The following is a 288,358-nucleotide window of genomic DNA, read 5'->3' as shown; positions in this document are numbered from 1 at the left end:
GCTTTTTGAGAAACTGCTTAGTGTTCTGTTACTTCATCTCACAGAGTTACATCTGTATTTCGTGGATCTCTTTGCTAGCCTTATTTCTGTGGAATCTGAGAACAGATATTTCGGATCAATTAGAAGTCTATAGGGCCAAAGGAAATATCCTCCGATAACAAAGAGAAAGAAGCTTTCTGAGAAACTTCTTTGTGTTCTGTGAAATCATCTCACAGAGTTACAGCTTTCCCCTCAAGCAGCCTTTCGCTAAGACAGTTCTTGTGGAATTGGCAAGGTGATATTTGGAAGCGCATAGAGGGCTATGGTGAAAAAGTAAATATCCTGAGATGAAATCTGGAAAGAAGCTTTCTGAGAAACTGCTTAGTGTTCTGTTAATTCATCTCACAGAGTTACATCTGTGTTTCGTGGATCTCTTTGCTAGCCTTATTTCTGTGGAATCTGAGAAAAGATATATCGGATCCCTAAGAAGACTATAGGGCCAAAGGAAATATCCTCGGATAACAAAGAGAAAGAAGCTTTCTGAGAAACTTCTTTGTGTTCTGTGAAATCATGTTACAGAGTTACGGCTTTCCCCTCAAGAAGCCTTTCGCTAAGACAGTTCTTGTGGAATTGGCAAAGTGATATTTTGAAGCCCTTAGAGGGCTATGGTGAAAAAGGAAATATCCTCAGATGAAATCCAGAAAGAAGCTTTCTGAGAAACTGCTTAGTGTTCTGTTAATTCATCTCACAGAGTTACATCTGTATTTCGTGGATCTCTTTGCTAGCCTTATTTCTGTGGAATCTGAGAACACATATTCTGATCCCTTTGAAGACTATAGGGCCAAAGGAAATATCCTCCGATAACAAAGAGAAAGAAGCTTTCTGAGAAACTTCTTTGTGTTCTGTGAAATCATCTCACAGAGTTACAGCTTTCCCCTCAAGAAGCCTTTCGCTAGGACAGTTCTTGTGGAATAGGCAAAGTGATATTTGGAATCCCATAGAGGGCTATGGTGAAAAAGGAAATATCCTGAGATGAAATCTGGAAAGAAGCTTTCTGAGAAACTGCTTAGTGTTCTGTTAATTCATCTCACAGATTTACATCTGTATGTCGTGGATCTCTTTGCTAGCCTTATTTCTGTGGAATCTGAGAACAGATATTTCGGATCCCTTTGAAGACTCTAGGGCCAAGGGAAAATCCTCCGATAACAACGAGAAATAAGCTTTCTGAGAAACTTCTTTGTGTTCTGTGAAATCATCTCACAGACTTACAGCTTTCCCCTCAAGAAGCCTTTCGCTAAGACAGTTGTTGTGGAATTGGCAAAGTGATATTTGGAAGCGCATAGAGGGCTATGGTGAAAAAGGAAATATCCTCAGATGAAATCTGGAAAGAAACATTCTGAGAAACTGCTAAGTGTTCTGTTAATTCATCTCACAGAGTTACATCTGTAATTCGTGGATCTCTTTGCTAGCCTTATTTCTGTGGAATCTGAGAACAGATATTTCGGATCCCTTTGAAGACCCTAGCGCCAAAGAAAATATACTCCGATAAAAACGAGAAAGAAGCTTTCTGAGAAACTTCTTTGTGTTCTGTGAAATCATCTCACAGAGTTACAGCTTTCCTCTCAAGAAGCCTTTCGCTAGGACAGTTCTTGTGGAATTGGCTAAGTGATATTTGGAAGCCCATAGAGGGCTATGGTGAAAAAGGAAATATCCTCAGATGAAATCTGTAAAGAAGCTTTCTGAGAAACTGCTTAGTGTTCTGTTAATTCATCTCACAGAGTTACATTTGTATTTCGTGGATCTCTTTGCTAGCCTTACTTCTGTGGAATCTGAGAACAGATATTTCGGATCCCTTTGAATACTCTATGGCCAAAGGAAATATCCTCCGATAACAACGAGAAAGAAGCTTTCTGAGAAACTTCTTTGTGTTCTGTGAAATCATCTCACAGAGTTACAGCTTTCCCCTCAAGAAACCTTTCGCTAAGACAGTTCTTGTGGAATTGGCAAAGTGATATTTGGAAGCCCATAGAGTGCTACGGTGAAAAAGGAAATATCCTCAGATGAAATCTGGAAAGAAGCTTTCTGAGAAACTGCTTAGTGTTCTGTTAATTCATCTCACAGAGTTACATCTGTGTTTCGTGGATCTCTTTGCTAGCCTTATTTCTGTGGAATCTGAGAAGAGATATTTCGGCTCCCTTAGAAGACAATAGAACCAAAGGAAAAATCCTCCGATAACAAAGAGAAAGAAGCTTTCTGAGAAACTTCTTTGGGTTCTGTGAAATCATCTCACAGAGTTACAGCTTTCCCCTCAAGAAGCCTTTCGCTAGGACAGTTCTTGTGGAATAGGCAAAGTGATATTTGGAAGCCCATAGAGGGCTATGGTGAAACAGGAAATATCCTCAGATGAAATCTGGAAAGAAGCTTTCTGAGAAACTGCTTAGTGTTCTGTTAATTCATCTCACAGAGTTACATCTGTATTTCGTGGATCTCTTTGCTAGCCTTATTTCTGTGGAATCTGAGAAGAGATATTTCGGATCCCTTTGAGGACTATAGGGCCAAAGGAAATATCCTCCGATAACAAAGAGAAAGAAGCTTTCTGAGAAACTTCTTTGTGTTCTGTGAAATCACCTCACAGAGTTTCAGCTTTCCACTCAAGAAGCCTTTCGCTAAGACAGTTCTTGTGGAATTTCCAAAACGATATTTGGAAGCTCATAGAGGGCTATGCTGAATAAGGAAATATCCTCAGATGAAATCTGGAAAGAAGCTTTCTGAGAAACTGCTTAGTGTTCTGTTAATTCATCTCACAGAGTTACAGCTGTATTTCGTGGATCTCTTTGCTAGCCTTATTTCTGTGGAATCCGAGAACAGATATTTCGGATCCCTTAGAAGACTATTAGGCCAAAGGAAATATCCTCCGATAACAAAGAGAAAGAAGCTTTCTGAGAAACTTCTTTGTGTTCTGTGAAATCATCTCACAGAATTACAGCTTTCCCCTCAAGAAGCCTTTCGCTAAGACAGTTCTTGTGGAATTGTCAAAGTGATATTTGGGAGCGAATAGAGGGCTTTGGTGAAAAAGGTAATATCCGCAGATGAAATCTGGAAAGAAGCTTTATGAGAAACTGCTTAGTGTTCTGTTAATTAATCTCATAGTGTTACATCTGTATTTCGTGGATCTCTTTGCTAGCCTTATTTCTGTGGAATCTGAGAGCAGATATTTCGGATCCCTTTGAAGACTCTAGGGCCAAAGGAAATATCCTCTGATAACAAAGAGAAAGAAGGTTTCTGAGAAACTTCTTTGTGTTCTGTGAAATCATCTTACAGAGTTACAGTTTCCCGTCAAGAAGCCTTTCGCTAAGACATTTCTTGTGGAATGGGCAAAGTGATATTTGGAAGCGCATAGAGTGCTATGGTGAAAAAGGAAATATCCTCAGATGAAATCTGGAAAGAAACATTCTGAGAAACTGCTAAGTGTTCTCTTAATTCATCTCACAGAGTTAGATCTGTATTTCGTGGATCTCTTTGCTAGCCTTATTTCTGTGGAATCTGAGAAAACATATTTCGGTTCCCTTTGAAGACTATAGGGATAAAGGAAATATCCTCCGATAACAAAGAGAAAGAAGCTTTCTGAGAAACTTCTTTGGGTTCTGTTAATTCATCTCACAGAGTTACATCTGTATTTCGTGGATCTCTTTGCTAGCCTTATTTCTGTGTAATCTGAGAACAGATACTTCAGATCCCTTGGATGACTATAGGGCCAAAGGAAATATCCTCTGATAACAAAGAGAAAGAAGCTTTCTGAGAAACTTCTTTGTGTTCTGTGAAATCATCTCAAACAGTTACAGCTTTCCCCTCAAGAAGCCTTTCGCTAAGACAGCTCTGGTGGAATTGGCAAAGTGATATTTGGAAGCGCATAGAGGGCTATGGTGAAAAAGGAAATATCCTCAGATGAAATCTGGAAAGAAACATTCTGAGAAACTGCTAAGTGTTCTGTTAATTCATCTCACAGAGTTACATCTGTAATTCGTGGATCTCTCTGCTAGCCTTATTTCTGTGGAATCTGAGAACAGATATTTTGGATCCCTTTGAAGACCCTAGTGCCAAAGGAAGTATACTCCGATAAAAACGAGAAAGCAGCTTTCTGAGAAACTTCTTTGTGTTCTGAGAAATCATCTCACAGAGTTGCAGCTTTCCTCTCCATTAGCCTTTCGCTAGGACAGTTCTTGTGGAATTGGCTAAGTGATATTTGGAAGCCCATAGAGGTCTATGGTGAAAAAGGAAATATCCTCAGATGAAATCTGGAAAGAAGTTTTCTGAGAAACTGCTTAGTGTTCTGTTATTTCATCTCACAGAGTTACATCTGCATTTCGTGTATCTCTTTGCTAGCCTTATTTCTGTGGAATCTGTTAACAGATATTTCGAATCCCTTTGAAGACTATAGGGCCAAAGGAAATATCCTCCGATAACAAAGAGAAAGTAGCTTTCTGAGAAACTTCTTTGTGTTCTGTGAAATCATCTCACAGAGTTACAGCTTTCCCCTCAAGAGGCCTTTCGCTAAGACGGTTCTTGTGGAATTGGCAAAGCGATATTTGGAAGCGCATAGAGGGCTATGGTGAAAAAGGAAATGTCCTCAGATGAAATCTGGAAAGAAGCTTTTTGAGAAACTGCTTAGTGTTCTGTTAATTCATCTCACAGAGTTACATCTGTATTTCGTGGATCTCTTTGCTAGCCTTATTTCTGTGGAATCTGAGAACAGATATTTCGGATCCCTTTGAAGACTCTATGGCCAAAGGAAATATCCTCCGATAACAAAGAGAAAGAAGCTTTCTGAGAAACTTCTTTGTGTTCTGTGAAATCATCTCACAGAGTTACAGCTTTCCCCTCAAGAAGCTTTTCGCTAAGACAGCTCTGGTGGAATTGGCAAAGTGATATTTGGAAGCGCACAGAGGGCTGTGGTGAAAAAGGAAATATCCTCAGATGAAATCTGGAAAGAAACATTCTGAGAAACTGCTAAGTGTTCTGTTAATTCATCTCACAGAGTTACATCTGTAATTCGTGGATCTCTTTGCTAGCCTTATTTCTGTGGAATCTGAGAACAGATATTTTGGATCCCTTTGAAGACCCTAGCGCCAAAGGAAATATCCTACGATAACAAAGAGAAAGAAGCTTTCTGAGAAACTTCTTTGTGTTCTGTGAAATCATCTCACAGAGTTACAGCTTTCCCCTCAAGCAGCCTTTCGCTAAGACAGTTATTGTGGAATTGGCAAGGTGATATTTGGAAGCGCATAGAGGGCTATGGTGAAAAAGTAAATATCCTGAGATGAAATCTGGAAAGAAGCTTTCTGAGAAACTGCTTAGTGTTCTGTTAATTCATCTCACAGAGTTACATCTGTGTTTCGTGGATCAATTTGCTAGCCTTATTTCTGTGGAATCTGAGAAAAGATATTTCGGATCCCTAAGAAGACTATAGGGCCAAAGGAAATATCCTCCCATAACAAAGAGAAAGAAGCTTTCTGAGAAACTTCTTTGTGTTCTGTGAAATCATGTCACAGAGTTACGGCTTTCCCCTCAAGAAGCCTTTCGCTAAGACAGTTCTTGTGGAATTGGCAAAGTGATATTTTGAAGCCCTTAGAGGGCTATGGTGAAAAAGGAAATATCCTCAGATGAAATCCAGAAAGAAGCTTTCTGAGAAACTGCTTAGTGTTCTGTTAATTCATCTCACAGAGTTACATCTGTATTTCGTGGATCTCTTTGCTAGCCTTATTTCTGTGGAATCTGAGAACACATATTCTGATCCCTTTGAAGACTATAGGGCCAAAGGAAATATCCTCCGATAACAAAGAGAAAGAAGCTTTCTGAGAAACTTCTTTGTGTTCTGTGAAATCATCTCACAGAGTTACAGCTTTCCCCTCAAGAAGCCTTTCGCTAGGACAGTTCTTGTGGAATAGGCAAAGTGATATTTGGAAGCCCATAGAGGGCTATGGTCAAAAAGGAAATATCCTGAGATGAAATCTGGAAAGAAGGTTTCTGAGAAACTGCTTAGTGTTCTGTTAATTCATCTCACAGATTTACATCTGTATGTCGTGGATCTCTTTGCTAGCCTTATTTCTGTGGAATCTGAGAACAGATATTTCGGATCCCTTTGAAGACTATAGGGCCAAAGGAAATATCCTCCGATAACAAAGAGAAAGAAGCTTTCTGAGTAACTTCTTTGTGTTCTGTGAAATCATCTCACAGAGTTACAGCTTTCCCCTCAAGAAGCCTTTCGCTAAGACAGTTCTTGTGGAATTGGCAAAGTGATATTTGGAAGCGCATAGAGGGCTATGGTGAAGAAGCAAATATCCTCAGATGAAATCTGGAAAGAAGCTTTCTGAGAAACTGCTTAGTGTTCTGTTAATTCATCTCACAGAGTTACATCTGTGTTTCGTGGATCTCTTTGCTAGCCTTATTTCTGTGGAATCTGAGAAAAGATATTTCGGATCCCTAATAAGACTATAGGGCCAAAGGAAATATCCTCCGATAACAAAGAGAAAGAAGCTTTCTGAGAAACTTCTTTGTGTTCTGTGAAATCATGTCACAGAGTTACGGCTTTCCCCTCAAGAAGCCTTTCGCTAAGACAGTTCTTGTGGAATTGGCAAAGTGATATTTTGAAGCCCTTAGAGAGCTATGGTGAAAAAGGAAATATCCTCAGATGAAATCCAGAAAGAAGCTTTCTGAGAAACTGCTTAGTGTTCTGTTAATTCATCTCACAGAGTTACATCTGTATTTCGTGGATCTCTTTGCTAGCCTTATTTCTGTGGAATCTGAGAACACATATTCTGATCCCTTTGAAGACTATAGGGCCAAAGGAAATATCCTCCGATAACAAAGAGAAAGAAGCTTTCTGAGAAACGTCTTTGTGTTCTGTGAAATCATCTCACAGAGTTACAGCTTTCCCCTCAAGAAGCCTTTCGCTAGGACAGTTCTTGTGGAATAGGCAAAGTGATATTTGGAAGCCCATAGAGGGCTATGGTGAAAAAGGAAATATCCTGAGATGAAATCTGGAAAGAAGCTTTCTGAGAAACTGCTTAGTGTTCTGTTAATTCATCTCACAGATTTACATCTGTATGTCGTGGATCTCTTTGCTAGCCTTATTTCTGTGGAATCTGAGAACAGATATTTCGGATCCATTTGAAGACTATAGGACCAAAGGAAATATCCTCCGATAACAAAGAGAAAGAAGCTTTCTGAGAAACTTCTTTGTGTTCTGTGAAATCATCTCACAGAGTTACAGCTTTCCCCTCAAGAAGCCTTTCGCTAAGACAGTTCTTGTGGAATTGGCAAAGTGATATTTGGAAGCGCATAGAGGGCTATGGTGAAGAAGCAAATATCCTCAGATGAAATCTGGAAAGAAGCTTTCTGAGAAACTGCTTAGTGTTCTGTTAATTCATCTCACAGAGTTACATCTGTATTTCGTGGATCTCTTTGCTAGCCTTATTTCTGTGGAATCTGAGAACAGATACTTCAGATCCCTTGGAAGACTATAGGGCCTAAGGAAATATCCTCCGATAACAAAGAGAAAGAAGCTGTCTGAGAAACTTCTTTGTGTTCTGTGAAATCATCTCACAGAGTTACAGCTTTCCCCTGAAGAAGCCTTTCGCTAAGACAGTTCTTGTGGAATTGGCAAAGTGATATTTGGAAGCGCATAGAGTGCTATGGTGAAGAAGCAAATATCCTCAGATGAAATCTGGAAAGAAGTTTTCTGAGAAACTGCTTAGTGTTCTGTTAGTTCATCTCACAGAGTTACATCTGTATATCGTGGATCTCTTTGCTAGCGTTATTTCTTTAGAATCTGAGAACAGATATTTCGGATCCCTTTGAAGACTCTAGGGCCAAAGGAAATATCCTCCGATAACAAAGAGAAAGAAGCTTTCTGAGAAACTTCTTTGTGTTCTGTGAAATCATCTCACAGAGTTACAGCTTTCCCCTCAGGAAGCCTTTCGGTAAGACGGTTCTTGTGGAATTGGCTAAGTGATATTTGGAAGCGCAAAGAGGGCTATGGTGAAAAAGGAAATATCCTCAGATGAAATCTGCAAAGAAACTTTCTGAGAAACTGCTTAGTGTTCCGTTAATTCATCTCACAGAGTTACATCTGTATTTCGTGGATCTCTTTGCTAGCCTTATTTCTGTGGAATCTGAGAAGAGATATTTGGGCTCCCTTAGAAGACAATAGAACCAAAGGAAATATCCTCCGATAACAAAGAGAAAGAAGCTTTCTGAGAAACTTCTTTGGGTTTTGTGAAATCATCTCACAGAGTTACAGTTTCCCGTCAAGAAGCCTTTCGCTAAAATAGTTCTTGTGGAATTGGCAAAGTGATATTTGGAAGCGCATAGAGGGCTATGGTGAAGAAGCAAATATCCTCAGATGAAATCTGGAAAGAAGCTTTCTGAGAAACTGCTTAGTGTTCTGTTAGTTCATCTCACAGAGTTACATCTGTATTTCGTGGATCTCTTTGCTAGCCTTATTTCTGTGGAATCTGAGAACAGATATTTCGGATCCCTTTGAAGACTATAGGGCCAAAGGAAATATCCTCCGATAACAAAGAGAGAGAAGCTTTCTGAGAAACTTCTTTGTGTTCTGTGAAATCATCTCACAGAGTTACAGCTTTCCCCTCAAAAAGCCTTTCGGTAAGACGGTTCTTGTGGAATTGGCAAAGTGATATTTGGAAGCGCAAAGAGGGCTATGGTGAAAAAGGAAATATCCTCAGATGAAATCTGGAAAGAAGCTTTCTGAGAAACTGCTTAGTGTTCTGTTAATTCATCTCACAGATTTACATCTGTATGTCGTGGATCTCTTTGCTAGCCTTATTTCTGTGGAATCTGAGAACAGATATTTCGGATCCCTTTGAAGACTATAGGGCCAAAGGAAATATCCTCCGATAACAAAGAGAAAGAAGCTTTCTGAGTAACTTCTTTGTGTTCTGTGAAATCATCTCACAGAGTTACAGCTTTCCCCTCAAGAAGCCTTTCGCTAAGACAGTTCTTGTGGAATTGGCAAAGTGATATTTGGAAGCGCATAGAGGGCTATGGTGAAGAAGCAAATATCCTCAGATGAAATCTGGAAAGAAGCTTTCTGAGAAACTGCTTAGTGTTCTGTTAATTCATCTCACAGAGTTACATCTGTGTTTCGTGGATCAATTTGCTAGCCTTATTTCTGTGGAATCTGAGAAAAGATATTTCGGATCCCTAAGAAGACTATAGGGCCAAAGGAAATATCCTCCGATAACAAAGAGAAAGAAGCTTTCTGAGAAACTTCTTTGTGTTCTGTGAAATCATGTCACAGAGTTACGGCTTTCCCCTCAAGAAGCCTTTCGCTAAGACAGTTCTTGTGGAATTGGCAAAGTGATATTTTGAAGCCCTTAGAGGGCTATGGTGAAAAAGGAAATATCCTCAGATGAAATCCAGAAAGAAGCTTTCTGAGAAACTGCTTAGTGTTCTGTTAATTCATCTCACAGAGTTACATCTGTATTTCGTGGATCTCTTTGCTAGCCTTATTTCTGTGGAATCTGAGAACACATATTCTGATCCCTTTGAAGACTATAGGGCCAAAGGAAATATCCTCCGATAACAAAGAGAAAGAAGCTTTCTGAGAAACGTCTTTGTGTTCTGTGAAATCATCTCACAGAGTTACAGCTTTCCCCTCAAGAAGCCTTTCGCTAGGACAGTTCTTGTGGAATAGGCAAAGTGATATTTGGAAGCCCATAGAGGGCTATGGTGAAAAAGGAAATATCCTGAGATGAAATCTGGAAAGAAGCTTTCTGAGAAACTGCTTAGTGTTCTGTTAATTCATCTCACAGATTTACATCTGTATGTCGTGGATCTCTTTGCTAGCCTTATTTCTGTGGAATCTGAGAACAGATATTTCGGATCCCTTTGAAGACTATAGGACCAAAGGAAATATCCTCCGATAACAAAGAGAAAGAAGCTTTCTGAGAAACTTCTTTGTGTTCTGTGAAATCATCTCACAGAGTTACAGCTTTCCCCTCAAGAAGCCTTTCGCTAAGACAGTTCTTGTGGAATTGGCAAAGTGATATTTGGAAGCGCATAGAGGGCTATGGTGAAGAAGCAAATATCCTCAGATGAAATCTGGAAAGAAGCTTTCTGAGAAACTGCTTAGTGTTCTGTTAATTCATCTCACAGAGTTACATCTGTATTTCGTGGATCTCTTTGCTAGCCTTATTTCTGTGGAATCTGAGAACAGATACTTCAGATCCCTTGGAAGACTATAGGGCCTAAGGAAATATCCTCCGATAACAAAGAGAAAGAAGCTTTCTGAGAAACTTCTTTGTGTTCTGTGAAATCATCTCACAGAGTTACAGCTTTCCCCTGAAGAAGCCTTTCGCTAAGACAGTTCTTGTGGAATTGGCAAAGTGATATTTGGAAGCGCATAGAGTGCTATGGTGAAGAAGCAAATATCCTCAGATGAAATCTGGAAAGAAGTTTTCTGAGAAACTGCTTAGTGTTCTGTTAGTTCATCTCACAGAGTTACATCTGTATATCGTGGATCTCTTTGCTAGCGTTATTTCTTTAGAATCTGAGAACAGATATTTCGGATCCCTTTGAAGACTCTAGGGCCAAAGGAAATATCCTCCGATAACAAAGAGAAAGAAGCTTTCTGAGAAACTTCTTTGTGTTCTGTGAAATCATCTCACAGAGTTACAGCTTTCCCCTCAGGAAGCCTTTCGGTAAGACGGTTCTTGTGGAATTGGCTAAGTGATATTTGGAAGCGCAAAGAGGGCTATGGTGAAAAAGGAAATATCCTCAGATGAAATCTGCAAAGAAACTTTCTGAGAAACTGCTTAGTGTTCCGTTAATTCATCTCACAGAGTTACATCTGTGTTTCGTGGATCTCTTTGCTAGCCTTATTTCTGTGGAATCTGAGAAGAGATATTTCGGCTCCCTTAGAAGACAATAGAACCAAAGGAAATATCCTCCGATAACAAAGAGAAAGAAGCTTTCTGAGAAACTTCTTTGGGTTTTGTGAAATCATCTCACAGAGTTACAGTTTCCCGTCAAGAAGCCTTTCGCTAAAATAGTTCTTGTGGAATTGGCAAAGTGATATTTGGAAGCGCATAGAGGGCTATGGTGAAGAAGCAAATATCCTCAGATGAAATCTGGAAAGAAGCTTTCTGAGAAACTGCTTAGTGTTCTGTTAGTTCATCTCACAGAGTTACATCTGTATTTCGTGGATCTCTTTGCTAGCCTTATTTCTGTGGAATCTGAGAACAGATATTTCGGATCCCTTTGAAGACTATAGGGCCAAAGGAAATATCCTCCGATAACAAAGAGAGAGAAGCTTTCTGAGAAACTTCTTTGTGTTCTGTGAAATCATCTCACAGAGTTACAGCTTTCCCCTCAAAAAGCCTTTCGGTATGACGGTTCTTGTGGAATTGGCAAAGTGATATTTGGAAGCGCAAAGAGGGCTATGGTGAAAAAGGAAATATCCTCAGATGAAATCTGGAAAGAAGCTTTCTGAGAAACTGCTTATTGTTCTGTTAATTCATCTCACAGATTTACATCTGTATGTCGTGGATCTCTTTGCTAGCCTTATTTCTGTGGAATCTGAGAACAGATATTTCGGATCCCTTTGAAGACTATAGGGCCAAAGGAAATATCCTCCGATAACAAAGAGAAAGAAGCTTTCTGAGTAACTTCTTTGTGTTCTGTGAAATCATCTCACAGAGTTACAGCTTTCCCCTCAAGAAGCCTTTCGCTAAGACAGTTCTTGTGGAATTGGCAAAGTGATATTTGGAAGCGCATAGAGGGCTATGGTGAAGAAGCAAATATCCTCAGATGAAATCTGGAAAGAAGCTTTCTGAGAAACTGCTTAGTGTTCTGTTAATTCATCTCACAGAGTTACATCTGTGTTTCGTGGATCTCTTTGCTAGCCTTATTTCTGTGGAATCTGAGAAAAGATATTTCGGATCCCTAAGAAGACTATAGGGCCAAAGGAAATATCCTCCGATAACAAAGAGAAAGAAGCTTTCTGAGAAACTTCTTTGTGTTCTGTGAAATCATGTCACAGAATTACGGCTTTCCCCTCAAGAAGCCTTTCGCTAAGACAGTTCTTGTGGAATTGGCAAAGTGATATTTTGAAGCCCTTAGAGGGCTATGGTGAAAAAGGAAATATCCTCAGATGAAATCCAGAAAGAAGCTTTCTGAGAAACTGCTTAGTGTTCTGTTAATTCATCTCACAGAGTTACATCTGTATTTCGTGGATCTCTTTGCTAGCCTTATTTCTGTGGAATCTGAGAACACATATTCTGATCCCTTTGAAGACTATAGGGCCAAAGGAAATATCCTCCGATAACAAAGAGAAAGAAGCTTTCTGAGAAACGTCTTTGTGTTCTGTGAAATCATCTCACAGAGTTACAGCTTTCCCCTCAAGAAGCCTTTCGCTAGGACAGTTCTTGTGGAATAGGCAAAGTGATATTTGGAAGCCCATAGAGGGCTATGGTGAAAAAGGAAATATCCTGAGATGAAATCTGGAAAGAAGCTTTCTGAGAAACTGCTTAGTGTTCTGTTAATTCATCTCACAGATTTACATCTGTATGTCGTGGATCTCTTTGCTAGCCTTATTTCTGTGGAATCTGAGAACAGATATTTCGGATCCCTTTGAAGACTATAGGACCAAAGGAAATATCCTCCGATAACAAAGAGAAAGAAGCTTTCTGAGAAACTTCTTTGTGTTCTGTGAAATCATCTCACAGAGTTACAGCTTTCCCCTCAAGAAGCCTTTCGCTAAGACAGTTCTTGTGGAATTGGCAAAGTGATATTTGGAAGCGCATAGAGGGCTATGGTGAAGAAGCAAATATCCTCAGATGAAATCTGGAAAGAAGCTTTCTGAGAAACTGCTTAGTGTTCTGTTAATTCATCTCACAGAGTTACATCTGTATTTCGTGGATCTCTTTGCTAGCCTTATTTCTGTGGAATCTGAGAACAGATACTTCAGATCCCTTGGAAGACTATAGGGCCTAAGGAAATATCCTCCGATAACAAAGAGAAAGAAGCTGTCTGAGAAACTTCTTTGTGTTCTGTGAAATCATCTCACAGAGTTACAGCTTTCCCCTGAAGAAGCCTTTCGCTAAGACAGTTCTTGTGGAATTGGCAAAGTGATATTTGGAAGCGCATAGAGTGCTATGGTGAAGAAGCAAATATCCTCAGATGAAATCTGGAAAGAAGTTTTCTGAGAAACTGCTTAGTGTTCTGTTAGTTCATCTCACAGAGTTACATCTGTATATCGTGGATCTCTTTGCTAGCGTTATTTCTTTAGAATCTGAGAACAGATATTTCGGATCCCTTTGAAGACTCTAGGGCCAAAGGAAATATCCTCCGATAACAAAGAGAAAGAAGCTTTCTGAGAAACTTCTTTGTGTTCTGTGAAATCATCTCACAGAGTTACAGCTTTCCCCTCAGGAAGCCTTTCGGTAAGACGGTTCTTGTGGAATTGGCTAAGTGATATTTGGAAGCGCAAAGAGGGCTATGGTGAAAAAGGAAATATCCTCAGATGAAATCTGCAAAGAAACTTTCTGAGAAACTGCTTAGTGTTCCGTTAATTCATCTCACAGAGTTACATCTGTATTTCGTGGATCTCTTTGCTAGCCTTATTTCTGTGGAATCTGAGAAGAGATATTTCGGCTCCCTTAGAAGACAATAGAACCAAAGGAAATATCCTCCGATAACAAAGAGAAAGAAGCTTTCTGAGAAACTTCTTTGGGTTTTGTGAAATCATCTCACAGAGTTACAGTTTCCCGTCAAGAAGCCTTTGGCTAAAATAGTTCTTGTGGAATTGGCAAAGTGATATTTGGAAGCGCATAGAGGGCTATGGTGAAGAAGCAAATATCCTCAGATGAAATCTGGAAAGAAGCTTTCTGAGAAACTGCTTAGTGTTCTGTTAGTTCATCTCACAGAGTTACATCTGTATTTCGTGGATCTCTTTGCTAGCCTTATTTCTGTGGAATCTGAGAACAGATATTTCGGATCCCTTTGAAGACTATAGGGCCAAAGGAAATATCCTCCGATAACAAAGAGAGAGAAGCTTTCTGAGAAACTTCTTTGTGTTCTGTGAAATCATCTCACAGAGTTACAGCTTTCCCCTCAAAAAGCCTTTCGGTAAGACGGTTCTTGTGGAATTGGCAAAGTGATATTTGGAAGCGCAAAGAGGGCTATGGTGAAAAAGGAAATATCCTCAGATGAAATCTGGAAAGAAGCTTTCTGAGAAACTGCTTAGTGTTCTGTTAATTCATCTCACAGAGTTATATCTGTATTTCATGGATCTCTTTGCTAGCCTTATTTCTGTGGAATCTGAGAACAGATACTTCAGATCCCTTGGAAGACTATAGGGCCAAAGGAAATATCCTACGATAACAAAGAGAAAGAAGATTTCTGGGAAACTTCTTTGTGTTCTGTGAAATCATCTCACAGAGTTACAGCTTTCCCCTCAAGAAGCCTTTCGCTAAGACAGTTCTTGTGGAATTGGCAAAGTGATATTTGGAAGCGCTAGAGGGCTATGGTGAAAAAGGAAATAACTTCAGATGAAATCTGGAAAGAAACATTCTGAGAAACTGCTAAGTGTTCTGTTAATTCATCTCACAGAGTTACATCTGTAATTCGTGGATCTCTTTGCTAGCCTTATTTCTGTGGAATCTGAGAACAGATATTTCGGATATCTTTGAAGACCCTAGCGCCAAAGGAAATATCCTCCGATAACAACGAGAAAGAAGCTTTCTGAGAAACTTCTTTGTTTTCTGTGAAATCATCTCACAGAGTTACAGCTTTCCTCTCAAGAAGCCTTTCGGTAGGACAGTTCTTGTGGAATTGGCTAAGTGATATTTGGAAGCCCTTAGAGGGCTATGGTGAAAAAGGAAATATCCTCAGATGAAATCTGGAAAGAAGCTTTCTGAGAAACTGCTTAGTGTTCTGTTAATTCATCTCACAGAGTTACATCTGTATTTCGTGGATCTCTTTGCTAGCCTTATTTCTGTGGAATCTGAGAACACATATTCTGATCCCTTTGAAGACTCTAGGGCCAAAGGAAATATCCTCCGATAACAAAGAGAAAGAAGCTTTCTGAGAAACGTCTTTGTGTTCTGTGAAATCATCTCACAGAGTTACAGCTTTCCCCTCAAGAAGCCTTTCGCTAGGACAGTTCTTGTGGAATAGGCAAAGTGATATTTGGAAGCCCATAGAGGGCAATGGTGAAAAAGGAAATATCCTGAGATGAAATCTGGAAAGAAGCTTTCTGAGAAACTGCTTAGTGTTCTGTTAATTCATCTCACAGATTTACATCTGTATGTCGTGGATCTCTTTGCTAGCCTTATTTCTGTGGAATCTGAGAACAGATATTTCGGATCCCTTTGAAGACTATAGGACCAAAGGAAATATCCTCCGATAACAAAGAGAAAGAAGCTTTCTGAGAAACTTCTTTGTGTTCTGTGAAATCATCTCACAGAGTTACAGCTTTCCCCTCAAGAAGCCTTTCGCTAAGACAGTTCTTGTGGAATTGGCAAAGTGATATTTGGAAGCGCATAGAGGGCTATGGTGAAGAAGCAAATATCCTCAGATGAAATCTGGAAAGAAGCTTTCTGAGAAACTGCTTAGTGTTCTGTTAATTCATCTCACAGAGTTACATCTGTATTTCGTGGATCTCTTTGCTAGCCTTATTTCTGTGGAATCTGAGAACAGATACTTCAGATCCCTTGGAAGACTATAGGGCCTAAGGAAATATCCTCCGATAACAAAGAGAAAGAAGCTGTCTGAGAAACTTCTTTGTGTTCTGTGAAATCATCTCACAGAGTTACAGCTTTCCCCTGAAGAAGCCTTTCGCTAAGACAGTTCTTGTGGAATTGGCAAAGTGATATTTGGAAGCGCCTAGAGTGCTATGGTGAAGAAGCAAATATCCTCAGATGAAATCTGGAAAGAAGCTTTCTGAGAAACTGCTTAGTGTTCTGTTAGTTCATCTCACAGAGTTACATCTGTATATCGTGGATCTCTTTGCTAGCGTTATTTCTTTAGAATCTGAGAACAGATATTTCGGATCCCTTTGAAGACTCTAGGGCCAAAGGAAATATCCTCCGATAACAAAGAGAAAGAAGCTTTCTGAGAAACTTCTTTGTGTTCTGTGAAATCATCTCACAGAGTTACAGCTTTCCCCTCAGGAAGCCTTTCGGTAAGACGGTTCTTGTGGAATTGGCTAAGTGATATTTGGAAGCGCAAAGAGGGCTATGGTGAAAAAGGAAATATCCTCAGATGAAATCTGCAAAGAAACTTTCTGAGAAACTGCTTAGTGTTCCGTTAATTCATCTCACAGAGTTACATCTGTATTTCGTGGATCTCTTTGCTAGCCTTATTTCTGTGGAATCTGAGAAGAGATATTTCGGCTCCCTTAGAAGACAATAGAACCAAAGGAAATATCCTCCGATAACAAAGAGAAAGAAGCTTTCTGAGAAACTTCTTTGGGTTTTGTGAAATCATCTCACAGAGTTACAGTTTCCCGTCAAGAAGCCTTTCGCTAAAATAGTTCTTGTGGAATTGGCAAAGTGATATTTGGAAGCGCATAGAGGGCTATGGTGAAGAAGCAAATATCCTCAGATGAAATCTGGAAAGAAGCTTTCTGAGAAACTGCTTAGTGTTCTGTTAGTTCATCTCACAGAGTTACATCTGTATTTCGTGGATCTCTTTGCTAGCCTTATTTCTGTGGAATCTGAGAACAGATATTTCGGATCCCTTTGAAGACTATAGGGCCAAAGGAAATATCCTCCGATAACAAAGAGAGAGAAGCTTTCTGAGAAACTTCTTTGTGTTCTGTGAAATCATCTCACAGAGTTACAGCTTTCCCCTCAAAAAGCCTTTCGGTAAGACGGTTCTTGTGGAATTGGCAAAGTGATATTTGGAAGCGCAAAGAGGGCTATGGTGAAAAAGGAAATATCCTCAGATGAAATCTGGAAAGAAGCTTTCTGAGAAACTGCTTAGTGTTCTGTTAATTCATCTCACAGAGTTATATCTGTATTTCATGGATCTCTTTGCTAGCCTTATTTCTGTGGAATCTGAGAACAGATACTTCAGATCCCTTGGAAGACTATAGTGCCAAAGGAAATATCCTACGATAACAAAGAGAAAGAAGATTTCTGGGAAACTTCTTTGTGTTCTGTGAAATCATCTCACAGAGTTACAGCTTTCCCCTCAAGAAGCCTTTCGCTAAGACAGTTCTTGTGGAATTGGCAAAGTGATATTTGGAAGCGCTAGAGGGCTATGGTGAAAAAGGAAATAACTTCAGATGAAATCTGGAAAGAAACATTCTGAGAAACTGCTAAGTGTTCTGTTAATTCATCTCACAGAGTTACATCTGTAATTCGTGGATCTCTTTGCTAGCCTTATTTCTGTGGAATCTGAGAACAGATATTTCGGATATCTTTGAAGACCCTAGCGCCAAAGGAAATATCCTCCGATAACAACGAGAAAGAAGCTTTCTGAGAAACTTCTTTGTTTTCTGTGAAATCATCTCACAGAGTTACAGCTTTCCTCTCAAGAAGCCTTTCGGTAGGACAGTTCTTGTGGAATTGGCTAAGTGATATTTGGAAGCCCTTAGAGGGCTATGGTGAAAAAGGAAATATCCTCAGATGAAATCTGGAAAGAAGCTTTCTGAGAAACTGCTTAGTGTTCTGTTAATTCATCTCACAGTGTTACATCTGTATTTCGTGGATCTCTTTGCTAGCCTTATTTCTGTGTAATCTGAGAACAGATACTTCAGATCCCTTGGATGACTATAGGGCCAAAGGAAATATCCTCCGATAACAAAGAGAAAGAAGCTTTCTGAGAAACTTCTTTGTGTTCTGTGAAATCATCTCAAAGAGTTACAGCTTTCCCCTCAAGAAGCCTTTCGCTAAGACAGCTCTGGTGGAATTGGCAAAGTGATATTTGGAAGCGCATAGAGGCCTATGGTGAAAAAGGAAATATCCTCAGATGAAATCTGGAAAGAAACATTCTGAGAAACTGCTAAGTGTTCTGTTAATTCATCTCACAGAGTTACATCTGTAATTCGTGGATCTCTTTGCTAGCCTTATTTCTGTGGAATCTGAGAAGAGATATTTTGGATCCCTTTGAAGACCCTAGTGCAAAAGGAAGTATACTCCGATAAAAACGAGAAAGCAGCTTTCTGAGAAACTTCTTTGTGTTCTGTGAAATCATCTCACAGAGTTGCAGCTTTCCTCTCAAGAAGCCTTTCGGTAGGACAGTTCTTGTGGAATTGGCTAAGTGATATTTGGAAGCCCATAGAGGGCTATGGTGAAAAAGGAAATATCCTCAGATGAAATCTGGAAAGAAGTTTTCTGAGAAACTGCTTAGTGTTCTGTTATTTCATCTCACAGAGTTACATCTGCATTTCGTGGATCTCTTTGCTAGCCTTATTTCTGTGGAATCTGTTAACAGATATTTCGAATCCCTTTGAAGACTATAGGGCCAAAGGAAATATCCTCCGATAACAAAGAGAAAGTAGCTTTCTGAGAAACTTCTTTGTGTTCTGTGAAATCATCTCACAGAGTTACAGCTTTCCCCTCAAGAGGCCTCTCGCTAAGACGGTTCTTGTGGAATTGGCAAAGCGATATTTGGAAGCGCATAGAGGGCTATGGTGAAAAAGGAAATGTCCTCAGATGAAATCTGGAAAGAAGCTTTTTGAGAAACTGCTTAGCGTTCTGTTAATTCATCTCACAGAGTTACATCTGTATTTCGTGGATCTCTTTGCTAGCCTTATTTCTGTGGAATCTGAGAACAGATATTTTGGATCCCTTTGAAGACCCTAGTGCCAAAGGAAGTATACTCCGATAAAAACGAGAAAGCAGCTTTCTGAGAAACTTCTTTGTGTTCTGTGAAATCATCTCACAGAGTTGCAGCTTTCCTCTCAAGAAGCCTTTCGCTAGGACAGTTCTTGTGGAATTGGCTAAGTGATATTTGGAAGCCCATAGAGGGCTATGGTGAAAAAGGAAATATCCTCAGATGAAATCTGGAAAGAAGTTTTCTGAGAAACTGCTTAGTGTTCTGTTATTTCATCTCACAGAGTTACATCTGCATTTCGTGGATCTCTTTGCTAGCCTTATTTCTGTGGAATCTGTTAACAGATATTTCGAATCCCTTTGAAGACTATAGGGCCAAAGGAAATATCCTCCGATAACAAAGAGAAAGTAGCTTTCTGAGAAACTTCTTTGTGTTCTGTGAAATCATCTCACAGAGTTACAGCTTTCCCCTCAAGAGGCCTTTCGCTAAGACGGTTCTTGTGGAATTGGCAAAGCGATATTTGGAAGCGCATAGAGGGCTATGGTGAAAAAGGAAATGTCCTCAGATGAAATCTGGAAAGAAGCTTTTTGAGAAACTGCTTAGTGTTCTGTTAATTCATCTCACAGAGTTACATCTGTATTTCGTGGATCTCTTTGCTAGCCTTATTTCTGTGGAATCTGAGAACAGATATTTTGGATCCCTTTGAAGACCCTAGTGCCAAAGGAAGTATACTCCGATAAAAACGAGAAAGCAGCTATCTGAGAAACTTCTTTGTGTTCTGTGAAATCATCTCACAGAGTTGCAGCTTTCCTCTCAAGAAGCCTTTCGCTAGGACAGTTCTTGTGGAATTGGCTAAGTTATATTTGGAAGCCCATAGAGGGCTATGGTGAAAAAGGAAATATCCTCAGATGAAATCTGGAAAGAAGTTTTCTGAGAAACTGCTTAGTGTTCTGTTATTTCATCTCACAGAGTTACATCTGCATTTCGTGGATCTCTTTGCTAGCCTTATTTCTGTGGAATCTGTTAACAGATATTTTGAATCCCTTTGAAGACTATAGGGCCAAAGGAAATATCCTCTGATAACAAAGAGAAAGTAGCTTTCTGAGAAACTTCTTTGTGTTCTGTGAAATCATCTCACAGAGTTACAGCTTTCCCCTCAAGAGGCCTTTCGCTAAGACGGTTCTTGTGGAATTGGCAAAGCGATATTTGGAAGCGCATAGAGGGCTATGGTGAAAAAGGAAATGTCCTCAGATGAAATCTGGAAAGAAGCTTTTTGAGAAACTGCTTAGTGTTCTGTTAATTCATCTCACAGAGTTACATCTGTATTTCGTGGATCTCTTTGCTAGCCTTATTTCTCTGGAATCTGTTAACAGATATTTCGAATCAATTGGAAGACTATAGGGCCAAAGGAAATATCCTCCGATAACAAAGAGAAAGTAGCTTTCTGAGAAACTTCTTTGTGTTCTGTGAAATCATCTCACAGAGTTACAGCTTTCCCCTCAAGAGGCCTTTCGCTAAGACGGTTCTTGTGGAATTGGCAAAGCGATATTTGGAAGCGCATAGAGGGCTATGGTGAAAAAGGAAATGTCCTCAGATGAAATCTGGAAAGAAGCTTTTTGAGAAACTGCTTAGTGTTCTGTTACTTCATCTCACAGAGTTACATCTGTATTTCGTGGATCTCTTTGCTAGCCTTATTTCTGTGGAATCTGAGAACAGATATTTCGGATCAATTAGAAGTCTATAGGGCCAAAGGAAATATCCTCCGATAACAAAGAGAAAGAAGCTTTCTGAGAAACTTCTTTGTGTTCTGTGAAATCATCTCACAGAGTTACAGCTTTCCCCTCAAGCAGCCTTTCGCTAAGACAGTTCTTGTGGAATTGGCAAGGTGATATTTGGAAGCGCATAGAGGCCTATGGTGAAAAAGTAAATATCCTGAGATGAAATCTGGAAAGAAGCTTTCTGAGAAACTGCTTAGTGTTCTGTTAATTCATCTCACAGAGTTACATCTGTGTTTCGTGGATCTCTTTGCTAGCCTTATTTCTGTGGAATCTGAGAAAAGATATATCGGATCCCTAAGAAGACTATAGGGCCAAAGGAAATATCGTCCGATAACAAAGAGAAAGAAGCTTTCTGAGAAACTTCTTTGTGTTCTGTGAAATCATGTCACAGAGTTACGGCTTTCCCCTCAAGAAGCCTTTCGCTAAGACAGTTCTTGTGGAATTGACAAAGTGATATTTTGAAGCCCTTAGAGGGCTATGGTGAAAAAGGAAATATCCTCAGATGAAATCCAGAAAGAAGCTTTCTGAGAAACTGCTTAGTGTTCTGTTAATTCATCTCACAGAGTTACATCTGTATATCGTGGATCTCTTTGCTAGCCTTATTTCTTTGGAATCTGAGAACAGATATTTCGGATCCCTTTGAAGACTCTAGGGCCAAAGGAAATATCCTCCGATAACAAAGAGAAAGAAGCTTTCTGAGAAACTTCTTTGTGTTCTGTGAAATCATCTCACAGAGTTACAGCTTTCCCCTCAGGAAGCCTTTCGGTAAGACGGTTCTTGTGGAATTGGCAAAGTGATATTTGGAAGCCCTTAGAGGGCTATGGTGAAAAAGGAAATATCCTCAGATGAAATCTGGAAAGAACCTTTCTGAGAAACTGCTTAGTGTTCTGTTAATTCATCTCACAGAGTTACATCTCTATTTCGTGGATCTGTTTCCTAGCCTTATTTCTGTGGAATCTGAGAACAGATATTTCGGATCCCTTTGAAGACTACACTGCCAAAGGAAATAAACTCCGATATCAAAGAGAAAGAGGCTTTCTCAGAAACTCCTTTGTGTTCTGTGAAATCATCTCACAGAGTTACAGCTTTCCCCTCAAGAAGCCTTTCTCTAGGAGAGTTCTTTGGAATTGGCAAAGTGATATTTGGAAGCCCATTGAGCGCTAAGGTGAAAAAGGAAATATCCTCAGATGAAATCTGGAAAGAAGCTTTCTGAGAAACTGTTTAGTGTTCTGTTAATTCATCTCACAGAGTTACATCTGTATTTTGTGGATCTCTTTGCTAGCCTTATTTCTGTGGAATCTGATAACAGATATTTCGGATCCCTTAGAAGACAAAAGAACCAAAGGAAATATCCTCCGATAACAAAGAGAAAGAAGCTTTCTGAGAAACTTCTTTGTGTTCTGTGAAATCATCTCACAGAGTTACAGCTTTCCACTCAAGAAGCCTTTCGCTAAGACAGTCTTGTGGAATTGGCAAAGTGATATTTGGAAACCCATGGAGGGCTATGGTGAAAAAGGAAATATCCTCAGATGAAATCTGGAAAGAAGCTTTCTGAGAAACTGCTTAGTGTTCTGTTAATTCATCTCACAGAGTTACATCTGTATTTCGTGGATCACTTAGCTAGCCTTATTTCTGTGGTATCTGAGAACAGATATTTCGGATCCCTTAGAAGAACATAGGGCCAAGGAAATATCCTCCGATAACAAAGATAAAGATGCTTTCTGAGAAACTTCTTTGTGTTCTGTGAAATCATCTCACAGAGTTACAGCTTTCCCCTCAAGAAGCCTTTCACCAAGACAGTTCTTGTGGAATTGGCAAAGTGATATTTGGAAACCCATAGAGGGCTATGGTGAAAAAGGAAGTATCCTCAGATAAATCTGGAAAGAAGCTTTCTGAGAAACTGCTTAGTGTTCTGTTAATTCATCTCACAGAGTTACCTCTGTGTTTCCTGGATCTCTATGCTAGCCTTATTTCTGTGGAATCTGAGAAGAGATATTTCGGATCCCTTTGAAGACTATAGGGCCAAAGGAAATATCCTCCGATAACAAAGAGAAAGAAGCTTTCTGAGAAACTCCTTTGTGTTCTGTGAAATCATCTCACAGAGTTACAGCTTTACCCACAAGAAGCCTTTCGGCAAGACAGTTCTTGTGGTCTTGACAAAGTGATATTTGGAAGCCCATAGAGGACTATGGTGAAAAAGGAAATATCCTCAGATGAAATCTGGAAAGAAGCTTTCTGAGAAACTGCTCAGTGTTCTGTTAATTCATCTCACAGAGTTACATCTGTATTTCGTGGATCTCTTTGCAAGACTTATTTCTGTGGAATCTGAGAACAGATATTTCGTATTCCTTTGAAGACTATAGGGCCAAAGGAAATATTCTCCGATAACAAAGAGAAAGAAGCTTTCTGAGAAACTTCTTTGTGTTCTGTGAAATCATCTCACAGAGTTACAGCTATCCCCTCAAGAAGCCTTTCGCTAAGACATTTCTTGTGGAATTGGCAAAGTGATATTTGGAAGCCCATAGAGGGCTATGGTGAAAAAGGAAATATCCTCAGATGAAATCTGGAAAGAAGCTTTCTGAGAAACTGCTTAGTGTTCTGTTAATTCATCTCACAGAGTTACATCTGTATTTCGTGGATCTCTTTGCTAGCCTTATTTCTGTGGAATCTGAGAACAGATATTTCGGATCCCTTTGAAGACTACACTGCCAAAGGAAATAAACTCCGATATCAAAGAGAAAGAAGCTTTCTGAGAAACACCTTTCTGTTCTGTGAAATCATCTCACAGAGTTACAGCTTTCCCCTCAAGGAGCCTTTCGCTAAGACAGTTCTTGTGGAATTGGCAAAGTGATATTTGGAAGCCCATAGAGGGCTACGGTGAAAAAGGAAATATCCTCAGATGAAATCTGGAAAGAAGGTTTCTGAGGAACGGCTTAGTGTTCTGTTAATTCATCACACAGAGTTACATCTGTATTTCGTGGATCTCTTTGCTAGCCTTATTTCTGTGGAATCTGAGAACAGATATTTCGGATCCCTTTGAAGACTATAGTTCCAAAGGAAATATCCTCCGATAACAAAGAGAAAGAAGCTTTCTGAGAAACTTCTCTGTGTTCTGTGAAATCATCTCACAGAGTTACAGCTTTCCGCTCAAGAAGCCTTTCGCTAAGACAGTTCTTGTGGAATTGGCAAAGTGATAGTTGGAAGCCCATGGAGGGCTTTGGTGAAAAAGGAAATATCCTCAGATGAAATCTGAAAAGAAGCTTTCTGAGAAACTGCTTAGTGTTCTGTTAATTCATCTCACAGAGTTACATCTGTATTTCGTGGATCTCTTTGCTACCCTTATTTCTGTGGAATCTGAGATCTGATATTTGGGATCTCTTTGAAGACTATAGGGCCAAAGGAAATATCCTCCGATAACAAAGAGAAAGAAGCTTTCTGAGAAACTTCTCTGTGTTCTGTGAAATCATCTCACAGAGTTACAGCATTCCCCTCAAGAAGCCTTTCCCTAAGTCAGTTCTTGTGGAATTGGCAAAGTGATATTTGGATGCGCATAGAGGGCTATAGTGAAAAAGGAAATATCCTCAGATGAAATCTGGAAAGAAGCTTTCTGAGAAACTGCTTAGTGTTCTGTTAATTTATCTAGCAGAGTTACATCTGTATTTCGTGGATCTCTTTGCTAGCCTTATTTCTGTGGAATCTGAGAACAGATATTTCGGATCCCTTTGAAGACTATAGGGCCAAAGGAAATATCCTCCGATAACAAAGAGAAAGAAGCTTTCTGAGAAACTCCTTTGTGTTCTGTGAAATCATTTCACCGAGTTACAGCTTTACCCAGAAGAGGCCTGTCGCTAAGACAGTTCTTGTGGAATTGGCAAAGTGATATTTGGAAGCCCATAGAGGGCTATGGTGAAAAAGGAAGTATCCTCAGATGAAATCTGCAAAGAAGCTTTCTGAGAAACTGCTTAGTGTTCTGTTAATTCATCACACAGAGTTACATCTGTATTTCGTGTATCTCTTTGCTAGCCTTATTTCAGAGGAATCTGAGAACAGATATTTCGGATCCCTTTGAATACTATATGGCCAAAGGAAATATCCTCCGATAACAAAGAGAAAGAAGCTTTCTGAGAAACTTCGCTGTGTTCTGTGAAATCATCTCACAGAGTTACAGTTTTCCCCTCAAGAAGCATTTCTCTAGGACAGTTCCTGTGGAATTGGAAAAGTGATATTTGGAAGCCCTAAGAGGGCTAAGGTGAAAAAGGAAATATCCTCAGATGAAATCTGGAAAGAAGCTTTCTGAGAAACTGCTTAGAGTTCTGTTAATTCATCTCACAGAGTTACATCTGTATTTCGTGGATCTCTTTGCTAGTCTTATTATTGTGGAATCTGAATACAGATATTTCGTTTCCCTTTGAAGACTATAGGGCCAAAGGAAATATCCTCCGATAACAAAGAGAAAGAAGCTTTCTGAGAAACTTCTTTGTGTTCTGTGAAATCATCTCACGGAGTTCCAGCTTTCCCCCCAAGAAGCCTTTCGCTAAGACAGTTCTTGTGGAATTGGCAAAGTGATATGTGGAAGCCCATAGAGGGCTATGGTGAAAAAGGAAATATCCTCAGATGAAATGTGGAAAGAAGCTTTCTGAGAAACTGCTTAGTGTTCTGTTAATTCATCTCACAGAGTTACATCTGTATTTCGTGGATCTCTTTGCTAGCCTTATTTCTGTGGAATCTGAGAACGGATATTTCGGATCCCTTTGAAGACTACACTGCCAAAGGAAATAAACTCCGATATCAAAGAGAAAGAAGCTTTCTGAGAAACTCCTTTCTGTTCTGTGAAATCTTCTCACAGAATTACAGCTTTCCCCTCAAGGAGCCTTTCGCTAAGACAGTCCTTGTGGAATTGGCAAAGTGATATTTGGAAGCCCATAGAGGGCCAGGGTGAAAAAGGAAATATCCTCAGATGAAATCTGGAAAGAAGCTTTCTGAGAAACTGCTTAGTGTTCTGTTAATTCATCTCACAGAGTTACATCTGTATTTCGTGGATCTCTTTGCTAGCCTTATTTCCGTGGAATCTGAGAACAGATATTTCGGATCCCTTTGAAGACTACAGGGCCAAAGGAAATATCCTCCGATAACAAAGAGAAAGAAGTTTTCTGAGATACTTTTTTGTGTTCTGTGAAATCAACTCACAGAGTTACAGCTTTCCCCTCAAGAAGCCTTTCGCTAAGACAGTTCTTGTAGAATCGGCAAAGTGATATTTGGAAGCCCCTAGAGTGCTATGAGAAAAAGGAAATATCCTCAGATGAAATCTGGAAAGAATCTTTCTGAGATACTGCCTAGTGTTCTGTTAATTCATCTCACAGAGTTTTATCTGTATTTCGTGGATCTCATTGCTAGTCTTATTATTGTGGAATCTGAGAACAGATATTTCGGATCCCTTAGAAGACTATAGGGCCAAAGGAAATATCCTCCGATAACAAAGAGAAAGAAGCTTTCTGAGAAATTCTTTGTGTTTTGTGAAATCATCTCACAGAGTTACAGCTTTCCCCTCAAGAAGCCTTTCGCTAAGACAGTTCTTGTGGAACTGGCAAAGTGATATTTGGAAGCGTATAGAGCGCTAAGGTGAAAAAGGAAATATCCTCAGATGAAAGCTGGAAAGAAGCTTTCTTAGAAACTGGTTAGTGTTCTGTTAATTTATCACACAGAGTTACATCTGTATTTCGTGGATCTCTTTTCTAGCCTTATTTCTGTGGAATCTGAGCACAGATATTTCGGATCCCTTTGAAGGCTATAGGGCCAAAGGAAATAAACTCCGATATCAAAGAGAAAGAAGCTTTCTGAGAAACTTCATTGTGTTCTGTGAAATCATCTCTCAGAGTTACAACTTTCCCCTCAAGAAGCCTTTCGCTAAGACAGTTCTTGTGGAATTGGCAAAGTGATATTTGGAAGCGCATAGAGGGCTACGGTGAAAAAGTAAATATACTCAGGTGAAATGTGGAAAGAAGCTTTCTGAGAAACTGCTTAGTGTTCTGTTAATTCATCTCACAGAGTTACATCTGTATTTCGTGGATCTCTTTGCTAGCCTTATTTCTGTGGAATCTGAGAACAGATATTTCGGATCCCTTTGAAGACTATAGGGCCAAAGGAAATATCCTCCAATAACAAAGAGAAAGAAGCTTTCTGAGAAACTCCTTTGTGTTTTTTGAAAACATCTCACAGAGTTACAGCTTTCCCGTCAAGAAGCCTTTCGCTAAGACAGTTCTTGTGGAATTGGCAAAGTGATATTTGGAAGCCCATAGAGGGCTATGGTGAAAAAGGAAATATCCTCAGATGAAATCTGGAAAGAAGCTTTCTGAGAAACTGCTTAGTGTTCTGTTAATTCATCTCACAGAGTTACATCTGTATTTCGTGGATCTCTTTGCTACCCTTAATTCTGTGGAATCTGAGAACTGATATTTCGGATCTCTTTGAAGACTATAGGGCCAAAGGAAATATCCTCCGATAACAAAGAGAAAGAAGCATTCTGAGAAACTTCTCTGTGTTCTGTGAAATCATCTCACAGAGTTACAGCATTCCCCTCAAGAAGCCTTTCGCTAAGACACTTCTTGTGGAATTGGCAAAGTGATATTAGGAAGCCCATAGAGGGCTATGGTGAAAAAGGAAATATCCTCAGATGAAATATGGAAAGAATCTTTCTGAGAAACTGATTAGTGTTCTGTTAATTCATCTAGCAGAGTTACATCTGTATTTCGTGGATCTCTTTGCTAGCCTTATTTCTGTGGAATCTGAGAACAGATATTTCGGATCCCTTTGAAGACTATAGGGCCAAAGGAAATATCCTCCGATAACAAAGAGAAAGAAGCTTTCTGAGAAACTACTTTGTGTTCTGTGAAATCATCTCACAGAGTTACAGCTTTCCCCTCTATAAGCCTTTCGCTAAGACAGTTCTTGTGGAATTGGCAAAGTGATATTTGGAAGTGCATAGAGGGCTAAGGTGAAAAAGGAAATATCCTCAGATGAAATCTGGAAAGAAGCTTTTTGAGAAACTTAGTGTTCTGTTAATTCATCTAACAGAGTTACATCTGTATTTCGTGGATCTCTTTGCTAGCGTTATTTCTGTGGAATCTGAGAACAGATATTTCGGATCCCTTTGATGATTTTAGGGCCAAAGGAAATATTCTCCGATAACAAAGAGAAAGATGCTTTCTGAGAAACTTCTTTGTGTTCTGTGAAATCATCTCACAGAGTTACAGCTTTCCCCTCAAGAAGCCTTTCTCTAGGACAGTTCTTGTGGAATTGGGAAAGTGATATTTGGAAGCCCATAGAGGGCTATGGTGAAAAAGGAAATATCCTCAGATGAAATCTAGAAAGAAGCTTTCTGAGAAACTGCCTAGTGTTCTGTTAATTCATCTCACAGAGTTTTATCTGTATTTGGGGATCTCTTTTCTAGTCTTATTATTGTGTAATCTGAGAACAGATATTTCGTTTCCCTTTGAAGACTATTGGGCCAAAGGAAATACCCTACCATAACAAAGAGAAAGAAGCTTTCTGAGAAACTTCTTTGTGTTCTGTGAAATCATCTCACAGAGTTACAGCTTTCCCCTCAAGAAGCCTTTCGCTAAGACAGTTCTTGTGGAATTGGCAAAGTGATAATTGGAAGCCCATAGAGGGATATGGTGAAAAAGGAAATATACCCAGATGAAATCTGGAAAGAAGCTTTCTGAGCAACTTCTTAGTGTTCTGTTAATTCATCTCACAGAGTTATATCTGTATTTCGTGGATCTGTTTGCTAGCCTTATTTCTGTGGAATCTGAGCACAGATATTTCGGATCCCTTTGAAGGCTATAGGGCCAAAGGAAATAAACTCCGATATCAAAGAGAAAGAAGCTTTCTGAGAAACTTCTTTGTGTTCTGTGAAATCATCTCACAGAGTTACAGCTTACCCCTCAAGAAGCCTTTCGCTAAGACAGTTCTTGTGGAACTGGCAAAGTGATATTTGGAAGCCCATAGAGGGCTATGGTGAAAAAGGAAATATCCTCAGATGAAATCTGGAAAGAAGTTTTCTGAGAAACTGCTTAGTGTTCTGTTAATTCATCTCACAGAGTTACATCTGTATTTCGAGGATGTCTTTGCTACCCTTATTTCTGTGGAATCTGAGATCTGATATTTGGGATCTCTTTGAAGACTATAGGGCCAAAGGAAATATCCTCCGATAACAAAGAGAAAGAAGCTTTCTGAGAAACTTCTCTGTGTTCTGTGAAATCATCTCACCGAGTTACAGCATTCCCCTCAAGAAGCCTTTCGCTAAGACAGTTCTTGTGGAATTGGCAAAGTGATATTTGGAAGCGCATAGAGGGCTATGGTGAAAAAGGAAATATCCTCAGATGAAATCTAGAAAGAAGCTTTCTGAGAAACTGCTTAGTGTTCTGTTAATTCATCTCACAGAGTTACATCTGTATTTCGTGGATCTCTTTGCTACCCTTATTTCTGTGGAATCTGAGATCTGATATTTGGGATCTCTTTGAAGACTATAGGGCCAAAGGAAACATCCTCCGATAAAAAGAGAAAGAAGCTTTCTGAGAAACTTCTCTGTGTTCTGTGAAATCATCTCACAGAGTTACAGCATTCCCCTCAAGAAGCCTTTCGCTAAGACAGTTCTTGTGGAATTGGCAAAGTGATGTTTGGAAGCGCATAGAGGGCTATGGTGAAAAAGGAAATATCCTCAGAGGAAATCTGAAAGAAGCTTTCTGAGAAACTGCTTAGTGTTCTGTTAATTCATCTAGCAGAGTTACATCTGTATTTCGTGGATCTCTTTGCTAGCCTTATTTCTGTGGAACCTGAGAACAGATATTTCGGAACCCTTTGAAGACTATAGGGCCAAAGGAAATATCCTCCGATAACAAAGAGAAAGAAGCTTTCTGAGAAACTTCATTGTGTACTGTGAAATCATCTCTCACAGTTACAGCTTTCCCCTCAAGAAGCCTTTCGCTAAGACAGTTCTTGTGGAATCCTCAAAGTGATATTTGGAAGCGCATAGAGGGCTACGGTGAAAAAGGAAATATACTCATGTGAAATGTGGAGAGAAGCTTTCTGAGAAACTGCTTAGTGTTCTGTTAATTCATCTCACAGAGTTACATCTGCATTTTGTGGATCTCTTTGCTAGCCTTATTTCTGTGGAATCTGAGAACAGATATTTCGGATCCCTTAGAAGACTATAGGGCCAAAGGAAATATCCTCCAATAACAAAGAGAAAGAAGCTTTCTGAGAAACTCCTTTGTGTTTTTTGAAATCATCTCACAGAGTTACAGCTTTCCCGTCAAGAAGCCTTTCGCTAAGACAGTTCTTGTGGAATTGGCAAAGTGATATTTAGAAGCCCATAGAGGGCAATGGTGAAAAACGAAATATCCTCAGATGAAATCTGGAAAGAAGCTTTCTGAGAAATTGCTTAGTGTCTGTGAATTCAACTCACAGAGTTACATCTGTATTTCGTGGATCTCTTTGCTAGCCTTATTTCTGTGGAATCTGAGAACATATATTTCGGATCCCTTTGAAGACTATAGGGCCAAAGGAAATATCCTCCGATAACAAAGAGAAAGAAGCTTTCTGAGACACTTCTTTGTGTACTGTGAAATCATCTCACAGAGTTACAGCTTTCCCCTCAAGAAGCCTTTCGCTAAGACAGTTCTTGTGGAATTGGCAAAGTGATATTTGGAAGCCCATAGAGGGCTATGGTGAAAAAGGAAATATCCTCAGATGAAGTTTGGAAAGAAGCTTTCTGAGAAACTGCTTAGTGTTCTGTTAATTCATCTCACAGAGTTACATCTGTATTTCGTGGATCTCTTTGCTACCTTATTTCTGTGGAATCTGAGAACAGATATTTCGGATCCCTTTGAAGACAATAGAACCAAAGGAAATATCCTCCGATAACAAAGAGTAAGAAACTTTCTGAGAAACTTCTCTGTGTTCTGTGAAATCATCTCACAGAGTTACAGCATTCCCCTCAAGAAGCCTTTCGCTAAGACAGTTCTTGTGGAATTGGCAAAGTGATATTTGGAAGCGCATAGAGGGCTATGGTGAAAAAGGAAATATCCTCAGAGGAAATCTGGAAAGAAGCTTTCTGAGAAACTGCTTAGTGTTCTGTTAATTCATCTAGCAGAGTTACATCTGTATTTCGTGGATCTCTTTGCTAGCCTTATTTCTGTGGAATCTGAGAACAGATATTTCGGATCCCTTTGAAGACTATAGGGCCAAAGGAAATATCCTCCAATAACAAAGAGAAAGAAGCTTTCTGAGAAACTTCATTGTGTACTGTGAAATCATCTCTCAGAGTTACAGCTTGACCCTCAAGAAGCCTTTCGCTAAGACAGTTCTTGTGGAATTGGCAAAGTGATATTTGGAAGCGCATAGAGGGCTACGGTGAAAAAGGAAATATCCTCAGATGAAATCTGGAAAGAAGCTTTCTGAGAAACTGCTTAGTGTTCTGTTAATTCATCTCACAGAGTTACATCTGTATTTCGTGGATCTCTTTGCTAGCCTTATTACTGTGGAATCTGAGAAAACATATTTCGGATCCCTTTGAAGACTATAGGGCCAAAGGAAATATCCTCCGATAACAAAGAGAAAGAAGCTTTCTGAGAAACTTCTTTGTGTTCTCTGAAATCATCTCACAGAGTTACAGCTTTAACCACAAGAAGCCTTTCGCTAAGACAGTTCCTGTTGAATTGGCAAAGTGATATTTGGAAGCCCATAGAGGGCTGTGGTGAAAAAGGAAATATCCTAAGATGAAATCTTGAAGAAGTTTTCTGAGAAACTGCTTAGTGTTCTCTTAATTCATCTCACAGAGTTACATCTGTATTTCGTGGATCTCTTTGCTAGCCTTATTACTGTGGAATCTGAGAAAACATATTTCGGATCCCGTTGAAGACTATAGGGCCAAAGGAAATATCCTCCGATAACAAAGAGAAAGAAGCTTTCTGAGAAACTTCTTTGTGTTCTGTGATATCATATCACAGAGTTACAGCTTTCCCCTCAAGAAGCCTTTCGCTAAGACAGTTGTTGTGGAATTGGCAAAGTGATATTTGGAAGCGCATAGAGGGCTATGGTGCAAAAGGAAATATCCTAAGATGAAGTCTTGAAAGAAGCTTTCTGAGAAACTTCTTAGTGCTCGGTTAATTCATGTCAGAGAGTTACATCTGTATTTCCTGGATCTCTTTGCTAGCCTTATTTCTGTGGAATATGAGAACAGATATTTCGGATCCCTTTGAAGACTATAGGGCCAAAGGAAATATCCGCCGATAACAAAGAGAAAGAAGTTTTCTGACAAACTTCTTTGTGTTCTGTGAAATCATCTCACAGAGTTACAGCTTTCCCCTCAAGAAGCCTTTCGCTAAGACATTTCTTGTGGAATTGGAAAAGTGATATTGGAGGCGCATAGAGGGCTATGGTGAAAAAGGAAATATCCTCAGATGAAATCTTGAAAGAAGCTTTCTGAGAATCTGCTTAGTGTTCTGTTAATTCATCTCACAGAGTTACATTTGTATTTCGTGGATCTCTTTGCTAGCCTTACTTCTGTGGAAACTGAGAACAGATATTTCGGATCCCTTTGAAGACTCTATGGCCAACGGAAATATCCTCCGATAACAACGAGAAAGAAGCTTTCTGAGAAACTTCTTTGTGTTCTGTGAAATCATCTCACAGAGTTACAGCTTTCCCCTCAAGAAGCCTTTCGCTAAGACAGTTCTTGTGGAATTGGCAAAGTGATATTTGGAAGCCCATAGAGTGCTACGGTGAAAAAGGAAATATCCTCAGATGAAATCTGGAAAGAAGCTTTCTGAGAAACTGCTTAGTGTTCTGTTAATTCATCTCACAGAGTTACATCTGTGTTTCGTGGATCTCTTTGCTAGCCTTATTTCTGTGGAATCTGAGAAGAGATATTTCGGCTCCCTTAGAAGACAATAGAACCAAAGGAAAAATCCTCCGATAACAAAGAGAAAGAAGCTTTCTGAGAAACTTCTTTGGGTTCTGTGAAATCATCTCACAGAGTTACAGCTTTCCCCTCAAGAAGCCTTTCGCTAGGACAGTTCTTGTGGAATAGGCAAAGTGATATTTGGAAGCCCATAGAGGGCTATGGTGAAACAGGAAATATCCTCAGATGAAATCTAGAAAGAAGCTTTCTGAGAAACTGCTTAGTGTTCTGTTAATTCATCTCACAGAGTTACATCTGTATTTCGTGGATCTCTTTGCTAGCCTTATTTCTGTGGAATCTGAGAAGAGATATTTCGGATCCCTTTGAGGACTATAGGGCCAAAGGAAATATCCTCCGATAACAAAGAGAAAGAAGCTTTCTGAGAAACTTCTTTGTGTTCTGTGAAATCACCTCACAGAGTTTCAGCTTTCCACTCAAGAAGCCTTTCGCTAAGACAGTTCTTGTGGAATTTCCAAAACGATATTTGGAAGCTCATAGAGGGCTATGCTGAATAAGGAAATATCCTCAGATGAAATCTGGAAAGAAGCTTTCTGAGAAACTGCTTAGTGTTCTGTTAATTCATCTCACAGAGTTACAGCTGTATTTCGTGGATCTCTTTGCTAGCCTTATTTCTGTGGAATCCGAGAACAGATATTTCGGATCCCTTAGAAGACTATTGGGCCAAAGGAAATATCCTCCGATAACAAAGAGAAAGAAGCTTTCTGAGAAACTTCTTTGTGTTCTGTGAAATCATCTCACAGAGTTACAGCTTTCCCCTCAAGAAGCCTTTCGCTAAGACAGTTCTTGTGGAATTGTCAAAGTGATATTTGGGAGCGAATAGAGGGCTTTGGTGAAAAAGGTAATATCCTCAGATGAAATCTGGAAAGAAGCTTTCTGAGAAACTGCTTAGTGTTCTGTTAATTCATCTCACAGAGTTACATCTGTATATCGTGGATCTCTTTGCTAGCCTTATTTCTGTGGAATCTGAGAACAGATACTTCAGATCCCTTGGAAGAGTATAGGGCCTAAGGAAATATCCTCCGATAACAAAGAGAAAGAAGCTTTCTGAGAAACTTCTCTGTGTTCTGTGGAATCATGTCACAGAGTTACAGCTTTCCCCTCAAGAAGCCTTTCGCTAAGACAGCTCTGGTGGAATTGGCAAAGTGATATTTGGAAGCGCATAGAGGGCTATGGTGAAAAAGGAAATATCCTCAGATGAAATCTGGAAAGAAACATTCTGAGAAACTGCTAAGTGTTCTGTTAATTCATCTCACAGAGTTACATCTGTAATTCGTGGATGTCTTTGCTAGCCTTATTTCTGTGGAATCTGAGAACAGATATTTTGGATCCCTTTGAAGACACTAGCGCCAAAGGAAATATACTCCGATATAAACGAGAAAGAAGCTTTCTGAGAAACTTCTTTGGGTTCTGTGAAATCATCTCACAGAGTTACAGCTTTCCCCTCAAGAAGCCTTTCGCTAGGACAGTTCTTGTGGAATAGGCAGAGTGATATTTGGAAGCCCATAGAGGGCTATGGTGAAACAGGAAATATCCTGAGATGAAATCTGGAAAGAAGCTTTCTGAGAAACTGCTTAGTGTTCTGTTAATTCATCTCACAGAGTTACATCTGTATTTCGTGGATCTCTTTGCTAGCCTTATTTCTGTGGAATCTGAGAACAGATATTTCGGATCCCTTTGAGGACTATAGGGCCAAAGGAAATATCCTCCGATAACAAAGAGAAAGAAGCTTTCTGAGAAACTTCTTTGTGTTCTGGGAAATCACCTCACAGAGTTACAGCTTTCCACTCAAGAAGCCTTTTGCTAAGACAGTTCTTGTGGAATTTCCAAAGCGATATTTGGAAGCTCATAGAGGGCTATGCTGAACAAGGAAATATCCTCAGATGAAATCTGGAAAGAAGCTTTCTGAGAAACTGCTTAGTGTTCTGTTAATTCATCTCACAGAGTTACATCTGTATTTCGTGGATCTCTTTGCTAGCCTTATTTCTGTGGAATACGAGAACAGATATTTCGGATCCCTTAGAAGACTATTGGGCCAAAGGAAATATCCTCCGATAACAAAGAGAAAGAAGCTTTCTGAGAAACTTCTTTGTGTTCTGTGAAATCATCTCACAGAGTTACAGCTTTCCCCTCAAGAAACCTTTCGCTAAGACAGTTCTTGTGGAATTGTCAAAGTGATATTTGGGAGCGAATAGAGGGCTTTGTTGAAAAAGGTAATATCCTCAGATGAAATCTGGAAAGAAGCTTTATGAGAAACTGCTTAGTGTTCTGTTAATTCATCTCACAGAGTTACATCTGTATTTCGTGGATCTCTTTGCTAGCCTTATTTCTGTGGAATCTGAGAGCAGATATTTCGGATCCCTTTGAAGACTATAGGGCCAAAGGAAATATCCTGCGATAACAAAGAGAAAGAAGGTTTCTGAGAAACTTCTTTGTGTTCTGTGAAATCATCTTACAGAGTTACAGTTTCCCGTCAAGAAGCCTTTCGCTAAGACAGTTCTTGTGGAATGGGCAAAGTGATATTTGGAAGCGCATAGAGTGCTATGGTGAAAAAGGAAATATCCTCATATGAAATCTGGAATGAAGCTTTCTGAGAAACTGCTTAGTGTTCTGTTAATTCATCTCACAGAGTTACATCTGTATTTCGTGGATCTCTTTGCTAGCCTTATTTCTGTGGAATATGAGAAAACATATTTCGGATCCCTTTGAAGACTATAGGTATAAAGGAAATATCCTCCGATAACAAAGAGAAAGAAGCTTTCTGAGAAACTTCTTTGGGTTCTGTGAAATCATCTCACAGAGTTACAGCTTTCCCCTCAAGAAGCCTTTCGCTAAGACAGTTCTTGTGGAATTGGCAAAGTGATATTTGGAAGCGCATAGAGGGCTATGGTGAAGAGGCAAATATCCTCAGATGAAATCTGGAAAGAAGCTTTATGAGAAACTGCTTAGTGTTCTGTTAATTCATCTCACAGAGTTACATCTGTATTTCGTGGATCTCTTTGCTAGCCTTATTTCTGTGGAATCTGAGAACAGATACTTCAGATCCCTTGGAAGAGTATAGGGCCTAAGGAAATATCCTCCGATAACAAAGAGAAAGAAGCCTTCTGAGAAACGTCTTTGTGTTCTGTGAAATCATCTCACAGAGTTACAGCTTTCCCCTCAAAAATCCTTTCGCTAAGACAGTTCTTGTGGAATTGGAAAAGTGATATTTGGAAGCACATAGAGGGCTATGGTGAAAAAGGAAATATCCTCAGATGAAATCTGGAAAGAAGCTTTCTGAGAAACTGCTTAGTGTTCTGTTAATTCATCTCACAGAGTTACATCTGTAATTCGTGGATCTCTTTGCTAGCCTTATTTCTGTGCAATCTGAGAACAGATATTTCGGATCTCTTTGAAGACTATAGGGCCAAAGGAAATACCCTCCGATAACAACGAGAAAGAAGCTTTCTGAGAAACTTCTTTGTGTTCTGTGAAATCATCTCACAGAGTTACAGCTTTCCCCTCAAGAAGCCTTTAGCGAGGACAGTTCTTGTGGAATTGGCAAAGTGATATTTTGAAGCCCTTAGAGGGCTATGGTGAAAAAGGAAATATCCTCAGATGAAATCCAGAAAGAAGCTTTCTGAGAAACTGCTTAGTGTTCTGTTAATTCATCTCACAGAGTTACATCTGTATTTCGTGGATCTCTTTGCTAGCCTTATTTCTGTGGAATCTGAGAACACATATTCTGATCCCTTTGAAGACTATAGGGCCAAAGGAAATATCCTCCGATAACAAAGAGAAAGAAGCTTTCTGAGAAACGTCTTTGTGTTCTGTGAAATCATCTCACAGAGTTACAGCTTTCCCCTCAAGAAGCCTTTCGCTAGGACAGTTCTTGTGGAATAGGCAAAGTGATATTTGGAAGCCCATAGAGGGCTATGGTGAAAAAGGAAATATCCTGAGATGAAATCTGGAAAGAAGCTTTCTGAGAAACTGCTTAGTGTTCTGTTAATTCATCTCACAGATTTACATCTGTATGTCGTGGATCTCTTTGCTAGCCTTATTTCTGTGGAATCTGAGAACAGTTATTTCGGATCCCTTTGAAGACTATAGGGCCAAAGGAAATATCCTCCGATAACAAAGAGAAAGAAGCTTTCTGAGAAACTTTTTTGTGTTCTGTGAAATCATCTCACAGAGTTACAGCTTTCCCCTCAAGAAGCCTTTCGCTAAGACAGTTCTTGTGGAATTGGCAAAGTGATATTTGGAAGCGCATAGAGGGCTATGGTGAAGAAGCAATTATCCTCAGATGAAATCTGGAAAGAAGCTTTCTGAGAAACTGCTTAGTGTTCTGTTAATTCATCTCACAGAGTTACATCTGTATTTCGTGGATCTCTTTGCTAGCCTTATTTCTGTGGAATCTGAGAACAGATACTTCAGATCCCTTTGAAGACTATAGGGCCTAAGGAAATATCCTCCGATAACAAAGAGAAAGAAGCTGTCTGAGAAACTTCTTTGTGTTCTGTGAAATCATCTCACAGAGTTACAGCTTTCCCCTGAAGAAGCCTTTCGCTAAGACAGTTCTTGTGGAATTGGCAAAGTGATATTTGGAAGCGCATAGAGTGCTATGGTGAAGAAGCAAATATCCTCAGATGAAATCTGGAAAGAAGCTTTCTGAGAAACTGCTTAGTGTTCTGTTAGTTCATCTCACAGAGTTACATCTGTATATCGTGGATCTCTTTGCTAGCCTTATTTCTTTGGAATCTGAGAACAGATATTTCGGATCCCTTTGAAGACTCTAGGGCCAAAGGAAATATCCTCCGATAACAAAGAGAAAGAAGCTTTCTGAGAAACTTCTTTGTGTTCTGTGAAATCATCTCACAGAGTTACAGCTTTCCCCTCAGGAAGCCTTTCGGTAAGACGGTTCTTGTGGAATTGGCTAAGTGATATTTGGAAGCGCAAAGAGGGCTATGGTGAAAAAGGAAATATCCTCAGATGAAATCTGCAAAGAAGCTTTCTGAGAAACTGCTTAGTGTTCTGTTAATTCATCTCACAGAGTTACATCTGTATTTCGTGGATCTCTTTGCTAGCCTTATTTCTGTGGAATCTGAGAAGAGATATTTCGGCTCCCTTAGAAGACAATAGAACCAAAGGAAATATCCTCCGATAACAAAGAGAAAGAAGCTTTCTGAGAAACTTCTTTGGGTTTTGTGAAATCATCTCACAGAGTTACAGTTTCCCGTCAAGAAGCCTTTCGCTAAAATAGTTCTTGTGGAATTGGCAAAGTGATATTTGGAAGCGCATAGAGGGCTATGGTGAAGAAGCAAATATCCTCAGATGAAATCTGGAAAGAAGCTTTCTGAGAAACTGCTTAGTGTTCTGTTAGTTCATCTCGCAGAGTTACATCTGTATTTCGTGGATCTCTTTGCTAGCCTTATTTCTGTGGAATCTGAGAACAGATATTTCGGATCCCTTTGAAGACTATAGGGCCAAAGGAAATATCCTCCGATAACAAAGAGAGAGAAGCTTTCTGAGAAACTTCTTTGTGTTCTGTGAAATCATCTCACAGAGTTACAGCTTTCCCCTCAAGAAGCCTTTCGCTAAGACAGTTCTTGTGGAATTTGCAAAGTGATATTTGGAAGCGCTAGAGGGCTATGGTGAAAAAGGAAATAACTTCAGATGAAATCTGGAAAGACACATTCTGAGAAACTGCTAAGTGATCTGTTAATTCATCTCACAGAGTTACATCTGTAATTCGTGGATCTCTTTGCTAGCCTTATTTCTGTGGAATCTGAGAACAGATATTTCGGATATCTTTGAAGACCCTAGCGCCAAAGGAAATATCCTCCGATAACAACGAGAAAGAAGCTTTCTGAGAAACTTCTTAGTTTTCTGTGAAATCATCTCACAGAGTTACAGCTTTCCTCTCAAGAAGCCTTTCGGTAGGACAGTTCTTGTGGAATTGGCTAAGTGATATTTGGAAGCCCATAGAGGGCTATGGTGAAAAAGGAAATATCCTCAGATGAAATCTGGAAAGAAGCTTTCTGAGAAACTGCTTAGTGTTCTGTTAATTCATCTCACAGTGTTACATCTGTATTTAGTGGATCTCTTTGCTAGCCTTATTTCTGTGTAATCTGAGAACAGATACTTCAGATCCCTTGGATGACTATAGGGCCAAAGGAAATATCCTCCGATAACAAAGAGAAAGAAGCTTTCTGAGAAACTTCTTTGTGTTCTGTGAAATCATCTCAAAGAGTTACAGCTTTCCCCTCAAGAAGCCTTTCGCTAAGACAGCTCTGGTGGAATTGGCAAAGTGATATTTGGAAGCGCATAGAGGCCTATGGTGAAAAAGGAAATATCCTCAGATGAAATCTGGAAAGAAACATTCTGAGAAACTGCTAAGTGTTCTGTTAATTCATCTCACAGAGTTACATCTGTAATTCGTGGATCTCTTTGCTAGCCTTATTTCTGTGGAATCTGAGAACAGATATTTTGGATCCCTTTGAAGACCCTAGTGCCAAAGGAAGTATACTCCGATAAAAACGAGAAAGCAGCTTTCTGAGAAACTTCTTTGTGTTCTGTGAAATCATCTCAAAGAGTTGCAGCTTTCCTCTCAAGAAGCCTTTCGGTAGGACAGTTCTTGTGGAATTGGCTAAGTGATATTTGGAAGCCCATAGAGGGCTATGGTGAAAAAGGAAATATCCTCAGATGAAATCTGGAAAGAAGTTTTCTGAGAAACTGCTTAGTGTTCTGTTATTTCATCTCACAGAGTTACATCTGCATTTCGTGGATCTCTTTGCTAGCCTTATTTCTGTGGAATCTGTTAACAGATATTTCGAATCCCTTTGAAGACTATAGGGCCAAAGGAAATATCCTCCGATAACAAAGAGAAAGTAGCTTTCTGAGAAACTTCTTTGTGTTCTGTGAAATCATCTCACAGAGTTACAGCTTTCCCCTCAAGAGGCCTTTCGCTAAGACGGTTCTTGTGGAATTGGCAAAGCGATATTTGGAAGCGCATAGAGGGCTATGGTGAAAAAGGAAATGTCCTCAGATGAAATCTGGAAAGAAGCTTTTTGAGAAACTGCTTAGTGTTCTGTTAATTCATCTCACAGAGTTACATCTGTATTTCGTGGATCTCTTTGCTAGCCTTATTTCTGTGGAATCTGAGAACAGATATTTTGGATCCCTTTGAAGACCCTAGTGCCAAAGGAAGTATACTCCGATAAAAACGAGAAAGCAGATTTCTGAGAAACTTCTTTGTGTTCTGTGAAATCATCTCACAGAGTTGCAGCTTTCCTCTCAAGAAGCCTTTCGCTAGGACAGTTCTTGTGGAATTGGCTAAGTGATATTTGGAAGCCCATAGAGGGCTATGGTGAAAAAGGAAATATCCTCAGATGAAATCTGGAAAGAAGTTTTCTGAGAAACTGCTTAGTGTTCTGTTATTTCATCTCACAGAGTTACATCTGCATTTCGTGGATCTCTTTGCTAGCCTTATTTCTGTGGAATCTGTTAACAGATATTTCGAATCCCTTTGAAGACTATAGGGCCAAAGGAAATATCCTCCGATAACAAAGAGAAAGTAGCTTTCTGAGAAACTTCTTTGTGTTCTGTGAAATCATCTCACAGAGTTACAGCTTTCCCCTCAAGAGGCCTTTCGCTAAGACGGTTCTTGTGGAATTGGCAAAGCGATATTTGGAAGCGCATAGAGGGCTATGGTGAAAAAGGAAATGTCCTCAGATGAAATCTGGAAAGAAGCTTTTTGAGAAACTGCTTAGTGTTCTGTTAATTCATCTCACAGAGTTACATCTGTATTTCGTGGATCTCTTTGCTAGCCTTATTTCTGTGGAATCTGAGAACAGATATTTTGGATCCCTTTGAAGACCCTAGTGCCAAAGGAAGTATACTCCGATAAAAACGAGAAAGCAGATTTCTGAGAAACTTCTTTGTGTTCTGTGAAATCATCTCACAGAGTTGCAGCTTTCCTCTCAAGAAGCCTTTCGCTAGGACAGTTCTTGTGGAATTGGCTAAGTGATATTTGGAAGCCCATAGAGGGCTATGGTGAAAAAGGAAATATCCTCAGATGAAATCTGGAAAGAAGTTTTCTGAGAAACTGCTTAGTGTTCTGTTATTTCATCTCACAGAGTTACATCTGCATTTCGTGGATCTCTTTGCTAGCCTTATTTCTGTGGAATCTGTTAACAGATATTTCGAATCCCTTTGAAGACTATAGGGCCAAAGGAAATATCCTCCGATAACAAAGAGAAAGTAGCTTTCTTTTTTTTTTTTTTTTTTTTTTTTTTTTTTTTTTTTTTTTTTTTGAGACGGAGTCTCGCTCTGCCGCCCAGGCTGGAGTGCATTGGCCGGATCTCAGCTCACTGCAAGCTCCGCCTCCCGGGTTCACGCCATTCTCCTGCCTCAGCCTCCCGAGTAGTTGGGACTACAGGCGCCCGCCACCGCGCCCGGCTAGTTTTTTGTATTTTTTAGTAGAGACGGGGTTTCACCGTGTTAGCCAGGATGGTCTCGATCTCCTGACCTCGTGATCCGCCCATCTCGGCCTCCCAAAGTGCTGGGATTACAGGCTTGAGCCACCGCGCCCGGCCTGAGAAAGTAGCTTTCTGAGAAACTTCTTTGTGTTCTGTGAAATCATCTCACAGAGTTACAGCTTTCCCCTCAAGAGGCCTTTCGCTAAGACGGTTCTTGTGGAATTGGCAAAGCGATATTTGGAAGCGCATAGAGGGCTATGGTGAAAAAGGAAATGTCCTCAGATGAAATATGGAAAGAAGCTTTTTGAGAAACTGCTTAGTGTTCTGTTAATTCATCTCACAGAGTTACATCTGTATTTCGTGGATCTCTTTGCTAGCCTTATTTCTGTGGAATCTGTTAACAGATATTTCGAATCAATTGGAAGACTATAGGGCCAAAGGAAATATCCTCCGATAACAAAGAGAAAGTAGCTTTCTGAGAAACCTCTTTGTGTTCTGTGAAATCATCTCACAGAGTTACAGCTTTCCCCTCAAGAGGCCTTTCGCTAAGACGGTTCTTGTGGAATTGGCAAAGCGATATTTGGAAGCGCATAGAGGGCTATGGTGAAAAAGGAAATGTCCTCAGATGAAATCTGGAAAGAAGCTTTTTGAGAAACTGCTTAGTGTTCTGTTACTTCATCTCACAGAGTTACATCTGTATTTCGTGGATCTCTTTGCTAGCCTTATTTCTGTGGAATCTGAGAACAGATATTTCGGATCAATTAGAAGTCTATAGGGCCAAAGGAAATATCCTCCGATAACAAAGAGAAAGAAGCTTTCTGAGAAACTTCTTTGTGTTCTGTGAAATCATCTCACAGAGTTACAGCTTTCCCCTCAAGCAGCCTTTCGCTAAGACAGTTCTTGTGGAATTGGCAAGGTGATATTTGGAAGCGCATAGAGGGCTATGGTGAAAAAGTAAATATCCTGAGATGAAATCTGGAAAGAAGCTTTCTGAGAAACTGCTTAGTGTTCTGTTAATTCATCTCACAGAGTTACATCTGTGTTTCGTGGATCTCTTTGCTAGCCTTATTTCTGTGGAATCTGAGAAAAGATATATCGGATCCCTAAGAAGACTATAGGGCCAAAGGAAATATCCTCCGATAACAAAGAGAAAGAAGCTTTCTGAGAAACTTCTTTGTGTTCTGTGAAATCATGTTACAGAGTTACGGCTTTCCCCTCAAGAAGCCTTTCGCTAAGACAGTTCTTGTGGAATTGGCAAAGTGATATTTTGAAGCCCTTAGAGGGCTATGGTGAAAAAGGAAATATCCTCAGATGAAATCCAGAAAGAAGCTTTCTGAGAAACTGCTTAGTGTTCTGTTAATTCATCTCACAGAGTTACATCTGTATTTCGTGGATCTCTTTGCTAGCCTTATTTCTGTGGAATCTGAGAACACATATTCTGATCCCTTTGAAGACTATAGGGCCAAAGGAAATATCCTCCGATAACAAAGAGAAAGAAGCTTTCTGAGAAACTTCTTTGTGTTCTGTGAAATCATCTCACAGAGTTACAGCTTTCCCCTCAAGAAGCCTTTCGCTAGGACAGTTCTTGTGGAATAGGCAAAGTGATATTTGGAATCCCATAGAGGGCTATGGTGAAAAAGGAAATATCCTGAGATGAAATCTGGAAAGAAGCTTTCTGAGAAACTGCTTAGTGTTCTGTTAATTCATCTCACAGATTTACATCTGTATGTCGTGGATCTCTTTGCTAGCCTTATTTCTGTGGAATCTGAGAACAGATATTTCGGATCCCTTTGAAGACTCTAGGGCCAAGGGAAAATCCTCCGATAACAACGAGAAATAAGCTTTCTGAGAAACTTCTTTGTGTTCTGTGAAATCATCTCACAGACTTACAGCTTTCCCCTCAAGAAGCCTTTCGCTAAGACAGTTGTTGTGGAATTGGCAAAGTGATATTTGGAAGCGCATAGAGGGCTATGGTGCAAAAGGAAATATCCTGAGATGAAGTCTGGAAAGAAACTTTCTGAGAAACTGCTTAGTGTTCTGTTAATTCATCTCACAGAGTTACATCTGTATTTCGTGGATCTCTTTGCTAGCCTTATTTCTGTGGAATTTGAGAACAGATATTTCGGATCCCATTGAAGACTCTTAGGCCAAAGGAAATATACTCCGATAACAAAGAGAAAGAAGCTTTCTGAAAAACTTCTTTGTGTTCTGTGAAATCATCTCACAGAGTTACAGCTTTCCCCTCAAGAAGACTTTTGGTAAGACGGTTCTTGTGGAATTGGAAAAGTGATATTTGGAAGCGCAAAGAGGGCTATGGTGAAAAAGGAAATATCCTCAGATGAAATCCGGAAAGACGCTTTCTGAGAAACTGCTTAGTGTTCTGTTAATTCATCTCACAGAGTTACATCTGTATTTCCTGGATCTCTTTGCTAGCCTTATTTCTGTGGAATCTGAGAACAGATACTTCAGATCCCTTGGAAGAGTATAGGGCAAAAGGAAATATCCTCCGATAACAAAGAGAAAGAAGCTTTCTGAGAAACTTCTTTGTGTTCTGTGAAATCTACTCACAGAGTTACAGCTTTCCCCTCAAGAAGCCTTTCGCTAAGACAGCTCTGGTGGAATTGGCAAAGTGATATTTGGAAGCGCATAGAGGGCTATGGTGAAAAAGGAAATATCCTCAGATGAAATCTGGAAAGAAACATTCTGAGAAACTGCTAAGTGTTCTGTTAATTCATCTCACAGAGTTACATCTGTAATTCGTGGATCTCTTTGCTAGCCTTATTTCTGTGGAATCTGAGAACAGATATTTCGGATCCCTTTGAAGACCCTAGCGCCAAAGAAAATATACTCCGATAAAAACGAGAAAGAAGCTTTCTGAGAAACTTCTTTGTGTTCTGTGAAATCATCTCACAGAGTTACAGCTTTCCTCTCAAGAAGCCTTTCGCTAGGACAGTTCTTGTGGAATTGGCTAAGTGATATTTGGAAGCCCATAGAGGGCTATGGTGAAAAAGGAAATATCCTCAGATGAAATCTGGAAAGAAGCTTTCTGAGAAACTGCTTAGTGTTCTGTTAATTCATCTCACAGAGTTACATTTGTATTTCGTGGATCTGCTTGCTAGCCTTACTTCTGTGGAATCTGAGAACAGATATTTCGGATCCCTTTGAAGACTCTATGGCCAAAGGAAATATCCTCCGATAACAACGAGAAAGAAGCTTTCTGAGAAACTTCTTTGTGTTCTGTGAAATCATCTCACAGAGTTACAGCTTTCCCCTCAAGAAACCTTTCGCTAAGACAGTTCTTGTGGAATTGGCAAAGTGATATTTGGAAGCCCATAGAGTGCTACGGTGAAAAAGGAAATATCCTCAGATGAAATCTGGAAAGAAGCTTTCTGAGAAACTGCTTAGTGTTCTGTTAATTCATCTCACAGAGTTACATCTGTATTTCGTGGATCTCTTTGCTAGCCTTATTTCTGTGGAATCTGAGAAAAGATATTTCGGATCCCTAAGAAGACTATAGGGCCAAAGGAAATATCCTCCGATAACAAAGAGAAAGAAGCTTTCTGAGAAACTTCTTTGTGTTCTGTGAAATCATGTCACAGAGTTACGGCTTTCCCCTCAAGAAGCCTTTCGCTAAGACAGTTCTTGTGGAATTGGCAAAGTGATATTTTGAAGCCCTTAGAGGGCTATGGTGAAAAAGGAAATATCCTCAGATGAAATCCAGAAAGAAGCTTTCTGAGAAACTGCTTAGTGTTCTGTTAATTCATCTCACAGAGTTACATCTGTATTTCGTGGATCTCTTTGCTAGCCTTATTTCTGTGGAATCTGAGAACACATATTCTGATCCCTTTGAAGACTATAGGGCCAAAGGAAATATCCTCCGATAACAAAGAGAAAGAAGCTTTCTGAGAAACTTCTTTGTGTTCTGTGAAATCACCTCACAGAGTTTCAGCTTTCCACTCAAGAAGCCTTTCGCTAAGACAGTTCTTGTGGAATTTCCAAAACGATATTTGGAAGCTCATAGAGGGCTATGCTGAATAAGGAAATATCCTCAGATGAAATCTGGAAAGAAGCTTTCTGAGAAACTGCTAAGTGTTCTGTTAATTCATCTCACAGAGTTACATCTGTAATTCGTGGATGTCTTTGCTAGCCTTATTTCTGTGGAATCTGAGAACAGATATTTTGGATCCCTTTGAAGACACTAGCGCCAAAGGAAATATACTCCGATAAAAACGAGAAAGAAGCTTTCTGAGAAACTTCTTTGTGTTCTGTGAAATCATCTCACAGAGTTACAGCTTTCCCCTCAAGAAGCCTTTCGCTAGGACAGTTCTTGTGGAATAGGCAGAGTGATATTTGGAAGCCCATAGAGGGCTATGGTGAAACAGGAAATATCCTGAGATGAAATCTGGAAAGAAGCTTTCTGAGAAACTGCTTAGTGTTCTGTTAATTCATCTCACAGAGTTACATCTGTATTTCGTGGATCTCTTTGCTAGCCTTATTTCTGTGGAATCTGAGAACAGATATTTCGGATCCCTTTGAGGACTATAGGGCCAAAGGAAATATCCTCCGATAACAAAGAGAAAGAAGCTTTCTGAGAAACTTCTTTGTGTTCTGGGAAATCACCTCACAGAGTTACAGCTTTCCACTCAAGAAGCCTTTTGCTAAGACAGTTCTTGTGGAATTTCCAAAGCGATATTTGGAAGCTCATAGAGGGCTATGCTGAATAAGGAAATATCCTCAGATGAAATCTGGAAAGAAGCTTTCTGAGAATCTGCTTAGTGTTCTGTTAATTCATCTCACAGAGTTACAGCTGTATTTCGTGGATCTCTTTGCTAGCCTTATTTCTGTGGAATACGAGAACAGATATTTCGGATCCCTTAGAAGACTATTGGGCCAAAGGAAATATCCTCCGATAACAAAGAGAAAGAAGCTTTCTGAGAAACTTCTTTGTGTTCTGTGAAATCATCTCACAGAGTTACAGCTTTCCCCTCAAGAAGCCTTTCGCTAAGACAGTTCTTGTGGAATTGTCAAAGTGATATTTGGGAGCGAATAGAGGGCTTTGTTGAAAAAGGTAATATCCTCAGATGAAATCTGGAAAGAAGCTTTATGAGAAACTGCTTAGTGTTCTGTTAATTCATCTCACAGAGTTACATCTGTATTTCGTGGATCTCTTTGCTAGCCTTATTTCTGTGGAATCTGAGAGCAGATATTTCGGATCCCTTTGAAGACTATAGGGCCAAAGGAAATATCCTCCGATAACAAAGAGAAAGAAGGTTTCTGAGAAACTTCTTTGTGTTCTGTGAAATCATCTTACAGAGTTACAGTTTCCCGTCAAGAAGTCTTTCGCTAAGACAGTTCTTGTGGAATGGGCAAAGTGATATTTGGAAGCGCATAGAGTGCTATGGTGAAAAAGGAAATATCCTCAGATGAAATCTGGAATGAAGCTTTCTGAGAAACTGCTTAGTGTTCTCTTAATTCATCTCACAGAGTTAGATCTGTATTTCGTGGATCTCTTTGCTAGCCTTATTTCTGTGGAATCTGAGAAAACATATTTCGGTTCCCTTTGAAGACTATAGGGATAAAGGAAATATCCTCCGATAACAAAGAGAAAGAAGCTTTCTGAGAAACTTCTTTGGGTTCTGTTAATTCATCTCACAGAGTTACATCTGTATTTCGTGGATCTCTTTGCTAGCCTTATTTCTGTGTAATCTGAGAACAGATACTTCAGATCCCTTGGATGACTATAGGGCCAAAGGAAATATCCTCTGATAACAAAGAGAAAGAAGCTTTCTGAGAAACTTCTTTGTGTTCTGTGAAATCATCTCAAAGAGTTACAGCTTTCCCCTCAAGAAGCCTTTCGCTAAGACAGCTCTGGTGGAATTGGCAAAGTGATATTTGGAAGCGCATAGAGGGCTATGGTGAAAAAGGAAATATCCTCAGATGAATTCTGGAAAGAAGCTTTTTGAGAAACTGCTTAGTGTTCTGTTAATTCATCTCACAGAGTTACATCTGTAATTCGTGGATCTCTCTGCTAGCCTTATTTCTGTGGAATCTGAGAACAGATATTTTGGATCCCTTTGAAGACCCTAGTGCCAAAGGAAGTATACTCCGATAAAAACGAGAAAGCAGCTTTCTGAGAAACTTCTTTGTGTTCTGAGAAATCATCTCACAGAGTTGCAGCTTTCCTCTCCATTAGCCTTTCGCTAGGACAGTTCTTGTGGAATTGGCTAAGTGATATTTGGAAGCCCATAGAGGGCTATGGTGAAAAAGGAAATATCCTCAGATGAAATCTGGAAAGAAGTTTTCTGAGAAACTGCTTAGTGTTCTGTTATTTCATCTCACAGAGTTACATCTGCATTTCGTGTATCTCTTTGCTAGCCTTATTTCTGTGGAATCTGTTAACAGATATTTCGAATCCCTTTGAAGACTATAGGGCCAAAGGAAATATCCTCCGATAACAAAGAGAAAGTAGCTTTCTGAGAAACTTCTTTGTGTTCTGTGAAATCATCTCACAGAGTTACAGCTTTCCCCTCAAGAGGCCTTTCGCTAAGACGGTTCTTGTGGAATTGGCAAAGCGATATTTGGAAGCGCATAGAGGGCTATGGTGAAAAAGGAAATGTCCTCAGATGAAATCTGGAAAGAAGCTTTTTGAGAAACTGCTTAGTGTTCTGTTAATTCATCTCACAGAGTTACATCTGTATTTCGTGGATCTCTTTGCTAGCCTTATTTCTGTGGAATCTGAGAACAGATATTTCGGATCCCTTTGAAGACTCTATGGCCAAAGGAAATATCCTCCGATAACAAAGAGAAAGAAGCTTTCTGAGAAACTTCTTTGTGTTCTGTGAAATCATCTCACAGAGTTACAGCTTTCCCCTCAAGAAGCTTTTCGCTAAGACAGCTCTGGTGGAATTGGCAAAGTGATATTTGGAAGCGCATAGAGGGCTGTGGTGAAAAAGGAAATATCCTCAGATGAAATCTGGAAAGAAACATTCTGAGAAACTGCTAAGTGTTCTGTTAATTCATCTCACAGAGTTACATCTGTATTTCGTGGATCTCTTTGCTAGCCTTATTTCTGTGGAATCTGAGAACAGATATTTCGGATCAATTAGAAGTCTATAGGGCCAAAGGAAATATCCTCCGATAACAAAGAGAAAGAAGCTTTCTGAGAAACTTCTTTGTGTTCTGTGAAATCATCTCACAGAGTTACAGCTTTCCCCTCAAGCAGCCTTTCGCTAAGACAGTTCTTGTGGAATTGGCAAGGTGATATTTGGAAGCGCATAGAGGTCAATGGTGAAAAAGTAAATATCCTGAGATGAAATCTGGAAAGAAGCTTTCTGAGAAACTGCTTAGTGTTCTGTTAATTCATCTCACAGAGTTACATCTGTGTTTCGTGGATCTCTTTGCTAGCCTTATTTCTGTGGAATCTGAGAAAAGATATATCGGATCCCTAAGAAGACTATAGGGCCAAAGGAAATATCGTCCGATAACAAAGAGAAAGAAGCTTTCTGAGAAACTTCTTTGTGTTCTGTGAAATCATGTCACAGAGTTACGGCTTTCCCCTCAAGAAGCCTTTCGCTAAGACAGTTCTTGTGGAATTGGCAAAGTGATATTTGGAAGCGCATAGAGTGCTATGGTGAAAAAGGAAATATCCTCAGATGAAATCCAGAAAGAAGCTTTCTGAGAAACTGCTTAGTGTTCTGTTAATTCATCTCACAGAGTTACATCTGTATATCGTGGATCTCTTTGCTAGCCTTATTTCTTTGGAATCTGAGAACAGATATTTCGGATCCCTTTGAAGACTCTAGGGCCAAAGGAAATATCCTCCGATAACAAAGAGAAAGAAGCTTTCTGAGAAACTTCTTTGTGTTCTGTGAAATCATCTCACAGAGTTACAGCTTTCCCCTCAGGAAGCCTTTCGGTAAGACGGTTCTTGTGGAATTGGCAAAGTGATATTTGGAAGCCCTTAGAGGGCTATGGTGAAAAAGGAAATATCCTCAGATGAAATCTGGAAAGAACCTTTCTGAGAAACTGCTTAGTGTTCTGTTAATTCATCTCACAGAGTTACATCTCTATTTCGTGGATCTCCTTGCTAGCCTTATTTCTGTGGAGTCTGAGAACAGATATTTCGGATCCCTTAGAAGACTATAGGGCCAAAGGAAATATCCTCCGATAACAAAGAGAAAGAAGCTTTCCGAGAAACTTCTTTCTGTTCTGTGAAATCATCTCACAGAGTTACAGCTTTCCCCTCAAGAAGCCTTTCGCTAAGACAGTTCTTGTGGATTTGGCAAAGTGATATTTCGAAGCCCAAAAAGGGCTACGGTGAAATAGGAAATATCATCAGATGAAATCTGGAATGAAGCTTTCTGAGAAACTTCTCAGTGTTCTGTTAATTCATCTCACAGAGTTACATCTGTATTTCGTGGATGTCTTTGCTAGCCTTATTTATGTGGTATCTGAGAACAGATATTTCGGATCCCTTAGAAGTCTATATGGCCAAAGGAAATATCCTCCGATAACGAAGAGAAAGAAGATTTCTGAGAAACTTCTTTGTGTTCTGTGAAATCATCTCACAGAGTTACAGCTTTCCCCTCAAGAAGCCTTTCGCTATGACAGTTGTTGTGGAATTGGCAAAGTGATATTTGGAAGCCCTAAGTGGGCTATGGTGAAAAAGGAAATATCCTCAGATGAAATCTGGAAAGAAGCTTTCTGAGAAACTGCTTAGTGTTCTGTTAATTCATCTCACAGAGTTACATCTGTATTTCGTGGATCTCTTTGCTAGCCTTATTTCTGTGGAATCTGAGAACAGATATTTCGGATCCCTTGGAAGACTACAGGGCCAAAGGAAATATCCTCCGATAACAAAGAGAAAGAAGCTTTCTGAGAAACTTCTTTGTGTTCTGTGAAATCATCTCACAGAGTTACAGCTTTCCCCTGAAGAAGCCTTTCGCTAAGACAGTTCTTGTGGAATTTGCAAAGTGATATTTGGAAGCGCATAGAGGGCTATGGTGAAAAAGGAAATATCCTCAGATGAAATCTGGAAAGAAACATTCTGAGAAACTGCTTAGTGTTCTGTTAATTCATCTCACAGAGTTATATCTGTAATTCGTGGATCTCTTTGCTAGCCTTATTTCTGTGGAATCTGAGAACAGATATTTCGGATCCCTTTGAAAACTCTAGGGCCAAGGGAAAATCCTCCGATAACAACGAGAAATAAGCTTTCTGAGAAACTTCTTTGTGTTCTGTGAAATCATCTCACAGACTTACAGCTTTCCCCTCAAGAAGCCTTTCGCTAAGACAGTTGTTGTGGAATTGGCAAAGTGATATTTGGAAGCGCATAGAGGGCTATGGTGCAAAAGGAAATATCCTAAGATGAAGTCTGGAAAGAAACTTTCTGAGAAACTGCTTAGTGTTCTGTTAATTCATCTCACAGAGTTACATCTGTATTTCGTGGATCTCTTTGCTAGCCTTATTTCTGTGGAATTTGAGAACAGATATTTCGGATCCGATTGAAGACTCTTAGACCAAAGGAAATATCCTCCGATAACAAAGAGAAAGAAGCTTTCTGAGAAACTTCTTTGTGTTCTGTGAAATCATCTCACAGAGTTACAGCTTTCCCCTCAAGAAGCCTTTTGGTAAGACGGTTCTTGTGGAATTGGAAAAGTGATATTTGGAAGCGCAAAGAGGGCTATGGTGAAAAAGGAAATATCCTCAGATGAAATCTGGAAAGAAACATTCTGAGAAACTGCCTAGTGTTCTGTTAATTCATCTCACAGAGTTACATCTGTAATTCGTGGATCTCTTTGCTAGCCTTATTTCTGTGGAATCCGAGAACAGATATTTCGGATCCCTTAGAAGACTATTGGGCCAAAGGAAATATCCTCCGAGAACAAAGAGAAAGAAGCTTTCTGAGAAACTTCTTTGTGTTCTGTGAAATCTACTCACAGAGTTACAGCTTTCCCCTCAAGAAGCCTTTCGCTAAGACAGCTCTGGTGGAATTGGCAAAGTGATATTTGGAAGCCCATAGAGGGCTATGGTGAAAAAGGAAATATCCTCAGATGAAATCTGGAAAGAAACATTCTGAGAAACTGCCTAGTGTTCTGTTAATTCATCTCACAGAGTTACATCTGTAATTCGTGGATCTCTTTGCTAGCCTTATTTCTGTGGAATCCGAGAACAGATATTTCGGATCCCTTAGAAGACTATTGGGCGAAAGGAAATATCCTCCGATAACAAAGAGAAAGAAGCTTTCTGAGAAACTTCTTTGTGTTCTGTGAAATCATCTCACAGAGTTACAGCTTTCCCCTCAAGAAACCTTTCGCTAAGACAGTTCTTGTGGAATTGTCAAAGTGATATTTGGGAGCGAATAGAGGGCTTTGGTGAAAAAGGTAATATCCTCAGATGAAATCTCGAAAGAAGCTTTATGAGAAACTGCTTAGTGTTCTGTTAATTAATCTCACAGATTTACATCTGTATTTCGTGGATCTCTTTGCTAGCCTTATTTCTGTGGAATCTGAGAGCAGATATTTCGGATCCCTTTGAAGACTATAGGGCCAAAGGAAATATCCTCCGATAACAAAGAGAAAGAAGGTTTCTGAGAAACTTCTTTGTGTTCTGTGAAATCTTCTTACAGAGTTACAGTTTCCCGTCAAGAAGCCTTTCGCTAAGACAGTTCTTCTGGAATGGGCAAAGTGATATTCGGAAGCGCATAGAGTGCTATGGTGAAAAAGGAAATATCCTCAGATGAAATCTGGAATGAAGCTTTCTGAGAAACTGCTTAGTGTTCTGTTAATTCATCTCACAGAGTTACATCTGTATTTCGTGGATCTCTTTGCTAGCCTTATTTCTGTGGAATCTGAGAAAACATATTTCGTATCCCTTTGAAGTCTATAGGTATAAAGGAAATATCCTCCGATAACAAAGAGAAAGAAGCTTTCTGAGAAACTTCTTTTGTTTCTGTGAAATCATCTCACAGAGTTACAGCTTTCCCCTCAAGAAGCCTTTCGCTAAGACAGTTCTTGTGGAATTGGCTAAGTGATATTTGGAAGCGCATAGAGGGCTATGGTGAAGAGGCAAATATCCTCAGATGAAATCTGGAAAGAAGCTTTCTGAGAAACTGCTTAGTGTTCTGTTTATTCATCTCACAGAGTTACATCTGTATTTCGTGGATCTCTTTGCTAGCCTTATTTCTGTGGAATCTGAGAACAGATACTTCAGATCCCTTGGAAGAGTATAGGGCCTAAGGAAATCTCCTCCGATAACAAAGAGAAAGAAGCTTTCTGAGAAACTTCTTTGTGTTCTGTGAAATCATCTCACAGAGTTACAGCTTTCCCCTCAAGAAGCCTTTCGCTAAGACAGTTCTTGTGGAATTGTCAAAGTGATATTTGGGAGCGAATAGAGGGCTTTGGTGAAAAAGGTAATATCCTCAGATGAAATCTGGAAAGAAGCTTTATGAGAAACTGCTTAGTGTTCTGTTAATTAATCTCACAGAGTTAAATCTGTATTTCGTGGATCTCTTTGCTAGCCTTATTTCTGTGGAATCTGAGAGCAGATATTTCGGATCCGTTTGAAGACTATAGGGCCAAAGGAAATATCCTCCGATAACAAAGAGAAAGAAGGTTTGTGAGAAACTTCTTTGTGTTCTGTGAAATCATCTTACAGAGTTACAGTTTCCCGTCAAGAAGTCTTTCGCTAAGACAGTTCTTGTGGGATGGGCAAAGTGATATGTGGAAGCGCATTGAGTGCTATGGTGAAAAAGGAAATATCCTCAGATGAAATCTGGAATGAAGCTTTCTGAGAAACTGCTTAGTGTTCTGTTAATTCATCTCACAGAGTTACATCTGTATTTCGTGGATCTCTTTGCTAGCCTTATTTCTGTGGAATCTTAGAAAACATATTTCGTATCCCTTTGAAGACTATAGGGATAAAGGAAATATCCTCCGATAACAAAGAGAAAGAAGCTTTCTGAGAAACTTCTTTGGGTTCTGTGAAATCATCTCACAGAGTTACAGCTTTCCCCTCAAGAAGCCTTTCGCTAAGACAGGTCTTGTGGAATTGGCAAAGTGATATTTGGAAGCGCATAGAGGGCTATGGTGAATAGGCAAATATCCTCAGATGAAATCTAGAAAGAAGCTTTCTGAGAAACTGCTTAGTGTTCTGTTAATTCATCTCACAGAGTTACATCTGTATTTCGTGGATCTCTTTGCTAGCCTTATTTCTGTGGAATCTGAGAACAGATACTTCAGATCCCTTGGAAGACTATAGGGCCCAAGGAAATATCCTCCGATAACAAAGAGAAAGAAGCTTTCTGAGAAACTTCTTTGTGTTCTGTGAAATCATCTCACAGAGTTACAGCTTTCCCCTCAAGAATCCTTTCGCTAAGACAGTTCTTGTGGAATTGGAAAAGTGATATATGGAAGCGCATAGAGGGCTATGGTAAAAAAGGAAATATCCTCAGTTGAAATCTGGAAAGAAACATTCTGAGAAACTGCTTTGAGTTCTGTTAATTCATCTCACAGAGTTACATCTGTAATTCGTGGATCTCTTTGCTAGCCTTATTTCTGTGAAATCTGAGAACAGATATTTCTGATCCCTTTGAAGACTCTAGGGCCAAAGGAAATATCCTCCGATAACAATGAGAAAGAAGCTTTCTGAGAAACTTCTTTGTGTTCTGTTAAATAATCTCACAGAGTTACAGCTTTACCCTCAAGAAGCCTTTAGCGAGGACAGTTCTTGTGGAATTGGCAAGGTGATATTTGGAAGCCCATAGAGGGCTATGTTGAAAAAGGAAATATCCTCAGATGAAATCTGGAAAGAAGCTTTCTGAGAAACTGCTTAGTGGTCTGTTAATTCATCTCACAGAGTTACATCTGTATTTCGTGGATCTCTTTGCTAGCCTTATTTCTGTGGAATCTGAGAACAGATATTTCGGCTCCCTTAGAAGACAATAGAACCTAAGGAAATATCCTCCGATAACAAAGAGAAAGAAGCTTTCTGAGAAACTTCTTTGGGTTCTGTGAAATCATCTCACAGAGTTACAGTTTCCCGACAAGAAGCCTTTCGCTAAGACAGTTCTTGTGGAATTGGCAAAGTGATATTTGGAAGCGCATAGAGTGCTATGGTGTAGAAGCAAATATCCTCAGATGAAATCTGGAAAGAAGCTTTCTGAGAAACTCCTTAGTGTTCTGTTAATTCACCTCACAGAGTTACATCTGTATTTCGTGGATCACTTTGCTAGCCTTATTTTTGTAGTATCTGAGAACAGATACTTCAGATCCCTTGGAAGACTATAGGGCCAAAGGAAATATCCTACGATAACAAAGAGAAAGAAGCATTCTCAGAAACTTCTCTGTGTTCTGTGAAATCATCTCACAGAGTTACAGCTTTCCCCTCAAGAAGCCTTTCGCTAAGACAGCTCTGGTGGAATTGGCAAAGTGATATTTGGAAGCGCATAGAGGGCTATGGTGAAAAAGGAAATATCCTCAGATGAAATCTGGAAAGAAACATTCTGAGAAACTGCTAAGTGTTCTGTTAATTCATCTCACAGAGTTACATCTGTATTTCGAGGATCTCTTTGCTAGCCTTATTTCTGTAAAATCTGAGAACAGATATTTCGGATTCCTTTGAAGACTATAGGGCCAAAGGAAATATCCTCCGATAACAAAGAGAAAGAAGCTTTCTGAGAAACTTCTTTGTGTTCTGTGAAATCATCTCACAGAGTTACAGCTTTCCCCTCAGGAAGCCTTTCGGAAAGACGGTTCTTGTGGAATTGGCTAAGTGATATTTGGAAGCGCAAAGAGGGCTATGGTGAAAAAGGAAATATCCTCAGATGAAATCTGGAAAGAAGCTTTGTGAGAAACTGCTTAGTGTTCTGTTAATTCATCTCACAGAGTTACATCTGTATTTCGTGGATCTCTTTGCTAGCCTTATTTCTGTGGAATCTGAGAAGAGATATTTCGGCTCCCTTAGAAGACAATAGAACCAAAGGAAATATCCTCCGATAACAAAGAGAAAGAATCTTTCTGAGAAACTTCTTTGGGTTCTGTGAAATCATCTCACAGAGTTACAGTTTCCCGTCAAGAAGCCTTTCGCTAAAATAGTTCTTGTGGAATTGGCAAAGTGATATTTGGAAGCGCATAGAGGGCTATGGTGAAGAAGCAAATATCCTCAGATGAAATCTGGAAAGAAGCTTTCTGAGAAACTGCTTAGTGTTCTGTTAGTTCATCTCACAGAGTTACATCTGTATTTCGTGGATCTCTTTGCTAGCCTTATTTCTGTGGAATCTGAGAACAGATATTTCGGATCCCTTTGAAGACTATAGGGCCAAAGGAAATATCCTCCGATAACAAAGAGAAAGAAGCTTTCTGAGAAACTTCTTTGTGTTCTGTGAAATCATCTCAAAGAGTTACAGCTTTCCACTCAAGAAGCCTTTCGCTAAGACAGCTCTGGTGGAATTGGCAAAGTGATATTTGGAAGCGCTAGAGGGCTATGGTGAAAAAGGAAATATCTTCAGATGAAATCTGGAAAGAAACATTCTGAGAAACTGCTAAGTGTTCTGTTAATTCATCTCACAGAGTTACATCTGTAATTCGTGGATCTCTTTGCTAGCCTTATTTCTGTGGAATCTGAGAACAGATATTTCGGATATCTTTGAAGACCCTAGCGCCAAAGGAAATATCCTCCGATAACAACGAGAAAGAAGCTTTCTGAGAAATTTCTTTGTTTTCTGTGAAATCATCTCACAGAGTTACAGCTTTCCTCTCAAGAAGCCTTTCGGTAGGACAGTTATTGTGGAATTGGCTAAGTGATATTTGGAAGCCCATAGAGGGCTATGGTGAAAAAGGAAATATCCACAGATGAAATCTGGAAAGAAGCTTTCTGAGAAACTGCTTAGTGTTCTGTTAATTCATCTCACAGAGTTACATCTGTATTTCGTGGATCTCTTTGCTAGCCTTATTTCTGTGTAATCTGAGAACAGATACTTCAGATCCCTTGGATGACTATAGGGCCAAAGGAAATATCCTCCGATAACAAAGAGAAAGAAGCTTTCTGAGAAACTTCTTTGTGTTCTGTGAAATCATCTCAAAGAGTTACAGCTTTCCCCTCAAGAAGCCTTTCGCTAAGACAGCTCTGGTGGAACTGGCAAAGTGATATTTGGAAGCGCCTAGAGGGCTATGGTGAAAAAGGAAATATCCTCAGATGAAATCTGGAAAGAAACATTCTGAGAAACTGCTAAGTGCTCTGTTAATTCATCTCACAGAGTTACATCTGTAATTCGTGGATCTCTTTGCTAGCCTTATTTCTGTGGAATCTGAGAACAGATATTTCGGATCCCTTTGAAGACCCTAGTGCCAAAGGAACTATACTCCGATAAAAACGAGAAAGAAGCTTTCTGAGAAACTTCTTTGTGTTCTGTGAAATCATCTCACAGAGTTGCAGCTTTCCTCTCAAGAAGCCTTTCGCTAGGACAGTTCTTGTGGAATTGGCTAAGTGATATTTGGAAGCCCATAGAGGGCTATGGTGAAAAAGGAAATATCCTCAGATGAAATCTGGAAAGAAGTTTTCTGAGAAACTGCTTAGTGTTCTGTTATTTCATCTCACAGAGTTACATCTGCATTTCGTGGATCTCTTTGCTAGCCTTATTTCTGTGGAATCTGTTAACAGATATTTCGAATCCCTTTGAGACTATAGGGCCAAAGGAAATATCCTCCGATAACAAAGAGAAAGTAACTTTCTGAGAAACTTCTTTGTGTTCTGTGAAATCATCTCACAGAGTTACAGCTTGCCCCTCAAGAGGCCTTTCGCTGATACGGTTCTTGTGGAATTGGCAAAGCGATATTTGGAAGCGCATAGAGGGCTAAGGTGAAAAAGGAAATGTCCTCAGATGAAATCTGGAAAGAAGCTTTTTGAGAAACTGCTTAGTGTTCTGTTACTTCATCTCACAGAGTTACATCTGTATTTCGTGGTTCTCTTTGCTAGCCTTATTCCTGTGGAATCTGAGAACAGATATTTCGGATCAATTAGAAGTCTATAGGGCCAAAGGAAATATCCTCCGATAACAAAGAGAAAGAAGCTTTCTGAGAAACTTCCTTGTGTTCTGTGAAATCATCTCACAGAGTTACAGCTTTCCCCTCAAGCAGCCTTTCGCAAAGACAGTTCTTGTGGAATTGGCAAGGTGATATTTGGAAGCGCATAGAGGGCTATGGTGAAAAAGTAAATATCCTGAAATGAAATCTGGAAAGAAGCTTTCTGAGAAACTGTTTAGTGTTCTGTTAATTCATCTCACAGAGTTACATCTGTACTTCGTGGATCTCTTTGCTAGCCTTATTTCTGTGGAATCTGAGAAAAGATATTTCGGATCCCTAAGAAGACTATAGGGCCAAAGGAAATATCCTCCGATAACAAACAGAAAGAAGCTTTCTGAGAAACTTCTTTGTGTTCTGTGAAATCATGTCACAGAGTTACGGCTTTCCCCTGAAGAAGCCTTTCGCTAAGACAGTTCTTGTGGAATTGGCAAAGTGATATTTTGAAGCCCTTAGAGGGCTATGGTGAAAAAGGAAATATCCTCAGATGAAATCCTGAAAGAAGCTTTCTGAGAAACTGCTTAGTGTTCTGTTAATTCATCTCACAGAGTTACATCTGTATTTCGTGGATCTCTTTGCTAGCCTTATTTCTGTGGAATCTGTTAACAGATATTTCGAATCCCTTTGAAGACTATAGGGCCAAAGGAAATATCCTCCGATAACAAAGAGAAAGTAGCTTTCTGAGAAGCTTCTTTGTGTTCTGTGAAATCATCTCACAGAGTTACAGCTTTCCCCTCAAGAGGCCTTTCGCTAAGACGGTTCTTGTGGAATTGGCAAAGCGATATTTGGAAGCGCATAGAGGGCTATGGTGAAAAAGGAAATGTCCTCAGATGAAATCTGGAAAGAAGCTTTTTGAGAAACTGCTTAGTGTTCTGTTAATTCATCTCACAGAGTTACATCTGTATTTCGTGGATCTCTTTGCTAGCCTTATTTCTGTGGAATCTGAGAACAGATATTTCGGATCCCTTTGAAGACTCTATGGCCAAAGGAAATATCCTCCGATAACAAAGAGAAAGAAGCTTTCTGAGAAACTTCTTTGTGTTCTGTGAAATCATCTCACAGAGTTACAGCTTTCCCCTCAAGAAGCTTTTCGCTAAGACAGCTCTGGTGGAATTGGCAAAGTGATATTTGGAAGCGTATAGAGGGCTATGGTGAAAAAGGAAATATCCTCAGATGAAATCTGGAAAGAAACATTCTGAGAAACTGCTAAGTGTTCTGTTAATTCATCTCACAGAGTTACATCTGTAATTCGTGGATCTCTTTGCTAGCCTCATTTTTGTGGAATCTGAGAAGAGATATTTTGGATCCCTTTGAAGACCCTAGCGCCAAAGGAAATATCCTACGATAACAAAGAGAAAGAAGCTTTCTGAGAAACTTCTTTGTGTTCTGTGAAATCATCTCACAGAGTTGCAGCTTTCCTCTCAAGAAGCCTTTCGCTAGGACAGTTCTTGTGGAATTGGCTAAGTGATATTTGGAAGCCCATAGAGGGCTATGGTGAAAAAGGAAATATCCTCAGATGAAATCTGGAAGGAAGCTTTCTGAGAAACTGCTTAGTGTTCTGTTAATTCATCTCACAGAGTAACATCTGCATTTCGTGGATCTCTTTGCTAGCCTTATTTCTGTGGAATCTGTTAACAGATATTTCGAATCCCTTTGAAGACTATAGGGCCAAAGGAAATATCCTCCGATAACAAAGAGAAAGTAGCTTTCTGAGAAACTTCTTTGTGTTCTGTGAAATCATCTCACAGAGTTACAGCTTTCCCCTCAAGAGGCCTTTCGCTAAGACGGTTCTTGTGGAATTGGCAAAGCGATATTTGGAAGCGCATAGAGGGCTCTGGTGAAAAAGGAAATGTCCTCAGATGAAATCTGGAAAGAAGCTTTTTGAGAAACTGCTTAGTGTTCTGTTACTTCATCTCACAGAGTTACATCTGTATTTCGTGGATCTCTTTGCTAGCCTTATTCCTGTGGAATCTGAGAACAGATATTTCGGATCAATTAGAAGTCTATAGGGCCAAAGGAAATATCCTCCGATAACAAAGAGAAGGAAGCTTTCTGAGAAACTTCTTTGTGTTCTGTGAAATCATCTCACAGAGTTACAGCTTTCCCCTCAAGAAGCCTTTCGCTAGGACAGTTCTTGTGGAATAGGCAAAGTGATATTTGGAACCCCTAGAGGGCTATGGTGAAAAAGGTAATATCCTGAGATGAAATCTGGAAAGAAGCTTTCTGAGAAACTGCTTAGTGTTCTGTTAATTCATCTCACAGAGTAACATCTGTATGTCGTGGATCTCTTTGCTAGCCTTATTTCTGTGGAATCTGAGAACAGATATTTCGGATCCCTTTGAAGACTATAGGGCTAAAGGAAATATCCTCCGATAACAAAGAGAAAGAAGCTTTCTGAGAAACTTCTTTGTGTTCTGTGAAATCATCTCACAGAGTTACAGCTTTCCACTCAAGAAGCCTTTCGCTAAGACAGTTCTTGTGGAATTTCCAAAGCGATATTTGGAAGCTCATAGAGGGCTATGCTGAATAAGGAAATATCCTCAGATGAAATCTGGAAAGAAGCTTTCTGAGAAACTGCTTAGTGTTCTGTTAATTCATCTCACAGCGTTACATCTGTATTTCGTGGATCTCTTTGCTAGACTTATTTCTGTGGAATCCGAGAACAGATATTTCGGATCCCTTTGAAGACTATAGGGCCAAAGGAAATATCCTCCGATAACAAAGAGAAAGAAGGTTTCTGAGAAACTTCTTTGTGATCTGTGAAATCATCTTACAGAGTTACAGTTTCCCGTCAAGAAGCCTTTCGCTAAGACAGTTCTTGTGGAATGGGCAAAGTGATATTTGGAAGCACATAGAGTGCTATGGTGAAAAAGGAAATATCCTCAGATGAAATCTGGAAAGAAGCTTTATGAGAAACTGCTTAGTGTTCCGTTAGTTCATCTCACCGAGTTACATCTGAATTTCGTGGATCTCTTTGCTAGCCTTATTTCTGTGGAATCTGAGAAAACATATTTCGGATCCTTTTGAAGACTATAGGGATAAAGGAAATATCCTCCGATAACGAAGAGAAGGAAGCTTTCTGAGAAACTTCTTTGTGTTCTGTGAAATCATCTCACAGAGTTACAGCTTTCCCCTCAAGAAGCCTTTCGCTAAGACAGTTCTTGTGGAATTGGCAAAGTGATATTGGGAAGCGCATAGAGGGCTATGGTGAAGAAGCAAATATCCTCAGATGAAATCTGGAAAGAAGCTTTCTGAGAAACTGCTTAGTGTTCTGTTAATTCATCTCACAGAGTTACATCTGTATTTCGTGGATCTCTTTGCTAGCCTTATTTCTGTGGAATCTGAGAACAGATACTTCAGATTCCTTGGAAGACTATAGGGCCTAAGGAAATATCCTCCGATAACAAAGAGAAAGAAGCTTTCTGAGAAACTTCTTTGTGTTCTGTGAAATCATCTCACAGAGTTACAGCTTTCCCCTCAAGAATCCTTTCGCTAAGACAGTTCTTGTGGAATTGGCAAAGTGATATTTGGAAGCGCATAGAGGGCTATGGTGAAAAAGGAAATATCCTCAGATGAAATCTGCAAAGAAACATTCTGAGAAACTGCTTAGTGTTCTGTTAATTCATCTCACAGAGTTACATCTGTAATTCTTGGATCTCTTTGCTAGCCATAATTCTGTTTAATCTGAGAACAGATATTTCGGATCCTTTGAAGACTCTAGGGCCAAAGGAAATATCCTCCGATAACAACTAGAAAGAAGCTTTCTGAGAAACTTCTTTGTGTTCTTTGAAATCATCTCACAGAGTAACAGCTTTCCCCTCAAGAAGCCTTTAGCGAGGACAGTTGTTGTGGAATAGGCAAAGTGATATTTGGAAGCGCATAGAGGGCTATGGTGAAAAAGGAAATATCCTGAGATGAAATCTGGAAAGAAGCTTTCTGAGAAACTGCTTAGTGTTCTGTTAATTCATCTCACAGAGTTACATCTGTATGTCGTGGATCTCTTTGCTAGCCTTATTTCTGTGGAATCTGAGAACAGATATTTCGGATCCCTTTGAAGACTATAGGGCTAAAGGAAATATCCTCCGATAACAAAGAGAAAGAAGCTTTCTGAGAAACTTCTTTGTGTTCTGTGAAATCATCTCACAGAGTTACAGCTTTCCACTCAAGAAGCCTTTGGCTAAGACAGTTCTTGTGGAATTTCCAAAGCGATATTTGGAAGCTCATAGAGGGCTATGGTGAAGAAGAAAATATCCTCAGATGAAATCTGGAAAGAAGCTTTCTGAGAAACTGCTTAGTGTTCCGTTAATTCATCTCACAGAGTTACATCTGTATGTCGTGGATCTCTTTGCTAGCCTTATTTCTGTGGAATCTGAGAACAGATATTTCGGATCCCTTTGAAGACTATAGGGCCAAAGGAAATATCCTCCGATAACAAAGAGAAAGAAGCTTTCTGAGAAACTTCTTTGTGTTCTGTGAAATCATCTCAGAGAGTTACAGCTTTCCACTCAAGAAGCCTTTCGCTAAGACAGTTCTTGTGGAATTTCCAAAGCGATATTTGGAAGCTCATAGAGGGCTATGCTGAATAAGGAAATATCCTCAGATGAAATCTGGAAAGAAGCTTTCTGAGAAACTGCTTAGTGTTCTGTTAATTCATCTCACAGCGTTACATCTGTATTTCGTGGATCTCTTTGCTAGACTTATTTCTGTGGAATCCGAGAACAGATATTTCGGATCCCTTAGAAGACTATTGGGCCAAAGAAAATATCCTCCGATAACAAAGAGTAAGAAGCTTTCTGAGAAACTTCTTTGTGTTCTGTGAAATCATCTCACAGAGTTACAGCTTTCGCCTCAAGAAGACTTTCGCTAAGACAGTTCTTGTGGAATTGTCAAAGTGATATTTGGGAGCGAATAGAGGGCTTTGGTGAAAAAGGTAATATCCTCAGATGAAATCTGGAAAGAAGCTTTATGAGAAACTGCTTAGTGTTCTGTTAATTCATCTCACAGAGTTACATCTGTATTTCGTGGATCTCTTTGCTAGCCTTATTTCTGTGGAATCTGAGAGCAGATATTTCGGATCCCTTTGAAGACTATAGGGCCAAAGGAAATATCCTCCGATAACAAAGAGAAAGAAGGTTTCTGAGAAACTTCTTTGTGATCTGTGAAATCATCTTACAGAGTTACAGTTTCCCGTCAAGAAGCCTTTCGCTAAGACAGTTCTTGTGGAATGGGTAAAGTGATATTTGGAAGCACATAGAGTGCTATGGTGAAAAAGGAAATATCCTCAGATGAAATCTGGAAAGAAGCTTTATGAGAAACTGCTTAGTGTTCTGTTAATTCATCTCACCGAGTTACATCTGTATTTCGTGGATCTCTTTGCTAGCCTTATTTCTGTGGAATCTGAGAAAACATATTTCGGATCCCTTTGAAGACTATAGGGATAAAGGAAATATCCTCCGATAACGAAGAGAAGGAAGCTTTCTGAGAAACTTCTTTGTGTTCTGTGAAATCATCTCACAGAGTTACAGCTTTCCCCTCAAGAAGCCTTTCGCTAAGACAGTTCTTGTGGAATTGGCAAAGTGATATTTGGAAGCGCATAGAGGGCTATGGTGAAGAAGCAAATATCCTCAGATGAAATCTGGAAAGAAGCTTTCTGAGAAACTGCTTAGTGTTCTATTAATTCATCTCACAGAGTTACATCTGTATTTCGTGGATCTCTTTGCTAGCCTTATTTCTGTGGAATCTGAGAATAGATACTTCAGATCCCTTGGAAGACTATAGGGCCTAAGGAAATATCCTCCGATAACAAAGAGAAAGAAGCTTTCTGAGAAACTTCTTTGTGTTCTGTGAAATCATCTCACAGAGTTACAGCTTTCCCCTCAAGAATCCTTTCGCTAAGACAGTTCTTGTGGAATTGGCAAAGTGATATTTGGAAGCGCATAGAGGGCTATGGTGAAAAAGGAAATATCCTCAGATGAAATCTGGAAAGAAACATTCTGAGAAACTGCTTAGTGTTCTGTTAATTCATCTCACAGAATTACATCTGTAATTCGTGGATCTCTTTGCTAGCCATAATTCTGTTTAATCTGAGAACAGATATTTCGGATCCTTTGAAGACTCTAGGGGAAAAGGAAATATCCTCCGATAACAACTAGAAAGAAGCTTTCTGAGAAACTTCTTTGTGTTCTTTGAAACCATCTCACAGAGTAACAGCTTTCCCCTCAAGAAGCCTTTAGCGAGGACAGTTGTTGTGGAATTGGCAAAGTGATATTTGGAAGCGCATAGAGGGCTATGGTGAAAAAGGAAATATCCTCAGATGAAATCTGGAAAGAAGCTTTCTGAGAAACTGCTTAGTGTTCTGTTAATTCATCTCACAGAGTTACATCTGTATTTCGTGGATGTCTTTGCTAGCCTTATTTCTGTGGAATCTGAGAAGAGATATTTCGGCTCCCTTAGAAGACAATAGAACCTAAGGAAATATCCTCCGATAACAAAGAGAAAGAAGCTTTCTGAGAAACTTCTTTGGGTTCTGTGAAATCATCTCACAGAGTTACAGTTTCCCGACAAGAAGCCTTTCGCTAAGACAGTTCTTGTGGAATTGGCAAGGTGATATTTGGAAGCGCATAGAGTGCTATGGTGAAGAAGAAAATATCCTCAGATGAAATCTGGAAAGAAGCTTTCTGAGAAACTGCTTAGTGTTCTGTTAGTTCATCTCACAGAGTTACATCTGTATATCGTGGATCTCTTTGCTAGCCTTATTTCTTTGGAATCTGAGAACAGATATTTCGGATCCCTTTGAAGACTCTAGGGCCAAAGGAAATATCCTCCGATAACAAAGAGAAAGAAGCTTTCTGAGAAACTTCTTTGTGTTCTGTGAAATCATCTCACAGAGTTACAGCTTTCCCCTCAGGAAGCCTTTCGTTAAGACGGTTCTTGTGGAATTGGCAAAGTGATATTTGGAAGCGCAAAGAGGGCTATGGTGAAAAAGGAAATATCCTCAGATGAAATCTGGAAAGAAGCTTTCTGAGAAACTGCTTAGTGTTCTGTTAATTCATCTCACAGAGTTACATCTGTATTTCGTGGATCACTTTGCTAGCCTTATTTCTGTAGTATCTGAGAACAGATACTTCAGATCCCTTGGAAGACTATAGGGCCAAAGGAAATATCCTACGATAACAACGAGAAAGAAGCATTCTGAGAAACTTCTCTGTGTTCTGTGAAAGCATCTCACAGAGTTACATCTTTCCCCTCAAGAAGCCTTTCGGTAAGACAGTTCTTGTGGAATTGGCAAAGTGATATTTGGAAGCGCATAGAGGGCTATGGTGAAAAAGGAAATATCCTCAGATGAAATCTGGAAAGAAACATTCTGAGAAACTGCTAAGTGTTCTGTTAATTCATCTAACAGAGTTACATCTGTAATTCGTGGATCTCTTTGCTAGCCTTATTTCTGTGGAATTTGAGAAGAGATATTTCGGATCCCTTTGAAGACCCTAGCGCCAAAGGAAATATCCTCCGATAACAACGAGAAAGAAGCTTTCTGAGAAACTTCTTTGTGTTCTGTTAAAGCATCTCACAGAGTTACAGCTTTCCTCTCAAGAAGCCTTTCGCTAGGACAGTTCTTGTGGAATTGGCTAAGTGATATTTGCAAGCCCTTAGAGGGCTATGGTGAAAAAGGAAATATCCTCAGATGAAATCTGGAAAGAAGCTTTCTGAGAAACTGCTTAGTGTTCTGTTAATTCATCTAACAGAGTTACATCTGTATTTCGTGGATCTCTTTATTAGCCTTATTTCTGTGGAATCTGTTAACAGATATTTCGAATCCTTTTGAAGACCATAGGGCCAAAGGAAATATCCTCCGATAACAAAGAGAAAGTAGCTTTCTGAGAAACTTCTTTGTGTTCTGTGAAATCATCTCACAGAGTTACAGCTTTCCCCTCAAGAGGCCTTTCGCCAAGACGGTTCTTGTGGAATTGGCAAAGTGATATTTGGAAGCCCATAGAGGGCTATGGTGAAAAAGGAAATATCCTCAGATGAAATCTGGAGAGAAGCTTTTTGAGAAACTGCTTAGTGTTCTGTTAATTCATCTCACCGAGTTACATCTGTATTTCCTGGATCTCTTTGCTAGCCTTATTTCTGTGGAATCTGAGAACATATATTTCCGATCAATTCGAAGACTATAGGGAAAAAGGAAATATCCTCCGATAACAAAGAGAAAGAAGCTTCCTGAGAAACTTCTTTGTGTTCTCTGAAATCATCTCACAGAGTTACAGCTTTGCCCTCAAGAAGCCTTTCGCTAAGACAGTTCTTGTGGAATTGGCAAGGTGATATTTGGAAGGGCATAGAGGGCTATGGTGAAAAAGTAAATATCCTGAGATGAAATCTGGAAAGAAGCTTTCTGAGAAACTGCTTAGTGTTCTGTTAATTCATCTCACAGAGTTACATCTGTGTTTCGTGGATCTCTTTGCTAGCCTTATTTCTGTGGAATCTGAGAAAAGATATTTCGGATCCCTTAGAAGATTATAGGGCCAAAGGAAATATCCTCCGAAAACAAATAGAAAGAAGCTTTCTGAGAAACTTCTTTGTGTTCTGCGAAATCATCTCACAGAGTTACAGCTTTCCCCTCAAGAAGCCTTTCGCTAAGACAGTTGTTGTGGAATTGGCAAAGTGCTATTTGGAAGCGGGCTATGGTGAAAAAGGAAATATTCTCAGATGAAATCTGGAAAGAAGTTTTCTGAGAAACTGCTTAGTGTTCTGTTAATTCATCTCACAGAGTTACATCTGTATTTCGTGGATCTCTTTGCTAGCCTTATTTCTGTGGAATATGAGAACAGATATTACGGATCCCTTTGAAGACTCTAGGGCCAAAGGAAATATCCTCCGATAACAACGAGAAAGAAGCTTTCTGAGAAACTTCCTGTGTTCTGTGAAATCATCTCACAGAGCTACAGCTTTCTCCTCAAGAAGCCTTTCGCTAAGACAGCTCTGGTGGAATTGGCAAAGTGATATTTGGAAGCGCATAGAGGGCTATGGTGAAAAAGGAAATATCCTCAGATGAAATCTGGAAAGAAACATTCTGAGAAACTGCTAAGTGTTCTGTTAATTCATCTCACAGAGTTACATCTGTATTTCGTGGATCTCTTTGCTAGACTTATTTCAGTGGAATCTGAGAAGAGATATTTCGGATCCCTTTGAAGTCTATAGGGCCAAAGGATATAAACTCCGATAACAACGAGAAAGAAGCTTTCTGAGAAACTTCTTTGTGTTCTGTGAAATCATCTCACAGAGTTACAGCTTTCCCCTCAAGAAGCCTTTCGATAAGACGGTTCTTGTGGAATTGGCTAAGTGATATTTGGCAGCGCAAAGAGGGCTATGGTGAAAAAGGAAATATCCTCAGATGAAATCTGGAAAGAAGCTTTCTGAGAAACTGCTTTGTGTTCTGTTAATTCATCTCACAGAGTTATATCTGTATTTCTTGGATCTCTTTGCTAGCCTTATTTCTGTGGAATCTGAGAACAGATACTTCAGATCCCTTGGAAGACTATAGGGCCAAAGGAAATATCCTACGATAACAAAGAGAAATAAGCTTTCTGAGAAACTTCTTTTGTTCTGTGAAATCATCTCACAGAGTTACAGCTTTCCCCTCAAGAAGCCTTTCGCTAAGACAGTTCTTGTGGAATTGGCAAAGTGATATTTGGAAGCGCTAGAGGGCTATGGTGAAAAAGGAAATATCTTCAGATGAAATCTGGAAAGAAACATTCTGAGAAACTGCTAAGTGCTCGGTTAATTCATCTCACAGAGTTACATCTGTAATTCGTGGATCTCTTTGCTAGCCTTATTTTTGTGGAATCTGAGAACAGATATTTCGGATATCTTTGAAGACCCTAGCGCCAAAGGAAATATCCTCCGATAACAACGAGAAAGAAGCTTTCTGAGAAACTTCTTTGTGTTCTGTGAAATCATCTCACAGAGTTACAGCTTTCCCCTCAAGAAGTCTTTCGCTAAGACAGTTGTTGTGGAATTGGCAAAGTGATATTTGGAAGAGGGCTATGGTGAAAAAGGAAATATTCTCAGATGAAAACTGGAAAGAAGTTTTCTGAGAAACTGCTTAGTGTTCTGTTAATTCATCTCACAGAGTTACATCTGTATATCGTGGATCTCTTTGCTAGCCTTATTTCTGTGGAATCTGAGAACAGATATTTCGAATCTCTTCGTAGACTATAGGGCCAAAGTAAATATCCTCCGATAACAAAGAGAAAGAAGCTTTCTGAGAAACTTCTTTGTGTTCTGTGAAATCATCTCCCAGAGTTACATCTTTCCCCTCAAGAGGCCTTACGCTAAGACGGTTCTTGTGGAATTGGCAAAGCAATATTTGGAAGCTCAAAGAGGGCTATGGTGAAAAAGGAAATATCCTCAGATGAAATCTGGAAAGAAACATTCTGAGAAACTGCTAAGTGTTCTGTTAATTCATCTCACAGAGTTACATCTGTATTCCGTGGATCTCTTTGCTAGCCTTATTTCAGTGGAATCTGAGAACAGATATTTCGGATCCCTTTGAAGACTATAGGGCCAAAGGAAATATCCTCCGATAACAAAGAGAAAGAAGCTTTCTGAGAAACTTCTTTGTGTTCTGTGAAATCATCTCAGAGAGTTACAGCTTTCCCCTCAAGAAGCCTTTCGCTAAGACAGTTCTTGTGGAATTGGCAAGGTGATATTTGGAAGCGCATAGAGGGCTATGGTGAAAAAGTAAATATCCTGAGATGAAATCTGGAAAGAAGCTTTCTGAGAAACTGCTTAGTGTTCTGTTAATTCATCTCACAGAGTTACATCTGTGTTTCGTGGATCTCTTTGCTAGCCTTATTTCTGTGGAATCTGAGAAAAGATATTTCGGATCCCTTAGAAGACTATAGGGCCAAAGGAAATATCCTCCGATAACAAATAGAAAGAAGCTTTCTGAGAAACTTCTTTGTGATCTGTGAAATCATCTCACAGAGTTACAGCTTTCCCCTCAAGAAGCCTTTCGCTAAGTCAGTTGTTGTGGAATTGGGAAAGTGATATTTGGAAGAGGGCTATGGTGAAAAAGGAAATATCCTCAGATGAAATCTGGAAAGAAGCTTTCTGAGAAACTGCTTAGTGTTCTGTTAATTCATCTCACAGAGTTACATCTGTATTTCGTGGATCTCTTTGCTAGCCTTATTTCTGTGGAATCTGAGAGCAGATATTTCGGATCCCTTGGAAGACTATAGGGCCGAAAGAAATATCCTCCGATAACAAAGAGAAGGAAGCTTTCTGAGAAACTTCTTTGTGTTCTGTGAAATCATCTCACAGAGTTACAGCTTTCCCCTCAAGAAACCTTTCGCTAAGACAGTTCTTGTGGAATTTGCAAAGTGATATTTGGAAGCGCATAGAGGGCTATGGTGAAAAAGGAAATATCCTCAGATGAAATCTGGAAAGAAGCTTTCTGAGAAACTGCTTAGTGTTCTGTTAATTCATCTCACAGAGTTACATCTGTATTTCGTGGATCTCTTTGTTAGCCTTATTTCTGTGGAATCTGAGAACAGATATTTCGGATCCCTTAGATGAGTATAGGGCCAAAGGAAATATCCTCCGATAACAAAGAGAAAGAAGCTTTCTGAGAAACTTCTTTGTGTTCTGTGAAATCATCTCACGGAGTTACAGCTTTCCCCTCAAGAAGCCTTTCGATAAGGCAGTTCTTGTGGAATTGGCAAAGTGATATTTGGAAGCGCATAGAGGGCTATGGTGAAGAAGCAAATATCCTCAGATGAAATCTGGAAAGAAGTTTTCTGAGAAACTGCTTAGTGTTCTGTTAGTTCATCTCACAGAGTTACATCTGTATTTCGTGGATCTCTTTGCTAGCCTTATTTCTGTGGAATCTGAGAACAGATATTTGGATCCCTTTGAAGACTATAGGGCCAAAGGAAATATCCTCCGATAACAAAGAGAAAGAAGCTTTCTGAGAAACTTCTTTGTGTTCTGTGAAATCATCTCACAGAGTTAGAGCTTTCCCCTCAGGAAACCTTTCGCTAGGACAGTTCTTGTGGAATTGGCAAAGTGATATTTGGAAACCCATAGAGGGCTATGATGAAAAAGGAAATATCCTCAGATGAAATCTGGAAAGAAGCTTTCTGACAAAGTTCTAAGTGTTCTGTTAATTCATCTCACAGAGTTACATCTGTATTTCGTGGATCTCTTTGCTAGCCTTATTTTTGGAATCTGAGAACAGATATTTCGGATCCCTTTGAAGACTCTATGGCCAAAGGAAATATCCTCCGATAACAACGAGAAAGAAGCTTTCTGAGCAACTTCTTTGTGTTCTGCGAAATCATCTCACAGAGTTACAGCTTTCCCCTCAGGAAGCCTTTCGCTAAGACAGTTGTTGTGGAATTGGCAAAGTGATATTTGGAAGCCCAAAGAGTGCTACGGTGAAAAAGGAACTATCCTCGGATGAAATCTGGAAAGAAGCTTTCTGAGAAACTGCTTAGTGCTCTGTTAATTCATCTCACAGAGTTACATCTTTATTTCGTGAATCTCTTTGCTAGCCTTATTTCTTTGTAAACTAAGAACAGATAATTCGGATCCCTTAGAAGACTATAGGGCCAAAGGAAATATCCTCCGATAACAAAGAGAAAGAAGGTATCTGAGAAACTTCTTTGTGTTCTGTGAAATCATCTCACAGAGTTACAGCTTTCCCCTCAAGAAGCTTTTCGCTAAGACTGTTGTTGTGGAATTGGCAAAGTGATATTTGGAAGCGCATAAAGGGCTCTGAGGAAAAAGGAAATATCCTCAGATGAAGTCTGGAAAGAAGCTTTCTGAGAAACTGCTTAGTGATCTGTTAATTCATCTCACAGAGTTACATCTGTATTTCGTGGATCTCTTTACTAGCCTTATTTCTGTGGAATCTGAGAACAGATATTTCGGATCCCATTGAAGACTCTAAGGCCAAAGGAAATATCCTCCGATAACAAAGAGAAAGAAGCTTTCTGAGAAACTTCTTTGTGTTCTGTGAAATCATCTCAAAGAGTTACAGCTTTCCCCTCAAGAAGCCTTTCGCTAAGACAGTTGTTGCGGAATTGGCAAAGTGATATTTGGAAGCGCTTGGAGGGCTACGGTGAAAAAGGAAATATCCTCCGATGAAATCTTGAAAGAAGTTTTCTGAGAAACTGCTTAGTGTTCTGTTAATTTATCTCACAGAGTTACATCTGTAATTCATGGCTCTCTTGGCTAGCCTTGTTTCTGTGGAATCGGAGAACAGATATTTCAGATCCCTTTGAAGACTCTAGGGCCAAAGGAAATATCCTCCAATAACAACGAGAAAGATGCTTTCTGAGAAACTTCTTTGGGTTTTGTGAAATCATCTCACAGAGTTACAGTTTCCCGTCAAGAAGCCTTTCGCTAAGACAGTTCTTGTGGAATTGGCAAAGTGATATTTGGAAGCCCATAGAGGGCTAAGGTGAAAAAGGAAATATCCTCAGATGAAATCTGGAAAGAAACATTCTGAGAAACTGCTTAGTGTTCTGTTAATTCTTCTCAAAGAGTTACATCTGTAATTCGTGGATCTCTTTGCTAGCCTTATTTCTGTGGAATCTGAGAACAGATATTTCGGATCCCTTTGAAGACCCTAGCGCCAAAGAAAATATACTCCGATAAAAACGAGAAAGAAGCTTTCTGAGAAACTTCTTTGTGTTCTGTGAAGTCATCTCACAGAGTTACAGCTTTCCTCTCAAGAAGCCTTTCGATAGGACAGTACTTGTGGAATTGGCCAAGTGATATTTGGAAGCCCATAGAGGGCTATGGTGAAAAAGGAAATATCCTCAGATGAAATCTGGAAAGAAGCTTTCTGAGAAACTGCTTAGTGTTCTGTTAATTCATCTCACAGAGTTACATCTGCATTTCGTGGATCTCTTTGCTAGCCTTATTTCTGTGGAATCTGAGAACAGGTATTTCGGATCCCTTAGAAGACTCTACGGCCAAAGGAAAATCCTCCGATAACAACGAGAAAGAAGCTTTCTGAGAAACTTCTTTGTGTTCTGTGAAATCATCTCACAGAGTTACAGGTTTCCCCTCAAGAGGCCTTTCGCTAAGACGGTTCTTGTGGAATTGGCAAAGCGATATTTGGAAACGCATAGAGGGCTATGTTGAAAAAGGAAATATCCTCAGATGAAATCTGGAAAGAAGCTTTTTGAGAAACTGCTTAGTGTTCTGTTAATTCATCTCACAGAGCTACATCTGAATTTCGTGGATCTCTTTGCTAGCCTTATTTCTGTGGAATCTGAGAACAGATATTTCGGATCAATTAGAAGACTATAGGGCCAAAGGAAATATCCTCCGATAACAAAGAGAAAGAAGCTTTCTGAGAAACTTCTTTGTGTTCTGTGAAATCATCTCACAGAGTTACAGCTTTCCCCTCAAGAAGCCTTTCGCTAAGACAGTTCTTGTGGAATTGGCAAGGTGATATTTGGAAGCGCATAGAGGGCTATGGTGAAAAAGTAAATGTCCTGAGATGAAATCTGGAAAGAAGCTTTCTGAGAAACTGCTTAGTGTTCTGTTAATTCATCTCACAGAGTTACATCTGTATTTCGTGGATCTCTTTGCTTGCCTTATTTCTGTGGAATCTGAGAACAGATATTTCGAATCCCTTGGAAGACTACAGGGCCAAAGGAAATATCCTCCGATAACAAAGAGAAAGAAGCTTTCTGAGAAACTTCTTTGTGTTCTGTGAAATCATCTCACAGAGTTACAGCTTTCCCCTGAAGAAGCCTTTCGCTAAGACACTTCTTGTGGAATTTGCAAAGTGATATTTGGAAGCGCATAGAGGTCTATGGTGCAAAAGGAAATATCCTAAGATGAAGTCTGGAAAGAAGCTTTCTGAGAAACTTCTTAGTGCTCGGTTAATTCATGTCACAGAATTACATCTGTATTTCGTGGATCTCTTTGCTAGCCTTATTTCTGTGGAATATGAGAACAGATATTTCGGATCCCATTGAAGACTCTTAGGCCAAAGGAAATATCCTCCGATAACAAAGAGAAAGAAGCTTTCTGAAAAACTTCTTTGTGTTCTGTGAAATCATCTCACAGAGTTACAGCTTTCCCCTCAAGAAGACTTTTGGTAAGACGGTTCTTGTGGAATTGGAAAAGTGATATTTGGAAGCGCAAAAACGGCTATGGTGAAAAAGGAAATATCCTCAGATGAAATCGGGAAAGAAGCTTTCTGAGAAACTGCTTAGTGTTCTGTTAATTCATCTCACAGTGTTACATCTGCATTTCGTGGATCTCTTTGCTAGCCTTATTTCTGTGGAATCTGAGAACAGATACTTCAGATCCCTTGGAAGACTATAGGGCCAAAGGAAATATCCTCCGATAACAAAGAGAAAGAAGCTTTGTGAGAAACTTCTTTGTGTTCTGTGAAATCTACTCACAGAGATACAGCTTTCCCCTCAAGAAGCCTTTCGCTAAGACAGCTCTGGTGGAATTGGCAAAGTGATATTTGGAAGCGCATAGAGGGCTATGTTGAAAAAGGAAATATCCTCAGATGAAATCTGGAAAGAAACATTCTGAGAAACTGCTAAGTGTTCTGTTAATTCATCTCACAGTGTTACATCTGTAATTCGTGGATCTCTTTGCTAGCCTTATTTCTGTGGAATCTGAGAACAGATATTTCGGATCCCTTTGAAGACCCTAGCGCCAAAGAAAATATTCTCCGATAAAAACGAGAAAGAAGGTTTCTGAGAAACTTCTTTGTGTTCTGTGAAATCATCTCACAGAGGTACAGCTTTCCTCTCAAGAAGCCTTTCGCTAGGACAGTTTTTGTGGAATTGGCTAAGTGATATTTGGAAGCCCATAGAGGGCTACGGTGAAAAAGGAAATATCCTCAGATGAAATCTGGAAAGAAGCTTTCTCAGAAAATTCTTAGTGTTCTGTTAATTCATCTCACACAGTTACATCTGCATTTCGTGGATCTCTTTGCTAGCCTTATTTCTGTGGAATCTGTTAACAGATATTTCGAATCCCTTTGAAGACTATAGGGCCAAAGGAAATATCCTCCGATAACAAAGAGAAAGTAGCTTTCTGAGAAACTACTTTGTGTTCTGTGAAATCATGTCACAGAGTTACAGGTTTCCCCTCAAGAGGCCTTTCGCTAAGACGGTTCTTGTGGAATTGGCAAAAAGATATTTGGAAGCGCATAGAGGGCTATGGTGAAAAAGGAAATATCCTCAGATGAAATCTGGAAAGAAGCTTTTTGAGAAACTGCTTAGTGTTCTGTTAATTCATCTCACATAGTTACATCTGTATTTCGTGGATCTCTTTGCTAGCCTTATTTCTGTGGAATCTGAGAACAGATATTTCGGATCAATTAGAAGACTATAGGGCCAAAGGAAATATCCTCCGATAACAAGGAGAAAGAAGCTTTCTGAGAAACTTCTTTGTGTTCTGAGAAATCATCTCACAGAGTTACAGCTTTCCCCTGAAGAAGCCTTTCGCTAAGACAGTTCTTGTGGAATTTGCAAAGTGATATTTGGAAGCGCATAGAGGGCTAACGTGAAAAAGGAAATATCCTCAGATGAAATCTGGAAAGAAACATTCTGAGAAACTGCTTAGTGTTCTGTTAATTCATCTCACAGAGTTACATCTGTAATTCGTGGATCTCTTTGCTAGCCTTATTTCTGTGGAATCTGAGAACAGATATTTCGGATCCCTTTGAAGACTCTAGGGCCAAAGGAAAATCCTCCGATAACAACGAGAAAGAAGCTTTCTGAGAAACTTCTTTGTGTTCTGTGAAATCATCTCACAGAGTTACAGGTTTCCCCTCAAGAGGCCTTTCGCTAAGACGGTTCTTGTGGAATTGGCAAAGCGATATTTGGAAACGCATAAAGGGCTATGTTGAAAAAGGAAATATCCTCAGATGAAATCTGGAAAGAAGCTTTTTGAGAAACTGCTTAGTGTTCTGTTAATTCATCTCACAGAGTTACATCTGTATTTCGTGGATCTCTTTGCTAGCCTTATTTCTGTGGAATCTGAGAACAGATATTTCGGATCAATTAGAAGACTATAGGGCCAAAGGAAATATCCTCCGATAACAAAGAGAAAGAAGCTTTCTGAGAAACTTCTTTGTGTTCTGTGAAATCATCTCACAGAGTTACAGCTTTCCCCTCAAGAAGCCTTTCGCTAAGACAGTTTTTGTGGAATTGGCAAGGTGATATTTGGAAGCGCATAGAGGGCTATGGTGAAAAAGTAAGGATCCTGAGATTAAATCTGGAAAGAATCTTTCTGAGAAACTGCTTAGTGTTCTGTTAATTCATCTCACCGACTTATATCTGTATTTCGTGGATCTCTTTGCTAGCCTTATTTCTGTGGAATCTGAGAAAAGATATTTCGGATCCCTTAGAAGACTATAGGGCCAAAGGAAATATCCTCCGATAACAAAGAGAAAGAAGCTTTCTGAGAAACTTCTTTGTGTTCTGTGAAATCATGTCACAGAGTTACAGCTTTCCCCTCAAGAAGCCTTTCGCTAAGACAGTTCTTGTGGAATTTGCAAAGTGATATTTGGAAGCGCATAGAGGGCTATGGTGAAAAGGGAAATATCCTCAGATGAAATCTGAAAAGAAGCTTTTTGAGAAACTGCTTAGTGTTCTGTTAAATCATCTCACAGAGTTACATCTGTAATTCGTGGATCTCTTTGCTAGCCTTATTTCTGTGGAATCTGAGAACAGTTATTTCGGATCCCTTTGAAGACTATAGGACCAAAGGAAAATCCTCCGATAACAACGAGAAAGAAGCTTTCTGAGAAACTTCTTTGTGTTCTGTGAAATCATCTCACAGAGTTACAGCTTTCCCCTCAAGAAGCCTTTCGCTAAGACAGTTGTTGTGGAATTGGCAAAGTGATATTTGGAAGCGCATAGAGGGCTATGGTGCAAAAGGAAATATCCTAAGTTGAAGTCTGGAAAGAAGCTTTCTGAGAAACTTCTTAGTGCTCGGTTAATTCATGTCACAGTGTTACATCTATATTTCGTGGATCTCTTTGCTAGCCTTATTTCTGTGGAATATGAGAACAGATATTTCGGATACCATTGAAGACTCTTAGGCCAAAGGAAATATCCTCCGATATCAAAGAGAAAGAAGCTTTCTGAGAAACTTCTTTGTGTTCTGTGAAATCATCTCACAGAGTTACAGCTTTCCCCTCAAGAAGCCTTTCGCTAAGACAGTTCTTGTGGAATTGGAAAGGTGATATTTGGAAGCCCATAGAGGGCTATGGTGAAAAAGTAAATATCCTGAGATGAAATCTGAAAAGAAGCTTTCTGAGAAACTGCTTAGTGTTCTGTTAATTCATCTCACAGAGTTACATCTGTATTTCGTGGATCTCTTTGCTATCCTTATTTCTGTGGAATCTTAGAACAGATACTTCAGATCCCTTGGAAGACTATAGGGCCAAAGGAAATATCCTGCGATAACAAAGAGAAAGAAGCTTTCTGAGAAACTTCTTTGTGTTCTGTGAAATCTACTCACAGAGTTACAGCTTTCCCCTCAAGAAGCCTTTCACTAAGACAGCTCTGGTGGAATTGGCAAAGTGATATTTGGAAGCGCATAGAGTGCTATGGTGAAAAAGGAAATATCCTCAGATGAAATCTGGAAAGAAGCTTTCTGAGAAACTGCTTAGTGTTCTGTTAATTCATCTCACAGAGTTACATCTGTATTTCGTGGATCTCTTTGCTAGGCTTATTTCTGTGGAATATGAGAACAGATATTTCGGATCAATTAGAAGACTATAGGGCCAAAGGAAATATCCTCCGATAAAAAAGAGAAAGAAGCTTTCTGAGAAACTTCTTTGTGTTCTGTGAAATCATCTCACAGAGTTACAGCTTTCCCCTCAAGAAGCCTTTCGCTAAGACAGTTGTTGTGGAATTGACAAAGTGATATTTGAAAGCGCATAGAGGGCTATGGTGCAAAAGGAAATATCCTAAGATGAAGTCTGGAAAGAAGCTTTCTGAGAAACTTCTTAGTGCTCGGTTAATTCATGTCACAGAGTTACATCTGTATTTCGTGGATCTCTTTGCTAGCCTTATTTCTGTGGAATATGAGAACAGATATATCGGATCCCATTGAAGACTCTTTGGCCAAAGGAAATATCCTCCGATAACAAAGAGAAATAAGCTTTCTGAGAAACTTCTTTGTGTTCTGTGAAATCATCTCACAGAGTTACAGCTTTCCTCTCAAGAAGCCTTTTGGTTAACGGTTCTTGTGGAATTGGAAAAGTGATATTTGGAAGCGCCAAGAGGGCTATGGTGAAAAAGGAAATATCCTCAGATGAAATCCGGAAAGAAGCTTTCTGAGAAACTGCTTAGTGTTCTTTTAATTCATCTCACAGAGTTACATCTGTATTTCGTGGATCTCTTTGCTAGCCTTATTTCTGTGGAATCTTAGAACAGATACTTCAGATCCCTTGGAAGACTATAGGGCCAAAGGAAATATCCTCCGATAACAAAGAGAAAGAAGCTTTCTGAGAAACTTCTTTGTGTTCTGTGAAATCTACTCACAGAGTTACAGCTTTCCCCTCAAGAAGCCTTTCACTAAGACAGCTCTGGTGGAATTGGCAAAGTGATATTTGGAAGCGCCTAGAGGGGTATGGTGAAAAAGGAAATATCCTCAGATGAAATCTGGAAAGAAACATTCTGAGAAACTGCTAAGTGTTTTGTTAATTCATCTCACCGAGTTACATCTGTAATTCGTGGATCTCTTTGCTAGCCTTATTTCTGTTGAATCTGAGAACAGATATTTCGGATCCCTTTGAAGACCCTAGCGCCAAAGGAAATATACTCCGATAAAAACGAGAAAGAAGCTTTCTGAGAAACTTCTTTGTGTTCTGTGAAATCATCTCACAGAGTTACAGCTTTCCCCTCAAGAAGCCTTTCGCTAAGACAGTTGTTGTGGAATTGGCAAAGTGATATTTGGAAGCCCTAAGAGGGCTATGGTGAAAAAGGAAATATCCTCAGATGAAATCTGGAAAGAAGCTTTCTGAGAAACTGCTTAGTGTTCTGTTAATTCATCTCACAGAGTTACATCTGTATTTCGTGGATCTCTTTGCTAGCCTTATTTCTGTGGAATCTGAGAACAGATATTTCGGATCCCTTGGAAGACTACAGGGCCAAAGGAAATATCCTCCGATAACAAAGAGAAAGAAGCTTTCTGAGAAACTTCTTTATGTTCTGTGAAATCATCTCACAGAGTTACAGCTTTCCCCTCAAGAAGCCTTTCGCTAAGACAGTTCTTGTGGAATGGGCAAAGTGATATTTGGAAGCCCATAGAGGGCTATGGTGAAAAAGGAAATATCCTCAGATGAAATCTGGAAAGAAGCTTTCTGAGAAACTGCTTAGTGTTCTGTTAATTCATCTCACAGAGTTACATCTGTATTTCGTGGATCTCTTTGCTAGCCTTATTTCTGTGGAATCTGAGAACAGATATTTCGGATCCCTTTGAATACTCTAGGGCCAAAGGAAATATCCTCCGATAACAACCAGAAAGAAGCTTTCTGAAAAACTTCTTTTTGTTCTGTGAAATCATCTCACAGAGTTACAGCTTTCCCCTCAAGAAGCCTTTCGCTAAGACAGTTGTTGTGGAATTGGCAAAGTGGTATTTGGAAGCGCGTAGAGGGCTACGGTGAAAAAGGAAATATCCTAAGATGAAGTCTGGAAAGAAGCTTTCTGAGAAACTTCTTAGTGCTCGGTTAATTCATGTCACAGAGTTACATCTGTGTTTCGTGGGTCTCTTTGCTAGCCTTATTTCTGTGGAATATGAGAACAGATATTTCGGATCCCTTTGAAGACTATAGGGCCAAAGGAAATATCCTCCGATAACAAAGAGAAAGAAGTTTTCTGAGAAACTTCTTTGTGTTCTGTGAAATCATCTCACTGAGTTACAGCTTTCCCCTCAAGAAGCCTTTCGCTAAGACAGTTCTTGTGGAATTGGCAAAGTGATATTTGGAAGCCCTTAGAAGGCTATGGTGAAAAAGGAAATATCCTCAGATGAAATCTTGAAAGAAGCTTTCTGAGAATCTGCTTAGTGTTCTGTTAATTTATCTCACAGAGTTACATCTGTATTTCGTGGATCTCTTTGCTAGCCTTACTTCTGTGGAATCTGAGAACAGATATTTCGGATCCCTATGAAGACTCCATGGCCAAAGGAAATATCCTCCGATAACAACGAGAAAGAAGCTTTCTGAGCAACTTCTTTGTGTTCTGTGAAATCATCTCACAGAGTTACAGCTTTCCCCTCAAGAAGCCTTTCGCTAAGACAGTTCTTGTGGAATTGGCAAAGTGATATTTGGAAGCGCATAAAGGGCTCTGTGGAAAAAGGAAATATCCTCAGATGAAGTCTGGAAAGAAGCTTTCTGAGAAACTGCTTAGTGATCTGTTAATTCATCTCACAGAGTTACATCTGTATTTCGTGGATCTCTTTGCTAGCCTTATTTCTGTGGAATCTGAGAACAGATATTTCGGATCCCATTGAAGACTCTACGGCCAAAGGAAATATCCTCCGTTAACAAAGAGAAAGAAGCTTTCTGAGAAACTTCTTTGTGTTCTGTGAAATCATCTCACAGAGTTACAGTTTTCCCCTCAAGAAGCCTTTCGCTAAGACAGCTGTTGTGGAATTGGCAAAGTGATATTTGGAAGCGCTTAGAGGGCTACGGTGAAAAAGGAAATATCCTCAGATGAAATCTGAAAAAAGTTTTCTGAGAAACTGCTTAGTGTTCTGTTAATTCATCTCACAGAGTTACATCTGTAATTCGTGGATCTCTTTGGTAGCCTTATTTCTGTGGAATCTGAGAACAGATATTTCGGATCCCTTTGAAGACTCTTGGGCTAAAGGAAATATCCTCCGATAACAAAGAGAAAGAAGCTTTCTGAGAAACTTCTTTGTGTTCTGTTAAATCATCTAACAGAGTTACAGCTTTCCCCTCAAGAAGCCTTTCGCTAGGACAGTTCTTGTGGAATTGGCAAAGTGATATTTGGAAGCCCATAGAGGGCTATGGTGAAAAAGGAAATATCCTCAGATGAAATCTGGAAAGAAGCTTTCTGAGAAATTTCTTAGTGTTCTGTTAATTCATCTCACAGAGTTACATCTGTATTTCGTGGATCTCTTTGCTAGCCTTATTTCTGTGGAATCTGAGAACAGATATTTCGGATCCCTTAGAAGACTATAGGGTCAAAGGAAATATCCTCTGATAACAAAGAGAAAGAAGCTTTCTGAGAAACTTCTTTGTGTTCGGTGAAATCATCTCACAGAGTTACAGCTTTCCCCTCAAGAAGCCTTTCGCTAAGACAGTTGTTGTGGAATTGGCAAAGTGATATTTGGAAGCCCTTAGAGGGCTATGGTGAAAAAGGAAATATCCTCAGGTGAAATCTGGAAAGAAGCTTTCTGAGAAACTGCTTAGTGTTCTGTTAATTCATTTCACAGAGTTACATCTGTATTTCGTGGATCTCTTTGCTAGCCTTATTTCTGTGGAATCTGAGAACAGATATTTCGTATCCCTTAGAAGAATATACGGCCAAAGGAAATATCCTCCGATAACAAAGAGAAAGAAGCTTTCTGAGACACTTCTTTGTGTTCTGTGAAATCATCTCACAGAGTTACAGCTTTCCCCTCAAGAAGCCTTTCGCTAAGACAGTTCTTGTGGAATGGGCAAAGTGATATTTGGAAGATCATAGAAGGCTATGGTGAAATAGGAAATATCCTCAGATGAAATCTGGAAAGAAGCTTTCTGAGAAACTGCTTAGTGTTCTCTTAATTCATCTCACAGAGTTACGTCTGTATTTCGTGCATCTCTTTGCTGGCCTTATTTCTGTGGAATCTGAGAACAGATATTTCGGATCACTTTGAAGACTCTAGTGCCAAAGGAAATATCCTCCGATAACAAAGAGAAAGAAGGTTTCTGAGCAACTTCTTTGTGTTCTGTGAAATCATCTCACAGAGTTACAGCTTTCTCCTCAAGAAGCCTTTCGCTAAGACAGTTGTTGTGGAATTGGCAAAGTGGTATTTGGAAGCGCGTAGAGGGCTATGGTGAAAAAGGAAATATCCTAAGATGAAGTCTGGAAAGAAGCTTTCTGAGAAACTTCTTAGTGCTCGGTTAATTCATGTCACAGAGTTACATCTGTGTTTCATGGATCTCTTTGCTAGCCTTATTTCTGTGGAATATGAGAACAGATATTTCGGATCCCTTTGAAGACTATAGGGCCAAAGGAAATATCCTCCGATAACAAAGAGAAAGAAGTTTTCTGAGAAACTTCTTTGTGTTCTGTGAAATCATCTCACAGAGTTACCGCTTTCCCCTCAAGAGGCCTTTCGCTAAGACGGTTCTTGTGGAATTTGCAAAGCGATATTTGGAAGCTCATAGAGGGCTATGGTGAAAACGGAAATATCCACAGATGAAATCCGGAAAGAAGCTTTCTGAGAAACTGCTTAGTGTTCTGTTAATTCATCTCACAGAGTTACATCTGTATTTCGTGGATCTCTTTGCTAGCCTTATTTCTGTGGAATCTGAGAACAGATATTTCGGATCCCTTGGAAGACTACAGGGCCAAAGGAAATATCCTCCGATAACAAAGAGAAAGAAGCTTTCTGAGAAACTTCTTTGTGTTCTGTGAAATCATGTCACAGAGTTACATCATTCCCCTCAAGAAGCCTTTCGCTAAGACAGTTGTTGTGGAATTGGCAAAGTGATATTTGGAAGCCCTAAGAGGGCTATGGTGAAAAAGGAAATATCCTCAGATGAAATCTGGAAAGAAGCTTTCTGAGAAACTGCTTAGTGTTCTGTTAATTCATCTCACAGAGTTACATCTGTATTTCGTGGATCTCTTTGCTAGCCTTATTTCTGTGGAATCTGAGAACAGATATTTCGGATCCCTTGGAAGACTACAGGGCCAAAGGAAATATCCTCCGATAACAAAGAGAAAGAAGCTTTCTGAGAAACTTCTTTGTGTTCTGTGAAATCATCTCACAGAGTTACAGCTTTCCCCTCAAGAAGCCTTTCGCTAAGACAGTTGTTGTGGAATTGGCAAAGTGATATTTGGAAGCCCTAATAGGGCTATGGTGAAAAAGGAAATATCCTCAGATGAAATCTGGAAAGAAGCTTTCTGAGAAACTGCTTAGTGTTCTGTTAATTCATCTCACAGAGTTACATCTGTATTTCGTGGATCTCTTTGCTAGCCTTATTTCTGTGATATCTGAGAACAGATATTTCGGATCCCTTAGAAGACTATAGGGCCAAAGGAAATATCCTCCGATAACAAAGAGAAAGAAGCTTTCTGAGAAACTTCTTTGTGTTCTGTGAAATCATCTCACAGAGTTACAGCTTTCCCCTCAAGAAGCCTTTCGCTAAGACTGTTGTTGTGGAATTGGCAAAGTGATATTTGGAAGCGCATAAAGGGCTCTGTGGAAAAAGGAAATATCCTCAGATGAAATCTGGAAAGAAGCTTTCTGAGAAACTGCTTAGTGATCTGTTAATTCATCTCACAGAGTTACATCTGTATTTCGTGGATCTCTTTGCTAGCCTTATTTCTGTGGAATCTGAGAACAGATATTTCGGATCCCATTGAAGACTCTAAGGCCAAAGGAAATATCCTCCGATAACAACGAGAAAGAAGGTTTCTGAGAAACTTCTTTGTGTTCTGTGAAATCATCTCACAGAGTTACAGCTTTCCCCTCAAGAAGCCTTTCGCTAGGACAGTTCTTGTGGAATTGGCAAAGTGATATTTGGAAGCCCATAGAGGGCTATGGTGAAAAAGGAAGTATCCTTAGATGAAATCTGGAAAGAAGTTTTCTGAGAAACTGCTTAGTGTTCTGTTAATTCATCTCACAGATTTACATCTGTATTTCTTGGGTCTCTTTGGTAGCCTTATTTCTGTGAAATCTGAGAAGAGATATTTCAGCTCCCTTAGAAGACAATAGAACCAAAGGAAATATCCTCCGATAACAAAGAGAAAGAAGCTTTCTGAGAAACTTCTTTGGGTTCTGTGAAATCATCTCACAGAGTTACAGTTTCCCGTCAAGAAGCCTTTCGGTAGGACAGTTCTTGTGGAATTGGCAAAGTGATATTTGGAAGCCCATAGAGGGCTATGGTGAAACAGGAAATATCCTCAGATGAAATCTGGAAAGAAGCTTTCTGAGAAACTGCTTAGTGTTCTGTTAATTCATCTCACAGAGTTACATTTGTATTTCGTGGATCTCTTTGCCAGGCTTACTTCTGTGGAATCTGTGAACAGATATTTCGAATCATTTTGAAGACTATAGGGCCAAAGGAAATATCCTCCGATAACAAAGAGAAAGAAGCTTTCTGAGAAACTTCTTTGTGTTCTGTGAAATCATCTCACCGAGTTACAGCTTTCCCCTCAAGAGGCCTTTCACTAAGACGGTTCTTGTGGAATTTGCAAAGCGATATTTGGAAGCTCATAGAGGGCTGTGGTGAAAAAGGAAATATCCTCAGATGAAATACGGAAAGAAGCTTTCTGAGAAACTGCTTAGTGTTCTGTTAATTCATCTCACAGAGTTACATCTGTATTTCGTGGATCTCTTTGCTAGCCTTATTTCTGTGGAATCTGAGAACAGATACTTCAGATCCCGTGGAAGACTATAGGGCCAAAGGAAATATCCTCCGATAACAAAGAGAAAGAAGCTTTCTGAGAAACTTCTTTCTGTTCTTTGAAATCTACTCACAGAGTTACAGCTTTCCCCTCAAGAAGCCTTTCGCTAAGACAGCTCTGGTGGAATTGGCAAAGTGATATTTGGAAGCGCCTAGAGGGGTATGGTGAAAAAGGAAATATCCTCAGATGAAATCTGGAAAGAAACATTATGAGAAACTGCTAAGTGTTCTGTTAATTCATCTCACAGAGTTACATCTGTAATTCGTGGATCTCTTTGCTAGCCTTATTTCTGTGGAATCTGAGAACAGATATTTCGGATCCCTTTGAAGACCCTAGCGCCAAAGGAAATATACTCCGATAAAAACGAGAAAGAAGCTTTCTGAGAAACTTCTTTGTGTTCTGTGAAATCATCTCACAGAGTTACAGCTTTCCTCTCAAGAAGCCTTTCGCTAGGACAGTTCTTGTGGAATTGGCTAAGTGATATTTGGAAGCCCATAGAGGGCTATGGTGAAAAAGGAAATATCCTCAGATGAAATCTGGAAAGAAGCTTTCTGAGAAACTGCTTAGTGTTCTGTTAATTCATCTCACAGAGTTACATCTGCATTTCGTGGATCTCTTTGCTAGCCTTATTTCTGTGGAATCTGTTAACAGATATTTCGAATCCCTTTGAAGACTATAGGGCCAAAGGAAATATCCTCCGATAACAAAGAGAAAGTAGCTTTCTGAGAAACTTCTTTGTGTTCTGTGAAATCATCTCACAGAGTTACAGCTTTCCCCTCAAGAGGCCTTTCGTTAAGACGGTTCTTGTGGAATTGGCAAAGCGATATTTGGAAGCCCATAGAGGGCTATGGTGAAAAAGGAAATATCCTCAGATGAAATCTGGAAAGAAGCTTTTTGAGAAACTGCTTAGTGTTCTGTTAATTCATCTCACAGAGTTACATCTGTATTTCGTGGATCTCTTTGCTAGCCTTATTTCTGTGGAATCTGAGAACAGATATTTCGGATCCCTTAGAAGACTATAGGGCCAAAGGAAATATCCTCCGATAACAAAGAGAAAGAAGCTTTCTGAGAAACTTCTTTTTGTTCTGTGAAATCATGTCACAGAGTTACAGCTTTCCCCTCAAGAAGCCTTTCGCTTAGACAGTTGTTGTGGAATTGGCAAAGTGATATTTGGAAGCCCTAAGAGGGCTATGGTGAAAAAGGAAATATCCTCAGATGAAATCTGGAAAGAAGCTTTCTGAGAATCTGCTTAGTGTTCTGTTAATTCATCTCACAGAGTTACATCTGTATTTCGTGGATCTCTTTGCTGGCCTTATTTCTGTGGAATCTGAGAACAGATATTTCGAATCCCTTTGAAGACTATAGGGCCAAAGGAAATATCCTCCGATAACAAAGAGAAAGTAGCTTTCTGAGAAACTTCTTTGTGTTCTGTGAAATCATCTCACAGAGTTACAGCTTTCCCCTCAAGAGGCCTTTCGTTAAGACGGTTCTTGTGGAATTGGCAAAGTGATATTTGGAAGCCCTAAGAGGGCTATGGTGAAAAAGGAAATATCCTCAGATGAAATCTGGGAACAAGATTTCTGAGATACTGCTTAGTGTTGTCTTAATTCCCCTCACAGAGTTACATCTGTATTTCGTGGATCTCTTTGCTAGCCTTATTTCTGTGGAATCTGAGAACAGATATTTCGGATCCCTTTGAAGACTATAGGGCCAAAGGAAATATCCTCCGATGACAAAGAGAAAGAAGCTTTCTGAGAAAATTCTTTGTGTTCTCTGAAATCATCTCACAGAGTTACGGCTTTCCTCTCAAGAAGCCTTTCGCTAAGATAGTTCTTGTGGATTTGGCAAACTGATATTTGGAAACCCTTAGAGGGCTATGGTGAAAAAGGAAATATCCTCAGATGAAATTGTAAAGAAGCCTTCTGAGAAACTGCTTAGTGTTCTGTTAATTCATCTCACAGAGTTACATCTGTATTTCGTGGATTTCTTTGCTAGCCTTATTTCTGTGGATTCTAAGAACAGATATTTCGGATCCCTTAGAAGACTATACGGCCACAGGAAATATCCTCCGATAACAAAGGGAAAGAAGCTATCTGAGAAACTTCTTTGTGTTCTGTGAAATCATCTCACAGAGTTACAGCTTTCCTCTCAAGAAGCCTTTCGCTAAGACAGTTTTTGTGGAATTGGCAAAGTGATATTTGGAAGCGCATATAGGGCTATGTGGAAATAGGAAATATCCTCAGATGAAGTCTGGAAAGAAGCTTTCTGAGAAACCTCTTAGTGTTCTGTTAATTCATCTCACAGAGTTACATCTGTATTTCGTGGATCTCTTTGTCAATATCTGCCTTATTTCTGTGGAATCTAAGAACAGATATTTCGGATCCCACTGAAGACTATAGGGCCAAAGGAAATATCCTCTGATAACAAAGAGAAAGAAGCTTTCTGAGAAACTTCTTTGTGTTCTGTGAAATCATCTCACAGAGGTAGAGCTTTCCCCTCAAGAAGCCTTTCGCTAAGACAGTTCTTGTGGAATTGGCAAAGTGATATTTGGAGACCCATAGTGGTCTATGGTGAAAAATGAAATATCATCAGATGAAATCTGGAGAGAAGCTTTCTGAGAAACTGATTAGTGTTCTGTTATTTCATCTCAGAGACTTACATCTTTATTTCGTGGATCTCTTTGCTAGCCTTATTTCTGTGGAATCTGAGAACAGATATTTCGGATCCCTTAGAAGACTATAGGGCCAAAGGAAATATCCTCCGATAACAAAGAGAAAGAAGCTATCTGAGAAACTTTTTTGTGTTCTGTGAAATCATCTCACAGAGTTACAGCTTTCCCCTCAAGAAGCCTTTCGCTAACACAGTTGTTCTGGAATTGGCAAAGTGATATTTGGAAGCCCCTAGATGGCTATGGTGAAAAAGGAATTATCCTTAGATGAAATCTGGAAAGAAGCTTTCTGAGAAAATGCTTAGTGTTCTGTTAATTCATCTCACAGAGTTACATCTGTATTTCGTGGATCTCTTTGCTAGCCTTATTTCTGTGGAATCTGAGAACAGATATTTCGGATCCCTTTGAAGACTATAGGGCCAAAGGAAATATCCTCCGATAACAAGGAGAAAGAAGCTTTGTGAGAAACTTCTTTGTGTTGTGTGAAATCATCTCACAGAGTTTCAGCTTTATCCTCAAGATGCCTTTCGCTAAGAGAGTTCTTGTGGAATTGGCAAAGTGATATTTGGAAGCGCATAGAGGGCTATGGTGAAAAAGGAAATATCCTCAGATGAAATTGTAAAGAAGCCTTCTGAGAAACTGCTTAGTGTTCTGTTAATTCATCTCACAGAGTTACATCTGTATTTCGTGGATTTCTTTGCTAGCCTTATTTCTGTGGATTCTAAGAACAGATATTTCGGATCCCTTAGAAGACTATACGGCCACAGGAAATATCCTCCGATAACAAAGGGAAAGAAGCTATCTGAGAAACTTCTTTGTGTTCTGTGAAATCATCTCACAGAGTTACAGCTTTCCTCTCAAGAAGCCTTTCGCTAAGACAGTTTTTGTGGAATTGGCAAAGTGATATTTGGAAGCGCATATAGGGCTATGTGGAAATAGGAAATATCCTCAGATGAAGTCTGGAAAGAAGCTTTCTGAGAAACCTCTTAGTGTTCTGTTAATTCATCTCACAGAGTTACATCTGTATTTCGTGGATCTCTTTGTCAATATCTGCCTTATTTCTGTGGAATCTAAGAACAGATATTTCGGATCCCACTGAAGACTATAGGGCCAAAGGAAATATCCTCTGATAACAAAGAGAAAGAAGCTTTCTGAGAAACTTCTTTGTGTTCTGTGAAATCATCTCACAGAGGTAGAGCTTTCCCCTCAAGAAGCCTTTCGCTAAGACAGTTCTTGTGGAATTGGCAAAGTGATATTTGGAGACCCATAGTGGTCTATGGTGAAAAGGGAAATATCCTCAGATGAAATCTGGAAAGAAGCTTTCTGAGAAACTGCTTAGTGTTCTGTTATTTCATCTCAGAGACTTACATCTGTATTTCGTGGATCTCTTTGCTAGCCTTATTTCTGTGGATTCTAAGAACAGATATTTCGGATCCCTTAGAAGACTATAGGGCCAAAGGAAATATCCTCCGATAACAAAGAGAAAGAAGCTATCTGAGAAACTTTTTTGTGTTCTGTGAAATCATCTCACAGAGTTACAGCTTTCCCCTCAAGAAGCCTTTCGCTAACACAGTTGTTCTGGAATTGGCAAAGTGATATTTGGAAGCTCATAGAGGGCTCTGTGGAAAAAGGAAATATCCTCAGATGAAGTCTGTAAAGAAGCTTTCTGAGAAACTGTTTAGTGTTCTCTTAATTCATCTCACAGAGATACATCTGTATTTCGTGGATCTCTTTGCTAGCCTTATTTCTTTGGAATCTGAGAACAGATATTTCGGATCCCATTGAAGACTATAGGACCAAAGGAAATATCCTCCGATAACAAAGAGAAAGAAGCTTTCTGAGAAACATCTCTGTGTCCTGTGAAATCATCTCACAGAGTTACAGCTTTCCCCTCAAGAAGCCTTTCGCTAAGACAGTTCTTTTGGAATTGGCATAGTGATATTTGGAAGCGCATAGAGGGCTATGGTGAAAAATGAAATATCATCAGATGAAATCTGGAGAGAAGCTTTCTGAGAAACTGATTAGTGTTCTGTTAACTCATCTCACAGAGTTACATCTTTATTTCGTGGATCTCTTTGCTAGCCTTATTTCTGTGGAATCTGAGAACAGATATTTCGGATCCCTTAGAAGACTATAGGGCCAAAGGAAATATCCTCCGATAACAAAGAAAAAGAAGATTTCTGAGAAACTTCTTTGTGATCTGTGAAATCATCTCACAGAGTTACAGCTTTCCCCTCAAGAAGCCTTTCGCTAAGACAGTTCTTGTGGAATTGGCAAAGTGATATTTGGAAGCCCCTAGATGGCTATGGTGAAAAAGGAATTATCCTTAGATGAAATCTGGAAAGAAGCTTTTTAGAAAATGCTTAGTGTTCTGTTAATTCATCTCACAGAGTTACATCTGTATTTCGTGGATCTCTTTGCTAGCCTTATTTCTGTGGAATCTGAGAACAGATATTTCAGATCCCTTTGAAGACTATAGGGCCAAAGGAAATATCCTCCGATAACAAGGAGAAAGAAGCTTTGTGAGAAACTTCTTTGTGTTGTGTGAAATCATCTCACAGAGTTTCAGCTTTATCCTCAAGATGCCTTTCGCTAAGAGAGTTCTTGTGGAATTGGCAAAGTGATATTTGGAAGCGCATAGAGGGCTATGGTGAAAAAGGAAATATCCTCAGATGAAATCTGGAAAGAAGCTTTCTGAGAAACTGCTTAGTGTTCTGTTAATTCATCTCACAGCGTTACATCAGTATTTCGTGGATCTCTTTGCTAGCCTTATTTCTGTGGAATCTAAGGACAGATATTTCGGATCCCTTAGAAAACTATAGGGCCAAAGGAAATAAACTCTGATAACAAAGAGAAAGAAGCTTTCTGAGAAACTTCTTTGTGTTCTGTGAAACCATCTCACAGAATTTCAGCTTTCCCCTCAAGAAGCCTTTCGCTAGGACAGTTTTTGTGGAATTGGCAAAGTGATATTTGGAAGCCCTTAGAGGGCAATGGGGAAAAGGTAATATCCTCAGGTGAAATCTGGAAAGAAACTTTCTGAGAAACTGCTTACTCTTCTGTTAATTCATCTCACAGAGTTATATCTGTATTTCGTGGATCTCTTTGCTAGACTTATTTCTGTGGAATTTGAGAACAGATATTTCGGATCCCTTTGAAGACTATAGGGCCAAAGGAAATATCCTCCGATAACAAAGAGAAAGAAGCTTTCTGAGAAACTTCTTTGTGTTCTGTGAAATCATGTCACAGAGTTACAGCTTTCCCCTCAAGAAGCCTTTCGCTAAGACAGTTCTTGTGGAATTGGCAAGGTGATATTTGGAAGCCCACAGAGGGCTATGGTGAAAAAGGAAATATCCTTAGATGAAATCTGGAAAGAAGCTTTCTGAGAAACTGCTTAGTGTTCTGTTAATTCATCTCAGAGAGTTACATCTGTATTTCGTGGATCTCTTGCTAGCCTTATTTCTGTGGAATCAGAGAACAGATATTTCTGATCTCTTAGAAGAATATAGGGCCCAAGGAAATGTCCTCCGATAACAAAGAGAAAGAAGCTTTCTGAGAAACTTCTTTGTGTTCTGTGAAATCATCTCACAGAGTTACAACTTTCTCTTCAAGAAACCTTTCGCTAGACAGTTCTTGTGGAATTGGCAAAGTGATACTTGGAAGCGCATAGAGGGCTACGGTGAAAAAGGAAATATCCTCAGATGAAATCTGGGAAGAAGCTTTCTGAGAAACTGCTTAGTGTTCTCTTAATTCATCTCACAGAGTTACATCTGTATTTCTTGGTCTCTTTGCTAGCCTTATTTCTGTGGAGTCTGAGAACAGATATTTCGGATCCCTTTGAAGACTATAGGGCCAAAGGAAATATCCTCCGATAACAAGGATAAAGAAGCTTTCTGAGAAACTTCTTTGTGTTCTGTGAAATCATCTCACAGAGTTACAGCTTTCCCCTCAAGATGCCTTTCGCTAAGACAGTTCTTGTGGAATTGGCAAAGTGATATTTGGAAGCGCATAGAGGGCTATGGTGAAAAAGGAAATATCCTCAGATGAAATCTGGAAAGAAGCTTTCTGAGAAACTCCTTAGTGTTCTGTTAATTCATCTCACAGCGTTACATCAGTATTTCGTGGATCTCTTTGCTAGCCTTATTTCTGTGGAATCTAAGGACAGATATTTCGGATCCCTTAGAAGACTATAGGGCCAAAGGAAATATCCTCCGATAACAAAGAGAAAGAAGCTATATGAGAAACTTCTTTGTGTTCTGTGAAATCATCTCACAGAGTTACAGCTTTCCCCTCAAGAAGCCTTTCGCTAAGACAGTTGTTGTGGATTTGGCAAAGTGATATTTGGAAGCGCAATGAGGGCTATGTGGAAAAAGGAAATATCGTCAGATGAAGTCTTGAAGAAGCTTTCTGAGAAACTGCTTAGTGTTCGGTTAATTCATGTCACAGAGTTACATCTGTATTTCGTGGATCTCTTTGCTAGCCTTATTTCTCTGGAATTTGAGAACAGATATTTCGGATACCCTTGAAGACTATAGGGCCTAAGGAAATATCCTCCGACAACAAAGAGAAAGAAGTTTTCTGAGAAACTACTTTGTGTTCTGTGAAATCATCTCACAGAGTTACACCTTTCCCCTCAGGTAGCCTTTCGCTAATACAGTTCTTGTGGAATTGGCAAAGTGATATTTGGAAGCGCATAGAGGGCTATGGTGAAAAAGGAAATATCCTCAGATGAAATCTGGAAAGAAGCTTTCTGAGAAACTGCTTAGTGTTCTGTTAATTCATCTCACAGAGTTACATCTGTATTTCGTGGATCTCTTTGCTAGCCTTATTTCTGTGGAATCTGAGAACAGATATTTCGGATCCGTTTAAAGACTATAGGGCCAAAGGAAATATCCTCACATAACAAAGAGAAAGAAGCTTTCACAGAAACTTCTTTGTGTTCTTTGAAATCATCTCACAGAGTTACGGCTTTCCTCTCCAGAAGCCTTTCGCTAAGACAGTTCTTGTGGAATTGGCAAAGTGATATTTGGAAGCCCATAGAGGGCTATGGTGAAAAAGGAAATATCCTCAGATGAAAACTGTAAAGAAGCCTTCTGAGAAACTGCTTAGTGTTCTGTTAATTCATCTCACAGAGTTACATCTGTATTTCGTGGATTTCTTTGCTAGCCTTATTTCTGTGGAATCTGAGAACAGATATTTCGGATCCCTTAGAAGAGTATAGGGCCAAAGGAAATATCCTCCTATAACAAAGGGAAAGAAGCTATATGAGAAACTTCTTTGTGTTCTGTGAAATCATCTCACAGAGTTACAGCTTTCCCCTCAAGAAGCCTTTCGCTAATACAGTTTTTGTGGAATTGGCAAAGTGATATTTGGAAGCGCATAGAGGGCTGTGTGGAAAAAGGAATCATCCACAGATGAAGTCTGGAAAGAAGCTTTCTGAGAAACTGCTTAGTGTTCTGTTAATTCATCTCACAGAGTTACATCTGTATTTCGTGGATCTCTTTGTCAATATCTGCCTTATTTCTGTGGAATCTAAGAACAGATATTTCGGATCCCATTGAAGACTATAGGGCCAAAGGAAATATCCTCCGATTACAAAGAGAAAGAAGCATTCTGAGAAACTCCTTTGTGTTCTGTGAAATCATCTCACAGAGTTTCAGCTTTCCCCTCAAGAAGCCTTTCACTAAGACAGTTCTTTTGGAATAGGCAAAGTGATATTTGGAAGCGCCTAGAGGGCTACGGTGAAAAATGAAATATCCTCAGATGAAATCTGGAAAGAAGCTTCCTGAGAAACTGCTTAGTGTTCGGTTAATTCATATCACAGAGTTACATCTGTATTTCGTGGATCTCTTTGCTAGCCTTATTTCTGTGGAATTTGAGAAAAGATATTTCGGATCCCTTTGAAGACTATAGGGCCAAAGGAAATATCCTCCGATAACAAAGAGAAAGAAGCTTTCTGAGAAACTTCTTTGTGTTCTGTGAAATCATCTCACAGAGTTACAGCTATCCCCTCAAGAAGCCTTTCACTAAGACAGTTATTGTGGAATTGGCAATGTGATATTTGGAAGCCCACAGAGGGCTATGGTGAAAAAGGAAATATCCTCAGATGAAATCTGGAAAGAAGCTTTCTGAGAAACTGCTTAGTGTTCTCTTAATTCATCTCACAGAGTTACATCTGTATTTCGTGGATCTCTTGCTAGCCTTATTTCTGTGGAATCTGAGAACAGATATTTCGGATCCCTAAGAAGAATACAGGGCCAAAGGAAATATCCTCCAATAACAAAGAGAAAGAAGCTTTCTGAGAAACTTCTTTTTGTTCTGTGAAGTCATCTCACAGAGTTACAGCTTTCCCCTCAAGAAGCCGTTCGCCAAGACAGTTCTTGTGGAATTGGCAAAGTGATATTTGGAAGCGCATAGAGTGCTATGGTGAAAAAGGAAATATCCTCAGATGAAATATGGAAAGAAGCGTTCTGAGAAACTGCTTAGTGTTCTGTTAATTCATCTCACAGAGTTACATCTGTATTTCGTGGATCTCTTTGCTAGCCTTATTTCTGTGGAATCTGAGAGCAGATATTTCGGTTCCGTTTGAAGACTCTACGGCCAAAGGAAATATCCTCCTATAACAAAGAGAAAGTAGCTTTGTGAGAAACTTCTTTGTGTTCTGTGAAATCATCTCACAGAGTTACAGCTTTCCCCTCAAGAGGCCTTTCGCTAAGACGGTTCTTGTGGAATTGGCAAAGCGATATTTGGAAGCGCATAGACGGCTATGGTGAAAAAGGAAATGTCCTCTGATGAAATCTGGAAAGAAGCTTTTTGAGAAACTTAGTGTTCTGTTAATTCATCTAACAGAGTTACATCTGTATTTCGTGGATCTCTTTGCTAGCGTTATTTCTGTGGAATCTGAGAACAGATATTTCGGATCCCTTTGATGATTTTAGGGCCAAAGGAAATATCCTCCGATAACAAAGAGAAAGATGCTTTCTGAGAAACTTCTTTGTGTTCTGTGAAATCATCTCACAGAGTTACAGCTTTCCCCTCAAGAAGCCTTTCTCTAGGACAGTTCTTGTGGAATTGGGAAAGTGATATTTGGAAGCCCATAGAGGGCTGTGGTGAAAAAGGAAATATCCTCAGATGAAATCTGGAAAGAAGCTTTCTGAGAAACTGCCTAGTGTCCTGTTAATTCATCTCACAGAGTTTTATCTGTATTTGGGGATCTCTTTTCTAGTCTTATTATTGTGTAATCTGAGAACAGATATTTCGTTTCCCTTTGAAGACTATTGGGCCAAAGGAAATACCCTCCCATAACAAAGAGAAAGAAGCTTTCTGAGAAACTTCTTTGTGTTCTGTGAAATCATCTCACAGAGTTACAGCTTTCCCCTCAAGAAGCCTTTCGCTAAGACAGTTCTTGTGGAATTGGCAAAGTGATAATAGGAAGCCCATAGAGGGATATGGTGAAAAAGGAAATATACCCAGATGAAATCTGGAAAGAAGGTTTCTGAGAAACTGCTTAGTGTTCTGTTAATTCATCTCACAGAGTTACATCTGTATTTCGTGGATCTGTTTGCTAGCCTTATTTCTGTGGAATCTGAGAACAGATATTTCGGATCCCTTTGAAGACTTTAGGGCCAAAGGAAATATCCTCCGATAAAAAATAGAAAGAAGCTTTCTGAGAAACTTCTTTGTGTTCTGTGAAATCATCTCACAGAGTTACAGCATTCCCCTCAAGAAGCCTTTCGCTAAGACAGTTCTTGTAGAATCGGCAAAGTGATATTTGGAAGCCCCTAGAGTGCTATGAGAAAAAGGAAATATCCTCAGATGAAATCTGGAAAGAAGCTTTCTGAGATACTGCCTAGTGTTCTGTTAATTCATCTCACAGAGTTTTATCTGTATTTCGTGGATCTCTTTGCTAGTCTTATTATTGTGGAATCTGAGAACAGATATTTCGGATCCCTTAGAAGACTATAGGGCCAAAGGAAATATCCTCCGATAACAAAGAGAAAGAAGGTTTCTGAGAAATTCTTTGTGTTTTGTGAAATCATCTCACAGAGTTACAGCTTTCCCCTCAAGAAGCCTTTCGCTAAGACAGTTCTTGTGGAACAGGCAAAGTGATATTTGGAAGCGCATAGAGGGCTATGGTGAAAAAGGAAATATCCTCAGATGAAATCTGGAAAGAAGCTTTCTTAGAAACTGGTTAGTGTTCTGTTAATTTATCACATAGAGTTACATCTGTATTTCGTGGATCTCTTTTCTAGCCTTATTTGTGTTTAATCTGAGCACAGATATTTCGGATCCCTTTGAAGGCTATAGGGCCAAAGGAAATAAACTCCGATATCAAAGAGAAAGAAGCTTTCTGAGAAACTTCTTTGTGTTCTGTGAAATCATCTCACAGAGTTACAGCTTTCCCCTCAAGAAGCCTTTCGCTAAGACAGTTCTTGTGGAACTGGCAAAGTGATATTTGGAAGCCCATAGAGGGCTATGGTGAAAAAGGAAATATCCTCAGATGAAATATGGAAAGAAGCGTTCTGAGAAACTGCTTAGTGTTCTGTTAATTCATCTCACAGAGTTACATCTCTATTTCGTGGATCTCTTTGCTAGCCTTATTTCTGTGGAATCTGAGAGCAGATATTTCGGTTCCGTTTGAAGACTCTACGGCCAACGGAAATATCCTCCGATAACAAAGAGAAAGTAGCTTTGTGAGAAACTTCTTTGTGTTCTGTGAAATCATCTCACAGAGTTACAGCTTTCCCCTCAAGAGGCCTTTCGCTAAGACGGTTCTTGTGGAATTGGCAAAGCGATATTTGGAAGCGCATAGTGGGCTATGGTGAAAAAGGAAATGTCCTCAGATGAAATCTGGAAAGAAGCTTTTTGAGAAACTTAGTGTTCTGTTAATTCATCTAACAGAGTTACATCTGTATTTCGTGGATCTCTTTGCTAGCGTTATTTCTGTGGAATCTGAGAACAGATATTTCGGATCCCTTTGATGATTTTAGGGCCAAAGGAAATATCCTCCGATAACAAAGAGAAAGATGCTTTCTGAGAAACTTCTCTGTGTTCTGTGAAATCATCTCACAGAGTTACAGCTTTCCCCTCAAGAAGCCTTTCTCTAGGACAGTTCTTGTGGAATTGGGAACATGATATTTGGAAGCCCATAGAGGGCTGTGGTGAAAAAGGAAATATCCTCAGATGAAATCTGGAAAGAAGCTTTCTGAGAAACTGCCTAGTGTCCTGTTAATTCATCTCACAGAGTTTTATCTGTATTTGGGGATCTCTTTTCTAGTCTTATTATTGTGTAATCTGAGAACAGATATTTCGTTTCCCTTTGAAGACTATTGGGCCAAAGGAAATACCCTCCCATAACAAAGAGAAAGAAGCTTTCTGAGAAACTTCTTTGTGTTCTGTGAAATCATCTCACAGAGTTACAGCTTTCCCCTCAAGAAGCCTTTCGCTAAGACAGTTCTTGTGGAATTGGCAAAGTGATAATTGGAAGCCCATAGAGGGATATGGTGAAAAAGGAAATATACCCAGATGAAATCTGGAAAGAAGGTTTCTGAGAAACTGCTTAGTGTTCTGTTAATTCATCTCACAGAGTTACATCTGTATTTCGTGGATCTCTTTGCTAGCCTTATTTCTGTGGAATCTGAGAACAGATATTTCGGATCCCTTTGAAGACTTTAGGGCCAAAGGAAATATCCTCCGATAAAAAATAGAAAGAAGCTTTCTGAGAAACTTCTTTGTGTTCTGTGAAATCATCTCACAGAGTTACAGCATTCCCCTCAAGAAGCCTTTCGCTAAGACAGTTCTTGTAGAATCGGCAAAGTGATATTTGGAAGCCCCTAGAGTGATATGAGAAAAAGGAAATATCCTCAGATGAAATCTGGAAAGAAGCTTTCTGAGATACTGCCTAGTGTTCTGTTAATTCATCTCACAGAGTTTTATCTGTATTTCGTGGATCTCTTTGCTAGTCTTATTATTGTGGAATCTGAGAACAGATATTTCGGATCCCTTAGAAGACTATAGGGCCAAAGGAAATATCCTCCGATAACAAAGAGAAAGAAGCTTTCTGAGAAATTCTTTGTGTTTTGTGAAATCATCTCACTGAGTTACAGCTTTCCCCTCAAGAAGCCTTTCGCTAAGACAGTTCTTGTGGAACAGGCAAAGTGATATTTGGAAGCGCATAGAGGGCTATGGTGAAAAAGGAAATATCCTCAGATGAAATCTGGAAAGAAGCTTTCTTAGAAACTGGTTAGTGTTCTGTTAATTTATCACATAGAGTTACATCTGTATTTCGTGGATCTCTTTTCTAGCCTTATTTGTGTTTAATCTGAGCACAGATATTTCGGATCCCTTTGAAGGCTATAGGGCCAAAGGAAATAAACTCCGATATCAAAGAGAAAGAAGCTTTCTGAGAAACTTCTTTGTGTTCTGTGAAATCATCTCACAGAGTTACAGCTTTCCCCTCAAGAAGCCTTTCGCTAAGACAGTTCTTGTGGAACTGGCAAAGTGATATTTGGAAGCCCATAGAGGGCTATGGTGAAAAAGGAAATATCCTCAGATGAAATCTGGAAAGAAGTTTTCTGAAAAACTGCTTAGTGTTCTGTTAATTCATCTCACAGAGTTACATCTGTATTTCGTGGATCTCTTTGCTACCCTTATTTCTGTGGAATCTGAGATCTGATATTTGGGATCTCTTTGAAGACTGTAGGGCCAAAGGAAATATCCTCCGATAACAAAGAGAAAGAAGCTTTCTGAGAAACTCCTTTGTGTTCTGTGAAATCATCTCACAGAGTTACAGCTCTACCCACAAGAAGCCTTTCGACAAGATAGTTCTTGTGTAATTGGCAAAGTGATATTTGGAAGCCCATAGAGGGCTATGGTGAAAAAGGAAATATCCTCAGATGAAATCTGGAAAGAATCTTTCTGAGAAACTGCTTAGTGTTCTGTTAATTCTTCTAGCAGAGTTACATCTGTATGTCGTGGATCTCTTTGCTAGCCTTATTTCTGTGGAATCTGAGAACAGATATTTCGGTTCCCTTTGAAGACTATAGGGCCAAAGGAAATATCCTCCGATAACAAAGAGAAAGAAGCTTTCTGAGAAACTCCTTTGTCTTCTGTGAAATCATCTCACAGAGTTAAGCTTTCCCCTCTATAAGCCTTTCGCTAAGACAGTTTTTGTGGAATTGGCAAAGTGATATTTGGAAGCCCATAGAGGGCTATGGTGAAAAAGGAAATGTCCTCAGATGAAATCTGGAAAGAAGCTTTCTGAAAAACTGCCTAGTGTTCTGTTAATTCATCTCACAGAGTTACATCTCTATTTCGTGGATCTCTTTGCTAGCCTTATTTCTGTGGAATCTGAGAACAGATATTTCGGATCCCTTAGAAGACTATAGGGCCAAAGGAAATATACTCCGATAACAAAGAGAAAGAAACTTTCTGAGAAACTTCTTTGTGTTCTGTGAAATCATCTCACAGAGTTACAGCTTTCCGCTCAAGAAGCCTTTCGATAAGACAGTTCTTGTGGAATTTGCAAAGTGATATTTGGAAGCCCATGGAGGGCTTTGGTGAAAAGGAAATATCCTCAGATGAAATCTGGAAAGAAGCTTTGTGAGAAACTGCTTAGTGTTCTGTTAATTCATCCCACAGAGTTACATCTGTATTTCGTGGATCTCTTTGCGAGTCTTATTATTGTGGTAACTGAGAACAGATATTTCGTTTCCCTTTGAAGACTATAGGGCCAAAGGAAATATCCTCCGATAACAAAGAGAAAGAAGCTTTCTGAGAAACTTCTTTGTGTTCTCTGAAATCATCTCACAGAGTTACAGCTTTCCCCTCAAGAAGCCTTTCGCTAAGACAGTTCTTGTGGAATTTGCAAAGTGATATTTGGAAGCGCATAGAGGGCTATGGTGAAAAAGGAAATATCCTCAGATGAAATCTGGAAAGAAGTTTTCTGAGAAACTGCTTAGTGTTCTGTTAATTCATCTCACAGAGTTACATCTGTATTTCGTGGATCTCTTTGCTACCCTTATTTCTGTGGAATCTGAGATCTGATATTTGGGATCTCTTTGAAGACTATAGGGCCAAAGGAAATATCCTCCGATAACAAAGAGAAAGAAGCTTTCTGAGAAACTTCTCTGTGTTCTGTGAAATCATCTCACAGAGTTACAGCATTCCCCTCAAGAAGCCTTTCGCTAAGACAGTTCTTGTGGAATTGGCAAAGTGATATTTGGAAGCGCCTAGAGGGCTATGGTGAAAAAGGAAATATCCTCAGATGAAATCTAGGAAGAAGCTTTCTGAGAAACTGCTTAGTGTTCTGTTAATTCATCTCACAGAGTTACATCTGTATTTCTTGGATCTCTTTGCTACCCTTATTTCTGTGGAATCTGAGATCTGATATTTGGGATCTCTTTAAATACTATAGGGCCAAAGGAAACACCCTCCGATAACAAAGAGAAAGAAGCTTTCTGAGAAACTTCTCTGTGTTCTGTGAAATCATCTCACAGAGTTACAGCATTCCCCTCAAGAAGCCTTTCGCTAAGACAGTTCTTGTGGAATTGGCAAAGTGATATTTGGATGCGCATAGAGGGCTATGGTGAAAAAGGAAATATCCTCAGAGGAAATCTGGAAAGAAGCTTTCTGAGAAACTGCTTAGTGTTCTGTTAATTCATCTAGCAGAGTTACATCTGTATTTCGTGGATCTCTTTGCTAGCCTTATTTCTGTGGAATCTGAGAACAGATATTTCGGATCCCTTTGAAGACTATAGGGCCGAAAGAAATATCCTCCGATAACAAAGAGAAAGAAGCTTTCTGAGAAACTTCATTGTGTACCGTGAAATCATCTCTCAGAGTTACAGCTTTCCCCTAAAGAAGCCTTTCGCTAAGACAGTTCTTGTGGAATTGGCAAAGTGATATTTGGAAGCGCATAGAGGGCTATGGTGAAAAAGGAAATATCCTCAGATGAAATCTAGGAAGAAGCTTTCTGAGAAACTGCTTAGTGTTCTGTTAATTCATCTCACAGAGTTACATCTGTATTTCGTGGATCTCTTTGCTACCCTTATTTCTGTGGAATCTGAGATCTGATATTTGGGATCTCTTTAAATACTATAGGGCCAAAGGAAACACCCTCCGATAACAAAGAGAAAGAAGCTTTCTGAGAAACTTCTCTGTGTTCTGTGAAATCATCTCACAGAGTTACAGCATTCCCCTCAAGAAGCCTTTCGCTAAGACAGTTCTTGTGGAATTGGCAAAGTGATATTTGGATGCGCATAGAGGGCTATGGTGAAAAAGGAAATATCCTCAGAGGAAATCTGGAAAGAAGCTTTCTGAGAAACTGCTTAGTGTTCTGTTAATTCATCTAGCAGAGTTACATCTGTATTTCGTGGATCTCTTTGCTAGCCTTATTTCTGTGGAATCTGAGAACAGATATTTCGGATCCTTTGAAGACTATAGGGCCGAAGGAAATATCCTCCGATAACAAAGAGAAAGAAGCTTTCTGAGAAACTTCATTGTGTACAGTGAAATCATCTCTCAGAGTTACAGCTTTCCCCTCAAGAAGCCTTTCGCTAAGACAGTTCTTGTGGAATTGGCAAAGTGATATTTGGAAGCGCATAGAGGGCTATGGTGAAAAAGGAAATATCCTCAGATGAAATCTAGGAAGAAACTTTCTGAGAAACTGCTTAGTGTTCTGTTAATTCATCTCACAGAGTTACATCTGTATTTCGTGGATCTCTTTGCTACCCTTATTTCTGTGGAATCTGAGATCTGATATTTGGGATCTCTTTAAATACTATAGGGCCAAAGGAAACACCCTCCGATAACAAAGAGAAAGAAGCTTTCTGAGAAACTTCTCTGTGTTCTGTGAAATCATCTCACAGAGTTACAGCATTCCCCTCAAGAAGCCTTTCGCTAAGACAGTTCTTGTGGAATTGGCAAAGTGATATTTGGATGCGCATAGAGGGCTATGGTGAAAAAGGAAATATCCTCAGAGGAAATCTGGAAAGAAGCTTTCTGAGAAACTGCTTAGTGTTCTGTTAATTCATCTAGCAGAGTTACATCTGTATTTCGTGGATCTCTTTGCTAGCCTTATTTCTGTGGAATCTGAGAACAGATATTTCGGATCCCTTTGAAGACTATAGGGCCGAAGGAAATATCCTCCGATAACAAAGAGAAAGAAGCTTTCTGAGAAACTTCATTGTGTACAGTGAAATCATCTCTCAGAGTTACAGCTTTCCCCTCAAGAAGCCTTTCGCTAAGACAGTTCTTGTGGAATTCTCAAAGTGATATTTGGAAGCCCATAGAGGGCTATGGTGAAAAAGGAAATATCCTCAGATGAAGTCTGGAAAGAAGCTTTCTGAGAAACTGCTTAGTGTTCTGTTAATTCATCTCACAGAGTTCCATCTGTATTTCGTGGATCTCTTTGCTACCTTATTTCTGTGGAATCTGAGAACAGATATTTCGGATCCCTTTGAAGACAATAGAACCAAAGGAAATATCCTCCGATAACAGAGAGTAAGAAACTTTCTGAGAAACTTCTTTGTGTTCTGTGAAATCATCTCACAGAGTTACAGCTTTCCCTTCAAGAAGCCTTTCGCTAAAACAGTACTTGTGGTATTGGCAAAGTGATATTTGGAAGCCCACAGAGGGCTAGGGTGAAAATGGAAATATCCTCAGATGAAATCTGGAAAGAAGATTTCTGAGAAACTGCTTAGTGTTCTGTTAATTCATCTCACATTGTTACATCTGTATTTCGTGGATCTCTTTGCTAGCCTTTTTTCTGTGGAATCTGAGAACAGATATTTCGGATCCCTTTGAAGACTATAGGGCCAAAGGAAATATCCTCCGATAACAAAGAGAAAGAAGCTTTCTGAGAAACTTCTCTGTGTTCTGTTAAATCATCTCACAGAGTTACAGCTTTCCGCTCAAGTAGCCTTTCGCTAAGACAGTTCCTGTGGAATTGGCAAAGTGATATTTGGAAGCCCATGGAGGGCTTTGGTGAAAAAGGAAATATCCTCAGATGAAATCTGGAAAGAAGCTTTGTGAGAAACTGCTTAGTGTTCTGTTATTTCATCCCACAGAGTTACATCTGTATTTCGTGGATGTCTTTGCTAGTCTTATTATTGTGGTAACTGAGAACAGATATTTCGTTTCCCTTTGAAGACTATTTGGCCAAAGGAAATATCCTCCGATAACAAAGAGAAAGAAGCTTTCTGAGAAACTTCTTTGTGTTCTTTGAAATCATCTCACAGAGTTACAGCTTTCCCCTCAAGAAGCCTTTCGCTAAGACAGTTCATGTGGATTGGCAAAGTGATATTTGGAAGCGCATAGAGCGCTATGGTGAAAAAGGAAATATCCTCAGATGAAATCTGGAAAGAAGCTTTTTTAGAAACTGGTTAGTGTTCTGTTAATTTATCTCACAGAGTTACATCTGTATTTCATGGATCTCTTTTCTAGCCTTATTTCTGTGGAATCTGAGCACAGATATTTCGGATCCCTTTGAAGGCTATAGGGCCAAAGGAAATAAACTCCGATATCAAAGAGAAAGAAGCTTTCTGAGAAACTTCTTTGTGTTCTATGAAATCATCTCACAGAGTTACAGCTTTCCCCTCAAGAAGCCTTTCGCTAAGACAGTTCTTTGGAACTGGCAAAGTGATATTTGGAAGCCCATTGAGGGCTATGGTGAAAAAGGAAATATCCTCAGATGAAATCTGGAAAGAAGTTTACTGAGAAACTGCTTAGTGTTCTGTTAATTCATCTCACAGAGTTACATCTGTATTTCGTGGATCTCTTTGCTACCCTTATTTCTGTGGAATCTAAGATCTGATATTTGGGATCTCTTTGAAGACTATAGGGCCAAAGGAAATATCCTCCGATAACAAAGAGAAAGAAGCTTTCTGAGAAACTTCTCTGTGTTCTGTGAAATCATCTCACAGAGTTACAGCATTCCCCTCAAGAAGCCTTTCGCTAAGACAGTTCTTGTGGAATTGGCAAAGTGATATTTGGAAGCGCATAGAGGGCTATGGTGAAAAAGGAAATATCCTCAGATGAAATCTGGAAAGAAGCTTTCTGAGAAACTGCTTAGTGTTCTGTTAATTCATCTCACAGAGTTACATCTGTATTTCGAGGATCTCTTTGCTAGCCTTATTTCTGTGGAATCTGAGAACAGATATTTCGGATCCCTTTGAAGACTATAGGGCCAAAGGAAATATTCTCCGATAACAAAGAGAAAGAAGCTTTCTGAGAAACTTCTTTGTGTTCTCTGAAATCATCTCACAGAGTTACAGCTTTAACCACAAGAAGCCTTTCGCTAAGACTGTTCTTGTTGAATTGGCAAAGTGATATTTGGAAGCCCATAGAGGGCTGTGGTGAAAAAGGAAATATCCTAAGATGAAATCTTGAAAGAAGCTTTCTGAGAAACTGCTTAGTGTTCTGTTAATTCATCCCACAGAGTTACATCTGTATTTCGTGGATTTCTTTGCTAATCTTATTTCTGTGTTGTCTGAGAACAGATATTTCGGATCCCTTTGAAGACTATAGGGCCAAAGGAAATATCCTCCGATAACAACGAGAAAGAAGGTTTCTGAGAAACTTCTTTGTGTTCTGTGAAATAATCTCACAGAGTTACAGCTTTCCCCTCAAGAAGCCTTTCGCTAAGACAGTTCTTGTGGAATTGGCAAAGTGATATTTGGAAGTGCATAGAGGGCTAAGGTGAAAAAGGAAATATCCTCAGATGAAATCTGGAAAGAAGCTTTTTGAGAAACTTAGTGTTCTGTTAATTCATATCACACAGTTAAATCTTAATTTCGTGGATCTCTTTGCTAGCCTTATTTCTGTGGAATCTGAGAAGAGATATTTCGGATCCCTTAGAAGGCTATAGGGCCAAAGGAAATATCCTCCGATAACAAAGAGAAAGAAGCTTTCTGAGAAACTTCTTTGTGTTCGGTGAAATCATTTCACAGAGGTACAGCTTTCCCCTCAAGGGGCCTTTCGATAAGACGGTTCTTGTGGAATTGGCAAAGCGATATTTGGAAGCGCATAGAGGGCTATGGTGAAAAAGGAAATATCCTCAGATGAAATCAGGAAAGAAGCTTTTTGAGAAACTGCTTAGCGTTCTGTTAATTCATCTCACAGAGTTACATCTGTATTTCGTGGATCTCTTTGCTAGCCTTACTTCTGTGGAATCTGAGAACAGATATTTCGGATCAATTAGAACACTATAGGGCCAAAAGAAATATCCTCCGAAAACAAAGAGAAAGAAGCTTTCTGAGAAACTTCTTAGTGTTCTGTGAAATCATCTCACAGAGTTACAGCTTTCTCCTCAAGAAGCCTTTCGCTAGGACAGTTCTTGTGGAATAGGAAAAGTGATATTTGGAAGCCCATAGAGGGCTATGGTGAAAAAGGAAAGATCCTCAGATGAAATCTGGAAAGAAGCTTTGTGAGAAACTGCTTAGTGTTCTGTTAATTCATCTCACAGAGATACATCTGTATTTCGTGGATCTCTTTGCTAGCCTTATTTCTGTGGAATCCGAGAACAGATATTTCGGATCCCTTAGAAGACTACTGAGCCAAAGGAAATATCCTCCGATAACAAAGAGAAAGAAGCTTTCTGAGAAACTTCTTTGTGTTCTGTGAAATCATCTCACAGAGTTACAGCTTTCCCCTCAAGAAGCCTTTCGCTAGTACAGTTTTTGTGGAATGGGCAAAGTGATATTTGGAAGCCCATAGAGGGCTATGGTGAAAAAGGAAATATCCTGAGATGAAATCTGGAAGGAAGCTTTCTGAGAAACTGCTTAGTGTTCTGTTAATTCATCTCACAGAGTTACATCTGTATTTCATGGATCTCTTTCCTAGCCTTATTTCTGTGGAATCTGAGAACAGATATTTCGGATCCCTTTGAAGACTCTAGGGCCAAAGGAAATATCCTCCGATAACAACGAGAAAGAAGCTTTCTGAGAAACCTCTTTTTGTTCTTTGAAATCATCTCACAGAGTTACAGCTTTCTCCTCAAGAAGCCTTTCGCTACGATAGTTGTTGTGGAATTGGCAAAGTGATATTTGGAAGCGCATAGAGGGCTATGGTGCAAAAGGAAATATCCTAAGATGAAGTCTTGAAAGAAGCTTTCTGAGAAACTTCTTAGTGCTCGGTTAATTCATGTCACAGAGTTACATCTGTATTTCGTGGATCTCTTTGCTAGCCTTATTTCTGTGGAATATGAGAACAGATATTTCGGATCCCTTTGAAGACTATAGGGCCAAAGGAAATATCCGCCGATAACAAAGAGAAAGAAGTTTTCTGACAAACTTCTTTGTGTTCTCTGAAATCATCTCACAGTGTTACAGCTTTCCCCTCAAGAAGCCTTTCGCTAAGACATTTCTTGTGGAATTGGAAAAGTGATATTGGAGGCGCATAGAGGGCTATGGTGAAAAAGGAAATATCCTCAGATGAAATCTTGAAAGAAGCTTTCTGAGAATCTGCTTAGTGTTCTGTTAATTCATCTCACAGAGTTACATTTGTATTTCGTGGATCTCTTTCCTAGCCTTACTTCTGTGGAATCTGAGAACAGATATTTCGGATCCCTTTGAAGACTCTATGGCCAAAGGAAATATCCTCCGATAACAACGAGAAAGAAGCTTTCTGAGAAACTTCTTTGTGTTCTGTGAAATCATCTCACAGAGTTACAGCTTTCCCCTCAAGAAGCCTTTCGCTAAGACAGTTCTTGTGGAATTGGCAAAGTGATATTTGGAAGCCCATAGAGTGCTACGGTGAAAAAGGAAATATCCTTAGATGAAATCTGGAAAGAAGCTTTCTGAGAAACTGCTTAGTGTTCTGTTAATTCATCTCACAGAGTTACATCTGTGTTTCTTCGATCTCTTTGCTAGCCTTATTTCTTTGGAATCTAAGAACAGATATTTCGGATCCCTTAGAAGACTATAGGTCCAAAGGAAATATCCTCCGATAACAAAGAGAAAGAAGCTATCTGAGAAACTTCTTTGTGTTCTGTGAAATCAACTCACAGAGTTACAGCTTTCCCCTCAAGAAGCTTTTCGCTAAGACTGTTGTTGTGGAATTGGCAAAGTGATATTTGGAAGCGCATAGAGGGCTATGTGGAAAAAGGAAATATCCTCAGATGAAGTCTGGAAAGAAGCTTTCTGAGAAACTGCTTAGTGATCTGTTAATTCATCTCACAGAGTTACATCTGTATTTCGTGGATCTCTTTGCTAGCCTTATTTCTGTGGAATCTGAGAACAGATATTTCGGTTCCCATTGAAGACTCTTAGGCGAAAGGAAATATCCTCCGATAACAAAGAGAAAGAAGCTTTCTGAGAAACTTCTTTGTGTTCTGTGAAATCATCTCACAGAGTTACAGCTTTCCCCTCAAGAAGCCTTTCGGTAAGACGGTTCTTGTGGAATTGGCGAAGTGATATTTGGAAGCGCAAAGAGGGCTATGGTGAAAAAGAAAATATCCTCAGATGAAATCTGGAAAGAAGCTTTCTGAGAAACTGCTTAGTGTTCTGTTAATTCATCTCACAGAGTTACATCTGTATTTCTTGGATCACTTTGCTAGCCTTATTTCTGTAGTATCTGAGAACAGATACTTCAGATGCCTTGGAAGACTATAGGGCCAAAGGAAGTATCCTCCGATAACAAAGAGAAAGAAGCTTTCTGAAAAACTTCTTTGTGTTCTGTGAAATCATCTCACAGAGTTACAGCTTCCCACTGAAGAAGCCTTTCGCTAAGAAAGCTCTGTTGGAATTGGCTAAGTGATATTTGGAAGCGCAAAGAGGGCTATGGTGAAAAAGGAAATATCCTCAGATGAAATCTGGAAAGAAGCTTTCTGAGAAACTGCTTAGTGTTCTGTTAATTCATCTCACAGAGTTACATCTGTATTTCGTGGATCTCTTTGCTAGCCTTATTTCTGTGGAATCTGAGAAGAGATATTTCGGCTCCCTTAGAAGACAATAGAACCAAAGGAAAAATCCTCCGATAACAAAGAGAAAGAAGCTTTCTGAGAAACTTCTTTGGGTTCTGTGAAATCATCTCACAGAGTTACAGCTTTCCCCTCAAGAAGCCTTTCGCTAGGACAGTTCTTGTGGAATAGGCAAAGTGATATTTGGAAGCCCATAGAGGGCTATGGTGAAACAGGAAATATCCTCAGATGAAATCTGGAAAGAAGCTTTCTGAGAAACTGCTTAGTGTTCTGTTAATTCATCTCATAGAGTTACATCTGTATTTCGTGGATCTCTTTGCTAGCCTTATTTCTGTGGAATCTGAGAACAGATATTTCGGATCCCTTTGAGGACTATAGGGCCAAAGGAAATATCCTCCGATAACAAAGAGAAAGATGCTTTCTGAGAAACTTCTTTGTGTTCTGTGAAATCACCTCACAGAGTTACAGCTTTCCACTCAAGAAGCCTTTTGCTAAGACAGTTCTTGTGGAATTTCCAAAGCGATATTTGGAAGCTCTTAGAGGGCTATGCTGAATAAGGAAATATCCTCAGATGAAATCTGGAAAGAAGCTTTCTGAGAAACTGCTTAGTGTTCTGTTAATTCATCTAGCAGAGTTACATCTGTATTTCGTGGATCTCTTTGCTAGCCTTATTTCTGTGGAATCCGAGAACAGATATTTCGGATCCCTTAGAGGACTATTGGGCCAAAGGAAATATCCTCCGATAACAAAGAGAAAGAAGCTTTCTGAGAAACTTCTTTGTGTTCTGTGAAATCATCTCACAGAGTTACAGCTTTCCCCTCAAGAAGCCTTTCGCTAAGACAGTTCTTGTGTAATTGGCAAAGTGATATTTGGGAGCGAATATAGGGCTTTGGTGAAAAAGGTAATATCCTCAGATGAAATCTGGAAAGAAGCTTTATGAGAAACTGCTTAGTGTTCTGTTAATTAATCTCACAGAGTTAAATCTGTATTTCGTGGATCTCTTTGCTAGCCTTATTTCTGTGGAATCTGAGAGCAGATATTTCGGATCCCTTTGAAGACTATAGGGCCAAAGGAAATATCCTCCGATAACAAAGAGAAAGAAGGTTTCTGAGAAACTTCTTTGTGTTCTGTGAAATCATCTTACAGAGTTACAGTTTCCCGTCAAGAAGTCTTTCGCTAAGACAGTTCTTGTGGAATGGGCAAAGTGATATTTGGAAGCGCATAGAGTGCTATGGTGAAAAAGGAAATATCCTCAGATGAAATCTGGAATGAAGCTTTCTGAGAAACTGCTTAGTGTTCTGTTAATTCATCTCACAGAGTTAGATCTGTATTTCGTGGATCTCTTTGCTAGCCTTATTTCTGTGGAATCTGAGAAAACATATTTCGGATCCCTTTGAAGACTATAGGGGTAAAGGAAATATCCTCCGATAACAAAGAGAAAGAAGCTTTCTGAGAAACTTCTTTGGGTTCTGTGAAATCATCTACAGAGTTACAGCTTTCCCCTCAAGAAGCCTTTCGCTAAGACAGTTCTTGTGGAATTGGCAAAGTGATATTTGGAAGCGCATAGAGGGCTATGGTGAAGAGGCAAATATCCTCAGATGAAATCTGGAAAGAAGCTTTCTGAGAAACTGCTTAGTGTTCTGTTAATTCATCTCACAGAGTTACATCTGTATTTCGTGGATCTCTTTGCTAGCCTTATTTCTGTGGAATCTGAGAACAGATACTTCAGATCCCTTGGAAGAGTATAGGGCCTAAGGAAATATCCTCCGATAACAAAGAGAAAGAAGCTTTCTGAGAAACTTCTTTGTGTTCTGTGAAATCATCTCACAGAGTTACAGCTTTCCCCTCAAGAAGCCTTTCGGTAAGACGGTTCTTGTGGAATTGGAAAAGTGATATTTGGAAGCGCAAAGAGGGCTATGGTGAAAAAGGAAATATCCTCAGATGAAATCTGGAAAGAAGCTTTCTGAGAAACTGCTTAGTGTTCTGTTAATTCATCTCACAGAGTTACATCTGTAATTCGTGGATCTCTTTGCTAGCCTTATTTCTGTGGAATCTGAGAACAGATATTTCGGATCCCATTGAAGACTCTAAGGCCAAAGGAAATATCCTCCGATAACAAAGAGAAAGAAGCTTTCTGAGAAACTTCTTTGTGTTCTGTGAAATCGTCTCAAAGAGTTACAGCTTTCCCCTCAAGAAGCCTTTCGCTAAGACAGTTGTTGTGGAATGGGCAAAGTTATATTTGGAAGAGGGCTATGGTGAAAAAGGAAATATCCTCAGATGAAATCTGGAAAGAAAGTTTTTGAGAAACTGCTTAGTGTTCTGTTAATTCATCTCACAGAGTTACATCTGTATTTCGTGGATCTCTTTGCTAGCCTTTTTTCTGTGGAATCTGAGAAACGATATTTCGGATCCCTTAGAAGACTATAGGGCCAAAGGAAATATCCTCCGATAACAAAGAGAAAGAAGCTTCCTGAGAAACTTCTTTGTGTTCTGTGAAATCATCTCACAGAGTTACAGCTTTCCCCTCAAGAAGCCTTTCGCTAAGACAGTTCTTGTAAAATTGGCAGAGTGATATTTGGAAGCGCATAGAGGGCTATGGTGAAAAAGTAAATATCCTGAGATGAAATCTGGAAAGAAGCTTTCTGAGAAACTGCTTAGTGTTCTGTTAATTCATCTCACAGAGTTAGATCTGTATTTCGTGGATCTCTTTGCTAGCCTTATTTCTGTGGAATCTGAGAAAACATATTTCGGATCCCTTTGAAGACTATAGGGGTAAAGGAAATATCCTCCGATAACAAAGAGAAAGAAGCTTTCTGAGAAACTTCTTTGGGTTCTGTGAAATCATCTACAGAGTTACAGCTTTCCCCTCAAGAAGCCTTTCGCTAAGACAGTTCTTGTGGAATTGGCAAAGTGATATTTGGAAGCGCATAGAGGGCTATGGTGAAGAGGCAAATATCCTCAGATGAAATCTGGAAAGAAGCTTTCTGAGAAACTGCTTAGTGTTCTGTTAATTCATCTCACAGAGTTACATCTGTATTTCGTGGATCTCTTTGCTAGCCTTATTTCTGTGGAATCTGAGAACAGATACTTCAGATCCCTTGGAAGAGTATAGGGCCTAAGGAAATATCCTCCGATAACAAAGAGAAAGAAGCTTTCTGAGAAACTTCTTTGTGTTCTGTGAAATCATCTCACAGAGTTACAGCTTTCCCCTCAAGAAGCCTTTCGGTAAGACGGTTCTTGTGGAATTGGAAAAGTGATATTTGGAAGCGCAAAGAGGGCTATGGTGAAAAAGGAAATATCCTCAGATGAAATCTGGAAAGAAGCTTTCTGAGAAACTGCTTAGTGTTCTGTTAATTCATCTCACAGAGTTACATCTGTAATTCGTGGATCTCTTTGCTAGCCTTATTTCTGTGGAATCTGAGAACAGATATTTCGGATCCCATTGAAGACTCTAAGGCCAAAGGAAATATCCTCCGATAACAAAGAGAAAGAAGCTTTCTGAGAAACTTCTTTGTGTTCTGTGAAATCGTCTCAAAGAGTTACAGCTTTCCCCTCAAGAAGCCTTTCGCTAAGACAGTTGTTGTGGAATTGGCAAAGTTATATTTGGAAGAGGGCTATGGTGAAAAAGGAAATATCCTCAGATGAAATCTGGAAAGAAAGTTTTTGAGAAACTGCTTAGTGTTCTGTTAATTCATCTCACAGAGTTACATCTGTATTTCGTGGATCTCTTTGCTAGCCTTTTTTCTGTGGAATCTGAGAAACGATATTTCGGATCCCTTAGAAGACTATAGGGCCAAAGGAAATATCCTCCGATAACAAAGAGAAAGAAGCTTCCTGAGAAACTTCTTTGTGTTCTGTGAAATCATCTCACAGAGTTACAGCTTTCCCCTCAAGAAGCCTTTCGCTAAGACAGTTCTTGTAGAATTGGCAGAGTGATATTTGGAAGCGCATAGAGGGCTATGGTGAAAAAGTAAATATCCTGAGATGAAATCTGGAAAGAAGCTTTCTGAGAAACTGCTTAGTGTTCTCTTAATTCATCTCACAGTGTTACATCTGTAATTCGTGGATCTCTTTGCTAGCCTTATTTCTGTGGAATATGAGAACAGATATTTCGGATCCCTTTGAAGACTCTATGGCCAAAGGAAATATCCTCCGATAACAACGAGAAAGAAGCTTTCTGAGAAACTTCCTGTGTTCTGTGAAATCATCTCACAGAGTTACAGCTTTCCCCGCAAGAAGCCTTTCGCTAAGACAGCTCTGGTGGAATTGGCAAAGTGATATTTGGAAGCGCATAGAGGGCTATGGTGAAAAAGGAAATATCCTCAGATGAAATCTGGAAAAAAACATTGAGAAACTGCTAAGTGTTCTGTTAATTCATCTCACAGAGTTACATCTGTATTTCGTGGATCTCTTTGCTAGCCTTATTTCTGTGGAATCTGAGAACAGATATTTCGGATCCCTTTGAAGACTATAGGGCCAAAGGAAATATCCTCTGATAACAAAGAGAAAGAAGCTTTCTGAGAAACTTCTTTGTGTTCTGTGAAATCACCTCACAGAGTTACAGCTTTCCCCTCAAGAAGCCTTTCGGTAAGACGGTTCTTGTGGAATTGGCTAAGTGATATTTGGAAGCGCAAAGAGGGCTAAGGTGAAGAAGGAAATACCCTCAGATGAAATCTGGAAAGAATCTTTCTGAGAAACTGCTTTGTGTTCTCTTAATTCATCTCACAGAGTTATATTTGTATTTCATGGATCTCTTTGCTAGCCTTATTTCTGTGGAATCTGAGAACAGATACTTCAGATCCCTTGGAAGACTATAGGGCCAAAGGAAATATCCTACGATAACAAAGAGAAATAAGCTTTCTGAGAAACTTCTTTTGTTCTGTGAAATCATCTCACAGAGTTACAGCTTTCCCCTCAAGAAGCCTTTCGCTAAGACAGTTCTTGTGGAATTGGCAAAGTGATATTTGGAAGCGCTAGAGGGCTATGGTGAAAAAGGAAATATCTTCAGATGAAATCTGGAAAGAAACATTCTGAGAAACTGCTAAGTGTTCGGTTAATTCATCTCACAGAGTTACATCTGTAATTCGTGGATCTCTTTGCTAGCCTTATTTCTGTGGAATCTGAGAACAGATATTTCGGATATCTTTGAAGACCCTAGGGCCAAAGGAAATATCCTCCGATAACAACGAGAAAGAAGCTTTCTGAGAAACTTCTTTGTGTTCTGTGAAATCATCTCACAGAGTTACAGCTTTCCCCTCAAGAAGTCTTTCGCTAAGACAGTTGTTGTGGAATTGGCAAAGTGATATTTGGAAGAGGGCTATGGTGAAAAAGGAAATATTCTCAGATGAAATCTGGAAAGAAGTTTTCTGAGAAACTGCTTAGTGTTCTGTTAATTCATCTCACAGAGTTACATCTGTATATCGTGGATCTCTTTGCTAGCCTTATTTCTGTGGAATCTGAGAACAGATATTTCAGATCCCTTGGAAGACTATAGGGCCAAAAGAAATATCCTCCGATAACAAAGAGAAAGAAGCTTTCTGAGAAACTTCTTTGTGTTCTGTGAAATCATCTCACAGAGTTACAGCTTTCCCCTCAAGAAGTCTTTCGATAAGACAGTTCTTGTGGAATTTGCAAAGTGATATTTGGAAGCCCATAGAGGGCTATGGTGAAAAAGGAAATATCCTCAGATGAAATCTGGAAAGAAACATTCTGAGAAACTGCTTAGTGTTCTGTTAATTCATCTCACAGAGTTACATCTGTAATTCGTGGATCTCTTTGCTAGCATTATTTCTGTGGAATATGAGAGCAGATATTTCGGATCCCTTTGAAGACTCTAGGGCCAAAGGAAATATCCTCCGATAACAACGAGAAAGAAGCTTTCTGAGAAACTTCTTTGTGTTCTGTTAAATCATCTCACAGAGTTACAGCTTTCCTCTCAAGAGGCCTTTCGCTAGGACAGTTCTTGTGGAATTGGCAAAGTGATATTTGGAAGCCCATAGAGGGCTATGGTGAAAAAGGAAATATCCTCAGTTGAAATCTGGAAAGATGTTTTCTGAGAAACTGCTTAGTGTTCTGTTAATTCATCTCACAGAGTTACATCTGTATTTCGTGGATCTCTTTGCTAGCCTTATTTCTGTGGAATCTGAGAACAGATATTTCGGCTCCCTTAGAAGACAATAGAACCAAAGGAAATATCCTCCGATAACAAAGAGAAAGAAGCTTTCTGAGAAACTTCTTTGGGTTCTGTGAAATCATCTCACAGAGTTTCAGTTTCCCGTCAAGAAGCCTTTCGCTAAGACAGTTCTTGTGGAATTGGCAAAGTGATATTTGGAAGCCCATAGAGGGCTATGGTGAAAAAGGAAATATCCTCAGATGAAATCTGGAAAGAAACATTCTGAGAAACTGCTTTGGGTTCTCTTAATTCATCTCACAGAGTTACATCTGTATTTCGTGGATCTCTTTGCTAAGCTTATTTCTCTGGAATCTGTGAACAGATATTTCGAATCCCTTCGTAGACTATAGGGCCAAAGTAAATATCCTCCGATAACAAAAGAGAAAGAAGCTTTCTGAGAAACTTCTTTGTGTTCTGTGAAATCATCTCCCAGAGTTACATCTTTCCCCTCAAGAGGCCTTACGCTAAGACGGTTCTTGTGGAATTGGCAAAGCAATATTTGGAAGCTCAAAGAGGGCTATGGTGAAAAAGGAAATATCCTCAGATGAAATCTGGAAAGAAACATTCTGAGAAACTGCTAAGTGTTCTGTTAATTCATCTCACAGAGTTACATCTGTATTTCGTGGATGTCTTTGCTAGCCTTATTTCTGTGGAATCTGAGAACAGATATTTCGGATCCCTTTGAAGACTATAGGGCCAAAGGAAATATCCTCCGATAACAAAGAGAAAGAAGCTTTCTGAGAAACTTCTTTGTGTTCTGTGAAATCATCTCACAGAGTTACAGCTTTCCCCCAAGAAGCCTTTCGGGTAAGACGGTTCTTGTGGAATTGGCTAAGTGATATTTGGAAGCGCAAAGAGGGCTATGGTGAAAAAGGAAATATCCTCAGATGAAATCTGGAAAGAAGCTTTCTGAGAAACTGCTTAGTGTTCTGTTAATTCGTCTCACAGAGTTACATCTGTATTTCATGGATCTCTTTGCTAGCCTTATTTCTGTGGAATCTGAGAACAGATACTTCAGATCCCTTGGAAGACTATAGGGCCAAAGGAAATATCCTACGATAACAAAGAGAAATAAGCTTTCTGAGAAACTTCTTTGTGTTCTGTGAAATCATCTCACAGAGTTACAGCTTTCCCCTCAAGAAGCCTTTCGCTAAGACAGTTCTTGTGGAATTGGCAAAGTGATATTTGGAAGCGCAGGAGGGCTATGGTGAAAAAGGAAATATCCTCAGATGAAATCTGGAAAGAAACATTCTGAGAAACTGCTAAGTGTTCTGTTAATTCATCTCACAGAGTTACATGTGTAATTCGTGGATCTTTTTGCTAGCCTTATTTCTGTGGAATCTGAGAACAGATATTTCGGATCCCTTTGAAGACCCTAGCGCCAAAGGAAATATCCTCCGATAACAACGAGAAAGAAGCTTTCTGAGAAACTTCTTTGTGTTCTGTGAAATCATCTCACAGAGTTACAGCTTTCCTATCAAGAAGACTTTCGCTAGGACAGTTCTTGTGGAATTGGCTAAGTGATATTTGGAAGCCCATAGAGGGCTATGGTGAAAAAGGTAATATCCTCAGATGAAATCTGGGAAGAAGCTTTCTGAGAAACTTCTTTGTGTTCTGTGAAATCATCTCACAGAGTTACAGCTTTCCCCTCAAGAAGCCTTTCGCTAAGACAGTTCTTGTGGAATTGGCAAAGTGATATTTGGAAGCGCAGGAGGGCTATGGTGAAAAAGGAAATATCCTCAGATGAAATCTGGAAAGAAACATTCTGAGAAACTGCTAAGTGTTCTGTTAATTCATCTCACAGAGTTACATGTGTAATTCGTGGATCTTTTTGCTAGCCTTATTTCTGTGGAATCTGAGAACAGATATTTCGGATCCCTTTGAAGACCCTAGCGCCAAAGGAAATATCCTCCGATAACAACGAGAAAGAAGCTTTCTGAGAAACTTCTTTGTGTTCTGTGAAATCATCTCACAGAGTTACAGCTTTCCTATCAAGAAGACTTTCGCTAGGACAGTTCTTGTGGAATTGGCTAAGTGATATTTGGAAGCCCATAGAGGGCTATGGTGAAAAAGGTAATATCCTCAGATGAAATCTGGGAAGAAGCTTTCTGAGAAACTTCTTTGTGTTCTGTGAAATCATGTCACAGAGTTACAGCTTTCCCCTCAAGAAGCCTTTCGCTAAGACAGCTCTGGTGGAATTGGCAAAGTGATATTTGGAGCGCATAGAGGGCTATGGTGAAAAAGGAAATATCCTCAGATGAAATCTGGAAAGAAACATTCTGAGAAACTGCTAAGTGTTCTGTTAATTCATCTCACAGAGTTACATCTGTAATTCGTGGATCTCTTTGCTAGCCTTATTTCTGTGGAATCTGAGAACAGATATTTTGGATCCCTTTGAAGACACTAGCGCCAAAGGAAATATACTCCGATAAAAACGAGAAAGAAGCTTTCTGAGAAACTTCTTTGTGTTCTGTGAAATCATCTCACAGAGTTACAGCTTTCCCCTCAAGAAGCCTTTCGCTAGGACAGTTCTTGTGGAATAGGCAAAGTTATATTTGGAAGCCCATAGAGGGCTATGGTGAAACAGGAAATATCCTGAGATGAAATCTGGAAAGAAGCTTTCTGAGAAACGGCTTAGTGTTCTGTTAATTCATCTCACAGAGTTACATCTGTATTTCGTGGATCTCTTTGCTAGCCTTATTTCTGTGGAATCTGAGAACAGATATTTCGGATCCCTTTGAAGACTATAGGGCCAAAGGAAATATCCTCCGATAACAAAGAGAAAGAAGCTTTCTGAGAAACTTCTTTGTGTTCTGTGAAATCACCTCACAGAGTTACAGCTTTCCACTCAAGAAGCCTTTTGCTAAGACAGTTCTTGTGGAATTTCCAAAGCGATATTTGGAAGCTCATAGAGGGCTATGCAGAATAAGGAAATATCCTCAGATGAAATCTGGAAAGAAGCTTTCTGAGAAACTGCTTAGTGTTCTGTTAATTCATCTCACAGAGTTACTTCTGTATTTCTTGGATCTCTTTGCTCGCCTTATTTCTGTGGAATCCGAGAACAGATATTTCGGATCCCTTAGAAGACTATTGGGCCAAAGGAAATATCCTCCGATAACAAAGAGAAAGAAGCTTTCTGAGAAACTTCTTTGTGTTCTGTGAAATCATCTCACAGAGTTACAGCTTTCCCCTCAAGAAGCCTTTCGCTAAGACAGTTCTTGTGGAATTGTCAAAGTGATATTTGGGAGCGAATAGAGGGCTTTGGTGAAAAAGGTAATATCCTCAGATGAAATCTGGAAAGAAGCTTTATGAGAAACTGCTTAGTGTTCTGTTAATTAATCTCACAGAGTTAAATCTGTATTTCGTGGATCTCTTTGCTAGCCTTATTTCTGTGGAATCTGAGAGCAGATATTTCGGATCCCTTTGAAGACTATAGGGCCAAAGGAAATATCCTCCGATAACAAAGAGAAAGAAGGTTTGTGAGAAACTTCTTTGTGTTCTGTGAAATCATCTTACAGAGTTACAGTTTCCCGTCAAGAAGTCTTTCGCTAAGACAGTTCTTGTGGGATGGGCAAAGTGATATTTGGAAGCGCATTGAGTGCTATGGTGAAAAAGGAAATATCCTCAGATGAAATCTGGAATGAAGCTTTCTGAGAAACTGCTTAGTGTTCTGTTAATTCATCTCACAGAGTTACATCTGTATTTCGTGGATCTCTTTGCTAGCCTTATTTCTGTGGAATTTGAGAAAACATATTTCGTATCCCTTTGAAGACTATAGGGATAAAGGAAATATCCTCCGATAACAAAGAGAAAGAAGCTTTCTGAGAAACTTCTTTGGGTTCTGTGAAATCATCTCACAGAGTTACAGCTTTCCCCTCAAGAAGCCTTTCGCTAAGACAGGTCTTGTGGAATTGGCAAAGTGATATTTGGAAACGCATAGAGGGCTATGGTGAAGAGGCAAATATCCTCAGATGAAATCTGGAAAGAAGCTTTCTGAGAAAATGCTTAGTGTTCTATTAATTCATCTCACAGAGTTACATCTGTATTTCGTGGATCTCTTAGCTAGCCTTATTTCTGTGGAATCTGAGAACAGATACTTCAGATCCCTTGGAAGACTATAGGGCCTAAGGAAATATCCTCCGATAACAAAGAGAAAGAAGCTTTCTGAGAAACTTCTTTGTGTTCTGTGAAATCATCTCACAGAGTTACAGCTTTCCCCTCAAGAATCCTTTCGCTAAGACAGTTCTTGTGGAATTGGAAAAGTGATATATGGAAGCGCATAGAGGGCTATGGTAAAAAAGGAAATATCCTCACATGAAATCTGGAAAGAAACATTCTGAGAAACTCCTTAGTGTTCTGTTAATTCATCTCACAGAGTTACATCTGTAATTCGTGGATCTCTTTGCTAGCCTTATTTCTGTGCAATCTGAGAACAGATATTTCGGATCCCTTTGAAGACTCTAGGGCCAAAGGAAATATCCACCGATAACAACGAGAAAGAAGGTTTCTGAGAAACTTCTTTGTGTTCTGTTAAATAATCTCACAGAGTTACAGCTTTACCCTCAAGAAGCCTTTAGCGAGGACAGTTCTTGTGGAATTGGCTAAGTGATATTTGGAAGCCCATAGAGGGCTATGGTGAAAAAGGAAATATCCTCAGATGAAATCTGGAAAGAAGCTTTCTGAGAAACTGCTTAGTGGTCTGTTAATTCATCTCACAGAGTTACATCTGTATTTCGTGGATCTCTTTGCTATCCTTATTTCTGTGGAATCTGAGAACAGATATTTCGGCTCCCTTAGAAGACAATAGAACCTAAGGAAATATCCTCCGATAACAAAGAGAAAGAAGCTTTCTGAGAAAATTCTTTGGGTTCTGTGAAATCATCTCACAGAGTTACAGTTTCCCGACAAGAAGCCTTTCGCTAAGACAGTTCTTGTGGAATTGGCAAAGTGATATTTGGAAGCCCATAGAGTGCTATGGTGAAGAAGCAAATATCCTCAGATGAAATCTGGAAAGAAGCTTTCTGAGAAACTGCTTAGTGTTCTGTTAATTCATCTCACAGAGTTACATCTGTATTTCGTGGATCACTTTGCTAGCCTTATTTTTGTAGTATCTGAGAACAGATACTTCAGATCCCTTGGAAGACTATAGGGCCAAAGGAAATATCCTACGATAACAAAGAGAAAGAAGCTTTCTGAGAAACTTCTCTGTGTTCTGTGAAATCATCTCACAGAGTTACAGCTTTCCCCTCAAGAAGCCTTTCGCTAAGACAGCTCTGGTGGAATTGGCAAAGTGATATTTGGAAGCACATAGAGGGCTATGGTGAAAAAGGAAATATCCTCAGATGAAATCTGGAAAGAAACATTCTGAGAAACTGCTAAGTGTTCTGTTAATTCATCTCACAAAGTTACATCTGTATTTCGAGGATCTCTTTGCTAGCCTTATTTCTGTGGAATCTGAGAACAGATATTTCGGATTCCTTTGAAGAGTATAGGGCCAAAGGAAATATCCTCCGATAACAAAGAGAAAGAAGCTTTCTGAGAAACTTCTTTGTGTTCTGTGAAATCATCTCACAGAGTTACAGCTTTCCCCTCAGGAAGCCTTTCGGTAAGACGGTTCTTGTGGAATTGGCTAAGTGATATTTGGAAGCTCAAAGAGGGCTATGGTGAAAAAGGAAATATCCTCAGATGAAATCTGCAAAGAAGCTTTCTGAGAAACTGCTTAGTGTTCTGTTAATTCATCTCACAGAGTTACATCTGTATTTCGTGGAACTCTTTGCTAGCCTTATTTCTGTGGAATCTGAGAAGAGATATTTCGGCTCCCTTAGAAGACAATAGAACCAAAGGAAATATCCTCCGATAACAAAGAGAAAGTAGCTTTCTGAGAAACTTCTTTGGGTTCTGTGAAATCATCTCACCGAGTTACAGTTTCCCGTCAAGAAGCCTTTCGCTAAAATAGTTCTTGTGGAATTGGCTAAGTGATATTTGGAAGCCCATAGAGGGCTATGGTGAAAAAGGAAATATCCTCAGATGAAATCTGGAAAGAAGCTTTCTGAGAAACTGCTTAGTGTTCTGTTAATTCATCTCACAGAGTTACATCTGTATTTCGTGGATCTCTTTGCTAGCCTTATTTCTGTGGAATCTGAGAACAGATACTTCAGATCCCTTGGATGACTATAGGGACAAAGGAAATATCCTCCGATAACAAAGAGAAAGAAGCTTTCTGAGAAACTACTTTGTGTTCTGTGAAATCATCTCAAAGAGTTACAGCTTTCCCCTCGAGAAGCCTTTCGCTAAGACAGCTCTGGTGGAATTGGCAAAGTGATATTTGGAAGCGCCTAGAGGGCTATGGTGAAAAAGGAAATATCCTCAGATGAAATCTCGAAAGAAACATTCTGAGAAACTGCTAAGTGTTCTGTTAATTCATCTCACAGAGTTACATCTGTAATTCGTGGATCTCTTTGCTAGCCTTATTTCTGTGGAATCTGAGAACAGATATTTCGGATCCCTAAGAAGACTATAGGGCCAAAGGAAATATCCTCCGATAACAAAGAGAAAGAAGCTTTCTGAGAAACTTCTTTGTGTTCTGTGAAATCATGTCACAGAGTTACGGTTTCTCCTGAAGAAGCCTTTCGCTAAGACAGTTCTTGTGGAATTGGCAAAGTGATATTTTGAAGCCCTTAGAGGGCTATGGTGAAAAAGGAAATATCCTCAGATGAAATCCTGAAAGAAGCTTTCTGAGAAACTGCTTAGTGTTCTGTTAATTCATCTCACAGAGTTACATCTGTATTTCGTGGATCTCTTTGCTAGCCTTATTTCTGTGGAATCTGTTAACAGATATTTCGAATCCCTTTGAAGACTATAGGGCCAAAGGAAATATCCTCTGATAACAAAGAGAAAGTAGCTTTCTGAGAAACTTCTTTGTGTTCTGTGAAATCATCTCACAGAGTTACAGCTTTCCCCTCAAGAGGCCTTTCGCTAAGACGGTTCTTGTGGAATTGGCAAAGCGATATTTGGAAGCGCATAGAGGGCTATGGTGAAAAAGGAAATGTCCTCAGATGAAATCTGGAAAGAAGCTTTTTGAGAAACTGCTTAGTGTTCTGTTAATTCATCTCACACAGTTACATCTGTATTTCGTGGATCTCTTTGCTAGCCTTATTTCTGTGGAATCTGAGAACAGATATTTCGGATCCCTTAGAAGACTCTATGGCCAAAGGAAATATCCTCCGATAACAAAGAGAAAGAAGCTTTCTGAGAAACTTCTTTGTGTTCTGTGAAATCATCTCACAGAGTTAAAGCTTTCCCCTCAAGAAGCTTTTCGCTAAGACAGCTCTGGTGGAATTGGCAAAGTGATATTTGGAAGCGTATAGAGGGCTATGGTGAAAAAGGAAATATCCTCAGATGAAATCTGGAAAGAAACATTCTGAGAAACTGCTAAGTGTTCTGTTAATTCATCTCACAGAGTTACATCTGTAATTCGTGGATCTCTTTGCTAGCCTCATTTCTGTGGAATCTGAGAACAGATATTCTGGATCCCTTTGAAGACCCTAGCGCCAAAGGAAATATCCTACGATAACAAAGAGAAAGAAGCTTTCTGAGAAACTTCTTTGTGTTCTGTGAAATCATCTCACAGAGTTGCAGCTTTCCTCTCAAGAAGCCTTTCGCTAGGAGAGTTCTTGTGGAATTGGCTAAGTGATATTTGGAAGCCCATAGAGGGCTATGGTGAAAAAGGAAATATCCTCAGATGAAATCTGGAAGGAAGCTTTCTGAGAAACTGCTTAGTGTTCTGTTAATTTATCTCACAGAGTTACATCTGCATTTCGTGGATCTCTTTGCTAGCCTTATTTCTGTGGAATCTGTTAACAGATATTTCGAATCCCTTTGAAGACTATAGGGCCAAAGGAAATATCCTCCGATAACAAAGAGAAAGTAGCTTTCTGAGAAACTTCTTTGTGTTCTGTGAAATCATCTCACAGAGTTACAGCTTTCCCCTCAAGAGGCCTTTCGCTAAGACGGTTCTTGTGGAATTGTCAAAGCGATATTTGGAAGCGCATAGAGGGCTATGGTGAAAAAGGAAATGTCCTCAGATGAAATCTGGAAAGAAGCTTTTTGAGAAACTGCTTAGTGTTCTGTTACTTCATCTCACAGAGTTACATCTGTATTTCGTGGATCTCTTTGCTAGCCTTATTCCTGTGGAATCTGAGAACAGATATTTCGGATCAATTAGAAGTCTATAGGGCCAAAGGAAATATCCTCCGATAACAAAGAGAAAGAAGATTTCTGAGAAACTTCTTTGTGTTCTGTGAAATCATCTCACAGAGTTACAGCTTTCCCCTCAAGCAGCCTTTCGCTAAGACAGTTCTTGTGGAATTGGCAAGGTGATATTTAGAAGCGCATAGAGGGCTTTGGTGAAAAAGTAAATATCCTGAGATGAAATCTGGAAAGAAGCTTTCTGAGAAACTGCTTAGTGTTCTGTTAATTCATCTCACAGAGTTACATCTGTATTTCGTGGATCTCTTTGCTAGCCTTATTTCTGTGGAATCTGAGAAAAGATATTTCGGATCCCTAAGAAGACTATAGGGCCAAAGGAAATATCCTCCGATAACAAAGAGAAAGAAGCTTTCTGAGAAACTTCTTTGTGTTCTGTGAAATCATGTCACAGAGTTACGGCTTTCCCCTGAAGAAGCCTTTCGCTAAGACAGTTCTTGTGGAATTTGCAAAGTGATATTTTGAAGCCCTTAGAGGGCTATGGTGAAAAAGGAAATATCCTCAGATGAAATCCTGAAAGAAGCTTTCTGAGAAACTGCTTAGTGTTCTGTTAATTCATCTCACAGAGTTACATCTGTATTTCGTGGATCTCTTTGCTAGCCTTATTTCTGTGGAATCTGAGAACACATATTCTGATCCCTTTGAAGACTATAGGGCCAAAGGAAATATCCTCCGATAACAAAGAGAAAGAAGCTTTCTGAGAAACTTCTTTGTGTTCTGTGAAATCATCTCACAGAGTTACAGCTTTCCCCTCAAGAAGCCTTTCGCTAGGACAGTTCTTGTGGAATATGCAAAGTGATATTTGGAACCCCTAGAGGGCTATGGTGAAAAAGGAAATATCCTGAGATGAAATCTGGAAAGAAGCTTTCTGAGAAACTGCTTAGTGTTCTGTTAATTCATCTCACAGAGTTACATCTGTATGTCGTGGATCTCTTTGCTAGCCTTATTTCTGTGGAATCTGAGAACAGATATTTCGGATCCCTTTGAAGACTATAGGGCCAAAGGAAATATCCTCCGATAACAAAGAGAAAGAAGCTTTCTGAGAAACTTCCTGTGTTCTGTGAAATCATCTCACAGAGTTACAGCTTTCCCCTCAAGAAGCCTTTCGCTAAGACAGCTCTGGTGGAATAGGCAAAGTGTTATTTGGAAGCGCATAGAGGGCTATGGTGAAAAAGGAAATATCCTCAGATGAAATCTGGAAAAAAACATTCTGAGAAACTGCTAAGTGTTCTGTTAATTCATCTCACAGAGTTACATCTGTATTTCGTGAATCTCTTTGCTAGCCTTATTTCTGTGGAATCTGAGAACAGATATTTCGGATCCCTTTGAAGACTATAGGGCCAAAGGAAATATCCTCTGATAACAAAGACAAATAAGCTTTCTGAGAAACTTCTTTGTGTTCTGTGAAATCATCTCACAGAGTTACAGCTTTCCCCTCAAGAAGCCTTTCGGTAAGACGGTTCTTGTGGAATTGGCTAAGTGATATTTGGAAGCGCAAAGAGGGCTATGGTGAAAAAGGAAATATCCTCAGATGAAATCTGGAAATAAGCTTTCTGAGAAACTGCTTTGTGTTCTGTTAATTCATCTCACAGAGTTATATCTGTATTTCTTGGATCTCTTTGCTAGCCTTATTTCTGTGGAATCTGAGAACAGATACTTCAGATCCCTTGGAAGACTATAGGGCCAAAGGAAATATCCTACGATAACAAAGAGAAATAAGCTTTCTGAGAAACTTCTTTTGTTCTGTGAAATCATCTCACAGAGTTACAGCTTTCCCCTCAAGAAGCCTTTCGCTAAGACAGTTCTTGTGGAATTGGCAAAGTGATATTTGGAAGCGCTAGAGGGCTATGCTGAAAAAGGAAATATCTTCAGATGAAATCTGGAAAGAAACATTCTGAGAAACTGCTAAGTGTTCGGTTAATTCATCTCACAGAGTTACATCTGTAATTCGTGGATCTCTTTGCTAGCCTTATTTCTGTGGAATCTGAGAACAGATATTTCGGATATCTTTGAAGACCCTAGCGCCAAAGGAAATATCCTCCGATAACAACGAGAAAGAAGCTTTCTGAGAAACTTCTTTGTGTTCTGTGAAATCATCTCACAGAGTTACAGCTTTTCCCTCAAGAAGTCTTTCGCTAAGACAGTTGTTGTGGAATTGGCAAAGTGATATTTCGAAGAGGGCTATGGTGAAAAAGGAAATATTCTCAGATGAAATCTGGAAAGAAGTTTTCTGAGAAACTGCTTAGTGTTCTGTCAATTCATCTCACAGAGTTACATCTGTATATCGTGGATCTCTTTGCTAGCCTTATTTCTGTGGAATGTGAGAACAGATATTTCAGATCCCTTGGAAGACTATAGGGCCAAAAGAAATATCCTCCGATAACAAAGAGAAAGAAGCTTTCTGAGAAACTTCTTTGTGTTCTGTGAAATCATCTCACAGAGTTACAGCTTTCCCCTCAAGAAGTCTTTCGATAAGACAGTTCTTGTGGAATTTGCAAAGTGATATTTGGAAGCGCCTAGAGGGCTATGGTGAAAAAGGAAATATCCTCAGATGAAATCTGGAAAGAAACATTCTGAGAAACTGCTTAGTGTTCTGTTAATACATCTCACAGAGTTACATCTGTAATTCGTGGATCTCTTTGCTAGCCTTATTTCTGTGGAATATGAGAGCAGATATTTCGGATCCCCTTGAAGACTCTAGGGCCAAAGGAAATATCCTCCGATAACAACGAGAAAGAAGCTTTCTGAGAAACTTCTTTGTGTTCTGTTAAATCATCTCACAGAGTTACAGCTTTCCTCTCAAGAAGCCTTTCGCTAGGACAGTTCTTGTGGAATTGGCAAAGTGATATTTGGAAGCCCATAGAGGGCTATGGTGAAAAAGGAAATATCCTCAGTTGAAATCTGGAAAGATGTTTTCTGAGAAACTGCTTAGTGTTCTGTTAATTCATCTCACAGAGTTACATCTGTATTTCGTGGATCTCTTTGCTAGACTTATTTCTGTGGAATCTGAGAACAGATATTTCGGTTCCCTTAGAAGACAATAGAACCAAAGGAAATATCCTCCGATAACAAAGAGAAAGAAGCTTTCTGAGAAACTTCTTTGTGTTCTGTGAAATCATCTCACAGAGTTACAGCTTTCCCCCAAGAAGCCTTTCGGTAAGACGGTTGTGTGGAATTGGCTAAGTGATATTTGGAAGCGCAAAGAGGGCTATGGTGAAAAAGGAAATATCCTCAGATGAAATCTGGAAAGAAGCTTTCTGAGAAACTGCTTAGTGTTCTGTTAATTCGTCTCACAGAGTTACATCTTTATTTCATGGATCTCTTTGCTAGCCTTATTTCTGTGGAATCTGAGAACAGATACTTCAGATCCCTTGGAAGACTATAGGGCCAAAGGAAATATCCTACGATAACAAAGAGAAATAAGCTTTCTGAGAAACTTCTTTGTGTTCTGTGAAATCATCTCACAGAGTTACAGCTTTCCCCTCAAGAAGCCTTTCGCTAAGACAGTTCTTGTGGAATTGGCAACGTGATATTTGTAAGCGCTAGAGGGCTATGGTGAAAAAGGAAATATCCTCAGATGAAATCTGGAAAGAAACATTCTGAGAAACTGCTAAGTGTTCTGTTAATTCATCTCACAGAGTTACATGTGTAATTCGTGGATCTCTTTGCTAGCCTTATTTCTGTGGAATCTGAGAACAGATATTTCAGATCCCTTTGAAGACCCTAGCGCCAAAAGAAATATCCTCCGATAACAACGAGAAAGAAGCTTTCTGAGAAACTTCTTTGTGTTCTGTGAAATCATCTCACAGAGTTACAGCTTTCCCCTCAAGAAGCCTTTCGCTAGGACAGTTCCTGTGGAATTGGCTAAGTGATATTTGGAAGCCCATAGAGGGCTATGTTGAAAAAGGTAATATCCTCAGATGAAATCTGGGAAGAAGCTTTCTGAGAATCTGCTTAGTGTTCTGTTAATTCATCTCACAGAGTTACATCTGTATTTCGTGGATCTCTTTGCTAGCCTTATTTCTGTGGAATCTGTTAACAGATATTTCGAATCCCTTTGAAGACTATAGGGCCAAAGGAAATATCCTCCGCTAACAAAGAGAAAGTAGCTTTCTGAGAAACGTCTTTGTGATCTGTGAAATCATCTCACAGAGTTACAGCTTTCCCCTCAAGAGGCCTTTCGCTAAGACGGTTCTTGTGGAATTGGCGAAGCGATATTTGGAAGCCCATAGAGGGCTATGGTGAAAAAGGAAATATCCTCAGATGAAATCTGGAAAGAAGCTTTTTGAGAAACTGCTTAGTGTTCTGTTAATTCATCTCACAGAGTTACATCTGTATTTCGTGGATCTCTTTGATAGCCTTATTTCTGTGGAATCTGAGAACAGATATTTCGGATCAATTCGAAGACTATAGGGCCAAAGGAAATATCCTCCGATAACAAAGAGAAAGAAGCTTTCTGAGAAACTTCTTTGTGTTCTGTGAAATCATCTCACAGAGTTACAGCTTTCCCCTCAAGAAGCCTTTCGCTAAGACAGTTCTTGTGGAATTGGCAAGGTGATATTTGGAAGCGCATAGAGGGCTATGGTGAAAAAGTAAATATCCTGAGATGAAATCTGGAAAGAAGCTTTCTGAGAAACTGCTTAGTGTTCTGTTAATTCATCTCACAGAGTTACATCTGTGTTTCGTGGATCTCTTTGCTAGCCTTATTTCTGTGGAATCTGAGAAAAGATATTTCGGATCCCTTAGAAGACTATAGGGCCAAAGGAAATATCCTCCGATAACAAAGAGAAAGAAGCTTTCTGAGAAACTTCTTTGTGATCTGTGAAATCATCTCACAGAGTTACAGCTTTCCCCTCAAGAAGCCTTTCGCTAAGACAGTTCTTGTGGAATTGGCAAAGTGATATTTGGAAGCCCATAGAGGGCTATGGTGAAAAAGGAAATATCCTCAGATGAAATCTGGAAAGAAGCTTTCTGACAAAGTTCTAAGTGTTCTGTTAATTCATCTCACAGAGTTACATCTGTATTTCGTGGATCTCTTTGCTAGCCTTATTTCTGTGGAATCTGAGAACAGATATTTCGGATCCCTTAGAAGACTATAGGGTCAAAGGAAATATCCTCCGATAACAACGAGAAAGAAGCTTTCTGAGCAACTTCTTTGTGTTCTGCGAAATCATCTCACAGAGTTACAGCTTTCCCCTGGAGAAGCCTTTCGCTAAGACACTTCTTGTGGAATTTGCAAGGTGATATTTGGAAGCGCATAGAGGGCTGTGTTGAAAAAGGAAATATCCTCAGATGAAATCTGGAAAGAAACATTCTGAGAAACTGCTTAGTGTTCTGTTAATTCATCTCACAGAGTTACATGTGTAATTCGTGGATCTCTTTGCAAGCCTTATTTCTGTGGAATCTGAGAACAGATATTTCGGATCCCTTTGAAGACTCTAGGGCCAAAGGAAAATCCTCCGATAACAACGAGAAAGAAGCTTTCTGAGAAACTTCTTTGTGTTCTGTGAAATCATCTCACAAAGTTACAGCTTTCCCCTCAAGAAGCCTTTCGCTAAGACAGTTGTTGTGGAATTGGCAAAGTGATATTTGGAAGCGCATAGAGGGCTATGGTGCAAAAGGAAATATCCTAAGATGAAGTCTGGAAAGAAGCTTTCTGAGAAACTTCTTAGTGCTCGGTTAATTCATGTCACAGAATTACATCTGTATTTCGTGGATCTCTTTGCTAGCCTTATTTCTGTGGAATATGAGAAAAGATATTTCGGATCCCATTGAAGACTCTTAGGCCAAAGGAAATATCCTCCGATAACAAAGAGAAAGAAGCTTTCTGAAAAACTTCTTTGTGTTCTGTGAAATCATCTCACAGAGTTACAGGTTTCCCCTCAAGAAGACTTTTGGTAAGACGGTTCTTGTGGAATTGGAAAAGTGATATTTGGAAGCGCAAAGAGGGCTATGGTGAAAAAGGAAATATCCTCAGATGAAATCTGGAAAGAAGCTTTCTGAGAAACTGCTTAGTGTTCTGTTAATTCATCTCACAGTGTTACATGTGTATTTCGTGGATCTCTTTGCTAGCCCTATTTCTGTGGAATCTGAGAACAGATACTTCAGATCCCTTGGAAGACTATAGGGCCAAAGGAAATATCCTCCGATAACAAAGAGAAAGAAGCTTTCTGAGAAACTTCTTTGTGTTCTGTGAAATCTACTCACAGAGATACAGCTTTCCCCTCAAGAAGCCTTTCGCTAAGACAGCTCTGGTGGAATTGGCAAAGTGATATTTGGAAGCGCATAGAGGGCTATGGTGAAAAAGGAAATATCCTCAGATGAAATCTGGAAAGAAGCTTTCGGAGAAACTGCTTAGTGTTCTGTTTATTCATCTCACAGAGTTACGTCTGTATTTCTTGGGTCTCTTTGCTAGCCTTATTTCTGTGAAAACTGAGAAGAGATATTTCGGCTCCCTTAGAAGACAATAGAACCAAGGGAAATATCCTCCGATAACAAAGAGAAAGAAGCTTTCTGAGAAACTTCTTTGGGTTCTGTGAAATCATCTCACAGAGTTACAGTTTCCCGTCAAGAAGCCTTTCGGTAGGACAGTTCTTGTGGAATTGGCAAAGTGATATTTGGAAGCCCATAGAGGGCCATGGTGAAGAAGGAAATATCCTCAGATGAAATCTGGAAAGAAGCTTTCTGAGAAACTGCTTAGTGTTCTGTTAATTCATCTCACAGAGTTACATCTGTATTTCGTGGATCTCTTTGCTAGGCTTATTTCTGTGGAATCTGTGAACAGATATTTCGAATCCCTTTGAAGACTATAGGGCCAAAGGAAATATCCTCTGATAACAAAGAGAAAGAAGCTTTCTGAGAAACTTCTTTGTGTTCTGTGAAATCATCTCTCAGAGTTACCGCTTTCCCCTCAAGAGGCCTTTCGCTAAGACGGTTCTTGTGGAATTTGCAAAGCGATATTTGGAAGCTCATAGAGGGCTATGGTGAAAAAGGAAATATCCTCAGATGAAATCCGGAAAGAAGCTTTCTGAGAAACTGCTTAGTGTTCCGTTAATTCATCTCACAGAGTTACATCTGTATTTCGTGGATCTCTTTGCTAGCCTTATTTCTGTGGAATCTGAGAACAGATACTTCAGATCCCTTGGAAGACTATAGGGCCAAAGGAAATATCCTCCGATAACAAAGAGAAAGAAGCTTTCTGAGAAACTTCTTTGTGTTCTGTGAAATCTACTCACAGAGTTACAGCTTTCCCCTCAAGAAGCCTTTCGCTAAGACAGCTCTGGTGGAATTGGAAAAGTGATATTTGGAAGCGCATAGAGGGGTATGGTGAAAAAGGAAATATCCTCAGATGAAATCTGGAAAGAAACATTCTGAGAAACTGCTAAGTGTTCTGTTAATTCATCTAACAGAGTTACATCTGTAATTCGTGGATCTCTTTGCTAGCCTTATTTCTGTGGAATCTGAGGACAGATATTTCGGATCCCTTTGAAGACTCTAGCGCCAAAGGAAATATACTCCGATAAAAACGAGAAAGAAGCTTTCTGAGAAACTTCTTTGTGTTCTGTGAAATCATCTCACAGAGTTACAGCTTTCCTCTCAAGAAGCCTTTCCTAGGACAGTTCTTGTGGAATTGGCTAAGTGATATTTGGAAGCCCATAGAGGGCTATGGTGAAAAAGGAAATATCCTCAGATGAAATCTGGAAAGAAGCTTTCTGAGAAACTGCTTAGTGTTCTGTTAATTCATCTCACAGAGTTACATCTGCATTTCGTGGATCTCTTTGCTAGCCTTATTTCTGTAGAATCTGTTAACAGATATTTCGAATCCCTTTGAAGACTATAGGGCCAAAGGAAATATCCTCCGATAACAAAGAGAAAGTAGCTTTCTGAGAAACTTCTTTGTGTTCTGTGAAATCATCTCACAGAGTTACAGCTTTCCCCTCAAGAGGCCTTTCGCTAAGACGGTTCTTTTGGAATTGGCAAAGCGATATTTGGAAGCCCATAGAGGGCTATGGTGAAAAAGGAAATATCCTCAGATGAAATCTGGAAAGAAGCTTTTTGAGAAACTGCTTAGTGTTCTGTTAATTCATCTGACAGAGTTACATCTGTATTTCGTGGATCTCTTTGCTAGCCTTATTTCTGTGGAATCTGAGAACAGATATTTCGGATCCCTTAGAAGACTATAGGGCCAAAGGAAATATCCTCCGATAACAAAGAGAAAGAAGCTTTCTGAGAAACTTCTTTGGGTTCTGTGAAATCATGTCACAGAGTTACATCATTCCCCTCAAGAAGCCTTTCGCTAAGACAGTTGTTTTAGAATTGGCAAAGTGATATTTGGAAGCCCTAAGAGGGCTACGGTGAAAAAGGAAATATCCTCAGATGAAATCTGGAAAGAAGCTTTCTGAGAAACTGCTTAGTGTTCTGTTAATTCATCTCACAGAGTTACATCTGTATTTCGTGGATCTCTTTGCTAGCCTTATTTCTGTGGAATCTGAGAACAGATATTTCGGATCCCTTGGAAGACTACAGGGCCAAAGGAAATATCCTCCGATAACAAAGAGAAAGAAGCTTTCTGAGAAACTTCTTTGTGTTCTGTGAAATCTACTCACAGAGTTACAGCTTTCTCCTCAAGAAGCCTTTCGCTAAGACAGCTCTGGTGGAATTGGCAAAGTGATATTTGGAAGCGCATAGAGTGGTATGGTGAAAAAGGAAATATCCTCAGATGAAATCTGGAAAGAAACATTCTGAGAAACTGCTAAGTGTTCTGTTAATTCATCTCACAGAGTTACATCTGTAATTCGTGGATCTCTTTGCAGGCCTTATTTCTGTGGAATCTGAGAACAGATATTTCGGATCCCTTTGAAGACTCTAGGGCCAAAGGAAATATCCTCCGATAACAAAGAGAAAGAAGCTTTCTGAGAAACTTCTTTGTGTTCTGTTAAATCATCTCACAGAGTTACAGCTTTCCCCTCAAGAAGCCTTTAGATAGGACAGTTCTTGTGGAATTGACAAAGTGATATTTCGAAGCGCATAGAGGGCTATGGTGAAAAAGGAAATATCCTCAGATGAAATCTGGAAAGAAGCTTTCTGAGATACTGCTTAGTGTTCTGTTAATTCATCTCACAGAGTTACATCTGTATTTCGTGGATCTCTTTGCTAGGCTTATTTCTGTGGAATCTGTGAACAGATATTTCGAATCCCTTTGAAGACTATAGGGCCAAAGGAAATATCCTCCGATAAAAAAGAGAAAGAAGCTTTCTGAGAAACTTCTTTGTGTTCTGTGAAATCATCTCACAGAATTACAGCTTTCCCTCAAGAGGCCTTTCGCTAAGACGGTTCTTGTGGAATTGGCAAAGCGATATTTGGAAGCTCAAAGAGGGCTATGGTGAAAAAGGAAATATCCTCAGATGAAATCTGGAAAGAAGTTTTCTGAGAAACTGCTTAGTGTTCTGTTAGTTCATCTCACAGAGTTACATCTGTATTTCGTGGATCTCTTTGCTAGCCTTATTTCTGTGGCATCTGAAACAGATATTTGGATCCCTTTGAAGACTATAGAGCCAAAGGAAATATCCTCCGATAACAAAGAGAAAGAAGCTTTCTGAGAAACTTCTTTGTGTTCTGTGAAAACATCTCACAGAGTTACAGCTTTCCCCTCAAGAAACCTTTCGCTAGGACAGTTCTTGTGGAATTGGCAAAGTGATATTTGGAAGGCCATAGAGGGCTATGGTGAAAAAGGAAATATCCTCAGATGAAATCTGGAAAGAAGCTTTCTGAGAAATTTCTTAGTGTTCTGTTAATTCATCTCACAGAGTTACATCTGTATTTCGTGTATCTCTTTGCTAGCCTTATTTCTGTGGAATCTGAGAACAGATATTTCGGATCCCTTAGAAGACTATAGGGTCAAAGGAAATATCCTCCGATAACAAAGAGAAAGAAGCTTTCTGAGAAACTTCTTTGTGTTCGGTGAAATCATCTCACAGAGTTACAGCTTTCCCCTCAAGAAGCCTTTCGCTAAGACAGTTGTTATGGAATTGGCAAAGTGATATTTGGAAGCCCTTAGAGGGCTATGGTGAAAAAGGAAATATCCTCAGATGAAATCTGGAAAGAAGCTTTCTGAGAAACTGCTTAGTGTTCTGTTAATTCATTTCACAGAGTTACATCTGTATTTCGTGGATCTCTTTGCTAGCCTTATTTCTGTGGAATCTGAGAACAGATATTTCGTATCCCTTAGAAGAATATACGGCCAAAGGAAATATCCTCCGATAACAAAGAGAAAGAAGCTTTCTGAGAAACTTCTTTGTGTTCTGTGAAATCGTCTCACAGAGTTACAGCTTTCCCCTCAAGAAGCCTTTCGCTAAGACAGTTCTTGTGGAATGGGCAAAGTGATATTTGGAAGATCATAGAAGGCTATGGTGAAAAAGGAAATATCCTCAGATGAAATCTGGAAAGAAGCTTTGTGAGAAACTGCTTAGTGTTCTGTTAATTCATCTCACAGAGTTACATCTGTATTTCGTGGATCTCTTTGCTAGCCTTATTTCTGTGGAATCTGAGAACAGATATTTCGGATCCCTTTGAAGACTCTTGGGCCAAAGGAAATATCCTCCGATAACAAAGAGAAAGAAGCTTTCTGAGCAACTTCTTTGTGTTCTGTGAAATCATCTCACAGAGTTACAGCTTTCCCCTCAAGAAGCCTTTCGCTAAGACAGTTCTTGTGGAATTGGCAAAGTGATATTTGGAAGCCCATAGAGTGCTACGGTGAAAAAGGAAATATCCTCGGATGAAATCTGGAAAGAAGCTTTCTGAGAAACTGCTTAGTGTTCTTTTAATTCATCTCACAGAGTTACATCTTTATTTCGTGGATCTCTTTGCTAGCCTTATTTCTTTGGAATCTAAGAACAGATATTACGGATCCCTTGGAAGACTACAGGGCCAAATGAAATATCCTCCGATAACAAATAGAAAGAAGCTTTCTGAGAAACTTCTTTGTGTTCTGTGAAATCATCTCACAGAGTTACAGCTTTCCCCTCAAGAAACCTTTCGCTAAGACTGTTGTTGTGGAATTGGCAAAGTGATATTTGGAAGCGCATAAAGGGCTCTGTTGAAAAAGGAAATATCCTCAGAAGAAGTCTGGAAAGAAGCTTTCTGAGAAACTGCTTAGTGATCTGTTAATTCATCTCACAGAGTTACATCTGTATTTCGTGGATCTCTTTGCTAGCCTTATTTCTGTGGAATCTGAGAACTGATATTTCGGATCCCATTGAAGACCCTAAGGCCAAAGGAAATATCCTCTGATAACAAAGAGAAAGAAGCTTTTTGAGAAACTTCTTTGTGTTCTGTGAAATCATCTCACAGAGTTACAGCTTTCCCCTCAAGAAGCCTTTCGCTAAGACAGTTCTTGTGGAATGGGCAAAGTGATATTTGGAAGCCCATAGAGTGCTACGGTGAAAAAGGAAATATCCTCGGATGAAATCTGGAAAGAAGCTTTCTGAGAAACTGCTTAATGTTCTGTTAATTCATCTCACAGAGTTACATCTTTATTTCGTGGATCTCTTTGCTAGCCTTATTTCTGTGGAATCTGAGAACAGATATTTCGGATCCCTTAGAAGACTATAGGGCCAAAGGAAATATCCTCCGATAACAAAGAGAAAGAAGCTATCTGAGAAACTTCTTTGTGTTCTGTGAAATCATCTCACAGAGTTACAGCTTTCCCCTCAAGAAGCCTTTCGCTAGGACAGTTCTTGTGGAATTGGCAAAGTGATATTTGGAAGCCCATAGAGGGCTATGGTGAAAAAGGAAGTATCCTTACATGAAATCTGGAAAGAAGTTTTCTGAGAAACTGCTTAGTGTTCTGTTAATTCATCTCACAGAGTTACATCTGTATTTCTTGGGTCTCTTTGCTAGCCTTATTTCTGTGAAATCTGAGAAGAGATATTTCGGCTCCCTTAGAAGACAATAGAACCAAAGGAAATATCCTCCGATAACAAAGAGAAAGAAGCTTTCTGAGAAACTTCTTTGGGTTCTGTGAAATCATCTCACAGAGTTACAGTTTCCCGTCAAGTAGCCTTTCGGTAGGACAGTTCTTGTGGAATTGGCAAAGTGATATTTGGAAGCCCATAGAGTGCTATGGTGAAAAAGGAAATATCCTCAGATGAAATCTGGAAAGAAGCTTTCTGAGAAACTGCTTAGTGTTCTGTTAATTCATCTCACAGAGTTACATTTGTATTTCGTGGATCTCTTTGCCAGGCTTATTTCTGTGGAATCTGTGAACAGATATTTCGAATCCCTTTGAAGACTATAGGGCCAAAGGAAATATCCTCCGATAACAAAGAGAAAGAAGCTTTCTGAGAAACTTCTTTGTGTTCTGTGAAATCATCTCACCGAGTTACAGCTTTCCCCTCAAGAGGCCTTTCACTAAGACGGTTCTTGTGGAATTTGCAAAGCGATATTTGGAAGCTCATAGAGGGCTATGGTGAAAAAGGAAATATCCTCAGATGAAATCCGGAAAGAAGCTTTCTGAGAAACTGCTTAGTGTTCTGTTAATTCATCTCACAGAGTTACATCTGTATTTCGTGGATCTCTTTGCTAGCCTTATTTCTGTGGAATCTGAGAACAGGTACTTCAGATCCCGTGGAAGACTATAGGGCCAAAGGAAATATCCTCCGATAACAAAGAGAAAGAAGCTTTCTGAGAAACTTCTTTGTGTTCTGTGAAATCTACTCACAGAGTTACAGCTTTCCCCTCAAGAAGCCTTTCGCTAAGACAGCTCTGGTGGAATTGGCAAAGTGATATTTGGAAGCGCATAGAGGGGTATGGTGAAAAAGGAAATATCCTCAGATGAAATCTGGAAAGAAACATTCTGAGAAACTGCTAAGTGTTCTGTTAATTCATCTCACAGAGTTACATCTGTAATTCGTGGATCTGTTTGCTAGCCTTATTTCTGTGGAATCTGAGAACAGATATTTCGGATCCCCTTGAAGACCCTAGCGCCAAAGGAAATATACTCCGATAAAAACGAGAAAGAAGCTTTCTTAGAAACTTCTTTGTGTTCTGTGAAATCATCTCACAGAGTTACAGCTTTCCTCCCAAGAAGCCTTTCGCTAGGACAGTTCCTGTGGAATTGGCTAAGTGATATTTGGAAGCCCATAGAGGGCTATGGTGAAAAAGGAAATATCCTGAGATGAAATCTGGAAAGAAGCTTTCTGAGAAACTGCTTAGTGTTCTGTTAATTCATCTCACAGAGTTACATCTGCATTTCGTGGATCTCTTTGCTAGCCTTATTTCTGTGGAATCTGTTAACAGATATTTCGAATCCCTTTGAAGACTATAGGGCCAAAGGAAATATCCTCCGATAACAAAGAGAAAGTAGCTTTCTGAGAAACTTCTTTGTGTTCTGTGAAATCATCTCACAGAGTTACAGCTTTCCCCTCAAGAGGCCTTTCGTTAAGACGGTTCTTGTGGAATTGGCAAAGCGATATGTGGAAGCGCATAGAGGGCTATGGTGAAAAAGGAAATATCCTCAGATGAAATCTGGAAAGAAGCTTTTTGAGAAACTGCTTAGTGTTCTGTTAATTCATCTCACAGAGTTACATCTGTATTTCGTGGATCTCTTTGCTAGCCTCATTTCTGTGGAATCTGAGAACAGATATTTCGGATCCCTTAGAAGACTATAGGGCCAAAGGAAATATCCTCCGATAACAAAGAGAAAGAAGCTTTCTGAGAAACTTCTTTTTGTTCTGTGAAATCATGTCACAGAGTTACAGCTTTCCCCTCAAGAAGCCTTTCGCTAAGACAGTTGTTGTGGAATTGGCAAAGTGATATTTGGAAGCCCTAAGAGAGCTATGGTGAAAAAGGAAATATCCTCAGATGAAATCTGGAAAGAAGCTTTCTGAGAATCTGCTTAGTGTTCTGTTAATTCATCTCACAGAGGTACATCTGTATTTCGTGGATCTCTTTGCTAGCCTTCTTTCTGTGGAATCTGAGAACAGGTATTTCGGATACCTTGGAAGACTACAGGGCCAAAGGAAATATCCTCCGATAACAAAGAGAAAGAAGCTTTCTGAGAAACTTCTTTGTGTTCTATGAAATCTACTCACAGAGTTACAGCTTTCTCCTCAAGAAGCCTTTCGCTAAGACAGCTCTGGTGGAATTGGCAAAGTGATATTTGGAAGCGCATAGAGGGGTATGGTGAAAAAGGAAATATCCTCAGATGAAATCTGGAAAGAAACATTCTGAGAAACTGCTAAGTGTTCTGTTAATTCATCTCACAGAGTTACATCTGTAATTCGTGGATCTCTTTGCTAGCCTTATTTCTGTGGAATCTGAGAACAGATATTTCGGATCCCTTTGAAGACCCTAGCGCCAAAGGAAATATACTCCGATAAAAACGAGAAAGAAGCTTTCTGAGAAACTTCTTTGTGTTCTGGGAAATCATCTCACAGAGTTACAGCTTTCCTCTCAAGAAGCCTTTCGTTAGGACAGTTCTTGTGGAATTGGCTAAGTGATATTTGGAAGCCCATAGAGGGCTATGGTGAAAAAGGAAATATCCTCAGATGAAATCTGGAAAGAAGCTTTCTGAGAAACTGCTTAGTGTTCTGTTAATTCATTTCACAGAGTTACATCTGCATTTCGTGGATCTCTTTGCTAGCCTTATTTCTGTGCAATCTGAGAACAGATATTTCGAATCCCTTTGAAGACTATAGGGCCAAAGGAAATACCCTCCGATAACAAAGAGAAAGTAGCTTTCTGAGAAACTTCTTTGTGTTCCTTGAAATCATCTCACAGAGTTACAGCTTTCCCCTCAAGAAGCCTTTCGCTAAGACAGTTGTTGTGGAATTGGCAGAGTGGTATTTGGAAGCGCGTAGAGAGCTATGGTGAAAAAGGAAATATCCTAAGATGAAGTCTGGAAAGAAGATTTCTGAGAAACTTCTTAGTGCTCGGTTAATTCATGTCACAGATTTACATCTGTGTTTCGTGGGTCTCTTTGCTAGCCTTACTTCTGTGGAATCTGAGAACAGATATTTCGGATCCCTTTGAAGACTCTATGGCCAAAGGAAATATCCTCCGATAACAACGAGAAAGAAGCTTTCTGAGAAACTCCTTTGTGTTCTGTGAAATCATGTCACAGAGTTACAGCTTTCCCCTCAAGAAGCCTTTCGCTTAGACAGTTCTTGTGGAATTGGCAAAGTGATATTTGGAAGCCCACAGAGGGCTATGGTGAAAAAGGAAATATCCTTAGATGAACTCTGGAAAGAAGCTTTCTGAGAAACTGCTTAGTGTTCTGTTAATTCATCTCACAGAGTTACATCTGTATTTCATGGATCTCTTGCTAGCCTTATTTCTGTGGAATCTGAGAACAGATATTTCGGATCTCTTAGAAGAATATAGGGCCCAAGGAAAAGTCCTCCGATAACAAAGAGAAAGAAGCTTTCTGAGAAACTTCTTTGTGTTCTGTGAAATCATCTCACAGAGTTACAGCTTTCTCCTCAAGAAGCCTTTCTCTAAGACAGTTCTTGTGGAATTGGCAAAGTGATACTTGGAAGCACATAGATGGCTATGGTGAAAAAGGAAATATCCTCAGATGAAAACTGTAAAGAAGCCTTCTGAGAAACTGCTTAGTGTTCTGTTAATTCATCTGACAGAGTTACATCTGTATTTCGTGGATTTCTTTGCTAGCCTTATTTCTGTGGAATCTGAGAACAGATATTTCGGATCCCTTAGAAGAGTATAGGGCCAAAGGAAATATCCTCCGATAACAAAGGGAAAGAAGCTATAAGAGAAACTTCTTTGTGTTCTGTGAAATCATCTCACAGAGTTACAGCATTCCCCTCAAGAAGCCTTTCGCTAAGACAGTTCTTGTGGAATTGGCAAAGTGATATTTGGAAGCGCATAGAGGGCTATGTGGAAAAAGGAAACATCCTCAGATGAAGTCTGGAAAGAAGCTTTCTGAGAAACTGCTTAGTGTTCTGTTAATTCATCTCACAGAGTTACATCTGTATTTCGTGGATCTCTTTGTCAATATCTGCCTTATTTCTGTGGAATCTAAGAACAGATATTTCGGATCCCATTGAAGACTATAGGGCCAAAGGAAATATCCTCCGATTACAAAGAGAAAGAAGCATTCTGAGAAACTTCTTTGTGTTCTGTGAAATCATCTCACAGAGTTACAGCTTTCCCCTCAAGAAGCCTTTCACTAAGACAGTTCTTTTGGAATAGGCAAAGTGATATTTGGAAGCGCCTAGAGGGCTATGGTGAAAAATGAAATATCCTCAGATGAAATCTGGAAAGAAGCTTCCTGAGAAACTGCTTAGTGTCGGTTAATTCATATCACAGAGTTACATCTGTATTTCGTGGATCTCTATGCTAGCCTTATTTCTGTGGAATTTCAGAAAAGATATTTCGGATCCCTTTGAAGACTATAGGGCCAAAGGAAATATCCTCCGATAACAAAGAGAAAGAAGCTTTCTGAGAAACATATTTGTGTTCTGTGAAATCATCTCACAGAGTTACAGCTATCCCCTCAAGAAGCCTTTCGCTAAGACAGTTATTGTGGAATTGGCAATGTGATATTTGGAAGCCCACAGAGGGCTATGGTGAAAAAGGAAATATCCTTAGATGAAATCTGGAAAGAAGCTTTCTGAGAAACTGCTTAGTGTTCTGTTAATTCATCTCACAGAGTTACATCTGTATTTCGTGGATCTCTTGCTAGCCTTATTTCTGTGGAATCTGAGAACAGATATTTCGGATCCCTAAGAAGAATACAGGGCCAAAGGAAATATCCTCCGATAACAAAGAGAAAGAAGCTTTCTGAGAAACTTCTTAGTGTTCTGTGAAATCATCTCACAGAGTTACAGCTTTTCCCTCAAGAAGCCTTTCGCTAAGACAGTTGTTGTGGAATTGGAAAAGTGATATTTGGAAGCGCATAGAGGGCTATGTGGAAAAAGGAAATATCCTCAGAGGAAGTCTGGAAAGAAGCTTTCTGAGAAACTGCTTAGTGTTCTGTTAATTCATCTCACAGAGTTACATCTGTATTTCGTGGATCTCTTTGCTAGCCTTATTTCTGTGGAATCTAAGAACAGATATTTCGGATCCCATTGAAGACTATAGGGCCAAAGGAAATATCCTCCGATAACAAAGAGAAAGAAGCTTTCTGAGAAACTTCTTTGTGTTCTGTGAAATCATCTCACAGAGTTACAGCTTTCCCCTCAAGAAGCCTTTCGCTAAGACAGTTCTTTTGGAACAGGTAAAGTGATATTTGGAAGCGCATAGAGGGCTGGGGTGAAAAATGAAATATCCTCAGATGAAATCTGGAAAGAAGCTTTCTGAGAAACTGCATAGTGTTCTGTTAATTCATCTCACAGAGTTACATCTGTATTTCATGGATCTCTTTGCTAGACTTATTTCTGTGGAATCTGAGAACAGATATTTCGGATCCCTTAGAAGACTATAGGGCCAAAGGAAATATCCTCCGAAAACAAAGAGAAAGAAGCTTTCTGAGAAACTTCTTTGTGTTCTGTGAAATCATCTCACAGAGTTACAGCTTTCCCCTCAAGAAGCCTTTCGCTAAGACAGTTCTTGTGGAATTGGCAAAGTGATATTTGGAAGCCACTAGAGGGCTATGGTGAAAAAGGAAATATCCTCAGATGAAATCTGGAAAGAAGCTTCCTGAGAAACTGCTTAGTGTTCGGTTAATTCATATCACAGAGTTACATCTGTATTTCATGGATCTCTTTGATAGCTTTATTTCTGTGGAATTTGAGAAAAGATATTTCGGATCCCTTGGAAGACTATAGGGCCAAAGGAAATATCCTCCGATAACAAAGAGAAAGAAGTTTTCTGAGAAACTTCTTTGTGTTCTGTGAAATCATGTCACAGAGTTACAGCTATCCCCTCAAGAAGCCTTTCGCTAAGACAGTTGTTGTGGAATTGGAAAAGTGATATTGGGAAGCCCACAGAGGGCTATGGTGAAAAAGGAAATATCCTCAGAAGAATTCTGGAAAGAAGCTTTCTAAGAAACTGCTTAGTGTTCTGTTAATTCATCTCACAGAGTTACATCTGTATTTCGTGGATCTCTTGCGAGCCTCATTTCTGTGGAATCTGAGAACAGATAATTCGGATCCCTAAGAAGAATATAGGGCCAAAGGAAATATCCTCCGATAACAAAGAGAAAGAAGCTTTCTGAGAAACTGCTTTGTGTTCTGTGAAATCATGTCACAGAGTTACAGCATTCCCCTCAAGAAGCCTTTCGCTAAAACAGTTCTTGTGGAATTGGCAAAGTGATATTTGGAAGCCCATAGAGGGCTATGGTGAAAAAGAAAATATCCCCAGATGAAATCTGGAAAGAAGCTTTCTGAGAAACTGCTTAGTGTTCTGTTAATCATCTCACAGAGTTACATCTGTATTTCGTGGATCTCTTGGCTAGCCTTATTTCTGTGGAATCTAAGAACAGATATTTCGGATCACTTTGAAGACTATAGGGCCAAAGGAAGTAAACTCTGATAACAAAGAGAAAGAAGCATTCTGAGAAACTTCTTTGTGTTCTGTGAAATCATCTCACAGATTTTCAGCTTTCCCCTCAAGAAGCCTTTCGCTAGGACAGTTTTTGTGTAATTGGCAAAGTGATATTTGGAAGCCCTTAGAGGGCAATGGGGAAAAGATAATATCCTCAGGTGAAATCTGTAAAGAAACTTTCTGAGAAACTGCTTAGTGTTCTGTTAATTCATCTCACAGAGTTACATCTGTATTTCGTGGATCTCTTTGCTAGCCTTATTTCTGAGGAATCTGAGAACAGATATTTCGGATCCCTTAGAAGAATATAGGGCCAAAGGTAATATCCTCCGATAACAAAGAGAAAGAAGCTGTATGAGAAACTTCTTTGTGTTCTGTGAAATCATCTCACAGAGTTACAGCTTTCCCCTCAAGAAGCCTTTCGCTAAGACAGTTGTTGTGGAATTGGCAAAGTGATATTTGGAAGCACATACAGGGCTATGTGGAAAAAGGAAATATCCTCAGATGAAGTCTGGAAAGAAGCTTTCTGAGAAACTGCTTAGTGCTCGGTTAATTCATGTCACAGAGTTATATCTGTATTTCGTGGATCTCTTTGGTAGCCTTATTTCTGTGGAATCTGAGAACAGATATTTCGGATCCCTTAGAAGACTATAGGGCCAAAGGAAATATCCTCCGATAACAAAGAGAAAGAATCTTTCTGAGAAACTTCTTTGTGTTCTGTGAAATCATCTCACAGAGTTACAGCTTTTCCCTCAAGAAGCCTTTCACTAAGACAGTTCTGTTGGAAAAGGCAAAGTGATGTTTGGAAGCGCATAGAAGGCTATGGTGAAAAATGAAATATCTTCAGATGAAATCTGGAAAGAAACTTTCTGAGAAACTGCATAGTGTTCTTTAATTCATCTCACAGAGGTACATCTGTATTTCGAGGATCTCTTTGCTAGCCTTATTTCTGTGGAATCTGAGAACAGGTATTTCGGATCCCTTAGAAGACTATAGGACCAAAGGAAATATCCTCCGATAACAAAGAGAAAGAATCTTTCTGAGAAACTTCTTTGTGTTCTGTGAAATCATCTCACAGAGTTACAGGTTCCCCTCAAGAAGCCTTTGGCTAAGACAGTTCTTGTGGAATTGGCAAAGTGATATCTGCAAGCCCCGGGAGGGCTATGGTGAAAAAGGAAATATCCTGAGATGAAATCTGGAAAGAAGCTTTCTAAGAAACTGCTTAGTGTTCGGTTAATTCATCTCACAGAGTTACATCTGTATTTCGTGGATCTCTTTGCTAGCCTTATTTCTGTGGAATTTGAGAACACGTATTTCGGATCCCTTTGAAGACTATAGGGCCAAAGGAAATATCCTCCGATAACAAAGGGAAAGAAGCTTTCTGAGAAACTCCTTTGTGTTCTGTGAAATCATGTCACAGAGTTACAGCTTTCCCCTCAAGAAGCCTTTCGCTAAGACAGTTCTTGTGGAATTGGCAAAGTGATATTTGGAAGCCCACAGAGGGCTATGGTGAAAAAGGAAATATCCTTAGATGAAAACTGGAAAGAAGCTTTCGGAGAAACTGCTTAGTGTTCTGTTAATTCATCTCACAGAGTTACATCTGTATTTACTGGATCTCTTTGCTAGCCTTATTTCTGTGGAATCTGAGAACAGATATTTCGGATCCCTTAGAAGGCTCTAGGGCCAAAGGAAATATCCTCCGATAACAACGAGAGAGAAGCTTTCTGAGAAACTTCTTGTGTTCTGTGTAATCATCTCACAGAGTTACAGCTTTCCCCTCAGGAAGCCTTTCGCTAAGACAGTTCTTCTGGAATTGGCAAAGTGATATTTGGAAGCGCATAGAGGGCTATGGTGAAAAAGGAAATATCCTCAGATGAAATCTGGAAAGAAGCTTTCTGAGAAACTGCTTAGTGTTCTGTTAATTCATCTCACAGCGTTACATGTGTATTTCGTGAATCTCTTTGCTAGCCTTATTTCTGTGGAATCTAAGGACAGATATTTCGGATCCCTTAGAAGACTATAGGGCCAAAGGAAATATCCTCCGATAACAAAGAGAAAGAAGCTATATGAGAAACATCTTTGTGTTCTGTGAAATCACCTCACAGAGTTACAGCTTTCCACTCAAGAAGCCTTTCGCTAAGACAGTTGTTGTGGAATTGGCAAAGTGATATTTGGAAGCGCATAGAGGGCTATGTGGAAAAAGGAAATATCCTCAGATGAAGTCTGGAAGAAGCTTTCTGAGAAACTGCTTATTGTTCGGTTAATTCATGTCACAGAGTTACATCTGTATTTCGTGGATCTCTTTGCTAGCCTTATTTCTGTGGAATTTGAGAACACATATTTCGGATACCTTTGAAGACTATAGGGCCAGAGGAAATATCCTCCGATAACAAAGAGAAAGAAGCTGTGTGAGAAACTTCTTTGTGTTCTATTAAATCATCTCACAGAGTTACAGCTTTCCCCTCAAGAAGCCTTTCGCTAGGACAGTTCTTGTGGAATTGGCAAAGTGATATTTGGAAGCCCATAGAGGGCTATGGTGAAAAAGGAAATATCCTCAGTTGAAATCTGGAAAGAAGCTTTCTGAGAAACTGCTTAGTGTTCTGTTAATTCATCTCACAGAGTTACATCTGTAATTCGTGGATCTCTTTGCTAGCCTTATTTCTGTGGAATCTGAGAACAGATATTTCGGATCCGTATAAACACTATAGGGCCAAAGGAAATATCCTCCGATAACAAAGAGAAAGAAGCTTTCTGAGAAACTTCTTTGTGTTCTGTGAAATCATCTCACAGAGTTACGGCTTTCCTCTGAAGAAGCCTTTCGCTAGGACAGTTCTTGTGGAATTGGCAAAGTGATATTTGGAAGCCCAAAGAGGGCTATGGTGAAAAAGGAAATATCCTCAGATGAAATCTGGAAAAAAGGCTTCTGAGAAAATGCTTAGTGTTCTATTAATTCATCTCACAGAGTTACATCTGTATTTCGTGGATCTCTTTGCTAGCCTTATTTCTGTGGAATCTGAGAACAGATATTTCGGATCCCTTTGAAGACTATAGGGCCAAAGGAAATAAACTCCGATATCAAAGAGAAATAAGCTTTCTGAGAAACTTCTTTGGTTTCTGTGAAATCATCTCACAGAGTTACAGCTTTCCCCACCAGAAGACTTTCTGTAAGACAGTTCTGGTGGAATTGTCAGTGATATTTGGAAGCCCATAGAGGGCTATGGTGAAAAAGGAAATATCCTCAGATAAAATCTGGAAAGAAGCTTTCTGAGAAACTGCTAAGTGTTCTGTTAATTCATCTCACGGAGTTACATCTGTATTTCGTGGATCTCTTTGCTAGTCTTATTTCTGTGGAATCTAAGAACAGATATTTCGGATCCCTTAGAAGACTATAGGTCCAAAGGAAATATCCTCCGATAACAAAAAGAAAGAAGCTATCTGAGAAACTTTTTTGTGTTCTGTGAAATCATCTCACAGAGTTACAGCTTTCCCCTCAAGAAGCCTTTCGCTAAGACAATTGTTGTGGAATTGGCAAAGTGATATTTGGAAGCGCATAGAGGGCTATGTGGAAAAAGGAAATATCCTCAGATGAAGTCTGTAAAGAAGCTTTCTGAGAAAGTGCTTAGTGTTCTGTTAATTCATCTCACAGAGTTACATCTGTATTTCGTGGATCTCTTTGCTAGCCTTATTTCTTTGGAATCTGAGAACAGATATTTCGGATCCCATTGAAGACTATAGGGCCAAAGGAAATATCCTCCGATAACAAAGAGAAAGAAGCTTTCTGAGAAACATCTTTGTGTTCTGTGAAATCATGTCACAGAATTACAGCTTGCCCCTCAAGAAGCCTTTCGCTAAGTCAGTTCTTTTGGAATTGGCAAAGTGATATTTGGAAGCGCATAGAGGGCTATGGTGAAAAATGAAATATCCTCAGATGAAATCTGGAAAGAAGCTTTCTGAGAAACTGCTTAGTGTTCTGTTAATTCATCTCACAGAGTTACATCTGTATTTCGTGGATCTCTTTGCTAGCCTTATTTCTGTGGAATCTGAGAACAGATATTTCGGATCCCTTAGAAGTCTATAGGGCCAAAGGAATTATCCTCCGATAACAAAGAGAAAGAAGCTTTCTGAGAAACTTCTTTGTGTTCTGTGAAATCATCTCACAGAGTTACGGCTTCCCTTTCTACAAGCCTTTCGCTAAGACAGTTCTTGTGGAATTGGCAAAGTGATATTTGGAAGCCCATAGAGGGCTATGGTGAAAAAGGAAATATCCTCAGATGAAAACTGGAAAGAAGCCTTCTGAGAAACTGCTTAGTGTTCTGTTAATTCATCTCACAGAGTTACATCTGTATTTCGTGGATCTCTTTGCTAGCCTTATTTCTGTGGAATCTGAGAACAGATATTTCATCCCTTTGAAGACTATAAGTCCAAAGGAAATAAACTCAGATATCAAAGAGAAAGAAGCTTTCGGAGAAACTTCTTTGTGTTCTGTGAAGTCATCTCACAGAGTTACAGCTTTCCCCTCAAGAAGCCTTTCGCTAAGACAGTTCTTGTGGAATTGGCAAAGTGATATTTGGAAGCCCATAGAGGGCTATGGTTAAAAAGGAAATATCCTCAGATGAAATCTGGAAAGTAGCTTTCTGAGAAACTGCTTAGTGTTCTGTTAATTCATCTCACAGAGTTACATCTGTATTTCGTGGATCTCTTTCCTAGCCTTATTTCTGTGGAATCTGAGAACAGATATTTCGGATCCCTTAGAAGACTCTAGGGCCAAAGGAAATATTCTCCGATAACAAAGAGAAAGAAGCTTTCTGAGAAACTTCTTTGTGTTCTGTGAAATCATCTCACAGAGTTTCATCTTTCCCCTCAAGAAGCCTTTCGCTAAGACAGTTCTTGTGGAATTGGCAAAGTGATATTTGGAAGCCCCTAGATGGCTATGGTGAAAAAGGAATTATCCTTAGATGAAATCTGGATAGAAGCTTTCTGAGAAACTGCTTAGTGTTCTGTTAATTCATCTCACAGAGTTACATCTGTATTTCGTGGATCTCTTTGCTAGCCTTATTTCTGTGGAATCTGAGAACAGATATTTCGGATCCCTTTGAAGACTATAGGGCCAAAGGAAATATCCTCCGATAACAAAGAGAAAGAAGCTTTCTGAGAAACTTCTTTGTGTTCTGTGAAATCATCTCACAGAGTTACAGCTTTCCCCTCCAGAAGCCTTTCGCTAAGACAGTTGTTGTGGATTTGGCAAAGTGATATTTGGAAGCGCAATGAGGGCTATGTGGAAAAAGGAAATATCCTCAGATGAAGTCTGGAAGAAGCTTTCTGAGAAACTGCTTAGTGTTCGCTTAATTCATGTCACAGAGTTACATCTGTATTTCGTGGATCTCTTTGCTAGCCTTATTTCTGTGGAATTTGAGAACAGATATTTCGGATACCTTTGAAGACTATAGGGCCAAAGGAAATATCCTCCGATAACAAAGAGAAAGAAGCTTTCTGAGAAACTTCTTTGTGTTCTGTGAAATCATCTCACAGAATTACAGCTTTCCCCTCAAGAAGCCTTTCGCTAAGACAGTTCTTGTGGAATAGGCAAAGTGATATTTGGAAGCCCATAGAGGGCTACGGTGAAAAAGGAAATATCCTCAGATGAAATCTGGAACGAAACTTTCTGAGAAACTGCTTAGTGTTCTGTGAATTCATCTGACAGAGTTACGTCAGTATTTCGTGTATCTCTTTGCTAGCCTTATTTCTCTGGAATCTAAGGACAGATATTTCGGATCCCTTAGAAGAGTATAGGGCCAAAGGAAATATCCTCCGATAACAAAGGGAAAGAAGCTCTATGAGAAACTTCTTTGTGTTCTGTGAAATCATCTCACAGAGTTACAGCTTTCCTCTCAAGAAGCCTTTCACTAAGACAGTTCTTGTGGAATTGGCAAAGTGATATTTGGAAGCCCATAGAGGGCTATGGTGAAAAACGAAATATCCTCAGATGAAATCTGGAAGGAAGCTTTCTGAGAAACTGCTTAGTGTTCTGTTAATTCATCTCACAGAGTTACATCTGTATTTCGTGGATCTCTTTGCTAGCCTTATTTCTGTGGAATCTGAGAACAGATATTTAGGATCCCTCAGAAGACTATTGGGCCAAAGGAAATATCCTCCGATAAGAAAGAGAAAGAAGCTTTCGGAGAAACTTCTTTGTGTTCTGTGAAGTCATCTCACAGAGTTACAGCTTTCCCCTCAAGAAGCCTTTCGCTAAGACAGTTCTTGTGGAATTGGCAAAGTGATATTTGGAAGCCCATAGAGGGCTATGGTTAAAAAGGAAATATCCTCAGATGAAATCTGGAAAGTAGCTTTCTGAGAAACTGCTTAGTGTTCTGTTAATTCATCTCACAGAGTTACATCTGTATTTCGTGGATCTCTTTCCTAGCCTTATTTCTGTGGAATCTGAGAACAGATATTTCGGATCCCTTAGAAGACTCTAGGGCCAAAGGAAATATTCTCCGATAACAAAGAGAAAGAAGCTTTCTGAGAAACTTCTTTGTGTTCTGTGAAATCATCTCACAGAGTTTCATCTTTCCCCTCAAGAAGCCTTTCGCTAAGACAGTTCTTGTGGAATTGGCAAAGTGATATTTGGAAGCGCAATGAGGGCTATGTGGAAAAAGGAAATATCCTCAGATGAAGTCTGGAAGAAGCTTTCTGAGAAACTGCTTAGTGTTCGGTTAATTCATGTCACAGAGTTACATCTGTATTTCGTGGATCTCTTTGCTAGCCTTATTTCTGTGGAATTTGAGAACAGATATTTCGGATACCTTTGAAGACTATAGGGCCAAAGGAAATATCCTCCGATAACAAAGAGAAAGAAGCTTTCTGAGAAACTTCTTTGTGTTCTGTGAAATCATCTCACAGAATTACAGCTTTCCCCTCAAGAAGCCTTTCGCTAAGACAGTTCTTGTGGAATAGGCAAAGTGATATTTGGAAGCCCATAGAGGGCTACGGTGAAAAAGGAAATATCCTCAGATGAATTCTGGAACGAAACTTTCTGAGAAACTGCTTAGTGTTCTGTGAATTCATCTGACAGAGTTACGTCAGTATTTCGTGTATCTCTTTGCTAGCCTTATTTCTCTGGAATCTAAGGACAGATATTTCGGATCCCTTAGAAGAGTATAGGGCCAAAGGAAATATCCTCCGATAACAAAGGGAAAGAAGCTCTATGAGAAACTTCTTTGTGTTCTGTGAAATCATCTCACAGAGTTACAGCTTTCCTCTCAAGAAGCCTTTCACTAAGACAGTTCTTGTGGAATTGGCAAAGTGATATTTGGAAGCCCATAGAGGGCTATGGTGAAAAACGAAATATCCTCAGATGAAATCTGGAAGGAAGCTTTCTGAGAAACTGCTTAGTGTTCTGTTAATTCATCTCACAGAGTTACATCTGTATTTCGTGGATCTCTTTGCTAGCCTTATTTCTGTGGAATCTGAGAACAGATATTTCGGATCCCTCAGAAGACTATTGGGCCAAAGGAAATATCCTCCGATAACAAAGAAAAAGAAGCTTTCTGAGAAACTGCTTTGTGTTCTGTGAAATCATCTCACAGAGGTACAGCTTTCCCATCAAGAAGCCTTTCGCTAAGACAGTTCTTGTGGAATTGGCAAAGTGATATTTGGAAGCCCATAGAGGGCAATGGTGAAAAAGGAAATATCCTCAGATGAAATCTGGAAAGAAGCTTTCTGAGAAACTGCTTAGTGTTCTGTTAATTCATCTCACAGAGTTACATCTGTATTTCGTGGATCTCTTTGCTAGCCTTATTTCTGTGGAATCTGAGAACAGATATTTCGGATCCCTTTAAAGACTATAGGGCCAAAGGTAATAAACTCCGATAACAAAGAGATACAAACTTTCTGAGAAACTTCTTTGTTTTCTGTGAAATCATCTCACAGAGTTACAGCTTTCCCCACAAGAAGTCTTTCGCTAAGACATTTCTTGTGGAATTGGCAAAGTGATATTTGGAAGCGCATGGAGGGCTATAGTGAAAAAGGAAATATCCTCAGATGAAATCTGGAAAGAAGCTTTCTGAGAAACTGCTTAGTGTTCTGTTAATTCATCTCACAGAGTTACATCTGTATTTCGTGGATCTCTTTGCTAGCCTTATTTCTGTGGAATCTGAGAATAGATATTTCGGATCCCTTTGAAGACTATAGGGCCAAAGGATATAAACTCCGATAACAACGAGAAAGAAGCTTTCTGAGAAACTTCTTTGTGTTCTGTGAAATCATCTCCCAGAGTTACAGCTTTCCCCTCAAGAAGCCTTTCACTAAGACAGTTCTTGTGGAATTGGCAAAGTGATATTTGGAAGCCCATAGAGGGCTATGGTGAAAAACGAAATATCCTCAGATGAAATCTGGAAGGAAGCTTTCTGAGAAACTGCTTAGTGTTCTGTTAATTCATCTCACAGAGTTACATCTGTATTTCGTGGATCTCTTTGCTAGCCTTATTTCTGTGGAATCTGAGAAGAGATATTTCGGATCCCTTTAAAGACTATAGGGCCAAAGGAAATAAACTCCGATAACAAAGAGATAGAAACTTTCTGAGAAACTTCTTTGTGTTCTGTGAAATCATCTCACAGAGTTACAGCTTTCCCCTCAAGAAGCCTTTCGCTAAGACAGTTCTTGTGGAATTGGCAAAGTGATATTTGGAAGCCCATAGAGGGCAATGGTGAAAAAGGAAATATCCATAGATGAAATATGGAAAGAAGCTTTCTGAGAAACTGCTTAGTGTTCTGATAATTCATCTCACAGAGTTACATCTGTATTTCGTGGATCTCTTTGCTAGCCTTATTTCTGTGGAATCTGAGAACAGATATTTCGGATCCCTTTAAAGACTATAGGGCCAAAGGAAATAAACTCCGATAACAAAGAGATAGAAACTTTCTGAGAAACTTCTTTGTTTTCTGTGAAATCATCTCACAGAGTTACAGCTTTCCCCACAAGAAGTCTTTCGCTAAGACATTTCTTGTGGAATTGGCAAAGTGATATTTGGAAGCGCATAGAGGGCTATAGTGAAAAAGGAAATATCCTCAGATGAAATCTGGAAAGAAGCTTTCTGAGAAACTGCTTAGTGTTCTGTTAATTCATCCCACAGAGTTACATCTGTATTTCGTGGATCTCTTTGCTAGCCTTATTTCTGTGGAATCTGAGAACAGATATTTCCGATCCCTTTGAAGACTATAGGGCCAAAGGATATAAACTCCGATAACAACAAGAAATAAGCTTTCTGAGAAACTTCTTTGTGTTCTGTGAAATCATCTCACAGAGTTACAGCTTTCCCCTCAAGAAGCCTTTCACTAAGACATTTCTTGTGGAATTGGCAAAGTGATATTTGGAAGCCCATAGAGGACTATGGTGAAAAAGGAAATATCCTCAGATGAAATCTGGAAAGAAGCTTTCTGAGAAACTGCTTAGTGTTCTATTAATTCATCTCACAGAGTTACATCTGTATTTCGTGGATCTCTTTGCTAGCCTTATTTCTGTGGAATCTGAGAACAGATATTTCGGATCCCTTTGATGAATATAGGGCCAAAGGAAATAAACTCCGATAAGAAAGAGAAGGAAGCTTTCTGAGAAACTTCTTTGTGTTCTGTGAAATCATCTCACAGAGTTAGAGCTTTCCCCTCAAGAAGTCTTTCGCTAAGACAGTTCTTGTGGAATTGGCAAAGTGATATTTGGAAGCGCATAGAGGGCTATAGTGAAAAAGGAAATATCCTCAGATGAAATCTGGAAAGAAGCTTCCTGAGAAACTGCTTAGTGTTCTGTTAATTCATCTCACAGAGTTACATCTGAATTTCGTGGATCTCTTTGCTAGCCTTATTTCTGTGGAATCTGAGAACAGATATTTCGAATCCCTTTGATGAATATAGGGCCAAAGGAAATAAACTCCGATAAGAAAGAGAAGGAAGCTTTCTGAGAAACTTCTTTGTGTTCTGTGATATCATCTCAGAGTTACAGCTTTCCCCTCAAGAAGCCTTTCGCTAAGACATTTCTTGTGGAATTGGCAAAGTGATATTTGGAAGCCCATAGAGGGCTATGGTGAAAAAGGAAATATCCTCAGATGAAATCTGGAAAGAAGCTTTCTGAGAAACTGCTTAGTGTTCTGTTAATTCATCTCACAGAGTTACATCTGTATTTCGTGGATCTCTTTGCTAGCCTTATTTCTGTGGAATCTGAGAACAGATATTTCGGAGCCCTTTGAAGACTATAGGGCCAAAGGATATAAACTCCGATAACAACGAGAAAGAAGCCTTCTGAGAAACTTCTCTGTGTTCTGTGAAATCATCTCACAGAGTTACAGCTTTCCCTTCAAGAAGCCTTTCGCTAAGACAGTTCTTGTGGAATTGACAAAGTGATATTTGGAAGCCCATAGAGGGCAATGGTGAAAAAGGAAATATCCTCAGATGAAATCTGGAAAGAAGCTTTCTGAGAAACTGCTTAGTGTTCTGTTAATTCAACTCACAGAGTTACATCTGTATTTCGTGGATCTCTTTGCTAGCCTTATTTCTGTGGAATCTGAGAACAGATATTTCGGATCCCTTTAAAGACTATAGGGCCAAAGGAAATAAACTCCGATAACAAAGAGATAGAAACTTTCTGAGAAACTTCTTTGTGTTCTGTGAAATCATCTCACAGAGTTACAGCTTACCCCACAAGAAGTCTTTCGCTAAGACATTTCTTGTGGAATTGGCAAAGTGATATTTGGAAGCGCATAGAGGGCTATAGTGAAAAAGGAAATATCCTCAGATGAAATCTGGAAAGAAGCTTTCTGAGAAACTGCTTAGTGTTCTGTTAATTCATCTCACAGAGTTACATCTGTATTTCGTGGATCTCTTTGCTAGCCTTATTTCTGTGGAATCTGAGAACAGATATTTCGGATGCCTTTGAAGACTATAGGGCCAAAGGATATAAACTCCGATAACAACGAGAAAGAAGCTTTCTGAGAAACTTCTTTGTGTTCTGTGAAATCATCTCACAGAGTTACAGCTTTCCCCTCAAGAAGCCTTTCACTAAGACAGTTCTTGTGGAATTGGCAAAGTGATATTTGGAAGCCCATAGAGGGCTATGGTGAAAAACGAAATATCCTCAGATGAAATCTGGAAGGAAGCTTTCTGAGAAACTGCTTAGTGTTCTCTTAATTCATCTCACAGAGTTACATCTGTATTTCGTGGATCTGTTTGCTAGCCTTATTTCTGTGGAATCTGAGAACAGATATTTCGGATCCCTTTAAAGACTATAGGGCCAAAGGAAATAAACTCCGATAACAAAGAGATAGAAACTTTCTGAGAAACTTCTTTGTGTTCTGTGAAATCATCTCACAGAGTTACAGCTTTCCCCTCAAGAAGCCTTTCGCTAAGACAGTTCTTGTGGAATTGGCAAAGTGATATTTGGAAGCCCATAGAGGGCAATGGTGAAAAAGAAAAATATCCATAGATGAAATCTGGAAAGAAGCTTTCTGAGAAACTGCTTAGTGTTCTGTTAATTCATCTCACAGAGTTACATCTGTATTTCGTGGATCTCTTTGCTAGCCTTATTTCTGTGGAATCTGAGAACAGATATTTCGGATCCATTTAAAGACTATAGGGCCAAAGGAAATACACTCCGATAACAAAGAGATAGAAACTTTCTGAGAAACTTCTTTGTTTTCTGTGAAATCATCTCACAGAGTTACAGCTTTCCCCACAAGAAGTCTTTCGCTAAGACATTTCTTGTGGAATTGGCAAAGTGATATTTGGAAGCGCATAGAGGGCTATAGTGAAAAAGGAAATATCCTCAGATGAAATCTGGAAAGAAGCTTTCTGAGAAACTGCTTAGTGTTCTGTAAATTCATCTCACAGAGTTACATCTGTATTTCGTGGATCTCTTTGCTAGCCTTATTTCTGTGGAATCTGAGAACAGATATTTCCGATCCCTTTGAAGACTATAGGGCCAAAGGATATAAACTCCGATAACAACGAGAAATAAGCTTTCTGAGAAACTTCTTTGTGTTCTGTGAAATCATCTCACAGAGTTACAGCTTTCCCCTCAAGAAGCCTTTCACTAAGACATTTCTTGTGGAATTGCTAAAGTGATATTTGGAAGCCCATAGAGGACTATGGTGAAAAAGGAAATATCCTCAGATGAAATCTGGAAAGAAGCTTTCTGAGAAACTGCTTAGTGTTCTATTAATTCATCTCACAGAGTTACATCTGTATTTCGTGGATCTCTTTGCTAGCCTTATTTCTGTGGAATCTGAGAACAGATATTTCGGATCCCTTTGATGAATATAGGGCCAAAGGAAATAAACTCCGATAAGAAAGAGAAGGAAGCTTTCTGAGATACTTCTTTGTGTTCTGTGAAATCATCTCACAGAGTTAGAGCTTTCCCCTCAAGAAGTCTTTCGCTAAATCAGTTCTTGTGGAATTGGCAAAGTGATATTTGGAAGCGCATAGAGGGCTATAGTGAAAAAGGAAATATCCTCAGATGAAATCTGGAAAGAAGCTTCCTGAGAAACTGCTTAGTGTTCTGTTAATTCATCTCACAGAGTTACATCTGTATTTCGTGGATCTCTTTGCTAGCCTTATTTCTGTGGAATCTGAGAACAGATATTTCGGATCCCTTTGATGAATATAGGGCCAAAGGAAATAAACTCCGATAAGAAAGAGAAGGAAGCTTTCTGAGAAACTTCTTTGTGTTCTGTGAAATCATCTCAGAGTTACAGCTTTCCCCTCAAGAAGCCTTTCGCTAAGACATTTCTTGTGGAATTGGCAAAGTGATATTTGGAAGCCCATAGAGGGCTATGGTGAAAAAGGAAATATCCTCAGATGAAATCTGGAAAGAAGCTTTCTGAGAAACTGCTTAGTGTTCTGTTAATTCATCTCACAGAGTTACATCTGTATTTCGTGGATCTCTTTGCTAGCCTTATTTCTGTGGAATCTGAGAACAGATATTTCGGATCCCTTTGATGAATATAGGGCCAAAGGAAATAAACTCCGATAAGAAAGAGAAGGAAGCTTTCTGAGAAACTTCTTTGTGTTCTGTGAAATCATCTCACAGAGTTACAGCTCTCCCCTCAAGAAGTCTTTCGCTAAGACAGTTCTTGTGGAATTGGCAAAGTGATATTTGGAAGCGCATAGAGGGCTATAGTGAAAAAGGAAATATCCTCAGATGAAATCTGGAAAGAAGCTCCCTGAGAAACTGCTTAGTGTTCTGTTAATTCATCTCACAGAGTTGCATCTGTATTTCGTGGATCTCTTTGCTAGCCTTATTTCTGTGGAATCTGAGAAGAGATATTTCGGATCCCTTTGATGAATATAGGGCCAAAGGAAATAAACTCCGATAAGAAAGAGAAGGAAGCTTTCTGAGAAACTTCTTTGTGTTCTGTGAAATCATCTCACAGAGTTACAGCTTTCCCCTCAAGAAGCCTTTCGCTAAGACATTTCTTGTGGAATTGGCAAAGTGATATTTGGAAGCCCATAGAGGGCAATGGTGAAAAAGGAAATATCCTCAGATGAAATCTGGAAAGAAGCTTTCTGAGAAACTGCTTAGTGTTCTGTTAATTCAACTCACAGAGTTACATCTGTATTTCGTGGATCTCTTTGCTAGCCTTATTTCTGTGGAATGTGAGAACAGATATTTCGGATCCCTTTAAAGACTATAGGGCCAAAGGAAATAAACTCCGATAACAAAGAGATAGAAACTTTCTGAGAAACTTCTTTGTGTTCTGTGAAATCATCTCACAGAGTTACAGCTTTCCCCACAAGAAGTCTTTCGCTAAGACATTTCTTGTGGAATTGGCAAAGTGATATTTGGAAGCGCTTGGAGGGCTATAGTGAAAAAGGAAATATCCTCAGATGAAATCTGGAAAGAAGCTTTCTGAGAAACTGCTTAGTGTTCTGTTAATTCATCTCACAGAGTTACATCTGTATTTCGTGGATCTCTTTGCTAGCCTTTTTTCTGTGGAATCTGAGAACAGATATTTCGGATGCCTTTGAAGACTATAGGGCCAAAGGATATAAACTCCGATAACAACGAGAAAGAAGCTTTCTGAGAAACTTCTTTGTGTTCTGTGAAATCATCTCACAGAGGTACAGCTTTCCCATCAACAAGCCTTTCGCTAAGACAGTTCTTGTGGAATTGGCAAAGTGATATTTGGAAGCCCATAGAGGGCTATGGTGAAAAAGGAAATATCCTCAGATGAAATCTGGAAAGAAGCTTTCTGAGAAACTGCTTAGTGTTCTGTTAATTCATCTCACAGAGTTATATCTGTATTTCGTGGATCTCTTTGCTAGCCTTATTTCTGTGGAATCTCAAAACAGATATTTCGGATCCCTTTGAAGACTATACGGCCAAAGGATATAAACTCCGATAACAACGAGAAAGAAGCTTTCTGAGAAACTTCTTTGTGTTCTGTGAAATCATCTCACAGAGTTACAGCTTTCCCCTCAAGAAGCCTTTCACTAAGACAGTTCTTGTGGAATAGGCAAAGTGATATTTGGAAGCCCATAGAGGGCTATGGTGAAAAACGAAATATCCTCAGATGAAATCTGGAAAGAAGCTTTCTGGGAAACTGTTTAGTGTTCTGTTAATTCATCTCACAGAGTTACATCTGTATTTCGTGGATCTCTTTGCTAGCCTTATTTCTGTGGAATCTGAGAACAGATATTTCGGATCCCTTTAAAGACTATAGGGCCAAAGGAAATAAACTCCGATAACAAAGAGATAGAAACTTTCTGAGAAACTTCTTTGTGTTCTGTGAAATCATCTCACAGAGTTACAGCTTTCCCCTCAAGAAGCCTTTCGCTAAGACAGTTCTTGTTGAATTGGCAAAGTGATATTTGGAAGCCCATAGAGGGCAATGGTGAGAAAGGAAATATCCTCAGATGAAATCTGGAAAGAAGCTTTCTGAGAAACTGCTTAGTGTTCTGTTAATTCATCTCACAGAGTTACATCTGTATTTCGTGGATCTCTTTGCTAGCCTTATTTCTGTGGAATCTGAGAACAGATATTTCGGATCCCTTTAAAGACTATAGGGCCAAAGGAAATAAACTCCGATAACAAAGAGATAGAAACTTTCTGAGAAACTTCTTTGTGTTCTGTGAAATCATCTCACAGAGTTACAGCTTTCCCCTCAAGAAGCCTTTCGCTAAGACAGTTTTTGTGGAATTGGCAAAGTGATATTTGGAAGCCCATGGAGGGCTATGGTGAAAAAGGAAATATCCTCAGATGAAATCTGGAAAGAAGCTTTCTGAGAAACTGCTTAGTGTTCTGTTAATTCATCTCACAGAGTTACATCTGTATTTCGTGGATCTCTTTGCTAGCCTTATTTCTGTGGAATCTGAGAACTGGTATTTCGGATCCCTTTGAAGACTATAGGGCCAAAGGATATAAACTCCGATAACAACGAGAAAGAAGCTTTCTGAGAAACTTCTTTGTGTTCTGTGAAATCATCTCACAGAGTTACAGCTTTCCCCTCAAGAAGCCTTTCGCTAAGACAGTTCATGTGGAATTGGCAAAGTTATATTTGGAAGCCCATAGAGGGCTATGGTGAAAAAGGAAATATCCTCAGATGAAATCTGGAAAGAAGCTTTCTGAGAAACTGCTTAGTGTTCTGTTAATTCATCTCACAGAGTTACATCTGTATTTCGTGGATGTCTTTGCTAGCCTTATTTTTGTGGAATCTGAGAACAGATATTTCGGATCCCTCAGAAGACTATTGGGCCAAAGGAAATATCCTCCGATAACAAAGAGAAAGAAGCTTTCTGATAAACTGCTTTGTGTTCTGTGAAATCATCTCACAGAGTTACAGCTTTCCCATCAAGAAGCCTTTCGCTAAGACAGTTCTTGTGGAATTGGCAAAGTGATATTTGGAAGCCCATAGAGGGCAATGGTGAAAAAGGAAATACCCACAGATGAAATCTGGAAAGAAGCTTTCTGAGAAACTGCTTAGTGTTCTGTTAATTCATCTCACAGACTTACATCTGTATTTCGTGGATCTCTTTGCTAGCCTTATTTCTGTGGAATCTGAGAACAGATATTTCGGATCCCTTTAAAGACTATAGGGCCAAAGGAAATAAACTCCGATAACAAAGAGATAGAAACTTTCTGAGAAACTTCTTGTTTTCTGTGAAATCATCTCACAGAGTTACAGCTTTCCCCACAAGAAGTCTTTCGCTAAGACATTTCTTGTGGTATTGGCAAAGTGATATTTGGAAGCGCATGGAGGGCTATAGTGAAAAAGGAAATATCCTCAGATGGAATCTGGAAAGAAGCTTTCTGAGAAACTGCTTAGTGTTCTGTTAATTCATCTCACAGAGTTACATCTGTATTTCGTGGATCTCTTTGCTAGCCTTATTTCTGTGGAATCTGAGAACAGATATTTCGGATGCCTTTGAAGACTATAGGGCCAAAGGATATAAACTCCGATAACAACGAGAAAGAAGCTTTCTGAGAAACTTCTTTGTGTTCTGTGAAATCATCTCACAGAGTTACAGCTTTCCCCTCAAGAAGCCTTTCGCTAAGAGAGTTCTTGTGGAATTGGCAAAGTGATATTTGGAAGCCCATAGAGGGCAATGGTGAAAAAGGAAATATCCTCAGATGAAATCTGGAAAGAAGCTTTCTTAGAAACTGCTTAGTGTTCTGTTAATTCATCTCACAGAGTTACATCTGTATTTCGTGGATCTCTTTGCTAGCCTTATTTCTGTGGAATCTAAGAAGATATATTTCGGATCCCTTTGATGAATATAGGGCCAAAGGAAAAAAACTCTGATAAGAAAGAGAAGGAAGCTTTCTGAGAAACTTCTTTGTTTTCTGTGAAATCATCTCACAGAGTTACAGCTTTCCCCTCAAGAAGCCTTTCGCTAAGACAGTTCTTGTGGAATTGGCAAAGTGATATTTGGAAGCACATAGAGGGCTATAGTGAAAAAGGAAATATCCTCAGATGAAATCTGGAAAGAAGCTTCCTGAGAAACTGCTTAGTGTTCTGTTAATTCATCTCACAGAGTTACATCTGTATTTCGTGGATCTCTTTGCTAGCCTTCATTCTGTGGAATCTGAGAACAGATATTTCGGATCCCTTTAAAGACTATAGGGCCAAAAAAAATAAACTCCGATAACAAAGAGATAGAAACTTTCTGAGAAACTTCTTTGTGTTCTGTGAAATTATCTCACAGAGTTACAGCTTTCCACTCAAGAAGTCTTTCGCTAAGACATTTCTTGTGGAATTGGCAAAGTGATATTTGGAAGCCCATAGAGGACTATGGTGAAAAAGGAAATATCCTCAGATGAAATCTGGAAAGAAGCTTTCTGAGAAACTGCTTAGTGTTCTGTTAATTCATCTCACAGAGTTACATCTGTATTTCGTGGATCTCTTTGCTAGCCTTATTTCTGTGGAATCTGAGAACAGATATTTCGGATCCCTTTGATGAGTATAGGGCCAAAGGAAATAAACTCCGATAAGAAAGAGAAGGAAGCTTTCTGAGAAACTTCTTTGTGTTCTGTGAAATCATCTCACAGAGTTACAGCTTTCCCCTCAAGAAGCCTTTCGCTAAGACATTTCTTGTGGAATTGGCAAAGTGATATTTGGAAGCCCATAGAGGGCTATGGTGAAAAAGGAAATATCCTCAGATGAAATCTGGAAAGAAGCTTTCTGAGAAACTGCTTAGTGTTCTGTTAATTCATCTCACAGAGTTACATCTGTATTTCGTGGATCTCTTTGCTAGCCTTATTTCTGTGGAATCTGAGAAGAGATATTTCGGATCCCTTTGATGAATATAGGGCCAAAGGAAATAAACTCCGATAAGAAAGAGAAGGAAGCTTTCTGAGAAACTTCTTTGTGTTCTGTGAAATCATCTCACAGAGTTACAGCTCTCCCCTCAAGAAGTCTTTCGCTAAGACAGTTCTTGTGGAATTGGCAAAGTGATATTTGGAAGCGCATAGAGGGCTATAGTGAAAAAGGAAATATCCTCAGATGAAATCTGGAAAGAAGCTTTCTGAGAAACTGCTTAGTGTTCTGTTAATTCATCTCACAGAGTTACATCTGTATTTCGTGGATCTCTTTGCTAGCCTTATTTCTGTGGAATCTGAGAACAGATATTTCGGATGCCTTTGAAGACTATAGGGCCAAAGGATATAAACTCCGATAACAACGAGAAAGAAGCTTTCTGAGAAACTTCTTTGTGTTCTGTGAAATCATCTCACAGAGTTACAGCTTTCCCCTCAAGAAGCCTTTCGCTAAGACAGTTCTTGTGGAATTGGCAAAGTGATATTTGGAAGCCCATAGAGGGCTATGGTGAAAAAGGAAATATCCTCAGATGAAATCTGGAAAGAAGCTTTCTGAGAAACTGCTTAGTGTTCTGTTAATTCATCTCACAGAGTTATATCTGTATTTCGTGGATCTCTTTGCTAGCCTTATTTCTGTGGAATCTCAAAACAGATATTTCGGATCCCTTTGAAGACTATAGGGCCAAAGGATATAAACTCCGATAACGAGAAAGAAGCTTTCTGAGAAACTTCTTTGTGTTCTGTGAAATCATCTCACAGAGTTACAGCTTTCCCCTCAAGAAGCCTTTCGCTAAGACAGTTCTTGTGGAATTGGCAAAGTGATATTTGGAAGCCCATAGAGGGCAATGGTGAAAAAGGAAATATCCTCAGATGAAATCTGGAAAGAAGCTTTCTGAGAAACTGCTTAGTGTTCTGTTAATTCATCTCACAGAGTTACATCTGTATTTCGTGGATCTCCTTGCTAGCCTTATTTCTGTGGAATCTGAGAAGAGATATTTCGTATCCCTTTGATGAATATAGGGCCAAAGGAAATAAACTCCGATAAGAAAGAGAAGGAAGCTTTCTGAGAAACTTCTTTGTGTTCTGTGAAATCATCTCACAGAGTTACAGCTTTCCCCTCAAGAAGCCTTTCGCTAAGACAGTTCTTGTGGAATTGGCAAAGTGATATTTGGAAGCCCATGGAGGGCTATGGTGAAAAAGGAATTATCCTCAGATGAAATCTGGAAAGAAGCTTTCTGAGAAACTGCTTAGTGTTTTGTTAATTCATCTCACAGAGTTACATCTGTATTTCGTGGATGTCTTTGCTAGCCTTATTTCTGTGGAATCTGAGAACAGATATTTCATAACACTTTAAAGACTATAGGGCCAAAGGAAATAAACTCCGATAACAAAGAGAAAGAAACTTTCTGAGAAACTTCTTTGTGTTCTGTGAAATCATCTCACAGAGTTACAGCTTTCCAGTCAAGAAGACTTTCACTAAGACATTTCTTGTGGAATTGGCAAAGTGATATTTGGAAGCCCATAGAGGGCTATGGTGAAAAAGGAAATATCCTCAGATGAAATCTGGAAAGAAGCTTTCTGAGAAACTGCTTAGTGTTCTGTTAATTCATCTCACAGAGTTACATCTGTATTTCGTGGATCTCTTTGCTAGCCTTATTTCTGTGGAATCTGAGAACAGATATTTCGGATCCCTTTGATGAATATAGGGCCAAAGGAAATAAACTCCGATAAGAAAGAGAAGGAAGCTTTCTGAGAAACTTCTTTGTGTTCTGTGAAATCATCTCACAGAGTTACAGCTCTCCCCTCAACAAGTCTTTCGCTAAGACAGTTCTTGTGGAATTGGCAAAGTGATATTTGGAAGCGCATAGAGGGCTATAGGGGAAATGGAAATATCCTCAGATGAAATCTGGAAAGAAGCTCCCTGAGAAACTGCTTAGTGTTCTGTTAATTCATCTCACAGAGTTACATCTGTATTTCGTGGATCTCTTTGCTAGTCTTATTTCTATGGAATCTGAGAACAGATATTTCGGATCCCTTTGATGAATATAGGGCCAAAGGAAATAAACTCCGATAAGAAAGAGAAGGAAGCTTTCTGAGAAACTTCTTTGTGTTCTGTGAAATCATCTCACAGAGTTACAGCTTTCCCCTCAAGAAGCCTTTCGCTAAGACATTTCTTGTGGAATTGGCAAAGTGATATTTGGAAGCCCATAGAGGGCTATGGTGAAAAAGGAAATATCCTCAGATGAAATCTGGAAAGAAGCTTTCTGAGAAACTGCTTAGTGTTCTGTTAATTCATCTCACAGAGTTATATCTGTATTTCGTGGATCTCTTTGCTAGCCTTATTTCTGTGGAATCTCAAAAGAGATATTTCGGATCCCTTTGAAGACTATAGGGCCAAAGGATATAAACTCCGATAACAATGAGAAAGAAGCTTTCTGAGAAATTTCTTTGTGTTCTGTGAAATCATCTCACAGAGTTACAGCTTTCCCCTCAAGAAGCCTTTCACTAAGACAGTTCTTGTGGAATAGGCAAAGTGATATTTGGAACCCTAGAGGGCTATGGTGAAAAACGAAATATCCTCAGATGAAATCTGGAAAGAAGCTTTCTGAGAAACTGCTTAGTGTTCTGTTAATTCATCTCACAGAGTTACATCTGTATTTCGTGGATCTCTTTGCTAGCCTTATTTCTGTGGAATCTGACAACAGATATTTCGGATCCCTTTAAAGACTATAGGGCCAAAGGAAATAAACTCCGATAACAAAGAGATAGAAATTTTCTGAGAAACTTCTTTGTGTTCTGTGAAATCATCTCACAGAGTTACAGCTTTCCCCTCAAGAAGCCTTTTGCTAAGACAGTTCTTGTGGAATTGGCAAAGTGATATTTGGAAGCCCATAGAGGGCAATGGTGAAAAAGGAAATATCCTCAGATGAAATCTGGAAAGAAGCTTTCTGAGAAACTGCTTAGTGTTCTGTTAATTCATCTCACAGAGTTACATCTGTATTTCGTGGATCTCTTTGCTAGCCTTATTTCTGTGGAATCTGACAACAGATATTTCGGATCCCTTTGAAGACTATAGGGCCAAAGGATGCAAACTCCGATAACAACGAGAAAGAAGCTTTCTGAGAAACTTCTTTGTGTTCTGTGAAATCATCTCTCAGAGTTACAGCTTTCCCCTCATGAAGCCTTTCGCTAAGACAGTTCTTGTGGAATTGGCAAAGTGATATTTGGAAGCCCATAGAGGGCAATGGTGAAAAAGGAAATATCCTCAGATGAAATCTGGAAAGAAGCTTTCTGAGAAACTGCTTAGTGTTCTGTTAATTCATCTCACAGAGTTCATCTGTATTTCGTGGATCTCTTTGCTAGCCTTATTTCTGTGGAATCTGAGAAGAGATATTTCATATCCCTTTGATGAATATAGGGCCAAAGGAAATAAACTCCGATAAGAAAGAGAAGGAAGCTTTCTGAGAAACTTCTTTGTGTTCTGTGAAATCATCTCACAGAGTTACAGCTTTCCCCTCAAGAAGCCTTTCGCTAAGACAGTTATTGTGGAATTGGCAAAGTGATATTTGGAAGCCCATGGAGGGCTATGGTGAAAAAGGAATTATCCTCAGATGAAATCTGGAAAGAAGCTTTCTGAGAAACTGCTTAGTGTTCTGTTAATTCATCTCACAGAGTTACATCTGTATTTCGTGGATGTCTTTGCTAGCCTTATTTCTGTGGAATCTGAGAACAGATATTTCATAACACTTTAAAGACTATAGGGCCAAAGGAAATAAACTCCGATAACAAAGAGAAAGAAACTTTCTGAGAACCTTCTTTGTGTTCTGTGAAATCATCTCACAGAGTTACAGCTTTCCCATCAAGAAGCCTTTCGCTAAGACAGTTCTTGTGGAATTGGCAAAGTGATATTTGGAAGCCCATAGAGGGCAATGGTGAAAAAGGAAATATCCACAGATGAAATCTGGAAAGAAGCTTTCTGAGAAACTGCTTAGTGTTCTGTTAACTCATCTCACAGAGTTACATCTGTATTTCGTGGATCTCTTTGCTAGCCATATTTCTGTGGAATCTGAGAACAGATATTTCGGATCCCTTTAAAGACTATAGGGCCAAAGGAAATAAACTCCGATAACAAAGAGATAAAAACTTTCTGAGAAACTTCTTTGTTTTCTGTGAAATCATCTCACAGAGTTACAGCTTTCCCCACAAGAAGTCTTTCGCTAAGACATTTCTTGTGGAATTGGCAAAGTGATATATGGAAGCCCATAGAGGGCTATGGTGAAAAAGGAAATATCCTCAGATGAAATCTGGAAAGAAGCTTTCTGAGAAACTGCTTAGTGTTCTGTTAATTCATCTCACAGAGTTACATCTGTATTTCGTGGATCTCTTTGCTAGCCTTATTTCTGTGGAATCTGAGAACAGATATTTCGGATCCCTTTGAAGACTATAGGGCCAAAGGATATAAACTCCGATAACAACGAGAAAGAAGCTTTCTGAGAAACTTCTTTGTGTTCTGTGAAATCATCTCACAGAGTTACAGCTTTCCCCACAAGAAGTCTTTCGCTAAGAGAGTTCTTGTGGAATTGGCAAAGTGATATTTGGAAGCCCATAGAGGGCAATGGTGAAAAAGGAAATATCCTCAGATGAAATCTGGAAAGAATCTTTCTGAGAAACTGCTTAGTGTTCTGTTAATTCATCTCACAGAGTTACATCTGTATTTCGTGGATCTCTTTGCTAGCCTTATTTCTGTGGAATCTCAAAACAGATATTTCGGATCCCTTTGAAGACTATAGGGCCAAAGGATATAAACTCCGATAACGAGAAAGAAGCTTTCTGAGAAACTTCTTTGTGTTCTGTGAAATCATCTCACAGAGTTACAGCTTTCCCCTCAAGAAGCCTTTCGCTAAGACAGTTCTTGTGGAATTGGCAAAGTGATATTTGGAAGCCCATAGAGGGCAATGGTGAAAAAGGAAATATCCTCAGATGAAATCTGGAAAGAAGCTTTCTGAGAAACTGCTTAGTGTTCTGTTAATTCATCTCACAGAGTTACATCTGTATTTCGTGGATCTCCTTGCTAGCCTTATTTCTGTGGAATCTGAGAAGAGATATTTCGTATCCCTTTGATGAATATAGGGCCAAAGGAAATAAACTCCGATAAGAAAGAGAAGGAAGCTTTCTGAGAAACTTCTTTGTGTTCTGTGAAATCATCTCACAGAGTTACAGCTTTCCCCTCAAGAAGCCTTTCGCTAAGACAGTTCTTGTGGAATTGGCAAAGTGATATTTGGAAGCCCATGGAGGGCTATGGTGAAAAAGGAATTATCCTCAGATGAAATCTGGAAAGAAGCTTTCTGAGAAACTGCTTAGTGTTTTGTTAATTCATCTCACAGAGTTACATCTGTATTTCGTGGATGTCTTTGCTAGCCTTATTTCTGTGGAATCTGAGAACAGATATTTCATAACACTTTAAAGACTATAGGGCCAAAGGAAATAAACTCCGATAACAAAGAGAAAGAAACTTTCTGAGAAACTTCTTTGTGTTCTGTGAAATCATCTCACAGAGTTACAGCTTTCCAGTCAAGAAGACTTTCACTAAGACATTTCTTGTGGAATTGGCAAAGTGATATTTGGAAGCCCATAGAGGGCTATGGTGAAAAAGGAAATATCCTCAGATGAAATCTGGAAAGAAGCTTTCTGAGAAACTGCTTAGTGTTCTGTTAATTCATCTCACAGAGTTACATCTGTATTTCGTGGATCTCTTTGCTAGCCTTATTTCTGTGGAATCTGAGAACAGATATTTCGGATCCCTTTGATGAATATAGGGCCAAAGGAAATAAACTCCGATAAGAAAGAGAAGGAAGCTTTCTGAGAAACTTCTTTGTGTTCTGTGAAATCATCTCACAGAGTTACAGCTCTCCCCTCAAGAAGTCTTTCGCTAAGACAGTTCTTGTGGAATTGGCAAAGTGATATTTGGAAGCGCATAGAGGGCTATAGGGGAAATGGAAATATCCTCAGATGAAATCTGGAAAGAAGCTCCCTGAGAAACTGCTTAGTGTTCTGTTAATTCATCTCACAGAGTTACATCTGTATTTCGTGGATCTCTTTGCTAGTCTTATTTCTATGGAATCTGAGAACAGATATTTCGGATCCCTTTGATGAATATAGGGCCAAAGGAAATAAACTCCGATAAGAAAGAGAAGGAAGCTTTCTGAGAAACTTCTTTGTGTTCTGTGAAATCATCTCACAGAGTTACAGCTTTCCCCTCAAGAAGCCTTTCGCTAAGACATTTCTTGTGGAATTGGCAAAGTGATATTTGGAAGCCCATAGAGGGCTATGGTGAAAAAGGAAATATCCTCAGATGAAATCTGGAAAGAAGCTTTCTGAGAAACTGCTTAGTGTTCTGTTAATTCATCTCACAGAGTTATATCTGTATTTCGTGGATCTCTTTGCTAGCCTTATTTCTGTGGAATCTCAAAAGAGATATTTCGGATCCCTTTGAAGACTATAGGGCCAAAGGATATAAACTCCGATAACAATGAGAAAGAAGCTTTCTGAGAAATTTCTTTGTGTTCTGTGAAATCATCTCACAGAGTTACAGCTTTCCCCTCAAGAAGCCTTTCACTAAGACAGTTCTTGTGGAATAGGCAAAGTGATATTTGGAACCCTAGAGGGCTATGGTGAAAAACGAAATATCCTCAGATGAAATCTGGAAAGAAGCTTTCTGAGAAACTGCTTAGTGTTCTGTTAATTCATCTCACAGAGTTACATCTGTATTTCGTGGATCTCTTTGCTAGCCTTATTTCTGTGGAATCTGACAACAGATATTTCGGATCCCTTTAAAGACTATAGGGCCAAAGGAAATAAACTCCGATAACAAAGAGATAGAAATTTTCTGAGAAACTTCTTTGTGTTCTGTGAAATCATCTCACAGAGTTACAGCTTTCCCCTCAAGAAGCCTTTTGCTAAGACAGTTCTTGTGGAATTGGCAAAGTGATATTTGGAAGCCCATAGAGGGCAATGGTGAAAAAGGAAATATCCTCAGATGAAATCTGGAAAGAAGCTTTCTGAGAAACTGCTTAGTGTTCTGTTAATTCATCTCACAGAGTTACATCTGTATTTCGTGGATCTCTTTGCTAGCCTTATTTCTGTGGAATCTGACAACAGATATTTCGGATCCCTTTGAAGACTATAGGGCCAAAGGATACAAACTCCGATAACAACGAGAAAGAAGCTTTCTGAGAAACTTCTTTGTGTTCTGTGAAATCATCTCTCAGAGTTACAGCTTTCCCCTCATGAAGCCTTTCGCTAAGACAGTTCTTGTGGAATTGGCAAAGTGATATTTGGAAGCCCATAGAGGGCAATGGTGAAAAAGGAAATATCCTCAGATGAAATCTGGAAAGAAGCTTTCTGAGAAACTGCTTAGTGTTCTGTTAATTCATCTCACAGAGTTCATCTGTATTTCGTGGATCTCTTTGCTAGCCTTATTTCTGTGGAATCTGAGAAGAGATATTTCATATCCCTTTGATGAATATAGGGCCAAAGGAAATAAACTCCGATAAGAAAGAGAAGGAAGCTTTCTGAGAAACTTCTTTGTGTTCTGTGAAATCATCTCACAGAGTTACAGCTTTCCCCTCAAGAAGCCTTTCGCTAAGACAGTTATTGTGGAATTGGCAAAGTGATATTTGGAAGCCCATGGAGGGCTAAGGTGAAAAAGGAATTATCCTCAGATGAAATCTGGAAAGAAGCTTTCTGAGAAACTGCTTAGTGTTCTGTTAATTCATCTCACAGAGTTACATCTGTATTTCGTGGATGTCTTTGCTAGCCTTATTTCTGTGGAATCTGAGAACAGATATTTCATAACACTTTAAAGACTATAGGGCCAAAGGAAATAAACTCCGATAACAAAGAGAAAGAAACTTTCTGAGAACCTTCTTTGTGTTCTGTGAAATCATCTCACAGAGTTACAGCTTTCCCATCAAGAAGCCTTTCGCTAAGACAGTTCTTGTGGAATTGGCAAAGTGATATTTGGAAGCCCATAGAGGGCAATGGTGAAAAAGGAAATATCCACAGATGAAATCTGGAAAGAAGCTTTCTGAGAAACTGCTTAGTGTTCTGTTAACTCATCTCACAGAGTTACATCTGTATTTCGTGGATCTCTTTGCTAGCCATATTTCTGTGGAATCTGAGAACAGATATTTCGGATCCCTTTAAAGACTATAGGGCCAAAGGAAATAAACTCCGATAACAAAGAGATAAAAACTTTCTGAGAAACTTCTTTGTTTTCTGTGAAATCATCTCACAGAGTTACAGCTTTCCCCACAAGAAGTCTTTCGCTAAGACATTTCTTGTGGAATTGGCAAAGTGATATATGGAAGCCCATAGAGGGCTATGGTGAAAAAGGAAATATCCTCAGATGAAATCTGGAAAGAAGCTTTCTGAGAAACTGCTTAGTGTTCTGTTAATTCATCTCACAGAGTTACATCTGTATTTCGTGGATCTCTTTGCTAGCCTTATTTCTGTGGAATCTGAGAACAGATATTTCGGATCCCTTTGAAGACTATAGGGCCAAAGGATATAAACTCCGATAACAACGAGAAAGAAGCTTTCTGAGAAACTTCTTTGTGTTCTGTGAAATCATCTCACAGAGTTACAGCTTTCCCCACAAGAAGTCTTTCGCTAAGAGAGTTCTTGTGGAATTGGCAAAGTGATATTTGGAAGCCCATAGAGGGCAATGGTGAAAAAGGAAATATCCTCAGATGAAATCTGGAAAGAATCTTTCTGAGAAACTGCTTAGTGTTCTGTTAATTCATCTCACAGAGTTACATCTGTATTTCGTGGATCTCTTTGCTAGCCTTATTTCTGTGGAATCTGAGAACAGATATTTCGGATCCCTTTGAAGACTATAGGGCCAAAATATAAACTCCGATAACAACGAGAAAGAAGCTTTCTGAGAAACTTCTTTGTGTTCTGTGAAATCATCTCACAGAGTTACAGCTTTCCCCTCAAGAAGCCTTTCGCTAAGACAGTTCTTGTGGAATTGGCAAAGTGATATTTGGAAGCCCATAGAGGGCAATGGTGAAAAAGGAAATATCCTCAGATGAAATCTGGAAAGAAGCTTTCTGAGAAACTGCTTAGTGTTCTGTTAATTCATCTCACAGAGTTACATCTGTATTTCGTGGATCTCTCTGCTAGCCTTATTTCTGTGGAATCTGAGAAGAGATATTTCGTATCCCTTTGATGAATATAGGGCCAAAGGAAATAAACTCCGATAAGAAAGAGAAGGAAGCTTTCTGAGAAACTTCTTTGTGTTCTGTGAAATCATCTCACAGAGTTACAGCTTTCCCATCAAGAAGCCTTTCGCTAAGACAGTTCTTGTGGAATTGGCAAAGTGATATTTGGAAGCCCATGGAGGGCTATGGTGAAAAAGGAATTATCCTCAGATGAAATCTGGAAAGAAGCTTTCTGAGAAACTGCTTAGTGTTCTGTTAATTCATCTCACAGAGTTACATCTGTATTTCGTGGATGTTTTTGGTAGCCTTATTTCTGTGGAATCTGAGAACAGATATTTCATAACACTTTAAAGACTATAGGGCCAAAGGAAATAAACTCCGATAACAAAGAGAAAGAAACTTTCTGAGAAACTTCTTTGTGTTCTGTGAAATCATCTCACAGAGTTACAGCTTTCCCATCAAGAAGCCTTTCGCTAAGACAGTTCTTGTGGAATTGGCAAAGTGATATTTGGAAGCCCATAGAGGGCAATGGTGAAAAAGGAAATATCCACAGATGAAATCTGGAAAGAAGCTTTCTGAGAAACTGCTCAGTGTTCTGTTAACTCATCTCACAGAGTTACATCTGTATTTCGTGGATCTCTTTGCTAGCCATATTTCTGTGGAATCTGAGAACAGATATTTCGGATCCCTTTAAAGACTATAGGGCCAAAGGAAATAAACTCCGATAACAAAGAGATAAAAACTTTCTGAGAAACTTCTTTGTTTTCTGTGAAATCATCTCACAGAGTTACAGCTTTCCCCACAAGAAGTCTTTCGCTAAGACATTTCTTGTGGAATTGGCAAAGTGATATTTGGAAGCGCATAGAGGGCTATAGTGAAAAAGGAAATATCCTCAGATGAAATCTGGAAAGAAGCTTTCTGAGAAACTGCTTAGTGTTCTGTTAATTCATCTCACAGAGTTACATCTGTATTTCGTGGATCTCTTTGCTAGCCTTATTTCTGTGGAATCTGAGAACAGATATTTCGGATGCCTTTGAAGACTATAGGGCCAAAGGATATAAACTCCGATAACAACGAGAAAGAAGCTTTCTGAGAAACTTCTTTGTGTTCTGTGAAATCATCTCACAGAGTTACAGCTTTCCCCTCAAGAAGCCTTTCGCTAAGACAGTTCTTGTGGAATTGGCAAAGTGATATTTGGAAGCCCATAGAGGGCAAAGGTGAAAAAGGAAATATCCTCAGATGAAATCTGGAAAGAAGCTTTCTGAGAAACTGCTTAGTGTTCTGTTAATTCATCTCACAGAGTTACATCTGTATTTCGTGGATCTCTTTGCTAGCCTTATTTCTGTGGAATCTGAGAAGAGATATTTCGGATCCCTTTGATGAATATAGGGCCACAGGAAATAAACTCCGATAAGAAAGAGAAGGAAGCTTTCTGAGAAACTTCTTTGTGTTCTGTGAAATCATCTCACAGAGTTACAGCTTTCCCCTCAAGAAGCCTTTCGCTAAGACAGTTCTTTTGGAATTGGCAAAGTGATATTTGGGAGCCCATGGAGGGCTATGGTGAAAAAGGAAATATCCTCAGATGAAATCTGGAAAGAAGCTTTCTGAGAAACTGCTTAGTGTTCTGTTAATTCATCTCACAGAGTTACATCTGTATTTCGTGGATCTCTTTGTTATCCTTATTTCTGTGGAATCTGAGAACAGGTATTTCGGATCCCTTTGAAGACTATAGGGTAAAAGGATATAAACTCCGATAACAACGAGAAAGAAGCTTTCTGAGAAACTTCTTTGTGTTCTGTGAAATCATCTCACAGAGTTACAGCTTTCCCCTCAAGAAGCCTTTCACTAAGACATTTCTTGTGGAATTGGCAAAGTGATATTTGGAAGCCCATAGAGGGCTATGGTGAAAAAGGAAATATCCTCAGATGAAATCTGGAAAAAAGCTTTCTGGGAAACTGCTTAGTGTTCTGTTAATTCATCTCACAGAGTTACATCTGTATTTCGTGGATCTCTTTGCTAGCCTTATTTCTGTGGAATCTGAGAACAGATATTTAGGATCCCTCAGAAGACTATTGGGCCAAAGGAAATATCCTCCGATAACAAATAGAAAAAAGCTTTCTGAGAAACTGCTTTGTGTTCTGTGAAATCATCTCACAGAGTTACAGCTTTCCCATCAAGAAGCCTTTCGCTAAGACAGTTCTTGTGGAATTGGCAAAGTGATATTTGGAAGCCCATAGAGGGCAATGGTGAAAAAGGAAATATCCACAGATGAAATCTGGAAAGAAGCTTTCTGAGAAACTGCTTAGTGTTCTGTTAATTCATCTCACAGAGTTACATCTGTATTTCGTGGATCTCTTTGCTAGCCTTATTTCTGTGGAATCTGAGAACAGATATTTCGGATCCCTTTAAAGACTATAGGGCCAAAGGAAATAAACTCCGATAACAAAGAGATAGAAACTTTCTGAGAAACTTCTTTGTTTTCTGTGAAATCATCTCACAGAGTTACAGCTTTCCCCACAAGAAGTCTTTCGCTAAGACATTTCTTCTGGAATTGGCAAAGTGATATTTGGAAGCGCATAGAGGGCTATAGTGAAAAAGGAAATATCCTCAGATGAAATCTGGAAGGAAGCTTTCTGAGAAACTGCTTAGTGTTCTGTTAATTCATCTCACAGAGTTACATCTCTATTTCGTGGATCTCTTTGCTAGCCTTCTTTCTGTGGAATCTGAGAACAGATATTTCGGATGCCTTTGAAGACTATAGGGCCAAAGGATATAAACTCCGATAACAACGAGAAACAAGCTTTCTGAGAAACTTCTTTGTGTTCTGTGAAATCATCTCACAGAGTTACAGCTTTCCCATAAAGAAGCCTTTCGCTAAGAGAGTTCTTGTGGAATTGGCAAAGTGATATTTGGAAGCCCATAGAGGGCAATGGTGAAAAAGGAAATATCCTCAGATGAAATCTGGAAAGAAGCTTTCTGAGAAACTGCTTAGTGTTCTGTTAATTCATCTCACAGAGTTTCATCTGTATTTCGTGGATTTCTTTGCTAGCCTTATTTCCGTGGAATCTGAGAAGAGATATTTCATATCCTTTTGATGAATATAGGGCCAAAGGAAATAAACTCCGATAAGAAAGAGAAGGAAGCTTTCTGAGAAACTTCTTTGTGTTCTGTGAAATCATCTCACAGAGTTACAGCTTTCCCCTCAAGAAGCCTTTCGCTAAGACAGTTCTTGTGGAATTGGCAAAGTGATATTTGGAAGCCCATGGAGGGCTATGGTGAAAAAGGAAATATCCTCAGATGAAATCTGGAAAGAAGCTTTCTGAGAAACTGCTTAGTGTTCTGTTAATTCATCTCACAGAGTTACATCTGTATTTCGTGGATCTCTTTGCTAGCCTTATTTCTGTGGAATCTGAGAACAGGTATTTCGGATCCCTTTGAAGACTATAGGGCCAAAGGATATAAACTCCGATAACAACGAGAAAGAAGCTTTCTGAGAAACTTCTTTGTGTTCTGTGAAATCATCTCACAGAGTTACAGCTTTCCCCTCAAGAAGCCTTTCGCTAAGACAGTTCTTGTGGAATTGGCAAAGTGATATTTGGAAGCCCATAGAGGGCTATGGTGAAAAAGGAAATATCCTCAGATGAAATCTGGAAAGAAGCTTTCTGAGAAACTGCTTAGTGTTCTGTTAATTCATCTCACAGAGTTACATCTGTATTTCGTGGATGTCTTTGCTAGCCTTATTTCTGTGGAATCTGAGAACAGATATTTCATAACACTTTAAAGACTATAGGGCCAAAGGAAATAAACTCCGATAACAAAGAGAAAGAAACTTTCTGAGAAACTTCTTTGTGTTCTGTGAAATCATCTCACAGAGTTACAGCTTTCCCCTCAAGAAGACTTTCACTAAGACATTTCTTGTGGAATTGGCAAAGTGATATTTGGAAGCCCATAGAGGGCTATGGTGAAAAAGGAAATATCCTCAGATGAAATCTGCAAAGAAGCTTTCTGAGAAACTGCTTAGTGTTCTGTTAATTCATCTCACAGAGTTACAGCTGTATTTCGTGTATCTCTTTGCTAGCCTTATTTCTGTGGAATCTGAGAACAGATATTTCGGATCCCTTTGATGAATATAGGGCCAAAGGAAATAAACTCCGATAAGAAAGAGAAGGAAGCTTTCTGAGAAACTTCTTTGTGTTCTGTGAAGTCATCTCACAGAGTTAGAGCTTTCCCCTCAAGAAGTCTTTCGCTAAGACAGTTCTTGTGGAATTGGCAAAGCGATATTTGGAAGCGCATAGAGGGCTATAGAGAAAAAGGAAATATCCTCAGATGAAATCTGGAAAGAAGCTTCCTGAGAAACTGCTTAGTGTTCTGTTAATTCATCTCACAGAGTTACATCTGTATTTCGTGGATCTCTTTGCTAGCCTTATTTCTGTGGAATCTGAGAACAGATATTTCGGATCCCTTGATGAATATAGGGCCAAAGGAAATAAACTCCGATAAGAAAGAGAAGGAAGCTTTCTGAGAAACTTCTTTGTGTTCTGTGAAATCATATCACAGAGTTACAGCTTTCCCCTCAAGAAGCCTTTCGCTAAGACATTTCTTGTGGAATTGGCAAAGTGATATTTGGAAGCCCATAGAGGGCAATGGTGAAAAAGGAAATATCCTCAGATGAAATCTGGAAAGAAGCTTTCTGAGAAACTGCTTAGTGTTCTGTTAATTCATCTCACAGAGTTACATCTGTATTTCTTGGATCTCTTTGCTAGCCTTATTTCTGTGGAATCTGAGAACAGATATTTCGGATCCCTTTGATGAATATAGGGCCAAAGGAAATAAACTCCGATAAGAAAGAGAAGGAAGCTTTCTGAGAAACTTCTTTGTGTTCTGTGAAATCATCTCACAGAGTTACAGCTCTCCCCTCAAGAAGTCTTTCGCTAAGACAGTTCTTGTGGAATTGGCAAAGTGATATTTGGAAGCGCATAGAGGGCTATAGTGAAAAAGGAAATATCCTCAGATGAAATCTGGAAAGAAGCTCCCTGAGAAACTGCTTAGTGTTCTGTTAATTCATCTCACAGAGTTACATCTGTATTTCGTGGATCTCTTTGCTAGCCTTATTTCTGTGGAATCTCAGAACAGATATTTCTGATCCCTTTGATGAATATAGGGCCAAAGGAAATAAACTCCGATAAGAAAGAGAAGGAAGCTTTCTGAGAAACTTCTTTGTGTTCTGTGAAATCATCTCACAGAGTTACAGCTTTCCCCTAAAGAAGCCTTTCGCTAAGACATTTCTTGTGGAATTGGCAAAGTGATATTTGGAAGCCCATAGAGGGCTATGGTGAAAAACGAAATATCCTCAGATGAAATCTGGAAAGAAGCTTTCTGAGAAACTGCTTAGTGTTCTGTTAATTCATCTCACAGAGTTACATCTATATTTCGTGGATCTCTTTGCTAGCCTTATTTCTGTGGAATCTGAGAACAGATATTTCGGATCCCTTTAAAGACTATAGGGCCAAAGGAAATAAACTCCGATAACAAAGAGATAGAAACTTTCTGAGAAACTTCTTTGTGTTCTGTGAAATCATCTCACAGAGTTACAGCTTTCCCCTCAAGAAGCCTTTCGCTAAGACAGTTCTTGTTGAATTGGCAAAGTGATATTTGGAAGCCCATAGAGGGCAATGGTGAAAAAGGAAATATCCTCAGATGAAATCTGTAAAGAAGCTTTCTGAGAAACTGCTTAGTGTTCTGTTAATTCATCTCACAGAGTTACATCTGTATTTCGTGGATCTCTTTGCTAGCCTTATTTCTGTGGAATCTGACAACAGATATTTCGGATCCCTTTGAAGACTATAGGGCCAAAGGATATAAACTCCGATAACAACGAGAAAGAAGCTTTCTGAGAAACTTCTTTGTGTTCTGTGAAATCATCTCACAGAGTTACAGCTTTCCCCTCAAGAAGCCTTTCGCTAAGACAGTTCTTGTGGAATTGGCAAAGTGATATTTGGAAGCCCATAGAGGGCAATGGTGAAAAAGGAAATATCCTCAGATGAAATCTGGAAAGAAGCTTTCTGAGAAACTGCTTAGTGTTCTGTTAATTCATCTCACAGAGTTACATCTGTATTTCGTGGATCTCTCTGCTAGCCTTATTTCTGTGGAATCTGAGAAGAGATATTTCGTATCCCTTTGATGAATATAGGGCCAAAGGAAATAAACTCCGATAAGAAAGAGAAGGAAGCTTTCTGAGAAACTTCTTTGTGTTCTGTGAAATCATCTCACAGAGTTACAGCTTTCCCCTCAAGAAGCCTTTCGCTAAGACAGTTCTTGTGGAATTGGCAAAGTGATATTTGGAAGCCCATGGAGGGCTATGGTGAAAAAGGAATTATCCTCAGATGAAATCTGGAAAGAAGCTTTCTGAGAAACTGCTTAGTGTTCTGTTAATTCATCTCACAGAGTTACATCTGTATTTCGTGGATGTCTTTGCTAGCCTTATTTCTGTGGAATCTGAGAACAGATATTTCATAACACTTTAAAGACTATAGGGCCAAAGGAAATAAACTCCGATAACAAAGAGAAAGAAACTTTCTGAGAAACTTCTTTGTGTTCTGTGAAATCATCTCACAGAGTTACAGCTTTCCCCTCAAGAAGCCTTTCGCTAAGACAGTTCTTGTTGAATTGGCAAAGTGATATTTGGAAGCCCATAGAGGGCAATGGTGAAAAAGGAAATATCCACAGATGAAATCTGGAAAGAAGCTTTCTGAGAAACTGCTTAGTGTTCTGTTAACTCATCTCACAGAGTTACATCTGTATTTCGTGGATCTCTTTGCTAGCCATATTTCTGTGGAATCTGAGAACAGATATTTCGGATCCCTTTAAAGACTATAGGGCCAAAGGAAATAAACTCCGATAACAAAGAGATAAAAACTTTCTGAGAAACTTCTTTGTTTTCTGTGAAATCATCTCACAGAGTTACAGCTTTCGCCACAAGAAGTCTTTCGCTAAGACATTTATTGTGGAATTGGCAAAGTGATATTTGGAAGCGCATAGAGGGCTATAGTGAAAAAGGAAATATCCTCAGATGAAATCTGGAAAGAAGCTTTCTGAGAAACTGCTTAGTGTTCTGTTAATTCATCTCACAGAGTTACATCTGTATTTCGTGGATCTCTTTGCTAGCCTTATTTCTGTGGAATCTGAGAACAGATATTTCGGATCCCTTTAAAGACTATAGGGCCAAAGGAAATAAACTCCGATAACAAAGAGATAGAAACTTTCTGAGAAACTTCTTTGTTTTCTGTGAAATCATCTCACAGAGTTACAGCTTTCCCCACAAGAAGTCTTTCGCTAAGACATTTCTTGTGGAATTGGCAAAGTGATATTTGGAAGCGCATAGAGGGCTACAGTGAAAAATTAAATATCCTCAGATGAAATCTGGAAGGAAGCTTTCTGAGAAACTGCTTAGTGTTCTGTTAATTCATCTCACAGAGTTACATCTGTATTTCGTGGATCTCTTTGCTAGCCTTCTTTCTGTGGAATCTGAGAACAGATATTTCGGATGCCTTTGAAGACTATAGGGCCAAAGGATATAAACTCCGATAACAACGAGAAACAAGCTTTCTGAGAAACTTCTTTGTGTTCTGTGAAATCATCTCACAGAGTTACAGCTTTCCCATAAAGAAGCCTTTCGCTAAGAGAGTTCTTGTGGAATTGGCAAAGTGATATTTGGAAGCCCATAGAGGGCAATGGTGAAAAAGGAAATATCGTCAGATGAAATCTGGAAAGAAGCTTTCTGAGAAACTGCTTAGTGTTCTGTTAATTCATCTCACAGAGTTACATCTGTATTTCGTGGATCTCTTTGCTAGCCTTATTTCTGTGGAATCTGAGAACAGATATTTCGGATCCCTTTGAAGACTATAGGGCCAAAGGATATAAACTCCGATAACAACGAGAAAGAAGCTTTCTGAGAAACTTCTTTGTGTTCTGTGAAATCATCTCACAGAGTTACAGCTTTCCCCTCAAGAAGCCTTTCGCTAAGACAGTTCTTGTGGAATTGGCAAAGTGATATTTGGAAGCCCATAGAGGGCAATGGTGAAAAAGGAAATATCCTCAGATGAAATCTGGAAAGAAGCTTTCTGAGAAACTGCTTAGTGTTCTCTTAATTCATCTCACAGAGTTACATCTGTATTTCGTGGATCTCTTTGCTAGCCTTATTTCTGTGGAATCTGAGAAGAGATATTTCGTATCCCTTTGATGAATATACGGCCAAAGGAAATAAACTCCGATAAGAAAGAGAAGGAAGCTTTCTGAGAAACTTCTTTGTGTTCTGTGAAATCATCTCACAGAGTTACAGCTTTCCCCTCAAGAAGCCTTTCGCTAAGACAGTTCTTGTGGAATTGGCAAAGTGATATTTGGAAGCCCATGGAGGGCTATGGTGAAAAAGGAATTATCCTCAGATGAAATCTGGAAAGAAGCTTTCTGAGAAACTGCTTAGTGTTCTGTTAATTCATCTCACAGAGTTACATCTGTATTTCGTGGATGTCTTTGCTAGCCTTATTTCTGTGGAATCTGAGAACAGATATTTCATAACACTTTAAAGACTATAGGGCCAAAGGAAATAAACCCCGATAACAAAGAGAAAGAAACTTTCTGAGAAACTTCTTTGTGTTCTGTGAAATCATCTCACAGAGTTACAGCTTTCCCCTCAAGAAGCCTTTCGCTAAGACAGTTCTTGTGGAATTGGCAAAGTGATATTTGGAAGCCCATAGAGGGCAATGGTGAAAAAGGAAATATCCACAGATGAAATCTGGAAAGAAGCTTTCTGAGAAACTGCTTAGTGTTCTGTTAACTCATCTCACAGAGTTACATCTGTATTTCGTGGATCTCTTTGCTAGCCATATTTCTGTGGAATCTGAGAACAGATATTTCGGATCCCTTTAAAGACTATAGGGCCAAAGGAAATAAACTCCGATAACAAAGAGAAAGAAACTTTCTGAGAAACTTTTTGTGTTCTGTGAAATCATCTCACAGAGTTACAGCTTTCCCCACAAGAAGCCTTTCGCTAAGACAGTTCTTGTTGAATTGGAAAAGTGATATTTGGAAGCCCATGGAGGGCAATGGTGAAAAAGGAAATATCCTCAGATGAAATCTGGAAAGAAGCTTTCTGAGAAACTGCTTAGTGTTCTGTTAATTCATCTCACAGAGTTACATCTGTATTTCCTGGATCTCTTTGCTAGCCTTATTTCTGTGGAACTGGGGAACAGATATTTCGGATCCCTTTAAAGACTATAGGGCCTAAGGAAATAAACTCCGATAACAAAGAGAAAGAAGGTTTCTGAGAAACTTGTTTGTGTTCTGTGAAATCATCTCACAGAGTTACAGCTTTCCCCACAAGAAGTCTTTCGCTAAGACATTTATTGTGGAATTGGCAAAGTGATATTTGGAAGCGCATTTAGGGCTATGGTGAAAAAGGAAATATCCTCAGATGAAATCTGGAAAGAAGCTTTCTGAGAAACTGCTTAGTGTTCTGTTAATTCATCTCACAGAGTTACATCTGTATTTCGTGGATCTCTTTGCTAGCCTTATTTCTGTGGAATCTGAGAACAGATAATTCGGATCCCTTTGAAGACTATAGGGACAAAGGATATAAACTCCGATAACAATGAGAAAGAAGCTTTCTGAGAAACTTCTTTGTGTTCTGTGAAATCATCTCACAGAGTTACAGCTTTCCCCTCAAGAAGCCTTTCGCTAAGACAGTTCTTTAGGAATTGGCAAAGTGATATTTGGAAGCCCATAGAGGGCAATGGTAAAAAAGGAAATATCCTCAGATGAAATCTGGAAAGAAGCTTTCTGAGAAACTGCTTAGTGTTCTGTTAATTCATCTCACAGAGTGACATCTGTATTTCGTGGATCTCTTTGCTAGCCTTATTTCTGTGGAATCTGAGAACAGATATTTCGGATCCCTTTGAAGACTATAGGGCCAAAGGATATAAACTCCGATAACAACGAGAAAGAAGCTTTCTGAGAAACTTCTTTGTGTTCTGTGAAATCATCTCACAGAGTTACAGCTTTCCCCTCAAGAAGCCTTTCCCTAAGACAGTTCTTGTGGAATTGGCAAAGTGATATTTGGAAGCCCGTAGAGGGCAATGGTGAAAAAGGAAATATCCTCAGATGAAATCTGGAAAGAAGCTTTCTGAGAAACTGCTTAGTGTTCTGTTAATTCATCTCACATTGTTACATCTGTATGTCGTAGATGTCTTTGCTAGCCTTATTTGTGTGGAATCTGAGAAGAGATATTTCGGATCCCTTTGATGAATATAGGGCCAAAGGAAATAAACTCCGATAAGAAAGAGAAGGAAGCTTTCTGAGAAACTTCTTTGTGTTCTGTGAAATCATATCACAGAGTTACAGCTTTCCCCTCAAGAAGCCTTTTGCTAAGGCAGTTCTTGTGGAATTGGCAAAGTGATATTTGGAAGCCCATAGAGGGCTATGGTGAAAAAGGAAATATCCTCAGATGAAATGTGGAAAGAAGCTTTCTGAGAAACTGCTTAGTGTTCTGTTAATTCATCTCACAGAGTTACATCTGTATTTCGTGGATCTCTTTGCTAGCCTTATTTCTGTGGAATCTGAGAACAGATATTTCGGATCCCGCAGAAGACTATTGGGCCAAAGGAAATATCCTCCGATAACAAAGAGAAAGAAGCTTTCTGAGAAACTTCTTTGTGTTCTGTGAAATCATCTCACACAGTTACAGCTTTCCCCTCAAGAAGCCTTTCGCTAAGAGAGTTCTTGTGTAATTGGCAAAGTGATATTTGGAAGCCCATAGAGGGCAATGGTGAAAAAGGAAATATCCTCAGATGAAATCTGGAAAGAAGCTTTCTGAGAAACTGCTTAGTGTTCTGTTAATTCATCTCACAGAGTTACATCTGCATTTCGTGGATCTCTTTGCTAGCCTTATTTCTGTGGAATCTGAGAACAGATATTTCGGATCCCTTTAAAGACTATAGGGCCTAAGGAAATAAACTCCGATAACAAAGAGAAAGAAGGTTTCTGAGAAACTTGTTTGTGTTCTGTGAAATCATCTCACAGAGTTACAGCTTTCCCCACAAGAAGTCTTTCGCTAAGACATTTATTGTGGAATTGGCAAAGTGATACTTGGAAGCGCATATAGGTCTATGGTGAAAAAGGAAATATCCTCAGATGAAATCTGGAAAGAAGCTTTCTGAGAAACTGCTTAGTGTTCTGTTAATTCATCTCACAGAGTTACATCTGTATTTCGTGGATCTCTTTGCTAGCCTTATTTCTGTGGAATCTGAGAACAGATAATTCGGATCCCTTTGAAGACTATAGGGACAAAGGATATAAACTCCGATAACAATGAGAAAGAAGCTTTCTGAGAAACTTCTTTGTGTTCTGTGAAATCATCTCACAGAGTTACATCTTTCCCCTCAAGAAGCCTTTCGCTAAGACAGTTCTTTTGGAATTGGCAAAGTGATATTTGGAAGCCCATAGAGGGCAATGGTAAAAAAGGAAATATCCTCAGATGAAATCTGGAAAGAAGCTTTCTGAGAAACTGCTTAGTGTTCTGTTAATTCATCTCACAGAGTTACATCTGTATTTCGTGGATCTCTTTGCTAGCCTTATTTCTGTGGAATCTGAGAACAGATATTTCGGATCCCTTTGAAGACTATAGGGCCAAAGGATATAAACTCCGATAACAACGAGAAAGAAGCTTTCTGAGAAACTTCTTTGTGTTCTGTGAAATCATCTCACAGAGTTACAGCTTTCCCCTCAAGAAGCCTTTCCCTAAGACAGTTCTTGTGGAATTGGCAAAGTGATATTTGGAAGCCCGTAGAGGGCAATGGTGAAAAAGGAAATATCCTCAGATGAAATCTGGAAAGAAGCTTTCTGAGAAACTGCTTAGTGTTCTGTTAATTCATCTCACATTGTTACATCTGTATGTCGTAGATGTCTTTGCTAGCCTTATTTGTGTGGAATCTGAGAAGAGATATTTCAGATCCCTTTGATGAATATAGGGCCAAAGGAAATAAACTCCGATAAGAAAGAGAAGGAAGCTTTCTGAGAAACTTCTTTGTGTTCTGTGAAATCATATCACAGAGTTACAGCTTTTCCCTCAAGAAGCCTTTTGCTAAGGCAGTTCTTGTGGAATTGGCAAAGTGATATTTGGAAGCCCATAGAGGGCTATGGTGAAAAAGGAAATATCCTCAGATGAAATGTGGAAAGAAGCTTTCTGAGAAACTGCTTAGTGTTCTGTTAATTCATCTCACAGAGTTACATCTGTATTTCGTGGATCTCTTTGCTAGCCTTATTTCTGTGGAATCTGAGAACAGATATTTCGGATCCCGCAGAAGACAATTGGGCCAAAGGAAATATCCTCCGATAACAAAGAGAAAGAAGCTTTCTGAGAAACTTCTTTGTGTTCTGTGAAATCATCTCACAGAGTTACAGCTTTCCCCTCAAGAAGCCTTTCGCTAAGAGAGTTCTTGTGTAATTGGCAAAGTGATATTTGGAAGCCCATAGAGGGCAATGGTGAAAAAGGAAATATCCTCAGATGAAATCTGGAAAGAAGCTTTCTGAGAAACTGCTTAGTGTTCTGTTAATTCATCTCACAGAGTTACATCTGCATTTCGTGGATCTCTTTGCTAGCCTTATTTCTGTGGAATCTGAGAACAGATATTTCGGATCCCTTTAAAGACTATAGGGCCAAAGGAAATAAACTCCGATAACAAAGAGAAAGAAACTTTCTGAGAAACTTCTTTGTGTTCTGTGAAATCATCTCACAGAGTTACAGCTTTCCCCACAAGAAGTCTTTCGCTAAGACATTTATTGTGGAATTGGCAAAGTGATATTTGGAAGCGCATAGAGGGCTATGGTGAAAAAGGAAATATCCTCAGATGAAATCTGGAAAGAAGCTTTCTGAGAAACTGCTTAGTGTTCTGTTAATTCATCTCACAGAGTTACATCTGTATTTCGTGGATCTCTTTGCTAGCCTTATTTCTGTGGAATCTGAAAAAAGATATTTCGGATCCCTTTGAAGACTATAGGGCCAAAGTATATAAACTCCGATAAAAATGAGTAGAAGCTTTCTGAGAAACCTCTCTGTGTTCTGTGAAATCATCTCACAGAGTTACAGCTTTCCCCTCAAGAAGCCTTTCGCTAAGACAGTTCTTTTGGAACTGGCAAAGTGATATTTGGAAGGCCATAGAGGGCAATGCTGAAAAAGGAAATATACTCAGATGAAATCTGGAAAGAAGCTTTCTGAGAAACTGCTTAGTGTTCTGTTAATTCATCTCACAGAGTTACATCTGTATTTCGTGGATCTCTTTGCCAGCCTTATTTCTGTGGAATCTGAGAAGAGATATTTCGGATCCCTTTGATGAATATAGGGCCAAAGGAAATAAACTCCGATAAGAAAGAGAAGGAAGCTTTCTGAGAAACTTCTTTGTGTTCTGTGAAATCATCTCACAGAGTTACAGCTTTCCCCTCAAGAAGCCTTTCGCTAAGACAGTTCTTGTGGAATTGGCAAAGTGATATTTGGAAGCCCATAGAGGGCTATGGTGAAAAAGGAAATATCCTCAGATGAAATCTGGAAAGAAGCTTTCTGAGAAACTGCTTAGTGTTCTGTTAATTCATCTCACAGAGTTACATCTGTATTTCGTGGATCTCTTTGCTAGCCTTATTTCTGTGGAATCTGAGAACAGATATTTCGGATGCCTTTGAAGACTATAGGGCCAAAGGAAATCTCCTCCGATAACAAAGAGAAAGAAGCTTTCTGAGAAACTTCTTTGTGTTCTGTGAAATCATCTCACAGAGTTACAGCATTCCCTTCAAGAAGTCTTTCGCTAAGACAGTTCTTGTGGAATTGGCAAAGTGATATTTGGAAGCGCATAGAGGGCTATGGTGAAAAGGGAAATATCCTCAGATGAAATCTGGAAAGAAGGTTTCTGAGAAACTTCTTTGTGTTCTGTGAAATCATCTCACAGAGTTACAGCTTTCCCCTCAAGAAGCCTTTCGCTAAGAGAGTTCTTGTGGGATTGGCAAAGTGATATTTGGAAGCCCTTAGTGGGCTATGGTGAAAAAGGAAATATCCTCAGATGAAATCTGGAAAGAAGCTTTCTGAGAAACTGCTTAGTGTTCTGTTAATTCATCTCACAGAGTTACATCTGTATTTCGTGGATCTCTTTGCTAGCCTTATTTCTGTGGAATCTGAGAACAGATATTTCATAACACTTTAAAGGCTATAGGGCCAAAGGAAATAAACTCCGTTAACAAAGAGAAAGAAATTTTCTGAGAAACTTCTTTGTGTTCTGTGAAATCATCTCACAGAGTTACAGCTTTCCCCTCAAGAAGCCTTTCCCTAAGACATTTCTTGTGGAATTGGCAAAGTGATATTTGGAAGCCCATAGAGGGCTATGGTTAAAAAGGAAATATCCTCAGATGAAATCTGGAAAGAAGCTTTCTGAGAAACTGCTTAGTGTTCTGTTAATTCATCTCACAGAGTTACATCCGTATTTCGTGGATCTCTTTGCTAGCCTTATTTCTGTGGAATTTGAGAACAGATATTTCGGATCCCTTTGAAGACTATAGGGCCAAAGGATATAAACTCCGATAACAACGAGAAGGAAGCTTTCTGAGAAACTTCTTTGTGTTCTGTGAAATCATCTCACAGAGTTACAGCTTTCCCCTCAAGAAGCCTTTCGCTAGACAGTTATTGTGGAATTGGGAAAGTGATATTTGGAGGCCCATAGAGGGCTATGCTGAAAAAGGAAATATCCTCAGATGAAATCTGGAAAGAAGCTTTCTGAGAAACTGCTTAGTGTTCTGTTAATTCATCTCACAGAGTTACATCTGTATTTCGTGGATCTCTTTGCTAGCCTTATTTCTGTGGAATCTGAGAACAGATATTTCGGATGCCTTTGAAGACTATAGGGCCAAAGGAAATCTCCTCCGATAACAAAGAGAAAGAAGCTTTCTGAGAAACTTCTTTGTGTTCTGTGAAATCATCTCACAGAGTTACAGCATTCCCCTCAAAAAGTCTTTCGCTAAGACAGTTCTTGTGGAATTGGCAAAGTGATATTTGGAAGCGCATAGAGGGCTATGGTGAAAAGGGAAATATCCTCAGATGAAATCTGGAAAGAAGCTTTCTGAGAAACTGCTTAGTGTTCTGTTAATTCATCTCACAGAGTTACATCTGTATTTCGTGGATCTCTTTGCTAGCCTTATTTCTGTGGAATCTGAGAAGAGATATTTCGGATCCCTTTGATGAATATAGGGCCAAAGGAAATAAACTCCGATAAGAAAGAGAAGGAAGCTTTCTGAGAAACTTCTTTGTGTTCTGTGAAATCATCTCACAGAGTTACAGCTTTCCCCTCAAGAAGCCTTTCGCTAAGACAGTTCTTGTGGAATTGGCAAAGTGATGTTTGGAAGCCCATAGTGGGCTATGGTGAAAAAGGAAATATCCTCAGATAAAATCTGGAAAGAAGCTTTCTGAGAAACTGCTTAGTGTTCTGTTAATTCATCTCACAGAGTTACATCTGTATTTCGTGGATCTCTTTGCTAGCCTTATTTCTGTGGAATCTGAGAACAGATATTTCGGATCCCTTTGAAGACTATAGGGCCAAAGGATACAAACTCCGATAACAACGAGAAAGAAGATTTCTGAGAAACTTCTTTGTGTTCTGTGAAATCATCTCACAGACTTACAGCTTTCCCCTCAAGAAGCCTTTCGCTAAGACAGTTCTTGTGGAATTGGGAAAGTGATATTTGGAAGCCCACAGACGGCTATGGTGAAAAAGGAAATATCCTCAGATGAATTCTGGAAAGAAGCTTTCTGAGAAACTGCTTAGTGTTCTGTTAATTCATCTCAAAGAGTTACATCTGTATTTCGTGGATCTCTTTGCTAGCCTTCTTTCTGTGGAATCTGAGAACAGATATTTCGGATCCCTCAGAAGACTATTGGGCCAAAGGAAATATCCTCCGATAACAAAGAGAAAGAAGCTTTCTGAGAAACTTCTTTGTGTTCTGTGAAATCATCTCAGAGAGTTACAGCTTTCCCCTCAAGAAGCCTTTCGCTAAGACAGCTCTTGTGGAATTGGCAAAGTGATATTTGGAAGCCCATAGAGGGCAATGGTGAAAAAGGAAGTATCCTCAGATGAAATCTGGAAAGAAGCTTTCTGAGAAACTGCTTAGTGTTCTGTTAATTCATCTCACAGAGTTACATCTGTATTTCGTGGATCTCTTTGGTAGCCTTATTTCTGTGGAATCTGAGAACAGATATTTCGGATCCCGCAGAAGACTATTGGGCCAAAGTATATAAACTCCGATAACAAAGAGAAAGAAGCTTTCTGAGAAACTTCTTTGTGTTCTGTGAAATCATCTCACAGAGTTACAGCTTTCCCCTCAAGAAGCCTTTCGCTAAGACAGTTCTTGTGGAATTGGCAAAGTGATATTTGGAAGCCCGTAGCGGGCAATGGTGAAAAAGGAAATATCCTCAGATGAAATCTGGAAAGAAGCTTTCTGAGAAACTGCTTAGTGTTCTGTTAATTCATCTCACAGAGTTACATCTGCATTTCGTGGATCTCTTTGCTAGCCTTATTTCTGTGGAATCTGAGAACAGATATTTCGGATCCCTTTAAAGACTATAGGGCCAAAGGAGATAAACTCCGATAACAAAGAGAAAGAAACTTTCTGAGAAACTTCTTTGTGTTCTGTGAAATCATCTCACAGAGTTACAGCTTTCCCCACAAGAAGTCTTTCGCTAAGACATTTATTGTGGAATTGGCAAAGTGATATTTGGAAGCGCATAGAGGGCTATGGTGAAAAAGGAAATATCCTCAGATGAAATCTGGAAAGATGCTTTCTGAGAAACTGCTTAGTGTTCTGTTTATTCATCTCACAGAGTTACATCTGTATTTCGTGGATCTCTTTGGTAGCCTTATTTCTGAGGAATCTGAGAACAGATATTTCGGATCCATTTGAAGACTATAGGGCCAAAGTATATAAACTCCGATAAAAATGAGAAAGAAGCTTTCTGAGAAACCTCTTTGTGTTCTGTGAAATCATCTCACAGAGTTACAGCTTTCCCCTCAAGAAGCCTTTCGCTAAGACAGTTCTTTTGGAACTGGCAAAGTGATATTTGGAAGCCCATAGAGGGCAATGCTGAAAAAGGAAATATCCTCAGATGAAATCTGGAAAGAAGCTTTCTGAGAAACTGCTTAGTGTTCTGTTAATTCATCTCACAGAGTTACATCTGTATTTCGTGGATCTGTTTGCTAGCCTTATTTCTGTGGAATCTGAGAACAGATATTTCGGATCCATTTGAAGACTATAGGGCCAAAGGATATAAACTCCGATAACAACGAGAAAGAAGCTTTCTGAGAAACTTCTTTGTGTTCTGTGAAATCATCTCACAGAGATACAGCTTTCCCCTCAAGAAGCCTTTCGCTAAGACAGTTCTTGTGGAATTGGCAAAGTGATATTTGGAAGCCCTTAGAGGGCAATGGTGAAAAAGGAAATATCCTCAGATGAAATCTGGAAAGAAGCTTTCTGAGAAACTGCTTAGTGTTCTGTTAATTCATCTCACAGAGTTACATCTGTATTTCGTAGATGTCTTTGCTAGCCTTATTTCTGTGGAATCTGAGAGAGATATTTCGGATCCCTTTGATGAATATAGGGCCAAAGGAAATAAACTCCGATAAGAAAGAGAAGGAAGCTTTCTGAGAAACTTCTTTGTGTTCTGTGAAATCATCTCACAGAGTTACAGCTTTCCCCTCAAGAAGCCTTTCGCTAAGACAGTTCTTGTGGAATTCGCAAAGTGATATTTGGAAGCCCATAGAGGGCTATGGTGAAAAAGGAAATATCCTCAGATGAAATCTGGAGAGAAGCTTTCTGAGAAACTGCTTAGTGTTCTGTTAATTCATCTCACAGAGTTACATCTGTATTTCGTGGATCTCTTTGCTAGCCTTATTTTTGTGGAATCTGAGAACAGATATTTCGGATCCCGCAGAAGACTATTGGGCCAAAGGAAATATCCTCCGATAACAAAGAGAAAGAAGCTTTCTGAGAAACTTCTCTGTGTTCTGTGAAATCATCTCACAGAGTTACAGCTTCCCCTAAAGAAGCCTTTCGCTGAGACAGTTCTTGTGGAATTGGCAAAGTGATATTTGGAAGCCCATAGAGGGCAATGGTGAAAAAGGAAATATCCTCAGATGAAATCTGGAAAGAAGCTTTCTGAGAAACTGCTTAGTGTTCTGTTAATTCATCTCACAGAGTTACATCTGCATTTCGTGGATCTCTTTGCTAGCCTTATTTCTGTGGAATCTAAGAACACATATTTCGGAGCCCTTTGAAGACTATAGGGCCAAAGGATATAAACTCCGATAACAACGAGAAAGAAGATTTCTGAGAAACTTCTTTGTGTTCTGTGAAATCATCTCACAGAGTTACAGCTTTCCCCTCAAGAAGCCTTTCGCTAAGACAGTTCTTGTGGAATTGGCAAAGTGATATTTGGAAGACCATAGAGGGCTATGGTGAAAAAGGAAATATCCTCAGATGAAATCTGGAAAGAAGCTTTCTGAGAAACTGCTTAGTGTTCTGTTAATTCATCTCACAGAGTTACATCTGTATTTCGTGGATCTCTTTGCTAGCCTTATTTCTGTGGAATCTGAGAACAGATATTTCGGATCCCTTTGAAGACTATAGGGCCAAAGGATATAAACTCCGATAACAACGAGAAAGAAGCTTTCTGAGAAACTTCTTTGTGTTCTGTGAAATCATCTCACAGAGTTACAGCTTTCCCCTCAAGAAGTCTTTCGCTAAGACAGTTCTTGTGGAATTGGCAACGTGATATTTGAAGCCCATAGAGGGCAATGGTGAAAAAGGAAATATCCTCAGATGAAATCTGGAAAGAAGCTTTCTGAGAAACTGCTTAGTGTTCTGTTAATTCACCTCACAGAGTTACATCTGTATTTCGTGGATCTCTTTGCTAGCCTTATTTCTGTGGAATCTGAGAACAGATATTTCGGATCCCTTTAAAGACTATAGGGCCAAAGGAAATAAACTCCGATAACAAAGAGAAAGAAACTTTCTGAGAAACTTCTTTGTGTTCTGTGAAATCATCTCACAGAGTTACAGCTTTCCCCACAAGAAGTCTTTCGCTAAGACATTTATTGTGGAATTGGCAAAGTGATATTTGGAAGCGCATAGAGGGCTATGGTGAAAAAGGAAATATCCTCAGATGAAATCTGGAAAGAAGCTTTCTAAGAAACTGCTTAGTGTTCTGTTAATTCATCTCACAGAGTTACATCTGTATTTCGTGGATCTCTTTGCTAGCCTTATTTCTGTGGAATCTGAGAACAGATATTTCGGATGCCTTTGAAGACTATAGGGCCAAAGGAAATCTCCTCCGATAACAAAGAGAAAGAAGCTTTCTGAGAAACTTCTTTGTGTTCTGTGAAATCATCTCACAGAGTTACAGCATTCCCCTCAAGAAGCCTTTCGCTAAGACAGTTCTTGTGGAATTGGCAAAGTGATATTTGGAAGCCCATAGAGGGCAATGGTGAAAAAGGAAATATCCTCAGATGAAATCTGGAAAGAAGCTTTCTGAGAAACTGCTTAGTGTTCTGTTAATTCATCTCACAGAGTTACATCTGCATTTCGTGGATCTCTTTGCTAGCCTTATTTCTGTGGAATCTAAGAACACATATTTCGGAGCCCTTTGAAGACTATAGGGCCAAAGGATATAAACTCCGATAACAACGAGAAAGAAGATTTCTGAGAAACTTCTTTGTGTTCTGTGAAATCATCTCACAGAGTTACAGCTTTCCCCTCAAGAAGCCTTTCGCTAAGACAGTTCTTGTGGAATTGGCAAAGTGATATTTGGAAGACCATAGAGGGCTATGGTGAAAAAGGAAATATCCTCAGATGAAATCTGGAAAGAAGCTTTCTGAGAAACTGCTTAGTGTTCTGTTAATTCATCTCACAGAGTTACATCTGTATTTCGTGGATCTCTTTGCTAGCCTTATTTCTGTGGAATCTGAGAACAGATATTTCGGATCCCTTTGAAGACTATAGGGCCAAAGGATATAAACTCCGATAACAACGAGAAAGAAGCTTTCTGAGAAACTTCTTTGTGTTCTGTGAAATCATCTCACAGAGTTACAGCTTTCCCCTCAAGAAGTCTTTCGCTAAGACAGTTCTTGTGGAATTGGCAACGTGATATTTGAAGCCCATAGAGGGCAATGGTGAAAAAGGAAATATCCTCAGATGAAATCTGGAAAGAAGCTTTCTGAGAAACTGCTTAGTGTTCTGTTAATTCACCTCACAGAGTTACATCTGTATTTCGTGGATTTCTTTGCTAGCCTTATTTCTGTGGAATCTGAGAACAGATATTTCGGATCCCTTTAAAGACTATAGGGCCAAAGGAAATAAACTCCGATAACAAAGAGAAAGAAACTTTCTGAGAAACTTCTTTGTGTTCTGTGAAATCATCTCACAGAGTTACAGCTTTCCCCTCAAGAAGTCTTTCGCTAAGACATTTATTGTGGAATTGGCAAAGTGATATTTGGAAGCGCATAGAGGGCTATGGTGAAAAAGGAAATATCCTCAGATGAAATCTGGAAAGAAGCTTTCTGAGAAACTGCTTAGTGTTCTGTTAATTCATCTCACAGAGTTACATCTGTATTTCGTGGATCTCTTTGCTAGCCTTATTTCTGTGGAATCTGAGAACAGATATTTCGGATGCCTTTGAAGACTATAGGGCCAAAGGAAATCTCCTCCGATAACAAAGAGAAAGAAGCTTTCTGAGAAACTTCTTTGTGTTCTGTGAAATCATCTCACAGAGTTACAGCATTCCCCTCAAGAAGTCTTTCGCTAAGACAGTTCTTGTGGAATTGGCAAAGTGATATTTGGAAGCCCATAGTGGGCTATGGTGAAAAGGGAAATATCCTCAGATGAAATCTGGAAAGAAGCTTTCTGAGAAACTGCTTAGTGTTCTGTTAATTCATCTCACAGAGTTACATCTGTATTTCGTGGATCTCTTTGCTAGCCTTATTTCTGTGGAATCTGAGAAGAGATATTTCGTATCCCTTTGATGAATATAGGGCAAAAGGAAATAAACTCCGATAAGAAAGAGAAGGAAGCTTTCTGAGAAACTTCTTTGTGTTCTGTGAAATCATCTCACAGAGTTACAGCTTTCCCCTCAAGAAGCCTTTCGCTAAGACAGTTCTTGTGGAATTGGCAAAGTGATGTTTGGAAGCCCATAGTGGGCTATGGTGAAAAAGGAAATATCCTCAGATGAAATCTGGAAAGAAGCTTTCTGAGAAAATGCTTAGTGTTCTGTTAATTCATCTCACAGAGTTACATCTGTATTTCGTGGATCTCTTTGCTAGCCTTATTTCTGTGGAATCTGAGAACAGATATTTCGGATCCCTTTGAAGACTATAGGGCCAAAGGATATAAACTCCGATAACAACGAGAAAGAAGCTTTCTGAGAAACTTCTTTGTGTTCTGTGAAATCATCTCACAGACTTACAGCTTTCCCCTCAAGAAGCCTTTCGCTAAGACAGTTCTTGTGGAATTGGCAAAGTGATATTTGGAAGCCCATAGACGGCTATGGTGAAAAAGGAAATATCCTCAGATGAATTCTGGAAAGAAGCTTTCTGAGAAACTGCTTAGTGTTCTGTTAATTCATCTCAAAGAGTTACATCTGTATTTCGTGGATCTCTTTGCTAGCCTTCTTTCTGTGGAATCTGAGAACAGATATTTCGGATCCCTCAGAAGACTATTGGGCCAAAGGAAATATCCTCCGATAACAAAGAGAAAGAAGCTTTCTGAGAAACTTCTTTGTGTTCTGTGAAATCATCTCACAGAGTTACAGCTTTCCACTCAAGAAGCCTTTCGCTAAGACAGCTCTTGTGGAATTGGCAAAGTGATATTTGGAAGCCCATAGAGGGCAATGGTGAAAAAGGAAATATCCTCAGATGAAATCTGGAAAGAAGCTTTCTGAGAAACTGCTTAGTGTTCTGTTAATTCATCTCACAGAGTTACATCTGTATTTCGTGGATCTCTTTACTAGCCTTATTTCTGTGGAATCTGAGAACAGATATTTCGGATCCCTTTAAAGACTATAGGGCCAAAGGAAATATACTCCGATAACAAAGAGAAAGAAACTTTCTGAGAAACTTTTTGTGTTCTGTGAAATCATCTCACAGAGTTACAGCTTTCCCCACAAGAAGCCTTTCTCTAAGACAGTTCTTGTTGAATTGGCGAAGTGATATTTGGAAGCCCATAGAGGGCAATGGTGAAAAAGGAAATATCCTCAGATGAAATCTGGAAAGAAGCTTTCTGAGAAACTGCTTAGTGTTCTGTTAATTCATCTCACAGAGTTACATCTGTATTTCGTGGATCTCTTTGCTAGCCTTACTTCCGTGGAATCTGAGAACAGATATTTCGGATCCCTTTGAAGACTATAGGGCCAAAGGATATAAACTCAAATAACAACGAGAAAGAAGCTTTCTGAGAAACTTCTTTGTGTTCTGTGAAATCATCTCACAGAGTTACACCTGTATTTCGTGGATCTCTTTGCTAGCCTTATTTCTGTGGAATCTGAGAAGAGATATTTCTGATCCCTTTAATGAATATAGGGGAAAAGGAAATAAACTCCGATAAGAAAGAGAAGGAAGCTTTCTGAGAAACTTCTTTGTGTTCTGTGAAATCATCTCACAGAGTTACAGCTTTCCTCTCAAGAAGCCTTTCGCTAAGACAGTTCTTGTGTAATTGGCAAAGTGATATTTGGAATCCCATAGAGGGCTATGGTGAAAAAGGAAATATCCTCAGATGAAATCTGGAAAGAAGCTTTCTGAGAAACTGCTTAGTGTTCTGTTAATTCATCTCACAGAGTTACATCTGTATTTCGTGGATCTCTTTGCTAGCCTTATTTCTGTGGAATCTGAGAAGAGATATTTCAGATCCCTTTGATGAATATAGGGCCAAAGGAAATAAACTCCGATAAGAAAGAGAAGGAAGCTTTCTGAGAAACTTCTTTGTGTTCTGTGAAATCATCTCACAGAGTTACAGCTTTCCCCTCAAGAAGCCTTTCGCTGAGACAGTTCTTGTGGAATTGGCAAAGTGATATTTGGAAGCCCATAGAGGGCTATGGTGAAAAAGGAAATATCCTCAGATGAAATCTGGAAAGAAGCTTTTTGAGAAACTGCTTAGTGTTCTGTTAATTCATCTCACAGAGTTACATCTGTATTTCGTGGATCTCTTTGCTAGCCTTATTTCAGTGGAATCTGAGAAGAGATATTTCGGATCCCTTTGAAGTCTATAGGGCCAAAGGATATAAACTCCGATAACAACGAGAAAGAAGCTTTCTGAGAAACTTCTTTGTGTTCTGTGAAATCATCTCACAGAGTTACAGCTTTCCCCTCAAGAAGCCTTTCGCTAAGATAGTTCTTGTGGAATTGGCAAAGTGATATTTGGAAGCCCATAGAGGGCAATGGTGAAAAAGGAAATATCCTCAGATGAAATCTGGAAAGAAGCTTTCTGAGAAACTGCTTAGTGTTCTGTTAATTCATCTCACAGAGTTACATCTGTATTTCGTGGATCTCTTTGCTAGCCTTATTTCTGTGGAATCTGAGAACAGATATTTCGGATCCCTTTGAAGACTATAGGGCCAAAGGATATAAACTCCGATAACAACGAGAAAGAAGCTTTCTGAGAAACTTCTTGTGTTCTGTGAAATCATCTCACAGAGTTACAGCTTTCCCCTCAAGAAGCCTTTCGCTAAGACAGTTCTTGTGGAATTGGCAAAGTGATATTTTGAAGCCCATAGAGGGCAATGGTGAAAAAGGAAATATCCTCAGATGAAATCTGGAAAGAAGCTTTCTGAGAAACTGCTTAGTGTCTGTTAATTCATCTCACAGAGTTACATCTGTATTTCGTGGATCTCTTTGCTAGCCTTATTTCTGTGGAATCTGAGAACAGATATTTCGGATCCCTTTAAAGACTATAGGGCCAAAGGAAATAAACTCCGATAACAAAGAGAAAGAAACTTTCTGAGAAACTTCTTTGTGTTCTGTGAAATCATCTCACAGAGTTACAGCTTCCCCACAAGAAGTCTTTCGCTAAGACATTTATTGTCGAATTGGCAAAGTGATATTTGGAAGCGCATAGAGGGCTATGGTGAAAAAGGAATTATCCTCAGATGAAATCTGGAAAGAAGCTTTCTGAGAAACTGCTTAGTGTTCTGTTAATTCATCTCACAGAGTTACATCTGTATTTCGTGGATGTCTTTGCTAGCCTTATTTCTGTGGAATCTGAGAACAGATATTTCATAACACTTTAAAGTCTATAGGGCCAAAGGAAATAAATTCCGATAACAAAGAGAAAGAAACTTTCTGAGAAACTTCTTTGTGTTCTGTGAAATCATCTCACAGAGTTACAGCTTTCCCCTCAAGAAGACTTTCATTAAGACATTTCTTGTGGAATTGGCAAAGTGATATTTGGAAGCCCATAGAGGGCTATGGTGAAAAAGGAAATATCCTCAGATGAAATCTGGAAAGAAGCTTTCTGAGAAACTGCTTAGTGTTCTGTTAATTCATCTCACAGAGTTACAGCTGTATTTCGTGGATCTCTTTGCTAGCCTTATTTCTGTGGAATCTGAGAACAGATATTTCGGATCCCTTTGATGAATATAGGGCCAAAGGAAATAAACTCCGATGAGAAAGAGAAGGAAGCTTTCTGAGAAACTTCTTTGTGTTCTGTGAAATCATCTCACAGAGTTAGAGCTTTCCCCTCAAGAAGTCTTTCGCTAAGACAGTTCTTGTGGAATTGGCAAAGCGATATTTGGAAGCGCATAGAGGGCTATAGTGAAAAAGGAAATATCCTCAGATGAAATCTGGAAAGAAGCTTTCTGAGAAACTGCTTAGTGTTCTGTTAATTCATCTCACAGAGTTACATCTGTATTTCGTGGATCTCTTTGCTAGCCTTATTTCTGTGGAATCTGAGAACAGATATTTCGGATTCCTTTGAGAATATAGGGCCAAAGGAAATAAACTCCGATAAGAAAGAGAAGGAAGCTTTCTGAGAAACTTCTTTGTGTTCTGTGAAATCATCTCTCAGAGTTACAGCTTTCCCCTCAAGAAGCCTTTCGCTAAGACATTTCTTGTGGAATTGGCAAAGTGATATTTGGAAGCCCATAGAGGGCAATGGTTAAAAAGGAAATATCCTCAGATGAAATCTGGAAAGAAGCTTTCTGAGAAACTGCTTAGTGTTCTCTTAATTCATCTCACAGAGTTACATCTGTATTTCTTGGATCTCTTTGCTAGCCTTATTTCTGTGGAATCTGAGAACAGATATTTCGGATCCCTTTGATGAATATAGGGCCAAAGGAAATAAACTCCGATAAGAAAGAGAAGGAAGCTTTCTGAGAAACTTCTTTGTGTTCTGTGAAATCATCTCACAGAGTTACAGCTCTCCCCTCAAGAAGTCTTTCGCTAAGACAGTTCTTGTGGAATTGGCAAAGTGATATTTAGAAGCGCATAGAGGGCTATAGTGAAAAAGGAAATATCCTCAGATGAAATCTGGAAAGAAGCTTTCTGAGAAACTGCTTAGTGTTCTGTTAATTCATCTCACAGAGTTACATTTGTATTTCGTGGATCTCTTTGCTGGCCTTATTTCTGTGGAATCTGAGAACAGATATTTCGGAGCCCTTTGAAGACTATAGGGCCAAAGGATATAAACTCCGATAACAACGAGAAAGAAGCTTTCTGAGAAACTTCTCTGTGTTCTGTGAAATCATCTCACAGAGTTACAGCTTTCCCCTCAAGAAGCCTTTCGCTAAGACAGTTCTTGTGGAATTGGCAAAGTGATATTTGGAAGCCCATAGAGGGCAATGGTGAAAAAGGAAATATCCTCAGATGAAATCTGGAAAGAAGCTTTCTGAGAAACTGCTTAGTGTTCTGTTAATTCATCTCACAGAGTTACATCTGTATTTCGTGGATCTCTTTGCTAGCCTTATTTCTGTGGAATCTGAGAACAGATATTTCGGATCCCTTTAAAAACTATAGGGCAAAAGGAAATAAACTCCGATAACAAAGAGATAGAAACTTTCTGAGAAACTTCTTTGTGTTCTGTGAAATCATCTCACAGAGTTACAGCTTTCCCCACAAGAAGTCTTTCGCTAAGACATTTCTTGTGGAATTGGCAGAGTGATATTTGGAAGCGCATAGAGGGCTATAGTCAAAAAGGAAATATCCTCAGATGAAATCTGGAAAGAAGCTTCCTGAGAAACTGCTTAGTGTTCTGTTAATTCATCTCACAGAGTTACATCTGTATTTCGTGGATCTCTTTGCTAGCCTTATTTCTGTGGAATCTGAGAACAGATATTTCGGATGCCTTTGAAGACTATAGGGCCATAGGATATAAACCCCGATAACAACGAGAAAGAAGCTTTCTGAGAAACTTCTTTGTGTTCTGTGAAATCATCTCACAGAGTTACAGCTTTCCCCTCAAGAAGCCTTTCGCTAAGACATTTCTTGTGGAACTGGCAAACTGATATTTGGAAGCCCATAGAGGGCTATGGTGAAAAAGGAAATATCCTCAGATGAAATTTGGAAAGAAGCTTTCTGAGAAACTCCTTAGTGTTCTGTTAATTCATCTCACAGAGTTATATCTGTATTTCGTGGATCTCTTTGTTAGTCTTATTTCTGTGGAATCTCAAAACAGATATTTCGGATCCCTTTGAAGACCATAGGGCCAAAGGATATAAACTCCGATAACAACGAGAAAGAAGCTTTCTGAGAAACTTCTTTGTGTTCTGTGAAAACATCTCACAGAGTTACAGCTTTCCCCTCAAGAAGCCTTTCGCTAAGACAGTTCTTGTGCAATTGGCAAAGTGATATTTGGAAGCCCATAGAGGGCAATGGTGAAAAAGGAAATATCCTCAGATGAAATCTGGAAAGAAGCTTTCTGAGAAACTGCTTAGTGTTCTCTTAATTCATCTCACAGAGTTACATCTGTATTTCTTGGATCTCTTTGCTAGCCTTATTTCTGTGGAATCTGAGAACAGATATTTCGGATCCCTTTGATGAATATAGGGCCAAAGGAAATAAACTCCGATAAGAAAGAGAAGGAAGCTTTCTGAGAAACTTCTTTGTGTTCTGTGAAATCATCTCACAGAGTTACAGCTCTCCCCTCAAGAAGTCTTTCGCTAAGACAGTTCTTGTGGAATTGGCAAAGTGATATTTGGAAGCGCATAGAGGGCTATAGTGAAAAAGGAAATATCCTCAGATGAAATCTGGAAAGAAGCTTTCTGAGAAACTGCTTAGTGTTCTGTTAATTCATCTCACAGAGTTACATTTGTATTTCGTGGATCTCTTTGCTGGCCTTATTTCTGTGGAATCTGAGAACAGATATTTCGGAGCCCTTTGAAGACTATAGGGCCAAAGGATATAAACTCCGATAACAACGAGAAAGAAGCTTTCTGAGAAACTTCTCTGTGTTCTGTGAAATCATCTCACAGAGTTACAGCTTTCCCCTCAAGAAGCCTTTCGCTAAGACAGTTCTTGTGGAATTGGCAAAGTGATATTTGGAAGCCCATAGAGGGCAATGGTGAAAAAGGAAATATCCTCAGATGAAATCTGGAAAGAAGCTTTCTGAGAAACTGCTTAGTGTTCTGTTAATTCATCTCACAGAGTTACATCTGTATTTCGTGGATCTCTTTGCTAGCCTTATTTCAGTGGAATCTGAGAACAGATATTTCGGATCCCTTTAAAAACTATAGGGCAAAAGGAAATAAACTCCGATAACAAAGAGATAGAAACTTTCTGAGAAACTTCTTTGTGTTCTGTGAAATCATCTCACAGAGTTACAGCTTTCCCCACAAGAAGTCTTTCGCTAAGACATTTCTTGTGGAATTGGCAAAGTGATATTTGGAAGCGCATAGAGGGCTATAGTCAAAAAGGAAATATCCTCAGATGAAATCTGGAAAGAAGCTTCCTGAGAAACTGCTTAGTGTTCTGTTAATTCATCTCACAGAGTTACATCTGTATTTCGTGGATCTCTTTGCTAGCCTTATTTCTGTGGAATCTGAGAACAGATATTTCGGATGCCTTTGAAGACTATAGGGCCATAGGATATAAACCCCGATAACAACGAGAAAGAAGCTTTCTGAGAAACTTCTTTGTGTTCTGTGAAATCATCTCACAGAGTTACAGCTTTCCCCTCAAGAAGCCTTTCGCTAAGACATTTCTTGTGGAATTGGCAAACTGATATTTGGAAGCCCATAGAGGGCTATGGTGAAAAAGGAAATATCCTCAGATGAAATTTGGAAAGAAGCTTTCTGAGAAACTCCTTAGTGTTCTGTTAATTCATCTCACAGAGTTATATCTGTATTTCGTGGATCTCTTTGTTAGTCTTATTTCTGTGGAATCTCAAAACAGATATTTCGGATCCCTTTGAAGACTATAGGGCCAAAGGATATATACTCCGATAACAACGAGACAGAAGCTTTCTGAGAAACTTCTTTGTGTTCTGTGAAATCATCTCACAGAGTTACAGCTTTCCCCTCAAGAAGCCTTTCACTAAGACAGTTCTTGTGGAATAGGCAAAGTGATATTTGGAAGCCCATAGAGGGCTATGGTGAAAAACGAAATATCCTCAGATGAAATCTGGAAAGAAGCTTTCTGGGAAACTGCTTAGTGTTCTGTTAATTCATCTCACAGAGTTTCATCTGTATTTCGTGGATCTCTTTGCTAGCCTTATTTCTGTGGAATCTGAGAACAGATATTTCGGATCCCTTTAAAGACTATAGGGCCAAAGGAAATATACTCCGATAACAAAGAGAAAGAAACTTTCTGAGAAACTTTTTGTGTTCTGTGAAATCATCTCACAGAGTTACAGCTTTCCCCACAAGAAGACTTTCTCTAAGACAGTTCTTGTTGAATTGGCGAAGTGATATTTGGAAGCCCATAGAGGGCAATGGTGAAAAAGGAAATATCCTCAGATGAAATCTGGAAAGAAGCTTTCTGAGAAACTGCTTAGTGTTCTGTTAATTCATCTCACAGAGTTACATCTGTATTTCGTGGATCTCTTTGCTAGCCTTACTTCCGTGGAATCTGAGAACAGATATTTCGGATCCCTTTGAAGACTATAGGGCCAAAGGATATAAACTCAAAAAACAACGAGAAAGAAGCTTTCTGAGAAACTTCTTTGTGTTCTGTGAAATCATCTCACAGAGTTACATCTGCATTTCGTGGATCTCTTTGCTAGCCTTATTTCTGTGGAATCTGAGAAGAGATATTTCTGATCCCTTTAATGAATATAGGGGAAAAGGAAATAAACTCCGATAAGAAAGAGAAGGAAGCTTTCTGAGAAACTTCTTTGTGTTCTGTGAAATCATCTCACAGAGTTACAGCTTTCCTCTCAAGAAGCCTTTCGCTAAGACAGTTCTTGTGTAATTGGCAAAGTGATATTTGGAATCCCATAGAGGGCTATGGTGAAAAAGGAAATATCCTCAGATGAAATCTGGAAAGAAGCTTTCTGAGAAACTGCTTAGTGTTCTGTTAATTCATCTCACAGAGTTACATCTGTATTTCGTGGATCTCTTTGCTAGCCTTATTTCTGTGGAATCTGAGAGGAGATATTTCAGATCCCTTTGATGAATATAGGGCCAAAGGAAATAAACTCCGATAAGAAAGAGAAGGAAGCTTTCTGAGAAACTTCTTTGTGTTCTGTGAAATCATCTCACAGAGTTACAGCTTTCCCCTCAAGAAGCCTTTCGCTGAGACAGTTCTTGTGGAATTGGAAAAGTGATATTTGGAAGCCCATAGAGGGCTATGGTGAAAAAGGAAATATCCTCAGATGAAATCTGGAAAGAAGCTTTTTGAGAAACTGCTTAGTGTTCTGTTAATTCATCTCACAGAGTTACATCTGTATTTCGTGGATCTCTTTGCTAGCCTTATTTCTGTGGAATCTGAGAACAGATATTTCGGATCCCTTTAAAGACTATAGGGCCAAAGGAAATAAACTCCGATAACAAAGAGAAAGAAACTTTCTGAGAAACTTCTTTGTGTTCTGTGAAATCATCTCACAGAGTTACAGCTTTCCCCACAAGAAGTCTTTCGCTAAGACATTTATTGTGGAATTGGCAAAGTGATATTTGGAAGCGCATAGAGGGCTATGGTGAAAAAGGAAATATCCTCAGATGAAATCTGGAAAGAAGCTTTCTGAGAAACTGCTTAGTGTTCTGTTAATTCATCTCACAGAGTTACATCTGTATTTCGTGGATCTCTTTGCTAGCCTTATTTCTGTGGAATCTGAGAACAGATATTTCGGATCCCTTTAAAGACTATAGGGCTAAAGGAAATAAACTCCGATAACAAAGAGAAAGAAACTTTCTGAGAAACTTCTTTGTGTTCTGTGAAATCATCTCACAGAGTTACAGCTTTCCCCTCAAGAAGACTTTCATTAAGACATTTCTTGTGGAATTGGCAAAGTGATATTTGGAAGCCCATAGAGGGCTATGGTGAAAAAGGAAATATCCTCAGATGAAATCTGGAAAGAAGCTTTCTGAGAAACTGCTTAGTGTTCTGTTAATTCATCTCACAGAGTTACAGCTGTATTTCGTGGATCTCTTTGCTAGCCTTATTTCTGTGGAATCTGAGAACAGATATTTCGGATCCCTTTGAAGACTATAGGGCCAAAGGATATAAACTCCGATAACAACGAGAAAGAAGCTTTCTGAGAAACTTCTTTGTGTTCTGTGAAATCATCTCACAGAGTTACAGCTTTCCCCTCAAGAAGCCTTTCGCTAAGACAGTTCTTGTGGAATTGGCAAAGTGATATTTTGAAGCCCATAGAGGGCAATGGTGAAAAAGGAAATATCCTCAGATGAAATCTGGAAAGAAGCTTTCTGAGAAACTGCTTAGTGTCTGTTAATTCATCTCACAGAGTTACATCTGTATTTCGTGGATCTCTTTGCTAGCCTTATTTCTGTGGAATCTGAGAACAGATATTTCGGATCCCTTTAAAGACTATAGGGCCAAAGGAAATAAACTCCGATAACAAAGAGAAAGAAACTTTCTGAGAAACTTCTTTGTGTTCTGTGAAATCATCTCACAGAGTTACAGCTTTCCCCACAAGAAGTCTTTCGCTAAGACATTTATTGTGGAATTGGCAAAGTGATATTTGGAAGCGCATAGAGGGCTATGGTGAAAAAGGAAATATCCTCAGATGAAATCTGGAAAGAAGCTTTCTGAGAAACTGCTTAGTGTTCTGTTAATTCATCTCACAGAGTTACATCTGTATTTCGTGGATCTCTTTGCTAGCCTTATTTCTGTGGAATCTGAGAACAGATATTTCGGATCCCTTTAAAGACTATAGGGCTAAAGGAAATAAACTCCGATAACAAAGAGAAAGAAACTTTCTGAGAAACTTCTTTGTGTTCTGTGAAATCATCTCACAGAGTTACAGCTTTCCCCTCAAGAAGACTTTCATTAAGACATTTCTTGTGGAATTGGCAAAGTGATATTTGGAAGCCCATAGAGGGCTATGGTGAAAAAGGAAATATCCTCAGATGAAATCTGGAAAGAAGCTTTCTGAGAAACTGCTTAGTGTTCTGTTAATTCATCTCACAGAGTTACAGCTGTATTTCGTGGATCTCTTTGCTAGCCTTATTTCTGTGGAATCTGAGAACAGATATTTCGGATCCCTTTGATGAATATAGGGCCAAAGGAAATAAACTCCGATGAGAAAGAGAAGGAAGCTTTCTGAGAAACTTCTTTGTGTTCTGTGAAATCATCTCACAGAGTTAGAGCTTTCCCCTCAAGAAGTCTTTCGCTAAGACAGTTCTTGTGGAATTGGCAAAGCGATATTTGGAAGCGCATAGAGGGCTATAGTGAAAAAGGAAATATCCTCAGATGAAATCTGGAAAGAAGCTTTCTGAGAAACTGCTTAGTGTTCTGTTAATTCATCTCACAGAGTTACATCTGTATTTCGTGGATCTCTTTGCTAGCCTTATTTCTGTGGAATCTGAGAACAGATATTTCGGATTCCTTTGATGAATATGGGGCCAAAGGAAATAAACTCCGATAAGAAAGAGAAGGAAGCTTTCTGAGAAACTTCTTTGTGTTCTGTGAAATCATCTCTCAGAGTTACAGCTTTCCCCTCAAGAAGCCTTTCGCTAAGACATTTCTTGTGGAATTGGCAAAGTGATATTTGGAAGCCTATAGAGGGCTATGGTGAAAAAGGAAATATCCTCAGATGAAATCTGGAAAGAAGCTTTCTGAGAAACTGCTTAGTGTTCTGTTAATTCATCTCACAGAGTTACATCTGTATTTCGTGGATCTCTTTGCTAGCCTTATTTCTGTGGAATCTGAGAACAGATATTTCGGATCCCTTTGAAGACCATAGGGCCAAAGGATATAAACTCCGATAACAACGAGAAAGAAGCTTTCTGAGAAACTTCTTTGTGTTCTGTGAAAACATCTCACAGAGTTACAGCTTTCCCCTCAAGAAGCCTTTCGCTAAGACAGTTCTTGTGCAATTGGCAAAGTGATATTTGGAAGCCCATAGAGGGCAATGGTGAAAAAGGAAATATCCTCAGATGAAATCTGGAAAGAAGCTTTCTGAGAAACTGCTTAGTGTTCTCTTAATTCATCTCACAGAGTTACATCTGTATTTCTTGGATCTCTTTGCTAGCCTTATTTCTGTGGAATCTGAGAACAGATATTTCGGATCCCTTTGATGAATATAGGGCCAAAGGAAATAAACTCCGATAAGAAAGAGAAGGAAGCTTTCTGAGAAACTTCTTTGTGTTCTGTGAAATCATCTCACAGAGTTACAGCTCTCCCCTCAAGAAGTCTTTCGCTAAGACAGTTCTTGTGGAATTGGCAAAGTGATATTTGGAAGCGCATAGAGGGCTATAGTGAAAAAGGAAATATCCTCAGATGAAATCTGGAAAGAAGCTTTCTGAGAAACTGCTTAGTGTTCTGTTAATTCATCTCACAGAGTTACATTTGTATTTCGTGGATCTCTTTGCTGGCCTTATTTCTGTGGAATCTGAGAACAGATATTTCGGAGCCCTTTGAAGACAATAGGGCCAAAGGATATAAACTCCGATAACAACGAGAAAGAAGCTTTCTGAGAAACTTCTCTGTGTTCTGTGAAATCATCTCACAGAGTTACAGCTTTCCCCTCAAGAAGCCTTTCGCTAAGACAGTTCTTGTGGAATTGGCAAAGTGATATTTGGAAGCCCATAGAGGGCAATGGTGAAAAAGGAAATATCCTCAGATGAAATCTGGAAAGAAGCTTTCTGAGAAACTGCTTAGTGTTCTGTTAATTCATCTCACAGAGTTACATCTGTATTTCGTGGATCTCTTTGCTAGCCTTATTTCTGTGGAATCTGAGAACAGATATTTCGGATCCCTTTAAAAACTATAGGGCAAAAGGAAATAAACTCCGATAACAAAGAGATAGAAACTTTCTGAGAAACTTCTTTGTGTTCTGTGAAATCATCTCACAGAGTTAAAGCTTTCCCCACAAGAAGTCTTTCGCTAAGACATTTCTTGTGGAATTGGCAAAGTGATATTTGGAAGCGCATAGAGGGCTATAGTCAAAAAGGAAATATCCTCAGATGAAATCTGGAAAGAAGCTTCCTGAGAAACTGCTTAGTGTTCTGTTAATTCATCTCACAGAGTTACATCTGTATTTCGTGGATCTCTTTGCTAGCCTTATTTCTGTGGAATCTGAGAACAGATATTTCGGATGCCTTTGAAGACTATAGGGCCATAGGATATAAACCCCTATAACAACGAGAAAGAAGCTTTCTGAGAAACTTCTTTGTGTTCTGTGAAATCATCTCACAGAGTTACAGCTTTCCCCTCAAGTAGCCTTTCGCTAAGACATTTCTTGTGGAATTGGCAAACTGATATTTGGAAGCCCATAGAGGGCTATGGTGAAAAAGGAAATATCCTCAGATGAAATTTGGAAAGAAGCTTTCTGAGAAACTCCTTAGTGTTCTGTTAATTCATCTCACAGAGTTATATCTGTATTTCGTGAATCTCTTTGTTAGTCTTATTTCTGAGGAATCCCAAAACAGATATTTCGGATCCCTTTGAAGACTATAGGGCCAAAGGATATAAACTCCGATAACAAAGAGAAAGAAGCTTTCTGAGAAACTTCTTTGTGTTCTGTGAAATCATCTCACAGAGTTACAGCTTTCCCCTCAAGAAGCCTTTCACTAAGACAGTTCTTGTGGAATAGGCAAAGTGATATTTGGAAGCCCATAGAGGGCTATGGTGAAAAACGAAATACCCTCAGATGAAATCTGGAAAGAAGCTTTCTGGGAAACTGCTTAGTGTTCTGTTCATTCATCTCACAGAGTTACATCTGTATTTCGTGGATCTCTTTGCTAGCCTTATTTCTGTGGAATCTGAGAACAGATATTTCGGATCCCTTTAAAGACTATAGGGCCAAAGGAAATATACTCCGATAACAAAGAGGAAGAAACTTTCTGAGAAACTTTTTGTGTTCTGTGAAATCATCTCACAGAGTTACAGCTTTCCCCACAAGAAGACTTTCTCTAAGACAGTTCTTGTTGAATTGGCGAAGTGATATTTGGAAGCCCATAGAGGGCAATGGTGAAAAAGGAAATATCCTCAGATGAAATCTGGAAAGAAGCTTTCTGAGAAACTGCTTAGTGTTCTGTTAATTCATCTCACAGAGTTACATCTGTATTTCGTGGATCTCTTTGCTAGCCTTACTTCCGTGGAATCTGAGAGCAGATATTTCGGATCCCTTTGAAGACTATAGGGCCAAAGGATATAAACTCAAAAAACAACGAGAAAGAAGCTTTCTGAGAAACTTCTTTGTGTTCTGTGAAATCATCTCACAGAGTTACATCTGCATTTCGTGGATCTCTTTGCTAGCCTTATTTCTGTGGAATCTGAGAAGAGATATTTCTGATCCCTTTAATGAATATAGGGGAAAAGGAAATAAACTCCGATAAGAAAGAGAAGGAAGCTTTCTGAGAAACTTCTTTGTGTTCTGTGAAATCATCTCACAGAGTTACAGCTTTCCTCTCAAGAAGCCTTTCGCTAAGACAGTTCTTGTGTAATTGGCAAAGTGATATTTGGAATCCCTTAGAGGGCTATGGTGAAAAAGGAAATATCCTCAGATGAAATCTGGAAAGAAGCTTTCTGAGAAACTGCTTAGTGTTCTGTTAATTCATCTCACAGAGTTACATCTGTATTTCGTGGATCTCTTTGCTAGCCTTATTTCTGTGGAATCTGAGAAGAGATATTTCAGATCCCTTTGATGAATATAGGGCCAAAGGAAATAAACTCCGATAAGAAAGAGAAGGAAGCTTTCTGAGAAACTTCTTTGTGTTCTGTGAAATCATCTCACAGAGTTACAGCTTTCCCCTCAAGAAGCCTTTCGCTGAGACAGTTCTTGTGGAATTGGCAAAGTGATATTTGGAAGCCCATAGAGGGCTATGGTGAAAAAGGAAATATCCTCAGATGAAATCTGGAAAGAAGCTTTTTGAGAAACTGCTTAGTGTTCTGTTAATTCATCTCACAGAGTTACATCTGTATTTCGTGGATCTCTTTGCTAGACTTATTTCAGTGGAATCTGAGAAGAGATATTTCGGATCCCTTTGAAGTCTATAGGGCCAAAGGATATAAACTCCGATAACAACGAGAAAGAAGCTTTCTGAGAAACTTCTTTGTGTTCTGTGAAATCATCTCACAGAGTTACAGCTTTCCCCTCAAGAAGCCTTTCGCTAAGATAGTTCTTGTGGAATTGGCAAAGTGATATTTGGAAGCCCATAGAGGGCAATGGTGAAAAAGGAAATATCCTCAGATGAAATCTGGAAAGAAGCTTTCTGAGAAACTGCTTAGTGTTCTGTTAATTCATCTCACAGAGTTACATCTGTATTTCGTGGATCTCTTTGCTAGCCTTATTTCTGTGGAATCTGAGAACAGATATTTCGGATCCCTTTGAATACTATAGGGCCAAAGGATATAAACTCCGATAACAAGGAGAAAGAAGCTTTCTGAGAAACTTCTTTGTGTTCTGTGAAATCATCTCACAGAGTTACAGCTTTCCCCTCAAGAAGCCTTTCGCTAAGACAGTTTTTGTGGAATTGGCAAAGTGATATTTTGAAGCCCATAGAGGGCAATGGTGAAAAAGGAAATATCCTCAGAAGAAATCTGGAAAGAAGCTTTCTGAGAAACTGCTTAGTGTCTGTTAATTCATCTCACAGAGTTACATCTGTATTTCGTGGATCTCTTTGCTAGCCTTATTTCTGTGGAATCTGAGAACAGATATTTCGGATCCCTTTAAAGACTATAGGGCCAAAGGAAATAAACTCCGATAACAAAGAGAAAGAAACTTTCTGAGAAACTTCTTTGTGTTCTGTGAAATCATCTCACAGAGTTACAGCTTTCCCCACAAGAAGTCTTTCGCTAAGACATTTATTGTGGAATTGGCAAAGTGATATTTGGAAGCGCATAGAGGGCTATGGTGAAAAAGGAAATATCCTCAGATGAAATCTGGAAAGAAGCTTTCTGAGAAACTGCTTAGTGTTCTGTTAATTCATCTCACAGAGTTACATCTGTATTTCGTGGATCTCTTTGCTAGCCTTATTTCTGTGGAATCTGAGAACAGATATTTCGGATCCCTTTAAAGACTATAGGGCTAAAGGAAATAAACTCTGATAACAAAGAGAAAGAAACTTTCTGAGAAACTTCTTTGTGTTCTGTGAAATCATCTCACAGAGTTACAGCTTTCCCCACAAGAAGTCTTTCGCTAAGACATTTATTCTGGACTTGGCAAAGTGATATTTGGAAGCGCATAGAGGGCTATGGTGAAAAAGGAATTATCCTCAGATGAAATCCTGAAAGAAGCTTTCTGAGAAACTGCTTAGTGTTCTGTTAATTCAACTCACAGAGTTACATCTGTATTTCGTGGATCTCTTTGCTAGCCTTATTTCTGTGGAATCTGAGAACAGATATTTCGGATCCCTTTGAAGACTATAGGGCCAAAGGATATAAACTCCGATAACAAGGAGAAAGAAGCTTTCTGAGAAACTTCTTTGTGTTCTGTGAAATCATCTCACAGAGTTACAGCTTTCCCCTCAAGAAGCCTTTCGCTAAGACACTTCTTGTGGAATTGGCAAAGTGATATTTGGAAGCCCATAGAGGGCAATGGTGAAAAAGGAAATATCCTCAGATGAAATCTGGAAAGAAGCTTTCTGAGAAACTGCTTAGTGTTCTGTTAATTCATCTCACAGAGTTACATCTGTATTTCGTGGATCTCTTTGCTAGCCTTATTTCTGTGGAATCTGAGAACAGATATTTCGGATCCCTTTGAAGACTATAGGGCCAAAGGATATAAACTCCGATAACAACGACAAAGAAGCTTTCTGAGAAACTTCTTTGTGTTCTGTGAAATCATCTCACAGAGTTACAGCTTTCCCCTCAAGAAGCCTTTCGCTAAGACAGTTCTTGTGGAATTGGCAAAGTGATATTTGGAAGCCCATAGAGGGCAATGGTGTAAAAGGAAATATCCTCAGATGAAATCTGGAAAGAAGCTTTCTGAGAAACTGCTTAGTGTTCTGTTAATTCATCTCACAGAGTTACATCTGTATTTCGTGGATCTCTTTGCTAGCCTTATTTCTGTGGAATCTGAGAACAGATATTTCGGATCCCTTTGATGAATATAGGGCCAACGGAAATAAACTCCTAAAAGAAAGAGAAGGAAGCTTTCTGAGAAACTTCTTTGTGTTCTGTGAAATCATCTCACAGAGTTACAGCTTTCCCCTCAAGAAGCCTTTCGCTAAGACAGTTCTTGTGGAATTGGCAAAGTGATATTTGGAAGCCCATAGAGGGCTATGGTGAAAAAGGAAATATCCTCAGATGAATTCTGGAAAGAAGCTTTCTGAGAAACTGCTTAGTGTTCTGTTAATTCATCTCACAGAGTTACATCTGTATTTCGTGGATCTCTTTGCTAGCCTTATTTCTGTGGAATCTGAGAACAGATATTTCGGATCCCTTTGAAGACTATAGGGCCAAAGGATATAAACTCCGATAACAACGAGAAAGAAGCTTTCTGAGAAACTTATTTGTGTTCTGTGAAATCATCTCACAGAGTTACAGCTTTCCCCTCAAGAAGTCTTTCGCTAAGACAGTTCTTGTGGAATTGGCAACGTGATATTTGAAGCCCATAGAGGGCAATGGTGAAAAAGGAAATATCATCAGATGAAATCTGGAAAGAAGCTTTCTGAGAAACTGCTTAGTGTTCTGTTAATTCACCTCATAGAGTTACATCTGTATTTCGTGGATCTCTTTGCTAGCCTTATTTCTGTGGAATCTGAGAACAGATATTTCGGATCCCTTTAAAGACTATAGGGCCAAAGGAAATAAACTCGGATAACAAAGAGAAAGAAACTTTCTGAGAAACGTCTTTGTGTTCTGTGAAATGATCTCACAGAGTTACAGCTTTCCTCAAAAGAAGTCTTTCGCTAAGACATTTATTGTCGAATTGGGAAAGTGATATTTGGAAGCGCATAGAGGGCTATGGTGAAAAAGGAAATATCCTCAGATGAAATCTGGAAAGAAGCTTTCTGAGAAACTTCTTAGTGTTCTGTTAATTCATCTCACAGAGTTACATCTGTATTTCGTGGATCTCTTTGCTAGCCTTACTTCCGTGGAATCTGAGAACAGATATTTCGGATCCCTTTGAAGACTATAGGGCCAAAGGATATAAACTCAGAAAACAACGAGAAAGAAGCTTTCTGAGAAACTTCTTTGTGTTCTGTGAAATCATCTCACAGAGTTACATCTGCATTTCGTGGATCTCTTTGCTAGCCTTATTTCTGTGGAATCTGAGAAGAGATATTTCTGATCCCTTTAATGAATATAGGGGAAAAGGAAATAAACTCCGATAAGAAAGAGAAGGAAGCTTTCTGAGAAACTTCTTTGTGTTCTGTGAAATCATCTCACAGAGTTACAGCTTTCCTCTCAAGAAGCCTTTCGCTAAGACAGTTCTTGTGTAATTGGCAAAGTGATATTTGGAATCCCATAGAGGGCTATGGTGAAAAAGGAAATATCCTCAGATGAAATCTGGAAAGAAGCTTTCTGAGAAACTGCTTAGTGTTCTGTTAATTCATCTCACAGAGTTACATCTGTATTTCGTGGATCTCTTTGCTAGCCTTATTTCTGTGGAATCTGAGAAGAGGTATTTCAGATCCCTTTGATGAATATAGGGCCAAAGGAAATAAACTCCGATAAGAAAGAGAAGGAAGCTTTCTGAGAAACTTCTTTGTGTTCTGTGAAATCATCTCACAGAGTTACAGCTTTCCCCTCAAGAAGCCTTTCGCTGAGACAGTTCTTGTGGAATTGGCAAAGTGATATTTGGAAGCCCATAGAGGGCTATGGTGAAAAAGGAAATATCCTCAGATGAAATCTGGAAAGAAGCTTTTTGAGAAACTGCTTAGTGTTCTGTTAATTCATCTCACAGAGTTACATCTGTATTTCGTGGATCTCTTTGCTAGACTTATTTCAGTGGAATCTGAGAAGAGATATTTCGGATCCCTTTGAAGTCTATAGGGCCAAAGGATATAAACTCCGATAACAACGAGAAAGAAGCTTTCTGAGAAACTTCTTTGTGTTCTGTGAAATCATCTCACAGAGTTACAGCTTTCCCCTCAAGAAGCCTTTCGCTAAGATAGTTCTTGTGGAATTGGCAAAGTGATATTTGGAAGCCCATAGAGGGCAATGGTGAAAAAGGAAATATCCTCAGATGAAATCTGGAAAGAAGCTTTCTGAGAAACTGCTTAGTGTTCTGTTAATTCATCTCACAGAGTTACATCTGTATTTCGTGGATCTCTTTGCTAGCCTTATTTCTGTGGAATCTGAGAACAGATATTTCGGATCCCTTTGAAGACTATAGGGCCAAAGGATATAAACTCCGATAACAACGAGAAAGAAGCTTTCTGAGAAACTTCTTTGTGTTCTGTGAAATCATCTCACAGAGTTACAGCTTTCCCCTCAAGAAGCCTTTCGCTAAGACAGTTCTTGTGGAATTGGCAAAGTGATATTTTGAAGCCCATAGAGGGCAATGGTGAAAAAGGAAATATCCTCAGATGAAATCTGGAAAGAAGCTTTCTGAGAAACTGCTTAGTGTCTGTTAATTCATCTCACAGAGTTACATCTGTATTTCGTGGATCTCTTTGCTAGCCTTATTTCTGTGGAATCTGAGAACAGATATTTCGGATCCCTTTAAAGACTATAGGGCCAAAGGAAATAAACTCCGATAACAAAGAGAAAGAAACTTTCTGAGAAACTTCTTTGTGTTCTGTGAAATCATCTCACAGAGTTACAGCTTTCCCCACAAGAAGTCTTTCGCTAAGACATTTATTGTGGAATTGGCAAAGTGATATTTGGAAGCGCATAGAGGGCTATGGTGAAAAAGGAAATATCCTCAGATGAAATCTGGAAAGAAGCTTTCTGAGAAACTGCTTAGTGTTCTGTTAATTCATCTCACAGAGTTACATCTGTATTTCGTGGATCTCTTTGCTAGCCTTATTTCTGTGGAATCTGAGAACAGATATTTCGGATCCCTTTAAAGACTATAGGGCTAAAGGAAATAAACTCCGATAACAAAGAGAAAGAAACTTTCTGAGAAACTTCTTTGTGTTCTGTGAAATCATCTCACAGAGTTACAGCTTTCCCCACATAAGTCTTTCGCTAAGAAATTTATTCTGGACTTGGCAAAGTGATATTTGGAAGCGCATAGAGGGCTATGGTGAAAAAGGAATTATCCTCAGATGAAATCCTGAAAGAAGCTTTCTGAGAAACTGCTTAGTGTTCTGTTAATTCAACTCACAGAGTTACATCTGTATTTCGTGGATCTCTTTGCTAGCCTTATTTCTGTGGAATCTGAGAACAGATATTTCGGATCCCTTTGAAGACTATAGGGCCAAAGGATATAAACTCGGATAACAAGGAGAAAGAAGCTTTCTGAGAAACTTCTTTGTGTTCTGTGAAATCATCTCACAGAGTTACAGCTTTCCCCTCAAGAAGCCTTTCGCTAAGACACTTCTTGTGGAATTGGCAAAGTGATATTTGGAAGCCCATAGAGGGCAATGGTGAAAAAGGAAATATCCTCAGATGAAATCTGGAATGAAGCTTTCTGAGAAACTGCTTAGTGTTCTGTTAATTCATCTCACAGAGTTACATCTGTATTTCGTGGATCTCTTTGCTAGCCTTATTTCTGTGGAATCTGAGAACAGATATTTCGGATCCCTTTGAAGACTATAGGGCCAAAGGATATAAACTCCGATAACAACGAGAAAGAAGCTTTCTGAGAAACTTCTTTGTGTTCTGTGAAATCATCTCACAGAGTTACAGCTTTCCCCTCAAGAAGCCTTTCGCTAAGACAGTTCTTGTGGAATTGGCAAAGTGATATTTGGAAGCCCATAGAGGGCAATGGTGTAAAAGGAAATATCCTCAGATGAAATCTGGAAAGAAGCTTTCTGAGAAACTGCTTAGTGTTCTGTTAATTCATCTCACAGAGTTACATCGGTATTTCGTGGATCTCTTTGCTAGCCTTATTTCTGTGGAATCTGAGAACAGATATTTCGGATCCCTTTGAAGACTATAGGGCCAAAGGATATAAACTCCGATAACAACGAGAAAGAAGCTTTCTGAGAAACTTCTTTGTGTTCTGTGAAATCATCTCACAGAGTTACAGCTTTCCCCTCAAGAAGTCTTTCGCTAAGACAGTTCTTGTGGAATTGGCAACGTGATATTTGAAGCCCATAGAGGGCAATGGTGAAAAAGGAAATATCATCAGATGAAATCTGGAAAGAAGCTTTCTGAGAAACTGCTTAGTGTTCTGTTAATTCACCTCATAGAGTTACATCTGTATTTCGTGGATCTCTTTGCTAGCCTTATTTCTGTGGAATCTGAGAACAGATATTTCGGATCCCTTTAAAGACTATAGGGCCAAAGGAAATAAACTCCGATAACAAAGAGAAAGAAACTTTCTGAGAAACTTCTTTGTGTTCTGTGAAATGATCTCACAGAGTTACAGCTTTCCCCAAAAGAAGTCTTTCACTAAGACATTTATTGTGGAATTGGCAAAGTGATATTTGGAAGCGCATAGAGGGCTATGGTGAAAAAGGAAATATCCTCAGATGAAATCTGGAAAGAAGCTTTCTGAGAAACTTCTTAGTGTTCTGTTAATTCATCTCACAGAGTTACATCTGTATTTCGTGGATCTCTTTGCTAGCCTTATTTCTGTGGAATCTGAGTAGCGATATTTCGGATCCCTTTGATGAATATAGGGCAAAAGGAAATAAACTCCGATAAGAAAGAGAAGGAAGCTTTCTGAGAAACTTCTTTGTGTTCTGTGAAATCATCTCACAGAGTTACAGCTTTCCCCTCAAGAAGCCTTTCGCTAAGACAGTTCTTGTGGAATTGGCAAAGTGATATTTGGAAGCCCATAGAGGGCAATGGTGAAAAAGGAAATATCCTCAGATGAAATCTGGAAAGAAGCTTTCTGAGAAACTGCTTAGTGTTCTGTTAATTCATCTCACAGAGTTACATCTGTATTTCGTGGATCTCTTTGCTAGCCTTATTTCTGTGGAATCTGAGAAGAGATATTTCGGATCCCTTTGATGAATATAGGGCCAAAGGAAATAAACTCCGATAAGAAAGAGAAGGAAGCTTTCTGAGAAACTTCTTTGTGTTCTGTGAAATCATCTCACAGAGTTACAGCTTTCCCCTCAAGAAGCCTTTCGCTAAGACAGTTCTTGTGGAATTGGCAAAGTGATATTTGGAAGCCCATAGAGGGCTATGGTGAAAAAGGAAATATCCTCAGATGAAATCTGGAAAGAAGCTTTCTGAGAAACTGCTTAGTGTTCTGTTAATTCATCTCACAGAGTTGCATCTGTATTTCGTGGATCTCTTTGCTAGCCTTATTTCTGTGGAATCTGAGAACAGATATTTCGGATGCCTTTGAAGACTATAGGGCCAAAGGAAATCTCCTCCGATAACAAAGAGAAAGAAGCTTTCTGAGAAACTTCTTTGTGTTCTGTGAAATCATCTCACAGAGTTACAGCATTCCCCTCAAGAAGTCTTTCGCTAAGACAGTTCTTGTGGAATTGGCAAAGTGATATTTGGAAGCGCATAGAGGGCTATGGTGAAAAGGGAAATATCCTCAGATGAAATCTGGAAAGAAGCTTTCTGAGAAACTGCTTAGTGTTCTGTTAATTCATCTCACAGAGTTACATCTGTATTTCGTGGATCTCTTTGCTAGCCTTATTTCTGTGGAATCTGAGAAGAGATATTTCGGATCCCTTTGATGAATATAGGGCCAAAGGAAATAAACTCCGATAAGAAAGAGAAGAAAGCTTTCTGAGAAACTTCTTTGTGTTCTGTGAAATCATCTCACAGAGTTACAGCTTTCCCCTCAAGAAGCCTTTCGCTAAGACAGTTCTTGTGGGATTGGCAAAGTGATATTTGGAAGCCATTAGTGGGCTATCGTGAAAAAGGAAATATCCTCAGATGAAATCTGGAAAGAAGCTTTCTGAGAAACTGCTTAGTGTTCTGTTAATTCATCTCACAGAGTTACATCTGTATTTCGTGGATCTCTTTGCTAGCCTTATTTCTGTGGAATCTGAGAACAGATATTTCATAACACTTTAAAGACTATAGGGCCAAAGGAAATAAACTCCGTTAACAAAGAGAAAGAAATTTTCTGAGAAACTTCTTTGTGTTCTGTGAAATCATCTCACAGAGTTACAGCTTTCCCCTCAAGAAGCCTTTCACTAAGACATTTCTTGTGGAATTGGCAAAGTGATATTTGGAAGCCCATAGAGGGCTATGGTTAAAAAGGAAATATCCTCAGATGAAATCTGGAAAGAAGCTTTCTGAGAAACTGCTTAGTGTTCTGTTAATTCATCTCACAGAGTTACATCCGTATTTCGTGGATCTCTTTCCTAGGCTTATTTCTGTGGAATCTGAGAACAGATATTTCGGATCCCTTTGAAGACTATAGGGCCAAAGGATATAAACTCCGATAACAACGAGAAAGAAGCTTTCTGAGAAACTTCTTTGTGTTCTGTGAAATCATCTCACAGAGTTACAGCTTTCCCCTCAAGAAGCCTTTCGCTAAGACAGTTCTTGTGGAATTGGGAAAGTGATATTTGGAAGCCCATAGAGGGCTATGGTGAAAAAGGAAATATCCTCAGATGAAATCTGGAAAGAAGCTTTCTGAGAAACTGCTTAGTGTTCTGTTAATTCATCTCACAGAGTTACATCTGTATTTCGTGGATCTCTTTGCTAGCCTTATTTCTGTGGAATCTGAGAACAGATATTTCGGATGCCTTTGAAGACTATAGGGCCAAAGGAAATCTCCTCCGATAACAAAGAGAAAGAAGCTTTCTGAGAAACTTCTTTGTGTTCTGTGAAATCATCTCACAGAGTTACAGCATTCCCCTCAAGAAGTCTTTCGCTAAGACAGTTCTTGTGGAATTGGCAAAGTGCTATTTGGAAGCCCATAGAGGGCTATGGTGAAAAGGGAAATATCCTCAGATGAAATCTGGAAAGAAGCTTTCTGAGAAACTGCTTAGTGTTCTGTTAATTCATCTCACAGATTTACATCTGTATTTCGTGGATCTCTTTGCTAGCCTTATTTCTGTGGAATCCGAGAAGAGATATTTCGTATCCCTTTGATGAATATAGGGCAAAAGGAAATAAACTCCGATAAGAAAGAGAAGGAAGCTTTCTGAGAAACTTCTTTCTGTTCTGTGAAATCATCTCACAGAGTTACAGCTTTCCCCTCAAGAAGCCTTTCGCTAAGACAGTTCTTGTGGAATTGGCAAAGTGATGTTTGGAAGCCCATAGTGGGCTATGGTGAAAAAGGAAATATCCTCAGATGAAATCTGGTAAAAAGCTTTCTGAGAAACTGCTTAGTGTTCTGTTAATTCATCTCACAGAGTTACATCTGTATTTCGTGGATCTCTTTGCTAGCCTTATTTCTGTGGAATCTGAGAACAGATATTTCGGATCCCTTTGAAGACTATAGGGCCAAAGGATATAAACTCCGATAACAACGAGAAAGAAGCTTTCTGAGAAACTTCTTTGTGTTCTGTGAAATCATCTCACAGACTTACAGCTTTCGCCTCAAGAAGCCTTTCGCTAAGACAGTTCTTGTGGAATTGGCAAAGTGATATTTGGAAGCCCTTAGACGGCTATGGTGAAAAAGGAAATATCCTCAGATGAATTCTGGAAAGAAGCTTTCTGAGAAACTGCTTAGTGTTCTGTTAATTCATCTCAAAGAGTTACATCTGTATTTCGTGGATCTCTTTGCTAGCCTTATTTCTGTGGAATCTGAGAACAGATATTTCGGATCCCTCAGAAGACTATTGGGCCAAAGGAAATATCCTCCGATAACAAAGAGAAAGAAGCTTTCTGAGAAACTTCTTTGTGTTCTGTGAAATCATCTCACAGAGTTACAGCTTTCCCCTCAAGAAGCCTTTCGCTAAGACAGCTCTTGTGGAATTGGCAAAGTGATATTTGGAAGCCCATAGAGGGCAATGGTGAAAAAGGAAATATCCTCAGATGAAATCTGGAAAGAAGCTTTCTGAGAAACTGCTTAGTGTTCTGTTAATTCATCTCACAGAGTTACATCTGTATTTCGTGGATCTCTTTGCTAGCCTTATTTCTGTGGAATCTGAGAACAGATATTTCGGATCCCTTTAAAGACTATAGGGCCAAAGGAAATATACTCCGATAACAAAGAGAAAGAAACTTTCTGAGAAACTTTTTGTGTTCTGTGAAATCATCTCACAGAGTTACAGCTTTCCCCACAAGAAGCCTTTCTCTAAGACAGTTCTTGTTGAATTGGCAAAGTGATATTTGGAAGCCCATAGAGGGCAATGGTGAAAAAGGAAATATCCTCAGATGAAATCTGGAAAGAAGCTTTCTGAGAAACTGCTTAGTGTTCTGTTAATTCATCTCACAGAGTTACATCTGTATTTCCTGGATCTCTTTGCTAGCCTTATTTCTGTGGAACTGGGGAACAGATATTTCGGATCCCTTTAAAGACTATAGGGCCTAAGGAAATAAACTCCGATAACAAAGAGAAAGAAGGTTTCTGAGAAACTTCTTTGTGTTCTGTGAAATCATCTCACAGAGTTACAGCTTTCCCCACAAGAAGTCTTTCGCTAAGACATTTATTGTGGAATTGGCAAAGTGATACTTGGAAGCGCATAGAGGGCTATGGTGAAAAAGGAAATATCCTCAGATGAAATCTGGAAAGAAGCTTTCTGAGAAACTGCTTAGTGTTCTGTTAATTCATCTCACAGAGTTACATCTGTATTTCGAGGATCTCTTTGCTAGCCTTATTTCTGTGGAATCTGAGAACAGATATTTCGGATACCTTTGAAGACTATAGGGACAAAGGATATAAACTCCGATAACAATGAGAAAGAAGCTTTCTGAGAAACTTCTTTGTGTTCTGTGAAATCATGTCACAGAGTTACAGCTTTCCCCTCAAGAAGCCTTTCGCTAAGACAGTTCTTTTGGAATTGGCAAAGTGATATTTGGAAGCCCTTAGAGGGCAATGGTGAAAAAGGAAATATCCTCAGATGAAATCTGGAAAGAAGCTTTCTGAGAAACTGCTTAGTGTTCTGTTAATTCATCTCACAGAGTTACATCTGTATTTCGTGGATCTCTTTGCTAGCCTTATTTTTGTGGAATCTGAGAAAAGATATTTCGGATCACGCAGAAGACTATTGGGCCAAACGAAATATCCTCCGATAACAAAGAGAAAGAAGCTTTCTGAGAAACTTCTTTGTGTTCTGTGAAATCATCTCACAGAGTTACAGCTTCCCCTCAAGAAGCCTTTCGCTAAGACAGTTCTTGTGGAATTGGCAAAGTGCTATTTGGAAGCCCATAGAGGGCTATGGTGAAAAGGGAAATATCCTCAGATGAAATCTGGAAAGAAGCTTTCTGAGAAACTGCTTAGTGTTCTGTTAATTCATCTCACAGAGTTACATCTGTATTTCGTGGATCTCTTTGCTAGCCTTATTTCTGTGGAATCTGAGAAGAGATATTTCGTATCCCTTTGATGAATATAGGGCAAAAGGAAATAAACTCCGATAAGAAAGAGAAGGAAGCTTTCTGAGAAACTTCTTTGTGTTCTGTGAAATCATCTCACAGAGTTACAGCTTTCCCCTCAAGAAGCCTTTCGCTAAAACAGTTCTTGTGGAATTGGCAAAGTGATGTTGGAAGCCCATAGTGGGCTATGGTGAAAAAGGAAATATCCTCAGATGAAATCTGGAAAGAAGCTTTCTGAGAAACTGCTTAGTGTTCTGTTAATTCATCTCACAGAGTTACATCTGTATTTCGTGGATCTCTTTGCTAGCCTTATTTCTGTGGAATCTGAGAACAGATATTTCGGATCCCTTTGAAGACTATAGGGCCAATGGATATAAACTCCGATAACAACGAGAAAGAAGCTTTCTGAGAAACTTCTTTGTGTTCTGTGAAATCATCTCACAGAGTTACAGCTTTCCCCTCAAGAAGCCTTTCGCTAAGACAGTTCTTGTGGAATTGGCAAAGTGATATTTGGAAGCCCATAGACGGCTATGGTGAAAAAGGAAATATCCTCAGATGAATTCTGGAAAGAAGCTTTCTGAGAAACTGCTTAGTGTTCTGTTAATTCATCTCACAGAGTTACATCTGTATTTCGTGGATCTCTTTGCTAGCCTTATTTCAGTGGAATCTGAGAAGAGATATTTCGGATCCCTTTGAAGTCTATAGGGCCAAAGGATATAAACTCCGATAACAATGAGAAAGAAGCTTTCTGAGAAACTTCTTTGTGTTCTGTGAAATCATCTCACAGAGTTACAGCTTTCCCCTCAAGAAGCCTTTCGCTAAGATAGTTCTTGTGGAATTGGCAAAGTGATATTTGGAAGCCCATAGAGGGCAATGGTGAAAAAGGAAATATCCTCAGATGAAATCTGGAAAGAAGCTTTCTGAGAAACTGCTTAGTGTTCTGTTAATTCATCTCACAGAGTTACATCTGTATTTCGTGGATCTCTTTGCTAGCCTTATTTCTGTGGAATCTGAGAACAGATATTTCGGATCCCTTTGAAGACTATAGGGCCAAAGGATATAAACTCCGATAACAAAGAGAAAGAAACTTTCTGAGAAACTTCTTTGAGTTTTGTGAAATCATCTCACAGAGTTACAGCTTTCCCCACAAGAAGTCTTTCGCTAAGACATTTATTGTGGAATTGGCAAAGTGATATTTGGAAGCGCATAGAGGGCTATGGTGAAAAAGGAAATATCCTCAGATGAAATCTGGAAAGAAGCTTTCTGAGAAACTGCTTAGTGTTCTGTTAATTCACCTCACAGAGTTACATCTGTATTTCGTGGATCTCTTTGCTAGCCTTATTTCTGTGGAATCTGAGAACAGATATTTCATAACACTTTAAAGACTATAGGGCCAAAGGAAATAAACTCCGTTAACAAAGAGAAAGAAATTTTCTGAGAAACTTCTTTGTGTTCTGTGAAATCATCTCACAGAGTTACAGCTTTCCCCTCAAGAAGCCTTTCACTAAGACATTTCTTGTGGAATTGGCAAAGTGATATTTGGAAGCCCATAGAGGGCTATGGTTAAAAAGGAAATATCCTCAGATGAAATCTGGAAAGAAGCTTTCTGAGAAACTGCTTAGTGTTCTGTTAATTCATCTCACAGAGTTACATCCGTATTTCGTGGATCTCTTTCCTAGCCTTATTTCTGTGGAATCTGAGAACAGATATTTCGGATCCCTTTGAAGACTATAGGGCCAAAGGATATAAACTCCGATAACAACGAGAAAGAAGCTTTCTGAGAAACTTCTTTGTGTTCTGTGAAATCATCTCACAGAGTTACAGCTTTCCCCTCAAGAAGCCTTTCGCTAAGACAGTTCTTGTGGAATTGGGAAAGTGATATTTGGAAGCCCATAGAGGGCTATGGTGAAAAAGGAAATATCCTCAGATGAAATCTGGAAAGAAGCTTTCTGAGAAACTGCTTAGTGTTCTGTTAATTCATCTCACAGAGTTACATCTGTATTTCGTGGATCTCTTTGCTAGCCTTATTTCTGTGGAATCTGAGAACAGATATTTCGGATGCCTTTGAAGACTATAGGGCCAAAGGAAATCTCCTCCGATAACAAAGAGAAAGAAGCTTTCTGAGAAACTTCTTTGTGTTCTGTGAAATCATCTCACAGAGTTACAGCATTCCCCTCAAGAAGTCTTTCGCTAAGACAGTTCTTGTGGAATTGGCAAAGTGCTATTTGGAAGCCCATAGAGGGCTATGGTGAAAAGGGAAATATCCTCAGATGAAATCTGGAAAGAAGCTTTCTGAGAAACTGCTTAGTGTTCTGTTAATTCATCTCACAGATTTACATCTGTATTTCGTGGATCTCTTTGCTAGCCTTATTTCTGTGGAATCTGAGAAGAGATATTTCGTATCCCTTTGATGAATATAGGGCAAAAGGAAATAAACTCCGATAAGAAAGAGAAGGAAGCTTTCTGAGAAACTTCTTTGTGTTCTGTGAAATCATCTCACAGAGTTACAGCTTTCCCCTCAAGAAGCCTTTCGCTAAGACAGTTCTTGTGGAATTGGCAAAGTGATGTTTGGAAGCCCATAGTGGGCTATGGTGAAAAAGGAAATATCCTCAGATGAAATCTGGAAAAAAGCTTTCTGAGAAACTGCTTAGTGTTCTGTTAATTCATCTCACAGAGTTACATCTGTATTTCGTGGATCTCTTTGCTAGCCTTATTTCTGTGGAATCTGAGAACAGATATTTCGGATCCCTTTGAAGACTATAGGGCCAAAGGATATAAACTCCGATAAAAACGAGAAAGAAGCTTTCTGAGAAACTTCTTTGTGTTCTGTGAAATCATCTCACAGACTTACAGCTTTCGCCTCAAGAAGCCTTTCGCTAAGACAGTTCTTGTGGAATTCGCAAAGTGATATTTGGAAGCCCATAGACGGCTATGGTGAAAAAGGAAATATCCTCAGATGAATTCTGGAAAGAAGCTTTCTGAGAAACTGCTTAGTGTTCTGTTAATTCATCTCAAAGAGTTACATCTGTATTTCGTGGATCTCTTTGCTAGCCTTATTTCTGTGGAATCTGAGAACAGATATTTCGGATCCCTCAGAAGACTATTGGGCCAAAGGAAATATCCTCCGATAACAAAGAGAAAGAAGCTTTCTGAGAAACTTCTTTGTGTTCTGTGAAATCATCTCACAGAGTTACAGCTTTCCCCTCAAGAAGCCTTTCGCTAAGACAGCTCTTGTGGAATTGGCAAAGTGATATTTGGAAGCCCATAGAGGGCAATGGTGAAAAAGGAAATATCCTCAGATGAAATCTGGAAAGAAGCTTTCTGAGAAACTGCTTAGTGTTCTGTTAATTCATCTCACAGAGTTACATCTGTATTTCGTGGATCTCTTTGCTAGCCTTATTTCTGTGGAATCTGAGAACAGATATTTCGGATCCCTTTAAAGACCATAGGGCCAAAGGAAATATACTCCGATAACAAAGAGAAAGAAACTTTCTGAGAAACTTTTTGTGTTCTGTGAAATCATCTCACAGAGTTACAGCTTTCCCCACAAGAAGCCTTTCTCTAAGACAGTTCTTGTTGAATTGGCAAAGTGATATTTGGAAGCCCATAGAGGGCAATGGTGAAAAAGGAAATATCCTCAGATGAAATCTGGAAAGAAGCTTTCTGAGAAACTGCTTAGTGTTCTGTTAATTCATCTCACAGAGTTACATCTGTATTTCCTGGATCTCTTTGCTAGCCTTATTTCTGTGGAACTGGGGAACAGATATTTCGGATCCCTTTAAAGACTATAGGGCCTAAGGAAATAAACTCCGATAACAAAGAGAAAGAAGGTTTCTGAGAAACTTCTTTGTGTTCTGTGAAATCATCTCACAGAGTTACAGCTTTCCCCACAAGAAGTCTTTCGCTAAGACATTTATTGTGGAATTGGCAAAGTGATACTTGGAAGCGCATAGAGGGCTATGGTGAAAAAGGAAATATCCTCAGATGAAATTTGGAAAGAAGCTTTCTGAGAAACTGCTTAGTGTTCTGTTAATTCATCTCACAGAGTTACATCTGTATTTCGAGGATCTCTTTGCTAGCCTTATTTCTGCGGAATCTGAGAACAGATATTTCGGATCCCTTTGAAGACTATAGGGACAAAGGATATAAACTCCGATAACAATGAGAAAGAAGCTTTCTGAGAAACTTCTTTGTGTTCTGTGAAATCATCTCACAGAGTTACAGCTTTCCCCTCAAGAAGCCTTTCGCTAAGACAGTTCTTTTGGAATTGGCAAAGTGATATTTGGAAGCCCATAGAGGGCAATGGTGAAAAAGGAAATATCCTCAGATGAAATCTGGAAAGAAGCTTTCTGAGAAACTGCTTAGTGTTCTGTTAATTCATCTCACAGAGTTACATCTGTATTTCGTGGATCTCTTTGCTAGCCTTATTTTTGTGGAATCTGAGAAAAGATATTTCGGATCACGCAGAAGACTATTGGGCCAAACGAAATATCCTCCGATAACAAAGAGAAAGAAGCTTTCTGAGAAACTTCTTTGTGTTCTGTGAAATCATCTCACAGAGTTACAGCTTCCCCTCAAGAAGCCTTTCGCTAAGACAGTTCTTGTGGAATTGGCAAAGTGCTATTTGGAAGCCCATAGAGGGCTATGGTGAAAAGGGAAATATCCTCAGATGAAATCTGGAAAGAAGCTTTCTGAGAAACTGCTTAGTGTTCTGTTAATTCACCTCACAGAGTTACATCTGTATTTCGTGGATCTCTTTGCTAGCCTTATTTCTGTGGAATCTGAGAACAGATATTTCATAACACTTTAAAGACTATAGGGCCAAAGGAAATAAACTCCGTTAACAAAGAGAAAGAAATTTTCTGAGAAACTTCTTTGTGTTCTGTGAAATCATCTCACAGAGTTACAGCTTTCCCCTCAAGAAGCCTTTCACTAAGACATTTCTTGTGGAATTGGCAAAGTGATATTTGGAACCCCATAGAGGGCTATGGTTAAAAAGGAAATATCCTCAGATGAAATCTGGAAAGAAGCTTTCTGAGAAACTGCTTAGTGTTCTGTTAATTCATCTCACAGAGTTACATCCGTATTTCGTGGATCTCTTTCCTAGCCTTATTTCTGTGGAATCTGAGAACAGATATTTCGGATCCCTTTGAAGACTATAGGGCCAAAGGATATAAACTCCGATAACAACGAGAAAGAAGCTTTCTGAGAAACTTCTTTGTGTTCTGTGAAATCATCTCACAGAGTTACAGCTTTCCCCTCAAGAAGCCTTTCGCTAAGACAGTTCTTGTGGAATTGGGAAAGTGATATTTGGAAGCCCATAGAGGGCTATGGTGAAAAAGGAAATATCCTCAGATGAAATCTGGAAAGAAGCTTTCTGAGAAACTGCTTAGTGTTCTGTTAATTCATCTCACAGAGTTACATCTGTATTTCGTGGATCTCTTTGCTAGCCTTATTTCTGTGGAATCTGAGAACAGATATTTCGGATGCCTTTGAAGACTATAGGGCCAAAGGAAATCTCCTCCGATAACAAAGAGAAAGAAGCTTTCTGAGAAACTTCTTTGTGTTCTGTGAAATCATCTCACAGAGTTACAGCATTCCCCTCAAGAAGTCTTTCGCTAAGACAGTTCTTGTGGAATTGGCAAAGTGCTATTTGGAAGCCCATAGAGGGCTATGGTGAAAAGGGAAATATCCTCAGATGAAATCTGGAAAGAAGCTTTCTGAGAAACTGCTTAGTGTTCTGTTAATTCATCTCACAGATTTACATCTGTATTTCGTGGATCTCTTTGCTAGCCTTATTTCTGTGGAATCTGAGAAGAGATATTTCGTATCCCTTTGATGAATATAGGGCAAAAGGAAATAAACTCCGATAAGAAAGAGAAGGAAGCTTTCTGAGAAACTTCTTTGTGTTCTGTGAAATCATCTCACAGAGTTACAGCTTTCCCCTCAAGAAGCCTTTCGCTAAGACAGTTCTTGTGGAATTGGCAAAGTGATGTTTGGAAGCCCATAGTGGGCTATGGTGAAAAAGGAAATATCCTCAGATGAAATCTGGAAAAAAGCTTTCTGAGAAACTGCTTAGTGTTCTGTTAATTCATCTCACAGAGTTACATCTGTATTTCGTGGATCTCTTTGCTAGCCTTATTTCTGTGGAATCTGAGAACAGATATTTCGGATCCCTTTGAAGACTATAGGGCCAAAGGATATAAACTCCGATAAAAACGAGAAAGAAGCTTTCTGAGAAACTTCTTTGTGTTCTGTGAAATCATCTCACAGACTTACAGCTTTCGCCTCAAGAAGCCTTTCGCTAAGACAGTTCTTGTGGAATTCGCAAAGTGATATTTGGAAGCCCATAGACGGCTATGGTGAAAAAGGAAATATCCTCAGATGAATTCTGGAAAGAAGCTTTCTGAGAAACTGCTTAGTGTTCTGTTAATTCATCTCAAAGAGTTACATCTGTATTTCGTGGATCTCTTTGCTAGCCTTATTTCTGTGGAATCTGAGAACAGATATTTCGGATCCCTCAGAAGACTATTGGGCCAAAGGAAATATCCTCCGATAACAAAGAGAAAGAAGCTTTCTGAGAAACTTCTTTGTGTTCTGTGAAATCATCTCACAGAGTTACAGCTTTCCCCTCAAGAAGCCTTTCGCTAAGACAGCTCTTGTGGAATTGGCAAAGTGATATTTGGAAGCCCATAGAGGGCAATGGTGAAAAAGGAAATATCCTCAGATGAAATCTGGAAAGAAGCTTTCTGAGAAACTGCTTAGTGTTCTGTTAATTCATCTCACAGAGTTACATCTGTATTTCGTGGATCTCTTTGCTAGCCTTATTTCTGTGGAATCTGAGAACAGATATTTCGGATCCCTTTAAAGACCATAGGGCCAAAGGAAATATACTCCGATAACAAAGAGAAAGAAACTTTCTGAGAAACTTTTTGTGTTCTGTGAAATCATCTCACAGAGTTACAGCTTTCCCCACAAGAAGCCTTTCTCTAAGACAGTTCTTGTTGAATTGGCAAAGTGATATTTGGAAGCCCATAGAGGGCAATGGTGAAAAAGGAAATATCCTCAGATGAAATCTGGAAAGAAGCTTTCTGAGAAACTGCTTAGTGTTCTGTTAATTCATCTCACAGAGTTACATCTGTATTTCCTGGATCTCTTTGCTAGCCTTATTTCTGTGGAACTGGGGAACAGATATTTCGGATCCCTTTAAAGACTATAGGGCCTAAGGAAATAAACTCCGATAACAAAGAGAAAGAAGGTTTCTGAGAAACTTCTTTGTGTTCTGTGAAATCATCTCACAGAGTTACAGCTTTCCCCACAAGAAGTCTTTCGCTAAGACATTTATTGTGGAATTGGCAAAGTGATACTTGGAAGCGCATAGAGGGCTATGGTGAAAAAGGAAATATCCTCAGATGAAATTTGGAAAGAAGCTTTCTGAGAAACTGCTTAGTGTTCTGTTAATTCATCTCACAGAGTTACATCTGTATTTCGAGGATCTCTTTGCTAGCCTTATTTCTGCGGAATCTGAGAACAGATATTTCGGATCCCTTTGAAGACTATAGGGACAAAGGATATAAACTCCGATAACAATGAGAAAGAAGCTTTCTGAGAAACTTCTTTGTGTTCTGTGAAATCATCTCACAGAGTTACAGCTTTCCCCTCAAGAAGCCTTTCGCTAAGACAGTTCTTTTGGAATTGGCAAAGTGATATTTGGAAGCCCATAGAGGGCAATGGTGAAAAAGGAAATATCCTCAGATGAAATCTGGAAAGAAGCTTTCTGAGAAACTGCTTAGTGTTCTGTTAATTCATCTCACAGAGTTACATCTGTATTTCGTGGATCTCTTTGCTAGCCTTATTTTTGTGGAATCTGAGAAAAGATATTTCGGATCACGCAGAAGACTATTGGGCCAAACGAAATATCCTCCGATAACAAAGAGAAAGAAGCTTTCTGAGGAACTTCTTTGTGTTCTGTGAAATCATCTCACAGAGTTACAGCTTTCCCCTCAAGAAGCCTTTCGCTAAGATAGTTCTTGTGGAATTGGCAAAGTGATATTTGGAAGCCCATAGAGGGCAATGGTGAAAAAGGAAATATCCTCAGATGAAATCTGGAAAGAAGCTTTCTGAGAAACTGCTTAGTGTTCTGTTAATTCATCTCACAGAGTTACATCTGTATTTCGTGGATCTCTTTGCTAGCCTTATTTCTGTGGAATCTGAGAACAGATATTTCGGATCCCTTTGAAGACTATAGGGCCAAAGGATATAAACTCCGATAACAAAGAGAAAGAAACTTTCTGAGAAACTTCTTTGTGTTTTGTGAAATCATCTCACAGAGTTACAGCTTTCCCCACAAGAAGTCTTTCGCTAAGACATTTATTGTGGAATTGGCAAAGTGATATTTGGAAGCGCATAGAGGGCTATGGTGAAAAAGGAAATATCCTCAGATGAAATCTGGAAAGAAGCTTTCTGAGAAACTGCTTAGTGTTCTGTTAATTCACCTCACAGAGTTACATCTGTATTTCGTGGATCTCTTTGCTAGCCTTATTTCTGTGGAATCTGAGAACAGATATTTCATAACACTTTAAAGACTATAGGGCCAAAGGAAATAAACTCCGTTAACAAAGAGAAAGAAATTTTCTGAGAAACTTCTTTGTGTTCTGTGAAATCATCTCACAGAGTTACAGCTTTCCCCTCAAGAAGCCTTTCACTAAGACATTTCTTGTGGAATTGGCAAAGTGATATTTGGAAGCCCATAGAGGGCTATGGTTAAAAAGGAAATATCCTCAGATGAAATCTGGAAAGAAGCTTTCTGAGAAACTGCTTAGTGTTCTGTTAATTCATCTCACAGAGTTACATCCGTATTTCGTGGATCTCTTTCCTAGCCTTATTTCTGTGGAATCTGAGAACAGATATTTCGGATCCCTTTGAAGACTATAGGGCCAAAGGATATAAACTCCGATAACAACGAGAAAGAAGCTTTCTGAGAAACTTCTTTGTGTTCTGTGAAATCATCTCACAGAGTTACAGCTTTCCCCTCAAGAAGCCTTTCGCTAAGACAGTTCTTGTGGAATTGGGAAAGTGATATTTGGAAGCCCATAGAGGGCTATGGTGAAAAAGGAAATATCCTCAGATGAAATCTGGAAAGAAGCTTTCTGAGAAACTGCTTAGTGTTCTGTTAATTCATCTCACAGAGTTACATCTGTATTTCGTGGATCTCTTTGCTAGCCTTATTTCTGTGGAATCTGAGAACAGATATTTCGGATGCCTTTGAAGACTATAGGGCCAAAGGAAATCTCCTCCGATAACAAAGAGAAAGAAGCTTTCTGAGAAACTTCTTTGTGTTCTGTGAAATCATCTCACAGAGTTACAGCATTCCCCTCAAGAAGTCTTTCGCTAAGACAGTTCTTGTGGAATTGGCAAAGTGCTATTTGGAAGCCCATAGAGGGCTATGGTGAAAAGGGAAATATCCTCAGATGAAATCTGGAAAGAAGCTTTCTGAGAAACTGCTTAGTGTTCTGTTAATTCATCTCACAGATTTACATCTGTATTTCGTGGATCTCTTTGCTAGCCTTATTTCTGTGGAATCTGAGAAGAGATATTTCGTATCCCTTTGATGAATATAGGGCAAAAGGAAATAAACTCCGATAAGAAAGAGAAGGAAGCTTTCTGAGAAACTTCTTTGTGTTCTGTGAAATCATCTCACAGAGTTACAGCTTTCCCCTCAAGAAGCCTTTCGCTAAGACAGTTCTTGTGGAATTGGCAAAGTGATGTTTGGAAGCCCATAGTGGGCTATGGTGAAAAAGGAAATATCCTCAGATGAAATCTGGAAAAAAGCTTTCTGAGAAACTGCTTAGTGTTCTGTTAATTCATCTCACAGAGTTACATCTGTATTTCGTGGATCTCTTTGCTAGCCTTATTTCTGTGGAATCTGAGAACAGATATTTCGGATCCCTTTGAAGACTATAGGGCCAAAGGATATAAACTCCGATAAAAACGAGAAAGAAGCTTTCTGAGAAACTTCTTTGTGTTCTGTGAAATCATCTCACAGACTTACAGCTTTCGCCTCAAGAAGCCTTTCGCTAAGACAGTTCTTGTGGAATTCGCAAAGTGATATTTGGAAGCCCATAGACGGCTATGGTGAAAAAGGAAATATCCTCAGATGAATTCTGGAAAGAAGCTTTCTGAGAAACTGCTTAGTGTTCTGTTAATTCATCTCAAAGAGTTACATCTGTATTTCGTGGATCTCTTTGCTAGCCTTATTTCTGTGGAATCTGAGAACAGATATTTCGGATCCCTCAGAAGACTATTGGGCCAAAGGAAATATCCTCCGATAACAAAGAGAAAGAAGCTTTCTGAGAAACTTCTTTGTGTTCTGTGAAATCATCTCACAGAGTTACAGCTTTCCCCTCAAGAAGCCTTTCGCTAAGACAGCTCTTGTGGAATTGGCAAAGTGATATTTGGAAGCCCATAGAGGGCAATGGTGAAAAAGGAAATATCCTCAGATGAAATCTGGAAAGAAGCTTTCTGAGAAACTGCTTAGTGTTCTGTTAATTCATCTCACAGAGTTACATCTGTATTTCGTGGATCTCTTTGCTAGCCTTATTTCTGTGGAATCTGAGAACAGATATTTCGGATCCCTTTAAAGACCATAGGGCCAAAGGAAATATACTCCGATAACAAAGAGAAAGAAACTTTCTGAGAAACTTTTTGTGTTCTGTGAAATCATCTCACAGAGTTACAGCTTTCCCCACAAGAAGCCTTTCTCTAAGACAGTTCTTGTTGAATTGGCAAAGTGATATTTGGAAGCCCATAGAGGGCAATGGTGAAAAAGGAAATATCCTCAGATGAAATCTGGAAAGAAGCTTTCTGAGAAACTGCTTAGTGTTCTGTTAATTCATCTCACAGAGTTACATCTGTATTTCCTGGATCTCTTTGCTAGCCTTATTTCTGTGGAACTGGGGAACAGATATTTCGGATCCCATTAAAGACTATAGGGCCTAAGGAAATAAACTCCGATAACAAAGAGAAAGAAGGTTTCTGAGAAACTTCTTTGTGTTCTGTGAAATCATCTCACAGAGTTACAGCTTTCCCCACAAGAAGTCTTTCGCTAAGACATTTATTGTGGAATTGGCAAAGTGATACTTGGAAGCGCATAGAGGGCTATGGTGAAAAAGGAAATATCCTCAGATGAAATTTGGAAAGAAGCTTTCTGAGAAACTGCTTAGTGTTCTGTTAATTCATCTCACAGAGTTACATCTGTATTTCGAGGATCTCTTTGCTAGCCTTATTTCTGCGGAATCTGAGAACAGATATTTCGGATCCCTTTGAAGACTATAGGGACAAAGGATATAAACTCCGATAACAATGAGAAAGAAGCTTTCTGAGAAACTTCTTTGTGTTCTGTGAAATCATCTCACAGAGTTACAGCTTTCCCCTCAAGAAGCCTTTCGCTAAGACAGTTCTTTTGGAATTGGCAAAGTGATATTTGGAAGCCCATAGAGGGCAATGGTGAAAAAGGAAATATCCTCAGATGAAATCTGGAAAGAAGCTTTCTGAGAAACTGCTTAGTGTTCTGTTAATTCATCTCACAGAGTTACATCTGTATTTCGTGGATCTCTTTGCTAGCCTTATTTTTGTGGAATCTGAGAAAAGATATTTCGGATCACGCAGAAGACTATTGGGCCAAACGAAATATCCTCCGATAACAAAGAGAAAGAAGCTTTCTGAGAAACTTCTTTGTGTTCTGTGAAATCATCTCACAGAGTTACAGCTTCCCCTCAAGAAGCCTTTCGCTAAGACAGTTCTTGTGGAATTGGCAAAGTGCTATTTGGAAGCCCATAGAGGGCTATGGTGAAAAGGGAAATATCCTCAGATGAAATCTGGAAAGAAGCTTTCTGAGAAACTGCTTAGTGTTCTGTTAATTCATCTCACAGGGTTACATCTGTATTTCGTGGATCTCTTTGCTAGCCTTATTTCTGTGGAATCTGAGAAGAGATATTTCGTATCCCTTTGATGAATATAGGGCAAAAGGAAATAAACTCCGATAAGAAAGAGAAGGAAGCTTTCTGAGAAACTTCTTTGTGTTCTGTGAAATCATCTCACAGAGTTACAGCTTTCCCCTCAAGAAGCCTTTCGCTAAAACAGTTCTTGTGGAATTGGCAAAGTGATGTTTGGAAGCCCATAGTGGGCTATGGTGAAAAAGGAAATATCCTCAGATGAAATCTGGAAAGAAGCTTTCTGAGAAACTGCTTAGTGTTCTGTTAATTCATCTCACCGAGTTACATCTGTATTTCGTTGATCTCTTTGCTAGCCTTATTTCTGTGGAATCTGAGAACAGATATTTCGGATCCCTTTGAAGACTATAGGGCCAAAGGATATAAACTCCGATAACAACGAGAAAGAAGCTTTCTGAGAAACTTCTTTGTGTTCTGTGAAATCATCTCACAGAGTTACAGCTTTCCCCTCAAGAAGCCTTTCACTAAGACATTTCTTGTGGAATTGGCAAAGTGATATTTGGAAGCCCATAGAGGGCTATGGTTAAAAAGGAAATATCCTCAGATGAAATCTGGAAAGAAGCTTTCTGAGAAACTGCTTAGTGTTCTGTTAATTCATCTCACAGAGTTACATCCGTATTTCGTGGATCTCTTTCCTAGCCTTATTTCTGTGGAATCTGAGAACAGATATTTCGGATCCCTTTGAAGACTATAGGGCCAAAGGATATAAACTCCGATAACAACGAGAAAGAAGCTTTCTGAGAAACTTCTTTGTATTCTGTGAAATCATCTCACAGAGTTACAGCTTTCCCCTCAAGAAGCCTTTCGCTAAGACAGTTCTTGTGGAATTGGGAAAGTGATATTTGGAAGCCCATAGAGGGCTATGGTGAAAAAGGAAATATCCTCAGATGAAATCTGGAAAGAAGCTTTCTGAGAAACTGCTTAGTGTTCTGTTAATTCATCTCACAGAGTTACATCTGTATTTCGTGGATCTCTTTGCTAGCCTTATTTCTGTGGAATCTGAGAACAGATATTTCGGATGCCTTTGAAGACTATAGGGCCAAAGGAAATCTCCTCCGATAACAAAGAGAAAGAAGCTTTCTGAGAAACTTCTTTGTGTTCTGTGAAATCATCTCACAGAGTTACAGCATTCCCCTCAAGAAGTCTTTCGCTAAGACAGTTCTTGTGGAATTGGCAAAGTGCTATTTGGAAGCCCATAGAGGGCTATGGTGAAAAGGGAAATATCCTCAGATGAAATCTGGAAAGAAGCTTTCTGAGAAACTGCTTAGTGTTCTGTTAATTCATCTCACAGATTTACATCTGTATTTCGTGGATCTCTTTGCTAGCCTTATTTCTGTGGAATCTGAGAAGAGATATTTCGTATCCCTTTGATGAATATAGGGCAAAAGGAAATAAACTCCGATAAGAAAGAGAAGGAAGCTTTCTGAGAAACTTCTTTGTGTTCTGTGAAATCATCTCACAGAGTTACAGCTTTCCCCTCAAGAAGCCTTTCGCTAAGACAGTTCTTGTGGAATTGGCAAAGTGATGTTTGGAAGCCCATAGTGGGCTATGGTGAAAAAGGAAATATCCTCAGATGAAATCTGGAAAAAAGCTTTCTGAGAAACTGCTTAGTGTTCTGTTAATTCATCTCACAGAGTTACATCTGTATTTCGTGGATCTCTTTGCTAGCCTTATTTCTGTGGAATCTGAGAACAGATATTTCGGATCCCTTTGAAGACTATAGGGCCAAAGGATATAAACTCCGATAAAAACGAGAAAGAAGCTTTCTGAGAAACTTCTTTGTGTTCTGTGAAATCATCTCACAGACTTACAGCTTTCGCCTCAAGAAGCCTTTCGCTAAGACAGTTCTTGTGGAATTCGCAAAGTGATATTTGGAAGCCCATAGACGGCTATGGTGAAAAAGGAAATATCCTCAGATGAATTCTGGAAAGAAGCTTTCTGAGAAACTGCTTAGTGTTCTGTTAATTCATCTCAAAGAGTTACATCTGTATTTCGTGGATCTCTTTGCTAGCCTTATTTCTGTGGAATCTGAGAACAGATATTTCGGATCCCTCAGAAGACTATTGGGCCAAAGGAAATATCCTCCGATAACAAAGAGAAAGAAGCTTTCTGAGAAACTTCTTTGTGTTCTGTGAAATCATCTCACAGAGTTACTGCTTTCCCCTCAAGAAGCCTTTCGCTAAGACAGCTCTTGTGGAATTGGCAAAGTGATATTTGGAAGCCCATAGAGGGCAATGGTGAAAAAGGAAATATCCTCAGATGAAATCTGGAAAGAAGCTTTCTGAGAAACTGCTTAGTGTTCTGTTAATTCATCTCACAGAGTTACATCTGTATTTCGTGGATCTCTTTGCTAGCCTTATTTCTGTGGAATCTGAGAACAGATATTTCGGATCCCTTTAAAGAACATAGGGCCAAAGGAAATATACTCCGATAACAAAGAGAAAGAAACTTTCTGAGAAACTTTTTGTGTTCTGTGAAATCATCTCACAGAGTTACAGCTTTCCCCACAAGAAGCCTTTCTCTAAGACAGTTCTTGTTGAATTGGCAAAGTGATATTTGGAAGCCCATAGAGGGCAATGGTGAAAAAGGAAATATCCTCAGATGAAATCTGGAAAGAAGCTTTCTGAGAAACTGCTTAGTGTTCTGTTAATTCATCTCACAGAGTTACATCTGTATTTCCTGGATCTCTTTGCTAGCCTTATTTCTGTGGAACTGGGGAACAGATATTTCGGATCCCTTTAAAGACTATAGGGCCTAAGGAAATAAACTCCGATAACAAAGAGAAAGAAGGTTTCTGAGAAACTTCTTTGTGTTCTGTGAAATCATCTCACAGAGTTACAGCTTTCCCCACAAGAAGTCTTTCGCTAAGACATTTATTGTGGAATTGGCAAAGTGATACTTGGAAGCGCATAGAGGGCTATGGTGAAAAAGGAAATATCCTCAGATGAAATTTGGAAAGAAGCTTTCTGAGAAACTGCTTAGTGTTCTGTTAATTCATCTCACAGAGTTACATCTGTATTTCGAGGATCTCTTTGCTAGCCTTATTTCTGCGGAATCTGAGAACAGATATTTCGGATCCCTTTGAAGACTATAGGGACAAAGGATATAAACTCCGATAACAATGAGAAAGAAGCTTTCTGAGAAACTTCTTTGTGTTCTGTGAAATCATCTCACAGAGTTACAGCTTTCCCCTCAAGAAGCCTTTCGCTAAGACAGTTCTTTTGGAATTGGCAAAGTGATATTTGGAAGCCCATAGAGGGCAATGGTGAAAAAGGAAATATCCTCAGATGAAATCTGGAAAGAAGCTTTCTGAGAAACTGCTTAGTGTTCTGTTAATTCATCTCACAGAGTTACATCTGTATTTCGTGGATCTCTTTGCTAGCCTTATTTTTGTGGAATCTGAGAAAAGATATTTCGGATCACGCAGAAGACTATTGGGCCAAACGAAATATCCTCCGATAACAAAGAGAAAGAAGCTTTCTGAGAAACTTCTTTGTGTTCTGTGAAATCATCTCACAGAGTTACAGCTTCCCCTCAAGAAGCCTTTCGCTAAGACAGTTCTTGTGGAATTGGCAAAGTGCTATTTGGAAGCCCATAGAGGGCTATGGTGAAAAGGGAAATATCCTCAGATGAAATCTGGAAAGAAGCTTTCTGAGAAACTGCTTAGTGTTCTGTTAATTCATCTCACAGGGTTACATCTGTATTTCGTGGATCTCTTTGCTAGCCTTATTTCTGTGGAATCTGAGAAGAGATATTTCGTATCCCTTTGATGAATATAGGGCAAAAGGAAATAAACTCCGATAAGAAAGAGAAGGAAGCTTTCTGAGAAACTTCTTTGTGTTCTGTGAAATCATCTCACAGAGTTACAGCTTTCCCCTCAAGAAGCCTTTCGCTAAAACAGTTCTTGTGGAATTGGCAAAGTGATGTTTGGAAGCCCATAGTGGGCTATGGTGAAAAAGGAAATATCCTCAGATGAAATCTGGAAAGAAGCTTTCTGAGAAACTGCTTAGTGTTCTGTTAATTCATCTCACCGAGTTACATCTGTATTTCGTTGATCTCTTTGCTAGCCTTATTTTGTGGAATCTGAGAACAGATATTTCGGATCCCTTTGAAGACTATAGGGCCAAAGGATATAAACTCCGATAACAACGAGAAAGAAGCTTTCTGAGAAACTTCTTTGTGTTCTGTGAAATCATCTCACAGAGTTACAGCTTTCCCCTCAAGAAGCCTTTCGCTAAGACAGTTCTTGTGGAATTGGCAAAGTGATATTTGGAAGCCCATAGACGGCTATGGTGAAAAAGGAAATATCCTCAGATGAATTCTGGAAAGAAGCTTTCTGAGAAACTGCTTAGTGTTCTGTCAATTCATCTCACAGAGTTACATGTGTATTTCGTGGATCTCTTTGCTAGCCTTATTTCAGTGGAATCTGAGAAGAGATATTTCGGATCCCTTTGAAGTCTATAGGGCCAAAGGATATAAACTCCGATAACAATGAGAAAGAAGCTTTCTGAGAAACTTCTTTGTGTTCTGTGAAATCATCTCACAGAGTTACAGCTTTCCCCTCAAGAAGCCTTTCGCTAAGATAGTTCTTGTGGAATTGGCAAAGTGATATTTGGAAGCCCATAGAGGGCAATGGTGAAAAAGGAAATATCCTCAGATGAAATCTGGAAAGAAGCTTTCTGAGAAACTGCTTAGTGTTCTGTTAATTCATCTCACAGAGTTACATCTGTATTTCGTGGATCTCTTTGCTAGCCTTATTTCTGTGGAATCTGAGAACAGATATTTCGGATCCCTTTGAAGACTATAGGGCCAAAGGATATAAACTCCGATAACAACGAGAAAGAAGCTTTCTGAGAAACTTCTTTGTGTTCTGTGAAATCATCTCACAGAGTTACAGCTTTCCCCTCAAGAAGCCTTTCGCTAAGACAGTTCTTGTGGAATTGTCAAAGTGATATTTTGAAGCCCATAGAGGGCAATGGTGAAAAAGGAAATATCCTCAGATGAAATATGGAAAGAAGCTTTCTGAGAAACTGCTTAGTGTCTGTTAATTCATCTCACAGAGTTACATCTGTATTTCGTGGATCTCTTTGCTAGCCTTATTTCTGTGGAATCTGAGAACAGATATTTCGGATCCCTTTAAAGACTATAGGGCCAAAGGAAATAAACTCCGATAACAAAGAGAAAGAAACTTTCTGAGAAACTTCTTTGTGTTCTGTGAAATCATCTCACAGAGTTACAGCTTTCCCCACAAGAAGTCTTTCGCTAAGACATTTATTGTGGAATTGGCAAAGTGATATTTGGAAGCGCATAGAGGGCTATGGTGAAAAACGAAATATCCTCAGATGAAATCTGGAAAGAAGCTTTCTGAGAAACTGCTTAGTGTTCTGTTAATTCACCTCACAGAGTTACATCTGTATTTCGTGGATCTCTTTGCTAGCCTTATTTCTGTGGAATCTGAGAACAGATATTTCGGATCCCTTTAAAGACTATAGGGCCAAAGGAAATAAACTCTGATAACAAAGAGAAAGAAACTTTCTGAGAAACTTCTTTGTGTTCTGTGAAATCATCTCACAGAGTTACAGCTTTCCCCACAAGAAGTCTTTCGCTAAGACATTTATTCTGGACTTGGCAAAGTGATATTTGGAAGCGCATAGAGGGCTATGGTGAAAAAGGAATTATCCTCAGATGAAATCCTGAAAGAAGCTTTCTGAGAAACTGCTTAGTGTTCTGTTAATTCATCTCACAGAGTTACATCTGTATTTCGTGGATCTCTTTGCTAGCCTTATTTCTGTGGAATCTGAGAACAGATATTTCGGATCCCTTTGAAGACTATAGGGCCAAAGGATATAAACTCCGATAACAACGAGAAAGAAGCTTTCTGAGAAACTTCTTTGTGTTCTGTGAAATCATCTCACAGAGTTACAGCTTTCCCCTCAAGAAGCCTTTCGCTAAGACAGTTCTTGTTGAATTGGCAAAGTGATATTTGGAAGCCCATAGAGGGCAATGGTGAAAAAGGAAATATCCTCAGATGAAATCTGGAAAGAAGCTTTCTGAGAAACTGCTTAGTGTTCTGTTAATTCATCTCACAGAGTTACATCTGTGTTTCGTGGATCTACTTGCTAGCCTTATTTCTGTGGAATCTGAGAAGAGATATTTCGGATCCCTTTGATGAATATAGGGCCAAACGAAATAAACTCCGATAAGAAAGAGAAGGAAGCTTTCTGAGAAACTTCTTTGTGTTCTGTGAAATCATCTCACAGAGTTACAGCTTTCCCCTCAAGAAGCCTTTCGCTAAGACAGTTCTTGTGGAATTGGCAAAGTGATATTTGGAAGCCCATAGAGGGCTATGGTGAAAAAGGAAATATCCTCAGATGAAATCTGGAAAGAAGCTTTCTGAGAAACTGCTTAGTGTTCTGTTAATTCATCTCACAGAGTTACATCTGTATTTCGTGGATCTCTTTGCTAGCCTTCTTTTTGTGGAATCTGAGAACAGATATTTCGGATCCCGCAGAAGACTACTGGGCCAAAGGAAATATCCTCCGATAACAATGAGAAAGAAGCTTTCTGAGAAACTTCTTTGTGTTCTGTGAAATCATCTCACAGAGTTACAGCTTCCCCTCAAGAAGCCTTTCGCTAAGATAGTTCTTCTGGAATAGGCAAAGTGATATTTGGAAGCCCATAGAGGGCAATGGTGAAAAAGGAAATATCCTCAGATGAAATCTGGAAAGATGCTTTCTGAGAAACTGCTTAGTGTTCTGTTATTTCATCTCACAGAGTTACATCTGTGTTTCGTGGATCTCTTTGCTAGCCTTATTTCTGTGGAATCTGAGAAGAGATATTTCGGATGCCTTTAAAGACTATAGGGCCAAAGGAAATAAACTCCGATAACAAAGAGAAAGAAACTTTCTGAGAAACTTCTTTGTGTTCTGTGAAATCATCTCACAGAGTTACAGCTTTCCCCTCAAGAAGCCTTTCGCTAACACAGTTCTTGTGGAATTGGCAAAGTGATATTTGGAAGCCCATAGAGGGCTATGGTGAAAAAGGAAATATCCTCAGATGAAATCTGGAAAGAAGCTTTCTGAGAAACTGCTTAGTGTTCTCTCAATTCATCTCACAGAGTTACATCTGTATTTCGTGGATCTCTTTGCTAGCCTTATTTCTGTGGAATCTGAGAACAGATATTTCGGATCCCTTTGAAGACTATAGGGCCAAAGGATATAAACTCCGATAACAATGAGAAAGAAGCTTTCTGAGAAACTTCTTTGTGTTCTGTGAAATCATCTCACAGAGTTACAGCTTTCCCCTCAAGAAACCTTTCGCTAAGACAGTTCTTGTTGAATTGGCAAAGTGATATGTGGAAGCCCATAGAGGGCAATGGTGAAAAAGGAAATATCCTCAGATGAAATCTGGAAAGAAGCTTTCTGAGAAACTGCTTAGTGTTCTGTTAATTCATCTCACAGAGTTACATCTGTATTTCGTGGATCTCTTTGCTAGCCTTATTTCTGTGGAATTTGAGAAGAGATATTTCGGATCCATTTGATGAATATAGGGCCAAAGGAAATAAACTCCGATAAGAAAGAGAAGGAAGGTTTCTGAGAATCTTCTTTGTGTTCTGTGAAATCATCTCACAGAGTTACAGCTTTCCCCTCAAGAAGCCTTTCGCTAAGACAGTTCTTGTGGAATTGGCAAAGTGATATTTGGAAGCCCATAGAGGGCAATGGTGAAAAAGGAAATATCCTCAGATGAAATCTGGAAAGAAGCTTTCTGAGAGACTGCTTAGTGTTCTGTTAATTCATCTCACAGGGATACATCTGTATTTCGTGGATCTCTTTGCTAGCCTTATTTCTGAGGAATCTGAGAACAGATATTTCGGATGCCTTTTAAGACTATAGGGCCAAAGGAAATCTCCTCCGATAACAAAGAGAAAGAAGCTTTCTGTGAAAGTTCTTTGTGTTTTGTGAAATCATCTCACAGAGTTACAGCATTCCCCTCAAGAAGTCTTTCGCTAAGACAGTTCTTGTGGAATTGGCAAAGTGATATTTGGAAGCCCATAGAGGGCTATGGTGAAAAGGGAAATATCCTCAGATGAAATCTGGAAAGAAGCTTTCTGAGAAACTGCTTAGTGTTCTGTTAATTCATCTCACAGAGTTACATCTGTATTTCGTGGATCTCTTTGCTAGCCTTATTTCTGTGGAATCTGAGAACAGATATTTCGGATCCCTCAGAAGACTATTGGGCCAAAGGAAATATCCTCCGATAACAAAGAGAAAGAAGCTTTCTGAGAAACTTCTTTGTGTTCTGTGAAATCATCTCACAGAGTTACAGCTTTCCCCTCAAGAAGCCTTTCGCTAAGACAGCTCTTGTGGAATTGGCAAAGTGATATTTGGAAGCCCATAGAGGGCAATGGTGAAAAAGGAAATATCCTCAGATGAAATCTGGAAAGAAGCTTTCTGAGAAACTGCTTAGTGTTCTGTTAATTCATCTCACAGAGTTACATCTGTATTTCGTGGATCTCTTTGCTAGCCTTATTTCTGTGGAATCTGAGAACAGATATTTCGGATCCCTTTAAAGACCATAGGGCCAAAGGAAATATACTCCGATAACAAAGAGAAAGAAACTTTCTGAGAAACTTTTTGTGTTCTGTGAAATCATCTCACAGAGTTACAGCTTTCCCCACAAGAAGCCTTTCTCTAGGACAGTTCTTGTTGAATTGGCAAAGTGATATTTGGAAGCCCATAGAGGGCAATGGTGAAAAAGGAAATATCCTCAGATGAAATCTGGAAAGAAGCTTTCTGAGAAACTGCTTAGTGTTCTGTTAATTCATCTCACAGAGTTACATCTGTATTTCCTGGATCTCTTTGCTAGCCTTATTTCTGTGGAACTGGGGAACAGATATTTCGGATCCCTTTAAAGACTATAGGGCCTAAGGAAATAAACTCCGATAACAAAGAGAAAGAAGGTTTCTGAGAAACTTCTTTGTGTTCTGTGAAATCATCTCACAGAGTTACAGCTTTCCCCACAAGAAGTCTTTCGCTAAGACATTTATTGTGGAATTGGCAAAGTGATACTTGGAAGCGCATAGAGGGCTATGGTGAAAAAGGAAATATCCTCAGATGAAATTTGGAAAGAAGCTTTCTGAGAAACTGCTTAGTGTTCTGTTAATTCATCTCACAGAGTTACATCTGTATTTCGAGGATCTCTTTGCTAGCCTTATTTCTGCGGAATCTGAGAACAGATATTTCGGATCCCTTTGAAGACTATAGGGACAAAGGATATAAACTCCGATAACAATGAGAAAGAAGCTTTCTGAGAAACTTCTTTGTGTTCTGTGAAATCATCTCACAGAGTTACAGCTTTCCCCTCAAGAAGCCTTTCGCTAAGACAGTTCTTTTGGAATTGGCAAAGTGATATTTGGAAGCCCATAGAGGGCAATGGTGAAAAAGGAAATATCCTCAGATGAAATCTGGAAAGAAGCTTTCTGAGAAACTGCTTAGTGTTCTGTTAATTCATCTCACAGAGTTACATCTGTATTTCGTGGATCTCTTTGCTAGCCTTATTTTTGTGGAATCTGAGAAAAGATATTTCGGATCACGCAGAAGACTATTGGGCCAAACGAAATATCCTCCGATAACAAAGAGAAAGAAGCTTTCTGAGAAACTTCTTTGTGTTCTGTGAAATCATCTCACAGAGTTACAGCTTTCCCCTCAAGAAGCCTTTCGCTAAGACAGTTCTTGTGGAATTGGCAAAGTGATATTTGGAAGCCCATAGACGGCTATGGTGAAAAAGGAAATATCCTCAGATGAATTCTGGAAAGAAGCTTTCTGAGAAACAGCTTAGTGTTCTGTTAATTCATCTCACAGAGTTACATCTGTATTTCGTGGATCTCTTTGCTAGCCTTATTTCAGTGGAATCTGAGAAGAGATATTTCGGATCCCTTTGAAGTCTATAGGGCCAAAGGATATAAACTCCGATAACAATGAGAAAGAAGCTTTCTGAGAAACTTCTTTGTGTTCTGTGAAATCATCTCACAGAGTTACAGCTTTCCCCTCAAGAAGCCTTTCGCTAAGATAGTTCTTGTGGAATTGGCAAAGTGATATTTGGAAGCCCATAGAGGGCAATGGTGAAAAAGGAAATATCCTCAGATGAAATCTGGAAAGAAGCTTTCTGAGAAACTGCTTAGTGTTCTGTTAATTCATCTCACAGAGTTACATCTGTATTTCGTGGATCTCTTTGCTAGCCTTATTTCTGTGGAATCTGAGAACAGATATTTCGGATCCCTTTGAAGACTATAGGGCCAAAGGATATAAACTCCGATAACAACGAGAAAGAAGCTTTCTGAGAAACTTCTTTGTGTTCTGTGAAATCATCTCACAGAGTTACAGCTTTCCCCTCAAGAAGCCTTTCGCTAAGACAGTTCTTGTGGAATTGTCAAAGTGATATTTTGAAGCCCATAGAGGGCAATGGTGAAAAAGGAAATATCCTCAGATGAAATATGGAAAGAAGCTTTCTGAGAAACTGCTTAGTGTCTGTTAATTCATCTCACAGAGTTACATCTGTATTTCGTGGATCTCTTTGCTAGCCTTATTTCTGTGGAATCTGAGAACAGATATTTCGGATCCCTTTAAAGACTATAGGGCCAAAGGAAATAAACTCCGATAACAAAGAGAAAGAAACTTTCTGAGAAACTTCTTTGTGTTCTGTGAAATCATCTCACAGAGTTACAGCTTTCCCCACAAGAAGTCTTTCGCTAAGACATTTATTGTGGAATTGGCAAAGTGATATTTGGAAGCCCATACAGGGCTATGGTGAAAAAGGAAATATCCTCAGATGAAATCTGGAAAGAAGCTTTCTGAGAAACTGCTTAGTGTTCTGTTAATTCACCTCACAGAGTTACATCTGTATTTCGTGGATCTCTTTGCTAGCCTTATTTCTGTGGAATCTGAGAACAGATATTTCGGATCCCTTTAAAGACTATAGGGCCAAAGGAAATAAACTCTGATAACAAAGAGAAAGAAACTTTCTGAGAAACTTCTTTGTGTTCTGTGAAATCATCTCACAGAGTTACAGCTTTCCCCACAAGAAGTCTTTCGCTAAGACATTTATTCTGGACTTGGCAAAGTGATATTTGGAAGCGCATAGAGGGCTACGGTGAAAAAGGAATTATCCTCAGATGAAATCCTGAAAGAAGCTTTCTGAGAAACTGCTTAGTGTTCTGTTAATTCATCTCACAGAGTTACATCTGTATTTCGTGGATCTCTTTGCTAGCCTTATTTCTGTGGAATCTGAGAACAGATATTTCGGATCCCTTTGAAGACTATAGGGCCAAAGGATATAAACTCCGATAACAACGAGAAAGAAGCTTTCTGAGAAACTTCTTTGTGTTCTGTGAAATCATCTCACAGAGTTACAGCTTTCCCCTCAAGAAGCCTTTCGCTAAGACAGTTCTTGTTGAATTGGCAAAGTGATATTTGGAAGCCCATAGAGGGCAATGGTGAAAAAGGAAATATCCTCAGATGAAATCTGGAAAGAAGCTTTCTGAGAAACTGCTTAGTGTTCTGTTAATTCATCTCACAGAGTTACATCTGTGTTTCGTGGATCTACTTGCTAGCCTTATTTCTGTGGAATCTGAGAAGAGATATTTCGGATCCCTTTGATGAATATAGGGCCAAACGAAATAAACTCCGATAAGAAAGAGAAGGAAGCTTTCTGAGAAACTTCTTTGTGTTCTGTGAAATCATCTCACAGAGTTACAGCTTTCCCCTCAAGAAGCCTTTCGCTAAGACAGTTCTTGTGGAATTGGCAAAGTGATATTTGGAAGCCCATAGAGGGCTATGGTGAAAAAGGAAATATCCTCAGATGAAATCTGGAAAGAAGCTTTCTGAGAAACTGCTTAGTGTTCTGTTAATTCATCTCACAGAGTTACATCTGTATTTCGTGGATCTCTTTGCTAGCCTTCTTTTTGTGGAATCTGAGAACAGATATTTCGGATCCCGCAGAAGACTACTGGGCCAAAGGAAATATCCTCCGATAACAAAGAGAAAGAAGCTTTCTGAGAAACTGCTTAGAGTCTGTTAATTCATCTCACAGAGTTACATCTGTATTTCGTGGATCTCTTTGCTAGCCTTATTTCTGTGGAATCTGAGAAGAGATATTTCGGATCCCTTTGATGAATATAGGGCCAAAGGAAATAAAGTCCGATAAGAAAGAGAAGGAAGGTTTCTGAGAATCTTCTTTGTGTTCTGTGAAATCATCTCACAGAGTTACAGCTTTCCCCTCAAGAAGCCTTTCGCTAAGACAGTTCTTGTGGAATTGGCAAAGTGATATTTGGAAGCCCACAGAGGGCAATGGTGAAAAAGGAAATATCCTCAGATGAAATCTGGAAAGAAGCTTTCTGAGAGACTGCTTAGTGTTCTGTTAATTCATCTCACAGGGATACATCTGTATTTCGTGGATCTCTTTGCTAGCCTTATTTCTGAGGAATCTGAGAACAGATATTTCGGATGCCTTTTAAGACTATAGGGCCAAAGGAAATCTCCTCCGATAACAAAGAGAAAGAAGCTTTCTGTGAAAGTTCTTTGTGTTTTGTGAAATCATCTCACAGAGTTACAGCATTCCCCTCAAGAAGTCTTTCGCTAAGACAGTTCTTGTGGAATTGGCAAAGTGATATTTGGAAGCCCATAGAGGGCTATGGTGAAAAGGGAAATATCCTCAGATGAAATCTGCAAAGAAGCTTTCTGAGAAACTGCTTAGTGTTCTGTTAATTCATCTCACAGAGTTACATCTGTATTTCGTGGATCTCTTTGCTAGACTTATTTCTGTGGAATCTGAGAAGAGATATTTCGGATCCCTTTGATGAATATAGGGCAAAAGGAAATAAACTCCGATAAGAAAGAGAAGGAAGCTTTCTGAGAAACTTCTTTGTGTTCTGTGAAATCATCTCACAGAGTTACAGCTTTCCCCTCAAGAAGCCATTCCCTAAGACAGTTCTTGTGGAATTGGCAAAGTGATATTTGGAAGCCCATAGAGGGCAAAGGTGAAAAAGGAAGTATCCTCAGATGAAATCTGGAAAGAAGCTTTCTGAGAAACTGCTTAGTGTTCTGTTAATTCATCTCACAGAGTTACATCTGTATTTCGTGGATGTCTTTGCTAGCCTTATTTCTGTGGAATCTGAGAAGAGATATTTTGGATCCCTTTGATGAATATAGGGCCAAAGGATATAAACTCCGATAACAACGAGAAAGAAGCTTTCTGAGAAACTTCTTTGTGTTCTGTGAAATCATCTCACAGAGTTACAGCTTTCCCCTCAAAAAGCCTTTCGCTAAGACAGTTCTTGTGGAATTGGGAAAGTGATATTTGGAAGCCCATAGAGGGCAATGGTGAAAAAGGAAATATCCTCAGATGAAATCTGGCAAGAAGCTTTCTGAGAAACTGCTTAGTGTTCTGTTAATTCATCTCACAGAGTTACATCTGTATTTCGTGGATCTCTTTGCTAGCCTTATTTCTGTGGAATCTGAGAACAGATATTTCGGATCCCTTTGAAGACTATAGGGCCAAAGGATATAAACTCCGTTAACAACGAGAAAGAAGCTTTGTGAGAAACTTCTTTATGTTCTGTGAAATCATCTCACAGAGTTACAGCTTTCCCCTCAAGAAGCCTTTCGCTAAGACAGTTCTTGTGGAATTGGCAAAGTGATATTTGGAAGCCCATAGTGGGCAATGGTGAAAAAGGAAACATCCTCAGATGAAATCTGGAAAGAAGCTTTCTGAGAAACTGCTTAGAGTCTGTTAATTCATCTCACAGTGTTACATCTGTATTTCGTGGATCTCTTTGCTAGCCTTATTTCTGTGGAATCTGAGAAGAGATCTTTCGGATCCCTTTGATATATATAGGGCCAAAGGAAATAAACTCCGATAAGAAAGACAAGGAAGCTTTCTGAGAAACTTCTTTGTGTTCTGTGAAATCATCTCACAGACTTACAGTTTTCCCTTCAAAAAGCCTTTCGCTAAGACAGTTCTTGTGGGATTGGCAAAGTGATATTTGGAAGCCCATAGTGGGCTATGGTGAAAAAGGAAATATCCTCAGATGAAATCTGGAAAGAAGCTTTCTGAGAAACTGCTTAGTGTTCTGTTAATTCATCTCACAGCGTTACATCTGTATTTCGTGGATGTCTTTGCTAGCCTTATTTCTGTGGAATCTGAGAAGACATATTTCGTATCCCTTTGATGAATATAGGGCCAAAGGAAATAAACTCCGATAAGAAAGAGAAGGAAGCTTTCTGAGAAACTTCTTTGTGTTCTGTGAAATCATCTCACAGAGTTACAGCTTTCCCCTCAAGAAGCCTTTCGCTAAGACAGTTCTTGTGGAATTGGCAAAGTGATATTTGGAAGCCCATAGAGGGCTATGGTGAAAAAGGAAATATCCTCAGATGAAATCTGGAAAGAAGCTTTCTGAGAAACTGCTTAGTGTTCTGTTAATTCATCTCACAGAATTACATCTGTATTTCGTGGATCTCTTTGCTAGCCTTATTTCTGTGGAATCTGAGAAGAGATATTTCGAATCCCTTCGATGAATATAGGGCCAAAGGAAATAAAGTCCGATAAGAAAGAGAAGGAAGCTTTCTGAGAAACTTCTTTGTGTTCTGTGAAATCATCTCACAGAGTTACAGCTTTCCCCTCAAGAAGCCGTTCGCTAAGACAGTTCTTGTGGGATTGGCAAAGTGATATTTGGAAGCCCATAGAGGCCTATGGTGAAAAAGAAAATATCCTCAGATGAAATCTGGAAAGAAGCTTTCTGAGAAACTGCTTAGTGTTCTGTTAATTCATCTCACAGACTTACGTCTGTATTTCGTGGATCTCTTTGCTAGCCTTATTTCTGTGGAATCTGAGAAGAGGTATTTCGGATCCCTTTGAAGACTATAGGGCCAAAGGATATAAACTCCGATAACAACGAGAAAGAAGCTTTCTGAGAAACTTCTTTGTGTTCTGTGAAATCATCTCACAGAGTTACAGCTTTCCCCTCAAGAAGCCTTTCGCTAAGACAGTTCTTGTGGAATTGGGAAAGTGATATTTGGAAGCCCATAGAGGGCAATGGTGAAAAAGGAAATATCCTCAGATGAAATCTGGCAAGAAGCTTTCTGAGAAACTGCTTAGTGTTCTGTTAATTCATCTCACAGAGTTACATCTGTATTTCGTGGATCTCTTTGCTAGCCTTATTTCTGTGGAATCTGAGAACAGATATTTCGGATCCCTTTGAAGACTATAGGGCCAAAGGATATAAACTCCGTTAACAACGAGAAAGAAGCTTTGTGAGAAACTTCTTTATGTTCTGTGAAATCATCTCACAGAGTTACAGCTTTCCCCTCAAGAAGCCTTTCGCTAAGACAGTTCTTGTGGAATTGGCAAAGTGATATTTGGAAGCCCATAGAGGGCAATGGTGAAAAAGGAAATATCCTCAGATGAAATCTGGAAAGAAGCTTTCTGAGAAACTGCTTAGAGTCTGTTAATTCATCTCACAGAGTTACATCTGTATTTGTTGGATCTCTTTGCTAGCCTTATTTCTGTGGAATCTGAGAAGAGATATTTCGGATCCCTTTGATGAATATAGGGCCAAAGGAAATAAACTCCGATAAGAAAGAGAAGGAAGCTTTCTGAGAAACTTCTTTGTGTTCTGTGAAATCATCTCACAGAGTTACAGCTTTCCCCTCAAGAAGCCTTTCGCTAAGACAGTTCTCGAGGAATTGGCAAAGTGATATTTGGAAGCCCATAGAGGGCAATGGTGAAAAAGGAATTATCCTCAGATGAAATCTGGAAAGAAGCTTTCTGAGAAACTGCTTAGTGTTCTGTTAATTCATCTCACAGAGTTACAACTGTATTTCGTGGATGTCTTTGCTAGCCTTATTTCTGTGGAATCTGAGAAGAGATATTTTGGATCCCTTTGATGAATATAGGCCCAAAGGAAATAAACTCCGATAAGAAAGAGAAGGAAGCTTTCTGAGAAACTTCTTTGTGTTCTGTGAAATCATCTCACAGAGTTACAGCTTTCCCCTCAAGAAGACTTTCGCTAAGACAGTTCTTGTGGAATTGGGAAAGTGATACTTGGAAGCCCATAGAGGGCTACGGTGAAAAAGGAATTATCCTCAGATGAAATCTGGTAAGAAGCTTTCTGAGAAACTGCTCAGTGTCTCTTAATTCATCTCACAGAGATACATCTGTATTTCGTGGATCTCTTTGCTAGCCTTATGTCTGTGGAGTATGAGAACAGATCTTTCGGATCCCTTTGATGAATATAGGGCAAAAGGAAATAAACTCCGATAAGAAAGAGAAGGAAGCTTTCTGAGAAACTTCTTTGTGTTCTGTGAAATCATCTCACAGAGTTACAGCTTTCCCCTCAAGAAGCCTTTCGCTAAGACAGTTCTTGTGGGATTGGCAAAGTGATATTTGGAAGCCCATAGTGGGCTATGGTGAAAAAGGAAATATCCTCAGATGAAATCTGGGAAGAAGCTTTCTGAGAAACTGCTTAGTGTTCTGTTAATTCATCTCACAGAGTTACATCTGTATTTCGTGGATCTCTTTGCTAGCCTTATTTCTGAGGAATCTGAGAAGAGATATTTCGGATCTCTTTGATGAATATAGGGCCAAAGGAAATAAACTCCGATAAGAAAGAGAAGGAAGCTTTCTGAGAAACTTCTTTGTGTTCTGTGAAATCATCTCACAGAGTTACAGCTTTCCCCACAAGAAGCCTTTCGATAAGACAGTTCTTGTGGAATTGGCAAAGTGATATTTGGAAGCCCATAGAGGGCTATGGTGAAAAAGGAAATATCCTCAGATGAAATCTGGAAAGAAGATTTCTGAGAAACTGCTTAGTGTTCTGTTAATTCATCTCACAGAGTTACATCTGTATTTCGTGGATCTCTTTGCTAGCCTTATTTCTGTGGAATCTGAGAAGAGATATTTCGGATCCCTTTGATGAATATAGGGCCAAAGGAAATAAACTCCGATAAGAAAGAGAAGGAAGCTTTCTGAGAAACTTCTTTGTGTTCTGTAAAATCATCTCACAGAGTTACAGCTTTCCCCTCAAGAAGCCTTTCGCTAAGACAGTTCTTGTGGAATTGGCAAAGTGATATTTGGAAGCCCATAGAGGGCTATGGTGAAAAAGGAAATATCCTCAGATGAAATCTGGAAAGAAGCTTTCCGTGAAACTGCTTAGTGTTCTGTTAATTCATCTCACAGAGTTACATCTGTATTTCGTGGATCTCTTTGCTAGCCTTATTTCTGTGGAATCTGAGAAGAGATATTTCGGATCCCTTTGAAGACTATAGGGCCAAAGGATATAAACTCCGATAACAACGAGAAAGAAGCTTTCTGAGAAACTTCTTTGTGTTCTGTGAAATCATCTCACAGAGTTACAGCTTTCCCCTCAAGAAGCCTTTCGCTAAGACAGTTCTTGTTGAATTGGAAAAGTGATATTTGGAAGCCCATAGAGGGCAATGGTGAAAAAGGAAATATCCTCAGATGAAATCTGGAAAGAAGCTTTCTGAGAAACTGCTTAGTGTTCTGTTAATTCATCTCACAGAGTTACATCTGTACTTCGTGGATCTCTTTGCTAGCCTTATTTCTGTGGAATCTGAGAAGAGATATTTCGGATCCCTTTGATGAATATAGGGCCAAAGTAAATAAACTCTGATAAGAAAGAGAAGGAAACTTTCTGAGAAACTTCTTTGTGTTCTGTGAAATCATCTCACAGAGTTACAGCTTTCCCCTCAAGAAGCCTTTCGCTAAGACAGTTCTTGTGGGATTGGCAAAGTGATATTTGGAAGCCCATAGAGGGCTATGGTGAAAAAGGAAATATCCTCAGATGAAATATGGAAAGAAGCTTTCTGAGAAACTGCTTAGTGTTCTGTTAATTCATCTCACAGAGTTACATCTGTATTTCGTGGATCACTTTGCTACCCTTATTTCTGTGGAATCTGAGAAGAGATATTTCGGATTCCTTTGAAGACTATAGGGCCAAAGGATACAAACTCCGATAACAACGAGAAAGAAGCATTCTGAGAAACTTCTTTGTGTTCTGTGAAATAATCTCACAGAGTTACAGCTTTCCCCTCAAGAAGCCTTTCGCTAAGACAGTTCTTGTGGAATTGGGAAAGTGATATTTGGAAGCCCATAGAGGGCTATGGTGAAAAAGGAAATATCCTCAGATGAAATCTGGAAAGAAGCTTTCTGAGAAACTGCTTAGTGTTCTGTTAATTCATCTCACAGAGTTACATCTGTATTTCGTGGATCTCTTTGCTAGCCTTATTTCTGTGGAATCTGAGAAGAGATATTTCGGATCCCTTTGATGAATATAGGGCCAAAGGAAATAAACTCCGATAAGAAAGAGAAGGGAGCTTTCTGAGAAACTTCTTTGTGTTCTGTGAAATCATCTCACAGAGTTACAGCTTTCCCCTCCAGAAGCCTTTCGCTAAGACAGTTCTTGTGGAATTGGCAAAGTGATATTTGGAAGCCCATAGAGGGCTATGGTGAAAAAGGAAATATCCTCAGATGAAATCTGGAAAGAAGCTTTCTGAGAAACTGCTTGGTGTTCTGTTAATTCATCTCACAGAGTTACGTCTGTATTTCGTGGATCTCTTTGCTAGCCTTATTTCTGTGGAATCTGAGAAGAGATATTTCAGATCCCTTTGAAGACTATAGGGCCAAAGGATATAAACTCCGATAACAACGAGAAAGAAGCTTTTTGAGAAACTTCTTTGTGTTCTGTGAAATCATCTCACAGAGTTACAGCTTTCCCCTCAAGAAGCCTTTCGCTAAGACAGTTCTTGTGGAATTGGAAAAGTGATATGTGGAAGCCCATAGAGGGCAATGGTGAAAAAGGAAATATCCTCAGATGAAATCTGGAAAGAAGCTTTCTGAGAAACTGCTTAGTGTTCTGTTAATTCATCTCACAGAGTTACATCTGTATTTGTTGGATCTCTTTGCTAGCCTTATTTCTGTGGTATCTGAGAAGAGATATTTCGGATCCCTTTGAAGACTATAGGGCCAAAGGATATAAACTCCGATAACAACGAGAAAGAAGCTTTCTGAGAAACTTCTTTGTGTTCTGTGAAATCATCTCACAGAGTTACAGCTTTCCCCTCAAGAAGCCTTTCGCTAAGACAGTTCTCGTGGAATTGGCAAAGTGATATTTGGAAGCCCATAGAGGGCAATGGTGAAAAAGGAAATATCCTCAGATGAAATATGGAAAGAAGCTTTCTGAGAAACTGCTTAGTGTTCTGTTAATTCTTCTCACAGAGTTACATCTGTATTTCGTGGATCTCTTTGCTAGCCTTATTTCTGTGGAATCTGAGAAGAGATATTTCGGATTCCTTTGAAGACTATAGGGCCAAAGGATATAAACTCCGATAACAACGAGAAAGAAGCTTTCTGAGAAACTTCTTTGTGTTCTGTGAAATCATCTCACAGAGTTACAGCTTTCCCCTCAAGAAGCCTTTCGCTAAGGCAGTTCTTGTGGAATTGGGAAAGTGATATTTGGAAGCCCATAGAGGGCTATGGTGAAAAAGGAAATATCCTCAGATGAAATCTGGAAAGAAGCTTTCTGAGAAACTGCTTAGTGTTCTGTTAATTCATCTCACAGAGTTACATCTGTATTTCGTGGATCTCTTTGCTAGCCTTATTTCTGTGCAATCTGAGAAGAGATATTTCGGATCCCTTTGATGAATATAGGGCCAAAGGAAATAAACTCCGATAAGAAAGAGAAGGAAGCTTTCTGAGAAACTTCTTTGTGTTCTGTGAAATCATCTCACAGAGTTACAGCTTTCCCCTCAAGAAGCCTTTCGCTAAGACAGTTCTTGTGGGATTGGCAAAGTGATATTTGGAAGCCCATAGAGGCCTATGGTGAAAAAGGAAATATCCTCAGATGAAATCTGGAAAGAAGCTTTCTGAGAAACTGCTTAGTGTTCTGTTAATTCATCTCACAGAGTTACGTCTGTATTTCGTGGATCTCTTTGCTAGCCTTATTTCTGTGGAATCTGAGAACAGATATTTCGGATTCCTTTGAAGACTATAGGGCCAAAGGATATAAACTCCGATAACAACGAGAAAGAAGCTTTCTGAGAAACTTCTTTGTGTTCTGTGAAATCATCTCACAGAGTTACAGCTTTCCCCTCAAGAAGCCTTACGCTAAGACAGTTCTTGTGGAATTGGGAAAGTGATATTTGGAAGCCCATAGAGGGCAATGGTGAAAAAGGAAATATCCTCAGATGAAATGTGGCAAGAAGCTTTCTGAGAAACTGCTTAGTGTTCTGTTAATTCATCTCACAGAGTTACATCTGTATTTCGTGGATCTCTTTGCTAGCCTTATTTCTGTGGAATCTGAGAACAGATATTTCGGATCCCTTTGAAGACTATAGGGCCAAAGGATATAAACTCCGTTAACAACGAGAAAGAAGCTTTGTGAGAAACTTCTTTATGTTCTGTGAAATCATCTCACAGAGTTACAGCTTTCCCCTCAAGAAGCCTTTCGCTAAGACAGTTCTTGTGGAATTGGCAAAGTGATATTTGGAAGCCCATAGAGGGCAATGGTGAAAAAGGAAATATCCTCAGATGAAATCTGGAAAGAAGCTTTCTGAGAAACTGCTTAGAGTCTGTTAATTCATCTCACAGAGTTACATCTGTATTTCGTGGATCTCTTTGCTAGCCTTATTTCTGTGGAATCTGAGAATAGATATTTCGGATCCCTTTGATGAATATAGGGCCAAAGGAAATAAAGTCCGATAAGAAAGAGAAGGAAGCTTTCTGAGAAACTTCTTTGTGTTCTGTGAAATCATCTCACAGAGTTACAGCTTTCCCCTCAAGAAGCCTTTCGCTAAGACAGTTCTCGAGGAATTGGCAAAGTGATATTTGGAAGCCCATAGAGGGCAATGGTGAAAAAGGAAATATCCTCAGATGAAATCTGGAAAGAAGCTTTCTGAGAAACTGCTTAGTGTTCTGTTAATTCATCTCACAGAGTTACAACTGTATTTCGTGGATGTCTTTGCTAGCCTTATTTCTGTGGAATCTGAGAAGAGATATTTTGGATCCCTTTGATGAATATAGGCCCAAAGGAAATAAACTCCGATAAGAAAGAGTAGGAAGCTTTCCGAGAAACTTCTTTGTGTTCTGTGAAATCATCTCACAGAGTTACAGCTTTCCCCTCAGAAGACTTTCGCTAAGACAGTTCTTGTGGAATTGGGAAAGTGATACTTGGAAGCCCATAGAGGGCTACGGTGAAAAAGGAATTATCCTCATATGAAATCTGGTAAGAAGCTTTCTGAGAAACTGCTCAGTGTCTCTTAATTCATCTCACAGAGTTACATCTGTATTTCGTGGATCTCTTTGCTAGCCTTATGTCTGTGGAGTATGAGAACAGATCTTTCGGATCCCTTTGATGAATATAGGGCAAAAGGAAATAAACTCCGATAAGAAAGAGAAGGAAGCTTTCTGAGAAACTTCTTTGTGTTCTGTGAAATCATCTCACAGAGTTACAGCTTTCCCCTCAAGAAGCCTTTCGCTAAGACAGTTCTTGTGGGATTGGCAAAGTGATATTTGGAAGCCCATAGTGGGCTATGGTGAAAAAGGAAATATCCTCAGATGAAATCTGGGAAGAAGCTTTCTGAGAAACTGCTTAGTGTTCTGTTAATTCATCTCACAGAGTTACATCTGTATTTCGTGGATCTCTTTGCTAGCCTTATTTCTGAGGAATCTGAGAAGAGATATTTCGTATCTCTTTGATGAATATAGGGCCAAAGGAAATAAACTCCGATAAGAAAGAGAAGGAAGCTTTCTGAGAAACTTCTTTGTGTTCTGTGAAATCATCTCACAGAGTTACAGCTTTCCCCACAAGAAGCCTTTCGCTAAGACAGTTCTTGTGGAATTGGCAAAGTGATATTTGGAAGCCCATAGAGGGCTATGGTGAAAAAGGAAATATCCTCAGATGAAATCTGGAAAGAAGATTTCTGAGAAACTGCTTAGTGTTCTGTTAATTCATCTCACAGAGTTACATCTGTATTTCGTGGATCTCTTTGCTAGCCTTATTTCTGTGGACTCTGAGAAGAGATATTTCGGATCCCTTTGATGAATATAGGGCCAAAGGAAATAAACTCCGATAAGAAAGAGAAGGAAGCTTTCTGAGAAACTTCTTTGTGTTCTGTAAAATCATCTCACAGAGTTACAGCTTTCCCCTCAAGAAGCCTTTCGCTAAGACAGTTCTTGTGGAATTGGCAAAGTGATATTTGGAAGCCCATAGAGGGCTATGGTGAAAAAGGAAATATCCTCAGATGAAATCTGGAAAGAAGCTTTCTGAGAAACTGCTTAGTGTTCTGTTAATTCATCTCACAGAGTTACGTCTGTATTTCGTGGATCTCTTTGCTAGCCTTATTTCTGTGGAATCTGAGAAGAGATATTTCGGATCCCTTTGAAGACTATAGGGCCAAAGGATATAAACTCCGATAACAACGAGAAAGAAGCTTTCTGAGAAACTTCTTTGTGTTCTGTGAAATCATCTCACAGAGTTACAGCTTTCCCCTCAAGAAGCCTTTCGCTAAGACAGTTCTTGTTGAATTGGAAAAGTGATATTTGGAAGCCCATAGAGGGCAATGGTGAAAAAGGAAATATCCTCAGATGAAATCTGGAAAGATGCTTTCTGAGAAACTGCTTAGTGTTCTGTTAATTCATCTCACAGAGTTACATCTGTATTTCGTGGATCTCTTTGCTAGCCTTATTTCTGTGGAATCTGAGAACAGATATTTCGGATTCCTTTGAAGACGATAGGGCCAAAGGATATAAACTCAGATAACAACGAGAAAGAAGCTTTCTGAGAAACTTCTTTATGTTCTGTGAAATCATCTCACAGAGTTACAGCTTTCCCCTCAAGAAATCTTTCGCTAAGACAGTTCTTGTGGAATTGGCAAAGTGATATTTGGAAGCCTATAGAGGGCAATGGTGAAAAAGGAAATATCCTCAGATGAAATCTGGAAAGAAGCTTTCTGAGAAACTGCTTAGTGTCTGTTAATTCATCTCACAGAGTTACATCTGTATTTCGTGGATCTCTTTGCTAGCCTTATTTCTGTGGAATCTGAGAAGAGATATTTCGGATCCCTTTGATGAATATAGGGCCAAAGGAAATAAACTCCGATAAGAAAGAGAAGGAAGCTTTCTGAGAAACTTCTTTGTGTTCTGTGAAATCATCTCACAGAGTTACATCTTTCCCCTCAAGAAGCCTTTCGCTAAGACAGTTCTTGTGGAATTGGCAAAGTGATATTTGAAAGCCCTTAGAGGGCTATGGTGAAAAAGGAAATATCCTCAGATGAAATCTGGAAAGAAGCTTTCTGAGAAACTGCTTAGTGTTCTGTTAATTCATCTCACAGAGTTACATCTGTACTTCGTGGATCTCTTTGCTAGCCTTATTTCTGTGGAATCTGAGAAGAGATATTTCGGATCCCTTTGATGAATATAGGGCCAAAGTAAATAAACTCTGATAAGAAAGAGAAGGAAACTTTCTGAGAAACTTCTTTGTGTTCTGTGAAATCATCTCACAGAGTTACAGCTTTCCCCTCAAGAAGCCTTTCGCTAAGACAGTTCTTGTGGGATTGGCAAAGTGATATTTGGAAGCCCATAGAGGGCTATGGTGAAAAAGGAAATATCCTCAGATGAAATATGGAAAGAAGCTTTCTGAGAAACTGCTTAGTGTTCTGTTAATTCATCTCACAGAGTTACATCTGTATTTCGTGGATCACTTTGCTATCCTTATTTCTGTGGAATCTGAGAAGAGATATTTCGGATTCCTTTGAAGACTATTGGGCCAAAGGATACAAACTCCGATAACAACGAGAAAGAAGCATTCTGAGAAACTTCTTTGTGTTCTGTGAAATAATCTCACAGAGTTACAGCTTTCCCCTCAAGAAGCCTTTCGCTAAGACAGTTCTTGTGGAATTGGCAAAGTGATATTTGGAAGCCCATAGAGGGCTATGGTGAAAAAGGAAATATCCTCAGATGAAATCTGGAAAGAAGCTTTCTGAGAAACTGCTTAGTGTTCTGTTAATTCATCTCACAGAGTTACATCTGTATTTCGTGGATCTCTTTGCTAGCCTTATTTCTGTGGAATCTGAGAAGAGATATTTCGGATCCCTTTGATGAATATAGGGCCAAAGGAAATAAACTCCGATAATAAAGAGAAGGAAGCTTTCTGAGAAACTTCTTTGTGTTCTGTGAAATCATCTCACAGAGTTACAGCTTTCCCCTCTAGAAGCCTTTCGCTAAGACAGTTCTTGTGGAATTGGCAAAGTGATATTTGGAAGCCCATAGAGGGCTATGGTGAAAAAGGAAATATCCTCAGATGAAATCTGGAAAGAAGCTTTCTGAGAAACTGCTTAGTGATCTGTTAATTCATCTCACAGAGTTACGTCTGTATTTCGTGGATCTCTTTGCTAGCCTTATTTCTGTGGAATCTGAGAAGAGATATTTCAGATCCCTTTGAAGACTATAGGGCCAAAGGATATAAACTCCGATAACAACGAGAAAGAAGCTTTCTGAGAAACTTCTTTGTGTTCTGTGAAATCATCTCACAGAGTTACAGCTTTCCCCTCAAGAAGCCTTTCGCTAAGACAGTTCTTGTGGAATTGGAAAAGTGATATTTGGAAGCCCATAGAGGGCAATGGTGAAAAAGGAAATATCCTCAGATGAAATCTGGAAAGAAGCTTTCTGAGAAACTGCTTAGTGTTCTGTTAATTCATCTCACAGAGTTACATCTGTATTTCGTGGATCTCTTTGCTAGCCTTATTTCTGAGGAATCTGAGAAGAGATATTTCGTATCTCTTTGATGAATATAGGGCCAAAGGAAATAAACTCCGATAAGAAAGAGAAGGAAGCTTTCTGAGAAACTTCTTTGTGTTCTGTGAAATCATCTCACAGAGTTACAGCTTTCCCCACAAGAAGCCTTTCGCTAAGACAGTTCTTGTGGAATTGGCAAAGTGATATTTGGAAGCCCATAGAGGGCTATGGTGAAAAAGGAAATATCCTCAGATGAAATCTGGAAAGAAGATTTCTGAGAAACTGCTTAGTGTTCTGTTAATTCATCTCACAGAGTTACATCTGTATTTCGTGGATCTCTTTGCTAGCCTTATTTCTGTGGACTCTGAGAAGAGATATTTCGGATCCCTTTGATGAATATAGGGCCAAAGGAAATAAACTCCGATAATAAAGAGAAGGAAGCTTTCTGAGAAACTTCTTTGTGTTCTGTGAAATCATCTCACAGAGTTACAGCTTTCCCCTCTAGAAGCCTTTCGCTAAGACAGTTCTTGTGGAATTGGCAAAGTGATATTTGGAAGCCCATAGAGGGCTATGGTGAAAAAGGAAATATCCTCAGATGAAATCTGGAAAGAAGCTTTCTGAGAAACTGCTTAGTGATCTGTTAATTCATCTCACAGAGTTACGTCTGTATTTCGTGGATCTCTTTGCTAGCCTTATTTCTGTGGAATCTGAGAAGAGATATTTCAGATCCCTTTGAAGACTATAGGGCCAAAGGATATAAACTCCGATAACAACGAGAAAGAAGCTTTCTGAGAAACTTCTTTGTGTTCTGTGAAATCATCTCACAGAGTTACAGCTTTCCCCTCAAGAAGCCTTTCGCTAAGACAGTTCTTGTGGAATTGGAAAAGTGATATTTGGAAGCCCATAGAGGGCAATGGTGAAAAAGGAAATATCCTCAGATGAAATCTGGAAAGAAGCTTTCTGAGAAACTGCTTAGTGTTCTGTTAATTCATCTCACAGAGTTACATCTGTATTTCGTGGATCTCTTTGCTAGCCTTATTTCTGAGGAATCTGAGAAGAGATATTTCGTATCTCTTTGATGAATATAGGGCCAAAGGAAATAAACTCCGATAAGAAAGAGAAGGAAGCTTTCTGAGAAACTTCTTTGTGTTCTGTGAAATCATCTCACAGAGTTACAGCTTTCCCCACAAGAAGCCTTTCGCTAAGACAGTTCTTGTGGAATTGGCAAAGTGATATTTGGAAGCCCATAGAGGGCTATGGTGAAAAAGGAAATATCCTCAGATGAAATCTGGAAAGAAGATTTCTGAGAAACTGCTTAGTGTTCTGTTAATTCATCTCACAGAGTTACATCTGTATTTCGTGGATCTCTTTGCTAGCCTTATTTCTGTGGACTCTGAGAAGAGATATTTCGGATCCCTTTGATGAATATAGGGCCAAAGGAAATAAACTCCGATAAGAAAGAGAAGGAAGCTTTCTGAGAAACTTCTTTGTGTTCTGTAAAATCATCTCACAGAGTTACAGCTTTCCCCTCAAGAAGCCTTTCGCTAAGACAGTTCTTGTGGAATTGGCAAAGTGATATTTGGAAGCCCATAGAGGGCTATGGTGAAAAAGGAAATATCCTCAGATGAAATCTGGAAAGAAGCTTTCTGAGAAACTGCTTAGTGTTCTGTTAATTCATCTCACAGAGTTACGTCTGTATTTCGTGGATCTCTTTGCTAGCCTTATTTCTGTGGAATCTGAGAAGAGATATTTCGGATCCCTTTGAAGACTATAGGGCCAAAGGATATAAACTCCGATAACAACGAGAAAGAAGCTTTCTGAGAAACTTCTTTGTGTTCTGTGAAATCATCTCACAGAGTTACAGCTTTCCCCTCAAGAAGCCTTTCGCTAAGACAGTTCTTGTTGAATTGGAAAAGTGATATTTGGAAGCCCATAGAGGGCAATGGTGAAAAAGGAAATATCCTCAGATGAAATCTGGAAAGATGCTTTCTGAGAAACTGCTTAGTGTTCTGTTAATTCATCTCACAGAGTTACATCTGTATTTCGTGGATCTCTTTGCTAGCCTTATTTCTGTGGAATCTGAGAACAGATATTTCGGATTCCTTTGAAGACGATAGGGCCAAAGGATATAAACTCAGATAACAACGAGAAAGAAGCTTTCTGAGAAACTTCTTTATGTTCTGTGAAATCATCTCACAGAGTTACAGCTTTCCCCTCAAGAAATCTTTCGCTAAGACAGTTCTTGTGGAATTGGCAAAGTGATATTTGGAAGCCTATAGAGGGCAATGGTGAAAAAGGAAATATCCTCAGATGAAATCTGGAAAGAAGCTTTCTGAGAAACTGCTTAGTGTCTGTTAATTCATCTCACAGAGTTACATCTGTATTTCGTGGATCTCTTTGCTAGCCTTATTTCTGTGGAATCTGAGAAGAGATATTTCGGATCCCTTTGATGAATATAGGGCCAAAGGAAATAAACTCCGATAAGAAAGAGAAGGAAGCTTTCTGAGAAACTTCTTTGTGTTCTGTGAAATCATCTCACAGAGTTACATCTTTCCCCTCAAGAAGCCTTTCGCTAAGACAGTTCTTGTGGAATTGGCAAAGTGATATTTGAAAGCCCTTAGAGGGCTATGGTGAAAAAGGAAATATCCTCAGATGAAATCTGGAAAGAAGCTTTCTGAGAAACTGCTTAGTGTTCTGTTAATTCATCTCACAGAGTTACATCTGTACTTCGTGGATCTCTTTGCTAGCCTTATTTCTGTGGAATCTGAGAAGAGATATTTCGGATCCCTTTGATGAATATAGGGCCAAAGTAAATAAACTCTGATAAGAAAGAGAAGGAAACTTTCTGAGAAACTTCTTTGTGTTCTGTGAAATCATCTCACAGAGTTACAGCTTTCCCCTCAAGAAGCCTTTCGCTAAGACAGTTCTTGTGGGATTGGCAAAGTGATATTTGGAAGCCCATAGAGGGCTATGGTGAAAAAGGAAATATCCTCAGATGAAATATGGAAAGAAGCTTTCTGAGAAACTGCTTAGTGTTCTGTTAATTCATCTCACAGAGTTACATCTGTATTTCGTGGATCACTTTGCTATCCTTATTTCTGTGGAATCTGAGAAGAGATATTTCGGATTCCTTTGAAGACTATTGGGCCAAAGGATACAAACTCCGATAACAACGAGAAAGAAGCATTCTGAGAAACTTCTTTGTGTTCTGTGAAATAATCTCACAGAGTTACAGCTTTCCCCTCAAGAAGCCTTTCGCTAAGACAGTTCTTGTGGAATTGGCAAAGTGATATTTGGAAGCCCATAGAGGGCTATGGTGAAAAAGGAAATATCCTCAGATGAAATCTGGAAAGAAGCTTTCTGAGAAACTGCTTAGTGTTCTGTTAATTCATCTCACAGAGTTACATCTGTATTTCGTGGATCTCTTTGCTAGCCTTATTTCTGTGGAATCTGAGAAGAGATATTTCGGATCCCTTTGATGAATATAGGGCCAAAGGAAATAAACTCCGATAATAAAGAGAAGGAAGCTTTCTGAGAAACTTCTTTGTGTTCTGTGAAATCATCTCACAGAGTTACAGCTTTCCCCTCTAGAAGCCTTTCGCTAAGACAGTTCTTGTGGAATTGGCAAAGTGATATTTGGAAGCCCATAGAGGGCTATGGTGAAAAAGGAAATATCCTCAGATGAAATCTGGAAAGAAGCTTTCTGAGAAACTGCTTAGTGATCTGTTAATTCATCTCACAGAGTTACGTCTGTATTTCGTGGATCTCTTTGCTAGCCTTATTTCTGTGGAATCTGAGAAGAGATATTTCAGATCCCTTTGAAGACTATAGGGCCAAAGGATATAAACTCCGATAACAACGAGAAAGAAGCTTTCTGAGAAACTTCTTTGTGTTCTGTGAAATCATCTCACAGAGTTACAGCTTTCCCCTCAAGAAGCCTTTCGCTAAGACAGTTCTTGTGGAATTGGAAAAGTGATATTTGGAAGCCCATAGAGGGCAATGGTGAAAAAGGAAATATCCTCAGATGAAATCTGGAAAGAAGCTTTCTGAGAAACTGCTTAGTGTTCTGTTAATTCATCTCACAGAGTTACATCTGTATTTCGTGGATCTCTTTGCTAGCCTTATTTCTGTGGAATCTGAGAAGAGATATTTCGGATCCCTTTGAAGACTATAGGGCCAAAGGATATAAACTCCGATAACAACGAGAAAGAAGCTTTCTGAGAAACTTCTTTGTGTTCTGTGAAATCATCTCACAGAGTTACAGCTTTCCCCTCAAGAAGCCTTTCGCTAAGACAGTTCCCGTGGAATTGGCAAAGTGATATTTGGAAGCCCATAGAGGGCAATGGTGAAAAAGGAAATATCCTCAGATGAAATCTGGAAAGAAGCTTTCTGAGAAACTGCTTAGTGTTCTGTTAATTCATCTCACAGAGTTACATCTGTATTTCGTGGATCTCTTTGCTAGCCTTATTTCTGTGCAATCTGAGAAGAGATATTTCGGATCCCTTTGATGAATATAGGGCCAAAGGAAATAAACTCCGATAAGAAAGAGAAGGAAGCTTTCTGAGAAACTTCTTTGTGTTCTGTGAAATCATCTCACAGAGTTACAGCTTTCCCCTCAAGAAGCCTTTCGCTAAGACAGTTCTTGTGGAATTGGCAAAGTGATATTTGGAAGCCCATAGAGGGCTATGGTGAAAAAGGAAATATCCTCAGATGAAATCTGGAAAGATGCTTTCTGAGAAACTGCTTAGTGTTCTGTTAATTCATCTCACAGAGTTACGTCTGTATTTCGTGGATCTCTTTGCTAGCCTTATTTCTGTGGAATCTGAGAAGAGATATTTCGGAACCTTTGAAGACTATAGGGCCAAAGGATATAAACTCCGATAACAACGAGAAAGAAGCTTTCTGAGAAACTTCTTTGTGTTCTGTGAAATCATCTCACAGAGTTGCAGCTTTCCCCTCAAGAAGCCTTTCGCTAAGACAGTTCTTGTGGAATTGGCAAAGTGATATTTGGAAGCCCATAGAGGGCAATGGTGAAAAAGGAAATATCCTCAGATGAAATCTGGAAAGAAGCTTTCTGAGAAACTGCTTAGTGTTCTGTTAATTCATCTCACAGAGTTACATCTGTATTTCGAGGATCTCTTTGCTAGCCTTATTTCTGTGCAATCTGAGAACAGATATTTCGGATCCCTTTGAAGACTATAGGGCCAAAGGATATAAACTCCGATAACAACGAGAAAGAAGCTTTCTGAGAAACTTCTTTGTGTTCTGTGAAATCATCTCACAGAGTTACAGCTTTCCCCTCAAGAAGCCTTTCGCTAAGACAGTTCTCGAGGAATTGGCAAGGTGATATTTGGAAGCCCATAGAGGGCAATGGTGAAAAAGGAAATATCCTCAGATGAAATCTGGAAAGAAGCTTTCTGAGAAACTGCTTAGTGTTCTGGTAATTCATCTCACAGAGTTACAACTGTATTTCGTGGATGTCTTTGCTAGCCTTATTTCTGTGGAATCTGAGAAGAGATATTTTGGATCCCTTTGATGAATATAGGGCCAAAGGAAATAAACTCCGATAAGAAAGAGAACGAAGCTTTCTGAGAAACTTCTTTGTGTTCTGTGAAATCATCTCACAGAGTTACAGCTTTCCCCTCAAGAAGACTTTCGCTAAGACAGTTCTTGTGGAATTGGCAAAGTGATATTTGGAAGCCCATAGAGGGCTACGGTGAAAAAGGAAATATCCTCAGATGAAATCTGGTAAGAAGCTTTCTGAGAAACTGCTTAGTGTCTGTTAATTCATCTCACAGAGTTACATCTGTATTTCGTGGATCTCTTTGCTAGCCTTATTTCTGTGGAATCTGAGAAGTGATCTTTCGGATCCCTTTGATGAATATAGGGCAAAAGGAAATAAACTCCGATAAGAAAGAGAAGGAAGCTTTCTGAGAAACTTCTTTGTGTTCTGTGAAATCATCTCACAGAGTTACAGCTTTCCCCTCAAGAAGCCTTTCGCTAAGACAGTTCTTGTGGGATTGGCAAAGTGATATTTGGAAGCCCATAGTGGGCTATGGTGAAAAAGGAAATATCCTCAGATGAAATCTGGAAAGAAGCTTGCTGAGAAACTGCTTAGTGTTCTGTTAATTCATCTCACAGAGTTACATCTGTATTTCGTGGATCTCTTTGCTAGCCTTATTTCTGAGGAATCTGAGAAGAGATATTTCGGATCCCTTTGATGAATATAGGGCCAAAGGAAATAAACTCCGATAAGAAAGAGAAGGAAGCTATCTGAGAAACTTCTTTGTGTTCTGTGAAATCATCTCACAGAGTTACAGCTTTCCCCTCAAGAAGCCTTTCGCTAAGACATTTCTTGTGGAATTGGCAAAGTGATATTTGGAAGCCCATAGAGGGCTATGGTGAAAAGGAAATATCCTCAGATGAAATCTGGAAAGAAGCTTTCTGAGAAACTGCTTAGTGTTCTGTTAATTCATCTCACAGAGTTACATCTGTATTTCGTGGATCTCTTTGCTAGCCTTATTTCTGTGGAATCTGAGAAGAGATATTTCGGATCCCTTTGAAGACTATAGGGCCAAAGGATATAAACTCCGATAACAACGAGAAAGAAGCTTTCTGAGAAACTTCTTTGTGTTCTGTGAAATCATCTCACAGAGTTACAGCTTTCCCCTCAAGAAGCCTTTCGCTAAGACAGTTCTTGTGGAATTGGCAAAGTGATATTTGGAAGCCCATAGAGGGCTATGGTGAAAAAGGAAATATCCTCAGATGAAATCTGGAAAGAAGATTTCTGAGAAACTGCTTAGTGTTCTGTTAATTCATCTCACAGAGTTACATCTGTATTTCGTGGATCTCTTTGCTAGCCTTATTTCTGTGGAATCTGAGAAGAGATATTTCGGATCCCTTTGATGAATATAGGGCTAAAGGAAATAAACTCCGATAAGAAAGAGAAGGAAGCTTTCTGAGAAACTTCTTTGTGTTCTGTGAAATCATCTCACAGAGTTACAGCTTTCCCCTCAAGAAGCCTTTCGCTAAGACAGTTCTTGTGGAATTGGCAAAGTGATATTTGGAAGCCCATAGAGGGCTATGGTGAAAAAGGAAATATCCTCAGATGAAATCTGGAAAGAAGCTTTCTGAGAAACTGCTTAGTGTTCTGTTAATTCATCTCACAGAGTTACATCTGTATTTCGTGGATCTCTTTGCTAGCCTTATTTCTGTGGAATCTGAGAAGAGATATTTCGGATCCCTTTGAAGACTATAGGGCCAAAGGATATAAACTCCGATAACAACGAGAAAGAAGCTTTCTGAGAAACTTCTTTGTGTTCTGTGAAATCATCTCACAGAGTTACAGCTTTCCCCTCAAGAAGCCTTTCGCTAAGACAGTTCTTGTGGAATTGGCAAAGTGATATTTGGAAGCCCATAGAGGGCAATGGTGAAAAAGGAAATATCCTCAGATGAAATCTGGAAAGAAGCTTTCTGAGAAACTGCTTAGTGTTCTGTTAATTCAACTCACAGAGTTACAACTGTATTTCGTGGATCTCTTTGCTAGCCTTATTTCTGTGGAATCTGAGAACAGATATTTCGGATCCCTTTGAAGACTATAGGGCCAAAGGATATAAACTCAGATAACAACGAGAAAGAAGCTTTCTGAGAAACTTCTTTATGTTCTGTGAAATCATCTCACAGAGTTACAGCTTTCCCCTCAAGAAACCTTTCGCTAAGACAGTTCTTGTGGAATTGGCAAAGTGATATTTGGAAGCCCATAGAGGGCAATGGTGAAAAAGGAAATATCCTCAGATGAAATCTGGAAAGAAGCTTTCTGAGAAACTGCTTAGTGTCTGTTAATTCATCTCACAGAGTTACATCTGTATTTCGTGGATCTCTTTGCTAGCCTTATTTCTGTGGAATCTGAGAAGAGATATTTCGGATCCCTTTGATGAATATAGGGCCAAAGGAAATAAACTCCGATAAGAAAGAGAAGGAAGCTTTCTGAGAAACTTCTCTGTGTTCTGTGAAATCATCTCACAGAGTTACAGCTTTCCCCTCAAGAAGCCTTTCGCTAAGACTGTTCTTATGGAATTGGCAAAGTGATATTTGGAAGCCCATAGAGGGCTATGGTGAAAAAGGAAATATCCTCAGATGAAATCTGGAAAGAAGCTTTCTGAGAAACTGCTTAGTGTTCTGTTAATTCATCTCACAGAGTTACATCTGTACTTCGTGGATCTCTTTGCTAGCCTTATTTCTGTGGAATCTGAGAAGAGATATTTCGGATCCCTTTGATGAATATAGGGCCAAAGGAAATAAACTCCGATAAGAAAGAGAAGGAAGCTTTCTGAGAAACTTCTTTGTGTTCTGTGAAATCATCTCACAGAGTTACAGCTTTCCCCTCAAGAAGCCTTTCGCTAAGACAGTTCTTCTGGGATTGGCAAAGTGATATTTGGAAGCCCATAGAGGGCTATGGTGAAAAAGGAAATATCCTCAGATGAAATATGGAAAGAAGCTTTCTGAGAAACTGCTTAGTGTTCTGTTAATTCATCTCACAGAGTTACATCTGTATTTCGTGGATCTCTTTGCTAGCCTTATTTCTGTGGAATCTGAGAAGCGATATTTCGGATTCCTTTGAAGACTATAGGGCCAAAGGATACAAACTCCGATAACAACGAGAAAGAAGCTTTCTGAGAAACTTTTTTGTGTTCTGTGAAATCATCTCACAGAGTTACAGCTTTCCCCTCAAGAAGCCTTTCGCTAAGGCAGTTCTTGTGGAATTGGGAAAGTGATATTTGGAAGCCCATAGAGGGCTATGGTGAAAAAGGAAATATCCTCAGATGAAATCTGGAAAGAAGCTTGCTGAGAAACTGCTTAGTGTTCTGTTAATTCATCTCACAGAGTTACATCTGTATTTCGTGGATCTCTTTGCTAGCCTTATTTCTGAGGAATCTGAGAAGAGATATTTCGGATCCCTTTGATGAATATAGGGCCAAAGGAAATAAACTCCGATAAGAAAGAGAAGGAAGCTTTCTGACAAACTTCTTTGTGTTCTGTGAAATCATCTCACAGAGTTACAGCTTTCCCCTCAAGAAGCCTTTCGCTAAGACAGTTCTTGTGGAATTGGCAAAGTGATATTTGGAAGCCCATAGAGGGCTATGGTGAAAAGGAAATATCCTCAGATGAAATCTGGAAAGAAGCTTTCTGAGAAACTGCTTAGTGTTCTGTTAATTCATCTCACAGAGTTACATCTGTATTTCGTGGATCTCTTTGCTAGCCTTATTTCTGTGGAATCTGAGAAGAGATATTTCGGATCCCTTTGAAGACTATAGGGCCAAAGGATATAAACTCCGATAACAACGAGAAAGAAGCTTTCTGAGAAACTTCTTTGTGTTCTGTGAAATCATCTCACAGAGTTACAGCTTTCCCCTCAAGAAGCCTTTCGCTAAGACAGTTCTCGTGGAATTGGCAAAGTGATATTTGGAAGCCCATAGAGGGCTATGGTGAAAAAGGAAATATCCTCAGATGAAATCTGGAAAGAAGATTTCTGAGAAACTGCTTAGTGTTCTGTTAATTCATCTCACAGAGTTACATCTGTATTTCGTGGATCTCTTTGCTAGCCTTATTTCTGTGGAATCTGAGAAGAGATATTTCGGATCCCTTTGAAGACTATAGGGCCAAAGGATATAAACTCCGATAACAACGAGAAAGAAGCTTTCTGAGAAACTTCTTTGTGTTCTGTGAAATCATCTCACAGAGTTACAGCTTTCCCCTCAAGAAGCCTTTCGCTAAGACAGTTTTTGTTGAATTGGGAAAGTGATATTTGGAAGCCCATAGAGGGCAATGGTGAAAAAGGAAATATCCTCAGATGAAATCTGGAAAGAAGCTTTCTGAGAAACTGCTTAGTGTTCTGTTAATTCAACTCACTGAGTTACATCTGTATTTCGTGGATCTCTTTGCTAGCCTTATTTCTGAGGAATCTGAGAACAGATATTTCGGATCCCTTTGAAGACTACAGGGCCAAAGGATATAAACTCAGATAACAACGAGAAAGAAGCTTTCTGAGAAACTTCTTTATGTTCTGTGAAATCATCTCACAGAGTTACAGCTTTCCCCTCAAGAAACCTTTCGCTAAGACAGTTCTTGTGGAATTGGCAAAGTGATATTTGGAAGCCCATAGAGGGCAATGGTGAAAAAGGAAATATCCTCAGATGAAATCTGGAAAGAAGCTTTCTGAGAAACTGCTTAGTGTCTGTTAATTCATCTCACAGAGTTACATCTGTATTTCGTGGATCTCTTTGCTAGCCTTATTTCTGTGGAATCTGAGAAGAGATATTTCGGATCCCTTTGATGAATATAGGGCAAAAGGAAATAAACTCCGATAAGAAAGAGAAGGAAGCTTTCTGAGAAACTTCTTTGTGTTCTGTGAAATCATCTCACAGAGTTACAGCTTTACCCTCAAGAAGCCTTTCGCTAAGACAGTTCTTATGGAATTGGCAAAGTGATATTTGGAAGCCCATAGAGGGCTATGGTGAAAAAGGAAATATCCTCAGATGAGATCTGGAAAGAAGCTTTCTGAGAAACTGCTTAGTGTTCTGTTAATTCATCTCACAGAGTTACATCTGTACTTCGTGGATCTCTTTGCTAGCCTTATTTCTGTGGAATCTGAGAAGAGATATTTCGGATCCCTTTGATGAATATAGGGCAAAAGGAAATAAACTCCGATAAGAAAGAGAAGGAAGCTTTCTGAGAAACTTCTTTGTGTTCTGTAAAATCATCTCACAGAGTTACAGCTTTCCCCTCAAGAAGCCTTTCGCTAAGACAGTTCTTGTGGGATTGGCAAAGTGATATTTGGAAGCCCATAGAGGGCTATGGTGAAAAAGGAAATATCCTCAGATGAAATATGGAAAGAAGCTTTCTGAGAAACTGCTTAGTGTTCTGTTAATTCATCTCACAGAGTTACATCTGTATTTCGTGGATCTCTTTGCTAGCCTTATTTCTGTGGAATCTGAGAAGCGATATTTCGGATTCCTTTGAAGACTATAGGGCCAAAGGATACAAACTCCGATAACAACGAGAAAGAAGCTTTCTGAGAAACTTCTTTGTGTTCTGTGAAATCATCTCACAGAGTTACAGCTTTCCCCTCAAGAAGCCTTTCGCTAAGGCAGTTCTTGTGGAATTGGGAAAGTGATATTTGGAAGCCCATAGAGGGCAATGGTGAAAAAGGAAATATCCTCAGATGAAATCTGGAAAGAAGCTTTCTGAGAAACTGCTTAGTGTTCTGTTAATTCATCTCACAGAGTTATATCTGTATTTCGTGGATCTCTTTGCTAGCCTTATTTCTGTGGAATCTGAGAAGAGATATTTCGGATCCCTTTGATGAATATAGGGCCAAAGGAAATAAACTCCGATAAGAAAGAGAAGGAAGCTTTCTGAGAAACTTCTTTGTGTTCTGTGAAATCATCACACAGACTTACAGCTTTCCCCTCAAGAAGCCTTTCGCTAAGACAGTTCTTGTGGAATTGGCAAAGTGATATTTGGAAGCCCATAGAGGGCTATGGTGAAAAAGGAAATATCCTCGGATGAAATCTGGAAAGATGCTTTCTGAGAAACTGCTTAGTGTTCTGTTAATTCATCTCACAGAGTTACGTCTGTATTTCGTGGATCTCTTTGCTAGCCTTATTTCTGTGGAATCTGAGAATAGATATTTCGGATCCCTTTGAAGACTATAGGGCCAAAGGATATAAACTCCGATAACAACGAGAAAGAAGCTCTCTGAGAAACTTCTTTGTGTTCTGTGAAATCATCTCACAGAGTTACAGCTTTCCCCTCAAGAAGCCTTTCGCTAAGACAGTTCTTGTGGGATTGGCAAAGTGATATTTGGAAGCCCATAGAGGGCTATGGTGAAAAAGGAAATATCCTCAGATGAAATATGGAAAGAAGCTTTCTGAGAAACTGCTTAGTGTTCTGTTAATTCATCTCACAGAGTTACATCTGTATTTCGTGGATCTCTTTGCTAGCCTTATTTCTGTGGAATCTGAGAAGCGATATTTCGGATTCCTTTGAAGACTATAGGGCCAAAGGATACAAACTCCGATAACAACGAGAAAGAAGCTTTCTGAGAAACTTCTTTGTGTTCTGTGAAATCATCTCACAGAGTTACAGCTTTCCCCTCAAGAAGCCTTTCGCTAAGGCAGTTCTTGTGGAATTGGGAAAGTGATATTTGGAAGCCCATAGAGGGCTATGGTGAAAAAGGAAATATCCTCAGATGAAATCTGGAAAGAAGCTTTCTGAGAAACTGCTTAGTGTTCTGTTAATTCATCTCACAGAGTTATATCTGTATTTCGTGGATCTCTTTGCTAGCCTTATTTCTGTGGAATCTGAGAAGAGATATTTCGGATCCCTTTGATGAATATAGGGCCAAAGGAAATAAACTCCGATAAGAAAGAGAAGGAAGCTTTCTGAGAAACTTCTTTGTGTTCTGTGAAATCATCACACAGACTTACAGCTTTCCCCTCAAGAAGCCTTTCGCTAAGACAGTTCTTGTGGAATTGGCAAAGTGATATTTGGAAGCCCATAGAGGGCTATGGTGAAAAAGGAAATATCCTCGGATGAAATCTGGAAAGATGCTTTCTGAGAAACTGCTTAGTGTTCTGTTAATTCATCTCACAGAGTTACGTCTGTATTTCGTGGATCTCTTTGCTAGCCTTATTTCTGTGGAATCTGAGAATAGATATTTCGGATCCCTTTGAAGACTATAGGGCCAAAGGATATAAACTCCGATAACAACGAGAAAGAAGCTCTCTGAGAAACTTCTTTGTGTTCTGTGAAATCATCTCACAGAGTTACAGCTTTCCTCTCAAGAAGCCTTTCGCTAAGACAGTTCTTGTGGAATTGGCAAAGTGATATTTGGAAGCCCATAGAGGTCTACGGTGAAAAAGGAAATATCCTCAGATGAAATCTGGTAAGAAGCTTTCTGAGAAACTGCTTAGTGTCTGTTAATTCATCTCACAGAGTTACAATTGTATTTCGTGGATCTCTTTCCTAGCCTTATTTCTGTGGAATCTGAGAGAGATCTTTCGGATCCCTTTGATGAATATAGGGCAAAAGGAAATAAACTCCGATAAGAAAGGGAAGGAAGCTTTCTGAGAAACTTCTTTGTGTTCTGTGAAATCATCTCACAGAGTTACAGCTTTCCCCTCAAGAAGCCTTTCGCTAAGACAGTTCTTGTGGGATTAGCAAAGTGATATTTGGAAGCCCATAGTGGGCTATGGTGAAAAAGGAAATATCCTCAGATGAAATCTGGAAAGAAGCTTTCTGAGAAACTGCTTAGTGTTCTGTTAATTCATCTCACAGAGTTACATCTGTATTTCGTGGATCTCTTTGCTAGCCTTATTTCTGAGGAATCTGAGAAGAGATATTTCGGATCCCTTTGATGAATATAGGGCCAAAGGAAATAAACTCCGATAAGAAAGAGAAGGAAGCTTTCTGAGAAACTTCTTTGTGTTCTTTGAAATCATCTCACAGAGTTACAGCTTTCCCCTCAAGAAGCCTTTCGCTAAGACAGTTCTTGTTGAATTGGCAAAGTGATATTTGGAAGCCCATAGAGGGCAATGGTGAAAAAGGAAATATCCTCAGATGAAATCTGGAAAGAAGCTTTCTGAGAAACTGCTTAGTGTTCTGTTCATTCAACTCACAGAGTTACATCTGTATTTCGTGGATCTCTTTGCTAGCCTTATTTCTGTGGAATCTGAGAACAGATATTTCGGATCCCTTTGAAGACTATAGGGCCAAAGGATATAAACTCAGATAACAACGAGAAAGAAGGTTTCTGAGAAACTTCTTTATGTTCTGTGAAATCATCTCACAGAGTTACAGCTTTCCCCTCAAGAAACCTTTCGCTAAGACAGTTCTTGTCGAATTGGCAAAGTGATATTTGGAAGCCCATAGAGGGCAAAGGTGAAAAAGGAAATATCCTCAGATGAAATCTGGAAAGAATCTTTCTGAGAAACTGCTTAGTGTTCTGTTAATTCATCTCACAGAGTTACATCTGTATTTCGTGGATGTCTTTGCTAGCCTTATTTCTGTGGAATCTGAGAAGAGATATTTTGGATCCCTTTGATGAATATAGGGCCAAAGGATATAAACTCCGATAACAACGAGAAAGAAGCTTTCTGAGAAACTTCTTTGTGTTCTGTGAAATCAGCTCACAGAGTTACAGCTTTCCCCTCAAGAAGCCTTTCGCTAAGACAGTTCTTGTGGAATTTGGAAAGTGATATTTGGAAGCCCTTAGAGGGCAATGGTGAAAAAGGAAATATCCTCAGATGAAATCTGGAAAGAAGCTTCCTGAGAAACTGCTTAGTGTTCTGTTAATTCATCTCACAGAGTTACATCTGTATTTCGTGGATCTCTTTGCTAGCCTTATTTCTGTGGAATCTGAGAAGAGATATTTCGGATCCCTTTGAAGACTATAGGGCCAAAGGATATAAACTCCGATAACAACGAGAAAGAAGCTTTGTGAGAAACTTCTTTATGTTCTGTAAAATCATCTCACAGAGTTACAGCTTTCCCCTCAAGAAGCCTTTCGCTAAGACAGTTCTTGTTGAATTGGCAAAGTGATATTTGGAAGCCCCTAGAGGGCAATGGTGAAAAAGGAAATATCCTCAGATGAAATCTGGAAAGAAGCTTTCTGAGAAACTGCTTAGAGTCTGTTAATTCATCTCACAGAGTTACATCTGTATTTCGTGGATCTCTTTGCTAGCCTTATTTCTGTGGAATCTGAGAAGAGATCTTTCGGATCCCTTTGATGAATATAGGGCCAAAGGAAATAAACTCCGATAAGAAAGAGAAGGAAACTTTCTGAGAAACTTCTTTGTGTTCTGTGAAATCATCTCACAGAGTTACAGCTTTCCCCTCAAGAAGCCTTTCGCTAAGACAGTTCTTGTGGAATTGGCAAAGTGATATTTGGAAGCCCATAGAGGGCTATGGTGAAAAAGGAAATATCCTCAGATGAAATCTGGAAAGAAGCTTTCTGAGAAACTGCTTAGTGTTCTGTTAATTCATCTCACAGAGTTACATCTGTATTTCGTGGATCTCTTTGCTAGCCTTATTTCTGTGGAATCTGAGAAGAGATATATCGGATCCCTTTGAAGACTATAGGGCCAAAGGATATAAACTCCGATAACAACGAGAAAGAAGCTTTCTGAGAAACTTCTTTGTGTTCTGGGAAATAATCTCACAGAGTTACAGCTTTCCCCTCAAGAAGCCTTTCGCTCAGGCAGTTCTTGTGGAATTGGGAAAGTGATATTTGGAAGCCCATAGAGGGCAATGGTGAAAAAGGAAATATCCTCAGATGAAATCTGGAAAGAAGCTTTCTGAGAAACTGCTTAGTGTTCTGTTAATTCATCTCACAGAGTTACATCTGTATTTCGTGGATCTCTTTGCTAGCCTTATTTCTGTGGAATCTGAGAAGAGATATTTCGGATCCCTTTGAAGACTATAGGGCCAAAGTATATAAACTCCGATAAAAACGAGAAAGAAGCTTTCTGAGAAACTTCTTTATGTTCTGTGAAATCATCTCACAGAGTTACAGCTTTCCCCTCAAGAAGCCTTTCGCTAAGACAGTTCTTGTGGAATTGGCAAAGTTATATTTGGAAACCCATAGAGGGCAATGGTGAAAAAGGAAATATCCTCAGATGAAATCTGGAAAGAAGCTTTCTGAGAAACTGCTTAGTGTCTGTTAATTCATCTCACAGAGTTACATCTGTATTTCGTGGATCTCTTTGCTAGCCTTATTTCTGTGGAATCTGAGAAGAGATCTTTCGGATCCCTTTGATGAATATAGGGCAAAAGGAAATAAACTCCGATAAGAAAGAGAAGGAAGCATTCTGAGAAACTTCTTTGTGTTCTGTGAAATCATCTCACAGAGTTACAGCTTTCCCCTCAAGAAGCCTTTCGCTAAGACAGTTCTTGTGGAATTGGCAAAGTGATATTTGGAAGCCCATAGAGGGCTATGGTGAAAAAGGAAATATCTTCAGATGAAATCTGGAAAGAAGCTTTCTGAGAAACTGCTTAGTGTTCTGTTAATTCATCTCACAGAGTTACATCTGTATTTCGTGGATCTCTTTGCTAGCCTTTTTTCTGTGGAATCTGAGAAGAGATATTTCGGATCCCTTTGAAGACTATAGGGCCAAAGGACATAAACTCCGATAACAACGAGAAAGAAGCTTTCTGAGAAACTTCTTTGTGTTCTGTGAAATCATCTCACAGAGTTACAGCTTTCCCCTCAATAAGCCTTTCGCTAAGACAGTTCTTGTGGAATTGGCAAAGTGATATTTGGAAGCCCATAGAGGGCTATGGTGAAAAAGGAAATATCCTCAGATGAAATCTGGAAAGAAGCTTTCTGAGAAACTGCTTAGTGTTCTGTTAATTCATCTCACAGAGTTACATCTGTATTTCGTGGATCTCTTTGCTAGCCTTATTTCTGTGGAATCTGAGAAGAGATATTTCGGATCCCTTTGATGAATATAGGGCCAAAGGAAATAAACTCCGATAAGAAAGAGAAGGAAGCTTTCTGAGAAACTTCTTTGTGTTCTGTGAAATCATCTCACAGAGTTACAGCTTTCCCCTCAAGAAGCCTTTCGCTAAGACAGTTCATGTGGAATTGGCAAAGTGATATTTGGAAGCCCATAGAGGGCTATGGTGAAAAAGGAAATATCCTCAGATGAAATCAGGAAAGAAGCTTTCTGAGAAACTGCTTAGTGTTCTGTTAATTCATCTCACAGAGTTACATCTGTATTTCGTGGATCTCTTTGCTAGCCTTATTTCTGTGGAATCTGAGAAGAGATATTTCGGATCCCTTTGATGAATATAGGGCCAAAGGAAATAAACTCCGATAAGAAAGAGAAGGAAGCTTTCTGAGAAACTTCTTTGTGTTCTGTGAAATCATCTCACAGAGTTACAGCTTTCCCCTCAAGAAGCCTTTCGCTAAGACAGTTCTTGTGGAATTGGCAAAGTGATATTTGGAAGCCCATACAGGGCTATGGTGAAAAAGGAAATATCCTCAGATGAAATCTGGAAAGAAGCTTTCTCAGAAACTGCTTAGTGTTCTGTTAATTCATCTCACAGAGTTACATCTGTATTTCGTGGATCTCTTTGCTAGCCTTATTTCTGAGGAATCTGAGAAGAGATATTTCGGATCCCTTTGATGAATATAGGGCCAAAGGAAATAAACTCCGATAAGAAAGAGAAGGAAGCTTTCTGAGAAACTTCTTTGTGTTCTGTGAAATCATCTCACAGAGTTACAGCTTTCCCCACAAGAAGCCTTTCGCTAAGACAGTTCTTGTGGAATTGGCAAAGTGATATTTGGAAGCCCTTAGAGGGCTATGGTGAAAAAGGAAATATCCTCAGATGAAATCTGGAAAGAAGCTTTCTGAGAAACTGCTTAGTGTTCTGTTAATTCATCTCACAGAGTTACATCTGTATTTCGTGGATCTCTTTGCTAGCCTTATTTCTGTGGAATCTGAGAAGAGATATTTCGGATCCCTTTGAAGACTATAGGGCCAAAGGATATAAACTCCGATAACTACGAGAAAGAAGCTTTCTGAGAAACTTCTTTGTGTTCTGTGAAATCATCTCACAGAGTTACAGCTTTCCCCTCAAGAAGCCTTTCGCTAAGACAGTTCTTGTGGAATTGGCAAAGTGATATTTGGAAGCCCATAGAGGGCTATGGTGAAAAAGGAAATATCCTCAGATGAAATCTGGAAAGAAGATTTCTGAGAAACTGCTTAGTGTTCTGTTAATTCATCTCACAGAGTTACATCTGTATTTCGTGGATCTCTTTGCTAGCCTTATTTCTGTGGAATCTGAGAAGAGATATTTCGGATCCCTTTGATGAATATAGGGCCAAAGGAAATAAACTCCGATAAGAAAGAGAAGGAAGCTTTCTGAGAAACTTCTTTGTGTTCTTTGAAATCATCTCACAGAGTTACAGCTTTCCCCTCAAGAAGCCTTTCGCTAAGACAGTTCTTGTTGAATTGGCAAAGTGATATTTGGAAGCCCATAGAGGGCAATGGTGAAAAAGGAAATATCCTCAGATGAAATCTGGAAAGAAGCTTTCTGAGAAACTGCTTAGTGTTCTGTTAATTCAACTCACAGAGTTACATCTGTATTTCGTGGATCTCTTTGCTAGCCTTATTTCTGTGGAATCTGAGAACAGATATTTCGGATCCCTTTGAAGACTATAGGGCCAAAGGATATAAACTCCGATAACAACGAGAAAGAAGGTTTCTGAGAAACTTCTTTATGTTCTGTGAAATCATCTCACAGAGTTACAGCTTTCCCCTCAAGAAACCTTTCGCTAAGACAGTTCTTGTGGAATTGGCAAAGTGATATTTGGAAGCCCATAGAGGGCAAAGGTGAAAAAGGAAATATCCTCAGATGAAATCTGGAAAGAATCTTTCTGAAAAACTGCTTAGTGTTCTGTTAATTCATCTCACAGAGTTACATCTGTATTTCGTGGATGTCTTTGCTAGCCTTATTTCTGTGGAATCTGAGAAGAGATATTTTGGATCCCTTTGATGAATATAGGGCCAAAGGATATAAACTCCGATAACAACGAGAAAGAAGCTTTCTGAGAAACTTCTTTGTGTTCTGTGAAATCATCTCACAGAGTTACAGCTTTCCCCTCAAGAAGCCTTTCGCTAAGACAGTTCTTGTGGAATTTGGAAAGTGATATTTGGAAGCCCTTAGAGGGCAATGGTGAAAAAGGAAATATCCTCAGATGAAATCTGGAAAGAAGCTTCCTGAGAAACTGCTTAGTGTTCTGTTAATTCATCTCACAGAGTTACATCTGTATTTCGTGGATCTCTTTGCTAGCCTTATTTCTGTGGAATCTGAGAAGAGATATATCGGATCCCTTTGAAGACTATAGGGCCAAAGGATATAAACTCCGATAACAACGAGAAAGAAGCTTTGTGAGAAACTTCTTTATGTTCTGTAAAATCATCTCACAGAGTTACAGCTTTCCCCTCAAGAAGCCTTTCGCTAAGACAGTTCTTGTTGAATTGGCAAAGTGATATTTGGAAGCCCCTAGAGGGCAATGGTGAAAAAGGAAATATCCTCAGATGAAATCTGGAAAGAAGCTTTCTGAGAAACTGCTTAGAGTCTGTTAATTCATCTCACAGAGTTACATCTGTATTTCGTGGATCTCTTTGCTAGCCTTATTTCTGTGGAATCTGAGAAGAGATCTTTCGGATCCCTTTGATGAATATAGGGCCAAAGGAAATAAACTCCGATAAGAAAGAGAAGGAAACTTTCTGAGAAACTTCTTTGTGTTCTGTGAAATCATCTCACAGAGTTACAGCTTTCCCCTCAAGAAGCCTTTCGCTAAGACAGTTCTTGTGGAATTGGCAAAGTGATATTTGGAAGCCCATAGAGGGCTATGGTGAAAAAGGAAATATCCTCAGATGAAATCTGGAAAGAAGCTTTCTGAGAAACTGCTTAGTGTTCTGTTAATTCATCTCACAGAGTTACATCTGTATTTCGTGGATCTCTTTGCTAGCCTTATTTCTGTGGAATCTGAGAAGAGATATATCGGATCCCTTAGAAGACTATAGGGCCAAAGGATATAAACTCCGATAACAACGAGAAAGAAGCTTTCTGAGAAACTTCTTTGTGTTCTGGGAAATAATCTCACAGAGTTACAGCTTTCCCCTCAAGAAGCCTTTCGCTCAGGCAGTTCTTGTGGAATTGGGAAAGTGATATTTGGAAGCCCATAGAGGGCAATGGTGAAAAAGGAAATATCCTCAGATGAAATCTGGAAAGAAGCTTTCTGAGAAACTGCTTAGTGTTCTGTTAATTCATCTCACAGAGTTACATCTGTATTTCGTGGATCTCTTTGCTAGCCTTATTTCTGTGGAATCTGAGAAGAGATATTTCGGATCCCTTTGAAGACTATAGGGCCAAAGTATATAAACTCCGATAAAAACGAGAAAGAAGCTTTCTGAGAAACTTCTTTATGTTCTGTGAAATCATCTCACAGAGTTACAGCTTTCCCCTCAAGAAGCCTTTCGCTAAGACAGTTCTTGTGGAATTGGCAAAGTTATATTTGGAAACCCACAGAGGGCAATGGTGAAAAAGGAAATATCCTCAGATGAAATCTGGAAAGAAGCTTTCTGAGAAACTGCTTAGTGTCTGTTAATTCATCTCACAGAGTTACATCTGTATTTCGTGGATCTCTTTGCTAGCCTTATTTCTGTGGAATCTGAGAAGAGATCTTTCGGATCCCTTTGATGAATATAGGGCAAAAGGAAATAAACTCCGATAAGAAAGAGAAGGAAGCATTCTGAGAAACTTCTTTGTGTTCTGTGAAATCATCTCACAGAGTTACAGCTTTCCCCTCAAGAAGCCTTTCGCTAAGACAGTTCTTGTGGAATTGGCAAAGTGATATTTGGAAGCCCATAGAGGGCTATGGTGAAAAAGGAAATATCTTCAGATGAAATCTGGAAAGAAGCTTTCTGAGAAACTGCTTAGTGTTCTGTTAATTCATCTCACAGAGTTACATCTGTATTTCGTGGATCTCTTTGCTAGCCTTTTTTCTGTGGAATCTGAGAAGAGATATTTCGGATCCCTTTGAAGACTATAGGGCCAAAGGACATAAACTCCGATAACAACGAGAAAGAAGCTTTCTGAGAAACTTCTTTGTGTTCTGTGAAATCATCTCACAGAGTTACAGCTTTCCCCTCAAGAAGCCTTTCGCTAAGACAGTTCTTGTGGAATTGGCAAAGTGATATTTGGAAGCCCATAGAGGGCTATGGTGAAAAAGGAAATATCCTCAGATGAAATCTGGAAAGAAGCTTTCTGAGAAACTGCTTAGTGTTCTGTTAATTCATCTCACAGAGTTACATCTGTATTTCGTGGATCTCTTTGCTAGCCTTATTTCTGTGGAATCTGAGAAGAGATATTTCGGATCCCTTTGATGAATATAGGGCCAAAGGAAATAAACTCCGATAAGAAAGAGAAGGAAGCTTTCTGAGAAACTTCTTTGTGTTCTGTGAAATCATCTCACAGAGTTACAGCTTTCCCCTCAAGAAGCCTTTCGCTAAGACAGTTCATGTGGAATTGGCAAAGTGATATTTGGAAGCCCATAGAGGGCTATGGTGAAAAAGGAAATATCCTCAGATGAAATCAGGAAAGAAGCTTTCTGAGAAACTGCTTAGTGTTCTGTTAATTCATCTCACAGAGTTACATCTGTATTTCGTGGATCTCTTTGCTAGCCTTATTTCTGTGGAATCTGAGAAGAGATATTTCGGATCCCTTTGATGAATATAGGGCCAAAGGAAATAAACTCCGATAAGAAAGAGAAGGAAGCTTTCTGAGAAACTTCTTTGTGTTCTGTGAAATCATCTCACAGAGTTACAGCTTTCCCCTCAAGAAGCCTTTCGCTAAGACAGTTCTTGTGGAATTGGCAAAGTGATATTTGGAAGCCCATAGAGGGCTATGGTGAAAAAGGAAATATCCTCAGATGAAATCTGGAAAGAAGCTTTCTCAGAAACTGCTTAGTGTTCTGTTAATTCATCTCACAGAGTTACATCTGTATTTCGTGGATCTCTTTGCTAGCCTTATTTCTGTGGAATCTGAGAAGAGATATTTCGGATCCCTTTGAAGACTATAGGGCCAAAGGATATAAACTCCGATAACAGCGAGAAAGAAGCTTTCTGAGAAACTTCTTTGTGTTCTGTGAAATCATCTCACAGAGTTACAGCTTTCCCCTTAAGAAGCATTTCGCTAAGACAGTTCTTGTTGAATTGGCAAAGTGATATTTGGAAGCCCATAGAGGGCAATGGTGAAAAAGGAAATATCCTCAGATGAAATCTGGAAAGAAGCTTTCTGAGAAACTGCTTAGTGTTCTGTTAATTCATCTCAAAGAGTTACATCTGTATTTCGCGGATCTCTATGCTAGCCTTATTTCTGTGCAATCTGAGAACAGATATTTCGGATCCCTTTGAAGACTATAGGGCCAAAGGATACAAACTCCGATAACAACGAGAAAGAAGCTTTCTGAGAAACTTCTTTATGTTCTGTGAAATCATGTCACAGAGTTACAGCTTTCCCCTCAAGAAGCCTTTCGCTAAGACAGTTCTTGTGGAATTGGCAAAGTGATATTTGGAAGCCCATAGAGGGCTATGGTGAAAAAGGAAATATCCGCAGATGATATCTGGAAAGAAGCTTTCTGAGAAACTGCTTAGTGTTCTGTTAATTCATCTCACAGAGTTACATCTGTATTTCGTGGATCTCTTTGCTAGCTTTATTTCTGAAAGAAGCCTTTCGCTAAGACATTTCTTGTGGAATTGGCAAAGTGATATTTGGAAGCCCATAGAGGGCTATGGTGAAAAAGGAAATATCCTCAGATGAAATCTGGAAAGAATCTTTCTGAGAAACTGCTTAGTGTTCTGTTAATTCATCTCACAGTGTTACATCTGTATTTCGTGGATCTCTTTGCCAGCCTTATTTCTGTGGAATCTGAGAACAGATATTTCGGATCCCTTTGAAGACTATAGGGCCAAAGGATATAAACTCCGATAACAACGAGAAAGAAGCTTTCTGAGAAACTTCTTTGTGTTCTGTGAAATCATCTCACAGAGTTACAGTTTTCCCCTCAAGAAGCCTTTCGCTAAGACAGTTCTTGTTGAATTGGCAAGGTGATATTTGGAAGCCCATAGAGGGCAATGGTGAAAAAGGAAATATCCTCACATGAAATCTGGAAAGAAGCTTTCTGAGAAACTGCTTAGTGTTCTGTTAATTCATCTCACAGAGTTACATCTGTATTTCGTGGATCTCTTTGCTAGCCTTATTTCTGTGGAATCTGAGAACAGATATTTCGGATCCCTTTGATGAATATAGGGCCAAAGGAAATAAACTCCGATAAGAAAGAGAAGGAAGCTTTCTGAGAAACTTCTTTGTGTTCTGTGAAATCATCTCACAGAGTTACAGCTTTCCCCTCAAGAAGCCTTTCGCTAAGACAATTCTTGTGGAATTGGCAAATTGATATTTGGAAGCCCATAGAGTGCAAAGGTCAAAAAGTAAATATCCTCAGATGAAATCTGGAAAGAAGCTTTCTGAGAAACTGCTTAGTGTTCTGTTAATTCATCTCACAGAGTTACATCTGTATTTCGTGGATGTCTTTGCTAGCCTTATTTCTGTGGAATCTGAGAAGAGATATTTTGGATCCCTTTGATGAATATAGGGCAAAAGGAAATAAACTCCGATAAGAAAGAGAAGGAAGCTTTCTGAGAAACTTCTTTGTGTTCTGTGAAATCATCTCACAGAGTTACAGCTTCCGCCTCAAGAAGCCTTTCGCTAAGACAGTTCTTGTGGAATTGGCAAAGTGATATTTGGAAGCCCATAGAGGGCTATGGTGAAAAAGGAAATATCCTCAGATGAAATCTGGAAAGAAGCTTTCTGAGAAACTGCTTAGTGTTCTGTTAATTCATCTCACAGAGTTACATCTGCATTTCGTGGATCTCTTTGCTAGCCTTATTTTTGTGGAATCTGAGAACAGATATTTCGGATCCCGCAGAACACTATTGTGCCAAAGGAAATATCCTCCGATAACAAAGAGAAAGAAGCTTTCTGAGAAACTTCTTTGTGTTCTGTGAAATCATCTCACAGAGTTACAGCTTCCCCTCAAGAAGCCTTTTGCTAAGACAGTTCTTGTGGAATTGGCAAAGTGATATTTGGAAGCCCACAGAGGGCAATGGTGAAAAAGGAAATATCCTCAGATGAAATCTGGAAAGAAGCTTTCTGAGAAACTGCTTAGTGTTCTGTTAATTCATCTCACAGAGTTACATCTGTATTTCGTGGATCTGTTTGCTAGCCTTATTTCTGTGGAATCTGAGAAGAGATATTTCGGATCACTTTGATGAATATAGGGCCAAAGGAAATAAACTCCGATAAGAAAGAGAAGGAAGCTTTCTGAGAAACTTCTTTGTGTTCTGTGAAATCATCTCACAGAGTTACAGCTTTCCCCTCAAGAAGCCTTTCGCTAAGACAGTTCTTGTGGAATTGGCAAAGTGATATTTGGAAGCCCATAGAGGGCTATGGTGAAAAAGGAAATATCTTAAGATGAAATCTGAAAAGAAGCTTTCTGAGAAACTGCTTAGTGTTCTGTTAATTCATCTCACAGAGTTACATCTGTATTTCGTGGATCTCTTTGCTAGCCTTTTTTCTGTGGAATCTGAGAAGAGATATTTCGGATTCCTTTGAAGACTATAGGGCCAAAGGATATAAACTCCGATAACAACGAGAAAGAAGCTTTCTGAGAAACTTCTTTGTGTTCTGTGAAATCATCTCACAGAGTTACAGCTTTCCCCTCAAGAAGCCTTTCGCTAAGACAGTTCTTGTGGAATTGGGAAAGTGATATTTGGAGGCCCATAGAGGGCAATGGTGGAAAAGGAAATATCCTCAGATGAAATCTGGAAAGAAGCTTTCTGAGAAACTGCTTAGTGTTCTGTTAATTCATCTCACAGAGTTACATCTGTATTTCGTAGATCTCTTTGCTAGCCTTATTTCTGTGGAATCTGAAAAGAGATATTTCGGATCCCTTTGATGACTATAGGGCCAAAGGAAATAAACCCCGTTAAGAAAGAGAAGGAAGCTTTCTGAGAAACTTCTTTGTGTTCTGTGAAATCATCTCACAGAGTTACAGCTTTCCCCTCAAGAAGCCTTTCGCTAAGACAGTTCTTGTGGAATTGGCAAAGTGATATTTGGAAGCCCATAGAGGGCTATGGTGAAAAAGGAAATATCTTAAGATGAAATCTGAAAAGAAGCTTTCTGAGAAACTGCTTAGTGTTCTGTTAATTCATCTCACAGAGTTACATCTGTATTTCGTGGATCTCTTTGCTAGCCTTATTTCTGTGGAATCTGAGAAGAGATATTTCGGATTCCTTTGAAGACTATAGGGCCAAAGGATATAAACTCCGATAACAATGAGAAAGAAGCTTTCTGAGAAACTTCTTTGTGTTCTGTGAAATCATCTCACAGAGTTACAGCTTTCCCCTCAAGAAGCCTTTCGCTAAGACAGTTCTTGTTGAATTGGCAAGGTGATATTTGGAAGCCCATAGAGGGAAATGGTGAAAAAGGAAATATCCTCAGATGAAATCTGGAAAGAAGCTTTCTGAGAAACTGCTTAGTGTTCTGTTAATTCATCTCACAGAGTTACATCTGTATTTCGTGGATCTCTTTGCTAGCCTTATTTCTGTAGAATCTGAGAACAGATATTTAGGATCCCTTTGAAGACTATAGGGCCAAAGGATATAAACTCCGATAACAACGAGAAAGAAGCTTTCTGAGAAACTTCTTTGTGTTCTGTGAAATCATCTCACAGAGTTACAGCTTTCCCCTCAAGAAGCCTTTCGCTAAGACAGTTCTTGTTGAATTGGCAAAGTGATATTTGGAAGCCCATAGAGGGCAATGGTGAAAAAGGAAATATCCTCAGATGAAATCTGGAAAGAAACTTTCTGAGAAACTGCTTAGTGTTCTGTTAATTCATCTCACAGAGTTACATCTGTATTTCGTGGATCTCTTTGCTAGCCTTATTTCTGTGGAATCTGAGAACAGATATTTCGGATCCCTTTGAAGACTATAGGGCCAAAGGATATAAACTCCGATAACAACGAGAAAGAAGCTTTCTGAGAAACTTCTTTATGTTCTGTGAAATCATCTCACAGAGTTACAGCATTCCCCTCAAGAAGCCTTTCGCTAAGACAGTTCTTGTGGAATTGGCAAAGTGATATTTGGAAGCCCATAGAGGGCTATGGTGAAAAAGGAAATATCCTCAGATGAAATCTGGAAAGAAGCTTTCTGAGAAACTGCTTAGTGTCTGTTAATTCATCTCTCAGAGTTACATCTGTATTTCGTGGATCTCTTTGCTAGCGTTATTTCTGTGGAATCTGAGAAGAGATATTTCGGATCCCTTTGATGAATATAGGGCCAAAGGAAATAAACTCCGATAAGAAAGAGAAGGAAGCTTTCTGAGAAACTTCTTTGTGTTCTGTGAAATCATCTCACAGAGTTACAGCTTTCCCCTCAAGAAGCCTTTCGTTAAGACAGTTCTTGTGGAATTGGCAAAGTGATATTTGGAAGCCCATAGAGGGCAATGGTGAAAAAGGAAATATCCTCAGATGAAATCTGGAAAGAAGCTTTCTGAGAAACTGCTTAGTGTTCTGTTAATTCATCTCACAGAGTTACATCTGTATTTCGTGGATCTCTTTGCTAGCCTTATTTCTGTGGAATCTGAGAACAGATATTTCGGATCCTTTTAAAGACTATAGGGCCAAAGGAAATAAACTCCGATAACAAAGAGAAAGAAACTTTCTGAGAAACTTCTTTGTGTTCTGTGAAATCATCTCACAGAGTTACAGCTTTCCCCACAAGAAGTCTTTCGCTAAGACATTTATTGTGGAATTGGAAAATTGATATTTGGAAGCGCATAGAGGGCTATGGTGAAAAAGGAAATATCCTCAAATTAAATCTGGAAAGAAGCTTTCTGAGAAACTGCTTAGTGTTCTGTTAATTCATCTCACAGAGTTACATCTGTATTTCGTGGATCTCTTTGCTAGCCTTATTTCTGTGGAATCTGAGAACAGATATTTCGGATGCCTTTTAAGACTATACGGCCAAAGGAAATCTCCTCCGATAACAAAGAGAAAGAAGCTTTCTGAGAAACTTCTTTGTGTTCTGTGAAATCATCTCACAGAGTTACAGCATTCCCCTCAAGAAGTCTTTCGCTAAGACAGTTCTTGTGGAATTGGCACGGTGATATTTGGAAGCCCATAGAGGGCTATGGTGAAAAGGGAAATATCCTCAGATGAAATCTGGAAAGAAGCTTTCTGAGAAACTGCTTAGTGTTCTGTTAATTCATCTCACAGAGTTACATCTGTATTTCGTGGATCTCTTTGCTAGCCTTATTTCTGTGGAATCTGAGAAGAGATATTTCGGATTCCTTTGAAGACTATAGGGCCAAAGGATATAAACTCCGATAACAATGAGAAAGAAGCTTTCTGAGAAACTTCTTTGTGTTCTGTGAAATCATCTCACAGAGTTACAGCTTTCCCCTCAAGAAGCCTTTCGCTAAGACAGTTCTTGTGGAATTGGGAACGTGATATTTGGAGGCCCATAGAGGGCAATGGTGGAAAAGGAAATATCCTCAGATGAAATCTGGAAAGAAGCTTTCTGAGAAACTGCTTAGTGTTCTGTTAATTCATCTCACAGAGTTACATCTGTATTTCGTGCATCTCTTTGCTAGCCTTATTTCTGTGGAATCTGAGAACAGATATTTCGGATCCCTTTGTAGACTATAGGGCCAAAGGATATAAACTCCGATAACAACGAGGAAGAAGCTTTCTGAGAAACTTCTTTATGTTCTGTGAAATCATCTCACAGAGTTACAGCTTTCCCCTCAAGAAGCCTTTCGCTAAGACAGTTCTTGTGGAATTGGCAAAGTGATATTTGGAAGCCCATAGAGGGCAATGGTGAAAAAGGAAATATCCTCAGATGAAATCTGGAAAGAAGCTTTCTGAGAAACTGCTTAGTGTCTGTTAATTCATCTCACAGAGTTACATCTGTATTTCGTGGATCTCTTTGCTAGCCTTTTTTCTGTGGAATCTGAGAAGAGATATTTCAGATCCCTTTGATGAATATAGGGCCAAAGGATATAAACTCCGATAACAACGAGAAAGAAGCTTTCTGAGAAACTTCTTTGTGTTCTGTGAAATCATCTCACAGAGTTACAGCTTTCCCCTCAAGAAGCCTTTCGCTAAGACAGTTCTTGTTGAATTGGCAAGGTGATATTTGGAAGCCCATAGAGGGCAATGGTGAAAAAGGAAATATCCTCAGATGAAATCTGGAAAGAAGCTTTCTGAGAAACTGCTTAGTGTTCTGTTAATTCATCTCACAGAGTTACATCTGTATTTCGTGGATCTCTTTGCTAGCCTTATTTCTGTAGAATCTGAGAACACATATTTAGGATCCCTTTGAAGACTATAGGGCCAAAGGATATAAACTCCGATAACAACGAGAAAGAAGCTTTCTGAGAAACTTCTTTGTGTTCTGTGAAATCATCTCACAGAGTTACAGCTTTCCCCTCAAGAAGCCTTTCGCTAAGACAGTTCTTGTTGAATTGGCAAAGTGATATTTGGAAGCCCATAGAGGGCAATGGTGAAAAAGGAAATATCCTCAGATGAAATCTGGAAAGAAACTTTCTGAGAAACTGCTTAGTGTTCTGTTAATTCATCTCACAGAGTTGCATCTGTATTTCGTGGATCTCTTTGCTAGCCTTATTTCTGTGGAATCTGAGAACAGATATTTCGGATCCCTTTGAAGACTATAGGGCCAAAGGATATAAACTCCGATAACAACGAGAAAGAAGCTTTCTGAGAAACTTCTTTATGTTCTGTGAAATCATCTCACAGAGTTACAGCATTCCCCTCAAGAAGCCTTTCGCTAAGACAGTTCTTGTGGAATTGGCAAAGTGATATTTGGAAGCCCATAGAGGGCTATGGTGAAAAAGGAAATATCCTCAGATGAAATCTGGAAAGAAGCTTTCTGAGAAACTGCTTAGTGTCTGTTAATTCATCTCTCAGAGTTACATCTGTATTTCGTGGATCTCTTTGCTAGCGTTATTTCTGTGGAATCTGAGAAGAGATATTTCGGATCCCTTTGATGAATATAGGGCCAAAGGAAATAAACTCCGATAAGAAAGAGAAGGAAGCTTTCTGAGAAACTTCTTTGTGTTCTGTGAAATCATCTCACAGAGTTACAGCTTTCCCCTCAAGAAGCCTTTCGTTAAGACAGTTCTTGTGGAATTGGCAAAGTGATATTTGGAAGCCCATAGAGGGCAATGGTGAAAAAGGAAATATCCTCAGATGAAATCTGGAAAGAAGCTTTCTGAGAAACTGCTTAGTGTTCTGTTAATTCATCTCACAGAGTTACATCTGTATTTCGTGGATCTCTTTGCTAGCCTTATTTCTGTGGAATCTGAGAACAGATATTTCGGATCCCTTTAAAGACTATAGGGCCAAAGGAAATAAACTCCGATAACAAAGAGAAAGAAACTTTCTGAGAAACTTCTTTGTGTTCTGTGAAATCATCTCACAGAGTTACAGCTTTCCCCACAAGAAGTCTTTCGCTAAGACATTTATTGTGGAATTGGAAAATTGATATTTGGAAGCGCATAGAGGGCTACGGTGAAAAAGGAAATATCCTCAAATTAAATCTGGAAAGAAGCTTTCTGAGAAACTGCTTAGTGTTCTGTTAATTCATCTCACAGAGTTACATCTGTATTTCGTGGATCTCTTTGCTAGCCTTATTTCTGTGGAATCTGAGAACAGATATTTCGGATGCCTTTTAAGACTATACGGCCAAAGGAAATCTCCTCCGATAACAAAGAGAAAGAAGCTTTCTGAGAAACTTCTTTGTGTTCTGTGAAATCATCTCACAGAGTTACAGCATTCCCCTCAAGAAGTCTTTCGCTAAGACAGTTCTTGTGGAATTGGCACGGTGATATTTGGAAGCCCATAGAGGGCTATGGTGAAAAGGGAAATATCCTCAGATGAAATCTGGAAAGAAGCTTTCTGAGAAACTGCTTAGTGTTCTGTTAATTCATCTCACAGAGTTACATCTGTATTTCGTGGATCTCTTTGCTAGACTTATTTCTGAGGAATCTGAGAAGAGATATTTCGGATCCCTTTGATGAATATAGGGCAAAATGAAATAAACTCCGATAAGAAAGAGAAGGAAGCTTTCTGAGAAACTTCTTTGTGTTCTGTGAAATCATCTCACAGAGTTACAGCTTTCCCCTCAAGAAGCCTTTCGCTAAGACAGTTCTTGTGGAATTGGCAAAGTGATATTTGGAAGCCCATAGAGGGCAATGGTGAAAAAGGAAATATCCTCAGATGAAATCTGGAAAGAAGCTTTCTGAGAAACTGCTTAGTGTTCCGTTAATTCATCTCACAGAGTTACATCTGTATTTCGTGGATCTCTTTGCTAGCCTTATTTCTGTGGAATCTGAGAAGAGATATTTTGGATCCCTTTGATGAATATAGGGCCAAAGGAAATAAACTCCGATAAGAAAGAGAAGGAAGCTTTCTGAGAAACTTCTTTGTGTTCTGTGAAATCATCTCACAGAGTTACAGCTTTCCCCTCAAGAAGCCTTTCGCTAAGACAGTTCTTGTGGAATTGGCAAAGTGATATTTGGAAGCCCATAGAGGGCTATGGTGAAAAAGGAAATATCCTCAGATGAAATCTGGAAAGAAGCTTTCTGAGAAACTGCTTAGTGTTCTGTTAATTCATCTCACAGAGTTACATTTGTATTTCGTGGATCTCTTTGCTAGCCTTATTTTTGTGGAATCTGAGAACAGATATTTCGGATCCCGCAGAAGACTATAGGGCCAAAGGAAATCTCCTCCGATAACAAAGAGAAAGAAGCTTTCTGAGAAACTTCTTTGTGTTCTGTGAAATCATCTCACAGAGTTACATCTGTATTTCGTGGATCTCTTTGCTAGCCTTATTTCTGTGGAATCTGAGAAGAGATATTTCGGATGCCTTTGATGAATATAGGGCCAAAGGAAATAAACTCCGATAAGAAAGAGAAGGAAGCTTTCTGAGAAACTTCTTTGTGTTCTGTGAAATCATCTCACAGAGTTACAGCTTTCCCCTCAAGAAGCCTTTCGCTAAGACAGTTCTTGTGGAATTGGCAAAGTGATATTTGGAAGCCCATAGAGGGCTATGGTGAAAAAGGAAATATCCTCAGATGAAATCTGGAAAGAAGCTTTCTGAGAAACTGCTTAGTGCTCTGTTAATTCATCTCACAGAGTTACATCTGTATTTCGTGGATCTCTTTGCTAGCCTTATTTCTGTGGAATCTGAGAAGAGTTATTTCGGATCCCTTTGAAGACTATAGGGCCAAAGGATATAAACTCCGATAACAACGAGAAAGAAGCTTTCTGAGAAACTTCTTTGTGTTCTGTGAAATCATCTCACAGAGTTACAGCTTTCTCTCAAGAAGCCTTTCGCTAAGACAGATCTTATTGAATTGGCAAAGTGATATTTGGAAGCCCATAGAGGGCAATGGTGAAAAAGGAAATATCATCAGATGAAATCTGGAAAGAAACTTTCTGAGAAACTGCTTAGTGTTCTGTTAATTCATCTCACAGAGTTACATCTGTATTTCGTGGATCTCTTTGCTAGCCTTATTTCTGTGCAATCTGAGAACAGATATTACTGATCCCTTTGAAGTCTATAGGGCCAAAGGATATAAACTCCGATAACAACGAGAAAGAAGCTTTCTGAGAAACTTCTTTGTGTTCTGTGAAATCATCTCACAGAGTTACAGCTTTCCCCTCAAGAAGCCTTTCGCTAAGGCAGTTCTTGTGGAATTGGGAAAGTGATATTTGGAAGCCCATAGAGGGCAATGGTGAAAAAGGAAATATCCTCAGATGAAATCTGGAAAGAAGCTTTCTGAGAAACTGCTTAGTGTTCTGTTAATTCATCGCACAGAGTTACATCTGTATTTCGTGGATCTCTTTGCTAGCCTTATTTCTGTGGAATCTGAGAACAGATATTTCGGATCCCTTTGAAGACTATAGGGCCAAAGGATATAAACTCCGATAACAACGAGAAAGAAGCTTTCTGAGAAACTTCTTTATGTTCTGTGAAATCATCTCACAGAGTTACAGCTTTCCCCTCAAGAAGCCTTTCGCTAAGACAGTTCTTGTGGAATTGGCAAAGTGATATTTGGAAGCCCCTAGAGGGCAATGGTGAAAAAGGAAATATCCTCAGATGAAATCTGGAAAGAAGCTTTCTGAGAAACTGCTTAGTGTCTGTTAATTCGTCTCACAGAGTTACATCTGTATTTCGTGGATCTCTTTGCTAGCCTTATTTCTGTGAAATCTGACAAGAGATATTTCGGATCCCTTTGATGAATATAGGGCCAAAGGAAATAAACTCCGATAAGAAAGAGAAGGAAGGTTTCTGAGAAACTTCTTTGTGTTCTGTGAAATCATCTCACAGAGTTACAGCTTTCCCCACAAGAAGTCTTTCGCTAAGACATTTATTGTGGGATTGGCAAAGTGATATTTGGAAGCGCATAGAGGGCTATGGTGAAAAAGGAAATATCCTCAAATTAAATCTGGAAAGAAGCTTTCTGTGAAACTGCTTAGTGTTCTGTTAATTCAACTCACAGAGTTACATCTGTATTTCGTGGATCTCTTTGCTAGCCTTATTTCTGTGGAATCTGAGAACAGATATTTCGGATGCCTTTTAAGATATAGGGCCAAAGGAAATCTCCTCCGATAACAAAGAGAAAGAATCTTTCTGAGAAACTTCTTTGTGTTCTGTGAAATCATCTCACAGAGTTACAGCATTCCCCTCAAGAAGTCTTTCGCTAAGACAGTTCTTGTGGAATTGGCAAGGTGATATTTGGAAGCCCATAGAGGGCTATGGTGAAAAGGGAAATATCCTCAGATGAAATCTGGAAAGAAGCTTTCTGAGAAACTGCTTAGTGTTCTGTTAATTCATCTCACAGAGTTACATCTGTATTTCGTGGATCTCTTTGCTAGCCTTATTTCTGTGGAATCTGAGAACAGATATTTCGGATCCCTTTGAAGACTATAGGGCCAAAGGATATAAACTCCGATAACAACGAGAAAGAAGCTTTCTGAGAAACTTCTTTATGTTCTGTGAAATCATCTCACAGAGTTACAGCATTCCCCTCAAGAAGCCTTTCGCTAAGACAGTTCTTGTGGAATTGGCAAAGTGATATTTGGAAGCCCATAGAGGGCAATGGTGAAAAAGGAAATATCCTCAGATGAAATCTGGAAAGAAGCTTTCTGAGAAACTGCTTAGTGTTCCGTTAATTCATCTCACAGAGTTACATCTGTATTTCGTGGATCTCTTTGCTAGCCTTATTTCTGTGGAATCTGAGAAGAGATATTTTGGATCCCTTTGATGAATATAGGGCCAAAGGAAATAAACTCCGATAAGAAAGAGAAGGAAGCTTTCTGAGAAACTTCTTTGTGTTCTGTGAAATCATCTCACAGAGTTACAGCTTTCCCCTCAAGAAGCCTTTCGCTAAGACAGTTCTTGTGGAATTGGCAAAGTGATATTTGGAAGCCCATAGAGGGCTATGGTGAAAAAGGAAATATCCTCAGATGAAATCTGGAAAGAAGCTTTCTGAGAAACTGCTTAGTGTTCTGTTAATTCATCTCACAGAGTTACATTTGTATTTCGTGGATCTCTTTGCTAGCCTTATTTTTGTGGAATCTGAGAACAGATATTTCGGATCCCGCAGAAGACTATAGGGCCAAAGGAAATCTCCTCCGATAACAAAGAGAAAGAAGCTTTCTGAGAAACTTCTTTGTGTTCTGTGAAATCATCTCACAGAGTTACATCTGTATTTCGTGGATCTCTTTGCTAGCCTTATTTCTGTGGAATCTGAGAAGAGATATTTCGGATGCCTTTGATGAATATAGGGCCAAAGGAAATAAACTCCGATAAGAAAGAGAAGGAAGCTTTCTGAGAAACTTCTTTGTGTTCTGTGAAATCATCTCACAGAGTTACAGGTTTCCCCTCCAGAAGCCTTTCGCTAAGACAGTTCTTGTGGAATTGGCAAAGTGATATTTGGAAGCCCATAGAGGGCTATGGTGAAAAAGGAAATATCCTCAGATGAAATCTGGAAAGAAGCTTTCTGAGAAACTGCTTAGTGTTCTGTTAATTCATCTCACAGAGTTACATCTGTATTTCGTGGATCTCTTTGCTAGCCTTATTTCTGTGGAATCTGAGAAGAGTTATTTCGGATCCCTTTGAAGACTATAGGGCCAAAGGATATAAACTCCGATAACAACGAGAAAGAAGCTTTCTGAGAAACTTCTTTGTGTTCTGTGAAATCATCTCACAGAGTTACAGCTTTCTCTCAAGAAGCCTTTCGCTAAGACAGATCTTGTTGAATTGGCAAAGTGATATTTGGAAGCCCATAGAGGGCAATGGTGAAAAAGGAAATATCATCAGATGAAATCTGGAAAGAAACTTTCTGAGAAACTGCTTAGTGTTCTGTTAATTCATCTCACAGAGTTACATCTGTATTTCGTGGATCTCTTTGCTAGCCTTATTTCTGTGCAATCTGAGAACAGATATTTCTGATCCCTTTGAAGACTATAGGGCCAAAGGATATAAACTCCGATAACAACGAGAAAGAAGCTTTCTGAGAAACTTCTTTGTGTTCTGTGAAATCATCTCACAGAGTTACAGCTTTCCCCTCAAGAAGCCTTTCGCTAAGGCAGTTCTTGTGGAATTGGGAAAGTGATATTTGGAAGCCCATTGAGGGCAATGGTGAAAAAGGAAATATCCTCAGATGAAATCTGGAAAGAAGCTTTCTGAGAAACTGCTTAGTGTTCTGTTAATTCATCGCACAGAGTTACATCTGTATTTCGTGGATCTCTTTGCTAGCCTTATTTCTGTGGAATCTGAGAACAGATATTTCGGATCCCTTTGAAGACTATAGGGCCAAAGGATATAAACTCCGATAACAACGAGAAAGAAGCTTTCTGAGAAACTTCTTTATGTTCTGTGAAATCATCTCACAGAGTTACAGCTTTCCCCTCAAGAAGCCTTTCGCTAAGACATTTCTTGTGGAATTGTCAAAGTGATATTTGGGAGCCCTTAGAGGGCAATGGTGAAAAAGGAAATATCCTCAGATGAATTCTGGAAAGAAGCTTTCTGAGAAACTGCTTAGTGTTCTGTTAATTCATCTCACAGAGTTACATCTGTATTTCCTGGATGTCTTTGCTAGCCTTATTTCTGTGGAATCTGAGAACAGATATTTCGGATCCCTTTGAAGACTATAGGGCCAAAGGATATAAACTCCGATAACAACGAGAAAGAAGCTTTCTGAGAAACTTCTTTATGTTCTGTAAAATCATCTCACAGAGTTACAGCATTCCCCTCAAGAAGCCTTTCGCTAAGACAGTTCTTGTGGAATTGGCAAAGTGATATTTGGAAGCCCCTAGAGGGCAATGGTGAAAAAGGAAATATCCTCAGATGAAATCTGGAAAGAAGCTTTCTGAGAAACTGCTTAGTGTCTGTTAATTCGTCTCACAGAGTTACATCTGTATTTCGTGGATCTCTTTGCTAGCCTTATTTCTGTGGAATCTGACAAGAGATATTTCGGATCCCTTTGATGAATATAGGGCCAAAGGAAATAAAGTCCGACAAGAAAGAGAAGGAAGCTTTCTGAGAAACTTCTTTGTGTTCTGTGAAATCATCTCACAGAGTTACAGCTTTCCCCTCAAGAAGCCTTTCGCTAAGACAGTTCTTGTGGAATTGGCAAAGTGATATTAGGAAGCCCATAGAGGGCTATGGTGAAAAAGGAAATATCCTCAGATGAAAACTGGAAAGAAGCTTTCTGAGAAACTGCTTAGTGTTCTGTTAATTCATCTCACAGAGTTACATCTGTATTTCGTGGATCTCTTTGCTAGCCTTATTTCTGTGGAATCTGAGAAGAGATATTTCGGATCCCTCTGATGAATATAGGGCCAAAGGATATAAACTCCGATAACAACGAGAAAGAAGCTTTCTGAGAAACTTCTTTGTGTTCTGTGAAATCATCTCACAGAGTTACAGCTTTCCCCTCAAGAAGCCTTTCGCTAAGGCAGTTCTTGTGGAATTGGGAAAGTGATATTTGGAAGCCCATAGAGATCAATGGTGAAAAAGGAAATATCCTCTGATGAAATCTGGAAAGAAGCTTTCTGAGAAACTGCTTAGTGTTCTGTTAATTCATCTCACAGAGTTACATCTGTATTTCGTGGATCTCTTTGCTAGCCTTATTTCTGTGGAATCTGAGAACAGATATTTCGGATCCCTTTGAAGACTATAGGGCCAAAGGAAATAAACTCCGATAACAAAGAGAAAGAAACTTTCTGAGAAACTTCTTTGTGTTCTGTGAAATCATCTCACAGAGTTACAGCTATCCCCACAAGAAGTCTTTCGCTAAGACATTTATTGTGGAATTGCCAAAGTGATATTTGGAAACGCATAGAGGGCTATGGTGAAAAAGGAAATATCCTCAGATGAAATCTGGAAAGAAGCTTTCTGAGAAACTGCTTAGTGTTCTGTTAATTCATCTCACAGAGTTACATCTGTATTTCGTGGATCTCTTTGCTAGCCTTATTTCTGTGGAATCTGAGAACAGATATTTCGGATCCCTTTGAAGACTATAGGGCCAAAGGACATAAACTCCGATAAAAACGAGAAAGAATCTTTCTGAGAAACTTCTTTGTGTTCTGTGAAATCATCTCACAGAGTTACAGCTTTCCCCTGAAGAAGCCTTTCGCTAAGACAGTTCTTGTGGAATTGGCAAAGTGATATTTGGAAGCCCATAGAGGGCAATGGTGAAAAAGGAAATATCCTCAGATGAAATCTGGAGAGAAGCTTTCTGAGAAACTGCTTAGTGTTCTGTTAATTCATCTCACAGAGTTACATCTGTATTTCGTGGATCTCTTTGCTAGCCTTATTTCTGTGGAATCTGAGAAGAGATATTTCGGATCCCTTTGAAGACTATAGGGCCAAAGGATATAAACTCCGATAACAACGAGAAAGAAGCTTTCTGAGAAACTTCTTTGTGTTCTGTGAAATCATCTCACAGAGTTACAGCTTTCCCCTCAAGAAGCCTTTCGCTAAGACAGTTCTTGTGGAATTGGGAAAGTGATATTTGGAATCCCATAAGGGCAATGGTGAAAAAGGAAATATCCTCAGATGAAATCTGGAAAGAAGCTTTCTGAGAAACTGCTTAGTGTTCTGTTAATTCATCTCACAGAGTTACATCTGTATTTCGTGGATCTCTTTGCTAGCCTTATTTCTGTGGAATCTGAGAACAGATATTTCGTAACACTTTAAAGACTATAGGGCCAAAGGAAATAAACTCCGATAAGAAAGAGAAGGAAGCTTTCTGAGAAACTTCTTTGTGTTCTGTGAAATCATCTCACAGAGTTACAGCTTTCCTCTCAAGAAGCCTTTCGCTAAGACAGTTCTTGTGGAATTGGCAAAGTGATATTTTGAAGCCCATAGAGGGCTATGGTGAAAAAGGAAATATCCTCAGATGAAATCTGGAAACAAGCTTTCTGAGAAACTGCTTAGTGTTCTGTTAATTCATCTCACAGAGTTACATCTGTATTTCGTGGATCTCTTTGCTAGCCTTATTTCTGTGGAATCTGAGAAGAGATATTTCGGAACCCTTTGATGAATATAGGGCCAAAGGAAATACACTCCGATAAGAAAGAGAAGGAAGCTTTCTGAGAAACTTCTTTGTGTTCTGTGAAATCATCTCACAGAGTTACAGCTTTCCCCTCAAGAAGCCTTTCGCTAAGACAGTTCTTGTGGAATTGGCAAAGTGATATTTGGAAGCCCATAGAGGGCTATGGTGAAAAAGGAAATATCCTCAGATGAAATCTGGAAAGAAGCTTTCTGAGAAACTGCTTAGTGTTCTGTTAATTCATCTCACAGAGTTACATCTGTATTTCGTGGATCTCTTTGCTAGCCTTATTTCTGTGGAATCTGAGAAGAGATATTTCGGATCCCATTGAAGACCACAGGACCAAAGGATATAAACTCCGATAACAACGAGAAAGAAGCTTTCTGAGAAACTTCTTTGTGTTCTGTGAAATCATCTCACAGAGTTACAGCTTTCCCCTCAATAAGCCTTTCGCTAAGACAGTTCTTGTTGAATTGGCAAAGTGATATTTGGAAGCCCATAGAGGGCAATGGTGAAAAAGGAAATATCCTCAGATGAAATCTGGAAAGAAGCTTTCTGAGAAACTGCTTAGTGTTCTGTTAATTCATCTCACAGAGTTACATCTGTATTTCGTGGATCTCTTTGCTAGCCTTATTTCTGAGGAATCTGAGAACAGATATTTCGGATGCCTTTTAAGACTATTGGGCCAAAGGAAATCTCCTCCGATAACAAAGAGAAAGAAGCTTTCTGAGAAAGTTCTTTGTGTTCTGTGAAATCATCTCACAGAGTTACAGCATTCCCCTCAAGAAGTCTTTCGCTAAGACAGTTCTTGTGGAATTGGCAAAGTGATATTTGGAAGCCCATAGAGGGCTATGGTGAAAAGGGAAATATCCTCAGATGAAATCTGAAAGAAGGTATCTGAGAAACTGCTTAGTGTTCTGTTAATTCATCTCACAGAGGTACATTTGTATTTCGTGGATCTCTTTGCTAGCCTTATTTTTGTGGAATCTGAGAACAGATATTTCGGATCCCGCAGAAGACTATTGGGCCAAAGGAAATATCCTCCGATAACAAAGAGAAAGAAGCTTTCTGAGAAACTTCTTTGTGTTCTGTGAAATCATCTCACAGAGTTACATCTGTATTTCGTGGATCTCTTTGCTAGCCTTATTTCTGTGGAATCTGAGAAGAGATATTTCGGATGCCTTTGATGAATATAGGGCCAAAGGAAATAAAGTCCGACAAGAAAGAGAAGGAAGCTTTCTGAGAAACTTCTTTGTGTTCTGTGAAATCATCTCACAGAGTTACAGCTTTCCCCTCAAGAAGCTTTTCGCTAAGACAGTTCTTGTGGAATTGGCAAAGTGATATTAGGAAGCCCATAGAGGGCTATGGTGAAAAAGGAAATATCCTCAGATGAAAACTGGAAAGAAGCTTTCTGAGAAACTGCTTAGTGTTCTGTTAATTCATCTCACAGAGTTACATCTGTATTTCGTGGATCTCTTTGCTAGCCTTATTTCTGTGGAATCTGAGAACAGATATTTCGGATCCCTTTGAAGACTATAGGGCCAAAGGATATAAACTCCGATAACAACGAGAAAGAAGCTTTCTGAGAAACTTCTTTGTGTTCTGTGAAATCATCTCACAGAGTTACAGCTTTCCCCTCAAGAAGCCTTTCGCTAAGACAGTTCTTGTTGAATTGGCAAAGTGATATTTGGGAGCCCATAGAGGGCAATGGTGAAAAAGGAAATATCCTCAGATGAATTCTGGAAAGAAGCTTTCTGAGAAACTGCTTAGTGTTCTGTTAATTCATCTCACAGAGTTACATCTGTATTTCCTGGATCTCTTTGCTAGCCTTATTTCTGTGAAATCTGAGAACAGATATTTCGGATCCTTTTG

This window comes from Macaca fascicularis, chromosome 18 (assembly GCF_037993035.2).
Source record: "Macaca fascicularis isolate 582-1 chromosome 18, T2T-MFA8v1.1".
Taxonomy (NCBI): Eukaryota; Metazoa; Chordata; class Mammalia; order Primates; family Cercopithecidae; genus Macaca; species Macaca fascicularis.
The sequence above is the reverse complement of the archived record's forward strand: the minus strand, read 5'-3'. Positions refer to the sequence as shown.